General features: G+C 40.5%; 6 protein-coding genes across 41 annotated transcripts in view; 2 read left to right on the top strand and 4 right to left on the bottom strand.

The window, feature by feature from the left end:
- The window catches only part of MED17 (mediator complex subunit 17), an 18,699-nt gene extending 10,740 nt beyond the window's left edge, over window positions 1–7,959 (bottom strand). Inside the window, exons 1-6 of the mRNA XM_081062656.1 lie at window positions 7,512–7,959; window positions 4,659–4,825; window positions 3,361–3,580; window positions 1,505–1,641; window positions 1,331–1,415; window positions 827–979 (exon numbers count right to left, since the gene is read on the bottom strand). Coding sequence (XP_080918782.1) covers window positions 827–979; window positions 1,331–1,415; window positions 1,505–1,641; window positions 3,361–3,580; window positions 4,659–4,825; window positions 7,512–7,761 — 1,012 coding nt within the window. The 5' untranslated portion in view covers window positions 7,762–7,959. The remainder of the gene's footprint in view (window positions 1–826; window positions 980–1,330; window positions 1,416–1,504; window positions 1,642–3,360; window positions 3,581–4,658; window positions 4,826–7,511) is intronic.
- Window positions 7,960–12,026: 4,067 nt separating this feature from the next.
- On the bottom strand, window positions 12,027–31,809 carry LOC308504027 (ester hydrolase C11orf54 homolog). Of its 6 annotated transcripts, none has more exons than XM_081063947.1 (9): window positions 31,674–31,809; window positions 25,976–26,127; window positions 23,936–24,034; window positions 21,229–21,302; window positions 20,944–21,045; window positions 19,799–19,975; window positions 17,523–17,672; window positions 15,453–15,569; window positions 12,027–14,498 (listed from the first exon to the last, which is right to left on the bottom strand). In XM_081063947.1, the coding sequence occupies exons 2-9, from the start codon at window positions 26,028–26,030 to the stop codon at window positions 14,325–14,327; spliced, it is 948 nt and encodes a 315-aa protein (XP_080920073.1). In that variant the 5' UTR covers window positions 26,031–26,127; window positions 31,674–31,809; the 3' UTR covers window positions 12,027–14,324. The 6 variants fall into 6 exon arrangements, with proteins under 6 accessions (XP_080920073.1, XP_080920075.1, XP_080920074.1 ...); XM_081063949.1 differs by having other exon boundaries at window positions 25,976–26,122; window positions 31,674–31,761; XM_081063948.1 differs by lacking the exon at window positions 31,674–31,809 and adding an exon at window positions 26,749–26,898.
- On the bottom strand, window positions 29,585–31,478 carry LOC308504028 (large ribosomal subunit protein eL19-like). The gene has a single exon (XM_081063953.1). The coding sequence runs from the start codon at window positions 30,435–30,437 to the stop codon at window positions 29,685–29,687; it is 753 nt and encodes a 250-aa protein (XP_080920079.1). The 5' UTR covers window positions 30,438–31,478; the 3' UTR covers window positions 29,585–29,684.
- Window positions 31,810–31,829: 20 nt separating the features above from the next.
- TAF1D (TATA-box binding protein associated factor, RNA polymerase I subunit D) lies at window positions 31,830–41,657 on the top strand. Of its 22 annotated transcripts, none has more exons than XR_013994262.1 (14): window positions 31,830–32,028; window positions 33,522–33,643; window positions 34,365–34,740; window positions 35,556–35,731; window positions 36,019–36,076; window positions 36,452–36,545; window positions 37,474–37,515; window positions 38,604–38,648; window positions 38,836–38,870; window positions 39,749–39,798; window positions 40,140–40,186; window positions 40,749–40,815; window positions 41,247–41,295; window positions 41,523–41,657. XR_013994262.1 is itself a non-coding variant. In XM_081063946.1 (10 exons), exons 2-9 carry the CDS (start codon window positions 33,585–33,587, stop codon window positions 38,850–38,852), a joined length of 867 nt encoding a protein of 288 aa, XP_080920072.1. In that variant the 5' UTR covers window positions 31,830–32,028; window positions 33,522–33,584; the 3' UTR covers window positions 38,853–38,870; window positions 39,826–39,857. The 22 variants fall into 22 exon arrangements, 2 of the variants coding, with proteins under 2 accessions (XP_080920072.1, XP_080920071.1); XR_013994275.1 differs by having other exon boundaries at window positions 36,452–36,616; XR_013994259.1 differs by lacking the exon at window positions 38,604–38,648.
- On the bottom strand, window positions 41,580–88,738 carry CEP295 (centrosomal protein 295; the record flags this gene model as incomplete). Of its 5 annotated transcripts, XM_081063942.1 has the most annotated exons (28): window positions 86,385–86,507; window positions 82,556–82,756; window positions 80,641–80,765; window positions 79,738–79,831; window positions 77,396–77,491; window positions 73,554–73,694; window positions 71,056–71,239; window positions 70,676–70,831; window positions 67,757–67,975; window positions 64,469–64,567; window positions 64,219–64,322; window positions 62,312–62,449; window positions 61,566–61,663; window positions 58,293–61,302; window positions 57,093–57,261; window positions 56,816–56,959; window positions 53,262–53,414; window positions 49,327–49,427; window positions 48,724–48,823; window positions 47,171–47,310; window positions 46,023–46,200; window positions 44,490–45,160; window positions 43,609–43,746; window positions 42,468–42,564; window positions 42,143–42,310; window positions 41,965–42,058; window positions 41,787–41,886; window positions 41,580–41,702 (listed from the first exon to the last, which is right to left on the bottom strand). In XM_081063942.1, exons 1-28 carry the CDS (start codon window positions 86,490–86,492, stop codon window positions 41,664–41,666), a joined length of 7,065 nt encoding a protein of 2,354 aa, XP_080920068.1. In that variant the 5' UTR covers window positions 86,493–86,507. The 5 variants fall into 5 exon arrangements, with proteins under 5 accessions (XP_080920068.1, XP_080920066.1, XP_080920069.1 ...); XM_081063940.1 differs by having other exon boundaries at window positions 41,619–41,702; window positions 41,965–42,310; XM_081063943.1 differs by lacking the exon at window positions 41,580–41,702 and adding an exon at window positions 88,608–88,738 and having other exon boundaries at window positions 41,730–41,886; window positions 41,965–42,310; window positions 86,385–86,517.
- Window positions 88,739–119,754: 31,016 nt separating this feature from the next.
- Window positions 119,755–257,361, top strand: SMCO4 (single-pass membrane protein with coiled-coil domains 4). Of its 6 annotated transcripts, XM_081062620.1 has the most exons (5): window positions 119,755–119,937; window positions 151,263–151,354; window positions 184,208–184,334; window positions 234,017–234,094; window positions 256,634–257,361. In XM_081062620.1, the coding sequence occupies exons 2-5, from the start codon at window positions 151,338–151,340 to the stop codon at window positions 256,700–256,702; spliced, it is 291 nt and encodes a 96-aa protein (XP_080918746.1). In that variant the 5' UTR covers window positions 119,755–119,937; window positions 151,263–151,337; the 3' UTR covers window positions 256,703–257,361. The 6 variants fall into 6 exon arrangements, with proteins under 6 accessions (XP_080918746.1, XP_080918745.1, XP_080918744.1 ...); XM_081062619.1 differs by lacking the exon at window positions 151,263–151,354 and having other exon boundaries at window positions 119,845–119,937; XM_081062618.1 differs by lacking the exon at window positions 151,263–151,354 and having other exon boundaries at window positions 119,845–119,937; window positions 256,622–257,355.
- The last annotated feature ends 30,997 nt before the right edge of the window (window positions 257,362–288,358 follow it).

Raw genomic sequence — 288,358 nt, 5'->3', positions numbered from 1 at the left:
TTCAAAAGACGCATTCTAAACTTGAAGAGGAGGCTTCCTGAGTAACATTTTTACACCAAAACGCTATTCATGAAGGCAAGGAACTACCATGTATTTTAACAATTCAAATTCTGTTGATCTACAATATGGCTGCTGACTTTGAGCTGTGGCTAAAAACGAGAATGGAAGCTTTCTATGAATTCATTTTTTTTCTTTTTGCCTTTAAATAAATTTTTAAAAATGCCCTTAAAAAAAAAACACCCCACAAAACACAAGTTGGTATTTGGTCTCACTAACCAGCTGATACCCTTCCCTGCTCCCAAATGAACTAGGATGAAACTTTTCATTCCCAAAACCAATTACCTCCACAAGATCTAAGGTACTCCTCAGAATGTATGTAAAAAACAAATGCACAGCTAACTACAAACTGATCTCCAGTCTAACTGCTTTTAAATAATATAATTGAAGCTAAATTTCCACCAACTTAGAAATGTTATGGGTACTTAATAAATTAAGCCTTTTCTGATTGACATCTCATTTAGACAATAAGGCAGGATCCCTAAAAAATCTTCCACAAAAGATGTTAGTATAGACACTCAAAGGCACTGTTGCTGAATAGTGGCCCTGCTAGTGCAAATTTTTAATACGTACTGTTTAGAATCCAGGAGTTACAGTATTTAGGGCACAGAATAGTTAGCAGTGCAGTTTGCGTTGCGTGATTTACCAGCTGTCACTACCCCTTTGATCTTACTGTTCTTTCAATACACCCTAGTAACTACTCACTTTGTCCTGTTCCCTAAACCACAAAGTCCTATTTATAAGTCTCAAAAGGGTTGCCTGCTCTTACTTGGAAAGGGCTGAGAGATAATCTGGTTTTTCACCACAATGTGAGGGATCTGTGATTTAATTTGAACAGCTTCCCGAGAGAGCTGTGCAAAAATTTCTTTACACAAGAGGACATTTTGTGCTGCTTCTAATTTCGTCTGCCAATGTGGCGAACCTAAAAGACAGGAGACATATGAATATATTAATTATCAAACTACATGATGCATTAACTAGCTTAAATGGTGATCTGAACGCATACAACAGAAGTTCAGAAAACATATTATAGCATATCCTTTCCAAAATATAAAAATTATTTCATTTACACAAAGAAAACTGGTAAATAAGTTCAGTCTTTAAAAAAAAAAAAGATTGCACAGCTATTCACTAATGGTTAATTAACAAATTGTAAGTAGTACATTTTCAATTGTTCTTACTCCAAAATACCTATTATTCCTATTTATCTTCAGTTTATTTGTACATGTAAGCTCAGATCAACTAGAAGTTAGAGGACAGAACATAATTACACCTGGTTTGGATTTGGGCAGAGGTCGTTTGAAGAGGTTAACTGTGCCGAGATCACCTATGTCTGGAGCCTGTTTTTGAATTGAAACCTGTGTCACAATAAAAACACAAAAATGTTAGCAAATTAGCTTCTCGGCTATAAATAAAAAAATTAACTGAAAAATACTCTGACATATACCTTGATATATGCAGATCCCTCTAAATCACTAGGAATTTGAACATCAAGAGGACAGTAATCTTCAGGTATTTTCTTATCCAGATCAATATCTGTATTCTTTATTACTTCAAAGGTACCATGATGGGGAAAGAGAGATCCTAATAGGGTATTAAAAATAGGAAAGTTAAAAAGTTAACATATTTAACATACACTATTAAATAATATTTCACATCCACATCACTGAATCCTAAATTAAGTTTCCACCAAAACGTGTATTTCAGGAAGAAAAGGGAAGGAGCGGTAAGCAAAGGGAAGAAGGGAAGGAGAAAAGAATTATGTACCTTAGAAAAGTAACACTCCTTAGTCTAATGGTATCATTATCATACAAACTCCATGAGCCATACAAATTGTTTTATTCCAAACGAGTTTTGATAAAATCAATGTACTTCTAGAAAATACTTCTCAGATTTAAACCGTGGAGATGAAAGACTTCTGTAGCTCAGCCTCTGTAATAATGCTGCAACTGAAGTGTTCTGATGCAGCAAGAGAAGGACAAAAAGACAGGGCACAGACCACTCTTTTTTTCAATCAGTTCCTCGATTTATATGTGATGTGTTTTTGTTCAGTGCCAAAGTTTGTGTAAGTTGTTCTGGTTGCTAAATTATGTGAGGAGTGGGTGATTAAATATAACTGCTATTTTATAAGAAGGGATTGTTATAACATTGTTTTAAGACTTTCTTGCAATTAAAAACAGAATGTAACAAATCCTTTTATAATCATGGGTGACTGTTCCATAGAGAAAAATTAGGTAAAGTACTTGCACATAACTATTTGTTGGGAAGAACTTACAATGTCCAGAGCCAGAAAGTACTGCTTCTACAGACCACCTTATGCAATGCAAAAATGTCTCTGTCATCTTGAATTTATCTTTGTGATGGGACTTTACCTTCAGAATTCACAATTTCCCAATTCACATCAATGCTGAGACATGCAGGTCCTCTAGTATTGAACTTAACCACTTCAATTTTAGGATAATGATGGCTTGCTCTGGCAAATGAATCCTTTTAAAATAGTACTCCACTACTGTTATCTCACCGATTACAGCCAGGGTTCCTTGCTTTATCCCTTTGCATTCAGAATCTTTACCCCACTGAGCTGTGACTCTTAGAAACTTTTCCTGTATAGTTCCCCTGAATACACTTCAGTTCCCCTGAATACACTTCAGCAGCTTGAAGACATTACCATCATTACCTTGAGAAACATGGCATTATAGCACAACAACAAAGAATTTATAACAAAAGATGTGAATTCACAAAAGATGTGAATTCAGGATCAGCAAACTGGTATACTCCAACAAAATATACTTAAGTTAGTGCCGCAGCCCTGGTTGAATGGGAAAAGGAAGGCTAAGTGTTTTCGCCATACCCTGCCTTCACCCAGCATGTGACAACAGCTTAGCAGACTAAAGGGAGGAAGAAAAAAAAGAAGAATGAAGAAATGTTTCTTTTCTCCTTTAATGCCCAGTTTCTGAGGGTTACAGGTGAGCCCCTGATTGAGGCGTCCAGTCCTATCTCCTTACTTCTGACTAAAATGTCAATTATAGTTCAGGGTGTGTTAGCAAATAAGCCCTATCTCTTAACTTTCAGTTTCATGTAGCTAAAAGGTTTTCAAAGTGAATCTAAACTATTTATATATATTTACATAAGGGTATGATAAGAATAATTTTAGCTTCTTTCAAGCTTGTGTGTATAGAAATTAAAACTTCAAAATGTAACTGAGAAACAGTATATTATAGAACATGTAACACTACAATCAACTCTGTATAGTTTTTTTTGACAAACTGCTGTTTAAAAGCATCGTTTTTAACAAGTCTATACCTGCACTTCTGTAGCTGAGGTCTCCAAGAATTTTATCTCCAACTTTTCGAAGTTTCCAATGTTGCCTTAATCTCAAAAGCTCAGAGTTGAAGTCTCTTTGTAGCTTATTTTCTTGGTTTTCAGTAACTGATTTAGTCAGTCTTTCTGCTCCCTTCAATAGGATTTGTGCTGCTCCAGCAAGTGACTTCTTTTTAGATATCAACTGCAATGTCTGAGGATTCTATCAAAAACAATCCAAAAGTATAGTTTTTCAATGTATTATTTTTAAATGGTTTTAAAATTATATATTTTCTCAATAATAAAATACACACTCAAGAGCAGTTTCATAAAAATATCACAATAATCTACTGTTCATATTAGGGAACCTAATTCTAAGTTCTTAGAGAGCTCAAGAAACTCCTGGAGACTCCTTTCTAAGAAAAGCACAGAATGGTAGAAAAAGCAATGGGCTATGAGTCAGGTGCTGGAGGTGTAGGCGTGGCTTTCTAACCACTGGCTTTATGAAATCTTCACAGATCTGGGCCTTAGTTTTCTCTCTATAAAGTGAAGGAAGCACATTTAATTATCTCTACAAAGTCTTCCAGTGCAATGTTTCTAGGTTCCGAAACTATTATCACATGAGTAATTATATTCAATTAATTTGATTTACAAATGAGGTCTTACAACCATTGCTTCCTTTCTATATCCTAACTTGGTCATGGTCCTGATGCTGTTTTCCTTAAGGACCTAAGTGGCCTCCCTGATTTCAGACTCTTTGTTCACCAATTCATCCTTCTGCTGCCTCCCTTTCATCTTCTAATGCTCAAAAATTAAATATACTTGCCATCAAATCTCAGTAATTCTACCTTACTTTTAATATCTTCCATAATTTGGCCTTTCTCATTTTTCTAACCAGGGGCTAGGGTGTTAGATAGGAAAATTGAGACTTAGAAAAGAATTTGTCCAAGGTTACAAGGCCAGTAAGGGCAGAGGAAAGATTTGAACCCAGATCTGACTCCAAAGTCATTTAACATCACATTTTTGTATAATACAGTACAGACCAAGGATCTAGGCTGTACAAATTTAAAATTTGGGAAACTTTTAAAGTATTATATTATTAATGAGACTTCACTCTTCTGAGGGTCACAGGTATATTAATAAATAAAGAAGATGTAGTTTTATGCCTTTTTTTGAACCAGTTAGTCTTTAAATCTTCAGCTTGATTTAATTTTGCATGAAAAGAAAAGGGAACAAAGCCTAAAAACTGATCCTGGGACTTAATAAAATGGTACCATTAGTCAATGAAAGTCCACAAATACCTGTTTTGGAGGAAGTGCATCCTGAGAGACAGGATCAAGAGTCATAAATTTTTTATCCCTAACAATACTGAGAACGTCATAGAGAACGCACATTTCTGTCAGGGCACTTCTCAAATTGTTCCTCACTGAGTCCCAAGGCCAAAGGGACGGTTGAAATTTTACCAACCCTAAGAAGAGAAAAGAAAAAAAGGAAAAAGAAATACATAGGTTTTAGTTACATTGAATATAAAATACAAAACTCATTTTGAGATTTAGAAGTACTAACAGAAGAAATAACAAATTTTATTTCAAATTGTTTCCTCTTCTATCTGATCTTTCCATCATTTCTTGAATCTTTGTTACCATTTAAGTAAGCAATTCCTACATGGTGAAACAAATATGATACCTAATTTCCATAGATTAAATCTAACATTACAACATGACAGGTAGGCATTCAAATATCTTTTCAAACTTATGCAGGCTTTTTTTTAAAGATTTTTTTTAAAAAAGATTTTATTGGGGGAAGGGAACAGTGTGTATGTATTTTATTGGGGAACAGTGTTTTTCCTAGGACCCATCAGTTCCAAGTCAAACTGTTGTCCTTCAATCTTAGTTGTGGGGAACACAGCTCACTGGCCCATGTGGGAATCAAACCAGCAAACCTGTTGCTCAGAGCTCGTGCTCTAACCAACTGAGCCATCCGGCCGCCCCTGTATAGGCCTTTTTAATGACCTTTTTTCTTCCAGCTTTTAAAACGTGAATCAGTAATCATAGAGAATTTCCAAAATACAGAGAAGTACAAAAATAAAAATGACTTATAATGGCAGCACTCAGCTGTTAAATACCAATAACGTATCTTCCAACTTCTTAAACATTTTTAAAATTAAATTTCATGAACACATGCTTACTGTACAGAGTTCAAACAACAGAGTTACAGAGTAAAAAAGTGAAAGTTTTCCTTTATTCCTCACTCCTAATTCTCCCCACTCCTGAAAGGTAATCACTACTAACAGTTGGGGTGTAGCTGTCCAAGTGTTTTTCTATGTATTTACATACGTATACTCCCATCTTTGTATTGCTTGCTTTTCCCCTACTTAATATGTTTTAGTGACACTTTCATGTCAGCACATACAGATCTACTCCATTCTTTTAATACAGTATGATATTCTGGAGCATGGATACGGATATACAAATAACCATTCCTATTTGATGGATATGTAGATTGGTTCCAACAACGTTAGTAGCAGTAAACATCTTTTATTTTTGGTCCCATTTACATTTATTACCAGATTTACTTGTTTGGACTAAGCATCTATATATGCCTTCATTAATCTTTTTTTTCTTTTAAAATTTTTTAATTTAAGTATAGCTATCATACAGTATTAGTTTCAGGTGTACAGCATAGTTATTCAACATTTATACACCTAAAGAAGTGATCACCATGATAAATCTAGAAACCATCTGACAGTGTACAACGTTATCACAATATTTTTTACTATATTTCCTAGGCTGTACATTACCTCCCCGTGACTTACTTATTTTATAAGTGAAAGTTTGAATTGCAGTAAACATCTTGAACAACATTTGTGTACATGTACATTTTCTGTAGGTTAAATTTTAGTCGTGATATTAGTGGGTTAAAAGTGATACACATTTAAGATTTTGACACATACTGAACTGCCAGACTTCTAAAAAGGCTCTATCAATACGCATTCCCAACCCTGGATGTTAACAATCTTTTAAACTGCTAATCTTACGCATGAAAATAGTATCTTGAGGATGTTTTAGTTAGTTTCTCCCTACTAGTGAAACCTGAAGTCTTTCCTCTGTGAGCTGACTGTTCATATCTTTGGTCTAGTTTTCCTTTGGTCCGTCTTTTTCTTTGCAGGTCGAAGGGCCTCTGGATATCAGGGATATCAACCACTTGCGTGTCATATATGTTGCAAGTACTTTTCCCAGTCGGTCACTTCTCTTTTTCCTTTATTTACAGCATCTGTTTCCATTAGTATTTTAAATTTTTATGTAATTAATGTCTCTCTCTTTTCCTTTTTACCTTGTATTTCCTATCTTGCTTAAGAAGGTCCCTTACTCCCAAACTTATGTGAGTATACCTTCCTTCCGATATTGTGTTTTATTCTCTTCATCTGAATTTCCATCCTTGTGGGAATGATTTTTGTGTGAGGTACAAGGTGGTATTTACCTTTGGTTCCCAAATGGACCCTCAATTTTCCCAAGATCACTGGCTTGGAATGCCACCCTTCAATCCCCATGTGCGTAGGGTCTGTTGCATGTAACTAAGGACAATAATGACAATCGTACTTTCTGTACAACTCTCCCTCCTTCCAGTTTTATTTTCCATGGACTCCAGCGCATCCCGCTTCGCTTGGCGTGCCGGCCCCGCACGGTTCGGCCCCTGCTTACCTCTTTTACCTCTTAAACATTCTCTCTCCCACGTCCGTGAATACAGACCTCCTTTCGGGAGGTGTTAGCACCAGTTTTAACACTGCACAAGGAAGCAAAGTTCAAGCCCACACAGGGAGAAAGACGCAGAGCCACGATATGAACTACAGGGACCTTAACCGGGGTGTGCCACGTTAGCACCAAAGCCCCACTACAAACGTTATCCAAGCACTTCACCAGTGACGGTGTCTCCAAGGCTCCAACTCCAGGACACCTGCAGGAGGATGAGGAGTCGCAAGGGTCAAGCAGGGCCCTAAACGGACACTTTGTCTTTGAAAGAGACGAGCAGCACAGTCACAGTTCCGCACGGGTGTTCCTTTCAAACAGCCGCTCACCTGGCGCCGAAGAGGCGGTGTCATTACCTGGGATCCCCGGACCCGCTCAGCGCCCCGGAGCGGCTGCCACGGACCTTACCTTCCTCGTCGTCCTGGTCCGCGCTGGGCCCGGCCCCCGCCCAGTCCTGCGCGTCGCCCTCGGCCCCCGCCACCTCCTCCTCTTCGGAGCCCGAACCCTGGCTGAAGTCGATCCGCTGGGCCAGCCGCGCCAGGTTCTGCGACATGGACAGCGGCTGCAGGTACGTCTCAGTGCCATCCAGGCCCACCTCCTGGACCTGCTTCTCGCAGGCCGACTCGATGCTGATCCGCACCGCGCGCACCCCAGACATGCTGGCGGCGAGGGCGAGCGGCGGGAGCAGCCCCCACAAGCCAGACCCCGGGAGAGGAGGAAGCAGAGGCGCCTCCGCGGGGAGCCCGGAACCCAGGAATCGCGGTGCCTGTGCGGGTCCTGGGGAAAGCGAACGTAACTGCTCTGCCGGAAACAAAGCCGGAGGCTCAGCGACTTTCCCAGGATGCACTGCAGGACGCACTCCCCGCTGGGAATCTCCCGGAAAGAAACTAGCGGCACGCGCGGACGCTCGCGACTTCCGGGAGAGAACTTCCGGTGACTCCCAGCGCTGGGGCCGGGGAAACGCACCCTCTCCTGCGGGAGGTCTGGGCCGCGGCGGGAGGTGGCGATCCGGGTGCCGAGAACGTGGAGAGGCTGGTCCCCGGGGTCCGTCTGCAGTTTAAGTGTTACTTGTTTGAAATAGGAAGGAAAAGCTGAAGAAGGCCGAAAAGAAGTAGGGAAAAAGAAACGAATGGGTCCCTGGATCTTAGCAATGAGAGTTCCTCTAGCAATACTGAGATTTGAGGGCTTACACCTAGAGTGGATACATGTCTGAAGAGTTATAAAATAAGGGCGTAGTTGGAGGAAAACAAGAGTGCTTATTACTACTTTAAATTAGATCCCATAATTAGTGTATCTGTTTTCCCGTTAGTTGTAAACTCCATGACGGTGACCATCTCCAAGATGCTTGCACGTACATGCACTTAATAATATTGCATGCCTAAGTAACTGACAATAGGTAATATTTATAAGATTAAGAAGCAGTGGTATAATTGCAGTCTCTGAGTCCCCAGGGAAGTATTTCATTGGTAGTAATTCCACCAGGGAAGATGGATTACTTTCTATTACAAAATTCGGCGTAATTTAAGGAATCACGTGTTATCACCTACGCACCTTTCCATGTTTTGTTCTGACCAAAATTAAGTTTCTGAACTACTTTCTAAAGGTGTTTAGGAAAATGAGGTTTCGGTCTCTGCCAAAGCACTGCACGTGGCAGGGTGCAGTTGGGGCAGCTCAGATTTCCAGGGCAACCTGTTTGGGGCAAGCTCGTCAGTGATTCTGTTGCAAAATCAGTTTGAGAACTACTGTACTCTTGAGGCATACATGTGTAAAAAGTTTTAGTACTTTATTTTAAATTTAATACTTATCATGGGCTCTCTTTGTGCTCGTCACTTGGGCGAAGTATTTTAAATGTGTTTTTCCTTTCATCTTTATAAGGTGCTCATAACCTCTGCAGTTTGGCCGGGGCAGGGACCAGGTCTTCTTCATCTTTGCATATTCACAGTGCCCGGCACATTGATGACGCCCCATACATTGGTGGTGAATGATACCACAGGCCATCCCGAGGCTTCACAGATGGAAGCTGGAGTCGAACCAAAAGCAAATGGGGTCTACTTTTAGATATCTACTGTGGTGGCAAACATTAGGTTTGCTAATGGAACTAAATGCCAAGCATTACTCTAAACTTAAGTCAGTCTTTGCTGTAGTTAATACACTTCAGAAAAAGAGAACGTCTCAGAAAAACAGGATGTATCAGAGAAATAAGGCCAAAGATGGGAGTTCCACAAACAGTAACCATAGATTTGGCCAATGACTTTACTAGATTTTCTGTAGATAACAGTTTTTAAGATTTGATTAGTCACATAATTGCCCTTGTATCTGTCAGATTGTGTTCTCATTTTAGGTTTGGAAAGATGATATAAATACATCTAATCTCCAAGCTTTTTGAACTTCTGTCAGCTAAAAAAATTTCAGCTGACATCCCTAATATAATGTAGTTTAAGAAATATACGCAACAATGAAATTTAAAAGGGTGAAATAAAATATGTAAACAGACATTCTAATATGACTTCAACCCTTGGAATGTCTTGTGCACTTGCTATGATTCGTGCACCCCACTTTGGAGAACACTGATGGAAAGGTAAAGGCAGTATTCCCACTTTCTAGTCAGGGGAAGAGGCCCTGGAGTTTTTCAGAGGACACACCTTCCCCCCTCCCCCCATATTTGAAATCAGATGGGAAACAGCCCTTGAGTGGGACCCAAGCCAATTCACTCAAGAAGTTTTTTAATAGAGCCAAAGTTCTCACTTAGGTCCTTAAGGCAACTTCTAGAGACCTCAGGTGTGAACTCTGCAGGAGGACAGCTCACTTTCCCAAGGGCTTGTGATCCTTAGTAACTCAGCCCATCGCCTGGCTTCTCATTTGGAGAGGCTTCCTATTTGTAACAGGTTTTTAGCTCACTCTGCAGTTCTACCTTCACTTCTGTCTCATTGAATACAGAACCCTCTTCCTGTTAATAGTCTTTTCAGAGCCAAGGCCTCTTAAACCTTTACCTACACTTGTGTTGATTTTTCTTGTCACTGCACCAGGACAGGCTTGTCATTTCATTCATAACATGCCTCATAAGAATTCGCTAGTATCCAAGACAAAGAAGTTGGTATGTGATGATCCAATCTTGATAGATATTCCAATACATTTCATAGAAAAACATCACACAGTATATTGTCATTGACACTTTCCCATGCTCCCCAAAGGCAAGTAGAATATCCTCACCCAACATGGTCATCCCTCCCCATTACTGTCCATCACTTTCCCCATTATCATAAATGGAGGTCACCAAATATACAAAAGATAATTCCTTAGGAAAAAATGGTATTATAGGAATGGGATGTCAATATATCAGAAAATAATTTTAACCAAGTCAAGAGAGCAGAAGGGAAATACTTAATTTAAAAATAATTGAACATTAATTACTAAATCACCATAATTATTTGGTATAAACTTAAAGCTATTTTAAGAAAATACATGAAAAATTAAGTACCAAAGAACATACTTCCAAAAAAATTCAAGGTACTATGTCCTTTAAGAGTTAAAAAGAAGGTAACAACAAACATCTCTGTATTCACACCATTTTATTAGGAAATAAAACATTACTGAAATAGTTGAAATTCCTTTGTACTCTTCCTAGTTCACATCTCCCTCCCTTCTAGAAACAACCACAACTTATTATTTCCATGTGTTTAATTTTAAATCAGTTACCTATTGCTTGACTTGGAGCTGATGGGCCCTGAAATAGAGCACCCTAAAAGTCACAGGTTTGAAACAGAAATCATTCATACTTGAAGCATCTATGAGTCGTAGGGGTTGGCTGACCTAAGCTGGGCTTCCATTCTCTCCCAGATACTGACTGGCTGAGTAGTTTGTCGCTATCTTAACTCTTTACTACCTTCAAGGAGGTACTTTTATATTTTTCCAGCTTTTAAAATTGTTTTTAGTCAGAGTTGTTGTCTGAATTATCTAATCTATTATTACTGGAAATAGAAATCTTAACATTTAACACCAACCATTGGTGTTTTTTTTCCTTTTCTGCCAAGTGCCAGTTCACAATTTCTGCCTATTTTTCTATTGGGTGTTTGTCTTTTCCTCATTGACTTGGTGATGTTCTTAATGCAATCTCAATATGAATTTCATCAGCTGTTTTGAAAATGTTTTCCCAGACTGTGGTCTGCAGTCTTCATTTTAGGACAGTTTTATATTGTAATGTTGTCAGATCAGATTTATCTATCTTTTAGTTTGTGCCTTCTGTTCTTTAGGAAATCCTTCCATACTTCTAGGTCATAAAGATATCCTCTCATACTTCCTTCTAAAACTAAAAATTTTAATATTCACATGTAAGTCTTTAGTTCCTCTAGTGTTGAATCCAGGCCAATTTTATTTTTCCATATGAATAACTGGTTGTGGCAGCACTATTTGAGTACATTGTTCTTTCCTTATTGATCTATGAGGCCACCTGTTAAAACAAATCAAGTATTTACATATTTGTGGATCTTGTTTCTGGCCATGGTTTTCTGTTGTTAGTTTGATTGTCCATCACTGCCAAAACCACTCTGTCTTACTTTTAATGAGTTTATACATTTTGATACCCATTTAATGAAATACCTGTCTTGACAATTGTCTTTGCTTATCTTGGCCCTTTGCTATTTCATATATTTTAGAATCAACTGGTAAGGTTCTATGAAAAGCCCTACTGGGATTAGACGGGCATTGAATTTATAGCTTTGCGAAGAATTGATACTTTTATGAGATTACATCTTCCTATTTATAACTATTTTTTGGCACTTATTTAAATTTTCAACAGTTTTATAAGTTTCTCCATAAAGGTTACATTTAATTTTTGTTAAATAAAAATATTACATACTATGTACTTTTGATAACATTGTACTTGATAGCTTTTTCACATTTACATTTTTGTTTCTTGTTGGTATGCAGAAATACAACCCATTGTATATTGAGTTTGTATTTAGGAGCCTTCTTGGGTTTTTTTGGTTTTTTCTTTTTTAAAAGAGAGCACAACTCACAGTGGCCCATGCAGGGATCGAACTGGCCACCTTGTTGCTACCAGCACCATGCTCTAACCAACTGAGCTAACCGGCCACCCCCATTTAGGAGCCTTTTTGAGCTCAGTCTAATAATTTCACTGTAGATTCGTTGCTTTTCTAAGAAGTCAATCATGTTTTCTGCTAAAAAGCTTACTTTGTTTCTTCCTTCTCAGTAGTTACACTTATTCTTTCTTACCTGTCCATTTTCCTGGTTGAAACTCCAATAGTTAATGATATTGGGCATCCTTGTCACATTCCTAATTTTAGAGTGAATATGGCATTAACATGTAATTTTGTGAGTGTGTGTGTGTAATTTTTTAAATTGCTTCTCAGAGAATCCTATTGTCTTCATAGTGGCCTCCTTGCTGTTTCTTTAACATACCAAATTATCTTTTGCCTCTGGGCCTTTGAATCCAGGAAGGATGTTTTTCCAAATAACTTCATAGTTCACTCTCTCATTTCTCTCTGGTCTTTGCTCAAATGTCTCTTTATCAGAGGCTTTCCCTGATCTCCCTATATAAAACATTTAATAGAGTCTGCTTCCATTTTTGATGTTTGACTGCTGACAGCTATTTTCTTCCCCTTCTGTCCCACTTTTGGGCAAGCTGATAAGCAGGCCTGGCTGCTCCTTCCTTCCACACCTGTGAGAAACTCAGACTTCATGCGGAACCATGAACCTGGCCCTCTAACCACCATAAAAACCCCAAGCCAGTCTCCTTTCCCTGTTCGCTCAAGCCATTTTTGGACTTATTTGGGAGCTGCCCTACTTTCCCCAGAGGCAACAAAATAGCATCCACCTTTATAGTCTATCCAATGCTTTACTTTTCTTTATTGTACTTGATACCACCTGACATTATTATGTATTTGCTTATCTGCTTATTGATTTGTCTTCCCTACTATGTAAATGATTGAATGATAGATCCCAGCATCTAGTGAAGTATCTGGCATAATCATCCACCCATTCATTCATTCGTTCAACCAATATTTCAGTGCCTACTTTGGCCAGGCACTGTTAAAAGCACTAGTGTTATAGTGGTGACCAATACCCTTGCCCTCATAGAGCTTACATTCCAGAGGACTGGGTAGGTGTTCAATACTATTTGTTAAATGAATGAATACAAGCACTGATATTTTTGTCAGGAGGAAGAATATTAAAAAGAAACACAATATCATATTATGAATACAAAATTTTTATTTTTTTGCTACAAACTAGTGCTTATTTTTAAATATTTAGTAATTTATACTCAAAGGACATATAATAGCTAACATCCAAAGAAGACAATCAAAAAATATTTTTTGAAGATTTATTATGTGTTTAGTACTGAAGAGCTCCTAAATCTGCACATTGTTGGTATTAGTAAAATTAGAGAGTTGAGTTTTGGCTAATGATTATTATAGAAGAACACTGAAGAAAATTTGAACCATAATTAGTAAGAGTATAATTTTATATTTCACGGACAGTGGTCATGTTTAGTAATAGCCTTACTTATAAATTAAAGTATAGTCACTTCAATGTTGTATTTTGATGCTGTTTTTTCTCCCCTTCTTGCAAATAACCAACCAGGCACAAACTGCTTCCGGTTGGCAATCCAAACAAAGGAGGAATCAAGACTAATATTTGCTAACCTAGTTACTAATGTTTGTGAAAGGCAAATTGCAAACTGAGTTTAGTTCAACAGGCACCAGGGGTAAAGTTGCTCCCGCTGACCACCTTATTCCATGAAAAAAGTATACTTTGACTTCTAAAATAGATTTTTAAAATTCAATACAAAGAGTCAACAACTATCAAACTTCCAATACTGATTTTCCTAATACTCAGAAATATCCAATTAGCAGTTGTGAGACTAATTTGGAAAGTTTACTAATGTTAAAGAAATGTAAGTTATTACTGTTAAATAGTAAAAATAACCAATCACATAATTCCAGATCATGTTTATATTTAAGGTATAAATATAGGACTGATTTTTAGAATAAAAAAATAACGAAGAATATCTCCATCATGTATCTTTGTTCCCAATAAACTTTTCAGATAGATCTATGAAATAACACAGAACAATGTCAACATACTTTTCATTTCAAAGGCCAGAAAAATAGGGTGTATAGTGAGATCATTTTTGTTGGATTTTGTATTTGTATCAATTAATTAACCTTAGTTAATAATTTCTTTTTCTAAATATCAGTTGATTTAATCTCGCCCAAATGAATGGGTCTCTTTTGGTTGATCAATGCGATAGAGAAACTCTGCAGGTAAGAAGTAGCCAAGATACTCCACTGTGTCTGGGGTAGTGTCATAATGGTAGTGTCCACCTTCTCCATGATGGCTAAAACAGTGAGTGTGCTCCAATCGCAAATCAAACCCCTAGGACGACAGACAAGCTCTCTGTTAATACTGAAATTATTTTGGGTAGAATTTATTTAAGGGGGAGGGAGACCTTTTTTATTTTTTACAGTAGTTTTTATTTTATTGTTTAAGTAGGTAATACATTCACATGATTCAAAATTCAAAGGGTGCAAAAGGATATATTAAGTAAAAAAAAATCTTTCCATCTCCTGACCTCGCCACCCTTTCCTTGTAGGCAACCAATGTAAGCAGTTTCTCCTATATCCTTCTAGAAAGATTTATTATTTTTTTATTCAAATGGTAGCACTCTGTACATACTGTGCTGTGTATTGCTTTTCTTCATTTAACAATATAGCTTTGCGATCTTTGTATATCAGATCATAAAAGAGCTTCCTTATTGTTTTACACCTATATGGTATTCTATTGTAGGTACATACCACTTTCCAACTGATGTTTAGATTATTTCCAATTCTTCTGCTATTATAGCAATGCTGTCATGAATAACCTTTTAACTCATCATTTTACACACTTATGAAAATACTTAATATTGCTAGATATGTAATAAAATATTATCACTAGCTAGTATTTTGGTAGATATTTGCTTTGAATAGGTCTATATTATAATGTTTTTTCTTAGTGTATAGTATTAGAATATAATGAAGAGTATAATGACCAACAAATAAAATAATAGGAGACCTGAATCCAATCATGAGTCTAGTATTTAATAACATGACTTGGGTGTTGCCTATGCGTTCATTTTCTCACAAAGTTGAAATCTGCCCTGCCAACTTACAGGGATGTTAGCTACCCGTTCCTTTATCTTTCTACCTGTTCCTTTATCTTTGAAGATAATTCTAGAGACTCTCCTACTTCTTAAACGAACAACATAAAAAGTGCTTACTAAAGGAATAACATAAAAATTGAGCATTATCATTGTAGATGCTGCAATGTAAAAGACAGATGTAGACTTACTGGGTCTCTGGAGACAAAAACTGGGAGACAAACCAAAGGAGCTTTCATCTCATAAAAATGCAACCACTTATTCACCTCTTCATCAGAGCTCAATGGGCAGGAAGAAAATTCTGCAGGCTACAATAAAAGATCATTAAACAAGTAAACATAATGTTGAGAATTAAAATTTTATATTAAGTTAAAAACTTTAAGACTTCTTATGTATTCTATTGACTATCTTTGCCATCAAAAGAAGTTATACACCCTAGTTTTCAAAGGGATCAATGTGTACACACTAAAATATACAAATGAATAAATGAAGGAATGAGTCTATTATATTTTTATTGTTCATTGCCTTAGTTTTCCTGTGAATATATCCTCATCCTAATCTTAAATATCATCCTGTACTTATTCAAGTACACAATATTATTAACTATAATTACCACAACGTACATTAGATTTCTATAATTTATTCATCTTATAACTGAAAGTTTGTACTCTTTGGCCAAATTTCCCCATTTCCCCCACTATCACTCCCAAGCCTCTGACAACCACCATTCTGCTCTATTTCTCTAATTCAGACTTTTTCACATTCCACATATAAGTGATATGCAGTATTTGTCTTTCTGTTCTTATTTCTCTTAGTATATAATGTCCTCCAAGCTCATCTACGTTATTGCAAATGGCAGGATTTCCTTTTTTAAGCCTGAATCATTTTCCATATATATATATGGAATATATATTATATATATATAATATATATTCCATATATATAATATATATTCCATATATATTATATATATATATCACAATTAGATGGCTAGATAGATTAGCTAGATGGATAGAGATAGACAGATAGATAGATAGATAGATAGATAGACAGATAGATAGATACCGTGTTTCCCCAAAAATAAGACCTAGCCAGACAATCAGCTTTAATGTGTCTTTTGGAGCAAAAATTAATATAAGACTGTATATTACGTTACATTATATTATAAAGACCTGGTCTTACAGTACAATAAGACCGGGTCTTATATGAATTTTTGCTCCAAAAGATGCATTAGAGTTGATTGTCCGAGTAGGTCTTATTTTTGGGGAAACATGGTAGATAGATAGATGATCACAATTTCTTTATCCATCCATCCATTGACAAACAGGTTGTTTCCATAACTTGGCTATTGTGAATAATGCTGCAGTGAATACAGGAGTACAGATAATCTCTTCAAGATACTGATTTCATTTCCTTTGGATATATACCCAGAAATAGAATTACTGGATCATATAGTAGTTCTATTATTAAAAATTTTTTGAAGTACTGCCATACTGTTTTCCATAATGGCTGTACAACTGTATAATAATGTGTTATTTACAAATAGATTTGTCTGTAATTTTCTTGTAAATAATTTGGAAAAGTAAGTAGTTTCACAAATGTTGTATTTTTCCTTGCAGGATAAGCTGGCTTGCCATTTAAAATTATCAGGATTAAAAAAACCATTGAAACAAAATGTTTTCTAATAGCTTTACTGATAAAACAAAAAGGAAATTAAGTTGTAATCACTTTTACACTTCATTCATTCATTTATTCATTCATTCACCTACCAAAAATCATTTTAAAAGTCCTGAATGCCCTGGGTCTGTATGCAAATAGTATTCTATGCTTACTGTCTTGTAAACTTACTGTATTTAGCCTACAACATTGTAATTTTCATGAGTTCTTGCCCCAAAACCACAACCATAGCAAAGTCTTAGCAAAGTCTATGTATAGAATTTGGAATTCTGTCAATAAAAATAATAATCAGTTTCTCAGGCTTACACTCACATCTATCTTGATCTTAAAAGCAAACACATTGAGAAGAAAGTTCTAATATATTGACATGAAAAAAAGACTCTAGCTAGATATTATCGCACAACATGATTTACAGTTTTGTTTGTCATTTAAATTTTAAAGTAATGCAATCTAGTAAAAGGATTTGTTCAGGGTGTATTTAAAGGCAGAATTGTCGATGTATATTTAAAAAATCCTTAAGATCATCAGCATGTGCATACATACATACCACACATGCATGCATTCATGCACCCACAGGCCCTTACCATAATGTGAGTCTTCACTTTTCCCTTCTGAATTACAAAAGTACCTCCCATCCCTACAGGCTTATCTCCATAATGTTTTTCAAGAGTGTGTCTCATGCAAGTCACAAAGTTAAGTTTTCCAGTTCTTCTTTGGGCTTTCACCTCAATGACCTAGAGAGGACATAAATATACATAGCATTGTTCTAAGGTGCAAAACTTTATGTAAATAACTATCAGAGTGAAATATTATATAATCTAATGCCATCAAGCAAATATTCAATTATGTGCTTAGAGTACCCAAATATGAGTTGAGGTATCTCAATTCTGTGTTAAGTCTTGATCAAGTTTACACACACACACACACACACACACACACACACACACACACACACACACACGGTCCTCAAAAAATGTATACACATTTTAAAAAAGGAAAAAAAACTATTAAAATTGTAATATGGTGAATGATGCTAGCATTCATTAGATAAACGCCATCTTTTGAGCGAATGTCACCACACATTGCTACGTAATTAATACTTCAAAAAGTAATACATAAATGTCTTAATGTTATCTATTAATGAGGCATTAATTTTCTTTACTTCTTTCCTATTTAATTTTTTGCTACCATCATTTCTATCTAGTTCAATCAATAGTCAGGAATAAATGAATTATTTGGCATATATATATATATATATATATATATATATATATATAAAATGCCAAAAAATTGTATACCAGTGGACACTTTGGTTAATGTTGCTCAAGCAGTAGTTTGCCATAATCAGAAGTGTCTAGACGCTAACGGTAACCACTTTGAGCACCTCTTGTAATTGCAGAAGTCAAATGTGACATAGGGGGCTGGCCCAGTGGCTCAGGCGGTTAGAGCTCCATGCTTCTAACTCCGAAGGCTGCCGGTTCTATTCCCACATGGGCTAGTGGGCTCTCAACCACAAGGTTGCCAGTTCAATTCCTCGAGTCCCGCAAAGGATGGTGGGCTCTGCCCCCTGCAACTAAGATTGAACAGATTGAACGTGGCACCTTGAGCTGAGCTGCCTCCCGGATGGATCAGTTGGTTGGAGCGCGTCCTCTCAACCACAATGTTGCCGGTTTCGACAGGGATGGTGGGCTGTGCCCCCTGCAACTAGCAACAGCAACTGACCTGGAACTGAGCTGCGCCCTCCACAACTAAAGGACAAAAACTTGACTTGGGAAAAAGGCCTGGAAGTACACACTGTTCCCCAATAGAATCTTAAAAAAAAAAAAAGTGACTTATATTCTTCTTTTGTTATCGGTATATATTGAGTATCACAATTTTAATACAGTTTTCCTTTCTTAAAATGTGTATACCTTTTTTTGGCACCCTCTGTGTGTATGTATACATATGTGTGTGTGTGTGTGTGTGTGTATTACATATATATATAATTTACTCTAATAATAAGTCTTATTCATGCTTTCTTGGACTGAGAAAGAGTGATAGCTAAATCCTACACTGGACTTTAGAGATTCTTATCATCATATGTCAGTGTGGTCATAGGTTAATAATTCCCTGGCTTAAAAGGCATTGCTTACTAAGTATTATTCTTAACCTAAGTTTTTTTAACCGAAGTTTTAAATGAGACTTTCACTTTGCGTGTAGTACTCTCTAAATCTTTCAGAACTGAGATTATTTAATTGTAGGGGAGGAGAAAATGATTACAATTTCTCACTTCCTTTAAAATTCTGGACTTATATTACCTCTACTTTATTAGAAATTTTTAGTTCACTACCTCATTTCTCAAAGTAGCTGAAGTAGCTAGCTGTGCCTACAAAATCAGAGTTTTCACAAATGCTAAAACTGAAATCAACTTTTTATGTACTAATAGGAAGTAAATTTGAAGTGAGACACTAATTTTCTTTACCTCCTTCCTGCTATAATTTTTTGCTACCATCATTTCTATCTAGTTCAATCAATAGTCAGGAATAAATGAATTACACATAAACCAACTATAAGTAGATATTGTCTATAACAGCTACTTGGTTCATCTAATTGACTAACCCACTCCCCACATGAATATCCTGTTACCTTTTTGTTCCTCAGGAAAAAAAGAGTATTACTAGATATTATTCTTAACCTCAGTTTTAAATGAGACTTTTTCACTCTGCTTGTAGTACTCTCTGTCTTTCATAACTGAGTTATTTAAAAAGCTCTGACTTATGTACTTTGGAGTTTCTTTAGAAAACCCTATTTGTGGCAAAAAAAACGTTCAAATTTTTAGCTGAGAACTTTTAAAGAACAACATTCTTATGAACAAAATCACCTTTCCGGGTTGTCCCTCACTGGCAAAAAGATTAGCCAGTAATGCACACCCAAAATCATGATATTTCTCACTGTATTTCTCTAGTAGGCACCCTCCATCTTCAGGGTTAACACGTGCAAAGTAACTTCCATTTACAGGAGGTTTGTGTTCACTCTCTGTTTGAATGACTGGCATAAACTAAAAAAAGAAAAGTAAGGTAAAATTAGTCAATCCTTGTATGTCTTTGAAAACAGAATATCTTGAATGATGTGACACAATTTTATCCTAGACTTTAAGACATTTTAGTTCAAGACCTAACAAAAAAACATGAAATATGAAATATTTAATTTTAGGTTCAAAACAAAATGTTGAAAGATTTATAAATAGCAAAAAAACTGAAAAAACATTTTATAAAATGTTTATAGTATTTCTTCCAGTGTTCCCATCATGTAACATTTGCTTTAAAATGTCTTAATTTTATATTTTTTTTCTATCTTGCACACTAGGAAAATTTTATTAATGATTCTGCAAAAGAACTAGTATGATTATTGACTAATGGGCACATCTGTAAAGGTTGTGAGAGAATGGGCAGACTGAAGCAACCATCCACTCTTCCATTCGTGAGATGTGAAGAAACAGTGATTTTTTTTTTATGTTGTTATATTGACATTCACAGTAAGAGATATTTCCTTTTGTAAATAATCATCATACTGCTGGAGTAGGTTCCTACTATTTGGTCTGAAAGGGGGAGTTGACTAGATCATTAAATATTCCATTCATCTTCTGATTGAAGAAGCATGCCAAAAGCAAAGATTCACAGAGAAGCTAGGAGCCCTCTGATGTATAAGGATTAAAATTGTTCACAATTCAGGGCCCTCAGCAGACCAGAGCGGGGCCTTGGACTCATCTAAGACCGTGTGTACGCTAAGGGAATCCGAGCACCACCAGTCAGTGCTCCACTCCAGTAGGACCAGCTGGGGTGTCTGCTGGGGCCCCAGTCTGCATCAAACAGTACCAAACCTGTGGAGAGATATGACATCAGCCACGTACCATTCATTCAGAAAGCGCGATTTCTGATAGGGCAGTAAAAGGAAAATGGCAAACAAAATGTGGAATCAATAAAATACACACATATAAATCAATAAAATAATTACATATATGCTGACCTCAGAATTGAACCCAAGAGTCTGAAATGGGCCTGCCCCTGCTCCAAGAATAAAAGCTCCAGGAAGCTTGATTTCTTTTGCAATCTTATTTAGATCATAAACCTATACGAGAGGAAAAAAAATGTTATTTAAATCACAACATATAAAATACCTGGTTTACTTTTTATTACGGAGTCCATTAACACTTCCTTGCCACATTGGTCAATGGATCTTCTATTACTAAAAAGAGGAATCAACTTCTACAATTTTTTATGTGAATGTGAAAGAGTAAAAAAGTACACTTACTTTTTTTTTATTTACAAGAGGCACTAAGTAAGGCACACCTCCTATTTCTGCAATTCTCGTTTTCCCACAGATGCCTAAAAAAAGTAAGCCATCTTAAAAATAGACAAACATCTAATTTAAGTATTATAAAATGTCAGGAGACACTAAGAGTATATAACTTTTCCATTTTCATAGTTTTACAAATATTAGGGGTTGGGAGATATAAGCAACTAGGACTTATGTCCTATTCTAACTATGTGTGACTCCAATATTGTCATTCCAAGCATGATTTGATATAGTTGGTAGCACAAAGGTAATAGAAATAGGGCAAGGGCTAGAATTGGGGCCAAAGCCTGGACTGGATGAGGTTTCTAGAATTAGTATACAATTACTTATTCCTTTAAAAATCTGGGTTTGTGGGGCAGGGATTTAGATAAAATTGTACTTTAAAATATTTTGCTGTGGTAGAATATAATATTAGTTCTTTCAGAAATCCATATTTGGAAATCCTCTTGTCAAAGTTGTCTATTCCCAAGGTTTATAAAAATGACAAGTAATTAGAGGTAACTTCATAGGTTAGGAACGTTCTACTTAACATTTTTAATCACAGGTACAGCTAGACACAATTTGGGAGAAGACATTTTACTTTTTAATGTAGGGTGGAAAATAATTACCTTTTGTCTGAGAAAAAGTAGTCTCATCAGTTTCATACTAACACCAGTACACAGTAGAGATAACTGCTTTATTTCTTCAGCTGTGCACAGGGTAGACATATAAAATCCTTTTAGGTCCCATTATAATTACGAATTTTGGAAATGTTTTCTATGGGATCAGCAGAAATTACTCATGGATAAAACTTTTTCTCATAGGTGACAGTAACGTTGAAGTTTAGAGAAACCATTAGAAGACTATTTTAGTAATCCAGAGAAATGACAAGCAATGAACTAAAAATGGTAACTTGTAAAGACAGGGAAGAGGAAATTAAGGAAAACAAAGAAAGAATAGGCAACTATGGTGAAGTAATGAGTTAAATTTAGACAGGTTGATCTCAAGTAGTCTTTAACGTATGTATACACGAGTAGGTGGAGATGTCCTGTAGATAGCTGGAATTACTGATCTACAGCTAAGAAAAAAAGAGATCTAGATGAGATGTACAGATTTCAAAGTTGTATCCAAATAGTAATTAAAACCACAGGAGTAGAAAGAAAAGCCCAGAGCGACTGTACAGAATAAGAAGAGACTGAGGAAAGAATTCAGGAAAGAATTAAAATTTAAGCGCCTGCCAGAAAGAAAGGAACCAAAGAAAAATGAGGAAGAAAGAACATGGAAATAGGAATACCACCAATGAAGAGGCAAAAGAACCAAAGACAGAGTAGAACCAAGGGGAGAGAGAATGTCAGGCAGCCATGGCCAAACTGTATGAAATATGTAGAGAGATCAGATAATACTAGTAAACATACTAAGGTCCTTCAGCAAGACCAGTTCATGTAGAAAAATCATAAGTATATATTACATACATATCTGGCTTCCTTAGTATTGTAATTTAAAGACTCGGAAATTATTGACCAGAAAACTCTTTTTCAAAGTATAATCCTTTGGGTGACAGAATTAAGATTAAACATTTTTTTTTCCTTTTCCTTGTACCTTTCTGTGTTTTCTAATTTTTTTTTACTATTTATTTATTTGTTTGTTTGTTTGTTTGTTTATTTATTTATTCATTAGGAGAGAATGTATTACTCTTATAATTAGAATAAACTTGGCTATAAAAAATCATGCTAAATACTTTTAATGTATGAAGAGAAATTGCTATCTGGTACACAAACCTAGAATTTACATGTCTACTTAAAAATCAAAGGTTGCTTATACTGGAAAGACGCCAAAATAACATTTAACCCCAATCTGCAGCCCAAATACATGAATTGGTGTACCCAGGTAAATAAAAACTGAAATGTGGCAGAGAAAGAACTAGAGTCCAGGACTTCTATATAAAACTACTATTTAACAAAGATGTCAATTACTTAATACAAGAATGAGTGAGTGTGTTTAGTTCCAAACGCCTCATCACAGTAGGGTGTAAGGTTGAACTTTGGAAGCAGACTGACCTGGATTTGAATCCTGATATGCCTCACACGGAGCTCACTAAGCCTCTCTGAGCTTCAGTTTTCTCATCTATAAATTAGGGCTAGTATCACCTTGCAGTATTATTGTAAAAATTAAGGCATCAAATATAGATATCATACTGACAAAATATATTTACTCAACCAGTATTCATTTCCTTTCCTTCTCACTTTAAACATTGGATGATCATTTGGCAAATTTGTTGAAGGGATGTAAGAATTTAATAGAAGATTCAGATACAAGGCAAGATCCCTTCTGGTCTTGAATGAATAAATAAAAACATAAAAATCAAGGTAAGTTTCCACAACAGTCACTTAAGCAATTAAAAACAAAATTCTCATGTGATACCAAGGATTCTAGCCTATTGAATATTATATAACTTATGAAAATTATGAAAGTACATAAAACACAATACTTTTCCACAAGGGTGCAAACTGAAACTTGACCAATATAAAAAAAACAGTGAGCACAGAAATTAAGCACGATTTAATTTAAAAGTTAGGACAATGTCCTTTATGCGCAGATAATTTTAGATAATCTTTAAATATAATTCTGGTTTCAGAAAAAGATTAGGATTGAAACACAAAAGCTGATTGCAAAAATTGCTTACCTTTTACAGGAAAGGTAAATGGCTCCTTCGTCAAATCGGGGCAATCAACTACAGAGACCTGGACATCTGCGAAGTTATCCTTTAGCCCCTTCTGCAGAACTACGAAAGGCAAGGAAAAGGGTTATTTCACATTTGGTAAAAATTGTCGCCACATCAAATCTTCCCTCAACTTTTTTGTGTCACACATTCAACCTAAACTTATATAATTTAAAAAGAAAGGGAAATGGTCTTATTAATGAATGTAATTTGATGTTAGACATAATTAATCACAAGGTATAATGTAGACTAAGACACAAATACAAGTGTAAATCATAGTGATTATAAACCACTGAAGATAAACACTGCACATAGGTGAGTACTTCTTTTGGGGAGAATTCCAAAGACCTATTGAAATGTAAATATTTAAAGTTAGAGTGTAATTAATTACATGCAACAATTTCCTTAAACCTTACAGACCAAATGTTGAGCAAAAAAAGCAAGATGCAAAAGAGTACATACTATATGATTTTACTTACACGTATTTCAAAAACAGTCAACTAAGTTGACAGAAGTCAGAATAGTGGTTATCTCTTGGGGTATAAATATTAATGGGGAACGTGAAGGAGCTTTTTGGAATGCTGGGAATGTTGTATATCTTGATCTGGATGGTAGTGACATGGGTGTAAATGTGTTAAAATTCATCAAGCTATACACTTCAGGTTAGTGCACATTACTATAGACATGTTATAACTCAATAAAAACACAAAAGAGCAAACAGATGTCTCAAATTTATAAATTTAAGAGCAATGTACTTTTAAGGATGAAAAGTTCTTATGAAAATGTCTCTGATAGTAGTCACTCCATAGTTCAGGTCTTGTAGAATCAGACTTTCTAAAAACATGAAGTCATCCTAAATCTAGCCTGATAAATATTCTATACCAGATCTGTTGTCTATATGAGAAAAGAAACCAAATCAACTGCAAAATTCCTCTGCCTTGATTAATGACTGTAGGCTTATAAATAAGTATTAAGACTCAATGTGTGGAAATATATTAAAATCTATTTTTCATCAATTACAAAGGGAACAAGTTCTTGCTATAAGATATTCCATAAAAACTGAAAATTTAACCCAAAACATAGGTTCCATTTCTGTTTTGTACTGAATATATGTTTTATATGTAGAAGGAAAATAAAAACGTAAGCACTCAAGAGAAGAAAGGTATTCAAAGAAAAGATTCCTAGCTGTCCTATCAGGGAAGACAGAAAGACTGATAGAAAAACACAGGCAAAGAATACTAGCAATACAGATTGTTTACTAGCTGCCATTGAGTGTAGGAAAAAACAAGGTTATAAGAGGAGAGCTCCAACCAAGCAAAATGTTGAGTACACTTCTTGACTTCAATCTGAGATATGAACTACCAGGAAAGACACACGTTGAGAAATAAGGGTAGGTTTTATAGTTATCATTGGAATACAACCAAAAGGTTGTCAAATGTTAGCATTCAGGGCTATTCAGTTTTGGATTAGTACTACTGGCTTCGCTTTACATTTCTATTTTTATTTTCCTTTTCTTATCTACCTTCCTTCTAATTAATCTTGTGAAACTGCTTTAAATTTTTGTTTGCACAAGGTGAAATACATAAAATATATGCAGACAGAGAAATATAAGCAACTTCATTGGCAACCTATCATATCAGGAGAGGGGGGAAAAGTATATTGGGAATATGATTAAAACACCACAGATTATATACAGAATATTGTAACTGGTAAAAAGTTAATAAAGCAAAATTGTGCAACTCTTTGGGCATCACACATGCTTAAATCTTGGATTATTATATTTACTTTCATTCTGTAAAGTTGATATCCTAACAAGAATCCTCAAATGGCGAGTTTAGTTTTTTTTGAAGGGGCAAAATTTTGGACTTTCTCAATTAAAATAGTACAGAACAGATACTGAAAAGGAAAATGAGCTCTATATTGAAAGTACTATTGCACAAATCATTTCTTAGAATATTTTCCCTTAGAATAATTTTAAAAACTCAAAGTTAGTATTGTATTTACCTCCAGCAAGCTCCTCTAGACTTGGCACATGGAAGGAATACTCAGCACAAGCCATTTTCTTTCTTCTTTAGGTGTAAGAATGTACAAATAAAGCTACTGTAGGCTAATTATCACAGGCATTAACGGTGTACTCAACAGGAACAGCAGCTGCTCTGGAAATGAACATTAAGAGTTCAGTTATATAAAGAGGGCAAAAGGGCGTTTAGGTTTCTGTCCTCACAGAAAGGCAACCACAGCTAATATTTAATTCCGGGTAAGAAATGTCCAAGTAACCTCTTTTAAAACTGATACGTTAAACAGCTGACATTTAAAGTCAAAAGACAATAGGAAAGGCATACCAAGAGGGCACAAAGTTCATTTTCTTTAGTTACATATCTGGGTTGAACATGGAGTTTTCTACTCGTTGGTGTAAGGAATATAGGTCCTGAAGCAAAAGGTAGTTACTGACGTTTATGAATATGTGTAAAATGGTTGCCGATAACAGTACAGGATGTTTAAGTACTTCTGCAATAGATCATTTGTGTTTCCATATTTGAAATTTAGGTTAAAAATTAAGTTTCTTAGATTATCACTTTTACAAAAGAAATTTAAATTACTAAGAGAAATGGAAACTTATACAAAGATAAACTTTTGAAATTCAAATTACTTTCGTTTCTTGGTAAGCGGCTTTAATGTTCAATTCTTTTGATAACCTAACCAATTATATTTTAAAAATATATGGTAAGTATATTTTACAGTAAGTAGGCATATATACATAGAAATTACTATCTTACCTCAAATGTTTAGGTGATGAGGTGTGCAAGCAGAGGGAGATAAATAAAATGAAGGCAAAAGAAAAAAATAAACCCGAACAAAAGTAGTAAGGTGGGTGGGAAATCCCACTCCAGGCTAGTTGCAACAAGGTACAAAGACAGAACTGGAGAGTATCTCTAAGAGCACTGTTGGAGTTCTCATTAAACTTGTTAATGGAAAACCTCATTAATCTGAATGGTCTGCTCCACGCTTACTCAGTAAGTGAAAGGTGACCTTCAGCATCCCTGAAAAATTCTTTCAAAAATTTGTTTTTAACTTTTCCAAAGATTCACAGGTTTCTTAGAAATTGGGTTTTTAGTTTTGATAATAATTCCAAACACATCCCCTACAAACATGCTATTGCATACATTTAGGACTTGACATTTACTTTAGTACTTTTATTATCCTTTAATTACTTAATAGGCATTTACTTAACTGGTCTCAAATAAAATAAAAACAGTTGATAATGGGCCCCAAGTCCTATATAATCATAATTCAATTTTCTCAAACATATTTTTGAATTGAATAATCTGTAACTGTTCAGGAATTAGCCATTTTAACTTTTGAAATAATGTCAGATGGACAGAAAATTACATACAAATAATTCTGTATACTCTTCCCCTATATTTCCCAAGTAAGATGTTAATATCTTACCACATTTTCTTTATAGAAACTAGCAAGTACTAATTAAGAACATGTCAAAATCTGCTCAATGAATCAATACATTTATAATGAGGATAATAAAAGCACTAGATATTTCTACTTATAGTAGAAATAATAAAGACTGGAGTTTTAATTCAAACCTGATTTTACACCCTTTAAAAGATGATCAGTTGTGTTTTTGCTTTTTGTTTTCCCCAAACCCACCAAAATAGAAACAAAGTCCAACCCTGGGAGGCTACTCCCTGAATAATTGGTTTAGAAATGTAGAACTTCAGCCCCAACAACATCCTGGAAGGCAGTGTGGTAGTGTGTGTATAGTGTGAGAGGGAAGAGGAGGTTTGAGTTGGAGTGATGAGAGAAAGGAAGGTTCTAATACAGCTTCTAATAAAGGTTCTAATACAAAGTCAGAGTGGCCTCAGGGGGACAGCTTTGAGCCACAGGGAGGCACACAATATTTATTATTCAGATTCCATTGCTGGGAGTCAGTGGCCCAGAAGTAAGGTCTAGAGAAGGGAAGAATAGAAATAGGCAGTTGGGTAAGTGGAGCTACAGAAACAAGGCCCAAAAGGGGTAACACCAACTATGGCAACCAAGCTGATAACTGTTTATTAACTGCATATCATGTACTAGACACACTGTTAGGCACTTTACATTCTCTCAAAACCTCTCACAACCATGTATGTTATCCTTCTCATTTCATAAAAGAGAAAGTCAGTTAAAAACACTACATTATTGACTTGAGATCACTCAGCTATTAACTGGTAGAATTCAAACTAAGTCCAGCCCAGTTTAAAGCCAGAACTTACTACTTTATATCACTGAGTTAATTGGTGAAGGAATGACACATTTCAACAAATAGGAAGAATTTGCATAGAGTGATCTTACAGTACTCAGAATGTTGGGGTAGATGTTGGAAAATCATCTGTGAGAGTACTCCAAGGGCAGGAAGCCGAGGATAACTAATCAATAAAAACAACCACTACGAGGGCTGGAAGACCACAAAGGTAATTGACAGGCCCGGGAAGTTCCGACTTAGATGCAGGCACTTTAAGTCTAGAATCTGTCCTTTTCTTGACCTTAGCTTATTAGCATAGTACAAAACACACCCCTGGGAGATTTCATATGCTAATTAAACGTGCTATACATGAAGCAGTATGTTAGAATATGTACGACCACTATGCCTGCGCAAAAAAGTCATGAGGAACCAGCAGGCGGAAGCCAGCAGTTTTCCCCAGCAAACAAGAACAAAGGACTGAGAAACATGTAAAACGTGGACACAAAGCCCAGATGAGGAGCCACTCCAGCATTAGTTGTGAGCTCTCTTGATGCATCAAGCCATCCCACCCTCCTTTAATAAAAATTCTTTTCTCCTTTACTGACAACTGGTTATTTCATTGTTTCTCTCGCGATTTCCATACTGGGAGAACTGAAAACCCAACCCACAAGTTGGGTAACAGGAGTATACCTGTGACCATCTGTTGCTCTGTTTCTTCCCCCTAGGCTGTGATCCCTGAAGATAGAACTGTGTTTCTCTTACCTGTCTTCTGTTAAAGAAAAAAATTCAACAGAGTAAATTTGAGGATCTAATTAGCTTTATTAAGCGATTCATGGATCAGGCAGCATCCCATCCAGCAAGTAGAAGGGCGCTCCCAGGGATTGTTCAAAATAGAAGGTTTTAATGAGCAGATGGGTGTGGCTGGTAAATTACTAGCAAAAGAATACAAAGGATTATTTTTAGGCTAGGTCATCTTTTGGGGTAAAGAGAATGCCAAGGGTTTTATCAAGCAGATTACCTCACTAGTTTTGATCAAGATATTCTACACTGATGACTTAAAAATTCCACTCCTGGGAAAGGCTAAAATTGCAATTAGACTAGTTATTAGGTTTTGGTTTGGTCAATGTGCTTAGTAAAAGTGATCCCATTTTGCCTTGTTTCTTTTTCTAGCACTCCCAAGTGTGTAGCAAACTGGGCACCAGTTCAGCCTAATTATTTATTGAACATTAACAATGGACCAGACTCAAGGCCCTGGGACAGGGCTGGCTTCATGGGTGTGTAACTAGGGTAGTTACACAAGGCAATATGCTCAGAATGGCACTAGGTTTAATGCTCTGTTGTCACCATCTTGAAATTCTTTTTTTTTTTTTTTTAGGCAGATGAAAGCTATTTTATTGAATGATCGATCCATATACTGGACAATGGCTAGAAAAGCTGAGTTTAAGTACAGGCCACTATGTACAAGTAAGAGATGGAGCTTTATTTCTTGGTCTCTTCTTCCTTGGACAGAGTCTTGATGATTTCCTCCTTCTTGGCCTGGAGTCGCTCTTCACCGCGCTTGCGTGCTTCCTTGGTCTTAGACCTACCGGCCTCAGCCTGGTCAGCAAGAAGCTTCTTGCGAGCCTTGTCTGCCTTCAGCTTGTGGATGTGTTCCATGAGAATCCGCTTGTTTTTGAACACGTTACCCTTCACTTTCAGGTACAGGCTGTGATACATGTGGCAGTCAATCTTCTTAGATTCACGGTATCTTCTGAGCAGTCGGCGAAGAATTCTCATCCTTCTCATCCAGGTTACATTCTCAGGCATTCGAGCATTGGCAGTACCCTTTCGCTTACCTATGCCCATATGCCTGCCCTTCCTACGGGCCAAAGTGTTTTTTCGGCATCGAGCTTGGGAATGGACAGTCACAGGCTTCCGGATGATCAGCCCATCTTTGATCAGCTTCCGAATCTGCTGGTGGGAGTTGGCATTGGCGATTTCATTGGTTTCATTGGGGTCCAACCAGACCTTCTTTTTGCCACAGCGGAGGACACTGGAGGCAAGCCTCTTCTGAAGCCTGAGCATACCCATGGCTGCAGCCGCAGTAGGGACAGGAAAGGGCCATCTTGAAATTCTTAATGCTATATTTGAACTTTTGTTTAAGACTGATAGGACAAAGGAACATGCGTGGGATGAGAGGCGAGAGGCACGATGTGCATGCGCACCATCATTCCAAATTACCCCCATTCGCATAAAGCATTTGTGAAGCTGGGTAAGCAGAGAATTCTGGTGGACTCATGATAATGGGGGTTTAGGAAGACTCCGAGTCCTCAGATTCCATAGTACTGATAGAGTGTACATCAAAAAGTAAAATAAATACAGGTGAGTTTTGTGCACTTCCCACTGTTCTAGTAAGAACAGTAGATGTGTATGAGTTATGAAATATGAATTGTGAAATTTCAGTGATTCTCCATACAAGTTCAATGTTCCTATATGTGTATTTAAAACTGGCATCGCACAATATAAAGAATGGTAAAATTCATGCTAATACATTTAACATTTTTCTTTAGAGTGAATTAAATAGCAAATTGATGCTAGTAGTTAATAATAGCACAATTAATATCACAATAATCCTACTAATAATAAACTAACATTTCCCCCGATTTTTGAACAAGGGACCTTGCGTTTTCATTTTGTACTGAGCCTCACAGATTACATGGCCAGGCCTGCTCCTGAATATGGCTGTAGGATATGTGACACTCATCTTTCATAGACTGGAAATGCCTAAAGGATTAGACTTTATGCCTGGAATTGTTCAATATTTGGAGGAAAACTGAGTGGAGAGACCAGATTGCCTTCCACGTCAGTCCAATCCCGAGATGACACTAACTATAAACTAACACTAGACAGCTTTACTGGTTTATCATATGATAAAAGAGGTGTGAAAGTGGACAAATCAAACCAGCTAGTTCCTTTTTGTAACTATTTTGGGAAAGAAATTTAGCTAGGTGAAACTGTTTTAACCCTCAGTAACCGTTTAGGGAACTAAGGGGAAAAAACAGGAAAAAAAAGTTGTTTTCTCTTGTGGTATGTTAATCAACTCCTGGGAAGCTGACCCCTCAGTTTGAAGCGAAAGAGTGAGCTAACAAGTCCAAAGGTGGAGAGAGGAATTGGATGTGCCAGAGAGGAACACTGGCTTCTAGTACAAACGTTACGTAGTTTGAATAATGGTCAAGGCATGATCCTTTCACAATTTAACAGAGAAATTGTTTTTTAAGACAAAGCTATCCATAATATGACAAAACACACTCGGCACCGCACACATACATCCCCTCACACACCCCCTGGACCACAGCTAAGCAAAGGCGAGACCACCGGAAACAAATCAGGCTGAGGGGCTGTTTCCTCTCAGTTTGCATCCACTCCGTTCATTTGATCCTACAACTTCTTTTTGTCATTTGCTGAAATGTCCTTGGCTGTTCCACTTACCTAATGGGTTAGGGAAACCTGCACCAGAATCCTGCCTCTTTCAACTCCGCCTCCTCCGAGTTCCCTAAGGCTCCGCCCACTTGTACTCGCTCCTCTTTTCGCGGAGATCAAAATGGCGTCTACCGCCTCTCATTTTCTTTCCGGAAGTAAATTGTTATCGCGAGATTTTGGCCCCACTCTTAACTGGGTCGCGCAGTTACCCCAGCCTTTTCTTTCGGTCAATTGGAGAGGTTGGTGGATGTCGGCACGTTGCAGTGCTGAGCCCCTGAGGCCTGGGCTACAGGCTGCGAGTACGCTGCTGAGTTCCTTCGTGAGCCGCTGCTTTTTGGTGCAAGCCGACTGCCGACCTGGATGGGTAAGGAAGAGAACATGGCCGCACGGGTCTGCTGGGGCCGGGAGCGGTTGCTTTTCTACCTTTTCCCGGGACCCCCACGTTGCTAGGGTACATCGAGCCATACAAGTCAGGCCTTGAGGGTGGAGGGCTCGCGGTTGTTTGGGGCGTGATCCACGGTGTCTGGGTTGTATTGTAAAGTATTATAGACAATACAGGTTTTCTGAGTTCATTAGTGCGAAGTAACAATTAGGCCGTTTTCCAGGCTTGAGGTTAAGTCCTTCCTGGAAACACTCGCCCCAAGGTCACACGTGGTAAGTGTGTGAAAGGTGTAGTTAGCGCTGGTGAAGTGCACTGTCTGGCCACGTGGCCTCATCGCAGAATCTTGGAATAGGAAACGACGCGTAAGTAGGAATGCTATCTAACCAAGTGTCCGAAAAGGTGGCTTTTCAGTTAACTCCACTTTAACCCCAAGAATACCAGCAGTGCCTTTGGTCCAACTTTTGTTGAATTCGTTTTTGTGCATTTATTTCGTGAGTTAATTAGAAGTTGCATTAAAAAAAAAAAACCTACAATGAGACCATGAAATTACCACGTGAGTCTGTTGGATGTTTTGCAAATATAGGATCTTTGTGACTTTATTGATTTCCTATATTTGAAATATTTTTCTATTTTATCCTAAGATTCCTTTCGTTTTTGTCATTCCCAGCTATGCAAAAATGGCAGAATGATAGCATCTTCTATAAGGGAGATACAGTATTTAGATGTTATCTTTTTTAAAAATTGTTTTGCCCAAACTACTGTAAAATCTTCCAAGGAGATTTTTTAAAAAGACAAAGGGCACCGTTGTAGTCTTCATCTTTCATTGAAGCGTTTGAGAAGTCAAAACTTTTAAATTAATACCCATAATGGCAAAAAGATAATATGCCAGGAAAGAGGTTTCAGTGATTTTGATGAATTGTATTATGAGTGGAAAGAGGCCATAAATGAAAATTCCATACCAGGAGTTTAAAGTGTGGTGTATTGGATTGAGATAGTAAATTGTGATGATTATATTTTCTGGTATATTGAGGCTATGACTGGCCTTCTTGCTTTATATGTAAGTTTTTCCTAGGAGTTCCTATCTGCTCTTGGAAAATGGCTTTTGGGCCACTAATTGAATTTTAATACTCATAATTGCACATTACTATATGGCTAGTGTTGAAATTATATTTTTTACTGTTATGGGAAGATGTTTGATATTTTTCTTGGGAATGAGTACTTTTCTAGAATCTTGTTCCATTGGATAGCTTTGGAGACACAAATGAAAGAACTTGTGAATAAAACTTCTAGATTTTAAAATTTGATCTGAAATGGTTGCTTCCTAAATGAAAATATTAAAGGCCTGTAAATGATTTTTGCCATGATTTACATATAATGGCATAATCTACATCAGATTTTGCATTTTTGGATATTAGCTATTTGTGCTGGAATTTATTTGTTCGAGGAAACTACATATTTGTTTTTTATATTGTCAGAAATTTGGTTAAAGCAAAGAACGAGTGACAAATAGTTTTGACTTGGAGAATATACATATCAAGATGGATTCTCTTGACTATGTAACAGCATCTGATTCGGCTATGGAAATTGACACTCAAAGGTGAGTGCATCTTTTTTTGTATTAACCACCAGTTTTTTACTGGAAAACACTAGATTCGATGATAATATGTACTGTATTTGAATTACCAGGAAAGCATCAATCGTAGATAATGAGTGGTAAGGGTAATTTTCAAGAATTAGAAAAGAAAAACCTGGTTTACATAGACCTTCCAAGTTTATGTACTTACATAGTTGACAGTGGAACACTTTCTTAACCCAGGAAAACAGTATATTCTCTGGGCCATCTATCGCTTCCTGACTAAATCTAATTGTATAACAAGAAAATGGACATCAGTGGGCAATCTTGCCTAAAAATCAACTTCGGAAAATAAGCAAAAACACAACTTACTGCACATCATGCTTGGCTTATGTCTTTGGCGGTATCTCCTTCATCCATGGTTTTCAATGGGTAATCAAATCAGTATTTCTAGTATATCTACTAGGCAACTCTTGTGTTATTTAAAGGAGCCTCCAGCAGTGAACAAGACTACCTGTGTAGAACTTGTATTTTTCTTGGAAGTTCATTTGGTGAGTGAGTGCTTTGGCATTTGGGGCCATTTTAAAGTAGAGCGATCAGAACTAAGTGCTTGGCTAGTACTGAGCCCATCTTTAAAAACTATCTTGAGCATGTTTTCCTGCTTTGGTGAAAGAAAAGTACTTTACTGGTAATAAGCATTCTGTTATATAAAGAGGATGCAATTAAGTTTCCCCTCTTTTTCTAGTGATAACTCTTCCTCTGGTAGCAGCCTATTTAAAACTCAGTGTGTTCCTCACTCACCTAAACGGAGGCAAAGAAACACAATTAGAAAGTTTGTTCATTCACCTGAAAGTGTTGAAGCAAGAGATTCATCTAGTGACTCATCTTTTGAACCAAGACCATTGACTTTAAAAGCTATTTTTGAAAGACTGAAAAAAAAGAAGTATAAAAAGAGGAAATATAAGCCAACGGGAAGACCAAGGGGAAGACCAGAAGGAAGGAAAAACACTAGAAGGTCACAAATAAATAAACAATTTAAAGATAAAGGACCTGAGTTCCCATTTTTAGAATCAGAGAATGGGAGAAAATCACTACCTTGGAGAAAAATTTTAAGCTTTGAGGTGAGTCAGTATTTTATATATGTGGATATACCATAGCAGAAGTGCTTTTAATGATTTGTTGGTCACTTTGATTTTGATGTACTTAACTGCCACGTAAAAACCACCCTATCTTTCAGCTCAAACTTCACGTGGGCTTCTGGGTGGAATCTTCCCTGGTATATTCAGTGACAGGAGGTGCTCCAACGCTGGTTATATAAAATCCTTTGATCTTATCCTATCAAGTTTTTAACAACCCCAAACTGAGATGATTCCCAGTTGTAACCTAGGTCAAATCCACACCCACCTTTCATTTTCATGTTCAGTAACTTGAGTAAATTTCATTTTCTTACAGATGCTGAGTGTTCAGTTTCTGACAGAATTGCCTGATACCCTTAATAGCAGAATACTCACATATTTGAGTTAATGTTTGTGTAGTTAACTTATGATCCCTCGATCTAGTATCTGATTTATTTGAAGAGATTAATAACTCCTTAAACTTTTGTGTTTTATGGTGATTATAATAAACATTAGAAATTTCTCTTTGAATGTAAAAGTGTTTAGTAATTCCCAAACAACACAAGACTTGTGCTTCAGTTTTTCTTGGTACCAGCTTAGGTAAGATTGCTCACTTGATAGGTAGCACTGAATTCTTTTTACCAGCCTTTGACATTACATGTGAACTGCATATATATATGGCAGAGTAGTTAAATCAAGGTCATTGAGTTCTTGGTAAGGGGATCCTTGCTATTTTTGGAACAAAGGCATCTGCTGAGTGATTGAGGAAAAGCTTATTTTGTAAGGCCGTGACTTAAAAATCCGGTGGTTTTGATACACAGCAAGCAGTGGCAAGAGGATTTTTCAACTACCTTGAAAAACTGAAGTATGAATACCACCTGAAGGAATCCTTGAAACAGATGAATGTTGGTGAAGATTTAGAAAAAGAAGACCTTGATAGTCGTAGGTATAAATACTTGGATGACGATGGATCTCTCTCTCCTATTGAAGAGTCAGCGTAAGTTTAATCTTGTGAAATGATTTTGGTCATAGATTTTACCAAATGTTTTTAAATTTTGATGTGAATTGCTCCATATTATGTTATCAGTTTGTTTATACTTTAATAGTGATGTGAGCACGGAATCAAGGAGCTTGGCACATGACATTCATTTTGGGGTGTTCCACATGACAGTAGTTTTTCTCCTTGACTAGTATTGCTACTTCGGTTGTACGTCATACAGTATACTATTTAATTGGGTTATAGAAGATTTTGTTATCTGAGTGATGGTGTATTTAATGTTACAGAGAGGATGAGGTTGCAACGAATCTTGAACATGATGACGAATGTGATATTAAATTGGTGGTAAGTGATATTTTTATCCCATTTCATTTTGGAAGGGCAGCATTTGGTATAGGAAGAATCTTACTCAGTAGTTGTTGTCTTATAGTCTATTTAATTTTTGAAAGGCTCAATGCATTTGGTGTAGGGAATGCAGGGATAAGAATATGAATTTTTTGGATAGTCGGTGAAATGTGGACTTTTCAATTCTGTTTAAGTTTTAATATGTGGTATTGCTACTAGGATGTCAAATGAGTAAATAAAAGCAGAAGTTAACCTGGGTTTTTAACTTGTAGATGTAGTCTCCAGGTTATTTGAAATAACCTGGACCTCAGTTATGTGTAATTACTAAGGCAATAAGGTTTTAGTTGTTGCTTAATATTGGTATTTTTTATGCAGGCGGATAATTATTTCATAGTAAGTTCTGAATTCCCAAAGATGAATGTATATTTAGACCAAGAACACAGTGAAGAGGCTGCTGTGTTTAAAAAGAGTAAGTCAAAAAGCATTGGACAGAAGACACAATGACCTGAAAGGAATATGGGAATTTGCATGTCAAACAAGGTAAATAGAGAAAAAGAAACTTGACAGAAGGAAAGTAAAGATAATGTGAATACATGTGCTAGCACAGTGATTAAAAATCTAAGGAGAAAAAAAGAACTTCTGAACAAATTTGTGAAAGAAACTGCTAGAGTTAAGAAGTCTTAGGGAAATCAATTTAAAACAATGAAATTATGTGTAAAAAATTGAAGCTTTCACAGCAGAAACAATCACTTGATTAATAATAAATAGGGTCCTATTATTTTTGCCTATACTTGTTTATTTCATGGTAAGAAAACGTAAACGTGTCATTTAAGCATTGAATCAAAGAAGTACAGATTGTCATCCTAAAAAGAAAATGTTAGTTAAAATGATCACTACCAACCACTCTCGTTAGGATATCTGAAATCCCTACTGTATTTTTATCCCAGTTTTATTTAGACAAGTGACATTTATTGTGAAATGTTTAGTACTGTAATGAACACAAATTTCCTTTAACTAATATTTCAACTATAAGTTTTTATCACCACTGTATGTTGATGATTATGCCACTATATATTCATTGCATTTTACAATGGCACTTGTATTTGTTTTTTGTTTAATTTGTAGACAAAGACTTACAGACAGGTGCAAAAATAAATCCTCTTTTGCAACCCAGGACTCATCGTTCAGTATGAGTTTTGATACATATAAGAAGGAACACGATACCTAAAACAGATTAAAGTGATGGGAGCATTTGATAAATAAGAAAGTTGCTTCCAGGACTGTAGAACTGATCATTGAAAAGCATAGGCTATAAGGGCAGGGAGTCTCAACTGTATTGATTTAGTATTCCAGTTTTAATGTTGACATGAAACAGCAATGGCTTCTTTTTTTATTAGGGTTTTATCTTGAAAACACAATGTCTGGACTTAAGGACATAGGTGAGTTTTTGGATCCGGTTTGTTTAAATGTAGCACATTGTCAGATAATCTAAACCACTGCATGTTTCATTATTAAAAGACATTTTTGGTAAATTTAATTTCTGTTTATGATATGATTTCAGAAAATTAATCTTGAGGAGTCACATGTTTTATATTGATACTGTGCCAGCTTCACTTCACTTGCAGGAAAGGGTCTCAAAACTAAGTTAGGCAATAGCAATATTCAGAATCTTGATTATGCCCACTTTAAGTACGTGTAACAATTTTAATTAATGCCTAATGCAAATTGAGGTAGATTTAATACTGTAATGTTAGAAATGGTGACACAAGACATAAGATTTCAAAATTTGAATGATGTAAAGTTTAAAAAGTGCCTGATTTGTGTTCCGGTGTTTCCCAAACAATAAGGACATAAATACAGCCACAGTAAAATTTTGTATATTTTTATACTTGCTTAAAAGTAAGAAGAAAATATTTTATATAATTTTTAAATTCTAACGCAAAAATTTCAGTTAAAATTTTTCTGTTCTCTGGGAATTTCATAGGTAAAATACTGCAGTATCAAAGTTCATAAAAGTCAACACGTCAATTTACACATGGAAATCTTTTCCTTTGGATTATCTATAATAGTTGGCAGTTTACATGTTTTTATTGTCAGTATATGAGTATACTCTTATAAGCAGCATTGATAGAATTCATTATGATTAATTTATGGGATGATTTAAATTCATTTTAAATGGGAGGATGTTTTACTGTTTGCACAGTTTTGAACTCATTGAAGAGGCTGGAGCAGATCACAGTTCTAGTAATTATCTTTTTGTGGAGTGTTTGTATCTTTTTAAAAGTGTAAATAATGGTTGAGGTCTATCCCGATGGGGCTTTTTCTGTAGACCTACATCGTTGGAAACGCCTCATAGAGTAAATACATGCTTTCTTTTACTCACAGAACTATGTGTTAGATCTGTGGGAAGGAACGGCAAGACAGCTGCTAAAATGATAAAGCATTTGTCATTTATGATAATCTTTATATTATATTTATAATCCTTATCTTTATGATAAAGACCTAATAGTGAATTTTTTTATCTTAGGTATTGGTATATCCCAACGATCTATTCTAGGGTGTGATAGCTTAGGTAAGTTTTAATTGGTGACAGTATAATTTGGGTTGCCATTGCAGTTCAGATGATGAATTTAACTGTTCAACTGCTGGATGATCCAGAATGAACTAAAACTTAATTCTGACAGAACCGAATACAGCTCTGTAGGTTTTAGTTTTTAATCACACACTTGTCAATCTTTTATTTGGTATTTTCTCTGTAGGAGTGAATATGAATTGAACTTAATCATGTTTAGAGGTGAGTGGAATATTGATTGAACTTTATTAAGGATTTATAGTTCTGGAAAAACGTAAATTCTGAGTACAATAAGTCTTCAGTGTCATCGAAAGGTTGTGACTTTCACTGAAATAATGGTGTATAAGGGAACCTTTTTAACCTTTATTATCAAGGCTAATTGATAATAAACAAAAGATTAAGTTCTTACGTCATCTCATCAACGTTATCAGGAAGGACTGAACAAAAGGATGTCATTTGAGGTATAAAACAATTGTCAAAATCTTGGCAAATGTATTTTCCCTAATTGCATTTATATACAGAATTGGTATAAAAAATAAAAAAGACTTCATGTCTAGGCTACCGAATGAAAATGCCCTTTTTGCACTTCCTAAACTGACAATTCCATACGGTTGATCCTAATAACTTGTACTTGGATATGTTAATATTAAAACAGGAAAGGAATTCCACCTAATAACAATTTGAGTGACTGTCATCTTTATTTCTAGTGCAGAGAAAGACAGGAGAAATAATTACTGGGTTTATAATGCAATTAATGTGGTAGCCTCATTGAGACAATTAAGGATTAAAGGTCAAATTATTTTACCTGTTATATGAACTTAATTTTAGAGATTTTTGTGAGAATAATTTGTTTTGCAAACTTGAAGTAGGCGTTTACAGTTCTGTCACGATTGCACTCGTATGGTATCTGCATTCAGCAGTTTCTTCCTGCTGGGTGTTCAAAGGACAGTGCAATATAAATTCAGTATGTGGCATCGTTGGTTTTCTTGTCTTCGTGCATGTGAAACCTGGTATTTTTATTGATACAGTTTTCCTATAGTTTTTCATTCTGTTCCATCTGACATAATCTTCAGATGAACTAATGTTTCTCTGTTTCTAAGGTGTCTGAAATTAAGAGCCAGGGAGATCCATCTACTCTGACCCGAACCGTGTAAGGCTTTCTATTTATTGCTTCTAGGAGCTTATTTCTTTATGGATAGCATGTAATCAGCGGAAACGTCTACCAGAGAAGCTTGAGAAAAAGTTAACTAAAGCCTCATTCTAGATGAAAATGGGCACTGTTGTTCATGGTGTCCAGAAGTTAATGTGGCTACATTGAGACACAGGTTATGCTTCCATCACAGTAAGTTTATTGCAGTGGTGACAATGAGACCTGTAACATTTTTTGCTAGGGTTCAATGAGTAAAATCTGGATATAATACTCAATATGGGGGGGGGGGGGAGATACTTAATTAGATCATTTGCCAAAACAGCAATGTACTGAATTTCTAGGGCCTTAAAGTAAACTGCTTGAAGAAATTCAGTCCCAATGATTATAGGTAAGATTTTCATTTATTCCCTCAAATTCCCTCATACTTTATAGAAAGGAGACTTAAACTTTATAAAACTTCAGCATTAATGTCCTTGCATGTATTTATCTAATTCTTCCAGCAGCCCATCCTGGTAGTTTATTTAATCACCACAAAAGATTAGATGTTAACTAGGCCACCGTGTGTTTATCAGCATGATGTTATGATGATGGGCAAAATGTTCAACTGCTCTGAATGGGCTGAATGAGAATAGCCTTTCTGAACATCCATCTACATTAAACGTGCTACATTTTAAAACATGAAAGCTCTAAGATAAAAGTTCCCTGAAACATGCATGTTTCAAAAAGCTGCCTTTGCACTTAATGATTGGAGAGCATTTCATATCAGTCAAAATTTATTTTAAATGAACTGGATTGAAAAGATGCTTATTCCAACTATTTGCAATTTTAAGCTTGGAATTTTCAGTACACGCTGGTTGGGAACTGGGTTTTAGGATACTGTAGAACCTGATAGTCAATACCTCATTTTGAAAAATTTAGTCCAATATGAATTTTGAAATCTTTTTCCATAGGTGGGTTATTTTTGAAGTATGTCCGTATTCAAGTGGAAATCAAAGAAGCCCAACTAAAAGAACTATGGCAAGTTATTTGTCTTTATCTTACCATACCAAATTATTTGTCCAAGTATAATGTAATGGTCATTACCAAGGCTTTTAGAATGCAGTTTCTCATTTGCCGTGGACATGACCACAAAATATTTTTCCCACTAGGTTTTCTTTCTGCTACGTTGCTAGCATTCATCCTATTGGGAACATTTCATTATCCCTTGTTTTATTTACATTTCCTAGAGCAGACTGTCCAGTATAAATACAAGGTGTATATGATTTTGTAATAGCCATTGGTAAGCAGCAAGATTTTACAATAACCATAGCTAGTGGCTGTTATATTGAATAGTGAGTGCCTAGGTCTGTGGAGTCATGCAGATGTCCTTTGTGTCTCTAATCCTTTTGGGTGCTAGTGACCAGATAGTTTGGTATGATCACATGACCATTTCTATTCCTGTTAAATAGGACTAAGTGACATGACAGCTGTGGATTGAGCAAAAATTGTATTTAAAAGGTATGTATACATTTAAAAATAGAAAATTTGTAGGTCATTTCAAAGAGAGCTTGTGGGATCAAAACCAGGAGCTCTTAACGCTGTGACCAAAGATTGAAGTTCTCCATAGGGTACAGTAGTCACTCACTAGTGCTATGTTTTCCTGAGGAGATACATAAATCAATGAATGGTGATATGGGAAAGTAAATGTTTCCCAAGTTTAACCACTGTCTACTTTTCTTTTTTAGGGATTAAGACTCAAACTCAGGAACAAAGTCAGTGAGTGGAAGGAATCACAACATGGGGAATTTCTTAAATAAAAATTTATTAACTTTAAATAATTGTGCGTGTATTACACATAATTAAAAAACCCTACATTTTCTACAAAGTCAGCATGTATTTTTGGCTCGAAGTTTCTCTAGTGTTTTCTGTGGAGAGAATAAAAATAGGATTCATCAGTTAATAGTTGTGTTGTGCCTTTGATAAGGAAACTTGTAGGGAACCCTGCTCACCTTGTGAAATTCTTTTGCCCTTGCTCTGTTTTGGGCATAAACTGCTTGCTTTGCTTTCTCTTCCGTTTGCTGTTTTACTTCGGCTAACTGATTATTAAACCTGTAAGAGATTTAAATGGAATTAAAGATGGGTGTTTCAGAAACGTGTATGACTATTCATACGTATGTACACTCATACCTTAGGGCCCTTTGATGCCTGAGGGCTTGTGCAGTCTTTCTGTCTTCAGGAAGGGACACTCTGTTCATACTTTTTAGGGGACTTAAAGATGAACCTAAGTAAAGAAGTAATTTGATACACCAGATTTTCCTGCCAGATTCTCCTTCTGAAATGGATACAAGTGTTTTTGAGAACATACCTGGAGAAGATTTCCCCTTAATTATTTTGCTTTGAGAATTTTCAGACACACGAATTTTACTCCTTATTTCTTTCTGCCTCTGGGAGGATCTCTCTATAAATGATTTTTTTCTCTTTACAAATGCTTCTTGTAAGCTCCCTGGTACAGGTGTAAATTTTGGAGGCGTTTCTGTTAAAACAAAAATGAAGCTATTTTCACTTCGTTGAACTTTTTAGGCCAGCACTATGCAAGATTGTGGGGTTCCTTCTCAAATGTAGAAGCTGTGACTGGAGAATGACTTGAGTAGGGAATTTGTAGTGGCCCCTGGGTTCACTGAAGAGCATACCTGTAGATAATGTAGTTGGCTTCTCCACAGAATGCTCTGATACAGCTGGATAATCTGAGGTTTCTGTTTCTGGTACAAGAGGCATAAATTCACTCACCTAATTGCAAGAAAGTCATAGATGAATTTACCACTTTTTACCTTGTACAGCAAAGGCTAAAATCGTTACCAGGTTCTCTAAACCCTGGTTCTCTTTGTTGGACAAAAAGGTGTGTTCTTAGAGGAGGGGGTTGCGGGTGGGTTGAATGACTGCTCAATTCTCAGCTGCAACATTGACTTGGCTCCCATACTCATTAGTTCACTGCTTTGTGCTGCCCTCTCAATATTTGTCTCAATAGCTTTAAGACTGAATTTCTAAGAAGGGAAAGTAATGGTTTTACTCCTATTAAAATGCTTTGACCATGAGTACTAGAGAACAATTAGTCTATTTTTCCATCCTACTCTAGCCAATAGCTTTTCCTCATCTTGTCAAGTTTTTTAATTACCTAACCTTCCACCATCCCTACTGTATCTTCACTACTTGTCCACTGCCTTTAAACTACCCTTATCAGTAATCACAAAAACAATTACTGGAGGTGAATTCTATAATTTGGCATCAGGCTACAAAAATTAAAGACATCTTGGAGTCCTTACTAAGTTAGAATGACATTCACTGCAGAGTTCTCTTCAATTACTACTTTAGAAGAATTGAAAAGAGCCAGGCAAATATCAAATGGTTTCATTGTAGTGGAAAAAAGTACAGGAAACAGGCAGTCAGCACAACTTGAAATACATTTTTTCACTTTAGGACTGAAAAGTGAAACTTCCAGAGCAATAAAACCTCAGTCTGGATTTCCTTACCTATCTTCTGCCTCTGCTGCCTCACAGCTTTGAAACAAAGATCTTTGGGGAATGGAAAGCATCAGTTCCAACCCAAGTCTGACATCTACAGTACCATAAATACATGTATTTGAGACCATGTTACTGGGGGTTTTGAGAGTCTTACTGTCAGCTGGCAAACTAATGGGGAAGGAAATTAGTTTGCAAATAACTATAATGGGAGAAAAATGCCATGTGGAAAGAAAACTCCTTTTCTATTCCCCAATTCTCTCAGCTACAGGTGGCTTATCAGTGAGGTGTATTAATGTTAAGCTATGAAATTTACCTGAAAACCTTTTGCCTGATTCTCTTCCTTTTCTTCAAGGGTTAAGTTTGCAAAATCCATTTCAGCCATACTGATATCACTGGTGCTTACTAATGTGAGTTCTGGTTCTTCCATTATACCACGTCCAGACTCTGTCTCCTGTGCAATAAAATTAAAAAGGAAACCAATAGCCTTAAACACTCAAAATGTGAAAATAGTGTATATTATGGAGGAAGAATAACAGACCAAGGTAGTGCACCCCCACTTTCAAAAATAGGGAGGGCTTGGGGACGGGTGAAATAATTGAAAATATCTCCTGCATGGATTACAAATGCAAATGCTCACAGCATTAGAGATGTAAGTTCAGATTAATAATTGGGGTGTAGGGTAGACCCTATCTAAAGGGAGCAGTTGCTGTTGGGTTGCAGCCAAATGGAGGCCACTGCTGCCAGAATAACTTTTTAAGGGAAATACCATCTTTTATTAAACACTGAATAAGAATTTGCAAAAACATGTAAAAGCAGCCAATTCACATCTGTAGTCCAGATACAGCCTTTATTTTCAATCTATTATAACATGCTTATTTGTGGAAGGACAATACAACATTCAGGTGACTGGAGTTGAAACCAAGCAGATTAGTTCAATGTAGTACAATGAAGTTCAACACAAAAAGCTGAAGCGTAGGCCGGCCACCATTCCTCAGGGAATCTGGAGCAGGGATATGTGAATTGGGAGGAAATATCTTCTGTAAAACTCAAGATATCAAGAGATTTCCAATGATTACGAGATTGACTATCTCAGGTATATTAACTATCAAGAAGCCTTGTTTCTCTTGAGTTGTTTTAAAAGTATTTCCGGAAAATGAATTTAAATGCTATTTATACAAACATAGATTCACTTACCCAGACTGGAATAGAGCTCTGTAGTGAAAATGATCCAGAACTTGAAAACAGCTCTGACTGTGATAGCCGAGGTAGATTTTGTATGATTTTTGGAGTTTCTGTTTTAGTTGAGTTCTCATATTTTTCATTCTGGCGAGTTAATGAATATAGTGTCTGAGTTGAAGTTCCCATCTCTGTTCCTACATGTAATTGTGAGTTAGTTTCCTCCTTGTGTGCATTTACATTTAAAACACCACAGATTTCATTTTTATCATCTTCAAGGAGTCCTTGACTTTGTAACACTATATCAGCCTCCCTTTCTGATATTTCTTCAAAGGCCAGTCTTTCTTTTCTGCCTTCTGGTTGGTCTTTCACCGAGCATTCACTAGAGGTAGAACCACATGGAGTGCTATGCTGTAGTTTTAACTGATGAAATACATTAGCCTCATGAGATGAACTGAAGAGTGAACTTTGCAAATTTCCTACAGAGAGCTGGAAATGAACACTTTTTTTCTTGTTTTGTAATATTTCAGTCTGTTCAGAGTAGTTCTGTTCAGAGGAGTAGTTCTGATTTTCTATGCCTTGGGAAAAATCTCTTGCTTCAATGCTAAAAATACTTGGTAGATCAGCATGCTGGCTCCCCTCCTGAGAAGAAAATTCTGGCAGAAGTTGTTGAAAAGATTGTTCAGATCCTGCATTAAGAAGGTTAAGAAATCAGTTAATCATCATCATATGTCACCAAACTTGGATACAGATATAGTCCCTAACAGTGAGCAAATTGCAAAGGTTACTTCCTACAATTTTAGGAAAGCTGATATATGTAAACATGAATAGAAAGTTAAGGGATGGTCACAGTAACTTTCAAATAACTACCACTACTCACACCATGTATTTCCACCTGACAGTAATTTTAGAAACTACGGCTGTTAGACACAATGAGGACATTTTCCACCATAAGCGAAAAATACTGATTTTGTTGTGATAACAGAAGGATTTAGGTTAAAACGTGCATGTGTATCTCATGCATGTATGTGGGTGGGTGTATATGTGTATACATATATATATATATGCATATATATAATTTTTACAAAAAGATTTAGAAGGGTGCTTAAATTGTTAACTGTTAAGGGTTGAGGTAGGAAGTTGAGCAAAAGGCAGCACTTTTGGTTTTTATTTTACTAAGTTCACTACTGTGAAAATGCAAACAGCATATATTACCTCTGTTATTTAAACAAATACATAGAACTTGTAACACTGGGACGGGGTGGGGACAGGAATGGAGGACTTGGGGATGGGTGAAATAATGGGATAACTGAAAATATCTTCTGCAGGGATTACAAACCCAAATGCTCACAGAGCTAAGAGAGAATACAACTGGAGGGTAATGGGGCTGTGCAGAACCAGAGGCTGGATCTTATCTAAAGGGAGCAGCAGCTGTTGTGTTGTAGCCAAACGGAGATCACTGCTGCTAGGTGCAATTTCCAAGAAAAATGGATGTAAACAACCAAGAGAAAAGGCATTCGGTTTCACTTTTTCTACCTTCCTCATACATACCCTCACTACTTCCTGTGGCAAAACTCGGAGCTGCAGTTTGAGCCACATTAGGATCAGGTTGCTGATTGAGGCTTGTGTTGAGAGGAGAACGCAGGCTGCTGCTCCTCAGTGCTGTAAAACCAGCTGTACTTTTGTATGGTACAGTTACGTGGTGGCTTTCACATGAAGAGTCTGAGCTCTGATGGAAAACAACAGGGAAATGCTGAAATACTGATTATGCATTACAAGTTGAGTCAATAAGCATTATGTTCCTTTGATACCACTCTTCCTTAATTGCCACTCTATTACACACTAATACAGTGGTACCTCGTTTTCAAACATAATCCGTTCTGGAAGACCATTCAAGTTCTGAAACGTTTGAAAAAAGCCGAAGCTAGGCCTCAGGATCTTGCACTCAGCGGAAGCCACGTTGACATATTTGACTTTCGAAGCGTGTTTGAAAACCAAAGCATTTACTTCCGGGTTTATGGCATTCATAAACTGAAATGTTCATCAACGGAGACATTCGAAAACTGAGGTACTACTGTAGCTTGCTTATTCAAACCCAATTTTTCATTTCAGTCAATATGAGATTTTATAAAAAGATGATTCAGAAAACAAACTGAATTAACCAGACTGAGTTTATGACATGATTAGATTTTGTGATAAGCGGGAACTAGTATGTACAGAAGCCAGGGATGTTGGGATGTGGAGTAGAAAGACCCAGGCTGGAATCTTAGCGCCTTTACTAGATATGAAGAGACTTTTTAAATTTTGCAAAGTTACATTTATCTGAACAGTTTAAGGCTGAATTCCATTAAAATAAAACAGACAAAAATATAAAAGCAAACAAAAATATTCTCAAGACTTTTATGGGTCACACTCATTAGCGGACATAAGGCTGATAGGACAAATTCTAATGCAGCTGTTTTCAATCTTGGTTCCACATTAGAATCACTTGGGGAACTATAAAAATAAATCCTGATAATCTGAGTACTCCTAGAGATTCTGATTTAATTGGTCTGAGGTGCAGTCTGGGCACAGATTTTTAAAAGCTTTCCACACAATTCTAATCGGCAGCCAAGGTTAACAATCGTTGTGTTCTAACAGAATGCAATTTGACAGACTTCTTGGAAATCCATTGCAATGAAGCATCTACTTTAATATACCTGGTAAAAGTCTCTGCTCTCTTGAGAAATCCCAGAGGAAAATGATGAGAAATCAAAATCTGGCTGTGGTTCTAAGGGTTTAAACAGCTGATGATGAAAGTTTGGAAAACTGTGTTCCAATTCTGGAAAGTCAATGTCAACTGTTGGAATTTTGAGAAAAAAGGATAAATTTATTATTCAAATAAAGCCTAGAAAAATAGTACTAAGAAATATTCCTAAAAGCTTACTTTTAGGTAACTCTAATTCAATAAAATTCCACCTTTTTTATTATGAGATGTTTTCAAATTAAGTCCTATCGTGTACAAAAAATGGGGATACTCTCAATGACCAAAACTTCAAAAAACGTATCTCCATTTCTACCAGGCCCAAAGTCTTATGAGGTTACTTAAAAGTAAGAGGCCATTATGATCGCTGCTTTGCTATAAGCTTTGTTATTCTCACTTAGCTCTCTTCAGGTCAACAGTTTAAAAAAAGAAGAAAAAAAAAGCTCACTGTACTGAGCGTTACTATCGGCCAGACATTGTACTTCATGTGTATTATCTCATTTAATCAAGATCCCTCTTTTAGAAGATGAAAAAGAAACTTGCCCATAGTCTCACAGCTAGTAAAATGGTCAAAGTAGGAGACAAACACAAGTCTGTGATTTCTGAGCTCTTGTTCTCAATGTTGGGTATACGACTGCCTCAAGCTGTTGTAGCCAACTTTTCAACAGGAAAGGAAGATCTGCTAACCTCTTCGATGTGTTCTTCTGTGAGTCTAATTGGTTCCAAATCCCCTCTCACTAAATGCGCTCAATGTTTTCCATGGCATGACTTCTATAGCAGGCCATAAAAACATGGAGCTCAATCACTACTTAAAACTAAAAAGGATGAAAAATTAAAAGTTAAAAACAGTTCATATTTATGTATTTGTTCAAAATAATTTTACCCCACTAGTCTGTTTTTTCAGTCATCAAATTTGCTTCATTTATGTACTTGTCTGTCATGTGCTGAATATACGCTTGACCAGACGTAAACTTTTCCACTGTTGGCAACAGGTTTATGAACATCCCAAGAGTCCTGCCTTTGATAAATAACTTGTGATGGAAGAACTATAGAACTTAAAATAATTGTTCCCTCTTCTTTGCCGGCGGTAGATTCTTGTTCCCTATGGTCCACCTGCTCTGAAAATGACTGAAAATTGAGTTGAGTGAACATTTTAATGCTGGGTACTTCCTCAGAATTTTGGTAGACAGGCATATCTATTGATAAGGGATCAGTGAAACCAAGAAATTTGTTCAGATAGCTTCCCACTGAAAGGGGAAGTGTGCATTAGTGGATGTTTCTCAAAGTATCATTGAGGATCCACACAGCAGCCTCAAGGGTCTGCAGTGACTGCCACCATGTTTAAAATATCATAGTGTCCAATATTCTATCAGGCATAAAACTTTTGAGATTTAAAGAAAAAACGCCCTCTCAGCACAATGTCAAAAGCAGTGTTTGCTCTCACCATTGTATTGTAACTGAACTGGTGCTGGTCTTTCAATTTATTTGCAAATATTTTGACATTATTACCTGGATCTGTAAAGCTCAAATCTGTGTTTTCGTAACTTAAGCTCCCAGTAGAAATAGTTATTGAAGATAATGGCTCATGATAAATCTCTTGTATTTCAGCCTAAAAATTAAGGGGAACATTTGACCACAATGTACGAAATAATACCTACAAAAAACCCAAATCACCAATATCAGCAGTTATAAATTCTGAGCTCAGATCAAGTGTAGAAACCTTCATAGTCATAAAGGTCAGCAGTAAAACCTTTTCATCATTGCTCAGAACTGATTAGACTTTCATACACACATATCTCCCACCCCCGATTCTCATTCATCCATCAGCAAGTCCTCAGTTATCAGCCACCACCTAAATACACACGCACACACACACGCGCACACGCACACACACCCTTATTGTTTATACTTTTGCTTCTCAACTATAGAGATCATGCATCAGGTAGACTGGAAGGTCTTCTGATGCTCAGATTTGGCTATTTTCATCATTGATCCACTTAAGTAACAGCAGATCTCAGAGAACACACACTTTAATATTTCACAGCGTCTGTGAACAAAAAATACAAAGCCAAATAGCTCTAACAATGTAGTGCACGTTAAGACATGACTAACCTTAGTATCTGGCTTCACAGCTGGACTCGAATATGTATGTTCTTCCTCCACAGCATAACTTAATACTGCATGATTCTCAACCAGAGCTTCCTTGACGTTGACTGAAACGGGGGAAAAAAGGTGTGGATTATGACATATTTAATTCTTGTCACCAGAGGACATCATTTCCTGTTTTCCTACAATTTTCTTTCATATTTTGCTTGTATAGTTGCCTTATCTTAGACCAAAAAGAAAAAAACAAACAGAAAATATCATTCACTTTATTATTCAAATATTTACTAGTCAGCACAATATACCTTTTTCCTGGAAAACTGCAGTTATCATTGTTATTCTATGAATAAAACCCTTTTGAAAAGAGCCAATGTGATGGGAAATATTTTTGTCATTTTAAGTGCAGAAGCAAAAATATTCGATCATAAATACAGTATCTCAAAGTTGAAAAATGCATATAACAAAGACAGAAAGAAAAACATCATAATACAACCAGTGGCTGCTTATGAATGGTAGGGCAAGGAGGACGTTTATGTCTTTGTAAATTTTAGTGCTTTAAAAAAAAAAGTCACAATGAGCATGCATTGCTTTTATTATGAATTATCATTTCTAATTATCTTTGAAATACATGTAAAATTATACGTTTTGTCTCACTATTAATAATTCAAGTATTCTGAGTTAATTTTTCTCTTATTCCCAACAGTCAATGTTTTGAAAAAGCCAGCCAAGGCATATGGTTGTGGTTTTAAAATAGACTAAAATTGGGCGGCCAGATGGCTCAGTTGGTTAGAGTGCGAGCTCTGAACAACAGGGTTGCCAGTTCGATTCCCACATGGGCCAGTGAGCTGTGCCCTCCAAAACTAGATTGAAGACAATGAGCTGCCACTGAGCTTCCAGAGGGGCAGCCGGATGGATCAGTTTGTTAGAGCGCGAGCTCTCAACAACAAGGTTGCTGGGTCAATGCCTGCATGGGATGGTGGGCTGCACCCCCGTAACTAAGATGGAAAACGGTAACTGAACTTGGAGCTGAGCTGTACCCTCCACAACTAGATTGAAGGACAATGACTTGGAGCTGATGGGCCCTGGAGAAACACACTGTTCCCCAATAAAAATTTATAAAGAAAATAAAATAGATTAAAATTAAAACTGCTCCACCAAGTACAAACTAGAAATTTCTTTCTCATTATCACCATAATATTATTAAAAGAGATCATGTGCATTAAAAGTATGTTTCTTTAGTGTGTAGGAAATGTTTTCTAAAAGATAACCCAGAACACAGACATAGACACACCCACACCCACACACATATCTGTATATGTGTGTTTATATACCAGGAGTGCCAAAAAATTGTACACAAGTGGACACTTTGGTCAACATTGCTCAAGCAGTAGTTCGCCATAATCAGAAGTGTCTGGATGCTGATAGTAACCACTCTGAGCACCTCTTGTAATTGCAGAAGTCAAATGTGACTTGTATTCATCTTTTGTTATTGGTATATATTGAGTATTACAATTTTAATAGTTTTCCTTTCTTAAAATGTGTATACAGGTTTTCGGCATGCTCTGTATATGTATATATAATATATATAAAAATATATATACATATTATATACATAATATATATAATATATATATTTATAAAATAATGTCTATATTATGCATAACGAAATAAGAAAAATCTAATACCAAATATTATAGTAAAATACAATTTATTTTTTAATACAATTTTTTACTGTCTCCTAGTCTAGTTCATTTAAAAATATATCATTGTGACATAATTCATTTAACCATTAAACTGTTACTTGCTTCTATACACACTAAAATTTTAAGTAAAGAAAATAAGAGATGGTGAAATTTTTTAGGGAGTTTTTTTTTTAAGCATCTCATTTCAAGAGCTAGTTGGGACATTAGAAGTTTATCTGAGGTTTTTAAATTTGTACTCACAATTATATACTATCCTCTATAACATGGCTAGATTTCCCCCAGAGGAGAGATGAGTAAACAGGGTAGCATTTCAGTAGTGGTAAAAAGTGAAAAATAACAATTGGAGAAAAGAGTAAAGTCAGAGTTATTTACGACATTGAAGAATTCAAGGAATACGTCCCTGAAAGTAGTTGGAAGAGAAATTACTGTCACTGGTTTGGAACACGGTTCACTAATAGTAGGGACCCATTAGGCGGTTCCTCAAAAGGAGAAGTAACATCAGGAAAGTAATGCCTTACACAGAGTAATCCCATGCTATGCGGGAAGGCAACATTTCCTGCTTTCCTACACAAGGGGTACCACTAAAAGCTTTTAAGAAATAAAGCTGAGGTGATGAGGACCTGAATAAAGTGGTGGGGAGGGAAATGGAGAAGTAACAAAACTAAGACCCTCCGTTCTAAGATAAAAATACAAATTTGAGGCTGATTATAAGGAGAACAGCAGCCCCTGAGAGGCAGGAGCTGATCTGGCACTATCAGCGTGGCCTTGGTGTTCTCCTGTTCAACATTAACAATTTCACAGAACAGTAATATCACAAAAGTCCACTCTGTGGATCAAGACAAAAATCAGACCACCCGTACTCCTGAATATAGACAAAATCATGAATATTAATCCAGACCACAGAAATGACCGAGCATCTCCTTATCCTGGCTAATGTGAGTGACTGCTTAGTTACAGTTTTAATCACAGCTTTAATAAGCCTCACTCCCTTATTCCTACCTCCCAAATAAGAATTTTTTAGGTACCTCAAATAGAATTACCCTGCTCCCTGATAACATCCAATACTAATGAGCAAAGCCCCATTCACTTGAATCCTCCCCCAAATCACCTAATACAAGGAAAACCTTACAGGTAGATCCTTTCTAAGACCCTCTTACTGAGACACCTCACGGTTCCCTGTGGTGGCATTCTACCTCACTGCAACAAGTCAAACACCTAACTTTGTTCAACTACAGGGGTGTTCCTGGTAGTCTTTGGCTAGAGAATATCAATGGTAGAAGAAAAAGAAAATACAAGTATCCAATTGGCTAAATCTAAAAGAATGATGTAACTGTTTCACTTTAAAATATCAAAAATTATAATTCATTGGAATTATAGCCTTTGCAATTATTTCAATCTCCAATTAAAAAAAAAAGGATGCCAAAGTCAATTTTTCTATAAACTCTCAAAAAAGAGAACAGGTGTCTCTCATCTCTCATTTTAAAAGGTCTTTAGAACTTATAAAACAGAAGTATCTTTTGTAGCGTAAGCATATTATACTTGTAAAACAGCTTGTTATATACATGCATAAATTCAAAAGTGAGAAAATTAACATTGGTGGGCTTTGGGTGGCAGAATTAAGAGATTTAAAGTTTTTTCCTTATAACTTTATTTTCCAAATATTTAAACATAAAATAGCTCATTTAGAAAGCCACAGACAGAATTTTTTAAAAATAATATTTACAACATGTAATAGTATTTAATTATATGTGAATTGCTATGAATAGGCTTAAACACAAAATGTATAGAGATTGTCAACTGTAAAAACCTACCTTCACACAGTTCCTACTAGCATTATTTAGTGAAACAATTGAAAAGCAAAGTTAATTATCCTTTAAATAAATTTCACTTCCCTCATTCAACTTTTTCTGTACAGAAATAATACATGCTTCTTGTAAAAAAAAAATCCATAATACGTGAACATACAAAATAGAAAGTGAAACCCAGTCTCCAACAAAGGTAAACCTGTCCCAGCGCTTTGGTTGATTATCATCCAGACAATTTTTAAAGCATGAACAGATCCCCCCCACTCTCATTTAACACTACACAGAACTGCACAGGACGCGTGCACCATGACTCTATTCCCAACAGTCACGGAAGGTATTTAGCATTTTTTTATCACAAATAATCCAGTAAGTATCCTTTGTCCACATACCCTTCCTTGCTCACAGCAATTCCACTTTCAATGCCTTTATCTCTCACCTGCTTCAAGGGAGTCACCACCACAGACGTTCTCCTGGACAATTGGGAAGGGACGACCAAATGGATCATGGCCCAGTGGGGTCCCAAGGAAACTTTGTTCTCGACTTACAGAGACCCTCAGGGGGTCTCTGTCTTGATAAAAATCTGGTTTACCTGATAGGGAAAAAAACTGACTGATTAGATTTCCACTTAGATCAGGCACATGCAAGATTCATTTCTAGTGCTAGACAAAACTAAAACGGCAATTTAGATTATGGAGCAAAATTCTAAACTCTTAAAGACTTAACCTATGTAGCAAGAAAATAACTATCTTTCACAAGGCCTTTAAATTATTTTACTAAGATTTTAATGAAACACCTATTTCTTAAACCAGATAATGCTGCAGAATTGACTAACCACAGGAAAAATGCCTAGAGAATTTACTAATCATTAATACTATTAGAAGACATAATATGCATTCATAATATAAAGTTCAAAAATACCCAGAGCCAATCTGTGGTATAAGAAATCAAGACAGGGATTCACCCTGGGGAGGAGCAGATGGTAACTGGGAGGGTACAGTTACCCTCCCAGGGTTTATGGAGTTCTCTCACATTCCACTTCTTGACCAGGGTGGTGAATGTTACATGTTGATTACTTGGGACAAACGCCTGCCATCCAGAGACATCCCTGGAGTAGACTAAAGATTTATTCTCTGGAGAAAATGAATCCGATACACTCTGAATTCAGAGGGATCAGGCACTGCAAGGTTCACGGGTTGAAGGAAGAGACAGAATGCCATTAAAAAAGGCCCAGGGTACTCAAGTCTGCACCCTCAACCCAGATCGCTCAGGTCTGGTGTCTGGCTACGGAACAGCAGCAGCCAGGATTGTCTCAAACTTGCAAGAGCTTTGTGTAAGAAACTGAACTGTAAACTGCCTTAGAGAAAAGAACTGCAGATACTAAGTAGAGGCTCCCCATGAAAAGCCACCTTTTCCAATGAAGTCCTGCAGTGTATCAGGCGCCCACCTACAGAATTCCCAATTAGTCTTAGCATCCCACTCCAACATGCAAGCTATTAGAGAAAGTCTCTAAAATATCACAGGAACACCAAAAAAAGGAACAAGAGAACTCAGACAAACAGAAAATATAGGAACCTAAATAAATGAAAACTAGAAACATTCAAGGCAGGTAATATTTGGCATCCGTGAAAATGGCAGGATGCTATGAAAAAGAAAAAAAAATCAGGAAGAAGAGCAAGTTTTTAAAAACTACAATTTGATTATAAAAAAAGTTCATAAGTTAGAAGAAAAAGTCGAGGAAATTCTCTCAGAAAGTAAAACCAAGAGAAAAAGAAATGAACTGTAGAAAAGAAAATTGGAAGATCAATATAGATCAACATTACTTTTATCATCACCCCCCTAAGGAGCCTTTTTAGTTTAGTTTAGTTTAGTTTTTTAAATTGCCTCCTAACTCCATGAAATTTTAATAACCATCGATATACTGTGTGTCTTTCTTTGTACATCTGTGCTTTGGTACATAAAAAGAGTTAAGACTTTTTCACCTCATCAAGAACCAATTTTCATCTCCTTTAGGGGCAACACTCTTGTTAAAAATGCATGAGATAGGTCATCCAACGTTCAACTAAAAGGTTTTCCACAAACAGAAAATGATGTGATCTCAAATTATATTAGAGATACTTAATAGAAGCGTTAGTGTGGGAAGACAGCCATTCAAAAGAAGCTTTAAGCAAATGAAAAAGGAGACAATTTACTATAGAAAAAAATGTTTTACAAACAGAAAATATAATTATAGCATACTAATTGTCTCAGCAGTGAAAAATATTTACACATCAGTATAATGATAATTTAGCTTAATTTTTGCTAAAATCCATTGCCAACTATAGAGGTAAAGAAGAAACACTTCAAGACTTGAAAAGTGACTGCCTCTGTGAGTAGGAATAAGAGGTTAGGAGGAGGGGAGGGCAGGAAGAAATGCTGCTTCATGTTATAACCTTCTAGCACCATTTGTTTTCTTAAACTATTTGCCTATAATATTTTAATGAAAAATATTACCCCAAATGGTATGATAAAGGCTATAATGAAAGCTCCCAAAGAGCACAGTAGAGAGATATTTGACAATTCAGGAAAAGTTTGCCAGACAAGTGGCACTTAGGCCAACTCTAAAGGGAGGCGCAACATCATAAAAGGCCCAGTAGGTGAAGGGGACTTAGCCTTAATTTGGGCTTATTCCTTGAATCAAAGGGAAACCACTGAAGACTTTTAAATAAGGAAAAATAAAGGGAGATTACTCTAAATATACCATGGGAAAATGAACTAGAGTAAAGCTAGACTGGAACCAGGGAGACACTGGGAGATGTAGCAGTCAGTCATGGAAGAAAGGATGGCCTGAATTAAATGAGTGGTAGTGGTAATAGAAAGAAGTGGACAGATTCCAGAGCTGACCAAGTAGAACTGAGAAGAACTGGGGACTTATTGGGTGTTGGAGAGGTAAACAATGGAAGTGGCAAGGCTTATATCCAGGTACTTTTCACTAAAAAACGAAGGCTTGAAGAATAAGGAGGAGGAGGTAAGGGAATATATGTAGCTTTTCTTTTTAGACAAGATGACATTTTACAACTTCAATTATAACTCATTAAATTATTTGAATCAATGGTGAGAATTTCCTAATGCTCATTCTGAATTAGGGAATGAACCAATCAGTTCCTGAGGTTGTGGTTTACCAAATAGCGCAAAATAGGAGAAACGCTTCTAAAGCCTAGTAATAAATAAAATCATTACTCTACGTTATAAGTTTCATAAGACATAATAAGAAAGCATTAGAGAGTGATTCTTAAGAATTACTCTCAACCTCTACCTTCCTTAATTCTTTTAGTCAGAAACAGATATATTTTACTGCCGAAGACCAAAATAGCTAATATTAACATTGCACATCTACGTACCTTTCTATTGACAAAGCTAATTTCCCTTTAAAAAGGGTTTGCTTTGATAAGTTTGATTAAGAAAATTATTTGGTGAGTCTGAAATCTAAAAACAATGATGAAATTCAAATAGGGCTATTTACTAAGGATCTCGGAGGAATTTTTGTAGATAAGTGGATCTAGGAAAAAGTACAGTGAAGAAATATACCTAATTGTCCCCAAAGCCAGGATTTTAAGCCTAATACTTACCCTATTAAAGATACAGGAAAAGAAGAACGAAGGTACTGAAGTAGAAGAGCAACAAGGGAAAAAGAGAAAAAAACTGAGTTATATCCTAAAGAGACAGGTTTAAAAGGCAGATATCAAAGGAAGCAGATGGAAGCAAAAGTCAGAATGTGGAATAGCAAAGAATTTTTGCCTACCGTAAACCAGTCTCTCCCATATACAAGAAAAAACTAGTTACCTAATGCCACATTTAATTAAGTCCCAATTTTATATACGGTTTATGTAAACCATTTTTGTCCTAAGTACTCAAAGACAAATTTCTTCACCAATATCAAAAAATTAGCATCATAAAAAAAATGTAGAAAACTGGCAAATTATTAAGAAACCATATATCAAACCATCTGTTTACCTAGTACAGAAGGTCTGCCACTTGCCGGTGATTCTACCTCTTGTATAGCACTAAGTTCATGTTGGTTCAAGTCCAATCCACATTTAACTTTTGCTACAGGTGGCTTTGAGGCTCTTCTGCCCAGTTCTTTGTTCAGATTCTCACCTATCAAGTCAAGGATAAAGGTAGGCACGATAAAATCTATTAACATACTACAAACTTCTCTTCAACTAGCAAGTTGCAGGAAGTGAAAGCAAATAATCAGTGGAATAATTATAATAAAATCCGATTGTCTTACCATTTATCTTACTACTATCTTCAGAAAGTAGCTGATTATCATCAGAATTGCTCCTATCTGCAGGACTAATGTTTTCATGATCTCTTGCTTGGTCTTGGAGATAAGGAAGCCCATCCCCGAGCATCTGGGTTTTTAAATCATTTTCAAGTGTGGGCTTACTTGTCTGAAACTGTAGACAGAGGGTGGGGATGACACAGGATGAGGGATCGTGTAAAGCCTTTACCTCCCTCTTAAATTAGAACCTCAACCAAATAGTTACATCAATCACACTATCGCAACCCTTATCCACAGATAAAAAATGAGAACACTTCTAATATTGAAAGGGTGATATATTTTCATTGGAGAGTCCAATCACTCACAAGCTTCAACCTAAAAACTTAGCCTCCATTGCACCTTTCCATATGAGGTCTTACTTGAGTATACCCCTCTGCCTTTCTTTTCCCACTACTTTTCCTTCAAATGACTAGTTAACCCATAGAACTCAAGTTCTCATGAACTCAACTGAAGCTTCTCCTGAACAACAAGGATTTATAGAATTCTATTTAAGCTAAATAATAAATTTAGGAAATGGCCTTTTAAAGTAAAAGGGACACATTCATATTTAAGAGAATATACTCTTGTCTCCCATATATGAATGTCTTGAGTGACCGTGCCAGAGTCTTCTCAATAATTCAGTAACAAGCAGCAGGTCCAGCTGTCCATCAGCCTAAAATCATGCCAACTATACAACAGGCGTTAGTGTTGTCACTTAAGGAAAAAGATGGTACTGCTTTTGATTCATAAACAAATGTCAGCAAAGTGCTATAGAAATCACAAGGTCTGCTAGTTGCATAAGAGAAATGCTGCTAACCGATTATTTTACAATTTAATCTTCTTATGGTTAGCCAAAAACCCTTTATAACAAAACTTTAAATGACAGTCTACATTTTTAAGTGTTTGCATTTGGTTGTATCACACTACTGGCTGATATTAGTTGGGCTTCAAATAACTATTAACCTCATAAATAAATACCACGTGAGGTAGTTCAATTTTTTGTTTTAATTTCCACATTGTTTAAGGTAGGAAATTAAAGCAGTTAAGGTAAAACCACTTATTCTCAATAACTAAGAATTTATTTAAGCCTAAGATTAAAACAAACATTTAGCTTGTCTGAGTCTGGTTAACTCTACTAATATTTAGATACTCAAGTTTAATACATACCTGACTGTCTTTAAATAAATCCTTCAAAGTCTCTTGGTGTTGCTGTACCTGCTGTTGCAATGCTGTTTGTCTCTGTACTAGTAGTTCTTCCTGGGCTTTTCGGCTATAATTCAGTACTTCTTTTTGTAGATCCAATTGCTTCTGAAATCCCAAGTTATCTTGCTGAGCTAAGATAGGCTGTGAAAAACTCGAAAGTCTATCTTGAACTTTTGGGATCACAGAATTGCTTGAAGGAACTGTATGTTCATTCTTGAATGAATCTAGTTCACAAACGTATTTAGATCCAACTTCAGCAAAAGAAAGTGGAATGAAGAAATGCTCTCTTGCTTTGGGTGGAAACAAAAAGGGAATAGCATGCTCAGAAGATTCACTTTCAATCAACTTATTTTTTTTGTTTAGAAGCAGTTCTTCCTGGGTCTTCTCACTTGAATGTACCACTTCCCTTTGCAAATGTAACTGTGCTGTTAAATGATCTTGCTGAGGAAGCTGTGATAAACCCAAAAGCCTATCAGGCAATCCCGATATCTCAGAATAACTTGAGGGGACTGTATTATCACTGCTAGTTGGGCAAGGTTCTTGGATTCTATCAGATTCGGTACAAGGTAATGAAGCAAATGAATGCTGCACGCTTAGGGGTAAGAAGGAAGAGGTGCTAGCCTGCTCGGGGAATATACCTTCTTCCCACTCACTTTGTTTATGTAAAAGTAATCCTTCCTGAGCTTCCTGACTAGACTGAACAATGGCTTCCCTCTGTGTGGCTAACCGTTCTTGTAGTGCCTTCAAGTTATCTTGTTGAGGCTGGATAAGTTGTGATATCCTCAAAAGCCTATCCTGCAATTGTGGGATCTGAAAACGGCTTGAAGGAATTTTACCATCACTCTCTGTTGAAAGAGGTTCCTGGGTTGTACCAGATTCAGGAGAAGGTAAGGAAGTAAATGAAAGCGGTCCTAACTGGGGTATGAACGAGGAGGAAGCAGTTTGTTCAGAAGATGTACTTCTCTGGGTTATTCTGTTACAATGAAGGGCCTCCTTCTCTGTGTCTAGCCATTCTTGGTGTGTCTCCAAATTACCCTGTTGTGAAAACCTCAGAACTTTGTCCTGAAATCTTGGGATCTTTGAATGGCTTAAGGAAACTGTACTGTCGCTCTTGATGGACATAATTTCCTGGCATTCTTCAAATTCAGCCACCTGGGGCAGGGATAAAGAGGTGCCAGTCTGTTCAGAAACTCTTTCTAATTCACTTTGTTGGTGTACAAATTCCCAAGTTTCTTGTTTAGCTCCATGTATTACCCTCTGTATGTGTGACTCTTCTTGGAGTGTTGTCAAATGTTCTTGCTGTGGCAGACTATGCTGTCGAAAACTGGGAGAGTCATCCTGAAATGTTGGGATGATCAAGTGACTTGAGGGAACTGTACTCTCCTTCTTAGACAAGCAAAGGTTTTGAAATCTAGACTCAGTTTTAGCAGAAGCTTGCAAAGCAACTGAACGTTGACCAACCATTGCTGGGAATGAAGAACTCATGTGGCCAGACTTACTGACGGCCAAATCCCTGTGTCTGTGTAAAAGCAATTCCACCTGGGCTTCGTGTCTAGCCTGAAGAGCATCCTTCTGTGCAGTGAGCTGCTCTTGGAGCAACTTCAAACTATTATGTAAAGGTAGGAACTGCTGTAGGAAACTCAAAGAGCCATCCTGAGATTTTGGAATTTCAGGCTGGCTTGAGAGAAGGCCCTCCTCACTCTTTGATGAATACTGCTCCTGGATTTTTCTAGATTGAGCACCAGCAGAAGAAAGTAGTGAAGTAAATGCATGCTGAGTGACCTGAGATGGGAGGGAAGGGGGCTCAGTCTGTTCAGGCCATACTCCTCCATCCAGTTCACCCTGTTTATTTACACATAATACTTCCTGGGCTTCTCGCCTAGCCTGAAGGCTGTCCCTCTGAATACTTAACTGTTGCTGAAGAAATTTAAAATGATCTTGCTGTGATAAGACAGGCTGTGAAAAACTAGAAAGCCTATCCTGGAGTTGTGGGACCCCAGGATGGCCTGAGGAAACTGCAGCATCATTCTTGGCTGGAGAAGATTCCCAGATTCTCCCTGATCGAACTTTGGCAGACGGCAGTGAGGCAAAAGAATCCAGAGGTACAGATGGAAGGAATACAGAGACGCCAGTTTGTCTTTCCAATTCTTTCTGTTTGCACAAAAGCAATTGTTCCTGAGCTTCCTGTCTTGACTGAAGAACTTCCTTCTGTAGGTCTAACTGTTCTTGGAGAGCCTTCAGATGACCTTGCTGGGCCATGACATTCTCTGAGGGTGGCAAAGACTTATCCTGTATTTGGCTGATTTTAGAATGGCTTACAGAAACTGCACTTTTGCTCATGGTTGAAAAGCGTTCCTGGATTTTTCCAGATTCAACTTTGGCAGGCAGAGAAGAACTAAAAGAACGCTCAGCGACCAGTGGTAGGAATGAAGAAGGTTCAGCTAGCTTAGATGTATTTTCATTGTTCTCTGACATTTGCTGGGAGTCTAAAGTTTGAAAAGTCGTTGCCCTAGATGTTTCAGTGATTTTACCAGAATGCTGTAATATTAGTGGCCTATCATCTGACAAAGCCCTTGAAAGTATAGGAGATTCTTTAGGAACCGATTTACAGTCTCTCTGCTGTGTTTCAATCTGTGAAAACTGCTTTGGCTGTTCTTGTGGCTCCAAACATTGCTTGGCTAAAACATCTGTTTCTGTTGTTTCAACCGGTCTTCGTGGAATGTGATTTTGTCTTGGAAGCTGAAAATAATCTTTTTCTAATTTGGGAATCTGGATGGGCTGTATAGGTTGACTCAACTTGGGTCTCTGACCTTGATCCCAATGGTCAGGTATAATGGTGGGCCTTTCAGGTGGAGCTGATATAATAGAATCGGGTAGTAAAGATGTAGCTGACGTGGATGGGTACTTTCCTCTTAACACAGTCTGATATTCGAGTAATCGTTTCCTGGCTGTTTCAACAGACTGTCTGTGAAACCTACCAAACACAAACAGAAAAACAAATATTCTTTTGTGATTAAAAAAATGCTCCGTATTCTCAAGGGTCTATACATTAAATTTAACAGCAATTGGGGTTGGCCATAAACATGGCGGAAAAGGAACAACATTCACATTTCCCTTTGAGAAACCTGTATGCCCCAGTTCTAAGGGAATCCTGATTAGATCTTCATATACATAAAGTAATACATTCTGAAGATGTAGCCAAACACTATAACATATGAATTGTACCCAAGCTAATACCTGTTTTGCTGTAAAAGGTGATACTGATAGTTATGAATCATCCGCCGATGACTATCTTCATCGGTACTTACGGTGCATGGTGCTGAAGCAGTGCCAACCTAAAAAAAGACAAAGCTACTAATTAAAAGACAAATCCAGAAACAAGTACTAAAGTGTTTAATATGAATGAAGTTCTATAATTGTAACTTCCACATAGCTTTATTTTTTAATAAAAAAGACTGGCACTTCCATTATTAAAAATCAAAGTAATCTACCTTCTTTTTTAGTGCCATGTCCAAGAGCAAGACATACCCATTATATACAAACCAGTCTTGTTTCCCCGAAAATAAGACCCAGCTGGACGGACAATCAGCTCTAATGTGTCTTTTGGAGCAAAAATTAATATAAGACCCGGTATTATATTATTATATTTTACTATACTATACTATGTTATATAAGACCTGGTCTTATATTATAGTAAAATAAGACCAGGTCTTATATTGATTTTTGCTCCAAAAGATGCATTAGACCAGATTGTCCGGCTAGGTCTTATTTTCGGGGAAACACGGTATACTGGCACCCTCTAGAAGCTGAAAGATGAAAGCCATTAGGTTTATATAAACTTATTTTTATATTTACATTGTTAAAAAGAAAAAATCACCAAATAAGAATTAGAAAGGCATTTTACTTTTCCAGGTGCTAAGATTATACATATTTTTTTTTATTCCCCGATGATCAATGTAGAGATGAGATTTCCCACATCCTACCCCAGTCTGTTGAGTGGTTTTTCTTTTTGCTTCTTCCAGCTGAACCCTGAAACAATCAGTTTCCAATCTTAACTTCTGTTGTGCAATTTGTTCAAGCAATTCCAACTGTTTTTGCTTCTGCTCTTCTATTTCCATTATCTAAGTAACAAAAAAAAACTATCGACCTATTAACAACAAACTCTCACAAAAGAAAAGTTCACAGTATGCATTACATTGAAAAGAAATAGGTCTTATCACCAAGAGTACCAATTATCAGAGGAGAAAGTGGTGATGTTTAATCTCTGTTTCACCGCTGACAGAGGGAAGAAGAGAGTGAGAGCAGGGAAAGGGGGCAAAAGGAGAAAAAGTGAGAGAATTAAAACAGAGGCAAAAGGAAAGAAAAAATAAACACATTAACTATAATATTTCTGTTTTCTGGGAACATACGGAAACCTTGATCATCGCTGAAGACCCGCTTCCAGACTGTCAGCAAACCACGCCCAGCCAGATTCTGTTTGCACATCTTTAATTTTACACTGTCCTCAGTAAAAATACTAAAGAAATTAAATAGCAAAACCTCCCTAAACACATTGCTTTCTTAGGCATACCCATGAAGGGGCGCAGTTACCTAGAAGCCAAATAAGAATACAATGAACAACATTCTGTATCTTTTCTGTCAGGCAAGAAACAGATGGTCAGAAAACGGCAGGGGGATGACACCTAAACTTCTCTCTTATACCAACACACACACAGATCCAAGTAATAAGAACATATGTCAGACTGACTAAGTTTCGTGAGGACAGGGACAAGTCTGTCTGTTGCCTGCTAAATCCAGCACCTCTCGATCCATACATGATACATAAATATTTATTGAATAAGTAGAAAAAGATATGTGAAATTTCATTAAGAGGAACGCTTTTACTAGAGCTAATGAAGAATGACCTTGTTTTCAAAATAAAAAATGCCTAAACCTGACACGTTAATTATTTCTAATCAGGCAATAGTTAATATAATCAGGCTGTAGATGAGTTCCTATCTTCATCTTACTTTCCCTCACTCATCATAGCCACTGAATTTAGACTGCTTACAGGTTTGTAGTACCTCTAGAACTGCATTATCAATACAAAAGTCACTAGCTACACATTAGCTAGTGACTATTAAACTTAAATACAATCTAAAATGCAGTTCCTCAAGTGCACTAGTCATATTTCCAATACCCAACAGCCCATGTAGCTAGTGGCCACCACGCTCGACACAGATACGGAACACTTCCATTACCACAGCTGGTTCTGTGTGGATACTGCTTTGGAATATGATTAGATAACATTTATCTGAGAATACTAGCTCATAGAATTCGCACTCCCCAGACATATTTTTATAAAAAAACATAACTATAAACTGGCTTAGTAATAATCAGCCTCTTTCAAGGTAATTTGTATTTAAAAGTTCTTTTATTAAAGTAAATGGGACAAAAATTATAGTTGAGGTTGAATTAAAAATTTTCTTCTGAAATACCATTTTTCAAAAATACTTCTGGGATTACAATGCCCCAGCTGAATGTCCAATATTATGACAGGGATTCATTTATTCAATAAATATTTATTGAGTACTTCCTATGTATAAGGTATTGTACCAGAAATTATGTAGACTTGAATTTGTTAAAAAAAAGTCTCCACCTTTAAAAAACTTATGAACTTTACGGGAAGATAAGAGACATACAAAAGCATAAAATACAAAGCAGAATGTCATAAGGGTCAAATAAGTAGTATAAGAGAAGGTGAAGTGCCTTCTATCAGTTCAACGTGTAGAACAAAATAGAAGAAATGGTATCAAAAGTAGCCAGACATTAAGACAAAGTTCACTGGTAAAACAAAATTATAGTACCTAGGGGAAGAAACAAACTTTTAAAAATAAAAATTTCAAATTACCTGTTTCTGCCTTGCTGCCATTCTAATTCTGGCTGCTTCTTCTTGAGGATGAAGTAGAACTGAACTCTGAGCTACAGCTGTGACAGGTTGAGTCTCCTTCATTTCTAAAAGAATCCCCCCAAAATTAGTTTCAATAATTTAGATTCTGACACCACCAGGATAACCTTAATTCATTCATTACATGTAATTTTATTAGGAAAAAGATTTGCAGAGTCAACGTTTAATTTGAGGATGTCATAAAAAGAAATACCTTTTTCCTTTTCAGAATCTGTATCATAAGAAAGTGGTTTATCTTCACTAGTAAGTGGTCCAGAGTCAACTGTTAGCGTGTCACTTTCAACTGTAACAACTGTAACAGGAAATTATTATGAACATATTATCACTGTCAAACTTAAATCTAAACAAAGTAACAAAAATATGCACTCAGAGTAACAACTGAATTTTGGTCCACCTGAATGTTTTATTTAATTAAGACCCAGTCACCTTCCAGACAACCACATATTTTATACATTAAATTCAAGGCTAACATAAGACAGATGGAAGATTAAAATTGTGAACGAAAAGAAATGAACAAGAACCCATTAAAAAGGCACACCAACAGTTTGAAACAATGGAAAAGCATCAGAGTAGAGAATAAGCAAGGCACCAGAGTTTAAAAAGCTAAAAAAATTTAATTGTATCTTTGACATATATAGAAATTAGGATTATTTATGAAACCAGAGCAGAGAAGAAAGTTAAAGCAATCATATCAGGATAGCCAGAAACTCTAATTCTGCATCAAGCATTCATTCATTCATTCGTTCATTCACACACTCATTCAGCACCTACCTATGCGCTGCATGCTGAGGACACCGTGGTAAATAAGAAAAAGCCTCAAAGGGGTTTTACAGGGTGAGTCGGGGCAGAAACATTATATAATTATACTAGGGAAAAAATTATAAAATCAGAGACTGTGATAAGTACTATATAAGAGAAACAAAGGGTTGTACAACAGAGTATTACAGAGTATTACAGGGGAATTTGAATTAGACTAGGGGCTCAGGTGAGATTTCTCTTAGAAAATGACACTTAAGCAGATACCTGAAAGGTAAGGAAGAAATAAGCCAGGTAAACAATGCAGGGATGGATAGGAGACCTTTCCACACAGACCAGCAGATCCCTATGAGGATAAAAACAGCTTGGCTCACTTGAGGAGCTGAAAGAGGATCGATGTACACAGGTGTAGAGACCAGGGGTACATGCAGCAAGAGGAGACTAGGGAAAGCCTATTCCTACAGGCCTTTCTCAAAATAACCTGGTTATGGCCTGAAGATGAAAGAGCCCCCTTTTATTGCTACTTTTTTGACTACTCCTTTTAACTGCCTTTGCTGTTTGCCTCTTTTCTCACCATGTTACAAATGCTCAAGTCCCTCAGATGCTCTTATAGGCCTTCTTCTCACTGAATTCTTTCCCCTAAAAGACCTCCTCCAAGCCCATGGCTTTAATGATCATATATATATGCTTGACTTCCAAATTTACCTTTCTTGTTTTAAGCTATTCAATCAATTCATCAAATATTAACTGCACCTTTTAAGCACAAGGCATTAGTCTAGGCTCTGGGGACATCGCAATGAACAAAACAAGTTCCCACCCTCGTGGGTGTATGTTCTGTGATTCGAGGGTATTCAGGGTGGAGAGGGATAGGTGTGAAGAAGCAAGTAAGAAAATAAATTTATGGTCCATCAAATGTTGATAAGAGCTATGGAGAAAAAACATGGTAAAGGGAATAGGGAGGAAAGAGTATGGGGAGGGGTAGAAGCTTGCCATTTTATATAGTGGTAAGAGAAGGCCTTATTGAGAAAGCGATATCTGAGCCAATATCTGAAGGAAGTAAGAGAGTGAGCCACAGGAATATCCAAGTGCACTGTAGGCAAAAAGTCCAGCAGTTGCAAAGACCATGTGAGTCACGTCTGCTGTGTTTGAGGAATAGCGAGGAAGCCAGTGCCTAAGGTACAGTTGCTGAGAAGGGAGGTGTGGTAGAAAATGAAGTCAGAGAGAGAATGAGAATGAGACAAGTGGTGGGGGAGAGGCGTGTGTTGTGTGGAGATCACGTAGGGCTCTGACGCCCCTGTAAGCATTTTGGCTTTTACTGAGTGAAATGACATGAGCTGATGTATATTTTAACAGGATGACTCTGGGAATAGACTACAGCAGGAAGGTGAAAACCTGAAAATGGAAGACCAGTTAGGAATGCAAATCTACACTAAAGATTGAACATGGCTTAAACTAAGTCAGCAGGGGAACCAGAATACCAAGGTTTTAGGCTTGAGCAAGAGAATTTTACTACCACTTATTGAAATGTGGGAGATTCCCTATTTCCCCAAAAATAAGACCTAGCCGGACAATCAGCTCTAATGCGTCTTTTGGACGCCTTATAATATAATAATATAATACACAGTTATATTATATTATATAAGACCCGGTCTTATTTTACTATATTTACTTATTTTACTATATTTACTATATTTACTTATTTTACTATAAGACCGGGTCTTATATTAATTTTTGCTCCAAAAGACACATTAGAGCTGATGGTCCGGCTAGGTCTTATTTTCAGGGAAACATGGTTATTGGAAAAGCAGGTGTAGGGTGGAAGGGGATATCAAAAATTCAGTTCTGAAAAACTTTAAGATGCAATTAGATATACAAGGGAAGATGTCAAATAGACATTTAAATGAGTGGAGTTCAAAGGAGAGTCCAAGCCCAGAAAGACACCCTTGGAAATCACGAGTGCACAGATCATAATGTAAAGTCATGACATCAGAGATCAAAACTAGGGAGTGTTGCTACAAAGAGAAGAGATTTGAGAAACAAGCTCAGGGGGAAATGACTAGTGGTTGTAGAGATGAAGATAAGCAGCTAAGGAAAGCCTAAAGGAGGAGCCAGTGGTAGGACTCCCTCCCCCTAGAGTCAAGAGGTCAACTGAAGAAACTATTTCCAGAAGGCTTCCTGTTGTACTTAAAATAAAATCTAAAATCCAAACTAAAAGTCATTTCTTTTAGAATCCTGGTAGCAAAACATTTCCATAAAAATCCAGTCACATTTTTTTTTAAAAATCCAGAAGCTAAAACTCTAAAAATAAATACACAGTACACTCTAAAGCTGTTAACATGTTCATCTCCTTCAGTAATTCTTTCAAGAGTTGTTCCTAAGGATATAATTAAATATGTAGGCAAAGACTTTGCTAAAAGCATGCTCACTGCAGCATAAAAAATAACAAGAAAACTTAGACCCAGCCTAAATTCATTAACAGGAAACTGATTTTGTTTCATCAATTACACTGGGATTAATATATATGAATAACACTACTATACTGAAAGTGGTCTGGAAGGAGATTCACTAAAATTTCTAACATGCATTGCCTTTAAATAGCAGCATTCTGGGCTTTAAAATGTTTTCTTGCTTTTGACCTCTATAAGACTTTTCAGGAATGAGCATAGTTTTGAATAACTTAGAGAGGGTTGATGGACTACAAAATTAGACTATTGGAGAGAAGCACCTTGCTCCTGCCCAGATAATGTTCTCTCTTCGATAGTTGTTGTTTCTGATTCAACTGTTGGTGCTTTGCTCTCAGTTTCACTAACAGTCGTAATCATTTCACTGTCATCCTCAGACATGGATTTAATTGTCCAGAGAGATTTTTGGCTTCGGATCTTATTTAATAATTTTTTAAAAAGAATTTTTGAAGGGAGCTGGTGGGTCTTCATTGCCAAGGGAACTAAAAAGGAAAAGAAAAAAACCTTATTCAACACCTATTACATACCAGGCTAATTATTCTATCTTTATACTTAGTTACCGCTACAACCACCAGTTAAAACAAAAGCACAACTTTATTTTCCTCTTTATTTAACACTATATACTATGCTATTCAATCCCAATCACAATTTTATAACCAGAAATAATTTTTCAACTTAAATTTAAATAAAGGTACCAAAATTCAACTATTTCCCAACAATATGCATACAACACAAATTTACAGCTTTAAAACTTATCAGGAACATGTTTATTCTGCTTGCTGAATGATGTCAGAATGCATACCTCTTAATTTGTGGGCAACATTAGCCTTCAAAATATGTGCTATAAGGTTCTATATTCTGTGCTAGAGAAGCGTCCCAAACATGGCTCTGTGCCAAATATGGTACTATGCTGGAGGAAAACAATACTAGTTATAAACTAAAAGCAAATCAAGTGCTTCTAAATTATTCCCACTTAGCATCATAAAGAGACCTCTATAGTCAAAAAAAATTCTTCGGTTGTTTCCTCAAAATATTCTTCCAAATGGTACAATGCCAAAACTCAGTACAATACTAACAATTCTCGAAGGGGACAAAACTAGGTTGTGAACACATAGTTCTCTGCCTTAACCAAGGAATAATATTTTAAAAATCTACAGAGGCTGAAAACTGGTAGACTATGGTTTTGTTTGATCCACATTTTTCTTTAAACTTTCTAATTGAGTTATAATTTACAAAGAATAAATTGCACAAAATCTAAGTGCACAGCTCAATGAACTTTACATATATATCCACGTAACTCCATCCAAATCATAATGTGGGACATTTACAGCACCTACTAAACTCCTTCTTGTGCCTTGCCAGTCAATACACCCCTAAAGATAACCACTATCCTAACCTCTATTCTAGACCAGATTAGTTTTGCATGTGTTTTTCCTTTAAATTCATATAAATAGGTAATTACACTTAGGTAGTCTTTTCTGCCTGGCTTCTTTCACTCACCATTAGTCTGTGACTCACTCATTTTTAAGAAATAAAATTAATTGCCAGTATTTAAAAATAAGGATTTAAAAACAATGGGATTCCTAGGTTCTTTTGAGCAATCAAGACAGTTGGTAACACCAAGCCAGCAATCCCAAATGGAAGAGGCAGGAGCAGAACAGTAACTGTCCCATTAGATAAGGCAGGACCTCTAATTCTGACAGAGATCTGAATGATATTCCCAATGAAAAAAACTAAAAAAGTTGGGTGAAACAGTAAAATATCTTTTTAAAGGCACTGCTGATCTGGCAAGAAAATGAGAGATTCTGTAGAGGCCAGAAATGAAGTGTAAGTGGGAATTCTGGAAGGCAAGTGAGTCCTGAAACTATCTTCTGAAGTTTATGCCAAACTTCAATAACCTTACACTTTGTTTGGACAGACTGTGGGCATAGGGGCAGGGATAAAGCCTAGAGCCCTCACCCAGGAGTCTGACAGGAGACCCACATAAAGCTGGAACCCCAAAAAGCTACCCATCCACAGTGTATGGTGAAAAAGACTGAGAAAGCCTGAGTGGTTCTGAACAAAGGCAATACCAGTACTGTGGGGGTAAAAAGAGGTCAAAATGAAAAGGACTTGGTGTTTAAGGAGCTGTAGAGTAAAAGAGAGTGTGGTGTTAGAAGCAACTTTCACTGGTCTGGCTTGGATAACTGCAGGCTGTGGTATCCTTCACTAAGACGAGGAAGAAAGTAGGGTTTCCAGGCAGGCGGGCGGGAATTCCCCCCCATTCTCAGGAATATTTTCGCTTTCCCATTCCCGACTCCCGAGATACAAACTGTTTTCTGTTCTCCACGATGAATTGTTTCCACAAAGTGACGGCCAATACTACCAGCTACCGGGCTTCAAGGAGCCGATTTTCCTGATTTCCCGACCAACTTTTCTTGGGATCTGGGAACGGAAAAGCAAAAAAAAATCCCGAGAACGGGAGGGAGTTCCTGCCCAGAAAAATTCCTGCCAGGAAACCCTAGCAATAAATAGGAAAAATGTCTAAGAGATACACCGTGAGTAGTACATTTATTTCCCATTGTGGATATTACTGGGTTCAAGGGGCTGATTTTCCTGATTTCCTGACCAACTTTTCTTGGGATTCGGGAACGGGAAAGCAAAAAAAAATTCCCAAGAACAGGTGGAAATTGCCACCGGGAAACCCTAACAGGAAGGTGTCAGTAGGCAAGAGGGGATAAATTTATGTTAGACAATAAATTTTAAGTACCTGTGTGACAGCCCAGTGAAAAATTTCAGAATGTGAAGAGCGAGAGAAAGTTTAGAAGAGAGATCTAAGTTTGTGCTATTCATCATTACACACGAAGGGCCCGGCAGTAATGAACACAATAGGATCTCTGGTGATTTGATGGAAGTCTAAAAACATTGATGACCTTGCAAATGAATTCAGAATTAAGTATCTCAACGAAATAACCTAAAAATCTTCAGACTATATATACATATGAATAAAAGAACTTTCCTCCTATGTATATGAAAAGGATCTTTAATGATGGAAATCTGAAAACATTGTTTCTTCCTTCTGTCACTCCTATGAGTACTAGTCATTGTTTGTACTTAAAGTAGACCCAACTTTCCTAACTGTTGGCAAGTGATTACCATTTTTTCTATGAAATATTATAATATTCAGCTCAGAAGTTTTTTACCGTTTGCTTCACTAGAACATATTGTCACTGGAAGGTTTTCAGTTTCGCCTAAATTTTCTTGCTCCATTGAAAGGTCCAGTTCTTCATCCTGGATCTGATCAGTCACAGTGGGTAAAGGCTCTGGTTCAAGGTGCAAAATCAGGTTTCCTTTCACCTCTCAATAAAGAAATAGAGAGACATGTTTCCATTCCAAAACGACTAAAAAGAACTTGAGCATAAAAATTTAAAGGAACATCATCCATAGTTTCTAAGTCTAAAATGTGAGGTCCTCCTTCAAATGGAAAATTCATTTCAAAATAAAACTTGCTTCATGAATACAAATATATTTTCCCACCAAAACATTTAAAATAATTGTTGAAAGTTAATTGAAAATATCTTACTATTGTCTGCATTGTACATGTCTTCAAAGGCAAATTCTAGCTCTCTCTGCCAATCTTCTTTCATCTCACTACGTTTGTATGGAAGTTCAAGTAGTTGTGGTGGCATTCTTGCTACAGTCTGTCTCCTACGGGCCAGGTCCTCTTGTTGTAGCTGTTTGAGTTCTTTCATTAGTTTTTCTTGATTCTTCAAGAATAAAGAAAATTAATTAACAACAGCTGAGTCACAAATTTTGGATAGTAACATTAATAGTGAGGGAAAAGGGGAGAAATCCTGAGGTACAAGGCCTGGGGTTCCCTTCCCTCCTCTACCATTTGTTCTGCCCCCAAAGTATATTAGTTAATTTATTCATTCAAAAAAATATTTACGGAATGCCAGATACCATGACAGATGCTAGAGACATAATCTCACCTATCGCCTACAGACCAACAAACAGGTAATTAGTATTCTGTTAGCAAGTACTGTCAGCTGATGGTACTGAATAGGCCACAAAGCTTCAAAAGTACCTGCCACTTACAGTCCTTTCTCAGGATAGTCATGAAGTTACATTCTACGTAAGTTGCCATGGCTCCTGCAATGTACTTTGTGCCAGGTCTCCTCAGAGCCAGCAGCATATACCAGTCTCAGGTAGACACAAAGCACCAGTGACTGTGCTTCACAGAGGATACTTTTTATTACTTCACACTCTTAGGAATCACCATGACTAAAGGGGATCTGTAAGTATCTCTTTTAGCTTAAAGAGTCTAGTTAATATGGAAGTTTAAACAAATGTTTTAGTGAGGTTATCCAATCTAATTTTGGTGATGGAGGACAGGGCAGGGGCATAAAAGCTCTCATCCCTTGGGATGAGGATTTAGCAAGACAAAAGTGGGTGAAGGAGGAGTTACGAGTGAGAAGTAACAACTGAAACAGAAAGGTATGGAGATGAAGGCATGGGGTGTTCAGACAAAGTATGCTGTTCATTATGGATAGGGCATAGAGGGCAAAGGTAGTAAAGCAAAAAGGATAAAGTTAAAGAGGCAGGTAGAGGCCAAATAGTTACAATAGACATTAGCAGGAAATAAGATCCCAAAGCACAATGGGGTCTACAGCAAAAAGGTTCAGAGACGGGGGAATAAAATGCTCTAACAGTAATGGGATTGCACGGTTTTGACACCAATTTTGTATAAGAGACACCAAGTCTACAAAAAGGTGAACAGCCTCCGGTATAATAACAAGGTGTTTGTCAAGTGATAACATACACACACTACTTATTCTTATGTAAAGTTTTACATATTTTGTCATTTGAAGATAAATTTTTTTGCCATGCCCTGAAAATCAAATTATGAATAAATTTCATTTACATTAAGATTCAAATCATCTCATTAAATTCTCTAAAATCATTACATATTTTTCTACTTGAATTACTTATAATAACAACTACCACTACCACTGAGCTTATAAAATTCCAGGCACAATTCTAGGGGCTTTACTAAGCTCATTTCATCCTCACAAAACAGATGATGAAACAGAGTTCAGAGAGGGTAGGCAACCTGCTTGAGATCAAGCAGCAAAGCAGTGAAGAAGGGAGAAAAATTCAGGCAGACTGCAGAGTCTACTTTCTTAACCATTACATACTATTGATTTGTGCAAGAACATGATCAGTTTATGATGCTTTCACATTTCTTTTCTATAGGCTTAAAACTTAGATGAGAATTCCTGCTAATAATTCAGCCATTCAGTTATTTTAGTCATAATTTATTTAGTTTATAAAAGCTAAAAATTTAAGGGAGAATGTCATAATTCAGTCCAAACTATACAATAAGTATAAACTAATAAGTATAAACTAAACTAATAAGTAGGCTTTTAATTCCTATCCAAAAGTACTTAAAAACTCATTCCTCAGATGAGTATTTAAAACACCCAAATGCATTAGTCAAATTCAGAATATAAAATCAGATTCCCAAAAAGATGAATCATTTTTATGCTGTTTCAAGAATAAACACTCACTGAGTAGGCATGACAGAAGTGAAGCAAAAATGATAAAGCCAGTTTTCATTGTACGTATTTTGCAACTCTGCAACAGTTGCTTTTTCAAAGCTCCTTGAGCAAGGACCATGTCTCTACCTTTGAATCAATTCTCTGCAAAGCCATCAAACACTTTTGCTCAAGAAATATTTAATGTATTGAATCCTAAAATTTGCAGATCACAAATGCAATTCAAGTAATTAGAAAGTGACTTCTCATGCTATTTTTGAATTGATTAAAATATTAAACTTTTAATAAATTTATCATTAGTAAAAGTTTTAGAATAGTAATATACTATAAGTGAGAACAGACAGCTTCGCCCAAGCTGAATTTGAAACAGGAGGTAAAAGAAAGTCTGGAAACTTGAAATTGTGACTCAGACCATATTGTCACATTCTTCATACTTCCATAATGTGAGCACATTCACTGATCAGCTCTGCAGTGCTATCCGTAAATCTATCAGTAGTGGTCACAGCCAGAATTTAATTCTTACTTGAGCCAAATGGATCTTTTTCATTGCTTGGAAACCCCGTACATGTGCCTTTTCATTCTGTTCCATTCTCTCTTTCGCTGCTTGTTTTTGTATTTCTTCCAATCTTTTAGCTTCTTCCTCAGCAGCCAAATGAGGATCTGGCTAGCAGTCAATCAGTAATATTTTAGACAATTTAAAAGTGTGAAACAAAGCGATAACTAAAAAACAAAGCAACTTTAAGATGTTCTTCTACTTATCTAAAATTAAACTATAGAGTTCTGTTTTTAAGTGCCCACCATTATCAGCATGTATCTACGAAAAAGATCAAATTGTTGGTTTAGTTTTACAAGTTCATTTCAAACCAAATTACACTATACTCATTCAAATGCATTCCTACATCATTTTTTGTTAATAGAGAAATTCTATTAAAACTGACAATGTTGAAAGGTAAACACCCACAAAGCTAGTAGTTAAGAAACCACAAACATCAAAGGTTATGTAAGTCATTTAGAGAAGCACGGAGATTTGTCTTTGGTTTTAAGCCAACATCTGCTGCCTGGCTTCGGCCTTAGGAAGCCCAAATCACCAAAACACCTACTTTAATATAATTTCTCGCTTCCTAGAACTTGTGCATAACCAATGATTATGATATTGTTGTCAGTCATCATATCTCATTAACATAACAATAGTAATACGAAAAGGGGGGCGAGGCACATAACCTGGATTTACTATCATATCTAAACATTCACTTTCAAATATAGGTAAACACTGAAAATGTAACTTTAAGTAAAAATCTTACGTATTTTATATGTTGAAATCTATTGGTCAGGTGAAATAATAATTAAGGATGACCGTGGATCCTTAAGTATGGATGTTAAATTATTTAAAACTCTCAAATAGGGAGATAAATAGGTAAAGAGACCGACAGTTAATATATTAAGAAAGAATGCAGTGGCCAAACAACTTTATGAAAAATATTGTATTTTGAGCCTATAGCTATGCAATCTAAATATGCCGGGCAGAACAAAAGTTAAATTAAATCAAAATTATGATCTCCATAAAATTATTTAGTGCATCAATTAACATGTATAACATTAAACAAATGACCTTCAGGAACAATATTTTATTCCACTTAGGGGATTCTTCACACCATTTAAGGGTAAATTAAAAGCAGAATGTGACTTTTGGTAAACCAAAATTTTAAGGGAAGAAAAACTTTAAAACCTGCAACATTCATGATTGACATTTTAAGTCCGGACACAATGAGGAATATAAAGGGTAGGAAGAAAATAAAGAGTTAGAGAAAAATTAAACACCCCAAACAAATTTTACTGTTATTGTCCAAACCTCGAAACAAGATTTTACAAGAATGCTTTAGGAAGACAATCCTTTGTGGATATGTGTCAATGCAATTAAAAATTTAAACAAAAATCTGACTAAAATAATTATTAGAGTCCATTTTCAGTAGTTGATTTCAAAATGTATGTGAAATTTGCAAAAACTATGAATCCCAAGCAAAAATTCTTTTTAGAAAACATGTTTCTGAAAAAATTTTTCATGAATTATAATCTGCAGTACACAGAATGTAAATGATATTAAATAATGCTACTTCTAATATCTTGTATATCAGACATTTGGATTGCACATCAGATATTTTTTAAATTGATGAATTTAACTGTTTCTGCTTTACTTGTCTGCAGATATTCTTGGGTCTCACAGCAACCACCATAATGGCTCAGATTGGAAAAATATTTCTAGAATGAAAAATCCATTTTTAAAAAGTGCTATGCAACTGTCACTGTCAAAGAACAGACATGATGAAGGCCGTGAGTAATTTAGGAATTTTAAGCATATGATGTTTTGTTTAGTTGCATGTATAGAAAGTAAATGCAGCAAAACAATTTAGAGAACTAATGGTTCTAGGAATATAGCAGGCCACTTTCATCATTCTTCAGCTAATGACAAATTTTGTGGCATACAAGAGATTTTAGAAGTACTTTACCAGGATAGTCAAACAAAACATAATAGCAGCTCTCACATGTTAAAAAGGCCGACTGAATAAATGAAAATACTTTATTTGCAGGAAGCTACTAAAGAAATAACCAAACATATAGGCCAAAAGTGCAAGTATTTTTTTACAGAAACCTGCTAAAGATCCTATCATTCCACTCCAGGAAAGATGCTAAATTATTGTGCATGTCATATAAGCTTAGATGCAGATTAAAATTCAGAGATAAATTTGTTATCTTGGAAACCAACCACATTGTTCCACTGCCATATTTTAAACCCAAGGATTAAGGACAGATTTTTTCCTAAATGATAGTGTGAAGAAGTGAGAAGAAAATATTAGAATGCTTTAGTTTGTGGGACTGCTTTTATAAAACTGCATTATAGCTACTGATCCAATCTTCAAGTCCAGAAATTAAAGGAGGTAGGTCTTTTAGTTACTATTAAAGAGGAAAGTTTAATAATTTACTGTAACACCAATAGTGGTACCCTATATTAGGGCTAGGCAAAAAAAATCTTTCTTCATTAATCTTAGTTGAAAAGAAACATCTATCTAATACTACAAAAATGCAGTATTAGTAACCACAAAAGCAAGTTAGCAATAGACTAAAGTTATTATTCCTGTACTATAATATTGAACTTGTGATAATTTACGATTTTAAACAAATTTCAATATTTATTCTTACAAGTTAACTCTATGACGATGATATTCATCTTAGGTCTTGATTGAACACTGATTTTAATACCTGCTATTAAGTAGTCAACCAAAATGTGTGTTTGTGGCACTCTAAACTCCAAATGAATGCTATACTTAGAATGCTGATTTCCCTAGTAGCCAAATATATCCAACATGGAAAAAAAATTAAAACCCACTGATACAAAAAAATAGCAATTATAACAACAAGGAGATATCATTTGTCATTATTAAGACTGGAAATAGTTTTTAAACCATAATATTCCACACAGACAAGGGCCTGATAATACAGCCATTCTCATATATTGCTAATGCTTTTTAAAAGGCAATTTAATGATCCACATCAAGTATCTGCCGAATGTTACAGTTTGGAACCAGTCAGTTCTCTTCTAGGAATACAGAGTTGTAGACAAAAATGTATAAGATCATTATGTTTGCATTATTTACAGAAGAAAAAAATGGGATAATAGAAAAACGGTTAAATAAATTCTCTGACGAAATATTAAGCACCTACAAAAATCATGTTTTAAAAAGTGTGTATATTTATATATAAAGACTAAAGAATTTGTTAATATATTAATCACATTTCCTTTTAGTGATGAAATCATACATGTTTTTCCTACAGTTTATGCTTGAGTGTATACCATGTTTCCCCGAAAATAAGACCTAGATGGACAATCAGCTCTAATGAATCTTTTGGAGCAAAAATTAATATAAGACCCGGTATTACTTTACTATAATATAAGACCCGGGTCTTACGATCTTACTGTACTATAAGACCCGGGTCTTATATTCATTTTTGCTGCAAAAGATGCATTAGAGCTGATTGTCTGGTTAGGTCTTATTTTCGGGGAAACATGGTAATTCCAAATTTTTCACAAAGAGCATGTATTATTTTTACAATAAAAGTTTTTAAATCAGCTACTTTAAAATATAACCATTTAAATAGCCAACTCCTTTCATTCATATTAACCATCATTCATATTAAACATGACCTGATAATTCACAGCATACTTAAAAGATGTTTTCATCATTACTCTATAGCATTGGTAGAGTTGTTCAAATTTTGATACATGGAAACAACCCACACAGAACCAAGCTATAACCCAATTCAATGAGAAATAACAAAGTGAGGGTCATGAACAAACAGTAAGTCAGTCACCTGCTTTGTGTCTACCTCTCTATTCACGTAAGCATGAAGATGATGGTAGGTAGAACTACTTGTTTTCACATTAGAAATCTTCTTTACTTCGATGTTCTGAAAAACGGAACACAGAAAATAGATTAGGTTAAACGCATTAATTTTCATTTAAAGCTGGACCCAATGCAAAAAAATAAGTTTGTATTTTCATCAGTTATCCTTATTTGTTTTTTTCACATGGGATCATGCGCACTGTATTTCCACTAAACTTGAATTTAGGTTTAAAAGCTAGATTATATTTAGTCACGAATATTAAACAGGTGATGCTGTATAATTTAATGTATCACATCAATAGGCACATAAAGGTAAGATGCTCCCCTATTACTGATTCTAAGTGTGATCATTTGGTTACGGTGGTTCATGCCCACTCATAAGAGAAAGTTCTCTCTCTTTTTTTTTTTTCAAATAGAAGTAGGCCAATGAATACACGTAGAAGAATAATAGATATCTCCTTGGTACCAAATATCATCTCCCAGATTGCTTGGTAATTAAAAATAGAAAGATATACCTTTATGATGGCTATCTCATGTAATCACCACCATAACTAAACGAGACAAATACATAATATGAGAAACTAGTCTAGTCTCTTCAAGTTAGTCTCTTCAAAAAATCTGAAATAATGAAGTTGGCTAGGGTTGGGAGAGATAATGTTCTATATTAAAAGAGACCAAAGAAACAAAATAATCAGAAGCAACAGGTGAACTTTGACTTGGATCCTGGTATAAAAAAAGAAAATATGCTGTAAAATAAGACAATTTAGGGACAACTGGAGAATTTTTATTATAGATTGCATATTAAATGGTTTTAAGGAGTTAACAATAATTTTCTTAGTGTGATACTGTAGTTGCATAAGAGAATATCATTATTCTTACAAGAAGCGTTATGAAGTATTTAGGGTAAAAGGTGATATCTACAATTTACCTTCAAATACATACATATATACAAACACCTATTTGAAATCTATACACAATGCAAATAGCTATTCATTGTACTCTTCTTTTAATTTCTCTGTATTTTGAAAATTTTGAAACTTTTCATGATAAAAAGTTTTGGGAAAAAGCTATAACCTCACATTTACATGTAATTCATATTTGCCAAATCACTTACACACACTGTTTTGTTTGCTTTTTGTAAAATTTTTTGATCTTGGCTTGTTAGGGACATTAGGAATTATGACAAAGGTAATCAAAAGGCATCATGGATAAAACACTGCCTGCTTTTTAACACGGTACTGAGGGAGTGACTGAAATCTGACTTCTCCATTTGAATTTTGTTGGATCAAATGTTACAAGACAGATGGCTCAACATAAAAGCAGGAAGGCTGACAAAAGGAAAGGCTTAAGAGGCAAATATCTAGTTCTTACGTTGATCACATATACATATACTTGTATATACAACTAAATTAGACATTCCTGTATTTGTTTAGGTCTTAATTTTCTTTTCTATTTAACTTATTAGATAAAAATAGCTGTTTAATTCTGATAATCATCCAAACAGCCATCTCAATAACCACAACAAGCTAATGTGAACAAGAGAACGAATACCTTTGAAAAATAATTTCCACTTTACTTAATAAATTTTTTTCAAAAATCAGCTCCAAGTCACAAAAGTAAACATTTTACTCCCATAAAGAAAGAGATCTCTCATTACTTTATGTAATCTTATGTAAATTTATTAACTTATCTCAACCTAATTTCTTTATTTATAAAATGATATCTATGTACAATGACCAAATCCTGAGTGTGGGGAAGTCTATAGAGCAAATAATCCAAGGCTTATTTTTTTAAAAAATATATATAAAGGACATTTTTTTTTTTAAGGGCCAAACTACTCAGTTTTTAAAAAAATCAAAAACACTGCAGGTTTTTTCAAACAACAAAGAGTTTTTGAGACAACTGGGGAAAACTGAACCACAGACTGGGTATTAGATGAAATAGGGAATAACATTAGTATTGTGCTTTAAAAAAAAGTCCTTATATATCAGAGATACACACTAAAGTATTCACAGGTAAAATGATACATAGCACTATTCTTATTTATTTATTTACTTATTTACTTACTTATTTATTTATTTAGGAGGGTGCAGCTCACAGTGGCCCGTGCAGGGATCAAACCACCACGCTCTAATCAACTGAGCTAACCGGCCACCCCCTGTAGCATTATTTTTAAATACTACAGATATACTTGTGTTACTCATACAATTTAACATTAAGTTAACAAATGGTATTTTGATCTACAGTGAATTCTAATAGTAAAGAATTAGAATTAGTATAACCTAGTTCTTAACAGTCAAAATAATTCACCTCAAAAAGAGTTGGAGGAGGAGGTGGCAGACTTGTAATTTTGGCAGATCTCTCTTTTTCCACAAGCAGTGCTTCCTTTCGAGCTTTTATATGCCTTAAAAACAAGAGATGTCATAAATTAATCTCTCAGGTAATATTACAGCACAACTGTTGGGGTTAAAAATATAAAAACCATAGGATCTAAAGAAATCCTCCAGTCTGATTCCACAGGCTCAGTATGCTGTTTAATAAAGAGTCTATACACAGTGGACATGTAAGAAAATGTTTACCAACTGAAAGAGATGTATCTAAACATGTAAAGTGGAACTGACCCAACACATATTCAATGTTCCTTAATTTAGGATAGTTTAGAGTGAAAAAAACTAGAAATGTTGTTAAGGATGGGCCACTGTATACAATGACCATTGCTGATCAATAACAGCCTCTTTCATTTTTAGAATATGCAAAAATACTGACTAATGACTTCCAAAGAGTCTACAACCTCTTTCAGTGTTCTTAATCGCACTTATTTTTTTTCTTTTTTTACATCAGCAGCAGAGATTTTGGTTGACATGCATTCTGAACTAGCCACACATTTCTTTTTTAAAAAAAACCAAAACCAAAAGGTATTTATTTAATATATTCACCACAGGGGTTCAACCAGAAACTTTTTTTTTTTTAGCCATACATTTCTATAAAAACTTAGTAATTTGTTGCTACAGTCAGACTAGAAGGAAAGCTCATTTGTTACTATGTTCCCCTCAGCAAACCACTCCCTCACTGCATTATTTTTAAACCAAGTTAACAAACACAATGGATATATGATGGCTTTTATTTAATATCTGCTTAAACAATATCCAATGCAGCCTCTACTTCCAGTTACATCAGTTTCCGTGGAAAATATGGTAAAAATTATTACTTTACCAGGTTTTTTGTTTCATTAACATTTCTTTTTGATTTTTCTGTACTTTCAGAGCTTCTTTATGCCTCATTTCTGCTTTTCTTTTTCTTTCTGCTGCCCGCTGTGCCAGAGCATTCAAGTCAGGTTCCTAAAATATATATATTACTTGAAATGTTATGTTAAACAAGATTAAAAGGTAATACACAGTACAACCCCTAGTTGGTTCCCCAGATCTGGGCAAAAATCATGAAGGTGGTATTCTAATGACTGAAGTTTAGTAAATATTGAGCTAACACACAAAGTTCAAGGGGCATAAATAAAGCTACAAATATCTAATGTCAGAACTTAAGGTTTTTACTAAACACACAAACTAAAACAAGGGATCCAAGGAACATATTTGATTGCCACATTCTTTACAGATATTTCTTTTCCTCGCTAGCATTTTGATATCAAATACCTCCCTTCTTTGGAACCAGCTTGTTTATTTTGTGTGACTACCTCTGGGACTGCAATCTAGTACAGGCACACCTCGTTTCACTGTGCTTTGCTTTATTGTACTTAATAGTGCGTTTTTTACAAAATGAAGCTTTGCAGTAATGCTGCATTGAGCAAATCTATCGGTGCCATTTTTCCAACAGGCTCAGATGATGGTTAGCATTCTTTAGCATTAAAGCATTTTTTAAATAAAGGTATGTACAATGTTTTTTAGATACAATGTGATTGCACACTTAATAGACGACAGGATAACTACACAACATTTGTATTCATCGGGAAACCAAACTATTCGGGTGACTCACCTTATTGCAGTGGTCTAGAATAAAACCTTCAATATCACTGAGGTAGGCCTGTATTTTCCAATCATAAATCACAATAAAAAAAGTAAGGCCGGGAAGCAGTCTTAAGTACTGAGTTAAGTTCTACGTACTTTGCCTTTCTGAGTCATCAAAGAATTTTTTTTTTTTAAACTTCATTTCTTTTTTTTTTTTTTTTAAAGATTTTATTGGGGAACGGGAACAGGACTTTATTGGGGAACAGTGTGTACTTCCAGGACTTTTTTCCAAGTCAAGTTGTTGTCCAATCTTACTTGTGGAGGGTGTCGTTCAGTTTCAAGTTGTTATTCTTTCAGTCTTAGTTGTGGATGGCGCAGTTCAGCTCCAGGTCCAGTTGCCCTTGCTAGTTGCAGGGGGCCCAGCCCACCATTCCTTGTGAGAGTGGAGCCGGCAACCTTGTGGTTGAGAGGACGCACTCCAACCAACTGAGCCATACGGGAGGTCAGCAGCAGCTCAGCTCAAGGTGCCCGTGTTCAGTCTTAGTTGCAGGGGGCGAAGCCCACCATCCCTTCCGGGACTCCAGGAATCGAACTGGCAACCTTGTGGTTGAGAGCCCACTGGCCCATGTGGGAATTGAACCGGCAGCCTTCGGAGTTAGGAGCACGGAGCTCCAACCACCTAAGCCACCAGGCCAGCCCGGTCATCAAAGAATTTTTACTATGTGTGAGTGAAATCTAAGTGTATGCACATTCATCTATACATGTTTTATAAAAGTACATTTTATTGATGTGAAAAGTACACATCACCTATACAGGTATGAGGAATAACAAAGTGGGAAATTTGAATTCACCCCACTGAATTTGTCCAAAATGCTTGAAACCACAACTTCTGATTCAGAAGGTTACTATTTTATTTACCCACATATTTAAGGAACAGAAAAAAATAATGGTAATTTAAACATCACAGGAAAATAGATTTTACTTAACATGATTCTTACTAGGAAATGAACCTAGCAGCATTCTTGAATTATATTAAATGTACAAAGTTCAGGCTGCTCAAAACAAATTCTATGTGAAAATATTTTTATCACACAAGCATTTAACAAATACAATTTACTTTTAACCAATATTACTACCACAGAGAAGTAGTCAAATAAGTGTTCACTTACATTTTCTTTGGCTTGTTGATGTCCCTCTCCCATATTTCTTAAACTTGCCAAATAGAGTTTTTCCAAGTTCTTTATTTTCTGAGTTTGTGATTCTTCCCATTCTGTCCTTAGTGCCTCTGCCAAACGAATAAATTGCTGGTTTCTCCTCTGTTTTATATCCTCTCTTATCTGTAAAGCGATACCCCTTTCTTGTTCTCGAACCTAAAGAATGAATATTTAACAGATTATATGACAAGAAGCTTAAAGTTTTTTGAAAAGCTATTTAGAAATAGGAACCCAAATAAATTCTCTTTAGGTCTATCGATTCTCCCGAATATTCATATTATATTAGATAAGCAAAAAATCCAAGTGATATAGAAAAAAACTAAAACCTCAAGACAACTTCTAAAGTTTTCTGATTGGTTACTGCCCCCTAAGCCCTAATGGTACTGCCATTATCATTCTAATAACTTAACAGGCTAAAATGGTTAAGCATGATTCAATAAAATTTATAGCCCAGATGAGCACAGATAAGGCTGGATGAGAACTCTATACCTGTGGTACATCATCCCCAATTCTAGGCAGAATGGCACCTAAAACATGGTGCACGAAGACTTAACTTATTCTAAAAAAACAATTTCTTAATAAATTTGTTTCGCAGCTAATAATCTTTCCAGTAAGTCGTCTTCAAAGTCATTCTAATCTTCCTGCCACAATCTTCATCAGTTACACATAATTTAAAAAATATTTAAAGAGGGGACAACCAAGATGGTACAGTAGGTAAATGCTGTGTTTACCTTCTCTCACAACTACATCAAAATTACAACTAACCTACAAAACAACCATTATTGAGAATCGCCTAAAATCAAACTGAACTGAAGCCCTTCTACTAAGGACAGAAGAAACCACCTCTAGACTGGTAGGAAGGTCAGAGACGAGGAACAGGCTAGTCCACACCCTCGTGTGACCATTAAACATTGGGAGGGCTGTTTCGGCTGTGGGGTCCCCTCATCCCTTAAAGGAGTGAGAGATCCCTGCCCCACCCCAGCCCAGGTGTCCAGTGCTGGGGAGAGAAGTCCCCATAATTTTTGGTTGTGAAAACCAGCAGAGATTGTAATTGAGTGAGACTGAGTGCGACTGTACTAGCAGGCCCTCCTCTTAAAGGGACTGTGCACGGACTTACCACCAGTGGAATCACTCTCTCTGAGCGTCAGCACTGGGGCAGCAGCTGGAAAGGCGGCAGGGACAAATGGAGGGGAACTAAGTTGTCTGGCTTGGGATGGGGGCTAGAGAGGTGGCTTTCTTCTGGACAGTGGAGCTGGTAGAAGTCATTGTTTCTTTGTTGAGCCCTCCCCCTCCCAGCGTGAGAACACAAGCAGCAGCCATGTCTGAGCCTCTGCCGGTTATTAGCCACACCCTGGCAATATGAGACCTGGCCCGGCCCAACTTTTGGGCACACCATGGCTGTTTTCAGTGGCTTTTTCATGCACACCACCTGCTTTGGCTCAAGCTGCAGACTTTCCTATAGTCTCTCAAAGGTTCGTGGAACCCAGACAAGCAGCATCTGGCTTGAGCATGTCCTGTACCTCGGCTGAGCAGCCCTAGGCCTGGCACTAGCGGCAGCCAGCCTTGGTTAGCGGCTTGGCCTCTGAAGGAGCTCCAAAGCATGGCAAGGGCGGCAGCCATCTGCGGATTTCTTTCTGGCTCCCACTAGGTAGCCTCGGGTGGGGCACAGGCTGTGGCTGAAGTAGACCCACAGCGGATCTCCTCCAAGGGAGTCCTGGGGCTGGCGCCCTCAGTGGCCAGCTTCAAAATGAGCTGGAGCATCACCCAGCTACCTCCAAGTACAATACACCCAAGGGGCACACTGGGCAGGCAGCAGAGTCCTGCTGAGGCAGATCCTGCTGCATAGGAGCAGCCCCTGCACAACAACTCTTCCACTGTAGTCAAGGCCAGTCCTCACAACCAGTGAGCCCAGGGGTCAGTCCCTCACACTGATGTGCAATTATCAACCAAGGCTCAACTACAAGAGGAGGGCACACACAACCCACACAAGGGACACACCTGGAGTGCGTGGCTCAGGTGACCAGAAAGACTGTGCCACTGAACCTCACAGCACACCTAACACATAAGGCCACTCTACTAAGACCAGAAGACATAGGAGCCCTACCTAATACACAGAAACAAAGCTCCAGAAAAAGAACTAAGAGAAATGAAGATAAGCAATCTATCAGATGCAGAATTCCAAACACTGGTTATAAGAATGCTCAATAATCTCAGGGAGAACTTCAACAGAGAGATGAAAACCATAAACAAGAAACAGTCAGAAATAAAGGATACAATAACAGAAATGAAGAATATATTACAGGGAATCAACAGTAGAGTAGATGAAGCAGAGGATCCAACCGGCGATGTAGAAGGTAGCAGAAAACACCTGACCAGAAGAGCAAACAGAAAAAAGAATCCAAAAAATTGAGGAGAGTTTAAGGGGCCTCTTGGACAATATCAAGCATGCCAACATTCACATTATAGGGGTACCAGAAGGAGAAGAGAGAGAGCAAGGCATTGACAACCTACTTGAAAAAATAATAACAGAAAACTTCCCTAACCTGGTGAAGGAAATAGACATACAAGCCCAGGAAGTGCAGAGAGTCCCAAACAAGATAAACCCAAAGAGGTCCACACCAAGACACATCATAATTAAAATGTCAAAGGTTAAATACAAAGAGAGACTCTTAAAAATAGCAAGCAAAAAAGCAGTTAGTTACCTACAAGGGAGCTCCCATACGACTGTCAGCTGATTTCTCAACAGAAACTTTGCAGGCAAGAAGGGAGTGGCAGGAAATATTCCAAGTGATGAAAAGCAATGACATACAACCCAAGATTGCTCTACCCAGCAAGGCTGTCATTTAGAACTGAAGGACAGATAAGCAGCTTCCCAGACAAGAAAAAGCTGAAGGAGTTCATCACCACCAAACCAGTATTACAAGGAATCTTAGGGACACTTCTTTAAGATAGGAGTGGGGATGAGGATGGGTGAAAGGGGAAGGGATTAAGACGTACAAATTGGCATTATACAGTAGTCATGGGGATGTAGAATATAGGATAAGGAATATAGTCAATGATACTGTAATAACTAGGTATGGTGCCAAACAGGTACTAGATCTATCAGGGTGACAGATGGGAATGGGGTTGGGGCCAAGGTAAAAAAAGGTGAAGGCATTAAGAAATACAAATTGGTAGTTAATACGGTATGGAGAATATAATGAACAATGTTGTAAAGATCACGTAAGATGCCAGATGGGCACTGGACTTGTCAGGGGGATCACATCATAGATGGTGTAGATGCCTGAGCAATGTGATATACACCTGAAGAGCTGAAGTAGAATGATATTGAATATCAACTATAACTAAATATATAGGTATAGACAGTCACAGGATGTGGAGTACAACATAGGGAAAATAGAAGATGGTAGTGTAACAGCTACATATGACGTCAGAGGGGTAGTAGCTTGGGGGTGGGTTATCACTTTATTAGGGGTTTAAATGTCTAACTATAACATTGCTTTGTACATGTGAAACTAATAAAAATTAATTTAAAATATTTAAAGAACTGTTTTCCAATAATTATTGAGTCAAACAAACCCTATCCTCAAATTCTTCTTCAATCTATTTACCATTTCAGCCTATTTTTTCATATGCTCCAAAAACTACTCAACATGCAAGAACCAGAGCTCTTATACAGCCTTTCTGGTTTTTACAGGAAACATTTAGAACATTCTAACCTAAAAATTACTAATAATTTGGGGAAGACAAAGAATTTGAAACTTTGTTTCAAATAAATTTTTACCTGTAGTAATCTTAGTTTTCGTCGTCTTTCATAATCTTCTTTTAAAATGAAGGCTTCCTCATTAGGACTCAATCTCAGTTTGCCAGCATTTATTACCTTTCTTTTCATTTCTGTGTCTTTATGTATAAAGGCTCTGAATTTGAAAAGAGAAAAACGTCTATTAAAATAGGGCAGCAAAGATGAGAATAATTTTTAAAATACATATTAATATATTTGATAAAGGGCTGTACACTAACAAAGAGAGTAATTTGGGTAAACACAGTCCAACTTATTACAGATATCAGTTATTAATTCAGCACTTAAATCAGTGGTTCTCAGATGGTAAGTGGACGGTGAATCAGAATTACTTGAAAAAAAATTTCCCCATCTACAGCAGATCATTGTTTACAGAGTATCTGGGACCTGACATTCCTGACTGGGATTTCCAGGGTTTACCTGGCTTACATGTAAAAAAGCACAAAGACTTAAAAAGATGTGTTAGCACAGAATAAATGTTTGCACAATTACAATTGAACACTTTAGACACCTGATAACCGTTCATAACCAGCAAGACTGCTGTAATTGCAAGGGCTCCTGGTCCCTAGATTCAACTCCCCATTGTATATAACTTGATCACCAAGTGTCACCGTATCATATGGAATCACATCAACCTCTGAACAGTAAACAATTCTTCGTTAATTACTATGGTGTGATTTTTAAATGAATAATCATTTTAAAAACTTCCTCTTGGAACAAGTCCGTTGTTTCTCAGGAACAGGCCTACTCTGCTGTTATTGGCTAGGCTCTGTCACTGGCTAGGAGCAGCCCATGGGAGGCATCCATGCATATGAACTTCAGAATGCAGGTGCCGAAAGTCTGTGAATTACATTCTCATGGCTGCAGAGGTTGTCATGTCTCCTGCAACTCCTCTACTCTGGGAGAGTTCCTCAGCCTGTCTTTCTTTTCAAGATTGTGACATTTTTCAAAAATACTGGCCAGTTGTTTTGTCAAATGTCCCTCGATTTTGGATTTGTTCAATCTTTTCTTGTGGTTAAAATGAGGTTATGTATTTGTGGCAAGAACACCACAGAAGTGATAATACACCCGTCTCAGGGCATCACATAGGACGTAAATGTGGATAACCTGTCTTACTACGAGTGAGGGAAATTTTGATCAGGTGACTAAGGCTGTAGGTTTCTCCACTGTAGTTACTACTTTTCCTTTGTAATATCTGACGAAGAGATAGTTGAGGCTATATAAATCTGAGGCTCATGAAACTTTTGCCCACTCTGTTTAGCATCCACTGATGACGACTGTCTGAAACAATTACTGTGGCAATTATCAAAAAGTATTTTCTATTTCCACTATACCTTCTACATTTATCAAACGGAATTCTACTGCAAGGAAGGAATTCCCCTGCTCCCTCACTTATTTATATCAATATAGATTTTAAAATTCTATGTATTATTACTATCCAATAAAAGAAAGACTATGTATCTTGCAAAATTTTGTTCTGATTAAATGACACCTGGCATGTTGTAATCAAAAATTAATACGAGATTTAGAAGACTGGGTTCAAGACCCAACACTGCCACTTAGAGCAGAAGACACGGGTCAAGTCACTTGGGTCTTTTCTTAACCTACACACTGGGAGTGATAATACCTAACCCCACACGATCTGATGATTAGGTCCCTTGCTGAAACTGAAACTGCCAAATGCTTTCTATATAAAGACTCAAACGTTCCCCATTGTTTTACAAGCTCAGTGTGGGGCAGGACTTAATGCCCAAAACGTCCAAGGCGACAGACACCAAAAAAGAGCAATGTCTCCGCATGAAACGATTCCACGTGGTGCTTTTAAACGGCTACCAGGTTGCAGGCCACGACCGCGGGTGACCGTGGCGGGGAAGGTGGGCAGGACGCACCGATTCCGATTTCAGCAGCCCCAGGAACAGCGGAGGCCCCCGGCCGCCGCGGCCTTGGCAGCTCAGGGACCCCGCGCGACCCGGCCCCGGAGGAGCGCGCAGAGCCACCCGCGTCAGTCCCCGGGGAGACGCTCACGGGGCGGGCGGGTCCGGGACCGGCCGTGCCTAATGCCCCGGGGCTCCGCAAAGCCCGTCGCCCGCCGGGGCCGGAGAACCGCGGGCCGTGCTGCGTTCGCGGCGCCGCCACGGCCCGACGGCCCCTCCTTCCCGCACACTCCCGGCCCCCGAGCGGCAGGAGGTCGTGAGGACCGTCACTCACCCGAGACCCGGGGGCCGGGAGCCAGGCACCGCAGCGCAGGCAGGGGAGGCCCCGGCGGCCGCCGCCGATCAGCTTGCGAACGGCCGTTCGTGCGCCTGCGGGGCAGCCATCGCCCAGCCGCCGTCACTTCCGTCATTCAAACCGCCCGCCAATGGCGGGGCCACACCGCGGGAACCCGCCGGGGCCCGCCTCCCCCGAGGCCAGCGGGACGACCGCGCCGGAGAAGCCCGCGCCTCGCGCACGGGCTCGCGCACGGGCTCGCGCACGGGCTCGCGCACGGGCTCGCGCACGGGCTCGCGCACGGGCTCGCGCACGGGCTCGCGCACGGGCTCGCGCACGCCCCTAAGTACGCGGAGCCCCATTATTTCTCATACCGCGGCTTTGAAGTTTTACTTCATTTGTCCAGAGTCAGGAGGGTGGCTATGGTCTCAAGGTACAAATCATGAAGATGCCTTGGGATTTGCATCCTTTTGTGCATTGAGTACACAACTCGTTTGGTCCGATTATGCTGCAGTTAGTTTCTGCTTGCTTTCATTAAAGGCTTCCAACTCGTACAAGGGTAAACCATGTCACGATCCGCTGTGCCTCCAGAGGTCTGACACACCTAGACCATGTCAAGGACTTATCTGCTGTAAATAATCTGCAATCAGAGAGGGCATGAGTACAGGTTCATATTTATTGAGCATCTATTACGTGCGAAGTACAGTCGGCTAGATGCAGGGGAGACAAGGGTAAATGGATTGTGGCCCTTGTCCTGGCTTTTGTAGTCTAGTTAAACATACCAGGAATCAGGATTAGAAAATGGGGTGGGGAGGTGGAGAGGGAAGTTACTGACATGATCATTTCTGTCTTGGTTTTAAAGCAGAGGTCACAGGGAATTAAGACTGAAGACTGGAGTCAGGGAAACCAATTAGGATACAACTTCAGGAAGTGAAAGACAATCACACTGAGAATGGAGAGAAGTGGGTAGGTGTGGGGACAGAGCCAGGAGTGCAGTTTCCAGGTTCTCGCCCACACGTGGAAAGGTGCTCATTCAGGTAGTAAATGGCCATCAACTGTGATTGGATGGCCATCAGCTGTGGCTAGTTAGTTGATCGTCAGCTGTAACCAGTGAGCCAGTGGCCACTAATATAACTGCCCTGGCTATGCTAGCAGAAAATGGGGACTAGCAAGAATATGATGGCTGAGTTAGCAAGAGCGGATTGCAGTTAGCATGGCAGATTGCAGCTAGCAAGTGAGGTTGATTGGCAGAGAGAAGTGGACGGCAGGTTGCGGATAGTGTGGCTCTTGCTTCCTGTGTCTCCAACCCAGCCGCCAGCGAGAATATAGTCATATGACTCCCCTATCTATGGCTCCATAGGTGTTCCTTTTTGGCTTCACCGTATCCTGAGTTCTTATGTGGGGAGCGGGACAAGAGACCCCGCATGACACACTGCATGACAGTAGGTTTAAGAGGCAAATAGGAGGCCAAACATCAGGAATTGGTAGTCACCTAGTTATATAAGGTAAAGGAGAGGGAGAAATCAACTGTGATGCCTGAGTTCCATATTTGGCAACTGAGTGGTTCGGGGACAACATCCTACTGGAACACAGGAAGAGCAGGTTTGAAGGGGTCATGAGTTAAGTTTTGAATAATTGACTTTGTGCTGTTTGTAGGATTCTGAGACGAAGGAATGAATTGCAGAAGTATTTAGGAAGCAAGATAGCACTGCTAACAAACAATTGCATGTGAAGTTGAGAGAAAAGGGAGAGTTGAATTAACCTCACAGGCTACTAGCTTGGGGAGCAATGTCGATGATGGTGCCACCAACCAAGAAAGAAATCAGAAGTGGGAGTCAGTGAAGTGGGCAAGGTAATGAGCTCAGTTCTGGACATGTTGAACTTCACATGCCTGTGTTGAACTTCACATCCAGTCACGTGCAGTAGGCAGATGAATACAATAGTAGCCCACAGAACTGGGCTAGCATATAGACTTCGGGTTCATTTCCATATGAACTGTAACCAAAGCTATAGAAGTAGATGAGATCACCTAATATATGGTGATGGAAGAGAACTGACTCTGGGTGGTGAACACACAATGTGAGTTATAGTTAACGTATTACAGAATTGTGCACCTGAAATCTATGTAACTTTACTAACAGTTGTCACCCCAATAAACTTTAATTAAAAAAAGGAAAAAAAGAAGTAGATGGGATCACTTAGGGAGAATTTGCAGAATGAGAAGAGTGATGAGCTTAGGACCAACTCTGAGGAGCACCGAAACTGAAAGGAGTTGGAGAAAGGAACTGTCAAGTACATGGAGAAATAGTGTGACCCCCACTTCAGTTTTACAAAGGAAGCTGAGTTACAGAGAGGTTCAGTGACTTGGCCAAGTGAAGGGAGGAACCAGGGCTAGAATTCATGTCCCTATCCCAAATACTAGGATTCTTTATCCCTGCCTCCCTCCTCACTTCCTGTAACATTTCTTCATTTCTTTGGATGAATAACTGTTCATTCTAAATATGTACTTCAACATCCTGAACACGGACTCAGAAATACCCTCCCACACCCAATAAAAGATATGCCCATTATTTCATGCCTTGGGCTACGTCTAGTGGTCCAAAAGCTCCCGGAGTATTCCTCATCATGGCACTTATCTGTCCTTATTTAAATAAGTTATTTATGGGGCTGGTTTTCTATTGATTAGACCCTGAATTCCTTAAGAACCGGGAGTGCTCTTTGTTCAGTTGTCCGTCACATAGAGCTTCTCAAATGTTTGTTGAAAGAAGTAATTATATGTTCCACTTCCCCAATGTGGGGACAGAGCCAGCAGAACAGTTTCCAGGCTCTCGGCCTCACGTGGAAAGGTGCTGGCTTGGTTATTAGATGACCATCAGCTGTAATCAGATGGCCATCCGCTGTGGCTGATTGGCCATCAGCTGTTACCGGTTAGCCATTAGCCACTAATATAACTGGCTACTGGTGTTATAAATGTGGCTACACTGACAAGGGGGTTGGTTAGTTGGGGAAGAAGCAGACGGCAGATTGAGGATTGTGTGGCTCCTGCTTCCTACATCTCCAACCCAGCCGCCAGCGAGAATATAGTGGTATAACACCCCTATCTATGGCTCTGTTGTATTCCTTTTTGACCTCACCATATCCTGCGTTTTGGTGTGGGGAGCGGGACCAGAGACCCTGCATGACACCCAACCTACATCCTGGGAAAAAATTCTACAATTGGTGGCTTGTTCTTTTTTTTTTTTTTTTTTAATTTTATTGGGGAATATTGGGGAACAGTGTGTTTCTCCAGGGCCCACCAACTTCAAGTCGTTGTCCTTCAATCTTGGTTGTGGAGGGCGCTCAGCTTCAAGTCCAGTCCCGTTTTCAATCTTTAGTTGCAAGGGGCGCAGCCCACCATTCCATGTGAGAATTGAACCAGCAATTGTTGTTGAGAGCTTGCGCTCTAACCACTGAGCCATCCAGCTGCTCCTCCAGAAATTCAGTGGCAGCTTGTTGTCTCCAATCTAGTTGTGGAGGCCGCAGCTCACTGGCCCATGTGGGAATCGAACCGGCAACCCTGTTGTTCAGAGTTTGTGCTCTAACCAACTGAGCCATCTGGCCACCCCAGCTTGTTCTATTTTTAACAGAAGGCAGTGAGGAATCAAAGAAGGCCCAGTAGGGTCAGAGTGTCTGGTTTAGCATCACAAGTCTTGACACTTTCTAGCTGTAGGAAACTAAGCCAAAGCCTTAGTTTCTGTTTCGGTTCTTTATTGTTGCCAACCAAACCACTCTGGAATGTCCAAAATGGCTCACTCATTACAGCTGGCCGTTGATGCTGGCTGTCGGCTGAAAGCTCAGGGGGACTGTTGAACGAAGTGCCTTCATGTGGCCTCTCCATGTGAGTTGGACTGCTCAACAGCTGAGTTTCAAGAGGGAGTGTCCTAAGAGTCAGCATTCCCAGGGAAAGAAAGTGGAAGCTACAGGCAGATAAGTAGTTACAGTAAGTTCTGCCACATTTTGTTGATTAAGTATCCTAGGGCCAGTCCAGATTCAACTGAAGGAGAAATGAACACCATCTCTCTATGGAGAGAATGACACAAAATTTGTAGCCATCTTTAATCCACCACTGTTTCCTTGGTAATACCGTGTTTCCCGAAAATAAGACTGGGTCTTATATTCATTTTTGCTCCAAAAGATGCATTAGGGCTTATGTTCAGGAGATGTCTTCCTGAAAAATCATGCTAGGGCTTATTTTCGGGGAAACACGGTACTTGACCTGCCCTCTTTACAGAGTGGTTGTCAGACTCAAAAGGCATGAATCCTATGAGAGCACTGTAAACTCTAAAGAGATATACACATGTTAGGTAGTTTAATGACTATTTTATTTTTTCTGTCCGGCACTTTTCTGCCCTTTCCTGGTACAGACGCAGACCTCCAGGCCACAGGGGTAGGCTTGCGACTCAGACGGGGAAAATCATAGTTCTCTATCTGTCTTGTCACTGGGATTGACCCAGGGATGGGTATGTAATCTGAACTGGGTCAGAGTCTTGCACAAGAATTTTTCTTACCTGAGACAGCAGGGACAAATGTTTTCCTCTCTGGGCTCATGTCAGGATATAAAGCTGGAACTTCTCCAGTGAGATTCCCCACCACGTGGAGCCCCACAAACTGTTATGGAAGAGTCTGACATTCAGCATGGAACACACAGAGGAAATCCTGATGGTGTTCAAGTTCCTGCATCCAGACATCCCTGATGTCAGCCCATTGTGTTACCTACTGATAGGAAATCATTAAATCCGCTCACCCCCCTTTTACTTAAGCTGCTTCAAATGGGAGTTTCTCTTTTTTTGCACATTAAAAAAGGCTGTAGATTTGTATTTAAATTCTCATAGACAAACAACATCTGGGGGTCTTGGAAAATAGTATAGAATAAAAGTTAAGATCTTGGACCTAGAGTCCAACTGCCTGGATTTAAATTTCTGGCTTAACAATTCTGTGACTAGTTCCTGACCCTCCCCCAAAGTCGGTTTTCTCATCTTTAAAAGGGATGTAGTAAAAGTGAGGTTTAAAGCACTTAAGACAGTGGCTGGCACAAAGTGTGCAGTAAATGTTATCTTTTTTGGCTTTGGTTTTAATACGTTAATTTTAGACTAGAGGAGGCAAAAAAAATCACTTTTAAATGTGTTCATTGGTGTTTTTGGTTTAATTTTTCACCAGGTCCTTTTGTACTTTACAGACCTAGGAAGAAATATGCATGCTAAGCTTTTCCTGTTGTTATCCCAGTCGGAATGAATGTTAATAACATTGAGGAAGAGGAAGCATTGCCCCTAGGAGGTAATGTCATTTGTGTAACTGGTTACCATGAAACGCTGCCTCATCTCAAAATGCAACTGAGGCTATTTAAGGATTGGATTAGTTTAAGATGTTTCTTTGATGGTTTCAGTTTCACTGTTCTGAGTTTACTTTAATCTTTATCCATATCCACTGTGAGAGACTGACATTAAAGTGGGGGGAGGGAGGCTCGATAATTCTGTATAAAATCCAGAAGAAATGAATCTCTGCAAGAGCAGAAGTAATCAAACTTCCATCTGACCACCTGCAAACTGCCCTCTTTCTCTCTGGAATAAACACCACAAAAGCTTGAAAAGTGATAGTATCTCAATAGGATCATTTACAGCTGCTACCAGGAGAGAGATTAAGAGTGCCCAGCAGGAGAGAAAAGATGGGCTAGGAAAGGCTTTTAAAAGCTATCAACATTTTTTTTTTAAGGTGTGTGGGTAGGTATGCAGGTGGGGAGGAACTGGGCCATATATTTAAGGAGAAATGAGAGGAAAGAATGGGGAAATTAACTGATTTTGTTTCATCTTTTAAATCTTTTCAACGCTTTGCTAATATGATACTTATTAATATTGTTAGTATTAATTAAGCCATAAGTGACTGTGAGTTATATACTTAAAAAGACAGGGACACCTGAATGAAAAGGGGAGAAAAGGGAGATTATTTACACCCCAGAAAAGTGCATAGCAGTTGAAGAGGATTGGGTGGAGTGGGGAAGCGTTTTGGAGCTACAGTCAGAAATTGTGGGTTTGGATATCTGCTTTATCAACAGTTAATCTCTCTGAGGCTCAGTCCCTATCTATAAAATGGGGATAAAAATACCCCAATTTATCGGGCATCCTATGTGCCAGGAATGTGAATACCCGTCCTGTCTTATAGAGTAGTTGTAAAGACCGAACAGAAAAGTTGTAAATATCCTACATAAAAGTATATGAATAACTAAGAAAGATCATACCACAATTTGGCCACCAGTGCAGACTCAGGGAAGGTAATTTCTGTACTGCAGTTTTTGTGTCACTGCCATTTGACCTGCTTTAACGGATCCAGCTTTAAACAACATGAATTAGCCCGATTTGGTCAGAGTTCTCTTCATCCAAAATTGTTTCCATTTACTGTGAACATAGCAGGAATTTACACCCTTGCTACCCAAAGTGTGGTCAAGGACCAGAAGCATCTGGGAGCTTTTAGAAATGCAGACTCGCAGGCCCCACCCCAGGTCTGCTGAACCAGAATGGACATTTGAACTAGGTCTGCAGGCAGTGCGTACACACATTCAAGTTTGAGAAGAAGCGCTGCTCTACACAAAACCCCACGTGAGGTACATTTAGGACAATAGAATAGGAAAGGGTAAATGTGTGGGCCATAATATAAATAAGTAACGGGTAGACCACGCCACCATCAAAAATGAGATGCTTCCGTTTGCTAATGTAGAACTTGGCCACTGGTGGTGTAGGTATGAGGTGTGGTAGAAAGAGTATACTGGATTTGCAGTTCTTATCCTTACTCTGCCACTTGGTTAGAAAATCAGTCATTCTGATACTCAACTTTCTCACCTATAAAATGGGGAAAATAAAATGTAATTACGTGAAGCATTGAGCACAGAGCTGAGAACCCATCATTCCTTCTACTCCTTTGATGGAGTGTGTCCAGGAGGGTAATAATATAAGGGGTGTGATCTTTGTCATATATCGTATTTCCCTTCACAGGAGTTCTCACCCGGAAACCTGGGATGTGTCTATGTACTGGGCATCTTAATAAGATGGTAATTATCCATTTACAGGCATTTTGGCTGCATTATATTTATTCATTGAATATTCATTGAGCATCTCCTAAGTACCAGGTAGTTTGGTTGAGAATACAGTGGTTGACCAGATATTGAGACTACAAATATGCACGCGATAGACATGATCCTGCCCTCAAACAGTCAGTGCAGAATTGTGAACGGGCTCTTTTAAGACAGTGCTAACTAAGTGCAATAACAGTCTGTTCATTCATTACACACCTGTATACCTAGCCAGGGCCTTGTTCAAGCCTAAAATGGGGTTCCCACATAACTGATGAACTGAGGGCTAGGATTAGCAGAAAGAAGGGGACAATGACTATTGAGGGCACAATCGATGGGTCTGCTACACCAGAGATCCAGCACATATGGTAAATATTCTATGGTTTCCAGAAAGGAGAAATTTCTGCTATAATTCTTGGGCACCAGGAAGAAGACAGGTGAGGATCTAAGATAGTCTAGCAAGTTCAAAGGGAGCAGTGTCACACGCATATGGTATTATTGTGTGCTGATGGTGTAAAATATTAAAATATTTATTTAAATGACTGTAGTTTAGTGAAACAGGCATATTGAAAGGAATTCTGCTCTTCTAGAACACTGCCAAGCACGGCTGACAGAATAAATTTATGCTGTCAATGTCTGTATGTTTGGGCTTGGTTTTTGATTCAGCATTCCAAAAAGTGGTGACATGGGACAAATCTTGCAGCCAAACATTCCTCTATAAGCATTCCTGCCCTGCTTAAAACCTACAGTGGTTCTCTTTTGCATAATACATCAACTCCAAATGTCTCTTAATATTTTTCCAAATGCTCTATAATACGGCTCTAAAAAGAGCAGCGCTCAGGATGTGAGTTTATCACTAATAGCTTTGAGCCTTACTTTCTTTCTTTATAACATACAAACAATAATATCCACCATGCCAAACTCACAGGACTGTGTGGCAGTCAAACAACATGATGCATCTGAAAGCCCTTTGTAAACTACCAAGTACCATGCAAATATTACCATTATTATTCTGGTGCTCTGAGCCATCCCACCTTCTTTCATAACACCCCTTCAGCTGGGCCACATCGTGCTGTGATCATTCACATCTCTGAGTTGGTGTCATTCCCCAGAAAGATGGGGGAAGACCCTAGGCCCTGAGGACAGACTGCCTGTGGTCTGGATGATAGCTGGTACTTGCCTAGAGGGCTGTCCTGAAGATTAAATGAGTTACTGATGTGACGCACTTAGAGTGGGGCCTGGTGTGCAGTAAGTGTGATATGTGTTTGCTGCGGCTGTCACTTCTGGTGCCATTGTGCCTAGTGCTTCTCATACCCTACCATGTCTTTCAGTTCTAGTTCACGTCCTATCTCCTCTGAAGTCTTCTCCTTCCGTTTTCTCCTACCTAGGTAATGTTACACATAGAGCCTGTGTCACACCGGTTATTATTTGTTTATTGGAGTCTTCTCTCAAGGTGCTCATGGCTAGTGGGAAGGATGATCACGTCCCCATCTGTGGCCAGATGACCAAGCAGACAATTACATGGGAGGTTGTATAGACTGAAGGTTTATGTCCCTCACCCCAAATTCATACGTGAAATCCTAACTGCCAATCTCATAGTGTTTGAAGGTGGAGCTTTTGGGTCATGAGGGTAGAGCCCTCATGAATGGTTTTAGTGCTCCTACAAAGGAAGCTGCACAGAGCTCCCCACCTCTTCTACCAGGTGAGGACACAGGGGAAGGACAGCCATCTTTGAACCAGGAAGCAGGTGCTCACAGGACACTGAATCTGCTTTTGACTTGATCTTGAACTTCCCAGCCTCCAGAACTGTGAGAAATAGATGTTTGTTGTTCATAAGCCAGCCAGTCTATGGTATTCAACACATGAATTCTTAAGGGGGTGGGGAGCACAATTCAACCCATAACACTTCCTCTTGAAGTTAGTGCAAGGACTGTGAAGTACACGAAATGACTCTGTTGTTCCCATGCTTACAACTCAGGACTTCACAGCATAAAAATCACAATATCATCGATGTGGAAAGTGTGTGAGATTCCTCGCTCCTTACTAGTGTGGGCCCAATGTTGTGTGTCTCCCAGGGAGGCTTTCCACTTCCTAGCATGCTGCTGTTTCTTGCTTATAACCAGAGCTTCTGGTTCGGAAGGATGATTTCTTAGAGTGTCAAGCTTGATTAAGTAGTAGGATACAAATGCCCTTCTCTTTATTTTCGCACATCTATTATACAACATACCCATCTTTCAAGGCCAAGGTAATCTTCAGCATTCATAATATCTCCCATTTTATGGAGCCCTTAAGTTGCCTGGTGTTATATGGCTCAAGTGACAGAGCTTAGTTTTCACCCAGGTTTTTCTTACACTAAAGTCCATATTCTTCCCATTCCTCTCCGTTCACTCCCTGTTTTCTATTCCACTCCAATCACTCAATGAAGATTTACTGAGTGCTTATGGGAATAATGTTCTGTGCTTTCTGTGTTTCTCTTCAAGCCAGCTGTGATCAGACTGTATCATGAACTATCTCTGTTCAACATCCGTGGCACCTTCTACTTAGTTTTGTAATTACTTTATAACTATGCCACATCCTCTAGTAGACTGTACACACCTTGAAGGAAACTGCCCTGTCTAATTTATCTTGCACTCCTATAGGTCTGGGTAGAGGACAGCATTTGAACCACATAGTCCTCAATAAATATCTGATGAACAAGCGAAAGAATGGATGGACCCACAATTACTAGACATTAGACGCTTTCAGGTCTGTGTTCTGATTATTATAACATGATCTAGCTTTGAAAATACCTCTGGGCTTTAATTGAGAAAAAGCCTTGTCATATTTCTGTGAGTTAAGTCTCTTATTTCCAGTTCATTGGTACTCAATCCCCGGTCTTTTGACCCAAAAATATAAGGTTCTTTATGCCAGCACAAATGCATACTAATGCATATATTAAAGAGAATCACCGTTTAGGCTAGGTAGTTTTGCATTCCTTTCCTTCAAGATCTAATTTCCAGTCTTATTACATCAACTACTGTTCTGTGGTATTACTCCTAGATAGATAATTGCAATTTTTGAGGGAGCAGAGGAAGCATTTTGGGGGACTCTTGCCTTCTGCTCATCACCCTTGGAATATCCAGGGGCCCCTCTAAGCTTGCTTTTATGACTAACATTCCATGACTTTTCCTGGTCCTTATCCTGCTGAATCCTAGGCTGTCTGAATTCAAGCTTAAGGATTCACAGTCAGACCTACTTCTAGGCACAGGTTTGCATTTTAAGAAAGCCTTTCAAAGCCTCAACACAAGATAATGAGTGAACCCTGGGCCAGTTTTAGGCACTTTCCCACCTTTACATGGTAGTGGCAGGACTGGTAGTGGGAGGTGGGGCAAACACCTCAGATGCTACCCTTGATGGGAATTTTCTATTTCAACTCTAATTGTAGGAAAAGTGGTGGCAATTATTATGTCTACCACTAGAGGGCAGATTCGTCAAATTTTGGAATGTTTGCTGGTGATTAAACTGTGGGAATTTTTTTTCTTGCTTTCAAAAATCCCGGTGCCTTAGGTAAGAGAAGACACCAGAGTCACCCGAAATAGGAAAAAGCAAAGTGAATGCCATTGCTATTGATAAGAGCAGGTTCTTCTCATCTTTTTCTCTAAGTGTGTATAGCATTCCCTAGGGAAGTAAATAGGTAACACATCCAGGCAGCAACAGCCTAGTACTTAGTACCTGTTACATGCCAGGCACCATGCTAGGCGTTTTACCTACATTATCTTCTTTGATCCCACAACAGCCTTCTGAGGCAAATCTTTTAAATCACTATTTTACAGGTGAAGAAACAGGCTTATTAACATTAAATACAGAGAGTGCTAAAAAAATGTATACACATATTAAGAAGGGAAAAAACTATTAAAATTGTAATGCTCAATATATACCGACAACAAAAGATGAATACAAGTCACGTTTGACTTCTGCCATTATAAGAGGTGCTCAAAGTGGTTACCATCAGCATCCAGACATTTCTGATTACAGCGAACTACTATTTGAGCAACGTTAACCAAAGTGTCCACATGTATATATGTTTTTGGCACCCCCAGTATATTGCTCAAAAGCAAGAATCTAATTAGTAGCAGAGGAAATTTGAACTGATGTATGTGAAGGAGGGGGTAGATGAGTCTTGAGAGGGTAAATAAGTCACCATTCAAATCCTCTAAGAGGGCTTCAGGGTGGGTCATTGTCTGTCTTATGTCAGCAGCTATAAATTGAGAAAACGTCTAAACAAATTATATGTAGTCATTGTAAAAAAAAATTTGTTTTTTATTGTGCATACATTACCACTTAGGTAGAGATTCTTCAGTATCAATTTTAATGATTGTGTTTTATCCTATTGTACTTAGATCCCTTAAATCACTTGTCCAGTTCCTATTGATAATGTCCAGTTTTTTATCATTATGAACAATTGTGTAACAAATTCTTTGTGTCTGCTTCTATCCAAGGCATCCTTTCTTTTGTTACTTGGGTCCCATCTTATCTCCCTTAGTTCCTTTGTCATCATTTCTTTTCTGCCATACTGTGTCTTTAGCAAACCGATATCAAATAATAGCTCCCACCTTAAAAACAAAAAATCTTTCTTGATGTCACTCACCTCCAGCTACAGCATATGTTCTGTTTCCCTAGACATCTAAAATTCTTGAAAAAGGCGTTTATACTTTCTATCCTCCTGCTGTCTCTTGAACCCACTCCCATCAGGTTTTCATCCACAGCCCTCCACAAACAGTTCTCATGAAGGTCATCAGTGACCGCCATGTTGTCAAACCCAATGGTTGGTCCTCTGTCTTTATCCTTCTTGCAGCATTTGACACATTGACTAGTCCTCTCTTTCTTGGAATTCTTCCCTTGCCTTTCATGAAAGCGTTTTCTTGGGTTTTCTCTTATTAGTCACTGCTGTTCACTGCCTGCAGTCCCCTTTGCTTATTTCTCCTTTTCCTCCTCACCTCCAGTTTTGGGGCGTCCCAGGATTCAGATCTCAGACCTCTTCTGTTCTCCATCTCCATTCACTCCTTAGGAGATCTCACTGGTCTCAGGACTAAGTACTATCCATCGGCCCAAACCTCTCTCTGAACTCCAGATTCCTAATCCTAGTGCCTAGCTGACGTCTTTACTTCGACGTCTAATCGACAACTCAAGCTTGATAAGTTGAAAGTCCTTAATTTCTCTGACCTCATCTTACCCAACTTCTCTTTCTATAGGCTTCCCCATTTCAATAAATATACTTCTCAGCCAAAATTCTCAGAGTCGTCCTTAACTCCTTTATTTCTCTTACAACTCACATCTGCTCTGTCAGGAGATCCTCATGGCTCCACATAGTATCTAGAATTCAACCACTTGCAACCATCTTCACTGTTACCCTCTGCCATCATACCTCATCTGGATTATTGTAATCATATCCTAAGTGGCTTTCCTGCTTACGCCTTTGCCCACTTCTAGCCTATTCTCCACACAGGAGCCAGAGAGTCTTTACAAACTCATGTCATAGACCATCGTTGCTCTGCTCCAAGCCCTCCAATTCTGCCTGTTTCATGAATGGTAAAACCCCAATGGCCTGACCGTGGCTGACAGGACCCTGTGTGGTCTCAGAGCACCACCCCTCTGCTTCTACCAATTTGCACTTCCCTCACTCTGCTCCAGTCTCACTGGTCCCACCTTTGTACCTGCTCTTCCCTTAGCTGGAATCATCTTTCCATAGCCATCCCTATGCCCTGCCTCCCTACTTCCTTCAAGTCTCTGCTCAATGTCTCCTTATCAGAGAGGCCTCTCCGAATCACCCTGTTAGGAGCATCACATTCCATTTTTTATCGCCCTTATCCTGCTTTAGTTTTCTCAACAATATCACCACCACCACCACCAATAACACACACACACACACACACACACACACACACACACACACACACGCATGCGCGTACGCACAATTTATTTCTTTGTCATTATCTCCCCTGACTATAATACATACTCCTTGAAGGCAGCATTTTGCTTGTTTTCTTCTCAGCTGTACCACTAGCTCCTGATCCAACGCCTGGCACATACAAAGGCCAGACAATTAAGTTTGCAAACTTGTTGCAAACCTTTTTTGATACCAGAGGGATTATTCTTTAGGAATTTGTACCAACTGGACAAACAGTGAACCAAGTTTACTATTTGGAAGGGCTGAAAACTGTGAAAAAGTTAGATGACCTGAACTTTTCACTGACAATTCATGGCTCTTGCATCACAACAATGCACCAGCTCACAGGGCACTGTCTGTGAGGGAGTTTTTAACCAGTAAACAAATAACTGTATTGGAACACCCTCCCTACTCACCTGTTCTGGCCCCCAATGACTTCTTTCTTTTTTTCTTTTTTTTTTTTAATTTTATTTTTTTTTATTAATTTTATTGGGGTGACAATTGTTAGTAAATTTACATAGATTTCAGGTGTACAATTCTGTATTACATCGTCTATAAATCCCATTGTGTGTTCACCACCCAGAGTCAGTTCTCCTTCCATCACCATATATTTGATCCTCTTTACCCTCATCACCCACCCCCCACCCCCTTACCCTCTGGTAACCACTAAATTATTGTCTGTGTCTATGAGTTTTTGTTTCTCATTTGTTTGTCTTGTTCTTTTTGGTCTATATACCACATATCAGTGAAATCATAGGGTTCTCTGCTTTTTCTGTCTGACTTGTTTCACTTAGCATTATTCTCTCGAGATCCATCCATGTTGTCACAAATGTTCCTATATCATCTTTCCTTAACGCCGAATAGTATTCCATTGTGTATATGTACCACAACTTCTTTATCCATTCATCTGTCGAAGGACATTTTGGTTGTTTCCATGTCTTGGCCACCGTAAACAAAGCTGCAATGAACATTGGAGTACACGTGTCTCTATAGAGAAATGCTTTTATATTTTTGGGGTAGATACCCAGGAGAGCGATTGCTGGGTCATATGGTAATTCTATTCGTAATTTCTTGAGGAACCTCCACACTGCCTTCCATAGCGGCTGCACCAGTCTGCATTCCCACCAACAGTGTATGAGAGTTCCTTTTTCTCCACAGCCTCTCCAACACTTGTTACTATTTGACTTGTTGATGATAGCCATTCTGACTGGGGTGAGGTGATATCTCATTGTGGTTTTCATTTGCATTTCTCTGATGATTAGCGATGTTGAGCATTTTTTCATATGTCTATTTGCCATTTGTATATCCTCTTTGGAGAAATGTCTCTTCAGGTCCTGTGTCCATTTTTCAATTGGGTTGTTTGTTTTTTTGTTGTTGAGTTTCATGAGTTCCTTGTATATTTTGGATATTAGCCCCTTATCAGAGGAACTGTTTGCGAAAATCTTCTCCCATTCAGTTGGTTGCCTCATTATTTTGTCAATAGTTTCTTTTGCTGTGCAGAAGCTTTTCAGTTTCATATAATCCCATTTGTTTATTTTAGTTTTTACTTCCATTGCCTTTGGAGTCAAATTCATAAAATGCTCTTTGAACCCAAGGTCCATAAGTTTAGTACCTATGTTTTCTTCAATGCAGTTTATTGTGTCAGGTCTTATGCTTAAGTCTTTGATCCATTTTGAATTAATTTTGGTACATGGTGACAGATAGCAGTCCAGTTTCATTCTTTTGCACGTAGCTATCCAATTCTGCCAGCACCATTTATTGAAGAGGCTGTCTTTCCTCCATTGTATGTTTTTAGCTTCTTTGTCAAAAATTATCTGTCCATATTTATGTGGTTTTATTTCTGGGTTCTCAATTCTATTCCATTGGTCTATGTGTCTGTTTTTCTGCCAATACCATGCTGTTTTGATTATTGTAGCCCTGTAGTACAAGCTAAAGTCAGGCAGTGTGATACCTCCAGCACTGTTCTTTTTTCTTAAGATTGCTTTGGCTATTCGGGGTCTTTTGTGGTTCCAAACAAATCTGATGATTTTTCGTTCTATTTCTTTAAAAAATGCCATTGGGATTTTAATGGGGATTGCATTAAATCTGTATATGGCTTTGGGTAATATGGCCATTTTAACTATGTTGATTCTTCCAATCCATGAGCACGGAATGTCTTTCCATTTCTTTGTGTCTTCTTCAATTTCTTTCAAAAATGTCTTATAGTTTTCAGCATATAAATCCTTCACATCCTTGGTTAAGTTTATTCCTAGGTATTTTATTCTTTTTGCTGCAATTGCAAAAGGAATTGTTTTTTCTATCTCTTTTTCTGAGATTTCATTGTTGGTATATAGGAAAGCAATGGACTTTTGTACGTTGATTTTGTAGCCAGCAACTTTACTGTATTCATTGATTGTTTCTAATAGCTTTTTGGTGGAGTCTTTAGGGTTTTCTATATATAGCATCATGTCATCTGCAAAGAGTGACAATTTAACTTCTTCATTCCCAATTTGGATGCCTTTTATTTCTTTCTCTTGCCTGATAGCTCTGGCGAGGACTTCCAACACTATGTTGAAAAGCAGAGGTGATAGGGGACAACCTTGAATGACTTCTTTCTTTACCCGAAGATAAAGGAAATATTGAAAGGAAGACATTTTGATGACATTCAGGACATCAAGGGTAATAGGAAGACAACTGTGATGGCCATCCCAGAATGGTGGACCAGGCGTGGGTGTTGGTGCATAGCTTCCCAAGGGGAGTACTTTGAAGGGGACCATAGTGATATTCAGCAATGAGCACATCAATGAGCAATGAGCACAAGGTAGCACTTTTTCTAGGATGAATTTGTGAACTCAATTAACAGACCTTGTAGAAGGGCTCAAAAAAGATCTGTTGAGTAAATGAATATTCATCTTCTTCTAGTGCAATTATCTCCTTAGGGTAGATTTCTAGGATTGGGATTTCTGACTATAAGGTTCTGAATTTTGAAGGCATATTTGACACATTTGACTAATTTATATTCCCATCAACAGAGTACGTGACACTTCCATTGCCTCAATGATCAGCAAAAAGGATTTCTTCGATACTTTTCATTTTTAATAATCTCATCGGCAAAACATTTTCTTTTCATTTGCATTTTGGGATTATTTTCATGTTTATGCATAGATTTATTGACCATTTGTACAGGCATTATTTATGTGAATTCCTAGATTATGCTCTTTGTCTGCTTTTCTATTACGATCATTTCCCTTATTGATTTGTTCTGTGTGCATTAAATGTTTGTTTAAGTTGACAATATTTTTTCCACTTGTCTTTCAACCTTGTTTTTGGTGTTTTTGCCAAAAAGAAGTTAACAATATATTATGCAGTCAAATTTATTCATTTTTTTCCCTTGTGATCTTTTATTTCTCCAATAAGAATATAGATATGTGAATGAATGTTTGATTAGCTTGCTCAGGCTTTCTTGCAAATGTTTACTATGTATATTCTTTTCTTGTGGATAAATTTCCCGCTAAAGTATTATATCATGTGGGAGGTAGAAGGAGATGGTGTACCACTACCTGGCTGACCAAACATACAGTTCCGGGAATTTTGGAAGGTAGAAATGCTATACCACACCCAAATGCCATGAAACCTATTCCTTGGGGAGTTCACAGGAGGGTGAACTGACACAGCTGTTAAACATGTATGCATAAAGCAGGTGCCGGAGAGAGAGAACATCGGGTAGCTCCTGGAAGCTGTGCACTCACACTGTTCTGCTCCAAGGCGAGACATGCAAATGAACATAACTACACAGTTCTGGAGAACCACAAAGGTTCACCTTGACAGGTTTCCCAGCTTGCAGAGCCGTATAGTCACCTGCTATGTCCCTTCCCGTCAGCAGTTATTGGCCGACATACATCTCACCACAAAGGGGTGCTACACTTATGGACTGAGGTAGGTAACGTCCCATCCAACCTCACCCCGTGTGCATCAGGCCCTAAAAATGTCCTCAGGTATAGGAACCACACGTTATGGTCCCAATATAAATTATGAGTTATAGTGAGGATAGTGCTTCCCGTCCATTGTGCCACAGATGTGTGAGGTGTACTGAGATGTCGATTCCTCTCTGGCCCTCAGGGCTGCTGGTACTGGGCCTGGGTGGCCTGAATGCCCCATCCTTACTCCTCAAAGCACTATCCATGGACTAGTAGCATGGGCATTTTCTGGAAGCTTGTTAGAAGTGCAGACTTTCAGGCCTCATTTCAGAACCTGCATTTTCACAAGATGTCCATTTAAGTTTCAGAAGCTGTGCCCACGACAACTGACTCTGGTCTTGAACAACCCTATCTTTTAATCCCACTGCGATGTGTAAATATTAGCATTATTTGTTCCTTGATCGTGAAAACGTTTGGAGAGCACTTATTCTTATAATCAGAGCTGGAAAGAATGTCAAATGATGTTGTTGCTGCTGTTGTTTTTAAAGCTCTGGTTTCTGGGAAAGTATGGACACTCCTTAGCCCTTGATTGTGTTGGCTTTGTACCCATCTCTAATTATTCATGTATAATATATAAGACTTCCTTCTTTCCAATGACACCATAGCACCCTAAAGGACAAGGGCTATTTCATCTTATAACACTTCCCCTGTAACTTTTTAGTACCATAAAGCAGTGGTTTGCATAGGAATCACCGGGTGGGTAGAAGGAGAGTCTTGTTAAAATGCAGATTCTTATGCAGTAGCTCTGAGTCTGCATTTTAAGCAAGCTCTCAGGCCATGCTGGTGCTGCTGGTCTGTGGACCACACTTCGAATAGCAAGGTGAGTATTCATTTGACTTTCACAACAAGCTTATGAGGTAGGTTGGCTAGATGTCATCCCCATTTTACAGATGAGGCATTTGAGGAGCAGGGAGTTACTGTACCATGTCCAAGACCCTATGGCTATTAAGTGATGGAGTTGGACCCCCTTATGGTGTTTGCCTCTAATAATCCTTTCTTCCTTCGTACAGTAAGGGACAGAAAATCAACTGAGATTGGCTCTATAATGAATTGCTAGAGCAGTTTAGGAGCTAAGATCAAAGTTTTCTCTTTCCTTTATTGATGATCATGACTCAGGCCTTACACTTTAAACTGGCATTATAGCGTCTTAGTCTGTCTGGGCTGCCATAACAAAATACCATAGACTGGGTGGTTTATAAACAACAGAAACTTATTTGTCACAGTTCTGGAGGCTGGGAAGTCCAGATTCGGTGTGTGGCGAGGCTCCTCTTCTTGGTTCTTAAGTGGCACCCTCTTGCTGTGTTCTTACACGGTGGCAGGAGCAAAAGAGCTCTCTGGAGTCTCTTTTATAAGGACATTAATCCCATTCATGAGGGTTCCAACTTTATGACCCAATTACCTCTATGGCTTTCCTTCCAAATACCATCACCTTGGCGGTTAGGATTTCAACATGTGAATTTTGGGGAAGACTCAGATAGCCAGTCTATAGCAATGTGAATGAACATTCTGCACTAGGGGAATATTTTGAAGTCTTTTAGTGACGGCAAAATAAATTTTGTTCAAGATACTTATTACTTTAAATCCAGTGGTTCTCAATCCTGGCTCACTTGCTACATTTTAAAGACAGGTTCTTGGCCTCCACCATAAAGACACTGAATCAGAATCTTTGGAGATAGGGGCCCAGGCATCTGCATTTCTTCAAAGCACCACAGGTGATTATGATGGATGCTGAGGATTTTAAAACATTACTGCTCTCTCTGTTTTTCGGACCTTGCCCATTCAATTTCTATAATGGAATAGCTAACATTTATTCAGAATTTACTATATATCTGGCAGTTACTCAAAGTGTGGACAGGGGACCAGCAGCACTGGCTTTACCAAGGAACTTGGCAGGAAAAGTCCGAATCTCAAGTTCCAACCCACACCCAGTGAATCAGAATCTGCATTTTAACAAGATCCCCAGGTGATTCCTCTGCATGTGGAGTTTGAGAAGCACTGTTTTATATGCATCATCTCATTTCATTTTATCTTTCCATAGTCGTTGTTTTTTCAGATGTGTGGGCATTGAGGTCTAGGGAAGTTAGGTAATTTGCCTAAGGTCACATAGCCAGTAGGAATTCAAACTAGGTCTCATCTGCCTCTAGACCCCATGCTCTTAACAGATATATGAGTGATTCTCTCAATTTTGTGTACCGGAGATTTTCCTAGGGAGCTTATTAAAAATATTGATTCCTGTGCTTCCTTCCCTGAAATTCTGCTCCAACCCATCCTGGGCAGGGCTCAGGCATCAGCATTTTAACCCAGCCACCCCAAGAATTTTGAGGCAGGTGGTCACGGAACACACAATTTGCAAAGCACTGCATTTTACTATACTTTCTGCATGTGCTTTTGGGAGGAGAACCACCCTGTATTTCCAGAGCACTTCAAAACGAGGGCATGACTGATTTTCCCCACCAAGATGGCTCCAGACCCCCTGGAAGCCTGTGGAACCCATCTCAAGCTTTGGGAGAGAGCCTGGAACAGTCCCACTACAACAGGTGTGGGAAAGATCAGGATCTATTTAAGAACAAAACTCAAAGCTTGTTATTTTTCACAATCCACAAAATTGAACATAGGCCAGGATGTTGGCTACCTTTTTAAATTTTTATTACAATTTCATATATAATTTAAATCACTGGATGGCTGTAACTCCTGCTAATAAATTGTGTATACCCCGAACACCGTAAAAATCAGCCAGCACAGCAGAATCATTCTGCTCATTGCTGAACCCCTGGGGGCATGGCAGAGTGAAAGAACGATGAATAATAACTAGCCACAAAGGTGCGGAAGCTCTCCTCTCCAATTTTATTTTGACTGAATACATTTTTGAACGTACATATTTTTGACACAACACGTTCCTCTTCTAAAGAGCTCGGGGTGTGATGATACACTCACACTCACACTCACATTCCCTTCTTTGAGAGAGTTAGGGAAAGAAGTGGCAAAAATAAGTAGTAGTGGATTATTTCATAAGACTCACCATTTTGAGTTCGTTCATACATTATTTCTTTGAACAGCCTGTATTGAACATTTATTACACTCTGAGACATTTGGTAGCTACTTGAGTCTATCACGACCTGCACCCTCAAGATAATATTGTGTCCTGGAGATGTGGGAGGCAGTAGGAGGAAAAACAAAGAAATACACAATTTTCACACATTAACTTAATGGAGCAAATGCCTCCCCAAAATATATCTCCCTGGAATTTTTCTGTTACCCATAAGAAGGAAATCCAGGGCTTGGGAATTGTGACAACAGTGAGCAGCTCCAGGTTTAGGGAAAGTCTTCGTGCTCCGTGTCAGACATACCTCACAGCAAGTGGCAGGCTCTGAGTAGTTATCCCAGGGGCAGGCACAGGCAAGGAGGGGCAGCCCTAGGAGTGTACAAACACCCCCAGGCTCACACTGGGAAAACATGGTATAATCAGGACCTATGTTTGTGAGACCCTTAGAGCAGCAGTCTTCTAAATTTGCCACTTTAATTTCATGGTTGAGAAGGTGCATAGGGAGAAGAAAGGAAAGTCCATATGTGAAGAAGATTTGACATAAAAAGTAACACCTCTAATAATTATTGCTGTGTTTTTAGAAATTCAATTCCGTGATAATGAATAGAGTTTGGTAATTTTCTAGACAAGTAGATGGCCTGGAGAAGGCCAGATGGGGCATTTCCTCTTACAAGACTTGAAGGAAAGCTATGTCATGAGATTTCATGAGGGCCTTCTAAGATGATAATGCTTAGTTTACCCAAAGGGACCCTGGTATTGTGTAGCATGCTAGATTCTGGGATGAGATTTTGTGAAGAGGCCTTAACCCCAGAAAGACAGGTGAAATCAGCGGCTCAGAACATTACAAACCACTTCCCAGGCACTGAATCATCCTAGAATCCATGAGCATGTTGCTTTTCCCTGGCCGATGGGTCTGTGTTTTCTCTCTGATCACCATGGTGTGCTGGGGATGGAGCCAAATCTGGCAGTTTGTGTGTGTGTCTAAAGTTTCTGTGAAGGATAGGAATCCAAGGACGTGTGAATCAGTTATGCTACAGTAACAAATAAGACTCCCAAATCTCAATGTTTGTGATAACAAAGGTTTATTTTATCACTCCTATGTCCAACATGGGGCAGCTGCCTCTCCATTCCACATTTCCATGTTGGGACCAGGCTGATGGAGTAGCCTCTCCCTAGAACCTTTCCTGTCATTGATGAGACAGAGGGAAAAGAATGATGTCAAGCCATGTTTTTAGGGTTACTTCTGCCCACTTTTCATTGGCCAAGTGAGCCCACAGCTACTGCAGAGTTCAACAGGGCAGGTTTTCATACTTCTCTCGTAGGGAGAAGAATCAGAATATTTGGTGACGAGTAAATCCAATCTACTGCAATAAGTGAAGAGTCCTGAGGGTCAAATTTTGGATCTAAATTTAGGGGTCAAATGCAATGGATGGGAGTAAAACCAGAATTGAAAGGGAAGACCAGTAAGGCTAGAATCTACCAGAATTGGGGGAGCACAGGGATTTGGAGCTAGGGTGGGGTAAAGGGTGATTGCTCTGGGTGATTTGTGTCCACTGATTGGTGACTGGCTGGAACATGAATGAACTGACTGGTTTAAAGGTTCACAAATGTGCGGACTTGGGGAACAAAACTCATTGTCCATTGGGGAAGTGTGAGCTACCCATTTTGAGTTTGCTTGGATCCGTGCTGTGCTTTCATTGTCTTATCTTTAGCTCTCCAGATACTGATCACCCTGGGGAAACTGAGGCAGCATGTTACTCCAGTGAATGGTTCTAGAACACTTCCATGTCTCCAGCCTTAGAAGATATTTTTTTAGAACCCTGAATGTGTTTTTCTTAAAATAGGTAACATATTGGACAAAAGCCTTCCAACCCACTTTAAAGGACTTTTGATTAAAAGATGGTACACTTAGGAGAGTCTTGCAGATAATTACTTGTCTGGAATAAATAATGATTTACAATGAGCAATAGTCAAGATTGTTAAATTAGCTTTGTTTGTTTTTCCATTACCTGGAGCAGTATCAAGCTAAAACTCTACTACCAAGAGAAAAAGGCAAATAATTGGCCCAATGAGGGAGTCAGACCAGGCAAAAGAACACAGGATCCAATTCTTCTTTCCTCTTTAGATCTCATAAAAAAGTATAAAGTGAATTTGATTCGGCACTCTCTCCCATTCCTTTATTTAGTGTTCATCGCAATAGTTTGGATTTTTACCTCCCTGGGGGCACTGACTGCCCTCCTGCATCCCACTGCAGCTCTTTACCCAAGTTTGCTTCTCAAGGCAATGGCTCAGTTTCCAAAATTCTCTCTTTGCTCCACTATCAAAATTACCTTTCAATTCCCTTGGTTGGGGAGTTTGTTTAAAAGCAGCACTAAAGGAATCTGTGGATAGACTAATTCAGAAAAAAAAGTGTAAGAGACTGGTAACCAGTCAATATGTTAACCTTTCCTAGGAGGATTTCCATTTCAAAGCTTCCCAAGGACAATGCTTCAACTCAGCAAATACTGCTGTAATAGTGGAATATAGGGCAATGCAGCTTGCCGCTGGGGGAGCTCCTTTGTTAGCGAGTCTTTTCTGGATTGTTCCTAGTCCCTTTTAAACAACCTGTATTATTACACCTTCCACAGTTTGTTAGCACCAAGCTTGTCATACAATTCAGGCAGCCCAGAAACCGATGGCTTCTGCATAGCACTGGGCCATTTTCAGTACAATAGTGTGAATTTTAAGTGTCTGTGCTGGTATAACCAAGAAAACACTAGAATTATAACACCATATTTATTACCAGGTTTCATGATAAAAAAAAATCATGAACTCCCAAGCACTTTCACATGGATTAACAAAGTTAATACTCAAAAAGTCTATGATGGAGGCAGGGCAGGTCTGTTATCCCCCATTTTATGGATATGGGAACTGAGATTCAGAAACATCAAGTGACTTATCCAAGGTCACACAGTTAGTTCATCTTCCCATACCTATTCTAGTGCTTTTTCTTGGTGGAGTGCTGATCCTTCAGCCTCTGGCACTGCCTGGACTGCGGGTACTTAGAGTTTGGGTCAGGCAGGGCAAAAGTGCAAGATGGTGGGGGTGATGTCACCAGTCAAAGGACATTTGGCCCCACCTAAGACATGGCTAGTGTTTTGCTGCAGGGGTAAGGAGTAGGGGGATATTTTCTATATTGGTGTTCTGCATCTGTGTGGGTATTGATTTCTTTCTCAAAAGGTTCCATCTGCCTTTTATCTAATTGTATTACTAATCTTCATCCCAGTCCTTTGAGGATTTTTATCTCTGTTCTATAGAGGTGCAGGTTTCCAGGGTTACCAGAAATCCATAGATTAAAGCTTTTCTCTGGCTTTCTTATAAAGGTCCTTATCAGTGGAAATCTTACTTTTCGTCATCTTTATTTTCTGGGTGGTATATCGCTTACAGCTTTTCTTTTTTTTTCACTTCTTCTTGCAGATAGTTTGTTAAGAATAACCCCTGAGAAACTCCCTTGTGCAGAAGAGGATGCAAAATAAATTATAGACACAATGTTCTCCATGACAATTAAAAATAACCAAATCCTACAAGGTCAATGTCAGAAGGTGGGAGAATGCTCTGCTCTTGAAATCCGCGGATCTGGGATGGATCTGGGTTTGTCAATAACTAGTTGTATGATCCTGATTTAGTCATGTAACTGCTCCTTTCCGAGTCTCAATTGCTTCATCTGTGAAATGGGGAAATAATAATTGGCACATTTGTTTGTGATGAGTTGATGAGATGCTTCTGTCAGACAGGGCTTCTCAGACTTTAATGTGCATGGAAACCACCTGTGGGAAATGCAGGTTAAAACGCAGATTCTGAATCACTAAGTCTGAGATGGGGCCTGAGATTCTGATTTCTATCAAACTCCCAAAATATGGAACCAAGGTTGAGAACCACTGTCTAAAAAAATGCTGGAAAAGCATGTGGTTACAGACACAAACGAGTGCCGAATACTGAAGTGATGGGAGATCAGAGCAGCATTTATAAAACGTCCCCAGTTCATCTTTCTTGATCTTTAAGACCTGCTAGAAAGTAGTGTTTAATTGCGACCTTTATTGTTATGGTCACATTACAGAAGTAATGAGTGGTATCTATGGACACAAGGCTAACTCACATCTCAACAATTTCCCTGGCTGATATTCAAACTGATTTACAGTTCCAGGGGCTAAAGGTTTGAAAATATCCCAGCAGCCTACCACACAAGGCAGCTAAATTAAACTTAACACCCAGGACCTGTGTGATTAGAATAATGAACTATTCCTATCTTCCTCGAAGACCTGTCAGTGGGGGAATAGTGTAGGGGCAGGAGGAAGCCAAATTCAAGGAGCAGAACCTTTATTATAAAAATAAGAAGTCCTACCGACTGTCTTCATATGAGATAAATTGTTTGGGATGGTGAGAAATTTGTTATTTCAGTTTGCCTTGAAGTTTGGTGGATTTTTGACCCAGAGAAACATTTTCTCTTTTTCCATTTGAGGACAGTGGGCAAAATCTTGTTATTGTCAACATCATGTCCCCCTGGATTCCATGTCCAAATTCTCCATCCCACCCTCAGGTACTGGACAATCTAGTGAAGGGTTGTAGACCAACCATGCTGCTTGCACCCCAAGACTTTGTCAACTTTAGAATGATGAGCCAAAATTGCAGACTGCTTTATGGTTTCAAAAACACTTTTACTTAACGTTATCTTATTTGATCCTATGACTGTCCTTTAAGCCAACAAATATTATTTCCATTATCAATTTTGGGGAATGTATGTGATATGTCCAAGTTCATACTGAAAGTGTCAAAGCTGGAAGGCAAAACCATCTTTTGACCATTTATTTATTGCTCTTTCCACAATAATATATCTATCCTTGTTCTAACAGAACGGTGTCTTTTAATCCTGGACTCACAATAAAAGCTTTTAAAGAATAGTGATGCTCAGGTCCTATCTTACATCAATTAAATCAGAATCTTTGGGGTCGAGCCAATATCCATCTGCATTAAAAACAAATTTCAAGAGTGATTCTAATGTGTACCCAGAAGTGAGAAATCACTGCTCTGGAAGAAGTAGTGGGAACTGTTAGAGGAATTTTTTTATTTTTATTTTTTAGTCAAAAAGGAAGTATCTGCTTATTGAAGGCTAGATATTGCCATGGCTCTTTGTATGTGTGATTTCTAGCACCTAGCTTAACGCCCGGCAGAGTGGAGCAAAGGAACCAAAATTATAGAGGCCCTACTATGGGTCAGGTGCCTGGTTGGTCATTTAACTGGCCTACATCTCAGCGGGATTGGTATCATTACCTCATTTTATAGGTGAAGGCACTAACATATGCCAAAGTTAGTATATGTAACTAACTTAGTTAACTAGTTAGTAATTCATTCAAAATCGTGCCACTTGTAAGTATCAGGGCTGGGATTTGAACCAACATCTGCTCGTCTCAAAGCCCAAGTGTGTTCTGTCATGCTGCTGGTACTACACCCTGGCTGAGGTCTGACCGGACTGGAGTAAGGACAAGATGTTGGTATGTTTCAAAAGCTTCCCAGGTGATCCTAATGTGTAGTCAAGCCTGAGAGTCACTGCCACACACCATTCTGCCTTTCCAACATGCTTAGAATACGTTTGTTGAACTTGAAGGGTATTGAGGAAGGGCTTCCTTAGGCACGTAGATATATACACATATGCACACACACACATCAATCTATCCACATCTCCCCCCATCTTTCCACCCAAAATTAGGAGGGATAAAGATGTTCTTTCCGGAGGAAACACTTTTTCAAATAGGAAGTCCAGTCATTTAAATTCACATGTCAAGCCTTTCCTGAGAACTTGTGCCTGAGAGCTGGGGCATCTCAAAGATGGCTGGGCAGGGAGGTGGCACAGAGGGACTAGGGAAGGGTGTAAAAAGCTGAGCTGTAAAGGAAACTGCCTTGTGACTGGAAGATCATTACGAGGTTTAGAAAACATCTTATTAAAACCCTTGATCCCAGAAATATCTCTGGGAGAATGAATTCATATTTTGAGGAAAATATGGCAGATTTCCACCCTTGCAATGGGTCCTGGCTGCACTAATCTTCAGTAGGTCCCGTGTGCTCGTATATCACTTTCTGGGGTTCATGGATGAGGAAGATGAATTTTAGTCTCAGGTAAAGTGATTTTTAAGCACTGCTATTGTTCCCAAAACCAGATCTAACTCACCATTGTTATTCAAAATTCTAATTAAATGCTTCAGAATTACAAGAGAGAGAGAGAGCCATCTCTCCATTAGTGTTCTACCATGTTAGAAGAAAACACAATCTAATTTTAATATCAATGTTTGAAATTTGTCCAAATGAAAATTTCTAGTCAATTGCTTTCAACTGGCTGCTGTCAACCTTAGTTGAAACTGAGATTCCAACTTCTAAATACCAGACTATTATCTGAGGGTCACAGCTCAGTGACACCAACCTTAAGAAAGGAAACCTTAAGCTCCAAATTGGATTGGGTCCAAATTAATTTGTTTTTGGCCAAAGTTCATATGCTGGCTAAGTGGAGAACCATTCATTGCTTTAGTTAAACATTTTGCGTCTCCTAAGCCAATATTTCAGAAAGGTATCCTAACCTCTGTTAATGACATTTGAATTCAATTCAAGAAGTATTAAAGGAAGGAATACTTAAGTGGAAGATTCAAAGTGGAGTAAAAAGGAGTCCTAATCATTTGTTCATCAAACATTAATCAAGCTGTTACCATGTGCCAGGGACTGGCCTCAGCTGCTGCCTTTATCGTTGAAGCTTCTAATACCGTGGGGGAGGCCCACAGTATTTCCTCAGCACCGTCCTGCCAAGTAGGAGCAGTATTTTCACATCTGTCGCACAGCTTAGAAGAAAAGGAAGGAAGGCAGCTGGCATGGACTGTCTCTGTTAGCTGTGCATCGCTCCTTCCTTATGCTGACCTGAGCCACACAAGGCACCAGACCTTCGTCAGCCCTGCATATTGTTACATCCTGGCATTGAGATGGTTTGGCTACAGCACTTCTTGGAGCTGTTCAAGGTGGTGACTATACTTGCCAACTTGTTGTGTGGGTTTAGTTCATTTTATAACTAGGGAGGGGGAAGAGGCTCACTCTGCTATGGTGATCCCTTTTTTGATCTTTTAAAACCACAGAGACCTCTTTCTGGAGCCCAAACCTTATAGGGACCCGTAGGGTAATTTCATTTGGATAAGGATAATGCATCATAGTAAGAGGAAATCTGCCAGTAATCCATTTTTCCATTATTATAATGTAACTCACTTAACTGAAGCAAGAATGCTGGATCTTGACCTTCTATCCAAAAAGACATAGGGTAGAACTCCATCAGGCCAAGGGGAGGGAAAAGTAGGAGACGTCTGGGGTCTTGGCATTAACCAGATCACTAGGTGGGGTTAACCAGATCACTAGGTGAGCCAAAGGCCCAGGACAGTTGGATATCAGTGGATAGGAACAGACAGAACTCAGGTGTTTCAAAAGTCTAGGTACTGGCCAAGGAGTGAAAGGGTAGTTCTGGTCAGAAATAGACCAGAAGTGAGAAGCCTCGGGAACCACAAAGGACCAAGGTGCTACTACCATGTTTCCCTGAAAATAAGACAGGGTCTGATGTTAATTTTTGCTCCAAAAGATGCATTAGGGCTTATGTTCAGGCAATGCCAGCCTAAAAAATCATGCTAGGGCTTATTTTCCGGTTAGGTCTTATTTTTGGGGAAACACTGTAGCTGCTGAGGTTAATACATCCAGCCTGTTCGTACATCTTGAAGATTAAGATGGTGTGGCTACAGCACTCTTTGGAGCTCTTCAAGGTAGTGACAATACCTGCCAACTTCCTCTGTGGGATTCGTTCATTTTATAACTAGGAAGTAGGAAGAGACTAGGAGTTCTCAGAGATAAGGAATCTTTGCAGCTGTCTTGGCAGTAATGTCTGTATGTGGGTAGGTGTATGCCTGTAGATGGGAGCGGAGAGGTGAGAAGGGAATGCAGCTGATTAGGGCGGGAGAATGTAGAGTTGTTAGGAAGCTGTTTCTACTCATTAAAGCAGAGTAAATTCTTCCATATATATTCTTACCTTATTGCTGCATTTATCTTTATATATATATATTTTCACATGTTACCTCCCCAGCTGACTTTGAAGCTTGCAGGGCAGGGACTGCATGTGGTTTCCATGTGGCTCCTCAAACCCATAAAAAATGACATCTCTAAAAATTATCCATGTTATTTTTGCCACCATTGTCTCTGACACAAGCGTTACACTTGATTGCAAAGCAGTGGCCTTATGTTAGAGACCTTGCTTACATGCGCTGCCAAAATATCCAGGAGAAATAATGTTTATTGAGAATGGCTGCAGGCTCGGCCCTGTGCTGATGGTGCCAACCTCAGTGAAAGTTGCCATCAACCCAGATGGTTAAGTTAAGTCAGCCCCAAAGATGCAGCTCTTCTCATCTCCTGGTTATGAGCTGTTCCCTGGTAGCTCCTGGTATTCTGCTCCCAGGTCTTTTATTTGGATTTCTTTTTCTGGGCTGACAGTCTTCTAATGAGGTGTGGCATTTATTCCTCCTAACTCCCCAAATGCTGTGATACAGTTAAAGCGATGTTATTGGCTTCTCTGCCTTATCGTGTTTGTGAAGACGGTACAAAGAGAGGGAGAGTAGAAAAAAGGAAAAGGTCAGGTGTGCACCAAGGGAGAAAAACAGAAGGAAAAAATAGATGAAGGGTGAAGAGAAATAAGAAAGAAGAATAATATGAATCTTCTTGACAGTTTGAGTTTTGGCCTTATTCAGAAAGCTGTTTAAATCCTTCAGTTTCTCTTTCAAGCCAGTCCCCTGTGGAAACTTGAAACATCTTTTCTGCCTGGGATGCAAGCTGTAGGAAACTTGAAAGATGCAAAGTTACCTATCTAGATCCTTTTCCTATTTAAGGTGTGTGTGTGTGTGTGTGTGTGTGTGTGCGCGCGTGCATGTGTGCACGCCCCCTTCGTAGGGCTATGACAACCACTTCTGAGTTTGAAAACCAAAGATGAATTCTCTATTTTATTCCTCAGAACACAGGCTCTGCTTGTAGATTGTTTTTTCACTGGACTGACTTAGTAGTGTGACTGAGGGGAGAGTAATTCAGTTATTTATTTTCAAGCCATTGGTTAGCCAGGGGGCAAGGGAAGGGAGATGATTAACTCTTATTTCTATGATTGCTGTATGAATTTTGCAGAAAGAATAAAAATGTCCCTTTCCTCCTCTGTCCTCCTGCAATCCCGGATCCTTGCTCTCCTCCTCTTTCGCGTTTCAGCCTCTTGCTGGTCAGCCTTTGTTTGCCAGTTCCATGCCTGTTCTATTCTGGATTGTACCTTTGCACACGAACATTTTTTTTTCTGTCCATGCAGCAGGCACTCACCAGGTAGGTCTTTTTAGTTTCCTTTTCAGTGAGTCTTTTAGTGATACTCCTAACGAAAGACGAAATAAAAAGCCAAAACATAAGATCCTAGGAAGAAAAGAAACAAAATTCTCTGCAGCAGAATCCACAGTTGTCAGGGCTGTAGTATGTGTGTTTGTTCTTATGAGTGGGGTGTGTGTTGTGGTGGTGGGGTTTGTTCTTATGGGTGGAGGGTGCTGGGGGGATGGATGTGGTGATAGAGAATGAGGAGCAGGCACCGCTTGGATATTCCTGGTGGTTATTTGTTCTTTGTTGTTTTAATTCTGCCTTCCCACCCCCTACCCAGAGTAGCCCTCTAAACTTCCTTACCGGCACTTTCATGGTTCCTTCACTTGTTCCAAGATGAAGGTGAGGAAAGGAGAGGATACAGATACCATATCATATGGAAAACTCATCAATGAACATGGAGATGACAAGAGGCGGTAATCAAAGTGCCCAACACAGGAAGGAAGGGAAGGGAATATTGTGATGGAGTTAGGAGTATGGGCTTTAGACTGGATTTGAATCCCAATGTTAGCACACAGTACCCTGTAGTCACTTAATGTCTCTTATTTCAGCTTTCACATCTATAAATGAAAATAAATTAGATTAGATATTTAGAGCAGGTAGAATGCTATACATTTAGTAAAAGCCAAGAAATGTAGATATTATTAGCATGGAGTACCTGGCAGGCAAGAGCTTTGAAGGAGTAGTGTTTATTTGAGATGCACGAGCAATGACTTCCAAGCAGCAGAACACTGGCTTTACATGCCCTCATTCTTGAGACAATCTGGTGGGCAAACGTGGGGAAGGGGTGAACAGGTGGCCTCCATTTGGGAGGACTTCAGGGAAGTCTGGGAGAGGCAGATGAACAATTGTCAAGGATTCCATTTTTAAAAAAATCATTACGCCTTACATCTCGGGTTCAACCAGATGACCTAAGATCATTTAAAACCTAATTTAAAAACAAAAAACATGACCCCAAATCCAAAATACATAAGAGGATTTAAGTACGAAAAGTAAGTCCTCCTCCCACCCCAGCCCAGATTCCACTTCTTCTCTCTAGAGCAGGGGTGTTCAAACTTTTTTCAATGGTTTTCACCAAGGGCCACATGCGGTAAAATACACAAACAGCCAGGCCACTCACTGGAGGTGAAGTACGTATTGCCTCACCTGGGTTATTTAAGTAAACTAAATATATTTTTGGAATTTGCTGCCGGCTAATTAACAATGGATTGTGGATCACAGTTGGCCTGCGGGCCGAAGTTTTGACACCCCTGCTCTAGAGGCAAACACTACAACAGTTTCTTACATATTTACATAGATTCTAAATGTTCTCATCCATGAAACCCCTTTTCAGAATATCCCACTCTTCTTTAAGCCTGTAGTAAAAACTAACTTTACATAGTCCCTTTTATACTTTTTTTTTTTGAGAACTTCACAGCTCTCACAGCTGGTCCGATTACGACCCCAAGAACTACTCACAAGTACAATGCACTGTGGGGAGCATCCAACACGAGACCAGGGAGTAGATAGGATGGTACCAGATGTGCAGATGGAGCTGGGCAGCAGAGTGCCCCGCTCATGCACCAGAATGGCTCTGCCCACCTGCTCTCCCACGGCGCCACTCATTTGCTTTCTGCTCTAGGATCCCCTCCCTCCTGTGGCCCAGGCCAGAGTGAAGAAGGTTAATGCTAAACTAGGCTAATGCCATTGGATTAGAAGAGTAAACATGCTCAGGTGTTAGTGGCAGAGGGATGAAAGGGATGTATCCTTCTGTCTAAGAGCCTGGGGAACAGGCCTGTAGGGCCAGAAGGAAAAGCTCTAGAAAGTAAGAGAGAACACAGGGACAGAGTATCCCCCTCATGGATGACGGCAAAACTGAAAATGTAAGTGCTTTTTCCTCTCCTATTGCTCCCAAACTACCTAATCTTATATTCTTGCCAAAGATGACTCATTCCTTCTGCTGTGCCACCTGACCCTGTCCCTGTTGAATAATAATACAGCATTTGTTGATTGTTAGTTTTGCTGAGAAGCCCTCGCAGGGCGGCTCGGCCCCAGCTTTTACAGGATTCACTTTTACGGATTTCACTAATTTTATAAGGTCAGCTCATTAGAGGCAAGTTGGGGGACCTCAGAACAGACAATTCACTAGTCTGTGCAGCCATCCATTTACAATGATAATAATACAAATCTTAATAAATATCAATATTTGCAGCACAGTTAGATTTTGATCTCTCTTCACAAGCCAATTCCACAGTGATCTTTGAATGATTTCCTTTAATAGATGACTTCCCTGTTGTCACATTTGACCTTGACTCAATGGGATTATGTTACCGCACCAACATGTGAACTTGAGTTAAAGAGACTGTTGGCTGAGTTCCACATCTGAGCTCAAGAGTTAGACTTCTTATGGATTTTCATAAGTGGTGGTCACCTCTCTGCATGATTTGGGATGGAGGTTGTTGCTGATTTAAATTGTAGAATTAAAACCCACTGAGATGAATGACTAAGTTAGGCCCTCCAAACTCTAGTTCAGGGCCAGAATTATCTGGGCTGGATCTCTAGACAACTACTAAGTAATTACCTAACTTACTTCCAACTTTATATTCTGCTCTTTAGATGTTGAATTACTAGGCCATGAAAAGTTATTAAAAGCTGGTTGGGTTGGGTAATCGAAAGGTTTTAGTCACTCTTTGAGATTCAGTTTCTTCATTTGTAAAATGGGGGTGATAATAACCCTTACTTCTCCGAGTTACATCTAAGACATATATGTCTGTATGTATATTTATTTATATGTACATGTGCATATGTACATGTATCTTATTTAAGTAAGATATTGTATACTAAGTGCCCAGTGGTACCTGGTGTGTTAGCTATCGTTATAATTACTATGCAGTGGTATCCTACCAGATTTTCCCAAAGTTCTCCAGTCAGATGCATAAAAACAGTTGGCTTAGTTTTGTGTTTACCTGTTTTGACATATCAGGTACCCGCAGATCATGGAAGCAGCAATTAATCAGTTTGTGTCTACCATCTACCACCAAATGATATTCTTCCATAGTGTTTTTAAGTTGTTTTTCACTCATATGCTCTCATTGATATGAATCTTTTACAGCAAAGCCTTAGATTGGGGAATGGAATGTTCTGTTTATTAAAAGGTTAACTTAAAATTAGCTCTGAAGCATTTTTTGTCCAGATCTATTGAAAATAGTTCCAAATAAACAAGTCCATTTTCCTGCCCTCAGATAGTTCCAAGAATATAGAAGTTCATCTTTCTGTGATAACGGACACTCTTGGGGTGCCTGGGTCATTGCTCTGAACCCTGGCTTTTGTCATATTGACCTAAAAATATAAAAGCTGAGGAGCTGGTGTTGGCAACCTTTGACTGAGCCAAAGTTGGCATTGAGACTAAATTTTCACTGGATTTACTAGAACAGTTTCTCAGACAGTTTTGTATTGTAGGCACTCAGTAAATGTTTGCTAAGTAAATGAGAATTGCCTCTTTGTTCCCCAACATTCTTAAGCCCTCGTGCCACTTCTCTCTCTTGTTTTTTCTAAAAATATTTGATATAGTTTACAAGGACCCCTAAAATATAAAGAATGTAGGAGATATTACTTGAGGTTGAGCCAGTCCCAGCTACTATTTCCCTTTCTTCTTGCTGTGTAGTCATCTGTGGTAGGCCAAGTCCTGCAGCCACTGCTGGTTGGACCAGGAGCCGGGGAGCGGCTGTATTGGCTGCTCAGTATTGGCCGACAGAGCTAATTAGATTCTCTCTCCTGGGAGAACGACAGTTCTCAGTGTCAGTGTGATATATCCTTTCAGAAACCCCCCTTCTTGATTTAGTTAGCTCGAATGGGTTCTGTTCTTTACAACAAAACAATCCCTGACCAAAGCTGGACTACAGATTTGGCTCTAAGTGTTCAAAGTCTGGAAATGCAGAATAAGCTTCCTTTTATACATTAGGGTAGTTACATGTTCAAATGTAAGTAATGGGTCCAATCGTTAATCTAAGAAAAAAGTGCAATATACAACAGGGTGGCAAAAAAGAAAGTTTTAAAACAGAGAGAATAGTGGATTTACTTTTTTTCATATTAACAATCTGATATTCTGGGCTGTATTTATTTTGGACACAGATCCATATTAGTCAGCATATTGTCTGAAAAGGTAACTAACATACTGTTTTAAAAAAAGTTTATCCTACGTTTCCAGACTTTTGAGACATCCTGCAGTAGCCAATGTGATCATGAAAAATTAATTGTTATTACAGTTGAGAGTGTTATGAGATAAAACAATATCACCACTCAAGTAGTTATATTCTACTCTGAGACAGAAATGTATTCAGAATATTCTTATAAAATCTCACTGTTTAGCATAGTGAACAACATCTTTAACTACATTTTTACACCACTATCACAAATTAAAAAAAAAAAGATTTTTATTAAAATACAGCTAATATACAACCTTACATTAGTTTCAGGTATACACCATAGTTATTCAACATTTATATACCTAAAGAAGTGATCACCAGGATAAGTCCAGCAACCATCTGACACTGTACCATGCTGTCACAATAGTATTGACTATGTTCCCTATGCTGTACATTACATCCCCATGACTTATTTGTTTTATACCTGGAAATTTGGACCTCTTATTCCCCTTCACCTTTTTCCCCGTTTTTAAATTTTTCAATTACAGTTGACGTTCAATATCATTTTGTGTTAATTTCAGGTGTACAGCATAGTGGTTAGAGATTTGATCCCTCTGACTAGTCTAGTACAGTACTCCCCGGCAGTATATATAGCTATTTCCATACTATTGACTATATTTCCTATGTTTTACTTTACATCCCCATGACTGTTTTGTAACTACCAATTTGTACTTCTCATTCCCTTCATCTTTTACACCCTGCCCTCAACCCCCTCCCATCTATCACCCCAATAAATCTAGTACCCGTCTGACACCATACATAGTTATTATCATATTATTGACTATATTACTTATGCTATACCCTACATGCCCATGACTACCGTGTAGCAACCAATTTGTACTTCTTAATCCCTTCCCTTTTTTTACCCACCCTCCCAACTCTCTTCCCATCTGGCAACCATCAAAATGTTCTCTGTATCTATAAGTCTATTTCTGTTTTGTTTGTTTATTTTGTTCTTTAGATTCCACATATAAGCAAAATCCCATGGCATCTGTCTTTCTCTGTCTGACATACTCTACTCAGCACAATACCCTCCAGGTCCATCCATGCCATCACAGACGGCAAGAACCCATTCCCTTCCCTGGCTGAGCAATATTCCATTGTACATACGTACCACCTACTCTTTGTCCACTGATGGACACCCAGGCTGCCTCCATACCTTGGCCATTATAAACAATGCTGTAATAAACATATGGATACACATGTTTTCTTGAAATAGCATTTGGGTTTCTGAATCCCCTGAAGTGGGATTACTGGGTCTTTCCTTGTAGTCTTTGTTTTAAAGTCTATTTTGTCTGGTATAAGTATTATTACCCCAACTTTTTGTTTTTTTGTATCCATTTTCATGAAATACCTTTATTCCATCCCTTTATTTTCAGTCTCTGTGTCTCTTTTGATCTGAAGTGAGTCTCTTATAGGCAGCATATATAAAGATCTTGTTTTCTTATCCGTTCAGCCTTCCTGTGTCTTTGGAGTGGAACATTTAATTCATTTACATTGAAAGTAATTGTTGACAGATCTGTACCTATTGCCATTTTATTATTCATAATTTTAATCTTTTTTCTTCCATCTTAAAAAAGTTCCTCTAACATTCCTCATAATATTTGTTTGGTGATGGGTGAACTCCTTTAGCTTTTTCTTGCCTGGGAAGCTCTTTATGTGTCCTTCGATACTTTGCTGGGTAAAGTAATCTTGGTTGTAGATCCTTGTTTTTCATTACGTTGAATATTTTGTGTCAATCTCTTCTGGCCTGCAAAGTTTCTATTGAGAAATCAGTTGACAATCTTATGGGAACTCCCTTATAAATTACTAGTTGCCATTCTCTTGCTGCTTTTAGGATTCTCTCTTTTTAAACTTTGCCATTCTAATCATAATATGTCTTGGTGTGGGCCTGTTAGGGTTCATCTTGTTTGGGACTCTGTGTTTCCTGGAACTGTATGTCTATTTCCTTCACCAGGTTAGGAAAGTTTTCAGTCATTGTTACTTCAAATAGGTCCTCAATCCCTTGCTTTTTCTCTTCTTCTGGTACCCCTATGATGAGAATGTTGTTATACTTGATGTTGTCCCAGAGATCTCTTCAACTATTCTCATTTCTTTGGATTCTTTTTTCTTTTTGCTGTTCTGATTGGGTGTTTTCTGCTGTCTTGTCTTCCAAATCATTGATTTGATCCTCTGCCTCATCTAGTCTGCTGGTGATTCCTTCTAGTGCATTCTTCATTTCAGTTATTGTATTCTTCACTTCTGACTGGTTCTTTTTTATGGTTTCTATGTCCTTTTTCATGTTTGTTATCTCTTTGTTGAAATTCTCACTAAGTTCTTTGAGTATCCTTATATCCATTGTTTTGAACTCTGTATCTGGTAGGTTGCTTGCCTCCATTTTGTTCTTTTTCTGTAGTTTTTTCCTGTTCTTTCATTCGGGATGTATTTCTTTGTTTCCTCATTTTGGTTGCTTCTCTGTTTGTTTCTATGTACTAGGTAGATCTGCTACATCCCCCAGTCTTGGCCCAGTGGTCTTATGTTGTCGGTGCCCTTTGGGGCCCAGTGGCTAGTCTCTCTGGTCACCTGGTACTCCAGGAGTGCCCCTTGTGTGAGTTGTGTGCACCCTCCTGCTAGAGTTGAGTCGTGGTTGATATTGACATGCCAGTAGGTAAGACTGACCCTGAGGCTGATGGGCTGTGGGTTTTGCCAGCTTCCAGGTTGCTGAACAGGGTGCTTACCCCACTGAGTGGGATTTGCCCCAGCAGGGTATGGTGCCAGTTAAGACCACCCTTTGTGTGTGCCACTTGTGGGGCTAATTGTGCAGTGTTCTACTGTGGTCTCAAGCCAAACTTCAAGTATGTTCTTTCTGGGCATCTTGCAAGGGGCTCTGGTGTAGGCCCACATCAGCCACTGCCTGTGACCAGCCAGAGATTACCTGGTAAGAGCTACAAAGTAATCTGTAGTTGTTCGTTGCCTGTGGTAACACTGGAGGCCTATGTGAGAGGCCACGCTGTGAACTGAAGATGTCTGCCATCAGTACCAGGCATGGGGTAGCTCTGCAAAATGCCAGGACACTCTGAGGCTTGCTGCTAGTTGCCAGTTCCATTAAAGTTCAGCTACTGATAAAGCCTCGTGTAGAATGCAAATTGGGTGAGGCAGAGTCTCAGGGAGTCACCAGAGTGGAAAGAGTTGTGGTCACCAGGTTAATGTAAATTCTGGTGCCAGTGCTGAGCCTGGAGCTACTCAGCAAAAATCTCAAAGCACACTGAAGCCAGTTGACGCCTGCCTGGGATCTGCGTTGGGTGGCTTGGGGTCCCAGTGAGTCAGCAGGATGGAGCTGCAGAGCTCACCAGACCAATCAGATTTAGATTTGGCCATAAGTGTAGTGGGCGGGCCACACAGGAAGAGGACCCCTCCCAGGAAAAATGCTGACTGTCTTCCAGCCCTCAACCAGAAGCAACACAACTCAGTCTGCCCCCCATATGTCTCCGACACCCCCTAAGTTACTGTTCCTCTGCTGGAATCCAAAGTGAGTGCCTGGGAGTGAAAGACTCTGTATGCAGGCTGTTTAAGAGGATGCCTGGGTTTCTGCCACCTTCTGTCCCACCCAGATGGTTGGAATCCCCACTGTTTTTCAGAGCCATATGTTGTGAGGGCTCCTCTTCCCAGCACCAGTACTCTGGGCTGGGAAGACCAATATAAGTCTGAAGTCCTTTGCTCTTCTGTGGGGAACCTTCGCACGGAGATATTCCTTTTTGATTTTCAACCACCACACGAAGTTTTGGGGTTAGCCAGTTCTGCATCTCCACCCCCTACCAGTCTTGCCGTGGCTTCTTCTTTATGTCCTTAGTTATAAAACTTCTGTTCAACTGGACTTCAGGTGGCTCTCCAGGGTGATGGTTCTATAATTTATTTGTAATTTTAATTTCTTCATGGAAGGAAGCAGGCACAGTGTTTATATCCTCCGACATCTTGAATCTCCCCTAACATAAATTTTATACTACTGTTTCTTGTAATATCTTCCAATGTTGGCAGATGCTGTCACCTCCAAGTGCAATTCAGGAAAAAAATGCATTTTGGGGCAACGGGGACAGTGGGCATCAATCACCCTTTGTTGGCCTTGCTTCAATCCTTCCAATCCTTTGGAAAGGAAAGGAAAGCTTCCAATCCTTTATTCAATGTCTCTCGAGAAATATTTATTAAGTACCTACTGTGTATACTGTGCTAATTGCTAAGGATGCATATGTGAATAAGGTAGAGTTCTTGCATTCATGGAGTTTATAATCTGGCAGGTAGACATTGATTAAGAGATTACAACTATGACCAAAAAACAAACAGAAACCACCACTAGACGCCAGGCCTTCTCCTGGATGGACACTTTGTATCCATTATCTCTGTTAAGTAGATCTCATTATGCCCATTTTATAGTACTGGTACTCAGAGAAATTATGTCACGCAGATTTGGGATTTGAATTCAAGTTTGCCTGATTTCATAGTGTAGAATCTTGTGCTATCAAATATGACAGCCACTAGCCATGTGTGGTTATTTAAGTTTAAATTTAAAGCAATATATATTAGATAAAATTTAGTTCCTTGGTCATGCTGGCCACATTTCAAGTGCTCAGTAGCCACACATGCTAGTGTATTGGTCAGTGCAGATACTTTCATCATCACAGAAAATTCTTTTGGTCAGCACTGGTCGGGAACCTTGAAGTGTGTGACTGCCTCAAGATCAACTCCAATATTCTATGCCCAGAGCAAATTTACAAAACCAGGAGTCACTATAATCAGCACTGTTACTTTTCCCTGAGCCATCAGAAGAGAGGCTTCTGAACAGGGACCTACCCTGGCACACTCTGAAATATTGCTCACCTTGGATGTAGACATTTGGAGGTGGATTAGTGGTTTTGCTTGTAATGGAATGTGTGGACGATTGAATGAGATAATAAATCACACCCCTTAATGTGAAGCCTGGGACGTAGTAGGAACTCAATAAATGCAATTATGATATTAAAGAATGTGGAATGTGGGGTCACAAGGGCTGCATTTGAGTCCTAGTTTATCATTTTCTAACCACACGGCCTGTACAAATGAGTCAATTTCTCCGAACAGAGTTTCCTTAATTACAACATGGAGATTATATCTGGACTCCCTATCTTGGAGGATTGTGATAAAGGCCATGAACTAATAGATATCAAAGCACTCTGTTAAGTGAAGTCTTTGAAAAGTAAGATACTATTTCTGCCCTCCTTTGTGGCCTGAAAAAATGATTAAAATCATAATTTCCTGATAATAACATATTTACCTGTGATTTGCCTCTTTTTTCCTGAAAATGGAGTACAGAAGAGATATAGTTTATTGAACACCACTATTAGATAAGATTCCTCAGGCTTTATTGCAGTAGAAAGAGCAAAGAAAGAATTGGGGAGTAGTGCGAGCCAGAAGAAACCTTGGTGATTCCCTGACTGTCAGGACCAGATCTTCTGAGACTGCCCAGGTGTGTATGGAGTGATGCTTTCCTGTGCCTTGCATCAGTGAGTGCAGATAGGTGTCAGGGGAAGGCTCCAGGTGGACCCCATTGAACACCCATGAGTGGCCAAGGGTCTCTGCACAAGTCCTGGAGAGCAAATGCCTCTATCCTCTCCTAAACAGAGTTGTCCCCGGAGAACCACTAGGCATGACGGAGAATCTATGCACCTTAAGTCTAATTCTTTCTGTTACCGTACACAGAAAGACCAGGACACAGGGCCGTGGGGTGAGGGGCAAGGAAGGGAAGACGTGCGGGAAACAAAGAACAGAGGAGATGAGATCGTTCTTAAGAAAAGGTGCAGCTACAGTTAAGAGTCATAGATTATAATACTATTATAATCTTATTAGCATTGCGAGCAGGGGAAAAAATCTCCATCCCCTCTGCTGCTATGACAGTTTCGACAAGAGCCAAGTAAAAACAAGGGAATTCCACCTTCCAATGGGAAAGAGTGGTCAGCGGAGACCCACCCTGTGAACGCCCCTGGAACGCCTGAGATGCCACCCCTGAATATTTTGTGCCCTCATTTAAATATAATCAAGTTTCTTTGTTCTTTGGTGTAATTGCTCTCCTTCTGTGCCTGTCCACTCCCACAGTTTAGAAGTGCATTCTCTTTCTTGCTTTCAGTAAATCCTCTGCTTGCTTGGTTGTGTTTGTATGGCTTAATTTGTTACGTCCTGGAAATCCTACATGTGATGTTTACCATGAACACCCATTCTCTGTAGTAACACTTTATATTAAGGATAAAAAGCAATGATCATACCAAGGGGACTGAGGTAAATGATCACTTTATGAGGAAGTTTTAGCCCACTTTCAAATTGTTAGGGTAATTCCTCTGTATCTACACCTACAACTCACACTTGTAACCCCAAAGTCAAGCTCTTGCTCTGAATGTCACTTCCCTGCAGTCATGGCCCTGTGTCACTGGGATCATTTCTGTGTTGCCCACCCTGCCTCACTGCCTCCCAGCTCTGATGGAGGTCACCGCTCATATGTCTCTCTGCCTGCTCCTCCCTCAGGGCCCAGTCCTCCCAATAGGATGCTGCCCCTTTGTGTGGGCATCAATCAGCAGAGGACTATGAGTGGGCCATTTACACACCCTGTCTACTGTCCAAACCCTTTTCCACCCACAACATCTTCACCTAAGGGTCAATGAGTTGGTATATCAGACTTGACCAAAGAGCTAGCGTAACGAAAGGGAATTATAATAAATGAGGCATGGGAAGGAAGGGTCTTAAAGAAAAGGTCTTAAAAATTCCAAATGACTGTCCTCAAAGTCAATGGGGAGCAAGAGCTAAGTCCTTTCCTGAACAGGGGACCCCTCAGGACAGCACGCCAATTCCTAGCCAGATCTCCATCCTCAGGTGGAGCACATACTCTTGGAGAACACATTCATCTTAAAAGCCCATCACTCTTTAGGGAAAGCCTGCTCTCTGCCCTTAGGGGTTTTTCTGGCCCTAAGGTCTATCCCCGCATCCCTGGGACAAGCCAGGAACACAGAAATCTCATTAGATCATTTCACAAAGTCTGAGTTGTACAGTCTAGTCTCAAATTCAGCAGAATTGTTTGGGATGGGCTTTAACTGTCCCCCTTCAAATTCTCTTAGCTGAGATGAGGTACACATAGGCCTCCTCAGCCTTCTGAGAGACCCTATGTGTAACTATCAGGACACTTGGACACACTCACACAGTAACAATGCACAAACACACTGTACAATCTAAATTCATATTGAGGAAATAAAACATATTTCTAATGGCAACATGGCCCACTGAGATGCTCTCGCTGGTGATGGAGGTAGAATATTATATTATTATGTAGAGTTTTTTAGTCTCTCTAAATTTCTTTTCCTGTGCCTTCTTGGTGTAGAAAAATACTGGACCCATTACGGCCATCTACTGCTTAAAAGCCACCACTTGGTGATTTAAATTACCTTGCCAGAGCTTGAAAATTAAAACTGTTTGTTCAGTTTTTACTTTGGGGGATTTGTTAGTTTGCTAGGACTGCGATAACAAAGTATCACAGTCTGAGTGGCTTAAATAGCAGGCATTTATTTTCTCGCAATTTTGGATGCCCGAAGTCTGAGATCAAGGTGTCAGCAGGGTTGGTTTCTTTCTTTCTTTTTTTTTTTTTAATTAAAGTTTATTGGGGTGACAATTGTTAGGAAAGTTACATAGATTTCAGTTGTACAATTCTGTAATACATCATCTATCAATCCCAGTGTGTGTTCACCAGGTTGGTTTCTTTTGAGGCCTCTCTCCTTGGTGTGTAGATAGCTGTCTTCTTGTGTCTTCACATCATTCTCTTTTTGTGTATATCTGTGTTCTAATCTCTTCTTAAAAGGACACCAGTCATACTGGATTAGAGCCCATCCTAATGGCCTCATTTTAACTTAATTACCTCTTTAAAGATTATCTGCAAGTACAGTCACATTCTGAGGTGCTGGGGATAGGACTTCAACATATGTTTTTTGGGGAAGGAGACACAATTCAGCTCATAACGGGATAAGATTAAATTCTTGAGCTGGGTATTTTTCAGCTTGTTGTAAAATCTTTGTACTCTGAAGAGAGGCAGCAGGAGGCACTATTGTCCTCCAATCCTAGTGACTCTTGGGGGGCACAGAAGAGCTGGAAAGGAAGCAGAATTACAAAGCAGGGGTCTACACAAACAGCTAATTCATTCTACACAGTGCGGAGGGACTAACCCTTGTTCCCACTGGCAGGGTGTCACTGATAACCTATTTTCCAAGAATGCAAGGAGATTCCCCATGACCTCTAACATCAATTTAAACCTGGATAATGAGTTTTCCTCTCGCTCTTTTTTGCTGAAACAATGTTCTGCATACTATGACTCCTTCATAAAAAGTTGGAAAGAGAATCTATTGTGATAAGGCTTTGGAATTGAATGGAACTGACTGGTGCAAAATCTCCTCCTCTTGCTCACTGTATACTCCGATCATTTCACAGACATTTCCTACGCACAGACCATAGGCTAGGCATTGTGGTAGGTAGAGACACAAAGATGAGTAAGATAAAATTCCTCCCTCCAGGAATCTAGTAGAGGCTGACAGAAAAGGAAATGAATAATTACTACGAAGCATATAATAGGGGCTATCATAGTGTTAAACGCAGGCTGCTGTGGGAAGTTTCATTCTTAGAAGGTGGTAATGACTGAGTGAGCCCTAAAAGATAGAGAGAATGTGACCAGAGGAAGTGAGCTAGGGCTGGTTAGGGAGAAGAATGCACAGGGTGGAGGTGAAGTAATCACCCATATCATGAGTCCAGGAACACCTAACTCAGAGGGCTGTTATAAGAATTAATGGTGAAAAGACATAGTACATCTCAAGTGTCTAGCCCTGCTCACAATAGGTGCTGACCAAATGTGGTTCAGGAAACCCATCTCAACCTCTCAATCCTGGTATTCTCTCCCCTAGTTTCCTCTTTGTGGCAAGACTGAGCTCTGCACATGGCAAGTTTCTCCAAGATCAGCGTGAGTTTAGAGTCTACAAAGATCATACTTTCTTTGCTATGGCAAAACTGCCCATATTTTGTGCATTGTAGTTTCAGAGGTTGCAAGGGGCTTCAGCCACCTTCCCAACTTTTCCCCATAGCACCTGGAACATAAGGGAGTCCAGTAACGCAAACTGAAGCACAATAGACAGCTTTGAGCATGCTGGTGCTTGCACTGAATTATTCTCTGCATAATAATTTCTATCACTGTAATTAGACTGTAATTAAAAAATCACTAATGTTTCATGACAGCCCACCATTGGATTTGGGGCACAAAGGAAAATGTTGGGGTGTGCTGGTATGGGTGGGGATACCACACACAGGGATCTCTGTGCTGGGAAAAGGTGTTATCCTTCAGGGTAACCTTCAGGGTGCCTCACTAACAAAAAGTCTTTTCATTTATATACAGAAATAATAAGGCAAAGGAATAACTTTAAGAAATACAAAAAGATAGTGAGGGAAGATGAGCAAAAAAACCCTACAGATCACTTAGAAAACCACAGTACTTTACCTGCCTGCTTTCCTTTCCTGGTTAGATTTTTATCCCTGTATTGCCACGAATTACAAAGTAAAGCTGGAGTCAAAACTGGCTTTCAGTTAGTTCCACATATGACCCCTGTGTAAACAAGAAGCCACACTGGATTTCCTCAGACTCTTAGCTATATATCAGCCCCAAGAAACTGAGATTTCTCTTTCCAATTGACAGTGACTCTGGGTCGAACATATCAGTGATGGCAGGGAATTAAAAGTAGGCCCCTGGTCCTGCCACAGAGGGAATCTCCGTGCTTCCCCACCAGGTCTGGCCACCTGCTGGGTTAAGCGGAGCCTGTCCTTGGTATCCCAGACACGTGCAAAGCAGCCAGGAAGGGAACCTTGGAAGAAATCTAGTTCCATTCTCACCCTTGTCAGAAAAGGATTTTTTCCTCCCTTCTCTGAGAAGTTCTGTGTCCTGTGAAAGTAAATTAGGTAGAAAATTACTTTTTGACAAACTTGACTGAAGCTGTGAAAGTCATTCTGCCTAAGTATGAAAAGTGGTTGGAATGGAAGGGATTTTCTTTTTCTTTTTTAAATAATTATTTCTCTCTTCTTCCTTTTTAAAAAACAGATTGCCCTGAGGGAAGAATAGGAATTCAGGGAGACTGAGTATTTTTCGGATTTTTGTCTGATTTTGATGGGGAGTTCTGGTCTTCCTTTGCATGTCAATACCCAGGACCCTCTTGGATTTTCTACGCATTCTGGATAATATGTCAAATTTTCTATTTTGTCTCATTGCAAATGTATCATGTTTATGGATTACATACAAAGGCTTTCCTACTAGTCTTGGGGGAATATAAACATCATATTTAAGCTGTGGCATCTATGATTGTTTCTGTTACCTATTTCCAGGTAACAAAGTACCCCAAAACTTAGTGTCTTAAAACAGTGAATTTTTATTTTCTTCATTTCTGTGGGTTTACTGGACAGTTCTGCAGCCCAACGTGTTTCTGTCTGGAGTCACCCATGCAGCTGCATTCAGCTGGCAGATGGCCTGTGCTGGAAGGTCCACGAAGGCCTCTGTCACCTGGTTGGCATCTGGGTGCTGACGTCAGCTAGGGTACCTCTGTTTTCCTCCATGTAGTCTATTTCTCCATAAGGGTCTCATCCTCTCGCAGCATAGCTTGGGCTTCCTTGCAGCATGGCTGCTGGGGTCCAGCAGCACGAACTCAGAGTGCCAGACCTCTTATATGCTTAAGGGAGAGCCCCAGAGCTGGCATAGTGTCACTTCCATCATATTTTGTTGGACAAAGCAAGTGATGAAGCCAGCCCAAATTCAAGAGAAAGGTAAACTGACTCCAGCTCTTGGTGGGAGAATCAACATACACAATTGAGGGAGGAGGGGGCTGGAATTACTTGTGGCCATCTTTGGAGACATCTACCACAGCAGTAAAATACACCCTGAATGGATGCTTAAAACCTTATTCCAGTAAACTGAAGATTGCCAGTATTACTGAATGAATGAATCCTGGGTAAACAGATGATAATTAAGAATGATTAAAAAGTGTAGCTACTATTTATTAAGCACCTCCTTAATGTGTGCTAAGAATAGTGTTAGGTGCATTAGTGCTATTGTCTAGAAAATGACTCTGAAAAGGTGGTATTTTATACCCATCTTACATCTGGGGAAACTGTGGCTTAGAGATCCTGTAAAGCAGGGGTTCCCAGCAGCAAGCTGTGAAAGATGCTGAATGGGGCTTGCCACCTTGCGTTGCTACCTCCACTTTCCCCAAGCCCTCCAGTTCCCCTTGATTCTTCACTAGCCTGAGCCACACCAGTCAGACCCCCTGACTCATTTCCCTATCTGAAAGTCTCTTCTGAAAGTTTAGGCTCCCTCCAAGCCTGCTTTCTGCTCGGGAACAAAAGGTACTAAAGGGCTTTTAGTGAAACTTAGTCTATCAGATATGTTATTCCCTTAAGTTGTCAGGCTTGACTCACCCACTATAATATTTTTCTTTAAAAGGAACCTAGCTCAGAAAAGTCAAGGGGATTTTGAAAAATTTAGAAGGGGACTGGCTATATAGCTATTAAAACTTGTCATAAAACTACATTAATTTAAAAATGTGGTCTTAGTACTAGAGTAGACAAGCGGGACAGAACAAAGAGCTCAGGGTTACTCCCACCTATATAGATGAGTGATTACTCCAACAGAATGGAGCACGAATCAATGGAGAAGGAATGGGTCCTCAAAGAATGGTTGTGGACAACCAGCCATTCCTATGAAAAGGCATACAACTAGATCCCTACCTCACACAACACACAAAAACAAATTCCAGGTGGATTAATGGCCGAAATGTACACAGGTGAAGAAAATATGTGACAATATCCAGGACCTTAAGTGTAGAGAAGGATTTCTTAAATAAGACACAAAAGTTCTAACCATATTGAAGAAAATGATTAATTCAAATGACATTAAAATTTATGACTTCCATGGAGTAGAAGATGCACATTCCCTATAAGCCAGCAATTTGGGTTATGGGTAGGTCTAGATAAAGTGTCATTCACAGGTATGAGGAGAATGCAAGAGGTTGTTTCTGAGGCATTGGCTATGATAAAAAAAAAAAGTTAGAAACAGCCCAATTGTTCGTCGGTAGGAGAATAGAAAAAGAAACTGGTTTGTTCACCTAATGTAATAATATTTAGCAGTTAAAATGTGTAAACTAGATTTATATATAGCAACATGCATGTCTCAAAATCATGGTGAGTGAAAAAAGCAAGGGCAGAAAGATATGTACAGAATAATGCCTTTTATGAAAAATTTTAAATGTAGGAAATGACACTGAACATTTTTAATATGACTATCTACTGATGTAGAAAAGCATCAATTCATTTACGGAAGGATACACCAACTTCCAAACAGTGGGAAGGAGGAAAGGAAATGGGATTATGTACTGGAAGTTTCAACGGTATCTTTCTGCTTCTAGATTTTGTTTTTTCTTAAAAAGGATCTGAATTAAATATGATGAAATATTTACGTGTTCAATTTGGATGAGGGTAACATATACTTTTGTTATATTACTTACTATATTTTTTATGTCTTAAAACGTTAATGTGTTTAGAAATCCTAAAGAATGTTAGCAAGCCTGTGAGGTGCAGGTCACTATGAAAGATACAATTTGAAGGATGTAGATTGCCTTGGAAGTTGGGGCTTGTGAAGGGCCTCGTGGTCTGTCAGCCTTTCATCCAAGGACCATTTCCTTCAGGCTCAGCCCTGGTCCAAAGGAGGCTCTAGCCGCTCTCCTGCTTTTCCCTGACCCACTCACCCAAGGTGCCTTTGGGGACACCCTATGCCAGCAGAAAATGTGCCGAGTCCTTATCTCTAGTTATTGATGCCAGCTACCCAAATTCATACCTATCCTTTTTTCATTTTTAGACGTTTGAAAACCAGAGATGAATGGTGATGATATTGTTGAATAAGTAGAGGGAGACTAGAAGCCCTTACTCCTTGAAAAAACTTTACGTTTTCTGAGGTTGTGTTATTTACATTATTTCAGTGGCTTTTCACATCAAATGTGTAGAGAGAGTAGGTGTTTTTATTTACATGTTACGAATAAAGAAACTGAGTCATTGAAGAGCTAAAATAACTTGGCCAGGGCATCAAAATAATCAGCGAGATGGCTGAAACTAGAACCTGGTCTGAAGTTCCAGCTGAAGGCTCTACAATATAATGAATTGACGGTGGTGTGCGATAATGTGATACTATGGGTCTCCAAGGGAGCAATAAGAGGGTTCCATCACTGTAGTGGGTTGAATTGTATCCCCCTAAAAGTTACGTTCAATTCCTACCCCCCAGTACCTGTGAATGTGTCTTTGTTTCAAAATAAGATGTTTGCAGATATAGTCAAGTTAAGATGAGGTCATACTGGATTAAGGTAGTCCTAAATCCAAGGACTGGTGTCCTTGTAGGAGGAAGAGAAGAGACATAGACACACACACACATACCAGAGAAGGGCATGTGATCACAGAGGCAGATTGAAGTGAGGCCGCTAGAGTCAGGGCACACCAAGAATTACTGGGAGCTGCCAAAAGCTAGGAGAGAGGCATGAGGACAGTCTCTCCTTCAGAGCCTCTAGAACAGGGGTGTCCAAACTTTTTTCAACAGTTTCCACCAAGGGCCATATACGGTAAAATACACAAACAGCCGGGCCACTCACTCGAGGTGAAGTACGTATTGCCTCACCTGGTTTATTTAAGTAAACTAAATATATTTTTGGAATTTGCTGCGGGCCAATAACAATGGATTGTGAGCCGCGGTTGGCCCGTGGGCTGCAGTTTGGATACCCCTGCTCTAGAAGAATCAATGGAAAAGTAATGAACCCTACTGACACCTTGAGTTTAAACTTCTGGACTCTTGAACTGTGAGAGAATAAATTTATGTTGTTTTAAGCCACTTAGTTTGTGGTAATTTGTTAGGGCTGCCCTAGAAAACTAATATAATAGCCAGGCTGGGGGTGATCCCAATGGAGGTGATAGCTCAGCTGAAACCTGAAGGGCTATGATAGGGATGGAGTTGGGAATGTGTTCAGCTGCACATAACGGAAAATGCATCCAAAGTGGCTTAAACAAATAGGGGTTGTTTATTTTCATTTAACAAGAGGTGCAGAGATAAGAAGTCCAGGGCGTATGTAATGGCTCGGTGCCATAGAGTGCCCAGGCCCTTCCCATATTTCCACTTTACCAGCTTTAGCTTCTTGGATTTTTCTCCTCATGCTTGTTGTTTCATGATTTCAAGATGGCTGCTGAACCACTCAGCCACACATCTGTATTCCAGGCTGAAAGGAGAAGGAGGAAAAAGGGAGAGTCTTTTTAAAAAATGACTGGCAGACTTCTATTTAGATTTCAATGGCCAGAACTGGCTTACATTTCATATGGTCCTTCCAGCTACAAGGAAGGGAAGTAGGTATTTATATTTTCAGCTTTCCAGCCTCTGTAATAGAAGGACACAAATAAGAAGTTGATAAATGGTGTTAAGTAAGCCATTATACAATACCTCTAAAATGCCATCATTTTAGATCAAGTTTTAGGCAACAGATAGCAAGGGAACCCAAATAATAATAGTATAAACACATAAGAGCCTGGATATAGGCAATCTAGGGCTGGTATGGAGGCTTCACAATCATCAAGGAGGCAGATTCCTTTCATCTTCTCCCCCCACCCCATCCTTAGGATTAGCTTCCATCCTCACTGTGGGCTCAAAATCCAAAATGGCTGCTGAAGATCCGGACATTACAGTTTCATTCTAGAAAGCAGGAGGGATGAAGAGGGGAGACAAAAATAACCAACTGCCCTTCTTTTGAGGAGTCTTCCAATTGGTATCTCCTATTATATCTCATTAACCAGTATCAGAGAAAAGAAAAGGTGAAAAAGGTTGCTTTTATTGAATAAAAATGACGGTCTCAGGAAGGAAGAAGATAGATAGATATAGAGTAGACAATAAGAAGCTTCTGCCTCACAGAACAAATACGTTTCATCTTAAGTGGCATTTGTGGCTTATTTGTAGTTATTTCCTAGAGCATTGTGTTAAAAATTTTTCTGAGGCAGTGTTCTGGGCTCAGTGGGTAGAGTGCAATGGTTGATTATAGATGTTGATCAATGTCATGAGATTGGGTGGGGGGGCAATGATATTTATGCACATGACTTGAAATTGCTATTCCTAGATACAATAAGTTAGCCAATGAACATTGGGGTTAAGAAAAAAACAAAACAAAACGTGCCCTATATCCCTTCTCCTCCCTTTGTAGCTCCTGTGCCTAACCATGATGCCTAATGCCCTGTGGTTACTGTGCAACAACGGGTTGTTGAATGGGTTCCTCTTCCTTTTCGAAGGAGTGAGAGAAGCTCATTTGATTGTGACAGGGTGACTGTGGGAAGATGTATTTGTTTGCAAGGGATGGCATAACAAAATACCACAGATTGGGTGGCTTAACAGAAGAAATGTATTGCCTCATGGTTCTGGAGGCTAGAAGTCTGAGATCAAAGTATCAGCAGGGTTGGTACCTACTGAGGGCTGTGAGGGAAGGATCCGTTCCAGGCTTCTCTCCTTGGTTTGTAGATGGCTGTCTTCTTTCTGTGTCTTCACATGGCCTTCTCTCTGTCTGCCTATGTGCAAATCATCCTTTTCTTAGAATATAAAGACCCCAGTCATATTGGACTAGGTCCCATCCTGGTGACCCCATTTTAAATTAATTAAGGCTTTAAAGGCCCAATCACTAAATGTAGGCACAGTGTGAGGTACTGGGCATTAGGACTTCAATATAGGAATTCTGGGGGAGGAGGGGAAGTATTGTTCCAGAAGACGTTTTTCCCCTCTGACTGAACCCTGTTCTGTCTGACCCTTTGCACTGTAAAATAGGGATGTCTGCCTGGAGTAGCCAGCGTGTGTGTGTGCAGGCAATGCAATAGGTATCGATTGGGTAAGGGTTCACGCACCACAAAATTTCCTTAGTGGCCGAGGCTGTGGCTGTAGCAATGTATCCTCCCTCATTATTACTATTTATTTATTTACTTATTTTTTTAAAAAATAGACCTTGCCCGACTGATCATGGAAACGTCAGCACACAACTCAGGCTGGGCCACTTATAATATACCATTCCCTTATCCTCAGAGATTGATCCATGTAGAGTCATGCAGGTCGAACTAAGCCAACCAGGGCCCTTCCCTGGAAATTTTCACCTACATCTGGAAGAGAGAAGTTCTCCTTCCTTTAGGATCAGTAAGCTAGAAGGTTGTAAGCCCAGAGCAGCCTGTGCCATGTGGAGAACTTCTACTTGCAATAAAATGAATGAAGCCAAGATGCAGAAAGCAGCAGAGACAGATGGTAGAGACAGAGTCCCTAGAGCAGCTAAATTCTCTAGGGATTCAATTTAGTTGAATCCCGAAGGCCAGTTTGATCCTCACTCCTTCCATGCCTGTAGGAGCCAATACGTCTCCTATCTTAGGATAGTGGAGTTGGGCACCTGTCCCTGGCAATCAAAGAACCCAGATAATTGCCCAGTAGATGCAATATAAATACTTTCAATGAGCTTTCTATCTAGTCAATGGGATAACTAACCACAGACCAAACACTTTGATTTGTAGGTTTATTTCTGTGGACCCTTTTCAATGTACGGTTCCCCAATTTTAGTGAGCCTGTTCAGAGCAGTAGCTAGCCTATATCTAATGTGTGGTGACTCTCAAAAGAAAATATGGTACCTTTCGCTAAGCAGATATCTTAGGGAACAGAAAATGGGATAGTACCAATATTAATTCATACAGAAAAATTTTTTATGTAAGTTCCATTGAAATATTTCTAAAGTAAGTAACCGTATGTTAGTAACCTTATAGCTTTGAAGTTTCTTTCTATACAGATGTGGCATTCCAGATGAGCTTCTAACAGTGTCCAGCTCATGACTTCCCTTTTTGCTTTCAACTGTGTGATATTTAAAACATTTAAAAAGCATTTACATTTGAGGGCTGGTTGTTAGATATGGTGCCCAAATTATATTTTAAATAAAGCATCCCATGTAAATTAGCATGCTTGTATCTCTGCTCCCAATAATATTGATAGGAAAACTTCATATTGTGACAAAATGTGCAAATTCCATTCTGGGGAGGAGGTGACATTGCTATGGTAGCAGAGGCCATGGCCTGACAAGTCTATTTTCTCACAGGAGATATGTAGAAACACTTGCCATTGAGGTTTTGTTTGCCCTTTAAAGTTAATGAGTTGCATGATCTAATAATAACTAATTGTACCTTCCTTCTGTCATAAGGCTCTTAAAGCATTTCACAATCAACTAGCAGTTCAAGGATGTCATTATTATTGGACATTTTGCAATATGAATATATTCAGAGTTAATACAGAGTTGACTTTGCTGCTAAGCAGCTCAGGATGGGGCTGGGTTGCCAGCCGACCCCGCAGGCTTTGAAGTTTATAAGGAAAGCTTTCACTGTCTCAACAGATTACTGGCAAGGTTTCTTGGTCCCTTGCTTTTATTTTTCACATATTGCTTTTCTCATTACTTAAGCATTGCCCATTAAATCCAATGCTGGAGCTGAGGTCTGATTTTTTTTACTTTTATAAGATGCATTGCTGCTTTGCTGCTCTTGATTAGATAAGCTAAATGTGTGTACCCAACCGAAGCAAAGTCCAATACTGCATAATTATCCAGTATATTTGGTTGGCACAGGCCAGCAAGCTAGGTGATTTAGATCAGAATGGATTTTAGGTTAAGGTCATGCTAGAAACCATTCAAAACTTATGGGCCAAATCTAAACATTCAAATGCCACCAACCTTGAAAGGCTGTTGAAGCTCTATACAATTAGCTATTTGCTCATAGCAATGGGTGACCTGAAAGGTGGCAAAATGATATGGTACAGTTTCCCTAGAACCTTTAGATACAGACAATGCTCAAGACTTTTTTAGTTTACATGGTATGTTTGTTTGAATCAAACACGAGCCAAATTTAAACAGGTCTTTATGAATCCTCCTAAGGGGAATTTTAAGGTAGCTTGAAAAGTCTTATATACTTTACTTGTGTTATTTGGAGTCAGTGAGCCTGAGCAGAAACTGAGTATTCTGTCTTATTTGGTCATTTAAATCAGAGAGGGCCCTAGCAGCCTGGGCTGTCCTATAAGGGGTCCCAAGCTGGGATCGACCAATTGGCTCTTTTCTGTTAGCCAAGCCCTGCCTTCAAGTGACAGAAAGTCATGTTTTAGCAATCAGTAACAGTGCGGCAGGCTGAGTAGTGCTCTCCTCATACCCCCTACAAAGAGATCCTTGTCTTTTACCTTAGAGAGCAAAAGAACAACTTTGCAGATGAGCTTAAATTAAGGATCTTGAGACAGGGACGTTATCCTGGATTATCTGGGTGGGGATTAAATGCCATCATTTGTATCCTTACAAGAGGGAGGCAGAGGGAGATTTGACACCTGTTAAGAAGACAAGGTGGCCTCATAGCCAGAGATTACAGTGTTGCCACCACCAGCCAAGGAATGCCAGCAACCACCAGACGATGAGAGGCAAGGAATGGATCCTCCCTGAGGGCCCTAGAGGGGGCCAACACCTTGATTTTGGACTTCTGGCCTCCAGAACTGTGAGAGAAGGAATTTCTGCTGTTGTAAGCCTCCAGTGTGTGGGATAGCAGGGATAGCAGCCCTGGGAAGGTAGTACAGTGAGGTGAAGCGATGCACGGGAACAGGGAGGAGGATTCACAGCCGAGCCTGGACCTGCCTCAAGTCAGGAAGTCTAGAGAAAGCATCTGTGGTCCAGAACTGGGCTCCCAGGATGTCCAAGACTGATTATTTGGGTCCAATAACGTGAACTGCTAAAGAAATTAAGGTGAATGTGAGACTGAGGTAGAAGTTTTGTGACTTCCTCAAACACGGCTTATACCCGACACTGCAGCCTGTGCGGTCTCTCAAATCTGCTGTTGTGTTTGTAGTAGTATAAAAACCTTACATGCTAATAATGGTCTGTGGAGGCATGAATTGAATTAGGCTTTCCTTTATCTCAACTTCGCCTTTATCTAATGGATCTTCGTTTTGAGAGTTATTTTCTCTGTTTCACTTACCTTTCTTTTTGGTAGGAGACTTTTTACAGGATGGCTCCTCAAATTGTACAACTGAATTATGAAACAGGTTTTTGCAACCCAGCATGTCGTAGGTCGTTTCAGGCAAAAAGGAGAGTTTGGCATGCGGGGGGCTTTGCCTGGTAAACATGGACATATTCCCCCCATTGGGGGCTAGGGCGGCTGGAAGGGTGAGCCTGGAGCTCCACAGAGAGGAACCTTTGCCTATCACTGGGCTACATGAGTTTGGATATGAAATAACACGTCTATTGCGCAGGAGCTCTACCTTCTGACAAGAAACCCTCAGGGAAGCATCAGGGGTGCTGCTCACCATCAGGAGCTGGAGGAAATTCAGCTGAACAGAACAAAGTGGTTCTGAGGACAAAATGGCTCAATCAAATGAAAAGCAATGTCAGAGCTGATTTCAGAGCGGACATCAGCCTGACAGTAACAACCAGGTTCTTATTATTATCTGCGTTTGAACCTTTAGTAGGAGAACTTGACTACCTTTGATACTGTGAGCACAATGTTTCATGTTTAAAGATTAAAGCAGCTTTCTGGCTTGTTAGAAAGAAATCACATGGGAATGGGTTTCACAGCCAGAAGCTGGGCTCCCTGAAAAGGATGTCACTCTGCAGCAAGATTATCTTCCCCTTTCATGAATATCAAAAAAGCCCATGATTAATTCTCTCCATTAGGAGTCCCATCTCCCACTACCGTTATGTTTAAGACTGAAACAATATAGTCTGATTTCCATTGTGTCCTGGGCAGTTTGGACTGTAAGTGCAAAATGTGAAATGTAAGAATTTTTTTTCCTTACACATCTTGTCACTCCAAAAGAGGTTATAGTTTGGAAGTGGCATTAGAAACAATGCGTGGTAATTAAAGACTGGTGTCTTCCCTGGGACTAAAACAGCTCACAGTGCCAAGATTTTGATTGGCAGTATATAATTAAAAGTTGCTTTAAATGATTACTAAACATAACCAGTTACAAAAAGGTGCCAGAGAGGAACAATTTTAATATGTGAATTTTTAAATAGTTAGACACATTTAGAATATGTGTAAAACACCTGATTAGACATTTAAAATTAAATCTGTAGGGTATACTGAAAGGGTTATACTCCAAAGTTTTTGTTTTCTTGTTTACATAAAGCAATAATTTAGTGTACTATGTATTTGCAAAAAATTACCAGTTAACATATATATACATTTTTAGGGAAAAGGAGAAATTTCGGGACTATAGAAGGATGGTATTTTAGATGATAAATTCCAATATGCTTGAATTTATCCCTTTTTATTGTATTTATTTAATACAATTAAAATAATTAAAATTTTTAATTGTTTTAGTGTATATAAATTATACCTATTTTAAAAAATGTAATTATTGGTCAAAGTGAGTACAATATTATGGTGGGGGAGGAGGAAACGTCTAAGTGAGGGGAAAGGTAACAGCACAAAATGCTTCCTTCTGCTCCCTAAGTAACATTTACATGAAGGCCCATTTATCTGCAAAACCACCTCAGTTGCAATGTCACTAGGGAGTTACCAAAATGCAGAGAAGAGCTTGTTTTAAAGATTGAAAAAAATTAAATTGATTTAATATAGGTATTTATGAGCTTAATTTAGTTCACACACAGTTTGTCACTGTGAGTTTTGTTTGTTTTTACTGGAAACATTACTCTTGATTGGCAAGTGTTGTCACACAGCAGCTCAGCGGGCAGTCTCCTGGTGTCTTTCCTTGAGGAAAGAAAAGTCTGTGAGACTGTGCCTTTTTGGGGCTTTGCTTATCTCAATGTTTTACACCTTATGTCTCTCTATCTGGTCCCCAAAAGATCGTTTGCAGCCAAAGACGGGTAAGATATCTCACATGAGATACAACCTAAGCCAGGCGGAACCCAGTGGGGACCCCCAATGAGCTGCCTTAGAAAATCCGGGAAGGAGCCTTCCTCTCTTCCCCCCTGCCTGGGAAAAGCTATTGCTGACTCTGGCTTTCCTCTCTCACCTGATTGTGAGAGAAGTCATGAGGGCAATAAAGATCAGCTCTCTCCACTTATCTCAACGGAACTGTTACAGCATGAGAGACTTGCCCCCCAGGGAGGTGCATACCTCACCTAACTCATCACAAGACTTTCTGCTCCGGCTGCTTGGGGACAAAGATAATTGGTTTGATTCACTTTTGTGACATGATGTATGAGACTCACAGAGCGTGGAAAAGATAATGCTACTTCCTCGTATGATTATCAATAAAAGCCACCAGTTTGCCCGATTCGGGGCTCCAGTCTCTGGTGACTGCGAGACCCCCTGACCTTCTGAGATTTAACTGCATTAAGTCTCTGTTTCTTTCTTTCTTAAAACCTAACCCAACGCCGCCCCTTCTCGCACCCTCACTGCCCGTGTTGCACTGGATGAGACAGTCAAGCCCAAGGCCACCTGGTTATCTATATCCAGGCCCACAGCTGGGAAAAAGCATTGATGAAATCAAACAGCACGAATCCAAGTCCAGCAGGCCCTCCCAGGTCCCCTTAGATGACCGGTCATTTTCTCACAACTGCACTTGCAATGCCGCAGACCCTGTTAACAATCCATGTAACCAGTCCTGAACTTTCTTCTTTGCTTCTTTTAGAACTTAAGGAAAAGATGGAACTTACTTGACAACAAGTAAACAGGCATAGAAACTTGTGATTGGCATTATTAATTTCTAAAGGAAAACACAACAGAGCCCTTTGAAATGTCAGGTTGAGAACATTCAACAAATCTGAACAGCCCAAGAGAAAAACGTTGCTAAATGAGTTCAAAGCCGGCCCCCCACACGTCCCTACCTTCCATTGTGAATTACTTTGCAACAGTGGGAGATGTGGAGAAGATTTTTATTCCTACTGGAAAAACGTGGGCTTTTTGTTCCATCTCGATTCTCAGATCAACTATGGTGACAATTTAGATTACTGTCCGCAAGGGACACGCTGTCTTTTTCAGCATTAGCAGGAAACTCTGTTGTCTCATCAAGCAGCCCAGTCACCCATGGAAAAGGCTTGTACTGCTGGTAGATGTGAGGGGACAAAAATGTAAACCATGATCTCTATCTCAAGGAGCACTAAGTCTGCTGGGAAGATTATTCAAGCACACAGTGCTTATTTGCCACTAGAAAGAAGGAAAGGAGGGATAATTTTGAATCAAACCCCATTGTTTTCTATGTAATCGCTGTTCATTATTTTTAAATTGAGTTATTTAAGATTAATTTACTAGAGTTTCAATGCTTAATTTTTGAAAAAACGAATGACTTAGTATTTTAGGAAACAATATTTAATTCTTTCACTGCATTAGTTTTTTCAAGTTTTTTTCAATATGTGTCAAAAACCCACACACAAAAAAAGTTGATATTTTGACTATTTTATGCATTTAATAACATTTTGAGCTTCTTTGTACATAGGTGACATTATTTTAATTTTAAACCTTTGTTATAGGGTCATAAATTTACCATTAGATTGAATTTTAGCAAAAAATACTCAAAACATACTAAGTGGCATCAATTAGATTTAAGTATAGATAAATCAGAATCTAATGCCATTGATGATATAAAAAAATTATTACAAAATGTTACACAATATGGCATAGAAAACATCTTTGTTGTTGATAGTGCAAGCCACAGGAAAAGAATTTAATACCTAGTAATGAGGGTTTAGAACATCACACCACGAATATCTTCTTTTTTTCTTATTAGTTTTAGATGTACCAAACAACATAATGATTAGACATTTACATCCCTCACAAAGTGATAACCCCCCAAGTCTACTACCCCTCTGACATCGTATATAGCGATTACAATACCATTGACTATATTCCCTATGCTGTACTTTACATCCCATGACTACATATATATTTTTTAAATTATAGTTGACATTTAATATTATTTTATATTTGTTTCAGATGTACAGCACAGTGGTTAGGCATTTATATAATTTATGAAGTGATCCCCTGATAAATCTAGTACCCATCTAACACCATACATAGTTTTTCAACATTCTTGGCTATATTCCCCATACTGTACTTTACATCTCCATGACTATTTTGTGACTACCAATTTGTACTTCCTAATTCCTTCACCTTTCTTTCCCATCCCCCTCCACCCCTCCCATCTAGCACCATCAGTTTGTTCTCTGTATCTATGAGTCTGTTTCTGCTTTTTTTTTTTCCAAGTCAAGTTGTTGTCCTTTCAGTCTTAGTTGTGGAGGGCGCAACTCAGCTCCAGGTCCAGTTGCCGTTGCTAGTTGCAGGGGGCGGAGCCCACCATCCCTTGTGGGAGTCGAGGAATCGAACGGGCAACCTTGTGGTTGAGAGCCCACTGGCCCATGTGGGAATCCAACCGGCAGCCTTCGGAGTTAGGAGCACGGAGCTTCAACTGCCGGAGACCACCGGGCCAGCCCTATTTCTGTTTTATTGTTCATTTATTCTGTTCTTTAGATTGCATATATAAGTGAGATCATATAGTACGTGTCTTTCTCAGTTTGATTGATTTCTCTTAGCATAATATCCTCTAGGTCCATTCATGTTGCAAATGGTAAGATTTCATTCTTTTTTATGGCTGAATAATACTCAATTGTATAAACGTACCACAATTTCTTTTATTTTCTTTCCTTTTTTTTTTTTTTTGCTTGTTACTACCACAATTTCTTTATCCAATCGTCTATTGCTGGGCATTCAGTTGTTTCCATATCTCAGCTATTGTGAATAGTGCTGCAATAAACATAGGGGTGTGCATATTTTTTTTTGAATTAGTATTTTGAATTTTTTTGGATAAATACCCAGGAGTGGAATTGCTGGGTCACAAGGTAGTTCTATTTTTTAAGTTTTTGAGGAACCTCTATACTGTTTTCCATAGAGACTGCACCAATCGATTTGCAATCCCACCAACAGTGCACAACTGTTCCCTTTTCTCCACATCCTTGCCAACACTTGTTTATTTATTGATGATAGCCATTTTGTCAGGAGTGAGATGTTATCTCATTGTGGTTTTTATTTGCATATCTCTGATGATTAGTGATGTTCAACATCTTTCATATATCTATATGTCCTATTTGAAGAAATGTGTGTTCAGGTCCTCTGCCCATTTTTTCAATTGGATTGCTTATTTTTTTTGGTGCTGAGTTGTATGAGTTTTTTGATAAATTTTAGATATTAACCCCTTATCAGATGTATCATTGGCAAAACTCTCCCACTCAGGAGAGTGTCCTTTTGTTTTGTTGATTGTTTCCTTGGCTGTACAAAATCTTTCTAGTTTGATGTAGTTCCATTTGTTTGTTTTTTCTTTTGTTTCCCTTGTCCGCAGAGATATATCAGTAAAACTATTACTAAGGGTAATGTCTGAGAGTTTAATTTCTACATTTTCTTCTAGGAGTTTTATGGATCTTACATTTAAGTCCTTAATCCATTTTGAGTTTATTCTGTAAGAAGGTGGTCCAGTTTCATTTTTTGCAGTTTTCCCTGTGCCATTTATTGAATAGACTGTCTTTACCTCAATGCTTCCTTTGTCATAGATTAAATGAGCATAAGCATGGATTTATTTCTGGGCTTTCTGCTATCTTCCATTGTTCTGTGTGCCTGTTTTTACGTCAATACCGTGCTGTTTTGATTACTATAGATTTGTAGTATAATTTGATATCAGGTAGCATGATATCTCCAGCTTTGTTTTTATTTCTTAGGATACGTCAGTTTCAGGCATCCACTGGGGGGGTCTTGGAATATATCCCCCATGGGTAAGGGGAATACTGTACATTCACTATTTCCTCCTTTAGTATTTCCCTCTAACTCTGTTGAATGTGAAAGGTACTGAATTTCCAGCAGACCCAGATGAAAAGGAGGGGAGTCACAGACTGACTTAAAGCATTTGTTTAAAATATAATTCCTTAATACATTTTTTGAAATAATTTCACATTTACATAAAAATGGCAAGAGTATTACAAAGGACTTTCATATAGCCTTCACACCATTCCCTAATCACTAATTCCTTAATGCAACATTAACCTTTTAACACAATTGCCTTACTATTCTCTCTCTTTCCATATATATTTAGACATACAGGTTTTTTGACTCTTTGAGAAAAAGTTGCAGATACGATACCACATTACTCCCTAATACCTTCAGTATATATATCCTAAAAGGAAGGACATTGTCACATAACCACAGACTGTCATCAAAATCAAGAAATGAACACTGATACAATACTGCTATATAGTCCTTAAAGCCTGTTCAAATTTCTCTACTTTTCCTAATAATGTCCTTTATAGTTCCAGCATCAAACCCAGCATCATTTGTTGCCTTTAGTTGTCATGTCTCCTTCAATGGGGAACAGTTCTAGTGGTGTGCTGCTAAACTGGCTCACTGGGAGAAACAAAAAAAGCCCTAATTTGTAGTGATTGGCAGTTTTCTTTTTTTAATTTTTATTATCTTTTTATTTTATTTTGTTTTTATTAGTTTCAGGTGTACAAAAACAATGTAATAGTTAGACATTTAACATTTGTACCACTCACAAAGTGATAATACCCTCCCCCAATCTATTACCCCTCTGACATTGCATACAGCTGTTAAATTTCCACTGTCTCTATTCCTAATGTTGTACGCCACTTCTTGTGAATATGTATATACATATATATATATACATATATATATATATGTATGTATATATATATATATACACATATATATGAAATCATAGTTGGCATTCATTATTAGTTTCAGCTTCAGGTGTACTGTGCAGTGATCAGGCATCTACACCATTCCTGAGGTGGTCTCCCTAATAAGTGTCCATCGGATACCCTACAAAATCTTTACAACATTATTAATTATATTCCCCAAACTGACTTTTGTATTCCTGTTGATTGCCAGTCTTTATGGTGTAAATATTCCCATTCTGGCTAATTTCAAGTTACCAACTTGATTGATATCATTATCAGTGAATTGCAGAGTTAGGAAGAGATGAATGAAACTGATTTTCTAGAGTGGGTGAGCCATTCCCAGCTGGGTCCATTGTACCATTGACTTCCTCTGTCTTTTCTTGTTTTTCATGGCTGCAATATGATTTTTGTCTTAAGAGTATAGGCCAGTTAGTTTGTAGGATGTACTTCATTTTGGATTTGTCTCATTTTGGGTTGTCTCATACTTCCTCATTTAGATTCAGGGTATCCACTTTATGGCAGGAATGCCCCAGAAATGATGCTGTGTTCTTCTCATATTAGGAGGTTCATGATACTGATTTTCCCCATTACTAGAGATTATAAAAGAGGTGCCCTATTCTTTTATCATGTGTTAAGATAGTATTAACCAATTTTCTTCGCTGTAAAGACAAATTGAATTTTATACCTCATGTAATAAGTAAAAATAAGCATCTTATGGGGAAATACTTTGAAACTTCTTAAATATCCAATTCCTTCTTAAACTTTTACCTGCCAGGTGTAGCGCCCATTAATGATCCTTGCTTGAATTAGCTGTTACTGTTATGATTGCTGAATAATGATTGTTTAATTCCATCAACCCTTTATAGTTATTAATTGTCATTCTAATATAAGGTAGATCCCTCCGTTTCCCCCAATTTCTTTGTTTATATTAGTATGGGCTCACTATGTTATTCAGTGGGTTATAGTTTGTTACTATCATTATTTATCATGCCAAAACGTTGCAGAGTTGGCCAGGTTGAGCCTCTTCAAGATGGTGCTTATGTTTTTTTGACAGAGTCTTTTTATTCTTGGATCAATTCCTTACTTTAGGGCACAAAATGTTACAAGTGCATCTTTAACTTTTCCTGCATCAGCCCTGGAATTTTCTGAGAAGCCTCAGTTCCTTTGACAATTTAGCAACCAAGATCTAGGTAGTACATGTGCTCAGTCCACTGGGGTTTCATTGCTTCTCGGCCTTCTCAGACCTAGGAAACATGTATGTTCGTGCACACACATACACATATGCATTGTGGTGGAATGTGATAATGCACCACTCAGGTAGTCCTTCAAGGAAGGACTTGTTGCAGAGAACTGCCTTGCCCAATATCACACCTTTCCTGGGGCAGCCAGCCCACATCTAATGACTGATTGAGAAAAATGTATAAAGAATGGTCATTTTGGTGCATCAAGGGACAATCCTGACAGGCCACATGTGCTCCAGAGTAGAGCTGGCCAAAATTTTTCTTGGGTCTTCATTGCAGTTCGGTATCCCCTTTTGTCCAATCTGTTTTCTTCCATATGTTTTGATCCCTATTAACTATTCTATATGCCAAACTTCATTTTAGTGTTTGCTTCCAGAGAACCCAATCTGCAACCTATACACACACACACACACACACACACACATACATTTCTATATAAATATATAAGTTTGCATCTATACTTCCAATTCCAATCAATCATCATGGGTTTATTTTTGTCTTCCCCTCTCTCATAATCATCAATATATGTACTTATTTTCTCATCCCTCCATATGTAAGCAATCTCCAGACCAGGCAGGATGTCTCTTCATCCACAACCACACCAGCCCAACCATGCTGATCCTGCTGATCTCACAGGCTAAGTTAGCTGAATCCTCAAACTGAACAAGAGAAAGGGGACTTCAGTTCATTTGATAAGATAGGGGGTTGTAAAACTTCATATAAATAGTAACTTTTATTTGGTTTGAATGTACATTTCAACAGTGTATGAGGCTTATTTCTTTTTTACTGGTGACCAAGTTCTATTAAACGTGAAATTCTATAGTATAGTTTCATCTTGACTCAAATGGAGAAAGAGTTTTCAGAATCAGCATTCTGGCACATATGATAGAAATGTCAAGAGAAGGCTCTAATTACTTTAGGAAGTTTCTCAGTAAAAATAGCTATCATTTTCAGCTGAGATAGAAAAGCCTTTGTAGAGGAAGTGAGATTTGAACTGTCTTCTCTCTAGGATGTTTTGGATTTCAATAAATGGATCAGAAGTCGATCAGGGGGAAGAAAGATGGGACACAGTGTCAATGAACAGGCAGAGTGGGTAAGAACAAGAAATATCAGGGTATGTGAGATACATGTACTTAGATGTAAAGTACCTAAGAAAACTATGCCTGCCATAGTGAAGTGAATAGATCAATTTGGCAGAAGAAAAAGATTCATGTAGGAAGAATGAGGAACATAAAACTAAAAAGTTAGCTTGTGGATTGCTAACATCCTGACCATGCTTCAGATTTTATTTTGTTGACAATGGAGAGCTACTCTTTATCTTTTGAGTGTATTGTAAAGATGACTCTAGCAGCAATGGTCAGGATGCATTGGTGTGTGTGAGAGAGAGGGGCGGGGCGGAGGACGAGAGAGAAAGAGTGTTAGGCCATTGCTGCAGTGGTTTGAGTATTGATGATAAAGGCACTGGTAGGGCTGGTGGATCAGTCACGATTCAGTCAGAGAAGCAGACCCACTATGAGTACAATGGAATATGGATTTATTGCAGGAATAGACCCTGATTATTGTGAGAGAAACTATGGATGTAAGAGTCCAGAAAGGGGAGTTGGAAGGTCAGAGAAAATTCATTAACTAGTCCTCCTGAAGCAACAGCATAGGTGGACAAGTTGGAGATGTAGGGAAATCTTGAGGATAGATATGTGCAGCTTCCAAGGTGGGATTACAAAGGCGAGGGTAGAAAAGTTTATGGAAATTTGTCACCTCTGTGTAGCTACTGTTTCTGTAGGTCTGCAGTCAGACATCTAGTGTTAATCATCAGGGTCAACATCGGAAAGCAGAGCTAAAGATCCAATAGGGGAGAGCAAAGATGTCTGAGATAAGAAAGAATGCATCTGCACCTCTGTGTCTGTCTGTCACCACTTCTAATCTCAATGACCTCCAGAGACTAATGCTGCTAATTCATTCTACCTTGCAAAACTTGCACAAATTCTTTGTGTTATTCTAGGCCCTCTGGGAAGTAGAAGCCAAAATGGAATTAACTTTGCAAGAGACTTTTTAAGGGAAACATCTGTGAAGAAAAATGGAGAGAGAGCCAGGGTAGGAGGGTGACTGAAAGAGCCATCAGACCATGATAATGCAGGTCTGATCCTGGGTGAAGGAGAAAGGGAAGAAAGGAAGGTTGGGTGGATCAGTGCAGTTCTAAGAGGGTTCGGCAAGGCCATCAGGGAGTCCTCAAGCCAAAGGAGGAAGTAGAGCCTCAGGGAAGAAATCACCCACAATATCAATGCTCCAGAGAGGCCAAGATGGAGGACACACCACAGTGTCCATTAGATTCAAAATTTGCAGGTCATTTGTGTTTTTGTGTAGTGTAATTTCCAGTAAGAGGTAGAGGTGAAAACAGATCTGTGCACATTAAGAAATGAGTGGCAGTTTCAAAAAAATGTAGGTAAGCCAGTGGAGGAGTTTGACCAGCATCAAGAACAAGTGAATGATTTTCAAGGGGACACAGATTTGAGCAGAATTACACATTGAGAAGGAGGAGCCAGTGAGAAAAGTAGAGACTGACAATAATAAAAAGAACAAAATTCCTCAAAGATCCTTGAAGAGGTGGAAGGAAGAGCTCAGGGGAAGGAGTGGTTAGTGTCAGAAAGAAGACACGTATTCTTTTCACAAATACCCACCCATCCCCTGCCCCAGGCAGAGGAAATCCTGGCTCCTGCTGTAGAGTTCCTATACATTTTCCTTAGGCTGATTAGCACCATGCATTTTTACTGCTAACAATACCACATAAGCCAATCATATATTCACAAACTGAAAATATAAGTCACTTCACTTTTTACATAGCTTTTGCTCATCAAAACTAACTGCACAGAGCAATTAATGAAGAGAAATATCTTGCAGCTCACTGAAGAAGGATCATCCATGGATGTCAGGGTTCTGGTGTTTTATTCCGACATTAAATTTAAGGACATGAAGGCTTGTTAAACTGGCTTTTTATTTGAGGATATGTGGAGTTAGCATATTCCGAATGTCTTCAGCAAGATAATTTAAGTAAGAAAGTTTGTGCATCTCTCTCATGCAGGTGACAACATTCCAAATGAAATATTTTACAGCATGTAGAACAAAGTCATTAATAACGCAACATCCTCAACAGTCATACATATTTCTTTTTTATAACAAGCATCTTGTTTGGTAATGGCAGGACAGCAGAGTGAATATCCTGCCACATTGAAATTCATGAAGTACAATCCATTTTATGAAATGCACATATAAAGACTTTCTGCTCTACTCTTCCTAAATTGCTCTCTATCCTTATGACTTAGGGATTTGGGAAATATTCTCCTGGTGATAATACTTTAAAATGCATCTCCCTTGCAGTATACCCATTATGTTGATTGAACTGCATAAGAAATTCTTAAAATATAGCCTGCCTTATCTCTATCAAGATAATTATCTGTGGAGGATGCCTTGCTCAGAAGTAGGGGGAAATGACTAATGGCTCCAACGGAGGACTGTCCTGGGACTCAGCATCTTTGTAAGAGCAGCTAGGAGTACATGCTGCCAAAACACATCAGGCAAATCAAAAGACTAGATTTCCTCTCCTTTTGTAAGATGAAAGGGAAAAATGAATAAAGTGCATACACACTATTGCTCTGGTTCAATTCTTTTCTCTGAGTTGCTCTGACAAACCTTGCTTTGTGAGACTAACTGCGGAGAAGAAAAGTCTGATTTATGGAATGTTTTCAAAGAAATGCAATTTTAATACTCCTAAATACAAATAACTCAAACCAGGTAGGAATTTGGCCAGGTGGGTATTCTGGGAGGGCCAGTTTCATGACTAGAGCTGACAATGATTTGTAATTAGCATAGTGACTATGTGTGCAGTAAATTGATGCTTTGAAAAGTGCTGTCCTAAAGCACATTTTTTTCAATCTTTGATGTTCTCCTTGCAACTTGGTTTATCTTAATAAAGTTTACTTAATAAGTAAACTTTCAGAAATAAACTTCAGTCATGTCCCTGTGTTATGAATTCAAATTTAGTGGGATCTCAATGAAGGAATTAAGTGTGTGTGTGTGTGTGTGTGTGTGTGTGTGTGTTAAGCCATTTTATTTGTAACTAAGGAAGGAGAAAAAGAAAACACTAAGTTATAGGCCACAATGTCATGTAAGTTTTGAGCATGGCAATAAGGGCATCATTTCAAGGGAAGTGAATTGATATATTTTTAATGTATACCATGTTGCAGAAATTGAATTAAATGATTTTTGTATTAGAAACCAGGATTTCTAAATCTCAGTCCAGAAATTTTTGTATTCTAATTTTCTAGTCACTTAATTCTTGAAATACCAAAATATGCTCCCACAAAAGACACAAAGAGGTTTGGGACTTGCCATTGAGACAGAAGAGTAATTGGGGTCACTTAGGGAGCAGACTAAACTAGCTGAAACAAAGTAGATGACCTAGAATAAAGCCAAAAATAAATAAATAAAGTCTGCCTCTTTCAAACTAAAAACAACAACAAAAATCTCTGAAGAAAAATCAAATACTGAGCAAGTAAAATAGATGGACTAAAATCAGCAAACTTAAAGTTATGCACTTTTCTTATAATATAGCTTCAGGACTCTTCACTCAGAATCGATTTACTCTTATATCGGGCACAATTTTAACAGGCTTAAATGACTGGTTTCTTAGACAGCTGGAGATTAGAAGCAATCTGTTCCATTAGAGTGCTGGTAGTGGCAGCTGTAATTGCTAAGAGAAGGAGGAAATATAGTCTACCAAGTCTAGCAGACATCAAACTCAATTTCTACCATTCCAGAGTCTCTGATATAGAGGATAAAGTGCTTCAATAATTCCCAAGTATAAAGAGGGTGGCAAAAAAATGTATATACATTTTAAGAAAGGAAAAAACTGTATTAAAATTGTAATACCCAATATATACCGATAACAAAAGATGAATACAAGTCATGTGTATACATTTTTGTGGCACCCCCAGTATTTCTGTATTACAGCTTAGAAAAACATGACCCTGAGTAGTCAAGCAAAGATTAATTTATGTCCCATGGACTCATGTTAAGGTGAGAAAAATATCTAAAATATTAAAATATTTTGGAGTAGATTTTCTGTACATTTAAATTTTATTGATAAGGGATATTTCATTTGTGGTGAAGCCAGAAAAAGTTTTCTTTCTTTTTCTTTTATTTCATTTATTCTTTTCCTCAGTCATTTACTTGTTCATTATTTTTATCCATCCAACAAAATTTGATGTGGCCAAAGTGTTACTACATGAAGACAATAAGGAAATACTATCATTTCAGATGTCCTGATTTACAATTGATCTGAAGTTACTTATACAGGTCCTGAAAAACTCAGGGTCCAAATACTGGGGAAATATTTCTCTGATGAAAAGGAACTGAAAAATTTTAGAGTGTTAATGAGAACTGAACCACAACCCAAGGCAGTTCCTTGGAGAAAAGATTGTGACTGAATGAATGCTCCTTGTCATTAGTGTAGATCTTGTGTATGTCAACAGAGAAAAAAACATTGAGGCAATGTTATATATTCAAAAGAATAAAACGGAAAAAGAATAGGGGAGACACAAAAAAAGAAAGAAAAGGAAGAAAACAGACTAAAACGAGAATGAGGCTACCACTCAGAGCAATGCAAGTACTTATGAAGCTACTTCTAAGCTCAGGATGAAATAAACTCTTCGACTGTACCAAAATAATGCGCCAACCCGAGAGGTGCAGACCAGCCCGAACTATGTCTTAGGGCAAAGTTTAGTTTTGCTTGAAAACTCTCTTTTGAAGTTCAGTTCCACATGTACTTTCAGTTCTGTTCGGCGCATTTATCAGGCATTTATTGAGCCTTATAATATGGCAGGCCTATTGAATCTATGCAGTCTATTAAAATGATCCCTTTTGGAGGGCTTTCTTCCTGGAACAAGTTACTGGTCATCTGCATGGCACACCCTCCAGGTAAACTTTTGTAATGGTTTCGTGTAGGCCAATGAACTTGACTTCTTCTTTTGATACAGGCTTTAATTTGAGCTTCTATTCATTGAACTCCCTGGTTCCATCCAGTGTTATGCTCTTCCCTTTTCATCTCCCTATCTTCTCCATACCTAGCCCTCTGACCTGATGGAGCGGATTTCCCTGGGCTGTGAGCTTTCTTGATTACTGACTGGTACAGGTGAAAAGGTCTCGGAGTCATTGACTCTGCATGCGTTAGTCTATAATCAATGACCTTGGACAAGTTACTTAATTTCCTAAACCTCAGTTTCTTCAGCTATAAAGTGGGGCTTGCTAGTAACATCTGCTCCAAATGTCTCTGTGAGACTATGTATGTGAAACTTTCAAATAATAACGAATATTTTTGAGCACTAGTAGAATGCCAGGCACTTTTTAAAATACCTGACATATATTTATCTCAGTAAATCATTAAAACCAACATCAAGTAGAAACCCTTATTATTATCCTCCTTTTATAGAGATGGAAAGTGGGGAGGAGAGAAGGCAGAGATGCTTGAGGTCAGTGGTTATTTAGGTGCTAGAGCTGGGTTTGGGATCCAATCTGTCAGTTTCCGGAGCTCTGGTTTATAACCACTGTTCAATTGGCAGCCAGCGCAGGTTTCTTTTCTCTCTTTGAGAGTTCCCTAATGCTCGCCTACTGGCTGCGGCCTCTCTCACAGTCATCCTCTCTGCCGACACCTACTGGACACTATCATGACAGCACCAGTATTCCCTTTTGAGAGCAGAGGGCTCGCTTTAAAGCTTGTGGCTCTGGCAGATGAAACCTGGCAAGAACCACCTCCTCAGGGGTGCCCCCCTCTCAGCCTCATTGCACCAGAGTAACAATTACCAGTCCCAGCTCGCAGACTAACCATCTGCAGAAAGGACCCCAGGTCTGGAAAGCAAAAACTAAACTGTGCAGTCGTCTGGCATTCAGACCCTTCTCTTCCAGTTCTGACCCAACCCACAGAGTAGTCACCTACAGGCAGTGAAACTGGTTTGAAGAGTGACTTCCAGGCTCTAGGTTTGTTAGCTCCTAATAGCTGTACTCAAGTATTTGAAGGCCTGTGGAGTGGAAAGAAACTTCCTCGGTGTAGCACAATGAAAAGAAACCACTAGAGGCAAATTTTGGCTCATTAGAAGGAATACTTTTTAAATTAAACAATTAAGCTTGTTTCCATCTAGAGAACTCAGAAGGATGAGTTCTCTGTCCATGGAATTATTCAGGCCCAAGGAGGACTCCTTGTCAAGGGCAATGACGTGTCATCCTTAGAGGTAAGAGCAGCATGGACTTTGAAATTAAACAGAGTTTGAATCCCCTCAACACCATACTAACAGTGTGCATTGGGCCAGTCACTTCTTGCTGTGTTTCCTCATGTATGAAATGGAGTGAGGGCCAGGTAGAGGGTTAAAGGATACAACCTAAGTACAGGACCTTGATTGGTACCCACATTTAGAAGACACTCAACAATTGATGTTTATTTATTTAACCGACACTCATAAAGGCCTTATGTGCTATTCCAAGTGCTTTGCAAATATGAAGCCACTAATTCTTCTGATAATCTGAGGGTGTAGTACTATTATTGCATCTGGGTGGAATATTGGATGCAGTGATTTCTCGAGCCCCTTCCCATTCTGAGATTCTATGACCAAGTTCCTGTGATGGCAATGCTGATGACAGATCCAGCCAGGCAGCTCTTTGGGAACAGAACTGGTGTTTGATGGACTGTTTGATTATATTAGCTACCAGCTTTCCTGATTCTAAGTGTCAGGCATTTAGATGAGTGCAATCTGAAGTCTCATCGAGCTCAGGACCCATGAAAATACTCCTAATCAAGCATTTTTCACCCTTACAGATATGTCCATTGACAAATTCTTCCATTATCCTTGCAATCACACTCTGGATGCTCTCTTCCGCCTTCACCTCTTTCTCTTTCTCCTTCTCCTCAAAATTAATTGCTACCAATTAAAATTAAATAAGTATTCATTTAATACTTATCGGTGCCAAGATCCACATTAAACTACACGTGTATGTGTGCATATACATACATGTATACACATGCATACATACACACATGTTTGAGTCGGAGAGTGACAGGAACTAGTTGTGCTTTGGCAAACGATTAACTATTTAATCTGATCTCACTCAGGCCTTATTTACATACTAGTCTGATGTGCGGGGATCTACTTCTGTCCCTGAGGATCCCTTACTTCCTGCCTGCGAACCCCAGCTACAGCTAAGTAAACAGCAGAGCTGAGGTGTTCCATGATGTCTCATTATTTATAAGGAAAAAAAATTCTATATAATGAAAGGTGATGAAAACCAGCCTGAGGTAAAAGACAAGATGAGAAGAAGAGAAAATGAACATGACATCTAAAGTGCCAAATAAGGCCGTATGAGACTAGGTCAGTACAAACTGGTAATTATGTGCTAATACTGATGCAACATCTCTGAATTTCTTATACGTTAACATTTTGTATGTTGGATTTTCTGCGAGAAAATGCAAGAGTGTTTTTCTGGTTCCTATAGAGTTTTGTTTTTAAACCACAGAAACTCCTAGCCCAAAAGGAAAGAGGGAACAAAGGAGAATCATTCCTTCTTTTATTCATATAATTATTCAATAATCGTGTCTTAAATGTTTATTATGGTTAGTTTGGGTACCATAACGTGAGAAACATTTGGAAAACTATAAAACAAATTGAAACAAGGGTAAATAAATGGGCTTTGCTAAAAGGCTAAAGAAAGTTGGTTGTTTGCTCAAGGAAAAAAAATGAGAAATGTATCAGTCCATACTTTCAATTACATGAGTAGTTATTGTAAAGAATAGTGGTCAATTATTTTTTGTTCCAGGTAAAAAAAATAAGAAAAATAGGTTTCACCTATAGAAAGGAGAGTTTAGAGGCTGTAATGACACCTCATTATAGAATTATTAAGAATCCATGTGACTAGTCTGTATTAACAAAGGGCATGGCCTACGCATGGCCACAAGGTAAGGAAAATGAAAATGAATACTCTGCTTTCTGTTGATCTCCATTACCCACCACACACCCACACACACTCAGTCTCAGTTCCAGCAAGACAGATCATTGGAACTACCTCTGCCAAGTGCCTAATCAGCACTGCTGGACAGTCTCTGCTGAGTCTAGATTTGACTGCTAGCAGCACACTTCCCAGGCCCCCACCGGGGCAGTGGACAAAGCAACAGACTTGCTATTAGGAGACCTGGCTGGCAGGTCCCACTCCACATGTTGTTTTCCTTCTTTGGACCTCAGTTTTCTCATCTGTAAAATGAGCAAGTTGGTCTTAATGCCCGTGGCTCTCAATCTTCAGTGTAGATGAGAATCTTTAATATTATTGGATTTTTTTTGGAGGGGTGGTAGAGGGTACTTGTTGAAAATCCAGATTTCTACCTCCTTCCCCAAAGAAATTCTTATTTAGTCTGGAGAGGGGCACAGGACCCAAGATTGTGTTTATTAGTAAGTATCTGATCTGAGTGATCCTGGGCTACTGTTTTTATTTGCTTGGGCCGCCATAACAAAATAACAGAGACTGGGTGGCTTAAACAACAGACTTATTTTCTCACAGTTCTGCAGGGTAGAAGTCCAAGATCAAGGTGTTGGCAGGTTGGATTTCTTCTGAGACCTCTCTCCTGGGCTCACAGATGGCTGCCTTCTTGCTGTGCTCTCACAGGCCTTTCTTCTGTGGTCTCATCCCTGGTGTCTCTCCTGTGTCCTAGTCTCCTTTTCTTAGAAGGATACCAGTCAGATTGGATTAGGGCCCACCCTAATGACCTCATTTTAACTTAGTCACTTACTTAAAGGCCTTTTCTCTAAATACAGTCACATTCTGAGGTACTGGGAGTTAGGGCTTCAACATATGAATTTTGGTAGATTCAAAATTCAGCCCCTAAAAACCAGGTAATCTCTCAAATTCTATGACCAATGAAAGCTAGATCATACCTCTTTGCAGGCTCAGCCTCCATTTTGAGACTTCTTCTAGAACCAATGTGAGATTGCTAAACTCCTATTTTTATAGTCTCAACACTTCTCCAGCCAAAGTTACCAACCCTAATCTGGTGACATCTGGCCTTAATCTCCTTGCACTAATTGGTATTACCACACTAGCTATGGCACCTGCCACCCTTCTTCCCCCTCTTACATTGATTTCCCATCTGTTATGGCCTTATTTATTTGTTTCCTTGTTTCCTAGCTTTCTCCCCTGCTAGACTGCAGAGCCAACCTGTATAGTATATTTTGTTCCCAGCACCACACACAGTGCCTTGCACATAGTAGGCACTCACTAAATATTGATGCATGAATAAATGACTGAACAAGTGAGATGAGATGACCTCAAAGGACCATTCCAACTGTAGAATTCAATCACTTTTTCCCTCTTTATTCTTCAACTGGGATAGTGTTTAAGAGACTTCTTCCCAGCCAGAGAAAATACATAAAATATGTGGAATACTGAACTACAATGATATCTACCTAGAGGCCTGAGAGACGGGAAGGTTATGCTCACTTGTCATCCTGCCGATGTCTTAATACTGTTCTGGACCAAGAGAGCCTGAACTGTACTACCCAGAGATAGGTCAGGGACAAGGGAGGTAGCTAAGCAGCCAAGAACAAATGTCACACACCACCCGATGTCTAAAGTCCTGCAGCTCTATCTGCATGGGCCCACAACTGGAGTCTGCATGTGATTATCAAGCTTCTTGCAGATGGCCAAAAGTTCTCATTTATAAACTTTGGGTCTGAGACATTTGCTAGCGCAATGTAAACAGTTAAGCTTTTTAAATTATATAATTCTTTTAGGTTGATGGAAAGATGCTGGAATGTGTCAATAAAAGCAAAAATAGTAATGCAATAAAACTAATGTAATAATGGAAAAATTAAAATATCAATAATAGTTTAAACACAGACTGAGGTAACAGGCAAATTATACTCTCTGATTGGGTTGGATCTACGCACAAGAAAACTAGGTCATATCTTAAGATTATAGAAGGCAATATTTATAGATAGCTCTCATGTATATCTTCATTGAGGTCCTCGAACCCAGGCTGAGTCTATTGCTTTTTCCTTATATTTATTAAATTTGAGAGCAAGTATTTGTTTCTATATCTGTTCTCTCTACGGGTGGTTCCTTGAGAACAATGATCACATGTTATTTATTTCTGCATCTCTTGCACCTGCTACGTGGCCCTCAAAAATTGTTTACAGAATGAATGACTAACAAGGAGATTTAAATATTGTTAACAAGTAGATATTGACAAATGTTTTATGGCAGTCTAGACTGGGACTCACTAATTCTGCTGTGATCATTCTAAAACACCTCGTTCTCAACAATTTTATTTCTAAAATTAAAAAATTCTGATATTTAGTCTAAGACAAAAATATCTTAGAATGGGGAACGTCAAGCATGTTTGGGAAAATAAAGAAGCCATGAGAGGATACCTGCATGGCCCTCCTCTGGGAATGAAAAATGATTTTCAAATTATCCCAAGTCAGGCATAATCAAGAAAGTAAATATATTGAAGGAAAGTCAAATACCTGTAACACCATGCAAAGCATTTTTAAAAATCGTCTCTTGTTCCAAATTATATACACTGTTGCACTGCTCAATAGTGTACATAATAGTAAATTGACTCTAATTATTAATTCCAATAGTCCCATTCACTGAAAAATCAGTTTACAATACAGAGTTATTTAACTTCCAAGCTCCTGGGGCTATAGCCAAGGACGTGCCAGAAAGGCAGTCATGGGGGATTATTATTAATTATCTGTCCAATTATTCCTCTCTCCCTTAGGAACAGCAACAATATATGCTCCACAATGAATGAGGGCAGGAAGTACTCACTTGTGCCTACCTCACTATTTCAGGGTCCTTCTAACAGAGAGAGTGTCCTGGGTTGGTACTGAGGACTGCCCAGCAGATAACACAGCTCCTTAAGACGTCTTCAGAACTGTATATAAATTTATGCCAAAGAGGGAGACCAACAGAAGTTTTCTGCACAGGAGAAATTGTTCCTTTGTTCTTCACTTTCCCTTCTTATGGCTACCCTTTCCCCAACTGCCCAGAGAAAATATCTCAGGAAAACCTTCCCTCAGCACTACCACCTTCTCAAGCTAGTCTTACCCATTTTGCTGTCAACCAAACTTTTTGTGTGTGCGTGTGGTTGTTTATTTGTTCTGAAACAGCTCGGGGGAGATGTCAAAGGGCTATGAAGCATTCTTAAGTTGAACAAGGTTTCTTAAAAACTGTGGTAAAATACATATAAAATTCACCACTTTAATCAAAGTGGATAAATTTATGGCATTTACTACATCTGCAATGCTGTGCAATCGTCACCACTGTCTAGTTCCAGAACATTTTTATCACTCTAAAAGGAAACCTCATATCCATTAAGTAAGTCACTCCCCATTTCCTCTTCCCCCCAGCCCCGGGCAACCAGTAATCTACTTGTGTCTCTATGGATTTGCCTATTCTGAATATTTCATATTCAATCTGTGGCCTTTTGTGATTTAGCTAGATCCATCCACTTTGTAGTATATATCAGTGCTCCATTCCTTTTTATGACTGAATAATATTTCACTCTGTGGATATATCACATTTAGTCCATTAGTTAATAAACATTTGGGCTGTTTTCATCAACCAAACTTTTTCAGGGTATCCCCTATACATTATCTCCACTTCCTTAATCTAATGGTATCTGCTTCTGCCCTCATGTTCTGTCAACAACCAGTAATGATGACAGCGATGGTTATGGAGAACTTGATCTGTTCCAAGCATTGTGCACAGTGGTTTACAAGCATAACTCCATTTAATCCTCATGGTAAAAGGTGGAGTAACACAAGAAAGCCAAGCAGAGTGATTGGGAGCTGAAATCCAGCCCAGACTCCACTGGCTGTATCTGTCCTGAGGGAGAGGCACTAGGCTTCAGTGTGCATAAAAGCAGCACTTCATCAGTGCTTTGGGATAAATATTATCATCTTCCCCAATCTACACTTGAGGATAGTGAGAAATAGAATTGGAAATTATTTCAGATTACACAAAGTCTGACAATTATGCTCACAGACTCATCCTAGAAAAAGTGCTGCATAGCTCATTGCTGAATATCACTATGGTCACTTTCGAAGCACTCCTCTTGGAAAGATATGCACTCACGCCAGTGCCTAGTCCACCCTTCAAAGCAAATTTGGAACTCTTTTTCTGGAATGGCCATCAGAGCTGTCATTGTATTACCCTTGATGTCCTGAATGTCATCAAAGTGTCTTCCTTTCAGTATTTCCTTTATCTTCGGGTAAAGAAAGAAGTCATTGGGGGCCAAATCAGTGAGTAAGGAGGGTGTTCCAATACAGTTATTTGTTTACTGGCTAAAATCTTCACAGACAGTGCCGTGTGAGCTGGTGCATTGTCGTGATGCAAGAGCCAGGAATTGTTGGCGAAAAGTTCAGGTCGTCTAACTTTTTCACACAATCTTTACAGCCCTTCCAAATAGTAAATTTGGTTAACTGTTTGCCCCGTTGGTACAAATTCATAATGAATAATCCCTCTGATATCAAAAAAGTTAGTAACATCATTTTGACTCTTGATTTGGACTGAGGGAACTTTTTTGGTCATAGAGAATTGGCTGACTTCCATTGTGCATTGTAACGGTTTGTTTCAGGGTCGTATCGATACACCCATGTTTCATCACCAGTGATAACAAGGACCAAAACATCATTTTGCCTCTCCAAAAGGTCTTGGCAAACTTCAACTCTCCTTTGCTTTTGTTCATTGGTGAGCTCCTTCAGGACCATTTTTGCACACACCTTTCTCATGCCAAGATTTTCAATTAAGATTTTTCTAACTGTTTCTCTATAGATGTTTACTTGGTCTGCTATGCTTCTCACAGTCAGCTGATGATTTTGATGCACAATTCAGCAAAATTTTGCAATGTTTTCATAAGTTCTGCTCATTACTGGCCGCACTGACCTCTCTCCATCAGTGATGTGTTCTCTCCCCTCAGAAAAACATTTGATTCATTTGTACACTGCTGTTTTCTTCATGGCGTTATCCCCATAAACTTGGACTAACATGTGCCTGATTTCACTCCCACTCTTGCCAAGTTTAACAATCAATTTAATGTTTGTTCATTGCTCTAATTCAAGCTCAGACATTCTTGCAATGACACACAGAAACACGCAACAACAATAATGAATGTCATTCAACGAGACACCACCACATGTCAACAGGAACACAGCTCTAAGACACTTACATACCAACGTTATGAAACCTTACTAGCTGTACAGTGCTGCCAATGTAACTGCAAGGTGGCAAGTTCGTAAACATAATTGTAAGATCTCATACATCTAAGAAAGAGAAGGAGACTAGGGCTTGAACCCAGATCCAGCTGAGTTCATATCCTCAGGCACTACCTTATACTAGGGTAACATTGGGAAGGATGTCTGTGGCTTTCTTTCTTCTTCTAAGATTTTTTTTTACCATATTCCAAAGTAAAAAAATATATTTCACATGATGACCTAATATATAACGCACATATATAACAAAAAAATTCACGAAACCATTCTTAACCTTAATAACTGCACTGCATTTTTCCATTCTATTTCATTTAAAAAGAAGCTGATAAAGTTCCATAAAACCAATTTCTAATAGGTTGCCACCCACAATTTAAAAACCATGGCTGAAATCTGACCATCCATTTTGTCTGGTATAAGTATTGCTATCCCAGTTTTTTTTCTTTCTGTTATTTCCATTTTCCTTAAATAACTTTTCTCTATCCTTTTACTTTCATTCTGTGTGTCTTTATATATGAAGTGAGTCTCTTGTAGGCAGCATAGGTAGGGGTCCTTTTTTCTTATCCATTCAGCCACCATTTTTGGGGAGCATTTAATCCATTTTGTATTGAAAGTAATTGTTGATAGATAAGTAGTTATTGCCATTTTATTATTCATGTTTTTTATGTTATTCCCCCCTTTCTCCTCCTCCACTTCCTCCTCCTCTTCCTCTTTTTTCTTTCTCTAACATTTCTTGTAGTACTAGTTTGGTGGTGATGAACTTGACCTTTTTCTCATCTGGGAAGTGCTTTATCTGTTCTTTCATTCTAAATAATAGCTTTGCTGAGTAGAGTAATCTTGGTCGTAGGTACTTACTTTTCATCACTTTGAATATTTTGTGCCAATCTCTTCTGGCCTGCAAAGTTTCTGTTGAGAAATCAACTGAGTCTTATGCAAGCTCCCTTGTAGGTAACTAACTGCTTTTCTCTTGCTGCTTCTAAGATTCTCTCTTTATCTTTAACCTTTGGCATTTTAATTATGATGTGTCTTGGTGTGGGTCTCTTTAGGTTCATTTTGTTTGGGACTCTCTGTGCTTCCTGGGCTTATGTGTCTATTTCCTTTGCCAAATTAGGGACATTTTCAGTCATTATTTATTCAAATAGATTTTCAATCCCTTGCCTTCTGTCTTCTGCTTCTGGTACCCCGATGGTGTAAATGTTGGTACTCTTGATATTGTCCCACATGCCCCTTAAACTCTTCTAAAATTTTTAGATTATTTTTTCTTTTTGTTGTTGTAATTGGGTGTTTTCTGATACCTTACTTCTAAATCACTGATTCTATCCTCTGCTTCATCTAATCTGCTGTTGATTCCCTGTAATGTACTTTTTATTTCAGTTCTTACACATTCTTTAATTCTGGTTGGTCCTTTTTATGTTTTCTATCTCCATTTTAATGTTTCCTATCTCTTTGTGAAGTTCTCCCTGAGATCATTTAGCATCATTATAACAGTGTTTTGAACTCTGCATCTGGAAGATTGCTTGTCTCCATTTTGTTTAGTACTTTTTCTGGAGCTTTGTTCTGTTCTTTCACTTGGGACATATTTCTTTGGCATTTGGCATTTGGCTGTCTCCCTGTTTGTTTCTGTGTATTAGGTACGGCTGCTATGCCTCCCTGTCTTAGTAGAGTGGCCTTATGTATTAATAGTAGGTGTGCTGTGGGGCCCAGTAATGCAGTCTCCCTAGTCACCTGAGCCAAGTGCTCCAGGTGTGTCCCTTGTGTGGGTTGTGTGTGCCCTCCTCTTGTAGTTGAGCCTTGGTTGCTATTTGCACATCGATAGGAGATTGATTGGTTTACAGGACTGGCCATGACTACAGTGGGGGCACTGTTGTGCAGGGCCTGACCCTACAGAGCAGGATTCACTTTAGCAGGTCTCAGGTGCCTGCCCACTGTGCCTTTTGGGTGTGTTGTCTATGGAGGCAGCTGGCTGATGCTCCAGCTTGGTCTGATCCAAAGTGGACCACTGGATGTGCTGGTCCCAGGGCCTCCTGGGAGGGGCACCACTGCCGCAGCCTGTGCTCTGCCTGGAACCACTGGCATGAGCTACAAAGCAATCTGCAGATGGCAGCCACCTGCACTAAGCTTGGAGGTGCTTAAAGAGACCAACCCACGAATTGAGGCTAGTTGCCACTGATGTTGGATTTGGGCTGCTCAGCAAGAGGTATGGGTCCCACCAAGATGAGATGCTGCTTCTTTGGGTTTTGTGAACCTTTGAGAGATTTTAGGAAAGTCCACAGCATGAGCCAAGATGTGCTGTTTGTATGGAAAAGCCGCTGGAAATGGCTTGGATTGGTCCTCTATTTGGGTGACACAGGGTCTCGAGGAATCATCATTGTGGGATGATCCATGTTAGCCAGGTTGATGGAAACTCATACAGGGTTTGCATGCTGGGAGTGAGGTGGGCTCAACAAAGAAACAATGGCTTCTGCCAGCACTTCTCTCTGGGAGAAAGCTGCCCCTCCAGACCTCACCCTGAAACCAGACAACTCAGTTCCTCCCTATGTATCCCTGGCACCTTTTGAGTTGGTACCCAAACACTGAAGCTCAGAGTGAGTGAGTCTGTCAGCGAGTAAGTTTGTGTGCGGGCCCTTTAAGTGGAACTCCTGGGACTCTATCCATGTCCCTCTCACTCAGCCATAATCTCCACTGGTTTTCACAGCAAAAAGCTATGGAGACTTCAGTTCCCAGCACTGGAACCCAGCACTGGGCCAGGGAGCCTTGTATGGGGTTGGGACCCCTTACTTCTCCAGAGGGACCTCTGTAGCTGAGATATGCCTTCAAATTTTTAATTGCCACATGCGGGTGTGGGATCAGCCTATTCCATGTCTCCGCCTGTCTTAACAGTCTGGATATGTGGCTTCTTCTATATATTCTTAGTTATAGGACTTTAGTTCAGCTAGATTTCAGGTGATTCTCAATGACGGTTGTTCTATCATTTAGCTGTAATTTTATTGTGGTCGTGAGAGGAGGCAAACACAGTGTTTACCCACTCCGCCATCTTGACCAGAAATGTATTTACATATTATAAAACCATATATGTATGAATTCATAAACAATTCATAGTACTGTTTTACATATTTTAAAACTTTATAATACTGCAGATATTTTTCTGCAAGTTGGTTTTTGTTTTGGTAAGCATTATATTTTTAGATTTATCCATGTTGTTACATGTAAGTCTACTTTAAATGAGTGAGTTAAAGAATACGTACCTTCATAAATGTTCAAGTAGGTGTAGTCCAACTCTGTGTAAGCAGATAAGATGTTATATTGCACAACTAGGATTCTTATAATTTTCTTGCCGCAGTATGTGACATTCCATAATTAGGTCCTTCTTTGGCTATCATACGGGAGGCTATGCCACAATACAGTACAGATATTCCTAAAGAGACAATACATTAAGAATCAGGACTGGAAACATCTTTCATAAGCTATGGAGATGGACTAAATCTACAAATTTGAAATTTAACAAGAACAAATATAAGGTACTGCATTTTGATTAAAAAAAATTCCATGGTACAAATATAGGATGAGGAGACATGGCTTTGAAGCAGAACATGAATAGGAAATGGGGTGGTTTTGTTGACAACTAAGCAAGGGTGTGAAAGGAAGCTCCAGTAGAGAACCACTGAGATGGAGTCTGGAATGAGGAAGTTTGGTGATGAAGTACACTCCCCAGGCTGCTTGGACTATACCTGGAAAAGAGTCTTCAATTTCTGAATGTGGAGCTTGTTAAGAAAAAAGTAGTGAGACTAGTTGAAGGAAAAGGTTATATATCACTTCAAGAAAAGAAATACTATCAGGTCTTGGCTGGACCACTACAATAGTCTCCTAATTGGTCTTCCTACATACTGTCAGATAACCTTTTTCACTCCTTCTCTACACAGCTGTTAGGTTATCTTTCCAAAGGGTATATTTGATCACATCAGATATGAACCTGATCTTAGAATCCTTGAAGGCACTTATTATTCTTAAGAGAACGATCAAATGCTTAACTAGACCCTGAAAGCTTTGCCCAGCTCTCAATTCCCCCCTCACCAAACTGCCTCTGCTCCCCAGTCTCCCAGTCCCTCCTGCATCCCAGCCTTTGCATGGAGATCTCTTTGTCACTCTCCTCACTCCTTACTCTGCACTCCTCAATCTAGGTCAGTTTCCCTTATTATCCACTCTTAAAAAATCTCATTTTTTCTCATGAGTCTATTGGCCCATATTTGGTATCATGTATTCACTTGTATGATTGATTTGATTGATTAATATCTAGCGTTTGGGTAGACTCTAACTTCATGCAGGCCTGGAGCAGGTATGTCTGTGTTTGCTTTTCCATGTATCTAGACCTTGCTTATAGCAAGTTGTTCAATAAGTATTTGTTAAAGAGTGAATAGACCCCTGGGAAATGGATTAAAGACATTGATCTATAAGATGATGCAAGTGCCTTTAAGTGTTGGGTCAGAGAAATATTTTCTTTGAACAAACAAGATTCAAGGACACCATAAATTGCAGAGGTATATGTCCTGTTAGGCCAGGAAACATATCCTTTCCCAAAGGTTAGGACTTGGCAATTCCTGAATCCTATGCAGAAAGCCAGCTGGCTGCCCACACTTTTGAAAACACGGTGATACATTAACCCTCAAAGGTAAAGTCCAAGGACATGACTTTGCTGTCAGGGATCTCTGCCTGACTGCAGCTTTAATAGCCTGTTCTCCAAATGTGCACTGATGTCAGTGGGAGTTTCTTGTGCTCAGCGTGTCTGACTCAGCCTTCACAGTGCAATTTGGAGAGAAGGATTTGGCCTGAGGACATTTCACCTTTTGGGAAGCTTAAAGGGAAATTTAACCTTTATACTTTTTTTTTTGGTCCTGATGTAATTTAACCTTCATTGCTGTGTCATTTGTATTTCTTCCTATTATTCACAAACTATTAAATAAAAATCTGAATGTGGAGCTGGGACTGGGGGAGAGGAGCCAAATCAAATGCTTTTTAGTCTTTCGACAAAGTTCCAAAGTGGCATAAAGACACGAGGAGAAATATTTTGTCACTTTAGGATACAATGGAGGCTGCAGAATTTAAAATATTTTATGCTGAGAGTGACATCAGAAACATGGCTGCATGAGGGGTCTCCCTTGATCTCTCCCCTTGAAGTTACAACAACTTGAACAGCTATAATTCAACAAAGGATTCCTTACACAACACACAAACATATCTGAAGGATTCTTGCAACCAAACATCTGAAGGTGGGCAAATCAGTGTGAACAGGAGAGTAGGGAAGGGAGAAGTGAAGAGACAGGGGCCGTGGGAGAGTGGGCTGCATCCCGGAGCTCACTGTGGTCCCAGGAGAGGGGAGGATTGAGACTGCACTCTCTGTGGGCCCAGCAATCCTGCCTGTCTGATCAGCATATAATACAACTGAACCCAGCTATTGGAGCAGAGACCTCGGGGCAAAGACCAAATACAGAAGTGCTAAAACTATAGTCTAATAGCACCCACTGCCAGGCAGAACACAAAGCCACAGAGCACAGCCACCTACCTCCCCCCACCCGAGAGCTTGTCTCCCCACACCCTCATAGTTCTACCAGCGGGCCCCAGAAAAAAATGGTAGCAGTGTCGGATTAAAGAGCAGAATATCTACAGCCCTGAGAACTGGAAAGACAGTTCCTGAGCAGCAGATGCACACTGCAGCTAATTCCAGTGACAAAGGAGGAGCTATAGGAGTGAGGTAGTTATAGGTTGTCTGGCCATCACCAACACTTGGAGCACAACAAAGACACAAACAGATCAGCCACCTCTCTCAGCACACATCACCCCCACCTTTCTCAGCTGATCCCAGAGTGAGCATCTAGGGCTGCTGAGGCACACAGCTCTGCTTCTGGTTGCAGGGGCAACACTGGGGTTTCAGAAGCTCAGAACGCCATAACCCCCATAACCCACCACAACCTCCCATGGTGGAAGGTGCCCTGACTGAGGTGACCTGGTTACCCACCTTACCAGGAATCCTTCCACTGTGAGAAGCTGGAACAGGGCAAGAGAAAATAAAACACTCCAGTGCTACATTCTGAAAAATGAAAGAAAGACCTTTTCATATCAACCTGCTGCATAATTCACTCCTGTAGGTGCCCAGGAAGAGAAATAATTCATTAATTGCACTGAATAATCAAGGTAAGAAGGCAGCTGAAAAAGAAAATAATTTCCAGAAAATAGAGTTAATGACATGGAAATATGTGACTTAAATGACAGAGAATTCAAGATTTCAGTTCTGAAAAAAGTCAACAAGATGCAAGAAAACTAAGATAGCCAGTTTAAGGAACTCAGAAATAAAATCAGTGAACAAAATGAATGTTTTACTGAAGAGATTGAAAAATTTTAAAAAGAACCAAATAGAAATTCTGGAGCTGAAGAACTCAATAAAAGAGAATAAGAATGAAATAGCCAGCTTAGGAAATAGAGCTGACCAGATGCAATAAAGAATTAGTGATATCGAAGATAGAAATCAGAAAACAATGCAGATTGAATAAAAGAGAGACTTGAGAGTCAAAAGAAATGGAAGAACTATACAAGAACTTTCTGACTCCATCAGTAAGAGCAATATAAGAATAATGGGCATACCAGAAGGAGAAAACAGGGAGAAAGGCACAGAGAGCCTATTCAAACAAATATTGAGAACTTCCCAAACCTATGGAAAGAACTGGATCCTCGAATCCAAGAAGCAAACAGAGCACCTAATTACCTCAATCCTAGCAGGCCTTCTCCAAGGCACATTATATTGAAGCTGTCAAAAATTAATGACCAAAAAAGAGTTCTCAAGGCAGCCAGGGAAAAGAAGGCAGTAACCTATAAAGGAAAGCCCATTAGACTATCATGAGACTTTTTAACAGAAACTCTACAAGCCAGGAGGGACTGAAATAAAATATTCAAACTATTGAAAGAGAGAAATTACCAGCCAAGAATAATATATCCTGCAAAGTTATCCTTTAGATATGCAGGAGGAATAAAGACCTTTCCAGATATGTAGAAGTTCAGGGAATTTTCCACCACAAGGCCTGCATTACAGGAAGCACCAAAATATATAAAGCTACTACCAATAGAACTAAAGGGAGAAACTGACAAAAACAGAATTATAGTAGGGGACCTAAATACATCATTGACAGCTATGGATAGATCATCCAAACAGAAAACCAATAAGCAAATATCAACCTTAAATGACACCTTAGACCAAACAGACATAAGTGACATTTACAAAGTCTTTCATCCTAGACGCCAGATTATGCATTCTTTGCTAGTACACATGGAACATTCTCAAGGATAGACCACATGTTGGGACACAAAACTAGCCTCAGCAAATTTAAGATTGAAAACAAAATAAGTAGGAAAGTAGGAAAAACACACATATGGAGGTTAAACAACATGCTACTATAGAACGACTAGCTCAAAGAAGAAATAAAAAATCAAAAAATACATAGAAACAAATGAGAATGAAAATACATCATATCAAAATTATTGGGATGTGGCGAAAACAATATTAAGAGGGAAATTTATATCATTACAGGCCTATCTCAAAAACAAGAAAAATTCCAAATAAACAACCTAACATTTCAACTTAAAGAACTAGAAAAAGAAGAAAAAATGAAACCCATAGTCAGCAGAAAGAAGGAAATGATAAAAATTAGAGCAGAATTATAGGAAGTAAAGAACAAAAAGACAATAGAAAAATTTAATGCAGCAAAGAGCTGGTTGTTTGAAAAGATTCTTAAAATTGAAGAACAAACCCCTGGAATAGTCTCACTAAAAAAAAAAAAAAAAAGAGAGAGAGAGAGAAAATACACACATCAATAAAAGCAGAAATGAAAGAGGAGAAGTTACTATGGATACCACAGAAATACAAAGAATCATACAGGAATACTGTGAAGGACTGTATGCCACCAAATTCATTAACTTAGAAGAAATGGACAAGTTCTTAGAAATACCGGGGTGCCAAAAAAATGTATACACATGACTTGTATTCATCTTTTGTTATTGGTATATATTGAGCCTTACAATTTTAATACAGTTTTTTCCTTTTCTAAAATGTATATGCATTTTATTTTGGCACCATCTGTATATAACCTTCTTAGACTGAATCACAAAGAACTGGAAAATCTAAATATATCAATCAACAGTAAGGAAATTGAAACAGTCATCCAAAACCTCCCCAAAAGTAAAAGTCCAGGACTGGATGGCTTCACTAATAAATTCTACCAAACATTCAAAGATGACTTAATACCTGTCTTCCTCACACTCTTCCAAAAAACTGAAGAAGAAGCAATACTTCCTCATTTTACGAGGCCAAAATTAAGCTGATATCAAAACCTGGGAAAGGTAACACAAAAAAGAAAATTACAGACGAGTATCTCTGATGAATACAGATGCAAAAATCCTAAACAAAATACTAGCAAATCAAATAAAACAATATGTTAAAAAAACAATATGGGCAGATAATTTTTGACAAAGGAGCTGAAAACATACAATGGAGGAAAAAAAAGTCCTTTTAATAAATTGTGTTGGGAAAATTGGAAAGCCATGGGCAAAAGAATGAAACTAGACTGCTATCTGTCATCATATACAAAAATTAACTCAAAATGGATCAAAGACCTAAATATAAAACCTGAAATAATAAATTGCATAGAAGCAACATACTAAATTTATGGACCTTGGGTTTAGAAATTTTGTGAATTTGACATCAAAGGCAAGGAAAGTAAATGCAAAAATAAATGAATGGGACTATACCATACCTAAAAGCTTCTGCACAGCAAAAGAAACCATCAACAAAATAAAGAGGCGACCCACCAAATGGGAGAAGATATTTGCAAACAACACCTCTGGTAAGGGGGTTATATCCAAAATATACGAAGAACTCATACAACTCAACAACAGAAAAACAAACAATCCAATTAAAAAATGGGAAAACACCTGGACAGACACTTCTCCCAAAAACACAAACAGCCAGCAGATACATGAACAAATGCTCAACTTCAGTAGCTATTAGGAAAATGCAAATTAAAACCGCAATGAGATACCACCTCACATCTGTTAGAATGGCTACTAACAACGAGATAACTAATAAGTGTTGGAGAGGTTGTGGAGAAAAAGGTACCCTCATACACTGTTGGTGGGAATGCAAATTGGTGCAGCCACTGTGGAAAACAGTATAGAGTTTCCTAAAAAAATTACAAATAGAATTACCATATGACCCAGCAATCCCTCTCCTGGGTATCTACCCAAAAAATCTGAAAACACTTATCCGTAAGCATTATGTATTCCTATGTTTACTGCAGCATTATTCACGGTGGCCAAGACATGGAAACAAGCAAAATGTCCTTTGATAGATGATTGGATGAAGATGATGTTGTTCATATACACAAGGGAATATTACTTGGTTATAAGAAAAGATGAAATACTGCCATTTGCAACAATGTGGACGGATCTTGAGATTATCATGCTAAGCAAAATAAGTCAGACAGAAAAAGCTGAGAACCATATGATTTCACTCATAGGTGGGATATAAAACTGAAAGCAACAAATGAACAAGACAAATAAACAAACAAAAACTGATAGAGACAGACAACAGTTTAGTGATTACCAGAGGGTAAGGGAATGGTGGTGGTAAAGAGGATAAAGGGGGTCAATTACATGGTGATGGAGGGAGAATTGACTCTGGGTATTGAACACAAAACGCAATATATAGATGATGTATTATAGAAATGTACACTTGAAACCTGTATCATGTTACTAACCAATGTCATGTCAATGAATTTAATAAAAATTAAAAAAACATTTTCAACCTTTTATGTAAAACATATTAGCTTATACGATTCCAGAAAATCCTCATCAAATGAGTAATCAGAGCATCATACTTTAATACAAGAAATATGCTATTAACAGAAAAGATGTTATACCAAGTTTTCATAAAAAGTTGTCACATGAAACCCTAAGTTTCATATGGGGTTCTTTAAAATACAACATAACAAGATATTACAATGTTGTCAGAAATGTTTGCAAATCCCTCAGAATTAACTTCTCCTACCTTAGTGCTCTCTCAATGTGTGTTAGGCACACCTCAGTGTAGTGCTTATCAGGGCATCATTATACATTATTTAATCACCTCTTTGCTGAGATTGTGAGCCCCTGGAGGCTGGAGTGCATCTCTTAGCTATTTGTGACAGGCCCAGCTTCCATCAGGGTGCCTGGCACATGGTGGGTGCAGAGAGAACAGGAATTGGAATCAGAAAGCCCTGTGCTCCAATCCTACTCTCATATTTTCAGATTCTTGAACTTTGGCAAATACCTAACCCCCCCAGGTCCCATTATTCTGTAAAATGGGGAATCACACCTCCTCACAGATCAGCTGTGAGAATGAAATGAGATGTGTGGCCCACACGCAGTAGGTACTCAATAACCGTATTATAAAGGACTTGAGAGCTGGGATGCTGGGCTCTGCCTTTTGCTAGCTGTGTGACCTTGGGCAAGTCCTGTAACCTCTTGGAGCCTTGGCTTCTCATTTGTAAATCGGAATAATAAGATCTACTCATCAGAATTGTGGTGAGGAGCAGATTTTAGACTGCTGGAGTTAATGGACCAAAAATAAACAAAGTCTAGTGACTAATACAGAGTTGCCAATCTTTTATTTTTCCAAGTAGGAATGTGCCAAAATAGAAACTGTCATCTATCATCACAACAGAAAGAGTATTTTAACACCTAAAAAGTAGGAAGGATTAATTTCTTTAAATGAATGTCTATCTTTTTTAAAAATGCTTTCCAATGTCTTTATTTTAGACTGGTGAAAACTTTCATCTTGTGCCAGAACAAGGCCATGTCCAGCCTTTGAAAACTATTAATTAGGAGGATTAAATGAGATGATGTGTGTAAATAGCTGAGCTTAGACCCCGATGCACAAAAAACACTAAATATTAACTGCTGCTCTTTAATATTATTTTTGTCATCATCATAAATTAAAATACCTATTTCCGCCAGAAAATTTGATGAATGAATGAACTAAATGCCTATGTTTATAATCAGTGGAACTAAATAAATGAAAAAAAGGTAATGATACAAGTAACTAAGCAAAGGCTTTGGAATAAGAATATTATTGGCAAACATTCACTGAGGGCTTCCCACATTTCAGGTGTTCCTCTAAGTATTTTATATGTATGACCTCATTTGTGCTTCCTAAAAATCCCCATTTTTATAGATAAGGCAACTGAGGCACGGAGAGGTAATGGAATCTGTCACAGGTCACCCATTAGTAAGTGGTGAGGCTTGAATCCCAACGCAGACAGTCAGACTCCATCACCATGATCTTCTGTCTCCCAACAATAAAGATAAAATATATAATAAATTCCAATGTAAATGAAGATATTGTATAAATAGAAAGAAGTACAAGATAATTGAGAGAAAAAGCAACAGACTGTGTCATCGAACTAGACATGAGGCAGCAAAGAGAAGCATTAGAAGATGGGCACAGAGTCCCACAGTCATATCCAGTTTTATGTAGAAATGTCATGCTCTAGAAATGTGTCAGATACGATTCTAAATGCAGCTGAAGAATTTGATGTGTCCAAGGCTTGGCACATCACCTTTATTTTTCTGCTAGGCTTCTCCAGTTGGGTTTTCTGAAATGTGATGGTTGGAAGGAGTAAGAGGGAAGAGTCTGAGTCTTGGTTCTGAGTCTTGTTTTCAATCCATGGTGTTGCCAAGGCAGCGAGGGAAAAGTGCTGGGAGGGCACTGTTCCAGCTGGAGTCGAGGTGAGGGCCAGGCAGACGAGGTAGCCTGCTTACCCTAAATCACCTGCGTGGAACCCCGGTTAATGAATCTATGTCTCTGTGAAGCAGCCATTGCTTTATTGCTCTGCCCCAGCTCCACGGCAGGGGCCAAAAGCCAGCTCTGGACATGGGCCTGGGCAGAATATAATGAAACAAAAGGTCACATTTTCCCAGAGCCTCACTGCCAACACGTGGCCAGCGCCCAGCAGAAATTGGCAGTAGTGGCCACTCAAACCTCCCTCCAGCCAAAAGCAGAGTAACTCGCTTCTTGGAGATAGTTCAGCCACAGTCATGCCCTGGATTATTCCCAAGCTGTCTCTCCACAGCGGGGACCAGTGGAGGACCCATCAAGTTCCTGGTGTCATGGAAGGGGCTGCCAACTCAAGTTGCTCTGTTGAACACTGGAGACTTCTCTGCCAGGTTATTGAGGTTAAGCCTCCAAGGTTCACAGGATGCCAAATCACACAGGCTTTCCATCATCTCATTATTAATCTTGTTTCTTATTAACCCAAACAAACACTTTAGCCTTGACTCCAGTGCCACTCAGCACAAAATGATTTTCTCTTTGGGGTTCAAAGTGATAGCATTTTCTGTGTTCCATGCCTTGCTCTAAGCACGTGAGGTGAATTTTCTCCTTCTCGCAACCACCCTTCACAGAACATGACAGGCAAGCATAGAGAGGTGAAGTAACTCAGCAAGAGGCCACACAGTGAGTGTGCTTAGAGCGCAGGTTAATTCCAAGGTCTAAGAGTTTTAACCACAAAGCGGTACCTGTCTCCCATGAAGGCTGTAAAAAGAATTATTGTTTAAGTGATAATGTCTCTGTTTTCTTCCCAAATGGATTACAAGCTCCTTGAGGGAAGGGACCAGGCATTTCCAGAGTGTCTCAGTCAGCTCAGGCTGCTACAACAAATACCACAGACTGCGTGGGTTAAACAACAGGCATTTATTTCTCATGGATCTGGAGGCTGGAAGTCCAAGATCAGGTGCCAGCCAGGTCGGGTTCTTGGTGAGGGTCCTCTTATGTGCTTGCATGGCCTTCCTTTGTGGGTGCATGCGGAGAGAAATCGCTTCCTCTTCTTATAAGGACACTATTAATTCCACACAGGAGGGCTCCATCCTCATGATTTAATCATCGTCCAAAAGCCCCACCTCCTAATACCATCATATTTGGGGTTAGGATTTCTACATATAAATTGGGGAGGGGACACAAACATTCAGTATATAACACATAGTATTCATGCATGCCTTTGGGAAACATTTTCTGAGCACATATTATGTGCTAGGGACTGTGCTCAGCATCTGCCAGGACAAAGACAAAAAATCATCAGGCCTGTTCTTTGGGAGCTTAAGTCCTACGAGAATAATATCCAGGGAAGTCCATGAGTCATTACAAAATAACCAAATCTAGCTGTCATGACATATGCTTTTCTAGCAGATCTTAGCAGTTATTAATAGATTATTAACATCTTTTATTTTAGATGCAATGAACGATAGTGCTATTCTCAGATAAAACACTTAAATTAGCCCAATGGTGGGTGTGGCATAATCAGAAATGCGTGTTTTGTCTTTGTCCTCAGTTCCTGACACAACTCCTAAATCCCTTGGAATTTCCTGAGTGATAGGAGTGCTAGGAATGTTTTTTGTTCTAATGAGGTACTCCAGGGGAGCCCCCAGATAGCTTCAGGACGGGGCATGTTGCCAGAAAGACCAAATGTTGGTTAGAAGCCTGGAACTTTACCCTTCCCACCCCCATCCCTTCTACCACCTCCAGGGAGAAGAGAGGTGCTGGAGATTCAAGTTAATAATCAGTCATGCTTATATGATGAAACCTCCATAAAAACCCCTAAATAACAGGTTTTTGGGAGAGCTTCCGCTTTGTTCTATTCCTTTTTTCCACATGGCTGTTGCTGAGTTCTATCCTTTATAATGAAACAGTAATAGTAAGTAAAGTGTCTTCTTGAGTTCTGTGAGTCATTCTAGCAAATTATTGAACCTGAGCAGGGGATTGTGGGAACTCCCGATTTATAGCTGGTCTGTCAGAAGTACAAGTGCCTTGGGATTTGTGATTGGCATTTGAAGTGAGGGCAGTTTTCCGGCACTGAGCCCTTTAACTTGTGGGATTTGATGCTAACTCCAGATAGTTAGTGTCAGAATTGAACTGAACTGTAGGATATCCAGTTGGTAACTAGAGAATCAGAGAATTGGTCACCGGTTTTGGAAAACACCTCAGTGGCCTTCTTGAGAGAGCAACATAAATTTGTCCATCATTAAACATGGACCTCAGAAGACACAAACGTCTGACTAAATGTGTAGCAGGCTCAAAAGTGCATAAGATTTCATTTTTATAAATTGTATTAAGGTCAAAATACGACATGGGTGTTTATGTTTTTAAGTTTCTGTCCAGATTATTATAATGGCCTCCTAACTCATCTTCCTGCTTCTACTCTGGACCTGCTTGAATCATTGATCTATGGGGCATCCACTAAGACTTGAAACCCTTTCTCTCATTTAATCGCTATGGCAGCCCCAGCTCTCCTGCTTTCTCATTTACACAGTAGCCACACTCTTCTCTTTTCAGTTCCACATACTCGCAGAGCCCTTTACCATCTGTGCACCTTTGCATTTTCTGTTCCCTGGGCCCAGGATGCTCTTCCTCATGGGCACCTGTCAGGTGTCAGTGCAAACACCACCTCTTTGGAGAGGCTGTCCTTGACCACCCAATCTAAGCCTCTCCCTCCAATCTGATATCTTTCCTGCTCATGAGTTCTCGCTGACGAGGACTTATTGGAGCTGGTTGTGCTTATGGCCAAGATCCATAGTCATTTCTGATGCCTTCCTTAACTTGGTTCAGATAAAATCAATTGCTCTGTTCTGCACTCCTGTATCATTTGCATTGAAGTCTATTATATAAATATGTATTGGGGCACAATCTTGTGCTAATAAACCCAGGCAGACTCTCAAGCCAGATTGCCTGGGTTTGCTCTTGACTGGCCACATAAGTTACTGAACCAATTTGGGCTTTAGTTTTCTCATCTGGAAAAGGAAGATGTTAATAGTATTTCTGAAAATATTATCCATCTCACCAGGTTGTTGGAAAGATCTGATGAGCTGTTACATGTGAAATGTGGAGACAATCTCTGGCATGGAGTAAGGCATTAAGTGTGTTAGCTATTTCCTGCTCTACTGTGGGTTTCTGAGGGTAAAGGGTGTAGGTCCTTTTCATTTCTGTAATCCCAGAGCCTGGCCCAGTGCCTGGCCCACTGTGGTCCTCAGAGAGTGCTGCTGAGTGAATGGATTGCACAAATGAGGAAACTGAGGCTCAATGCAGTTAAGGGACATGTCCAAGGCCCCACTGGAACATGCAGCCAGGGCCTTGTGAGCCCCAGGCCAGCCATTGGCCATTGAATTGCTCGGCCATTGTGGAGTAAGCTATTCTGTCTGTGTGCCTTTATAAGGAAGACTCGGTGCATTTAAACTCACCTTTAGGTTGTCTTTTATGACATCTATAAGAATGACATTTCCAGGTACAGAACATTTAGAAAAAAATGAATGTAAGTGTAAACTTCTGAAATTACTGTGATTTAGGGAATGGTAGGTGTTATTTTTTCACAAGTTTTATATAATGTGAGTACATGCTATGGAATAATGTGAACAAAAGTTGTAAATAAACCTGACGAGTATTTATTTCTAAGATGGGGCACGATGGCAGTGTATGCCTTATCTTTCCAACATTTGCAAAATGTGTGGCATTTCTAGGAGCTTAAATGTGAGCTACTTTCTCACAATATTTATTGGCCCAAGGCATGATGAAACAGAAGCATACTCATGTTACGGAGCTCTGATTTAGAACCTCAATTCCCCGAGTGTGTGTGCTACAGAGAGGCAGGAGGGCAAGGTAGGGTCCAATTTCCTTTGAACTAAAGCCTTTTGTCGTCCACTTGCACGTGTCGACCATACCCTGAATTTGGGCTCGGTTGTAATTTGAGGGGGAATTTAAAGAGGCCACATCCATTGCAAGTTAGCTCCGCTGTGGGGGCCACACGGATCTGGGTCCCAATGCCAGTTAAAGGAAACAACTTGTTGATTTCCCTCTCCATGTGAGGCTCTTACATGCTTTATCTCATTTAATCATCATAGGAATTTCACATGTGATGAAACAGATGACCAGAGAGGTTAAGTGATTTGACTTAACCAGATTCAAAACCTGGTGCATGGTGAAAATTCAAGTGCCCATCAACTGGTGACTGGATAAATAAAAGGTGGTTTTCCATACAGTGGAAAACAGCCATAAAAAGGAAAAAAGTAATGAATGATACATGTTCTGTATTAGTCAGGATTCTCCAGAGAAACTGAACCAATAGGAGATAAATATATATTAATACATAACATGTATTAATATATAGTATATTAATATTTAAATATTACATACAAGGTCTGACAATTAAGTTCAAGAACTTGTGGCAATGATGTTGCTAACCTTTTTTTTTTGATATCAGAGGGATTATTCATTATGAATTTGTACCAACTGGACAAACAATTAACCAAGTTTACTATTAGGAAGTGCTGAAAAAGCTGCATGAAAAAGTTAGACGAGCTGAACTTTTCGCCAATAATTCATGGCTCTTGCATCACGACAATGCACCAGCTCACATGGCACTGTCTGGGAGGGAGTTTTTAGCCAGTAACCAAATAACTGTATTGGAACACCCTCCCTACTCACCTGATCTGGCTCCCAATGACTTCTTTCTTTACCCAAAGATAAAAGAAATATTGAACTGAAGACAATTTGATGACATTCAGGACACCAAAGGTAATATGATGACAGTTCTGGTGGCCATTCCAGAAAGAGTTCCAAAATTGCTTTGAAGGGTGGATTAGGTATTGGCGTTAGTGCATAGCTTCCCAAGGGGAGTACTTTGAAGATGACCGTAGTGATATTCAGCAATGAGGTATGTAGCACTTTTTCTACGATGAATTCGCGAACTTAATTGCCTGACCTCGTATATAAAATAAGGAATTAGCTCACACAATTATGGAAGCTGAGAAATCCCAAGACCTGCAGTCTGCAAGCTGGCAACTCAGGAGAGCCAATGGTGTAAATTTTAGTCCAAGTCTAAGTCCAAAGGCAGGGAAAGACTGATGTCCCAGCTTGAAAACAGGCAGAGAGAGATCAAAGTCTCCCTTACTCAGTGTTTTGTTCTACTTAGCCCTTCAATAATTAGATGAGGCCCACCCATACTGGGGAAGGCAATCAGCTTTATTCAATCCATCAGGTCAAATTTTAATCTCCTCCAGAATTACCCTCACAGACACACCCAGAAATAATGTTTATCCAGATAACTGGGCACCATGTGGCCCAGTCCAGTTGACACATAAAATTAACCATTATATGCTACACCATGGATGAACCTCAAAAACATTATGCTGAATGAAAGAAGCCAGATACAAAAGGTTACATTTTGCATGATTCCCTTTATATGAAATGTCCAGAATAAGCAAATCCATAGAAACAGAAAGCAGATTAGTGGTTGCCAGGGACTGATGGGGAGGAGAGCATGGAGAGTGACTGCTTAACGCTATGGAGTGTCCGTTTGAGGTGGTGAAACTAGATAGAAGCGATGGAGGCACAGCCCTGTGAATGTATTTAACACTACTGGATTGCAGCACTTTAAACTGGTTAAAATGATAAATTTCATGTTACGTGTATTTTGCCACAATTAAAGCCAAACAACCTGATGCATCTGCCTTTGAAGACCTTTTTTTTCCTCATACAATAGGATGTGCTTCTACCTCGTTCCTGATTCTCAGTCCCTGTCTTGTAACAGGATCTCTCTGTGGGGAAACTGCTTGGTCCCACAGTCCCCCTGTTGCAGCCGATGCTTGCTTTTTAAAGCCACCGTTCCATTTCTCTCCCTTCTCAGAGGCTGTGTTGGATTTTTGACTGACGGTGAGACGCTATGATGTTACTCATTCCAATTTCTGCTTGCTTATGGCTATTGGCTGGCTGTTCCTTTATCTCTCGGTGGCTCCGCCTGATATCAGCTGCTTGTCTAAACTCTCATCTTCAGCCTGTCATTGTAGGGGCTGGGTTTTCATGGCCTGGTGCTGGGCCAGCTTCGGGTTGTCCCATCTCAGGGAGCTGGTCAGGCTGACCGCTGTCAAGTGCTGTCAGCATCCTTTTCCTTACTCACATTCAATCCATTCTCCCGTAGGCATTTCTTTACTCTCCTACCCTACTCCTGACTTACCTGTCCTACTTTTTGACTCTCTGTACCTGTCAAAGTATCCCCAAAGTGACAATTAGTCTTCTGCAGATATTGAGTGAAAGCTATTCATTCTAGCCTTCCTTGCCCTTCCCCAACTGGGTCCACCTTCCCAGAAAATATGTGGACATTACCCACCTTACCCTAATTAATCTTTCCAACCTGTACTTCTAGGAGAAATGGTGTAGCAGGGAAGAAGCCATATAATCTAAAACACAGAAGAACTGAAATGATAGGAATTTTGAACACAGGAGGAAAGAGGAAGTAACCACTACAAATTCAAAGGAATATGTTTGGGGATACTTGAGGTCTTACAGCATCTTTGAAATCACATAATGCAGGAAGCTATGCCTTCCATCCATGTCCCCCATCCCAAGGCTCCTGTCCTCTCCGGTGGGTGCTTAATGCCATTGAACCCCTTCTTCCTGCCAACACCATCCACATACCACCCCTCCAGTAGTCTTCAGACACCTGGAGACAGGGTACAACCTGCTCATTTCTTGAATAAGCAGCCAGATTTCATTTGCCTTGACATTTCCCAAAGTCCCTGTCTAAAAAGCATATTGTCATTAGATGTGTAAAAGGAAAACAGAGCCCTTTTTCTCTTCCAGCTGCAAAGGAAGCAGGCTGCCTCTAGGATAGATGGTGTCACAGGGGAGAAGCCCTGAGTGAGGGCGGGCTCACCTGTGCAGGGCAGGCTAGACAGAGTGTGGAGCCCATTGGATTGCCCAGGGCGGGGTGGGGTAGGGGGAAGAGAAGCACAGAAGCTGGGAAATAGGCTCAATGCTTCGTCCTGAAAAAAGTCAGTCTCTTACTGATTGAGAGAATCAAGCGGTTTCCATCTGTCTACAACATGGATGAACCTTATAATTCAGTGGCATTTAGTATATTCACAGTGCTGTGCAACCATCACCTCTGTCTAGTTTCAATCACATCTCAGTCCTACCAGGTCCTGCAGTAAATACAAAGAAAAACAAGACCCAGTAGCTGCCCTCAGGGAGGATTTGCTTGACAGGGGAGGCAGGAGAGAAGACACAAGCTCCATGTGCAAACATTCGATGAGCAGTGGTATAATAAATGGGGACTCGGAACAGGGGGAGCCCTAGGATCTGAGAAGGCCTCTTGGAAAAGCCACACCTGAAGGAATGGGTGAAATTTGGAATGTGGAAGACAGAGGCATTCTACGGGGAGGCCCCTTGTGCCAAGTCGGGGGACTGTGAGTGGAGGAGCCTGAAGCAGAGTATAGAAATGGCAGAGAAAATGTTGGAGAGGAAAGGGGCAGGGAAATGTGGTGAAGACTTGATGACTTGTGTGACTTTGTATGACCTTGCACCTACTTTCCTCATTCCCCCAAATGGTCATAATAAGAGCTTGTAGTGCTAAAATTCAGTGAGATACTTGATATAAATACTTAACCCTATCCTCAGCACTCTTCGAGCCTCAAAAAATGTCGGTTTTGCTTCCGCTTTTCTGGGATGAGCTGCTTGGGCATGATGCTGCAGGCTGTGTGGAGCCGCAAGGGTTGATGAGCAGGAGAGGACTTTCAAAAATGTGACAGGGAGGGAATTATGAAGGTTGTGAAATGCGCTTGTGGAAGGTTAATCCAAGCCTGCTCTGACGGAGTCTGGCATGGGCCAAAAGCTCTAATGGGATACACCGAGGTCCCGGGTGCTGTGCAAGTTACTGGAATAAGAAACCTCTCAGTGATCTCTCAGACCCTGCTTGAGGCAATCAGATCATGTTTGAAATCTTTTCCCGAAAGCTCTCTAGGGCAGTAGGGGCTGCCAATTGCTAGTCCCCCAGGCGGAAGCAGAATGTGTGGGATAGAATGTGAGAAACTTTACCCTGCTCTATCAATCATCATTGCCAGCCATTTTTCACTCCAGCTAAAATTTAGTGGATATATTAAAACACATCCAGGCACAATAAAATCTAGTTTGAGGTTTAAAATATAGCTTGTCAGACGAGTATTTAGTGCTGTGTTTTAATATGCATAAGTACAAACCAGAATTTAATGTGTAGGTTAAAGTACACATTAGCAATTTCATAAGTGATCTAAAATCACGATATAGACGAGCAACTTGAGGGGAAGAAGGGAATCAAAGGAGGGGACAGAGGGAATCAAAATATCATAAAACCTCTGGATCATTTTTCTTTATTCCCCTAAGTAGGGCTTTAAATTCCCAGGTGAATTTACAATGAAATTGCTTCCTACTTGTTATTTTTTGTTATGTTTTATTGAGAGAGAATTCGCATAATGTAAAATTAACCTTTTTACAGTGTATAATTCAGTGGCATTTAGTTCCTCAACAGTGCTCTGCATCAATCCCCTATGTCTAGTTCCAAAACATTTCTATCACCCAGAAAGGAAACCCTGCACCATTAAGCAGTCATTCCCACCACGAAGCACTCCTCATCTCGCCTCCCTCCAGTCCCTCGTAACCACGAATCTGCTTTCTGACTCCATGGATTTACCTATTCTGGATCTCAGTCTCTCACTTTATTTTTAAAATTTATTTATTGTTTTGCTGTTGTTTCTTTCCTGTAATTCATAGAAGCTGTGAGTTTCTCTGGACCACAGGCAACGCCTGCTGCTTTGGAAGAATTCAGAAATTGCAGTGCTGGGAGCCAATACGTCAAGTCGTTGAAAGGAAGGGAACTAGCTTTGCAGAACCAATACAGGTAAGCCTGGGGAGACAGCGCCACCAAGTTTTTCTAAAAGCCCCTTTTCTAAAGGGGCTGTTAATCATTTTGTATGATTCGTCCTTTGGAAGTTTGATGAAAGTCTTGGACCTCTTCTCAGAATAATAATTTGAATAAAATAAAGCATATAGGATTACAAAAGGAAATTAATTACATTGAGATGCAATTGTAAAATATTAAATTATTTGGTAATAAAATAATATATACATTTATCAATACATTGAATAATAAGATCTAGCCGTGGGTCTAATAACACTATAATTTTAAAATAGTGAGAGGTGTAAACTGCATTTTGAGCTATCTGTAACACTAATGTGATATGAAAATACTTCATTTCTATTGATGGCTAAGGCACAGGGATGGCTAATAGTATTGTGGTTTGGTGATTACATTAATAATGGAAAGGAACATGAATGGAAGTTAGTTAAAACAAAGATATAATTTTTCCTCATCCAAGTTCATCTACAGACCTTGATTAAGAACCCTTGTTCTAGAATCAATGGTTTCTAACCTATTTTTAGCCATGGATCCCTTTGAGGATCTAACAAAAGCTGTCTGTAGACCATCTCACCAAGAAGTACATTGTTTGCACATCAAAAGTCTGCAGCATGAGCCAAGACAGGCCATTTATACAGAAAAGCCACTGAAAGTGGCTTAGGTGGGCCCAAAAGTTGGGTGGGACGGGGTGTCAGGGAATCAGGGTGAACAAATGGTGTTAGGCAGGTTGGTGGAGACTCAGATATGGCCTCCTCATGTGTCTGCGCACTGGGAGTGGGGAGGGCTAACGAAAGAAACTATGGCTCCCACCAGCTCCTCTGTCAGGGAGAAAGCTGCCCCTCCAGCCATGGCATAAAGCCAGACAATTCAGTTCCTCCTTATATGTCCCTGGTGCCTTTCGAGCTGCTGCCCCAGCATTGGAGCTCAGAGCAAGTGAGTTCATCAGTTAGTAAGGCCGTGCATGGGCCCTTTAAGAGGAATACCCGGGACTGCAGCCACCTCATCTCACTCAGCCACAATCTCTACTCGTTTTCACAGCCAGAAGTTATAGAGACTTCTCTCTTTGGCACTGAAACCTTAGGCCGAGGAGCCTGATGTGGGGCTGAGACTCCTCGCTTTTCTGGGGGACCTCTGCAGCCAAGATGTCCCTCCCAGTTTTTAATGGTCACACATGGGTATGAGACTAACCTGTTCCACGTCTCTGCCCCTCCGACTAGTCTTGAGGTGGCATGTTCTGTATGTCCTTAGTTGTAGGGTTTTGGTTTAGCTAGACTTGAGGTGATTCTCAATGTTGGTTGTTCTGTAGTTTAGTTGTAATTATGATATGGTCATGAAAGGAGGTGAGCACACATTTACCTACTCTTTCATCTTCACCGGATCCTTGGTATTTTCTTTTAATCCCTGAACTTGTGAAGCCTACTTATTTTGACTAATTTGGCTCTTATTTCACACCAGATGTTTGACACCGTACTTAATGCAGAGATGAAATTCAATGCCATTGGACAGGTGTTCATTGAACAGTAGCTAGTAGTCAAACCCTCTTCTAGGCACTGCCAGCCTTACAAAAGGAGAATAAGACAGAGCCAGCGGCTTTCCAAGAGCTTACAGCTGAGGTGTAGAGACTGCACTCGTGCAGGAACCAGGTAAAATACTTACCTCGAGTGCTAATAAGTGCTACAACCAAGGGAGTGAGGAGTTCAAAGAGCAGAATGTGAGTTGAGTGGTGAGGAAAGGACCTGGGGCGTCCCTGTCCTATGTCGGTACCTGTGGGGAAACAGGGCTTCGAGGACCCCTTCCTGAAAGTAATGAGGCACTGAGAAGTTACAGTCCTGTCCTGGTCATTATTCAAAAGATACGGAAGCCTTGCGTGAGGAGGACCACCTGCCTAATGGGCTCCTCACTGGGTCAACACCCATTCAAGTCTCCACTTTAAGATCACTTCCAGAAAGGTCTTCCCAGACTTTCCAATTTAAAACTGGGTCCCCTTATTAAACTTTCTAATAGTACCTTGCTTTATTTTCCTTCAAAACACTTAACGTAATTTGCGATTATTTTTCTCTCCACTGGTCTGTGAGCTTCTTTAGGGAGAGAAAGAACCGTCTTTTTTGCTTGCCTCCAAATCCACAAAATTGAATACATTGCTTGCACATACACAGTGCTCAGTAAATAATATGTGTGGAGTGATTGAAGAGTTGTTTAGTTGAGGCTAGACACCTTATCAGTGCTTTCTGATAATGATGAATCTCAGCTGGGACAAGGACACAGTTGATAGGAAACACCTTTTAATGTCAAAAAAGCGCCAGACCAAAAGGGACAGCTAGCTGGTACATGAGTCACTGAAGAAGATCTTAGGAGTTATGGATCTGCGAGAGAAGATAATTAAGAAGTGTTGCTTTTCACTTTGGAATTTAAAACCTGTAGAGACCTATTTACAACCTATGGAATAAAGGTGAAGCTCCCCAGTTCCATCCATGCTGACTGGTCTGCCTTAATGGGACTCCAGGGAGTTTTGGTGGTCTTAGTGTGGTCTTATTTTCTCAAGCAAAACAAACAAACAAACAAAACCACAGAAAAAAAAACCAACGAAAAACCCCCCAAAACCCTGAAAGGAGTTAAACGAGCATGAAGACAGGCAAGTTAATGAAGCTCTTATTTCTCCTGAAATAGAAACTTAACATTGATCAGCAGGGAGTAAGAAATAAAGAAATTAAATTGAAAGAATCCACTAGGGATTGAGAGTTTGCTTTTGGGTGCTGGCAGCAGGGGTGGAGTAGGCCTTTCTTCCCATCCTTTAGCTGAACACTTAAATTTCACAAAACAGAGGCAGCGAACATGAAGATCTTGGTTGAACTTTTCATTATTGCTCTAGTGCTATTGTGCAAATGAAAGCAGAAATCTTAAAATATTTCTGTCATGGAACTTTATGGCTTTACGAAAATGGCAAGGCTACCTTTACTATAATGTTGAGTAGGTATAATTTTGTTCAAAGTCTTTGTATAAAATATATATATATGATATTAGTACCAGTGAGAAAAAGACATTTTTGTTATACTACTTGATGCTTATGCAGTAGTTTTCTCTGAGGAATTCAGATTCTAGTTAAGTGTATGAAATGGGTAGGCAAGCGTCTGGTGGAAATGTAAGTGAATGGGACTTAATGCTATACTACTTCTTAAACACAAGAAATTGAACATTTTCCACTCTCAGCTTAGGGAAGGTAAATTTCATCTTTTTTCTAGTTCTAGAAGAATCATTTCATAATGTTGACCTGGAATTTATATCAGATTTAACTTCAACTAACACCAACTTAGCACCTGTTGGGGGAAGCATTGCCAAAGGGCTTGTTTGACCTGTGTATTAACCTAGGCGTTCGGTGAATTGCTTAAATGTTCTAGGTCTCAGTTTCCCCATTGTGAATCAGGGATTAAAAACAATATCTCCTTTTAGGGTTAAGTAGCTCCCTGTGGTGGAACAGTGTTGGTGACCTAATAAGGATTCAGCTTGCTACAAGAACACACACATGCACACATATGTGTGTACATACGAGGTGTGATAACAAAATACGGTGAATGTCTAAATAAAAAAGTTTATTACAGTAAAAGACACATTGCCATTAATCCCCCTCAAAGTACTTCCCCTCACTTCAAACACACTTATCCACTTTCTGAAGCAGTTGTGTAAGTCCTCTTTCATGAGTGTCTTTAGCTGCTCTGTCATGGCTGCCTAGATGTCATGAATTGTTTAAAAATGTTTACCTTTCATGGTCCGTTAGACAATGTGGAAAATCCAGAAGTCTCGTGGTGCCAGATCCAGTGAATAAGATGGTTGAGGACACACCACAATATTTTCATTTGACAGAAATTGCCATACCAGAAGCGATGTGTGACATGGAGCCTTTTTGTTGATCAACAAATACGGTTAATGCTGCTGCCGAGTGCCATCCAAAGGAAAAGCAGAAATCTTCAATATGGAAAGCAGCATGTGGAACCTTAGTAACAGTGTGTGACAAGTTTCAACTTGCTCGGTGCAGTTAGTCGAGTATGAGCTGTGTTTGAGAGAAGGTGTGTTTTAAAGTGTGCCATAAATCATCCTCCATCGTGACAATGCTTCGTGTCACACATCGCTTCTGGTACATGGCAATTTCTGTCAAACGAAAATATCACAGTGTGTCCTCACCCACCTTATTCACTGGGTCTGGCACAGTGCGACTTCTAGCTCTTCCCCAAAGTGAAAATGATTCAGGACATCGAGGCAGCCACAACAGCGCAACTAAAGACACTCACGGAAGAGGACTTCCGGAACTGCTTCAGAAAGTGGCAAGAATGATGGGATAAGTGTGTTCGAAGCAAGGAGGAGTATTTTGAGGGGGATTAATGGCAATGTTTTACTGTAATAAATTTTTAAAAATTTAATCATTCACCATATTGTTTGATCACAACTCATACATACACACACATACTTGGTCATTGACCAGACCTCAAGCCCAGGGCTTCATTTCCAACAGGACATGTCTAGAGCCACGGCCAGCTCTGTCCTGACCCATAATGCAGTCCTGAGTGAAGTTTCTTTAGCTCCATGTTCTAGTCAGTGGAGCTAAAGTGACTGCCAAGAAGGCATGAGGCAGAAAAGGAAACAGAGTCTGGGTGGATGTGACTGAAACAATTGTAAGAACAACAGTGGGTTGAGGGCTGGTCTACTGAGTCTGAGGCACCCTAGTAGGGATTGCCCAGGTCTATGAGACTGTAAAGTGGCAATTCCTGAGGCCTTCAGATTGCATGGACCAGTAACATCACAAAACCATTTAGGGGAGAAACTGAGGTAGCAAATTTTTTATTTCACCAAAAAAACCCACAAAGAACAAAAAATCAAAAAACTGATCAATTACAATATAATTGGTCACAGATATAATATTCGCTAGTACAGAAATGGAATCCATTTGCTTTACATTGCTCTAATAAAGCTCTCGTTTTGGACCTGACTGGCAGAAACCCCTCCATGGACCTGTGGCCCCAGGGCAATGAGTCTGAGACCTCAGCTGTAGAGGCTACACAGTTGGGCACAGGCTGGCCGGGGAGCGGGCTTATGGACGTACGCCATGATCTTTTCTTCTGACAACTGCAACCAGGCTACAAACCCAGTTTCAGTTTTGAGGGTTCCTACTTCAGCAAATGCTCTGAGGCACTCAGCCTTCCCTATTCTAGATTCCTCCGTCCCCTGGCCCCACCCCACCTTGCGTCACTGACTAAATAATTTATCCCTCAAGACCAGCCCAGCGCAGCATAGCACAACATGGCGCATCTCTTGAAGTACAAGATAGTGTTTCCTCATTTATCCTGAGTGTGAGTCTGTGTTCTCCTCACAGCATCACACAGGGACCCAGCACGGCGTGTCTTCCACAAACCTATACTCGTCATATTCTTTGTCTTTTCTCACCTGTTTCTACAAAGCTAATGTCAAATGGATGAGTCAGAAGAATGACAAAGCCTATATCACTCATTCATTCAATAAATATTTATTGAGTGCCGATTATGTCTCAGTCTCTATACCAGGTGACAAGAATACAGTGGTGGACAAACAGTGTCCCATCTCTCATTCAGGGAGGACATGAGAGAAACAAACAAATAAATATGTAATTACAAAATGTGATAAGAACAGGAAAAAACTAGGAGTGTCATGACAGAGGATAACAGAAGGAATGGTTAAGAAAAGCTTTTCGGAGAAAGCTAAGGCCTGAGGGGTAATGGAGTGACATTCATTGGTTTTGTCACCTTAGATCCACTTTCTCTTCTGGTTATACAATGCCCTGATGATTATCTTTGGGGGCTTACATTGAAGGAGTCCCATTCTTCTCTAGCTCGGGTTGGGCATGTGACTAAGCTAGGTCACGCTGACTTTCTTTCAGGGCTTGGAATCTTGAGTAGAGTTACACAAAAAAAGAAAATACTGTAGTGGGTAATGTGCTGAGGGAGGGTTAGAGTAGAACCACGCTGCGCCAGACCTCGCAGGGCCAGACTGAGTTTGGATTTTGTCTTAAATGTAAATGGAGGTTGTAAAGATACTTTGAGCTTGGGAGAATATTTTTAGTAGCAACAAATGTCACAAAGGAAAAGCAGAACAATCCAATGAACAGTAAGAAGTGCTTTGAATTGTCCACCCCAGTTCTACTCTGAGCAGGCTTCAGGAACTTAAGAATTTGTCAGGGTCTTCGATTAATCTCTCTTAGCTCAGTTTCCTCATCTATAAAATGAGTCAGTGGATTAGCTGACCTCTAACTTCCCTTCTTTATGTGATGTTTCATATCTAAGATGAAACCTTGTCAAAATGGACAAGGTGTCCATTACAAGAAGTTCATGGAAAAATGGGAGAGATAAACACACCCAATCTGTACAACAATTGTGTTTCAAGGATTTATAAAATTTAAAGAGGCTTAGAAGCCAATATTGCCAGCTCATTGTCATGTAGGCTGCCAAACAGTACTTGGTTCAGCAACCAATTCAAGGAAGAACTTTGAAAGAAGGCATTCCATAACGTGTGATACTCCCCTAAGCTGAGACATAGTAACTTCAAGTGGATGCTTCTTGACAGAAAACACTAATGAGAGTATTGATTCTGGAGTGAATTTCACCAAGTCCTTGCAACTTCCAAAATGCCTACATGTGATGTGTATATCAGTCATCTATTTCTGTATAACAAACCACCCAACACTTAATGGCTTAAAACAACAACCATTTTATTTTTCACACTTCTTGGGTTGGCTGGGCTCACTCATGTGGCTGCATTCAGCTGGTGGGTTGGCTGGGGAACTGCCGCAGCTGGGATGGCAAGCCTCTCTCTGTCTGGGTCTTTCATCTTCAAGGAAGTTAGATCACATTGCTTTACTTTATATACTGCGTTCCAAGACAGGAAGGAGTACTGCACAAGTGCTCATCAAACATCCCTGCTTTTGCTATGTTCTGATGTCCCAGTGGCCAACGCATGTCACATGGCCAAGAACAGAGTCAATATGGGAGAGGGCTACCCTAAGGGCGTGGGTACCCACATATGATTCATTTGAGGCCATTAGTGTAACAATATGTGAACTTTCCCTCTTAGACATGGATTGCAAGATATACAACTTTAACTTATATAAATGATAGTGCTTTCACAAAGGTACAATATACACGTTATTATTAATATAAGGAAGCATTTGAAGTCACCTTATTAAGGGACTGAATCCTACATTAAATGGCTCTGCTTGCCTCATAAAATTATTCATTAATTTTTAGTAGTGGCCTTGGGAAGTTACGTACATAATATTTAGAGGAAAATGGCATTTGTAATTATAATGAATTAAAGTAATTCACACTGCAATTCTGTCCCAATTTGGAACTTGAGGCTTGCTAATTTCATATTTAGCAGCATCCATGCACCCCCAATTCCTCTGCTCTAACATGTACACGCCTATCTTAGCTGCTAGACCTCAAACTTTTGAGGATAGGAATCTTACCTCATCCAGGTTTATTTCCCTTACTTTCACAGCACCTACAACACGCAGGAGATGCGCCCCAAGAGCTTGTTAAATAAACTAATCAATAGCTTCATTGTATTAAACACATATATAATCCAGGGACTTCACTCATAGACTGGATCACCAATTCCTTCTCAATACCACAGATAAATGTTATTCTCCACAGTTTACCATTGAGGGGACTAAGGTACAGAAAGCCCAAGGTGGATGGGCTGAAATCCCAGCCCAGTCCCACCTGATACCACTTCACTGCTGCTTTATTCTGTGGAGCAGGAAGGAGACGGTCAGAACTGAAAAGATGGCCTAGAGAGAGGGGCAAGAAGAACACAGTAAGAGGCCTGCAGGGGCCCCAAACCTGTTCACTGCCTTGCAATAAAATAAACACTTGTTAATGGAGAGAGTGGCCACTGAAACCCTGGTGGAAAACCTGCAGGAGAGCCACTTCTACAGCTCTTACTAAAATCAAGACCTGTTAATTCTTGGGGGTGGGGAGAGGAGGGACTGAAGAGGTCTTGCTCCCAGGGCTGGTCCTGTTGGATAGGTGACAATACCACACATACAAAGGTATTCCTGTTGTCCTCAGGTTTTGAAAAGGTAGGTGGCCATTATTTTACATTTTGTCTATTTTGTCTACATTTTTATTATCTCCTAGGTCAGGAATGTACCAACAATAGCTACCATTTATATACAACAGTATATGCATGGGGGTGTGTGTTTGTGTGAAGTGCTTTACATACAATGCATGATCTCAATTAAGGCTCCCAACAAAAGTAGATTTTACTATTCTTAATTTACAGATGAGGTAACTGTGCCCGGGGAGATCAGCTTTCCCAGCTTTTTAGTGGTAGATGTAAAACCGAAGTCTATTTGACTAAAATCCTGTAATATTTAGCTGTGGGTCTCTTGCGGCTTCGGGGCTAGTGTGAGGTGGGGAATTGTGAATCCCATTTATTCACGCAAAGCTGCGGGCGCGCGCGAGCGCTTGTGTGGTGTGTGTGTGTGTGTGTGATTTACAATAACACAAATCCACGTCAGGATATCTTGAGGCTTCAAAGCCTATTTGGGTGGAGCGAGGCAAGTCTGTCCTCATTCATTCACTCTTTCGCTCCCTCAAGAAGTATTTATTGCGCACCTCAGGATGCCAGGCGGGCGCTACTCTAGCCGCCTTAGGAGAGAGAATGGTGAGCACGACAGACACGTTTGCTCCCCTACCCACCCCCCACCTCCTGATTTTACTATTTTGTGGGCGAAGCAGAGAAACAGGAAACGTATCAACCCGGGGGATGACTTCTGCCCGGGCTGCCCTGGAGCGCGAGGAAGCGCGTTGAGTGGCTGGGTGGTCAGGGCGGACTCCCCGGAGGCGGCGTCGGGCCCGGGGCCGGGCTCGCGGGACCAGTCTCCTGGCTGCGCGGCCCACGCTTGGAAGCGAATTGGGGCCGAGCCAGGGGCGGGGCCGGTAGGAGCAGGGGCGGCGGGGGCCGGGGCGGGGGCGGCCGCCGAGTTAGGGTTAGGGCGAGAGGATTCGACTTCCTGGCGGCAGAGGGCGCCTGGCGCTGCGGTCCGGCGTGGCGGAGCCGCCAGCGCGGGCGCCGAGAGGAGAGGCGAGGCGAGGCGAGGAGCGCGAGCGGCGGCGGCCACTGCCACGTATTCCCGGCAGTGGCGGCGGCGGCGGCGCGGGCGGAGGTGAGCGGCGCGGGCGCCTGCGGGCGGGCGGGCAGGGGCGGAGCGGGCGGCGGGCGGGCTGGGAGACCGGCCCCGGCGGGCGTGCGGGCGCTGGGACGGCGCGGTTCCCGCCACGCCGGCTCCGCCTCCGCTCCGCTCCGCGCCCGGCTGACCGCTGAGGCCCGAGCGCCGAGCGGGTCCCGAGCGCAACTCGTGCGGGCGCGGCGGGCAGGGCAGAGGGAATGCGAGCCCGCACGTCGCGGCTCGGGACGCGGAGTCCCCGCTGCTGCGGGGCCCGGGCCGCGGCCGGGAAAAGTTGGGGCGGACCGGGAGCCTGCGTGCGGAGGGCGGGAAGTGCGGGTGCCGGGCGGATTCGGAGGTCGGAAGGACGCGGTGAGAGGGGGTCCCCGGCCCGGGGCGGGGCGGCCCGCAGGGCCCTGTGTGGGAAGGTGGCAGGCGCGGGTCCTCGGCGGGCGGGGGCGAGGGGGTGCACGCAGGATCCGGGGCAGGAGTGGACCAGTGTCCAGCCGGGGGCTCTGCGGGTGACAAGGGAGGGAGGAACGGAGGGCCCACGAGGGACGCGCCTGGGGGCCGGAGGCCAGCCGGCTGCTGGATGGAGCACTGGGGCTTTGCCCCCTCCCGCGTGTTTCGGGCTAGACCCCGAGAGGGGCCAGGCCCAGAGTTGGGGACACCTCTGGTGTCTGAAGACCCAGTTGGGAGTTCCTGTACGAGGTGGGGGGAGACATTCAGTCGTCGCTTCCTCTGCTGCTTGGGTCGAATACCGCCCCTCCCCATCTGCCACATTCACCTCGCAGACTGCATGCTTTTGTCCTGCGCAAGTTGAGGAGGGACCCCGCAGTGAAGGAGATATTTCAGGGTCCCAGGGTGAGTAGGCATGGGCTGCATGAAATCATAACCGTCGCCTGGAAATGTCTGAAAACACCACTCGGACCACCTACACCCACGTCGTTCCCTCTCCAGTACTGCCAGTGTCCGCTTCCCTGGGTTGGGCCGGCCGGTCCCTGAAGCCCAGCGGCACCTTTTTGCTTACCGGATCTTGGTTATCCCGAAGGGGGTATAAAACATGGCCTTTTATTCTCTGGCTGAGGTTGGCTATTTCCGAAACAAGTGGTTCTGGAGATGCTGACTGCATTATTCGAACAACCTGTAGGGTGCCTGTAGGGTGCCACTTGACAATGGAGATGACTCATGTTGGCTCCCCCCCCCCCAATAAACTTTGTATTCAAGACACAAGTATGTCACGTCACGTGCAACAGTGTTAAGCTGGAGACCTACACTGTGGGCCTCTTGGAGCCATAGTTCTAGTCTTAAATATATTAGCAAGGAGTATGACCCTGGATGAATCACTTGCCCCCTCTGGACTCAGTTTCCTTATCTGTGAAATGGGATATAAAGAGAGAGCTAGACAATCTGATAGACACAGGAGTAGGTTTCTGAGAGAGACAGATCTTTTTCCTTGTGAGATTGGATCAGCCACACAGAATCAACCTCAGCCTATTATAAAGAAATTAGGATGGACTTAAAGGAAGACATATGAGAAGCAAGAATGACTGCAAAAAGCGACAGAAAACCAAAAACTAATAATTGGTACTAGACTTAGAGTATGAGTACTATTTTCATGTAGGCAATTAGTGTACATGGCTGTCCAGCTATTTGTACTATAAAGTGAACTGTGCTTAAAAAAATTACGTTTATCTCACCTGTGGACCTGAATTTTTTTTCTTTTAACCTTCAAGCTTGGAGTGGATGCTCAGTTGGATGGGTCTTGGTGTAGCCTTGCTTGAAGAATATCCCCAGGATCTCTCATTGCCATAGTATTGTTGATTTCCTTCTGTCTGACTGACGTTGGGATCCTTCTACCACCACACTTCTGTCATCGTTTTCATTCTGGCTTAAGTGGTAAACTGGTTCCTGTTGCATCTGACATTTCTGAACTTCCCAGGTTTCTTTTTCCAGTGAGTGTAATTAATAGACAAACAATGCATGAGTCGCAGCACATTAAAAATAGCTCAAGGTAATGACTGTCCACTGACGCCTTTTCCCCTGACCTCCTGGGCAGCCTCTTAGTGAACTTCCAGGTCACCTGATGGCCGTCCCGTTTTGGATACTAAGGATTATCACAGAGTCGAGATGACACGGTCAGGTCAAATCGCACATGAATGATCAAACCATGATGCTGCAAGGAGAGGACGATTTTTTTGTTTTTAACTGCTCCTGTCCTGTTTTCTTCCATTAGTAGCTTTCAAAATCCATATTGGGTTCAACCACATAATTTTCAGTAATCTTTTTTTGGTCAGTTTTTTGGAAGCTGCTGTTAGTGGTTATCTCTGAGTTTGGGATAGGGGTAAAATTATATCCTCTCTGACAAGTAAAAGCCTGACTAATTAGGTTGAATCTTTAATATATCTGTAATGTGTGTGTGTGTTTAAATTTTACTTGAAGGGCTACTCAATAAAAGTCATGATGCTAATAATAGTTAATCATCTGAACCCCTACCATTTATCAGGTATTGTGAGGTGAGAAAACAGGGTTCAGAAAGGGCACGACTCTGTAAGTGTTGCAGCTGGCTTGCACAAGTTACTGATGGTCTCTGAAACCAGGCAGCCCTCTATAATAGTGAAAAAGGAATCCGTAGCTATTCTACAGGGTTGTGATGTTAAATGAGGTAAAGTAATGGAAAGGAACATGTACGCTGTAAAGTGCCCTCCAGTCCAGGACAGTGTTTTAACGTAAGCAGTTGACGCTTATGAGTCCATGGAGCTTGGTGTCTAGTGGGCCACGGTGTACACCCTGAGCCCATTGCCTGACCCCTCTGAGCCTGGCTTCTGCATATGTAAGATCAGAATATTTTCGGCCTTGTATTATCTGTGCATTGCAGTGGGTACTCAGTGAAGGTTGGCATCCACGCCTTTCTCTCCTTTTGCCCACAGGCACGTGGCATAATGGCATTGATTAAGTTTTCCAGTAGGAATTGTCCTCAAGGGGAGAATGTTTTTAAAATACCCTTTTGTACTTATGAATAATTCTTCCTGCTTTTGCCTTCCCACTCCAGCCCCCAACACCCAGCGTGAGTATTCCAGGCCCTGCCATCATCTATTAGGTTGGTGCAAAAGTAGTTAAGGTTTTTGCAATTATTTTTACCCTTTAAAACCGCAATCACTTTTGCACCAACCTAATGAAAAGTCTGGAATTGAACGAAACTAGAAGCTAGGAAGGACAGGTCTCTGATAGGAAGGTGAAGATGGAGGAGGTAGCGCGTTTCCCTTTGCCCATTTTTGACCTTTTTTATTCATCTCGTGGACAAGAAAAAGATACTGAATTTAGGGCGTTTCTAGCTGGAAGGAGGAATTGGGGAAAGTTATAATGCAAGGTGGGAGGACAGGGCAGCCATGGCTTGGGAAGAAGATGGAAGAGTTGAATCTGACAGTAAAAGCTGGAAAATTTGGTGTGGGAGAAATCTGTTAGATATAGTATTTGGCTAAGTATGGGGCCAATTTCCATCAAGTCCTATAAGATTCTCTTGTGGGGCTCTGAACTCTCTTTGCTCCAGGCAGATTTTGACTGGTTGTGGGGGCATTATAAATGAGTTTCCGTAGGAAGTTTTATGCTGAAAAGGAAATTAAATTCCAGGAGGGTGTTTGTTGTGACTGGTGCCAGAATTTTTCTGAGAATTTTAAGATTCAGTCTATAAAAGTACCACTTAGTTTTCTGAAGATACTAATTAAATAGGTTGAAAAAATGGAAGTGTATCCTTTATGAGCTTTTGAAATGTAATCTTTCTAAATCTTTGGAACAAATGAAGTCCAAAAAATCGTGGAACTCTATATTTTAAAAGCATTTCCTCCCAAAGTAATGTTTTTCTTCTCCTTCCCTTCCCTCCCTCCTTTTGTATTATTTTCCAAATGAGTTGATTTTGGTGTCTTTCACATTGTGGAAGCCTAATTTTTATATCTATGACCCTTAATTTTTAGATCTTGAATGTGCCTTCTTTTCTCTGGAGTTACTTCGCATTCATTCCATGTGACGTGGTACTGCAGCCAGGTAGTGAAGAGCACAGCTGCCCGAGCCAGGTTGGGCATAGGTAGCGAGGCGATCTGAGAGCTAGACTCTCTACAACTTAGATTTAATCTTCACAGCAGCTCTAGAGCTTGATGGTGTAATTCCCAATGCACAGAGGAGGAAGTGGGCACAGAAACACATGTGCGCCTACGTAGCCAGCAAGTCGTTAGTCTGAGTGTCAGCCAAGATCTGTGCGACTCCAAAACCTGTGCAGGCAGAGGCCTCACACTCCCTGCCAGGGTTGGACTCTGTCCTCTGGGCTGGGAGTTTTCATTAAGGGAGAGAGGGTTTAGAAAGTTAGCTCTGTGGGCTGTGTGGAGGGTGAAATTAGGAGTAGAGAAATGAGTCCGTTAGAGTAATTGACACGAGAGATGAGGAAAGCTTGAACTTAAGACATTGGGATAGTGGCAGTGGTAACGGAGAAAGCAGATGTGTCAGGATAGGTGGTGGTTAGTGTCTGCCCCCCCATCCCCGTATCGCAGATGCAAACTGTAGATTTGAAAGCAGTTTGCAGAACTGCAGAACTGCAGTTTGAAAGCAGTCTTTGCAGAAAACTTGCAGAAAACAAAATTGTTTCCTTTGGTCTCTTCTGACAGGTAGAGAAGGGAAAACCTGAAAGTGCCTTCCCCTCACTTTGCCCACCCCATGGCCTCATCATTTCTTCCTTTCCAGGAGCATCGAAGAGGATGGAATTCAGTTCAGGTTCCTCAGGCCCCATTTAGGGAAATGCTGGTTTGAGCATTCAAAGTGGAAACTATTGAAGGGGAAAAGCCCCCAGAGAAGGAAGCTTCCCTGGGGTGTAGTCTATACCCCACTGTTTCCTGGTGGACCTAGGGGGTATGGGTCTGGCTGGGACCCATAGGGGGCTGGCTGGGAAGTGGGAGGGGTGGGGGGTGAGTTCACAGCAGTGGCCAGGCCTTCCAGGAGGAGGGGCCACCTTCCCCTGAAAGGTGCAGTCTCACCATAGGGAACCGGTTCATACTTGGGTGAACTGCGTTCAAAGGGAGACGACTGGTCCTGGTGGCCAGGGTCTGCGTGTCCCTGTCATAGGATATCCTGTTGCCATGTCAATAATATGCTTGTCTCATGCCCTCTCCCCTAGTTAGTGCCAGAGTCTGTAATAAACTTGCTTGGCTTTTTGTTTTCCAGATGGCATAATACCCATGCCCTTCAGATATGTTTTTGCGTGGGTCAGGCCAGTTGATCAGGTTCTGGCTTTATTTGGGATGCGTCCTCATTGCAAGGAGGGTTTACCTTTACTATGAGGGTTACCTTTATTGGAATGCCTGCTCCCTGGCTTGCTCAAAAGCCATCTCTGCACTGAGTCACTTCAGAAGACTCAGCTCCGCTACTTCCTGCTTGATGGTACCCCTTTCCCTGCAAGATGTCACCTCTTTTTCTTGACCTAAGGGCACTTCTTGGCAGCCCCCTAGCTTGCAGGCTGTTAAAGTGCCCAGTGAGTTTGTCTGGCACTAACGGTAACCTGTTTTAATGGAGAGGATTTTTGCCTGGGGATGTTAGCTGTCATGCCTACCTCTTGAACATTACGTCCTCAGCAAAGCCCCCCTTTTTTTCCTTTTTTCTTTTTGCCTCATGTTTAACTGCATGTGTGTGTGCATATGTGTGTGTATTTTAATTATTACTGGGAAGCAAAAAAGTCTACAGAAGTGTTACTGCTGGCAAGCAGGAAGAATATATATATATACACACACACATATATACAACCATGGATTTATCTCTCCGTTTTCCACATGTTGCTGTTTTGTTGGCAGAACCATCTGATTTGTGTACTGGTTCAGTTTGGATTTCAGTAGTGAGTGTGAAAAGATACCTGGGCTGTTTGCCAAAGTGGCGGGACTCGAATGAGTGGGCTTCGGGGCTGCCAGACTTTGCTCTCCCCACAATCTGAGGAGCCTGGCACATGCGCCTTTGTTGGGAAGGTGGAGTTTGGCCAGGCCTTTCCCTTGGCTTCCCCTGGGAGCAGCTCTGTTGGTGACAGCAGGTGGCTTTCCCTCTGCTGTGGGAAAGGGAATTCTCTCTTAATCCTGGTTTTTGCTTTTTCCCCATCCTATGGGGATGAGTGGGAAGAAAGTCCCAGAATAGGTTTAGAACTGGGTAGGTTAAGGGTAGGACAGGTTTGTAACTTCCACAGATTTTTCCCCAAAAGTTTTCCTCACATCCCACATTTGCCTTCATCCCCGTTAATCCCAACCCCTTCTGTCATCATTGGCTTAGGAATCGGACTTGAACTTTATCAGACACTCTTGGGAAGACCTGGGAGTGTGGCACCAAAACTTGTTCGGAACTGGTGCAGCAATTTCCCACCAGAATAAGAACCCTGTTTTGGTGATGGTGGTGGCAGTTTTTAATCCGTTCAATTGCTTTTTTCTTAAATGATGTAGGTAATACGTGTTCTTGCACCCACCCTTCCATTTAAATAGTACATTGTAGTACATAGCAGAAAATGTAAAGTCCTCTTTTACCCAGGACCCGTGCCCCATGCACCACCTCCCTGCTGATCCTCAGAGGTAACCAGTTTTAACAGTTGAATGCATATCCTGAAATTGTTCATCAGCCTGTGTAGACACAAATACCGTGTTTCCCCGAAAATAACACCGGGTCTTATATTAATTTTTACTCCAAAAGATTCATTAGGACTTATGTTCAGGGGATGTCATCCTGAAAAATCATGCAAGGGCTTGTTTTCCGGTTAGGTCTGATTTTCGGGGAAACACGGTACATACAGTTTTGTTTGGTTTGTAAGCATCAAGCTGGTCGCATAGTATATATTGTTTCATCATTTTGTTTTCTCTTTGCACACAATGTCTCTTGTAGATCTTTTCATGCATGTACCTCTTCTCTCAATTTGTCCACAAAATATTTTATAGTATAGATAGATCATGATTTATAAGGCTGCCCCCATTGATAGACATATGCACCGATTCCTTGGCTTTATTGTCCTATCTTCATACATACATGTTGTTTTGCACATATGCACGTGTTTCTCAGGAGTGGAATTGGTGTGCCAAAGGTTCTGAGCTGTTACAGCAGTACCCACACTGTGCTCTCAAGGGTTGTAGTGATTTAAACTGACGGGACGGTATGAGGCTGCCCATTTCCCCAGGGGCTGACGTTCTTCTAGGTGAAAGACATGGAGCGCGTTTAGGAGGCATTTCATCCATTACTAGTGAGGCTGTGCAACTCATTTGGCTTCTGGATCTGAGTGGGCGGGTCCGCAGTAACCATGGAGGATGAGGGAGCCCAGCCCTCCAGGACCAAGCTGTGAGCGTCCTGTCGCCACGGGTGGCGCCGTGGCACTGGAAGCATGTGCTCCTGCTTTCTCATTCTCTCCACTTCTCCCAGAGGCGAGGTACTGCAATAGAGCACTTTAATTTTGGGGTGACCTGCCAGAGTATTTCTGCCAACGTCTCCCCCGAGGAAGCAAGCGAGTGTAATCAGCACATTGACACCAGGCTGCTCGGCTCTGCCGAGGCAGGGATTCAAGACTGGGGGGAGCTGAGCTGGGAGAATAGTGAAAGATTTCCTGCCGGAAAGTCAGACACTCCTGCTTCTGGAATAGCCGCTGGGAATGTGGTGAATGAAACAAGATTCTGTGTGTGGCGGGCCTTTCCTGTGGCCGTGTGGTGATTGGTTTCCCCTCTCACCTGGCTTGTGGGAAGGGTGTGATGGTTTGTCCCTCAGCCTGGGTGCTTTGGCGAGAAGCCATAGTTTCTGAGAAGATATCACAGGGGCCTGACGTGATAGAGGAGACATTGGAGGCCCTCACAGATCTGCTCACCTGGGCCAGCCCTGCAGGCTGAGCTGCCCAGTGGGTTTGGGGAAGCTCTGGCTTATTGGATGACAGTCCTTTATGTGCTGTTCAGGGGAGACCAGGGAGAAGAGTGACAGAGGAGGCCGGCAGCATGGGGTGGTGAAGAGACTCTAGGGTCAGGTCAAGCAGGGTTCCCGCTCGCACTCGGCCCCTTATGACTTGGGACTTAAGCAAAGTTATTTTACCGTGGTTCCCTGAAAATAAGACCGGGTCTTATATTAATTTTTGTTCCATGAGGGCTTATTTTCAGGGGATGTCTTATTTTTTTCAGGTACAACAATCTACATTCATTCAAAATACAGTCAAGTCATCTTCTGGAACATCGTCATAACGTACTGAATGCATCCGTCTGGCTGACGATCTTAACTGGGGCTTATTTTCGGGGAAACACGGTATCTCCCTGGGCCTGTTTCCTCATCTGTAAACCAGGAATCATATTAGTACCTACCTCACAGGCTGTTGTGAAGACTCAGAGGGTAATGTTTGTGAAGCTCTCAGCACAGTACCTAGTAAGGACTCAGTAATTGCAAGTAACTACTACTATCATTTGTGTCCCCTTTTCCTTAATAAATGTTTTTAAACGCATGAATGCACATTACATTTGCTAAATATAAAAATGCACATAATCTAGCAATGTTAAGTGGGGAGGCCAGGAGATAAAGAGGTGTCTTGAGGCAGATTCGGATTTGTTGGGGTTATGGGAGTGAAGAAGGGGTGAAGGCGGGGAACCTGGTGGGGAGCCTCCTGCAGGGAGGAGAGCAGGTGTGATGTGCTGTGCTCTCCTCACACCAGTCCTCCTGCTGTGAAATGCCCCTGGCCCCAAATGCAGAGGACTTTACCCGCTTTTTAGATAGACTGACTGCTGGGGGTCCTTAGTACAACCTCTCCCTTTTGTTTTTGGGGAGGCTGAGTGGGGCACTGCAGGGTGAAGTGCTTTTACCGCCACGTGACCAGCTGTCACAGAGCAGAGATGAGGTCCAGATCTCCTCATTCTGGGGCTGAGATTCTTTCCCTCTTCTCCGCATTGCCATGTGCTGCCCACTTCCAGAAACTAGAAAAGAGGACTGCAGGGTGTTAGGCGTTGTGCTAAGGTCTGTCCTGAGGCCTTTGTGAGATGAGGTCACAGAGGTGCAGAGATGTCAGTGAGACGTAGCCCAAGGTGACGCAGGGCTGGGATTCAGACTCACACCTGCCCGGATCCAAAGCTCACATTCATACCTTCTAACTGGTTATGTTCCTAGCAGTGCTGGCCCTGGGGTAGGTGTCTGTGCTGATTTCATACACCTGGTCATTTGTAATCGCACCTCTCAGAGAGCAAGGTTAGACACATGTGTGCGTGTGCATGCATGTTCGTGGATGACACCCAGATCATTTGAAATCCCTAATTTGCTGGTGATTTACCCAAACTGGAGGGCTGAGACCTGCAAGTTGTGTGGGGGGAAAGCTGTCCCCACGACCTCTAAAGCATCCCAGGTCCCCAAGGTCCAGATGGGGAGAAGGAAACCTTGCTCTTGGGAGCTGAGCTTGGTGTGTGAGCGTGTTGTCTGCAGGCCTGGGAGGAGCAGAGCTACTCAGCGAGGACGCAGGCGGGACCTGGGCAGCCTGTATGGCTTGCAGAGGCCTGTAACCTGAGTCCAGATAATGTGTGTGAAAATTAGCCATGCAAATGTGATAATAGTGGCCTGTGGTATGAGAAAGATTGCAAAGTCGTGTGTGTGCCAAATGCACTGCCCTAAATGTAAGTGAGCGGAACAGAGACTCCACCTTGGCTCCAGAAGTCTTAGAAGGCTGCTTAGAAGCAGCACACATTAACACAAGCCTTGCCTGCCTCTTCGAGAGCAGGTAGACTTGGCTTCTCATCCAGCCTTCACTTCGCAGATGAGGACCCTGGGACCCAGAGGTGAGCTCCCTTGTTCAAGGTCATGGCCCTCATTGAGGGAGAGCTGAGGCTAGAGCCTGCCCTTCCTGTCCCTCCCCTGTACCCCTGTGGTTAGTGAGTAACAGCTTATCCTGAGGGCTGGCGTGACACTTTGCACCTAGAGGAACTCTGTATTATAATGCTTATCAAATGAGCAAAATCCCAGTTCACTTCTGGTCTTGGCTCTTTTGTCTCTGAGCAAAGTTAGGACATCTCGGTTTTGCCCTCTGTAGAATGGGTGTAGCACCCCTGCCTCTGTCCTCAGCTCATCTTCATTCACTCAGAATTCATTCAGCCTATATTCATTGAGTGCCTACTTAGTGCCAGACACTTCTATGTATGGGCTTTTCGCACTGAGCAAAAGAAGCTAACATCCTGTTTCTTCTGGGGTTTATTTTCTACTGAGGGGTGACAGACAATAAATGATTATCATTCATGGTATGTGAATTTGTTTCCAAGGGCTGCTGTAACAAAGGACCATACACTGCAGTTTATTCTCGCACAGTTCTGGAGCTTCGGAGGGAATCTGTTCCATGCTTCTTTCCTAGCTTCTGGTCTTCTTAGCTTATCCCAGCCTAGCTCTGCTCTCTGCCTCTGTCATCACACAGCCTTCTCCCTGTGTCTGTCTCTCTTACAAGGACACGAGGCCTTGGATTAGGGCTCACTTGACTCCAGTGTGTCCTCATCTTAACTAATTATATCTCTTAACGACCCTGTTTCCAAATGAGGTCACATTCTTAGGTTCCAGGTAGACATAGATTTTTGGGGGACACTGTTCAACCCAGGACAGTATGTGAGGTGGTGATGACGGCTGAAAAGCAGGGGGAGTGCCAGGGACAGAGGTGGATTTGGGAGGTGTTGCAAGGTGATATGGGCAGGCCTTGCTGAGAACTAGTGTTTGAGCTTCCATCTGGAGGAGGGCAGTGGTGAAGGAGCTAACGTGGGGAGGGAGAGGACTTTAGGCAGAGGGAACCGCAAATGCAGACGCCCTGAGGTTGGCATGTGCACCTGCTGGAATAGTGACAGGGTGACAGGGCATCGCGGTTAAACTCCTTTGTGTGTGTGTGTGTGAAAGAGAGAGAGAGAGAATGAGTTCAGGAGGACGTGAGGTCCAAGTCTGTGAGGAGATCAAGCATCAAGTACGTCCTTGCCAGTCTGTGCGGACTTGGGCCTTTTGCTCCAGGGAGATGGGAGCCGCTGTGTGGCTGGGAGCATGAATGAACGCAGGACTGGCATGGATTGCCCCATTCAGGATTCTGTTCCAAGTTCGGATGCCCATTGCAGAGCTGTGAGCCTAGATACTTCATAGCAACCGCTTCTCTGCATTTTCTTTTTCAAACATCAGTGCTTTGTTGACCCCCCATCCACTGCCCTTTGCTCTGTTCTCTCCTGTAGATGCCTTTTCACCCATCCACCTCTCCACACTTAAACCACAAGTGTGAAAAAGAGAAAGCCGACAGACAAGCCTGGGGTGGCTGGAACTGCCAGGATACTCAGCACGTGCAGCAGCCCTACTGGGAGCTGCATGCTCTCCTCTAGCCAGGGGCCTGCCTGGGGAACGCTACGCCTGTGGTTAAGGAGTTTATCATCCCGCCTGATTTAGAAAATGCTGAGGTCAGTGTGCGAGCTCAGTGTGCTCAGCTCCCTGGGTCCTTCTGTGGATAAAGTCACTGTGCCGTGAAAAGATTCGAGTCAGCTCCCTTGGGCCACGGGCTCCATTTGGCCTTGAAAATCCAGGCTAGGGAGGGCTGTCCAGAAGTACCTGTGCAGAGACTGAGGAAGCTGTTGTGGGGCCCCTGTGCACAGGCCCGGGGCCCTCTCTGCTGCCCATTTGGTAACTGGCCTGCAGAGTTCTATGCAGTGTTGTTCTCTTTTGCCATAAAAACATTTCGGCCTGCGATCTGAGTATCAGTCATTGAAAAGAAGGGACTCCAGACGGTGGCTTTTCCTCAGCGTGGCAGGCCTCATGGTCTGAGAGGCCTGTGCTGCTTTGGTTTGCGTGGTTGCTGTGGGAATTGTAACTTCAGATTCCTTGGCGTGTCAGGGCTGAAGGGAACTCTCCTTATCCGGCTGACATTTAATTTCCTCTTTGGGCCTGGAAAGGAAAGGGCCTGGCATGTTAGTGATTAGAGCACTAGAGAAGTGGGCCGTGGGTGGGCTTTCTTTCACGCCTTGCTTTCACGCTGTCTTCCCTACCTCCACCTCGTATGGTAGTGCCAGGAGCAGCCCACTGAGGGCGGTTATCTGGGAGGACACTGGCACTGTCATCCTCTGGGGAGCACCGCTTCAGAAGATAAATTATGTGTAAGTGGAGATGGAAATAGAATTCCCCAGCGCCAGGAGCAGCTGCTCTTCTGTGGGATTTCAGGCGTTGCCGTTGGATGCCACTCGCTTATTCCCCCACCCTCCCCACACAAGACACGCACCTGTACAAAGTGAAAGTGGGGAGGACTATTCCTAGCCAGAAAGTGAGCATTCAGAATGTGTTTGTGGGGGTCCTTCCCTCTGCACATCAAAAGCGCTTCCTGAGAGCAGCTGCCTTTGAAACTGCACAGCCTTCTCTGCCCGATGATAAGGAAGTTCGGACTCGAGGAGCCTCCCCGGGAGTCTGTGCAGCCTGATCTTGTGAGAGGCAGAGAGGCCTTGCCCAAGGGTGGGAGCCAGACAGTGCCAAGTGTTCCATACGACGGCCTCCACTCCTGTGCTCAGGGTGGCCCTGGTCTCTGTGCTCACATGCCCGAGCACTTAGTAAATAAATACTTGTTGATGGGCAGGATCTACTGGATGAGGGCCCTGGCAGCTTTTTGCTGGGCTGCGGAGCAGGCGGCATGTTGTGTGTTAGCTCAGAGCCATGAGAGCTCAGTCTTCTGGCCCCATGGGGCGGCCAGTCTCATCGCTGTGGCCTGGGGGAGGTCCTTGGCCTCCCTGGGCCTCAGTGACCTGTCTTTCACCTGGGGGTTGGATGAGCTGGTTCCCCCCACCCACCCCCGCTCCCCTGCTCATAGTAGGAGCTCCTTGAGGGCAGTGGGAGTATGAGGTCTGTGTGCTATGGAGCCTGACACATGCCGAGGTTCCACAGAGCTTCCCGGTGGCCTTTGTCCTCGGCCAGACACTCCCGCCCCAGCCCACCCTGCCTACGTTCTGCGTGAACTTTGATGAGGAAAGAAGGAACAGCAGGTGGTGGGGCATTTGGCATAAATCTGCATCCTGGCTCTGGTGGCAGGTGTCTCCAGTTGTTCAATGTGAGTTCCTCGTCCCTGGCTCAAGTTTCATGCAACTTTTTATCCTTGCCTTGAACCAAGTCCTTTTCTTTCTGGATGTTGCTGTGAGAATTGTTTTTGCAATTACTGGTAAGGCAGAAAAGAATGCATCATGATTACAAAATGGTATATCTATTACATTCCAAATTTAAGCACTGCCTATGCATGGGTAAAATACTATAAAGCATTTAATTTCAGTGATTGTCTCTGGGTTTCGATATCACAGATTTTATCTTTATGTTTTCAGCATTTTCTGTATTGATCACGTATTGTCTTTATAATAGAAATGATTAAAAGTACTATAAATAATAAATATTTATTAGAATTTAATATGTGCTAGGTATTGTGAGAACTTGCCATTTATGATGTCTTATTTAATCCTCGCTATGAATCCGTGAGATCCTTTTTTAAAATACGAATGTTAACTTATTTTTTATTATGGTAAAATATGTATAACAAAATTTACCTTTTTAACCATTCTATATAGTTCTGTGCATTAAGTAAATTCACTGTGAGATCCTTTATTTTTTTTTTTAACTCCTTGTTCTATAAATGAGGTAGTTGAGACTTAGAAAAACAAAGTTGCTTGCCTAAGGCGACAGAGAGTGAAGTAGTTCTAGAGACAGGATTTGAACCCAGGACACTGAGGCTCAGAGAGCAGGGTTCTCTGGTTTGTGGTGGTTGGAGTCAGGAGTATACACTGCCCTGTGCTCACCTCTTGATTGCAGAAGGGCAGTCACTAGTGTCTGTCTCTCCTTTGAAAATTCTAGGGTCGGGCTTTGTGTATTTGTCAGGGGGGCGGGGAATGGCCTGGCTAAGGGCATGTGTGGCTGACAACGGGTGCTGCCTGTTGACGGACACCAGGGTTGATGATTTGTGTGCTCTTGTTTGTCTTTATTAGGAGGGTGGAAGTGTGTGGGCTGCTGTGTTACTCAGCAGTGGGGTGCAGTAGAAAGAGCAGTGGCGTGGAGCTCAGATACTTGGTTTTGTCACGTCTGTGTGTGCCTGCCCTGCTGGGTGATTTTGGAGGAAGGGTATGTATGAGCTTGGAGTTAGAAGGTTGTGCTTTAGTCCTGATTTTAACATGTGGTAGACATGCTTTGGCCTCAGTTTCCTCATTCCTCAGTGGGTGATAAAAACGGTTGTAGATGATTGCATGCCATGATGTAGGAGAAAAGTGCTAAGTAAACTAAAGGGCTGTCAAGTATATGTCTGTGATGGGAATGTTGAGTGTGTGGGGGTGGGGGTTGGGAGGAGAAGCGTCCGGGGCTGACCTTACAGACTTGAGGAGAATGCACTTGGACATGAAGAGTAGCAGATTTGCTTTGTTTTCTTTCATTTTGGCCATCAGCTTGCTTCCTAGCTGGTGAAGTACTCTGTTCCATTGTCCACCGAGTCCTGTATGTTGGGATGCTCTGGGATTTACTGGAATGTGTCTCTGCTAAGGCCTTTGGATTCACCCTCCCTAAGACTCTTATCTCCCTGGGGAAATGAATTGTAATGTAGGAAACCATCGTGTAGCAGGGTGGTAGGTGGAAGTGTGCAGCAGCTTTCCCTGGTCTTGTCTCTCTTCCTGGTCTTTACAGCAAGTATCAGTCTATCTGTGTCTATTGTCCAAGCTTGAGCAGCCAAGTGTGCGCGTGGGCTGGGCCCTGGGGGACTCGCTGGTGAGGGCAGGAGCTCACCTGCTCGAGTGGTAGACACAGTGCTTGCTTCTCTTTGCACCGAGACGCTGTGCGCTGTGCAAGACACTGTGCTGTGCTAGACGCTGTGTGGAATGTCAAGATGAAGAAGACAGAGTCTCCGCTCTCAAAGAACCCACTGTTACGTGGGGAAGATACATGTACTTGGGAACGATTTGGAGGGCCAAGGATGGGTAACCTGAAAAGTGACTGTCATGAGAGGTGTAGCCTTTAGTCTCAATGAATGAAAATGAATCATTGGGGGCGACTCAGAGGTAATGAATTGTTAGCGTGAGTTCTGTGACCCTTTGCTTTTTTAAAACCATCGGAACCAGCTGTTTGAAAGCTAGGATTTCTATCTAGCTACTCCTAAGATAATTTTTGAGTCATCGCTGTTTCCATGCACGTTTCATCTGACAGAAGGCCAGGGGTTCTGTGAGGGTCCTGCTGGAGTCAGCGGCCCTGCCTCACCAGCCGCTTGTGTTTGGCTTTGAGAACGGTCCTCGAAGACTAAGTAGGTCATGGATATCTATTTTGAACCGAGTGTGGCTGGGCTGCATGGCCATTTAATTTCCGGATCAAATCCTGTTGGACTTGTTTGCCCAGGAGGTTGGCAGCAAGCACTCTCTGATTGGTTGTGTGGTATATTTATAAAGTGTGAAGAGTGTGGCGGTAAGAAGACACTCCTCTGTTCCTGTAGGAGAGCCAGTGGGGGAGAGGTTTCGGAGATCCCCGGGAAGCGCGGGAGTGTAGTTTTTCCACTCTGCTTCCTTGAATTTTCTGAAAATTGTTGCTCCTCACTCACTTCATGAAACCCGTTTCTTTTTTAAGGAATCAAATTTAAGTTTTACCCAGAGGCAGTAGGCTTCTGCTTGTATTAAGGGATAGCTGCCAGTTGCTGATTTACTGTGTGTTGCGCCTTTTCTGTACATTTCTCATTTGAGCCTCACAACCTTGGAAATGGGTACTGTGTCTGTTTTATAGGTAAAGAAACAGAGTCAAAGTGGTGCAGTAATTTGCCCATAGACTGAGTGTGTAAGTAGCAGGGGCAGCAGTTTGAACTCAGATCCTCCTGACTGGACTCTGCCTTTTGGACCACATCACACTGGTCTTAGGAGCCCTGGAATGGATGACGTCCCAGACTGGGAATGGGGAGCATGGTGGCAGCTCCTGAGTACGTTCTGAGGCGCGTGTGACCTTCCTCTCAGAGGAGGCCCGCTGTGGGTGTTGGGGATGCAGGCCCCCGACTCACAGGGGCTGGCTTCTGTGTGGAATTGGAGCTGTGTTTTAGGCTCTCACTCTGAGGTAATTGGACCACGGAATTCTCATTTTTCACTCTTCATTGGATTTTCTCATTTCGCTACTTTTCTGTAGGTGTTCTTGCCTAAGACCTTGGGTGAGTGCAGTGCGGTGAGATAACGTAGGTGGTGATGGAATTATTTTAACCACCACTGCTGTGTGCACCGGCCGTTGACCCGAATATTCCTCCATATTCAGTACACTGTGCTTGCCCTACATTTTTGAGGAGTAAACATAAGCTTTTGGGTGGGTGTTGGCTTTGTCTGCAGTTTCTCCCCCTAAGCTCTTTACAGAGTACTGGCAGTAATGCTGCTGCTCACAGTCCTTTCTGTTTGCTAGTGTGTCAGAGTTTTCATGTGTTTCGCACAGACATTGCCTCACCCAGTACTCCCAGTGAACCATTGTAACCCCCATTTTGCCGGTGGGGATTCTTAAGTGATATCACATCCTTGAGACGTTAGGTAGCATACCTCATAGCTTCCTCTGAAAGTTCCATGAAAAACATTGGAGGAGGTGGTTAGTTATTGGAAGAGGAGTTGTATTCTGAAAGTGAGAGAATGCCCTCTTCAGACCTCTGTCTCTGCTGGCTAGTACGCCGTGCGTTCGCTTCAGGAGTGCCCGGACCCATCCTAGTTTCCCTGCAGCCATTGCCTGACTTTTTATGTAACCTCCATGAATCTACATCCTATAAAGTGGGGATAACAATAATATCTAAAAGAGCTGTGGTGCGATGTGAATGAGATGTGCATAAAATCACCTAGGACTCAATGAATGGGTTACTACTTTCTGTCTTTATTTGGAAACACTGTGATGTGGGGAAATCATGGATCTCAGCTGTAGAAGCAGAGGCCTGAGGAACTCCCCCTCTCCCTAAGGGCTTTCGTAACTGACGACCCCTATTGTAGATGCCTTCCCCAAAGCAAGAGACAGAGGATGAAGGACAGAGAACTCTAAATAATCCTTATTTTAGCTAGAATCTTTCCAAGATTTTCCCACTCTTTTTGCTTTTGGGGTGGGGTAGCGGATGTTTGTCTCCTTTGCTGGCAACCAGAGCCCTGGGAAGTCTGTGTTATTCATGTAGCCACTCTCAAGTGCCCAGGTCCAGTAATTTAAAAAATGAAGAAATGTTAAAACAGGATTTTAGAAACAGAGGTATTTTAAATGTGCACATTGGACACATGAGTACTTTTTAGTACACACATGGAGAATGACTATATAATTATCTTGAGATGACTTTTAAAGTGAATTTTGAGGCTTTCTGGCCTTGCCTCTCGGAAGGCCTTCTGGAAAACATCTGGCTTTGACCACCTAATGGGAGTCCCTCCAACCCACCTTCCCTCTCTCGTAAGTTTGAGACTAAACAAGTAGTTTAGGGCAAGTTCCAGAGGAACCAGGATTTTGTGACCAGTGATTTTGGAATTCCAATTTTGTGTATATTTGTTGTGTGATCTTGAGCAATCAGCTTTACTTCTGGCTTCAAGGAACTTACAGTCTCGTCAGGCCTGGCTAGACCTGGAGTTGAGAGAATCCTTCTATGGATGCAGGTGCAGACTAGCACGCTGTTCTTCAGGACTCGAGGCTTAGTGTGGTGGTGGTGGTGGTGGCGGCCTCTCAACCTTACTGCATTATAAATTAGAAATTTGCAAGCTGTGGTTTTTCCTACTAAAAGAATTGTAAATAGGAGTAAGAACTAGGCTTTCCAGCATGAGCTGCTCTCGCCTTGTGCTTCCAGAGTTTAGTTATGCTGTCTGTCGGGCACAGTGAGTTTTAAAAGGTACCTGTTTCCCTGTGCGTCTGCCTAGCTTGACGGCAAGCTCTGCAAGGGCAGGGATGTGGTTTATGCCCTGTCATAGTTTCGGCATCTACATGTTGTAGTTTTATGTGGAACACAATTGATACCTACATAAAAAATGTGAAGGAGTTGGGATCACTTAAGACGGTGGAAAGAAGGCTGTGGGTGGATTGTAGTGGTAACGGCAGCCATGTTTATTTATTTTTTGCAGAATTGGCTCTTACCTACCAGGGAGCCTTGGGAGTTGTATGGGGCTAGGGAGGCTGAAAGTCCTCTGCTGCAGGCCTAGCCCACAAACCAGGCTTGTCTCCCTTACCCATCCCATGCCCCCAGCACCTCTTTTGATGAAAACAGAACCAGGTACCAGGTGGGTGCTTTGTAACAAACTCAAGGGGTGAATGGTATTATCTCCTATTTTATAAGCCAAGATCGAGAGAAGTCACCCACCTAACATGCAGGGTAGTCAGTCAACATTTGAACACACGTCTGCCGATTCCAGGTTCCAAGCCCTTCACTAATCTGATACACTGCCACCTCTGCCCTCAGGACATATCTGGCTATACAAATTTAACTAACCTGACAGGCAAGACACTTAAATTAGATCTAAGGATGAACTTCCTGACATACGTATATTTTTTGTTTTAATTAGAGCTAAAATGGGGTATTCTAGCGCAGGGCTCTTCAAGCTGTCACCCACAATCCATAGTCATACAGAATCAATTTAGTAGGTTGACACATTTAAAAAAAGAAAAGAAAGAAACCATAATAAAAAATATTAGTGCATCACACGTGGTAAGGCTTAGTGTGTGTGTGTGTGTGTGTGTGTGTGTGTGTGTGTGTGTGTTTGTGTCCCGGATCATGATGGAAATACATTTCTGACCCTGCGCCACGGTCGGAGATGTCCTAGAGAGATAGGGATTATGGTGTACATCAATGGTCTAGATTGTCAAGTCCTTTGGGGGGCAGGGGTCTGTTTTCCTTTTTATGTTCCCTCTGCCCTTAACTCAGTGCTGAGTACATAGTTGGCCCATGGGTCTGTCTGAGAGAACCTTAGACTGGAAGAAGTCAGAACATACCCTGCACTGTCCTCGCAAAGCAATGACAATGGTGGCCCTTCCCATGCGTTGTATGTGAGGACAGCGGAGACAGCAGAGAGACAACAGATGTGATAGTCGTGAGCTTGGGCCCTGAAGTCTGAGGCACCTGGGTTTGAATTCTGTGCGTGCGGCGTCTAGGTGTGGGGCTTTGGGTAACCTCCTGAGCCCTACCTACTAAGCTTCACTTTCTGCATCTTTAAGCTGGGTGAAAAAGGGCACCTACCTCAGGGGTACTGTGAGGATTAGAAGAGATAACTCAAGTTAAGTGCCTTTAGCACAGTGCTTGGCATCTGATAAGGGGCCAGGAAGCATTATCTGCTGCTGCTGTTTTTATGGTTAATAGTCGGAGAGATTAAGTGACTCATGCCGGGTCCCCTGTGGGAGGCACCTTCTACAGCTCCCGTTCTGTGATGGTTGTAGGTCTTGAACTGCACCAGAAGCTCGAACCTGTGGTTTGGTTACGTGGTGCAAGGAAGTGGATGTTGCAGTGGAGCAGGTGTTTGTGCCTGCAGAGATGTTCTGGCTTTGTAAGTGAGAGAAAACAAAGCCTTTTCCACTTCCCACGACGGAGGACTATCGTTGTGGAATCTGAGGATATGAATGGCAGTGCTCAGAAAAGCCAGGTGCTTTTTATTTAATCAAAAAGCAACAGTTTCAGTTTAATGTGAAGTTTTTTTGTTTTTTGCTTTTTTTTTTTTTTTTTTTTTTTTTTTTTTACCACGATTGAAAAAGAAAAGCACCCTTTCCTGAAACTGAGCATAGCGATGTGTATGATAAAAGGGATGATTTTGGGTCCAGCACAGGAATGTTTTTACTGTGGTAAAACCGGTGGAAGCTCCAATGTCTGGTAAATACTGATTTCTGAAATCACCACCTGGGCCTAGTAGCACTGCTGTCCAATCAAAATGAGCTACATGAAAATAAGTATGTGACCTGTTGAAGGTGCAAGACCCTGGACAGTAGACACTGGACAAAATCCCAGAGGGCCTTGGTTTTGGCATTAGCATCTCATTTCTCAAGTCTGAGTCTGTGCAGTTCTGTTGCCTAGGCTGGAGAGCCTTGAGCCTTATTTCTCCCCAGTTAAAACATTTTTGTTGTTGTTGTTCTTTATATCCCTTAGTGCTGATTGTTTTTGTGTCTTGGGAGGGGAAGGTGGTCGACACTGAAAATTATCCCATGAAAGAAAGTTTCTGGTTTATCCATTAGTCGAAAATGTGACTTTCTCCCTTGTTTGGAAGCCGTCAAGTGTAATGGTTAAGAGCATAGACTTTAGCTGTCTCTTGGTCTCCATCCTGCCTGTGCTGCATTTTCCCCCTTTTATTTATTTTTCCCCAAATTTATTGAGGTATGATTATCAAATAAAAATGGTACTTATTTAAAGAATACAGTGTGATGATGTGATATATGGAGACATGTGAAATGATTACGACTATCAATTAATTTCCACATGCATCATCTCACACAGTCGCCACTTTGTGTGTGTGTGGTGAAAGCGCTTAAGATCTACCCTCTTAGCAAATTCCAAGTGTACAGCACAGCATTAACTCTCGTCATCACATTGTACCTTACATCCCCAGAAATTGTTCATCATGTTACTAAAAGTTTGTGCTGCTTGCCCATCATCTTGCCATTCCTCCCCACTCCCCACCCACCGCCAGCCCCTGGCAACCACCATTCTGTCTATTCTCTGCTTCTATGAGTTTGACTTTTTTAGATTCCACATATAAGTGAGATTATACCATGTTTGTTTTTCTGTGTCTGGCTTATTTCGCTTAGCATAACGCCCTCCGTGTAGTTGCACATCTACCTGTGCTTCTTTTTTTTTTTTTTTTTATCTGTGCTTCTAATAAGCTGTGTGACTCTGGGCAAGTAGCTTAACCTCTCTGCACCCCATCTGTGAGATGGGCTCATAAGGGTACTAGTGAACTACCTTATAGTTTGTTGAGGATTAAATGGGATACTATATGTAAAACCCTCATTGTAATATCTGCTCATAAGCTCTTCAGCACATAGGAGCTATCATCATCATCATCGTACATGTTAGTGGAAGGCCCGAGAGACTAGGATTATTGACCTAGTGTTGCCCTTGGTAACAATTGGTCCTGTATATGTTGCTGAACCTTAGTATTATTATGTTTAAAAAAGGGAGTGGCCCAGATGCTCAGCTTCCTCCTTGCTCAAAGGCCCTGCTTATGTGCCAAGTGTTCTGTTTCTTCTCAGGTGCAAGGGATGTGATTGGCTGCCAGGAGGGTGAGATCCTACTTTTCTGTCAAGATCCTGTAGCCCTCTACCAGATGTTGGTCCTGATAACCTTTGTTTTTCTTTCCTTGACTTTATATTCTTAGTGTATCTTCCTTTCCCAAGCCTCTACCAAATGGTTCCTCGTGCTTCTATGTATTTTTCCTTTTTATTTTAAAATTTTTTTTAGTGTATTCAGAGGCTGGTGGGCTGGAGTTAAGTCTCAGCTTGCCTAGCGTTGCACATAGGGGGATGACTTGTGATTTATAATAAGCTGCCTTCTCACTTTGTTTCCTTCCTGGCCTTTGGTTTTAGTTTGAACTTTAAGGGCTTACCAGAGCTAATCTCGGTGTAATTTCATATTTTGTATGTGCATCTTTATTTGTCACCACTTTTGCAAAAAGTGGGCTGTGAGTTAATGTCTGGCCTGCTGACGGTATTTCAGGGTTATCTTCTTGTTCGCTGGGACAGGCACACACAGTGAATTAATTGAGTTGTTTTCAGCCCCATTTCTTGCCTAGCTGAACACCTGCCCAGTGAATCCTGCCAACACACCTGTCTGTGACCTGATTTGCCAGCCGTCCCTGTCATGTCACTGCCTTGCTTGTGTCAGGAGAGTCAGTCTTGTCATTTGCAGTTAACTTACTATGTCCTTCAGAGAACTGTGTTCTTCACTTCATTTAAAGGTGCCGATGTGTCCTCTTTCGGCACGGTCTCTCCGCATTCCCATCTCGTCCCTGTCCTCCCAGAGAACAGCAGCGTTGGCAATTGTCAGTCTCCTAAAAGCTGCTGGAACCAGATGCCGAGAGAGGGCATGTGTGCGCCCTGGCTTGGTTCTCCTGTTCGCCTCGTTCTCCCTTGGGCCCAGACCAGGTTTCTCTAGCAAGTCATTCTTAAAGTAGTGCTCACGGTTTAGAGCTGATCAGAAATATTATTTTAAGGGGTGGGACATAAGATTTTTTAAATTAAGATTTTACTTTTTAAGAACAGTTTTAGGTTCACAATCGTATTGAGGAGAAGGTGCAGAGATTTTGCGTATACCCCCTGCCTCTACCCCATTGTCAACGTTCCCCATTCCAGGGGTACAGATGTTACCTCTCATGAACCTACACTGACATATCATTATCCCCCAGAGTCCATAGTTTATATTAGGGTTCACTCTTGGGGTTGTCCGTTCTATGGGTTTGGACAAATGTGTGATGACATGTATCGACCATTATGGTATCAATATTTTCACTGCCCTAAAAATCCTCTGTGCTCTGTCTGTTCATTCTTCTCTCGCCCAACCCCTGGCTACCGCTGATATTTTTACTGTCTCCATAGTTTTGACTTGTCCAGAATGTCATAGAGTTGGAATCATACAGTATGTAGCCTTCTTAGATTGGCTTCTTCCACTTAGTAATATACAGTTAAGGTTCCTTCATATTTTTTCATGGCTTGATAGCTCATTTCCTTTTAGTGCTAAATAATATTCCGTTGTCTGGACAGAGCATAGTGCTTTTATCCATTCACCTCCGGAAGGATGTCTTGGTTGCATCCAAGCTGTGGCAGTTATGAACAAAGCTGCTGTAAACATTCGTGTACAGGTTTTTGTGTGGACATACATTTTCAGATCTTCTGGATAAATACCGAGGAACACAATTGTTGGATCATATGCTAAGAGTATGTTTAGTTTTGTAAGAAACTGCTGAACTGTCTTCTGTCTTCCAATGCCAAACTATTTTATTTTCCCACCAGCAATGAATGAGAATACCTGTTGTTCCATACCCTCACCAGTATTTGTTGTTGTCAGTGGTCCAGATTTTGGCCATTCTCATAGGTGTATAATAATATCTTGTTGTTTTAATTCGCATTTTTCTGATGACATGTAATGCTAGGGGGCGCTTATATCTTTCCAAAGAGGAAAATGGTTTTACTACAAACGAGGGCCAGAGCAGAGAATCCAGTCTTCTCAGGTGACAGAAAGCTGTCCTGGTTGGGGCCTTCTCAGCTGTTCTCGTTGGTTCAGAAGTCTGACAGCCAACCATATGGTTTTTAGGGAACCTGGCTTGGGTGTGATTTTGTTTTTAAAAATACTGTGGAGACACAGCAACTCTTGTTAATTATTTGGTAGAATTGCATATCTTAATTTTCTCTTCTTAGTGTTCTTGGCCTTTAAAAAAACAAAACAAAACTGTAGTGTTTGGGTTCCTTCTGCCCAGATTTGAACTTATTCCAAATTGGTTGAGAGTAGAGAAACATTGTTTTAACTTCCTTGAGCTCACTTTGGTTTTGCATTTTGCTTTCAGTTTCCTTTTGGATTTTCTTTGTAGTTTCATATTTTAAAATATTTTAAAGGGTTCATCAAAAAATTAAACGTAGAATTATCATAGGACCTAGCAATTCCACCCTAGGTATAAACGTGAAAGAATTTAAAACAGGGGCACAAATCTTTGTATACAGATGTTCATAGCAGCACTGTTCACAGTACCCGAATTGAAACAACCCACATGTCCACCAGTAGATGAACGGAGAAACAAAAGGTGTATACATACAATGGAATACTATTCTGCTGTAAAAAGGAATGAAGTACAGATATATGAGGTGTGATCAAACAATATGGTGAATGTTTAAATCAAAAAAATTTATTACAGTAAAGCACACATTGCCATTAATCCCCCTCAAAAAGCTCCTCCTCGCTTCGAACACACTTATCCCATCCTTCTTGCCACTTTCTGAAGCAGTTCTGGAAGTCCTCTTTTGTGAGTGTCTTTAGTTGCACTGTTGTGGCTGCCTCGAGGTCCTGAATCATTTTGACTTTGGGGAAGAGCCAGAAGTCACACAGTGAATAAGGTGGATGAGGACACACTGTAATGTTTTTATTTGACAGAAAGTGCCATATACCAAAAGTGATGTGTGACATGGAGCGTTGTCATGATGGAAGATGATATACCGCACACTTTAAAATGCATGTTCTCTCAACCGTAGCTCACACCCGACTGACTGCACTGAACAAGTTGAAACTTGTCGCACACTGTTACTAAGGTTCAATGCACCGCATCCCCTATTGAAGATCCCTGCCTTTCCGTTGGATGTCACTCGGCAGCAGCATTCACTGTATGTTTTGATCACACCTCGTATGCTATAACCTGCATAAACCTGGAAAACATTATGCTATAGGTGTAAGAAGCCAAACACAGAGGCCACCTATTGTATGATTCCATTTATATGGAATATCCAGAGTAAGTAAATCCTTAGAGACAGAAAGCAAATGGGTGGTTGCCAGGAGCTGGGGGAGGGGAGCATGGGATTGACCACTTCATGGTATGAGTTTTCTTTTGGTGTCATGAACAGTTTTGGAACTAGATAGAGGCAGTGATTGTACGACATTGTGAATGTCCGAAATGCCACTGAATTGAGCACTTTACGATGGTTTATATTTGTTAGGGAATTTCACCTCAATTATGAAAAGTTTTTGAAGGGGCAGCCCATATGTATCTTGCCAAGGGTGGCCCTTCCAGTGACACCATACAGGAGTTGTTCTCCAGAGGGGCGGCCGGAAGCTCAGTGGTTAGTGCGCAAGCTCTCAACAATAAAGTTGCTGGTTCAATTCCCACATGGGATGGTGAGCTGTGCCCCCTGCAACTAAAGATTGAAAACGGCGACTGAACTTGGAGCTGAGCTGTGCCCTCCACAACTAGATTGAAGGACAACGACTTGGAGCTGATGGGCCCTGGAGAGACACACTGTTCCCCAATATTCCCCAATAAAATTTATTTAAATAAAAAAAAAAGTTGCTCTCCAGAGAGGCACTTAAGTGTGGCTACAAATGGGGGGTGTGCAGTCTCCCTTCCTGCGGCCGGGATCTGTCCTTGCCAGTTGCCAGCGGGACAGTTGGCCCGGGAGAGTTGCCTCTTCTCACTTAGCCTGTTCCCTCTTCTGTGAAGAGGCCTTACCTTACAGGTTTGCTGTGAGAATCAGGTGAGATCATGGATAAAAAGTGCTTGGCACACTGTAAGTGCTTAATAACTATTAACCTTTATCTCTGGTCTGTGGAAGGAGAGAATGAAGTGGACTCAGGGAGAGAAGCAAAATCCTCGAAATAGAGAAATGGGGATTGATTTCAGTCATCTAGGTTTAGGTGAGACCTTCGAGAAAAGGATAAAATAATCCTGTTTCATGGATTCCATTTAGAAGTCCCCATGACCATATGCAGCCAATGAAGCTAGTGAAAGCTAACTTCTACCAGCTAAAGCAAACAATATTTGTAAAGCACTTAGAACAGTGCCCAGCAGGTCATGAGGGCAGTAGAAGTGTTTGATTAAAGAAGAATGAAAAAAAACCAACCCAAGTGAGTTGTAGCAGTCTTAACAAGGCAGTGATGGGTAGGCGCCCCTTCCACTTTCCTTCCTTGCCCCCTGCTTCCTCATATTTGGGTGGGCTGGATCTCTCGGAGCACCAAGCGTACCCTGAGGTGTGCCTATATTTTTTGTCCTCCAATCTTTGCAGGGAATTGAGCTACTGGCTTTATTTTTGTAGACTGGTTTTGTGTTTTCTGATTTCTGTTTTCCTCCTCAGAAGAAGGGACTTTAGTCATCGCTGGGGTCTGGATGACCCCTCTGGCAGAGTAGAGGACTAAGAAGACAGAGACGGAAGGAGAGACTCCTGTCACTCAGGTGACTCAGCTGTAAGGAGCAGAGGGCGGCCAGAGGCTGGGAAGGCTAGTCTGACTTTCATTGATGAAGAAGTACAGTTTGCATTTTTTCTTAGCGCAGAATGGTGGTGTGGAGAGCTCTAATTTGAGGGTATTACTTATATGTAAATGGGGACATTGATTTCTCATTCTGGTTGCACTAAATATCTTTACTGCACAATTAGCACCTTATTATGTACGTACTGGCTGTTTTTGTTTTTTTTTAAACTGTTGATACTTTACAATTTAGTGCCCAAATAATGTCAGTTGTGGTGTAGAAAGAAGAAAGACATTTGGACTTGGCATCTGAAGAGCAGGGACTTAGCAGTTATGCATACAGAATTTCTACTTATTTTTACTATTTAATTTGTCTGGCCCTCTTCCTTCTTTTGAAACTGGGATCCCCTTCTTCTGGGCTTCTCTGTCCACTCTGGGGGCCTGCCAGGTATGGTTCCTGATTGGTCCTCTATGCCAAACCCGTGACCTGACTGGACTAGTCGGGGCTCTCCTTGAATTTTTTTTTTTTTGTGTGTGTGAAAGGGAAGAATTTATTATGAGGCCCCAGGTGTCTCAGCGACTCCAAAGCAGTAATTGCAGCCACGTAATAGGATGTTAAACTGGGGCTTTTTCCCTGCTTCTGTTTCTACAGAGCTGCCATTACAGGTATACACTGTATATACTAAAGTGAAGGTGAGTCAGCCTCCTTTGTGGAAATTTCAAAGGAAAAGCCTATAGAGCTTCTGTTACCACTTTTGGACCTCTCAGCCACTGTGGAGAGGGGTGAGGATTTATTGGAGAGATGTCTTTGAAGAAGCTGCCTTCTGCCTGTCCCGTTGCTCTGACCATCCTATCACATCCAACACAGGGCTGGGGAGAGAGAGAGGCATACTGGGCATCATTTCAAGCGCATCTCCCTGAAGTTTTGAACTTGAAGCCCAAGAGCCTTTTCCTTTGAGGTGGTAAAGCTGGCTTAATGGGGACCTGGAACTCCGGTGGCCCAGGTTTTCTGTCCGGAAAAGAAAGCTGGGCTGCCGTGGGGTAGGAGAAGGCCTCAGGCTCCTCAGAGAGAAGCAGAGAGAGGGGATTTGTGCATCACTAATCCTCCGCTGCCCAGCTCCCTTCCTGGCGGTGAAGTTTCTCTTTGCCTGGGCTAATTGGAAGGGCTGTGTTCTGTACAACCAAGGGTCCTAAGTAATAGATGTCGGGACCTTCAGCTGTCACTGAACTTCTTTGTCTTTCTCTGTTTTTCATGTGTACAATGGGGTAACAATAATTGCCTCATGGTTACTGAGATGTCCAGATGAAATAATGACTGTGGAAGCTTTGGGGGCACTATAACATGGGAAATGATGGTAAAATAATCCTACAATTATTTTACCAACTACCTGACACTAATGATTTGATTGTTCTGGACGTTGTTGGTTTCTTAGTTGAAGTTAAACATTCTTACAGAAACAAATGATGTTCTTAGCACTTTCCTTTTTTTTTTTTTTTTAAAGAATTAAAATAAGCCTGACTTGACCTATGTATTTGTAGGAAATGAATGAATGAGTCTTGATAAATTGTGGCCTTTTCAAACCTAGAAAAGGCTCTCTCTGAGTTGAGTTCTAATTATGTCCTGGTGAGCCTTGAGTACAGATTTCATATCAGCTGGGCTGTACTCCATGCCTCCATGCCACGGCAAATCGTGCTAAAATTTTGGAGTGATTGCACATTTATTTGGCTTTGGAGTTAACTAGCCTGGGTTTGAGTATCCAGGTGTTGTCACTTACTAAATAAACTATGTTGTCTTTGAGCCACAATCTTGTATCTGTTGCATGGGAATAATAGTTCCAACCCTGCAGATTGAGGATTAAGGAGATGAGGTATTTCAAGTCCTTAGCTGTGTCTCGAATGTGGTAGGTGCTAAATAAATACAGCTGTTACTATTAAAAATGGTAGCTTTTGTAACAGTTGCAACTAAGGAGGTAAAACTAGAAAATATGACTCTGAATTTGGTGTTTAATGGCAAAATCAATCAGTCAGTATAAAAATCACTCAATCAACTACTATTTGTTATCTCGTCTGTGTAAGAGATGGCGTGGAGTTGGTAAGACGTTTTGTAACATCATTCCTGTCTACTGGGGGAACAAGTCATGTGCATATAGACAAAACAGGTAATACACAAGGAGCTGGGCTTTGGGGGATGGCAGCAGATTGGAAAGGGAGAGGCATCCCAGAGAAGGTCTACAGCTGATGGAAAAATGCAGCAAGGGAAGCAATGCAGAGAATGATACATTTAGGATGATTTTTGGAACAGTCTAAATGATAGGTACACATTACACCTCACTTTCCGGTTTTGTTTTTCCTTTGACTTCCGGATTCCATCCCATATGTGCTTAGTGTTTCTGATCATTCTGATGAAGACCCATAACCATTATACATTCCAGAGTTTACCATTTTTTTTGCAGACTCGTTTTCTGTGTGAACAGTTGGCTTTTTGTTGGCTCACACCCTTAAAATCATCAGAATACTCCTAGTATATTTTGCCTCCCCGCTCCATTTTGCTCTGCCTTATTTTAGTTTCCTGTGCTGTAAGTGGCCTTTTCAGAGTTGCATCACGGTGAATCTTGGCTGTCAATTGAGCAGATGTTTGTTGAGAACCTACTACAGGCCGCAGGCAGGGCAGTGGGCGCAGGAGGCACGGGCAGCAGAAAAATTGGTGGGGTAGGTGGTCCCTGCCCTGAAGCTGCTCGCTTAGTAGAGGACACAAATGGGCAGACGGACTCTAATTAAATGTGGTTAGTGCTTTATTTTGGTCCCATAAGGAAAGGCATTTGGTAGGAGTCCTCTGTCAGCCACTTGTGCCGGGCTCGGTTCACGAAGGCTGCCCACCTCCTTGAGCACAGTGTGAAGACATGCATTCTTTATCAGTAGCTACAGTTCTGGTGTGAAATCTCTGTACGTGGTTCCCTGCTTGGTAAAATGCTGGCGTTCCTTTTGTCACCCCCACCCAAATCCTCCTCCAGGCAGAAAGTCTAGACGGAAAGTCTAGGAGTTTGATCTCTTCCTCTCCTCCCGCCGACTTAGGCCTGCTCCTCCCCTGGGTTTTCCATCTCATCCACTCAGAGACCAGAGAGTACCCGGGACACCTCCCTCCTCTCACCCTGTGTCTAATTATTCACTAAGTCCTGTCAGTTCTGTCTTCTTGTACTTCTCATTACCATCTGCCACGTTCAAGCTGTCATCTCCAGCTGTAGGTCATGACCCAGGTTACTGGGTTCTGAAAGTAATGTAGAGGGTCGTTACCAGCCTTAAAAAAAGAAAAGAAAAAGAAGTAGAGTGGAAGACATTAGGGGGAAGTGCATGTGGTAAGGTTAAGTTTGATTTTGTAAAACTTGTGTTTGTGTATAATAATTTTACAGAAAAAGGTTAAAGTTACTAAGGGTTTTATATATATTGACTTATTTAGCCCCCACAACAACCTATGCAGTAGGTGTCATTAATAGTATCCCTGTTTTACAGATGAGGAGACTGAGGCTCAGGGCAATTGGGAAACTGGCCCAAGGTCACAGAATGCCAGGCTTCCAGCTTGCCAGCCTGGGCTGGTAGTCTGCCTCTCATAGTGTGAGGGACTCTGTGTGTGTGTGAGTGTGTGTGTGTGTGTGTACTGGGTTGCAAAGTAAAGTGTCTTATTCTGCAAGTTGTGGTTAAAAAAAAAACCAAAAGTCGGAAAGGTTTTGTTTGACAGACACCTACCTGTACCTTCGCTCTTACCCCGCTCCAGATTTCCGAGCTGCAGCCACAGAACCCTTTCACAACGCAAACTGGATGATGCTTCTCCTCTATCGCCGGGTTCCATACCCTTTGGAGCATGTGCAGTGTGTGTGGTGACACGTCTGTGCAGCCTGCTCCCCGCCGGCCTCTTGCGCCTCACAGCTCATCTTGTCTCACGGGCTTTGAGACCCCTTGGGTCCTCTGCATGTGCTCGTGTGACCTCAGACTCGGCGAGGCCGTTCAGGACGCGCTCTCGTGGTACCCTGGACTGCGAGTTCACAGCACATACTATGTCCATGAAATAATAGTTTCCTATTGATGTCTGTCTGGGGTAGGGACGCATAGGCTGGCTCACACCCCCAGCCCCGAGGGCCGCGTATGGCATGTCAATCAATGAACGCTTCCTGGGGGTCCCAGTAGCTGTAGAGGGTGAAGGAGGGCAGGAGTCTCATTTTTGGCTGAATTGACTGTCTCTATTAAAATATTCCTTACTCTCTTTTTTTCCTCCTATCTGACCTTTCTAGAAAACATTTCTTTAATTAGCCATGTTTGTTTCTGTAAATGGGTCAAAGTCTTTTGAGTCTGGGTTTTTCAGAATTTAAGTTTATTTGTGTGTGTGTGTAATCCAGTGGATTCCCAGTGTACTGCTCTAACTGGATGAAGAGCTGTTGTCCAGCACCTATTTGGCGGGCCCTCAAATCCCTGTGGGGGTGGACACTGTGGTCTAGTGAGAGTCCTGGACGCCAGATCCAGAGACAGAGGCTCTGCCTACACCACTTCTTTACAATTCAGCCATGAGACAGCTTCCTGGTCCATGAAATGGTAGTGATGGCCGTGTATCCACATGCCTCTGCGCTGATCGTGACAATCAGAGGACATCAATTGTGTGTGAAAGGTGCATGCCATAGTTGTGTAGGCTGCTCAGGAAGGTGGTGGTTTGGTTTTCCCCCTCTTCTTGCTTGGGTCTCCTTGAGCTTGACAATGATCTATTGTGATTGGAGAGGCCCTCTAAGCCCAGTGGTATCAGGCCCAACCAAAGTCAAGCATGGTTCTCGCCTCTGTTGAATGAATATAGCCCTGGGCCAAAGCCTTTCAAATTCTTCTCTATGTTCACATATTGGTGGTTTTTAAAAACTTGATATTTGCCTTGGAGAGCTTTCTGGCCTACGTTAGTACAATGACAACTCAGTTTTCCACTTTGACCCTGAAATCATAACTACAGTGATAATAATTATAGCTTTTGTTTTTGGGGCATCTGCCATATGCCAGAGATGTGCTCAGAGTCTCTGTGATGCGTTACCTGTCCTCCCACCGACTTTGTGAAGTAGATGGACTCCACATTTTGCAGAAGAGGAAACTGAGGCCCAGTAAAACTTGCCAATTTCTACCAGTTGGCATTCTTTGTAGGATACCTTTAACATTTTTGTTACAACTACCCGACTAATTTTTTTTTTTTTTTTGACTTAGAATCTAAGCATTCCGTATAGTCTGTGTTCTTGATTGTGGTAATCCAGCTTTTCCTGGGTGAGATACCTGCTCAGGAGATCTGGTTGTCCAGGCCCAGAGATCCCGTGCTGACTCTGTTGGGGTCTCTAGAAATGCTTCCTGCCCCATCTGTTCCCTCCCACAGTGGTGGGGTGCATGCTGATTGGATGGAGTACACACTCTGATGTAGGAGCTGATTTCCTCTCTTCACTACTTCTTTTTACTTCTAAATGCTCCTGTTTGTCTTCTCTGGCTGCATGTGTTTTCCCTCTTTACTACTGCAGCTTATTGGTCTTTGCTGGCTCCTTTATTTTTATTTTCTGGACTTGCCTGAAATGCATCTTGATTTTGACATCTTTAGATGTTTAAAGCCCTGCACTTTGTTACTGATGATTTCCCACATTTCGCAGAATTCCACTTGGTGGCAAGTCTATTTTGCAAGACCCTGCTTCTTTCCCTTCCATCATTAAATTTCAACATTTTTCTGTGCGTGCTCTTTCATATAAATTTGTATTTTATTTTATGGATTGTACTAACGGACCTTCGGTGTCCTACAGTTTGACTTGCAATCATATGTTTATGGAGCACAGGGTGCCTTCCTATGTGCTTGCTCTTTCTAAAAGGCAAGTGTGTATCGCTTTGGTGTTCCACACCCTTCGGCTCTCGTAAGATTGGTTCTGAGCCCCTCATCACCGTGTGGTTGACTGCGGGGTCCCTTTCCCTGCCGCCTCATGACCCTCACCTCACCTGCCACGACTCCCTGCTCCCCCTACACTAGACCAGCAGTCCTCAAACTTGTCATGTCAAGACCCCTTTAAAAATTCTTAAAAATTAGTGAGATCCCCAAAGAACTTTCAATTATGTGGATGATATCTGACGACAAGATTTACTCTATTAGAAGTTGAGATTGAAAGTTTTAAAACTATTTGTTGAACACAGCCATCAGAAACCCATTACATGATAATATAAATAATATTTTTGATGAAAAGAACTATTTCCAAAACATAAACATTTAATGAGAAGAGTGACAATGGCTTTACTTTTTTCCAGATCTCTTTAATGTCTGCCTTAATGGAAGACACCTGGATTCTTCTAAATACTTTTGCATTCATTCTGTTGCAGTTTGTTGTGTTGATATACGTAATTGGAAAAGGTGGGGGAGTGTTTTAATAACCTTTTCAGTTAATTGCAGATAGTCTTGGAAACTTGACAAGTGGTAGTTTCTTAAAGGTTTGTTGTAGCATAGAATCTGAAATCATATCAATGAACTTTTCATACTGTCTTACATTAAAATCTGTTGTTCTATCTTGCACTTTGAAAAGCTCTTTTATGCATTTAGTAACATGAATTAGTCATTTGGAAAATATGACATTTGATAATGTTATTACCAAGCTCATCTGAAGTCTTTAAGTATTGGGATGCTTTAAAGCTCACAGTGGCTAATATAAGTTTTTCAAAATTTTAAGTTTTGCTTACAAGCTCAATTTCTTTCTTGAGCAACAAATGCCATTCATTTTCCTTGAAATAATAAGCTCATGTTATTCATTTTTGAGAACATGTCTACAAATACCCCAATCTGAATAACCATAGTTTTTCGGTCTGTCATCTTTCACGTAAAAATGGTGTTCCAGGAAGAAGAGTGGCTAATTCAGCTCGCAGCTCAGTCACACAAGTGCTTTTTTTTCCTGACAACTGTCATACTTTGGCTTGCAGTAGAAGTGCTTTATGAGTGCTTCCCATTCTGTCACATGGGACATTAAAAAGATGTGTACTCAGGGGTCGATATTTAATAAAATTAATAATTTTTCCTGCTTCTTCAAGGACATTCTTAGGTCCTTTTTTTAAACCGTGAATGTGTGGCGGTGGGGAATACAGTGACCGTCAGGTGCCACTGCCTTGCTTCTTGCTAAGGCACCCCCACTGCCATTGCACCGTCAGTGCAAACCTCTGCACACTTGAGGATGGTGTTGACCTTGTAGCACCCCCGGAGAGGGTCTTGGATCATACTTCGAAAACCACAGGACAAGAGCAAACTGTCTTCATTCATCTGCATGCACTAGACTCTCTTAGTTCCCGTCTGCCTGGAACACTCATCTTCAGCGTCTCTCATTCTTGTGTGTGAGTGTGCAGAGTACATACACATAGATACGTTTGTTTGTATTTGTGCACATCTGCATATGTCTGTGTGCTTCTGTGTCTGTCACTGCAGTTAATAGGTCTCTCCCATTAGTTAATCACCGGGGTCTTTACCATAAGACTAGACTGTGAGCCGGGTTTCACGTGTATCTTGGTGTTAGTAGGCAGCACCAAGTACCGTGCCTGTTCAGTGGTAACTTGTTAAATGTTGGCTGTCCCTATCGCCATTATATCATTATTACAAGGACTTAATAAATGTTCTTTGAACAGATGAAGAGTTTGGGTGAGTGTTTCCCTGGGTGTCCTTAGAACATTGGTTCTGTGTGATGTCGGTAAGCATAAAGTGTATTCCTGGTAAACTAGATTTGAGAATGTTCAGACAGGTTTTTAATCAAAGGATTTCCCAGATCCTTTATTGTATAATGTGCACCGTGAATCTTTTTAAGGAGAATGGGAGGCTACAGAATGTAGTATTTCCCAAATTGAATAACATGTGAACATTTTTTTTTTTTTTTTGGCATATCACATAGGTTCCTTGGAATTTTCTTTGGGAAATAATCATGTGGCCTGGCTTTTCCGTTGTAGCAGATGATGAAATTGATTACCTGTGTTCATTCATGCATTAATTTACACCTCAGATATTTAATGAGTACCTCTCAGGGTTAGACTCTGGTAGAATTAAGTATACAATGGCAAGCAAAAACAAAACCACCACCCCCTTCCCTACCCCCCCCCAAAAAAAGACTTGGAGTTAATATGCTATTTGTATAGAGTAGGTGGTTAAGTGGGAGAGAGATTGAAGTTTTCATCAGCTCATCACCCGAAATTACAAGTATTATGTCAGTGTTATGTAGGAAGGTACACAGTGCTGAACCATTTGCTTTGTTTTTTCCATTTTCAAAGCTCTGCCGAGTTGTTTAGGTATTCTTCTCAATGGCCACCGTTGGCATCCCTGTGATCCACACCACTGAGGAAGGGCAGTAAAGATGTGGGCCATTGGCTCAACCATATCATCCAAAAGGATTGCATGTTAGAGACAGGATCTTTAAAATGTGAGCCAACTTCCTCTTAGTACCTGGCACATAGTAGGTGCTTGTATATGTTGATTGGTTGAACGAAGAATGAATAAACATGCTCAGAAAAATCTGAGACTAAAGGACAAACCCCACACCATGGTCTCATCACCCCAGTACCCATACTCACTGTGCTGTCCAGGGTGGGCTGAATAAAACTATAACGTGCTTGGCATGCTCTGTTGCTCTGACCTGGCCCATTTTGGAGGGAACCAGTGACTGACTCTTCCCTTCTCTTCCATGGAAAACAAAACACACCCTATTTCTATTTTGATCCTGTACTGCCCATCCACTGGTGGGGAATGTTAATATACTCTTTTTATGAATATATTTAATCAAAGGATGTGATGTGGATATAGTAAAATTGGCCTTTAGTCTTCTGACAAACTGGACAGATGATAATAGGAGCGTTTTGGAGTCAGGACTTCAGTAAGAAGATTAACCCAGTGTTTAATTTGATGTTTCATTCTGTGAAGTCACCTATAGAGAAAGCAAACATTTACATAAACCAGTGCTTATGGTTTTTGGCGTGTGGCCCACGGCTCTCACTTTGGGTCGGGTGAGCTCTGGGAATGCATAAAAATCTCCCATTCCTCACCCCATCACCACATGTGGGTAGACGGACAGGAAAACATTTACCAGCTCAGATTATCCTCTTGTTTCAAAGCCTGAGACATCTTCAGCCACATCATGTTCCTGCCAGAGTCTAAAAACTGACAGGCGTTAGAGAGGGTTGAGTGGAGTCACTTAGAGAATAGCATGCATCTGGGTTGCTGATTTTTCAGGTGTTGCTGTGAGACTGAATTGAGAAGATTCTTAGGGAGGTTTTTGGTCCTCTTGATTTTCAATTTTTGTGTTTGAGTTAGAGTTGCAGAAATATCACGAGTTGCTAATTAAAAAAATTTTTTTCTTTGTAAAAGTAATTCACACTGTAGAAATTTGGAAAAATATCAAAAGGCATAATGCTGAAAATTACCCATAATTCTAGTTTCAGAGATAATCACTTACAAAACATTTTGTTGTATTTGCATGCATTTTATATGCATAATTAAGATCACTGGGTATAAACTTTGATTTCTACTTTTCCCATTTAACAAATATTTTCTCTTGCATTGTGAGCAGTACAGCGTAGGAACTTGTATTAGTTTCCTCTGGCTGCTGTAATAAATTTCCACAAAGTAGAGGGCTTAAAACAACAGAAATTTTTCTAACAGTTTTGGAGGCCAGAAAGAAGTCTGTCTGAATCAAGGGAGAGGCAGACTGTGCGCCCCCTGGAGGCTCTAGGGGGGATTCACTTTCTTTGCCCTCCTGGTGGTTACTGGCATTCCTTGGCATGTACCCCATCTCTCCAATATCTGCCTCTTTTCACACATCTTTTGTGTCCGTGTGCATGCGTGTGTGTGGGAAATCTTCCTCTGCCCCTCTCCTGAGGGCACTGGTGATGGCATCTAGAGCCTACACAGATAATCCAGGCTATCTCTTCAAACTTAAGATTCTTATCTTCATCACGTCTGCAGAGACCTCTTTTCTATATAAAGTGACATTTACAAGTTCTAGCGTTAGCACCTAGTATCTCTGGCTATTCAGCCTACTGTGGGTCTGAAGTGCATGGACTTTGGAGCCAGACGGGGTGGGCTCAAATCCCGGTGCTGTCTCTTATCAGCAGAAGGACATTGGGCAAGTGTCTGAATTCTTGGTGCCGCCATTTGGTGATCTGTAACATGAGACTAATAACAACACCTACCTCATTGAGTTGATATACTGATTAGGAGGATTAATGTATGTGAAGCACCTAATAACGTAGGATAAGGCCTGGCCCATGTAAGGATTGGCTGTTATTATTGGAGTTGTTATTTTTATTAAAAATTCTTTGTAAGATGTCATTGTAACGGCTGCACAAAACTTGATGAATCTACCATAATTTATCTAATCATTTCCTTTTCTTGGCTGTTAAGTTTATTTCCAATTTTTTATCTTACATATAACACTACCATAGATGCCTTTGAGCATTCAGTTTTTCCCCATTTCAGATTATTCCCTTGGGAAGAGTTCTGAAGGTGGAATCACATCAAAGGGGATGTACAATTTTTTTCATTTAATTAAATTTTTAATTAAATTATGTGGGGTGACATTGATTAGTGAAATTACGTAGGTTTCAAGTGTACAATCTGTAATACATCGTCTATATATTGCACTGTGTTCACCACCCAGAGTCAGTTCTTCCATCACCATATATTTGGCCCCTTTACCCTCCTCTACCATCCGTCTCCCCCCCCCCCCCCCCGTTACCCTCTGATAACTACTAAACTGTTGTCTGTGTCTTTGAGGTTTTGTTTGTCTTGTTTGTTGTTGGCAGTTTTATATCCCCCATATGAGTGAAGTCATATAGTTATTGATTTTTTTCTGATTTATTTCACTTAGCATGATAATCTCAAGGTCCATCCATGTTGTGGCAAATGGCAGTATTTTATCTTTTCTTATGGCCAAGTAGTATTCCATTGTGTATATGTACCACATTTTCTTTATCCAATCATCTATCAAAAGATACTTTGCTTATTTCCATGTCTTGGCCACCGTGAATAATACTGTAATGAATATCAGTATACATATATTTTTACGGATACCTGTTTTTAGATTTTTTGGAAGGATTGCTGGGTTGTATGGTCATTCTATGCTTAATTTTTTGAGGACCCTCCATACTATTTTCATAGTGTCTGTACCAGTTTACATTGAGGGTGTACAGTTTAAACCACTTAATAAGAGTTTGCTAAATTGCTTTCCAGAAAGATTGTGCCTTTTATACTCCTACCAGTAGTTGAACAATAAGAGTGCCCATTTTTCTGTGGCCATACCTGTATTGCGTGTTATCATTTTATACTCTGGTATTTTGACATGGTTTGTTTTTAAGGCTGAAATGTAACATAGCAAAGGGACTCAACATAGTGGTTCCTTTAGCATGGAGTATTCGTGCAAGGCGAGAAAACTTCTAATGAGAAATGAAATCCTTGCTTTATCAAGTCTTTTTTCCATTCTGTTATGAAGCCAGGAAACTTCCTGATTGTTCTTGAGGTTACAGGGAGGGGTGTTGGGGGAGAGAATATGTTAATAGTAGGGCAGTGCTAGGTACACAAGGATTTTAATTAAAAAGTTTTGTGTCTGTTCTCAAACTTGGCCATTGAAAACTGAACATTTTATGGGACGAGGGAGGCACACTTAAACAGAAAACAGATCAATTTAATCACTTTACAACTAAAGCCATGTGAGAGACAGGAATCTGGGGTCGGGGGTGTGGGGGCAGCTCCTGCACTGCCTGCCAGATGGAGACCAGCCTGGGGAAGGGCTGAGGGAACCGTCTGCACCTGCTGTTTGCACCCCTGCCGCCTGGTAGCCTCCTTTCCTGCCCATTGCAGTCTGGTCCTGCCCAGCCCCAGCCACTGGGCTGTAGAGGAGGATCAGGGTGCTAGCTGAATGAGAAACAGGGTGGTGGTGATTTTTTTCCCCTCAATGGTGAACTGATATGAGTGTACGGTGTGTGCCCCCTGTACAACTGGTCACACATGAATTCAACAATATCCAAAGTAGTTGCAGTGGAGTTAATGGTAGCTCCAAAGATGTGTCCAAATACTGTTGCCTTATTTGGCAAAAGTGTCTTTTTAGATGTAATTAAGATAAGAATCTTGAGATGAGATCAACTTGGATTATCAAGGTGGACCCCTAATGGCATCACAAGTGGCCTTAGGAGAGAGAGGAAGAGGGAGATCACACACACACACACACACACACACACACACACACACACACACACGGCAGTGAAGTAGAAGAGTGATGTGGCCAGAAACCAAGGAATGCCAACAGTCATCAGAAACCATAAAAGGCAAGGAACAGATTCTCCCATAGAACCTCTGGAGGGAGTGTGACGCTGCTCACGCTCTGATTTCAGGCTTTTGGCCCCCAGAATGTGAAAGAATACATTTCTGTTGTTTTATGCCACCCAGTTTGTGGTCATTTATTATGGCAGCTGCAGGGAACTCAGGTACCAGTCTGTGCTCTGTTTAATAAGTCAGTTCCACTGATCATGTGCTTGGCTACGCAGCAATATTGTATGCTCCAAACGCTTCTGAGGTCCCCTTAATTTCTGCACTTACCTTGTGAACAGAAGCAGAGTTGGTGGATTGCACCAGTTTGCAGACCCCGCCTTTGAATGCCGTCGGTGTGGTCTTCCTCCCTTGTGTTATAGATGAGGGCACTGAGGCCCAGAGAGGAAGTGGTAAGGCTGGTATTGGAGCACAGGTGCCTCTGCTGCTTGGAATGGACAGATGGCTGTGGCACCAGCCTCCTGGGGGCTAGGTCTGGGATGAGCAGACAGGAGAGCTGCCTTCTAGCCTGTTCTGCAGGCCAGCAGTTGTCCCTGTTGCTATTCTGTACCCTGCGTGAAAGCTGATGCTCCAGCGAGCCCCTGGGGCACGGAGCTGCTTAGAAGGCCCAGAAGCCAGAGGAAACTTGTAAAACCTTTGCTGCAGCTAATGAGCCAACAGCAGCAGGCAAAGGATCCTGTCAAGGGGAAAAGGTCAACGTAATTGCTGTCGACTGAATTTCCAGCCCACTGCTTCAGTCCTTGTGGTTTGGGTCATATTTTCCCTCTGTAGCCCAATTGTACCTTTCCTCATGTGGTGAATGATAATTAGCGCTTCGAGAAGATGGAATTAGACTACAGTCATCTTGACTCTTATGCTGTTTGGATAATGTCCAGCCCACTTACCTTGGCGTTCAGGGGCCTGTGAAGTTCTCCTTTCCAGCCCTGCCGCCCCCCCCCCCCCTTCATACACCTTAACCTCGGCACTTCACCAAAGCCATCATTCCCTGGGAGAGAGGGCTTTGGAGAGGTTAGACTCTTGAAGCCCTGCAGGAGGTGAGTTCGTGGTGGACCAACTCAAGAACCAATGGAAAAATGTGGCAAGGGGATAGAGGGCATAAATCTTTGAAGATCTCAGGAAAGAGATGTTCATGTTTACTAAAATAGACTATCAAGGCAGTACAAGCAGCTAGTACGAGTCACTGGCCTGTGAGCTGTGTCACTGCTCTACCATCCAGCCCAGCTGAGCCACCACATAAGCAAACTGGGCAAGACCAGAAGAAAAACCTCCCGGCTGAGCCCAGCACTCATTGCTAACGCACTAAACCATGAGCGAATAAAATATTTATTGTTTAAGACACACAAAATGGCAGCATGATAAATCAAGACTTATCTTTGAATTATTACACTTCTTATTTTAGCAACGATGGGCATTGTATAGTTACTCAGTTATTCCTTGCTTGCTGTCGGTACTTTTCAGTACTTCTCACCTTTGTATTTTCAGTGTAATTCTTATTTATTTTGTTTTGTTATGGATAATGCTTCTATTAGGAGTCCCTTTTGTCCAGTATCTGGGCTTCCATCTTAATATTTAATAGTGCTGGGGTTTTATGAATCATTTATTGGATATATTCTCTGGGCCTCACACACATCTCTCTCTTCCTTTCCTGTCACATATGGGACAGTAGTACAGAGGCCAAGATCACTTTCTCTCGTCGTCTTCTATTTTTTTCCAAGGCTTTGTTTCCAAAGCCTCTTTCTTCACCTTCTGCTTTTGTTTCTTTTTCTCGTCCCGCCCCTGGATCTCTACTTCTTCTCATTCTTTTGGATCTCTTATTTTTAAATCAGTGATTTGTGGTTGCAAGGAACAGAAATGCTCTCATGCTATTTTAAGTGAGTATGGGGTTTGTTGTAGGAATCGCAGGAATGGCAGGGAGCAAAGCCTGCCAGGAACTGGAGCAAAGCCTGCCAGGAACTGAAGCAGGAAGGCCCCTCTAACTTGGGCTGCGTGGCCCTGCTCACCTCCTATATATCTATATGTGTGTATGTGTGTGTGTGTGTGTGTGTGTGTCTGTTTCTCTGGTTTGGGGCTCACCACTTCTGCCCCGTTTGCATGTCTTTATTCTCAAATGAGTGACGCAGGGACGGAGGGAGACGGTGGGTCTGACAGTGACAAGTGTCCATCCCCAGTCAGTCAGTTGGGGGAGGAGAGCCATGTGACAGCCTTCTCAGCGTGGACTGGTGGGGGGGGTGTCCCAAAAAGGGGTGTGTGGAGAAGTAGCTCCCCCAAACCTATTATACCTTTTTCTGATTTCTCAACAGAAAAAACTCAAGTCACCTCTACTGGAAATCCGTTTGCTTGAAACTATAGAAACGGCAGTTCCTGAAGTTGAAGAAAAGGTAAGTAGAAGTCAATTTGTGTCTACTAAAGTTCTCTAATCAGGGAACCCATGTTTGGGGAGGGATTACCGTCCCTGTGTTGCCGCAGTCGTGCCTGGCTCTGCATGTGTTATTTTACCCCTTCTCTCTGCCTGGCCATGTTCCTCTTCATCTTTCAAGGCCTTTCTCAAATGCTGCCTCCTTGGGAATGAAGCCTTTGGGATTCCCTCCCTCTAGCGGTGATTTCTCCTGCCTTCGAACCCCTACGATACTGTCTGCGTCTTACTAACCTGTGTCATGTGGGCTTTCCTGACTGATGTCGTGCTTACTGAGTGTGGGGGCTCCTTCTCCGGGATCTCCCCATCTTAGCATCTCCACACTTGGTCATCACTGTTTGATGGTGTGTTTTCCCAGTAAGCTCCTCGAGGGTGTGTCTGAATTGTGCCTGGGACACAGCCAATGTTCCATAAACGTTTATTGAAGAAGCAGTGAATCAGCCTCCCCCACTAGACCGTCGGTTCCCGTGTTGCTTCTGTGTGTACCTCCACCTCTCCATCTTTATAGGGCCGGTACGATAAATCATTCTGTTCCTTGAGCATTCATCAGAAACCGCTCATCTCTCGTTCTCCTTTGCGTCTTGGCTTTTGGTGAAATGAAGCTAATAGCAAAGCTTTTGTTGCTGATTTTTCTTTTTCATGGGCAATTTGGACCGATGTAAAGAGCAATAATCCAGAAGCTGGAAGAGAAGGGAGGTGACAGGCGGGTCAGGAAACTGGTGACATGGGAGCATCGCTCCCAGCCTGCCTCTGCCTCCCTGTGGCTGGTATTGAATGGGGGCTGCATGAGGTTGGGGTTGGGTCATGCCGTGGTTGTGGCCCCTCCTTTTCGCCAGATGACGTTTATCTTCCAGGCTTCCAAGCTGCTTTGTCAAAGGACAGTTGCAACTTAACCCGCCTCCCTACTTCAGATCTTCTTGCTTTAAGTGAGTGAGTCAGCAGGTTCCTTTTTTCAGACTGTGTGTTGCACCTGCTAAGTATCCCGAAGACGTTCCTTACTAATTTTACCAGTTTTGTTGGTCACCGCCCTCTTAGAGGACTCGCCCCAGCTTTCCCTACCTAACGGTAACCAGCAGTTTTCTCTTCCAGGTGCAGAGTTCTTCCCCTTTTACAGGGTGCTTCTATACATGTCACCAGATTTCCTTCTCCCACCAATTCTAACACACAGGCAGGGGCCCATGGTAACATTTCCTTTTCAGTCAGGAAACAGACTTAGCAGTTAGATGTCTCACATGGCGTCACATTGCCAATGTGAATGGCGTTTCCTCCCCTGCACCATCTCGGTTCTTGCCCTTGGAAGCCAGTGCTGCCATCACAAAAACCCAGGGGCTCTGTTTCTCCCCTGTCTCTTACCCACCCGCATGCTCCTTTCAGGGAGGAGAGCCTTGACCTTCTATTGAGAGATGCATTCTGACCCTGGTGTTTCCGCCTACCCACAGCCTGGCCAAGTTCTTGAAAAAATAGGGATCTGTAGATATCTTCCTCCTGAGACCTTCCAATTAGTCTTGTAAGTTTTGTTGTTTTTTTTTTTGTTGGGGGGGGGCTTATTTAAATGCAGGAAATTTAATTAGTTTACATTAATGCTGCACTGTCTTACTCTGTGAGTAAACTGGAGGCCACTGACAAGGGTTTGTTCAGCTTAATCTAGCTGTATCTAATGATGTTCTCTCCCTCCCTTCTCCTTTAAATAATTGCAAATGGTTCTATCAATCAAGGAGGCAGAACACAGTGCTTTATTACCATGTGGAATTGTTTAGTTAAATGTGATTTTTTTTAAATGGCTCAACTTTTAATTAGAAAGCAGATTGTCGATGACATTTTGATTTGTCCTTTGATGGGGGAATTGGAAAATATACTCATCATGATAGGAAAGCAGGTTTAGTCCAGGAGGCATATTAACTTAAGAACAGGATGTGATTTCAATGAGTCATTGTTTTTCTAAGATAGGCTGTCTCCTCTGGTCTTTATGTTGAGAGACCTTCCTCTGCATCTGATGCCACCTTAGAGCCACATTTACCTAGGGGAGACTCTGACTTGCAACCCCCTAAACAGGGTGGTACTGATGGTATACCATCAGTGCACAAGACTAGATACGAAGAACCTTCTGCTGGCACTTCTGGAAAACTCCAGTATCAAGAAATCAGCAAACCTATTATGTGACACTTAATCGAAGAAAATAGGCTACATACTTTACTTGCCATGGTGGTGTGATGCAAATACCATTTTACTGTTAAAAGGTACTGTTTTCTTGACAATAGTTTAGTGGTTACCAGAGGGTAAGGGGGGTGGGGGAGGGAGATGAGGGTAAAGGGGATCAAATATATGGTGATGGAAGGTGAACTGACTCTGGGTGGTGAACACACAATAGGATTTATAGACGATGTAATACAGAATTGTACACCTGAAATCTATGTAACTTTACTAACAACTGTCACCCCAATAAATTAAAAGGAAAAAAAAAGTTACTGTTTTCTTAACCCCAATGTGGTATCTGTGTTACTACTGAGGGTCATCACAGAAGCAGCCTGTATGTGTCTTGGCTGAGTTTGGCCCCCTAGGCTCCTCACGTGGTGTACGTCACCTTGGCTGGCACAGAGGTGGACATCGGAGCACCCTAAGAGGAGGGCATGAAGGGTCACCAGTGTGAATGACTCCAGGCGTCCATCATTCCATGCGATGCCTCTGTACTTTGTAGCACTTTTTATCCCTTTGATAGCAGTTAGTGAACTTGGGTATTAGCTCATGGGCACCTCAGTCTTAATGGGTCCAAATATTCACTCTTGGTCTCCTTCTACCACAGCCCCTTTCCAGACCTCCCTTCCCCCATCTCATTAAGGGGCACAGCTGTTAACTCGCTTTTTCAAGCCAGAAACTGGGGAGTCACTCACCTTTCTCTTCCTCCAAATCAAGTCCTAGCGATGGTTCTCCTAAAGATCTTAAATTCACTTGCCGCCTACCATGTCCATCTCCAAGTCCATTGACAATGTCATTTTCCCCTGTTACTGCAAAGGCCTTTGAACTGGCTGCCCTGCTTCCACTTTCCCTCCGTTCTGTTCATCACTTTGGACCCATAGTGAGCGTTGTAAATACTTGTCATATAGTTCACTCCCTTGCTTAAACCTGTAATGACCTCCTCCTGCACTTGAATGAATCCCATACTCCCAGCGTGGTCCATGCAGAGGCTGTGCCACCAGGGCCCCAGACCTGGCTAGAGGTCCCACAGCAATGTTATCACACATTGAAGCGGCTTGTAAGACTCTTCTCCCTTTCGCTGTTGACTTCCTTGGCAGATTGCAATGGCTTTGATGTTCCAAGGGCAGTATAATAACTGTCAGACTCACAAAGGTGTGTTTAAAATGGATGTCGTGTTCTGGAAAATGGTACAGGAAGTGATTTCTTCCTCCAAACTCCAGAAAATCAACTCTTACAACACAGAGGTGGACCACGATTTCATTTGGAACCTTAATAAGTAAATAACCAATATGTAATCAACTAAAATTCTAATGCCCAGGCTCCTTTCCAAGTAGCCCCCTCACCAAATATTTTGATATAAAAAAGTGTGCGCAACACTTTAGCTCAGGAAATAACAAATGAAACTTGATTCCAGATTGTAGAAGAAAAGACTGACTTTCTACAGGGGAAAAAAGAAACACACGGAGTATTAGTACACAGCTTTCCTTTTAAAACACATTTTAGAACGAAACGTGTTTACAAGGAACGTGCTTTATTTCCCTTACCCTTGAGCTTTACTTTGGTATGTATGTTTGTGAAACCATGTACACATACAAACACATGCCTGAAACGGAAATTCTGTGCTAGTTGGGTGATCCTCTCCATTGTCCTCAGGCCTTCCATTCTACATAGTTAATGGGAATACCGGAATTCTAACTTTATCTTCGGTGTACTATAACCTCAAATGAAGACAACTTTTCTATGATCTTGAATTTGAGATTTTTTTATGGTACCAGTTTGGTGGGTCAATCTGATGAGTTACAAGCAAAGGCTGTAATGGGAACACCAGACAACTGGGTGACCTTAATACAGTGTGACGCGCACAGTGGTGGAGTCGATGACCAGGAGCCATGAGCACAGAGATGGGCCCTCACTCACTCTGGGGGCTGGAAAGTCATGAAATGCTTTCAAGAGTATGTGACCTTTGAGATGGGTTTTGAAAGAGGAGTTTGCCAAGTGGAAGGAGTGATTGGGAGAAAAGAGGTGGAAGACGGCATTTTAGACAGTGGCGTGGTCGGAGGTCTGGGAGGCCAGCAAGAGCATGGCGTGCCTGTGGGTCAGCACGAGGACTGCTGTGGCCGCACCACTGAAAGCCTCGGGTGGGGAGGGTGGGGCTGAAAGGCGGGCAGTGGAACACCCCCGTGGAGCCTCACACTGGGGGGTAACTGGATCAGATTTGTCTTTTAACCCAGGGATTCAGTAGGCTCAGTTTCTACTTCTAAGGTGTCTCCGAATGGCAAGAGAATGGTGATTCGAGTCTAACACACAAGTTCTTTTATCAGACTTCCAAGTTTTAAGGTACGACTACGGGCTACCTACCAGTAATCACAAAGACGTTATGGAAGGTTCCTGAAACGTGATGGGTGTTAATCACTGCCCTTGCTGGAGTTTATGGATGACTCATATTTCACTGGGAGTCCGCTGCCTTGCCAGGCTCAGCGGTGGTGCGTTTCAGGCTCCTGTGGAGCATGGGCTGACACCGGCCATTGGACTTCCTGTAGATCTTGGAAATGACCCTCTAACAGCACAGTGTCAGTGCCATCTTGAATCTGTGACAATTTTTTATTGCTAGGAATCGAGATGTTACTTATCAGTTACTGTTAGCTTGGCTTTCTCATGACTAGTGTAGTGTGATTGGTTGGTTGGTTACCTTGAAGTGTGAAGCGATACACATGTACATCTGGGATGTGTTTTGGCTTAAGAGTTTCCAACAACTAGTCCTTCAACATACGAGGTTTCCACAAGGCATCTCTACCCCTTTGCTAAAGATGTACATATGTCTCTCGCACCTGCTTCTCTAGTGATTCTTTGCGATCGTTACCGCGTTACGTTGTGCTGGTGAGGGGACCGTGTGGGATGGGTAAGTCGTAGCGTCTTTTGCCCTGCATGCAGGGGCACTGATTTTAGAAGGAGTTAGAAGTGTTTATACTATTTAGGGCTCAGGAGAGTGGTAAGGTACGGGCCAGCAGGGAAGCGCAGGTGAAGAGGCTGGTGCAGCATCCTGTGAACGAAGGGGAGGGCCTGACCTAGTGGTAGTGGGGCTGGGGAAGGGGGCACACGTTTGGGAGATGTTTAGGATGAGGGGTTGGGAGGACTTGGGAGACAGTTTGATGTAGGGAATGGGGCAGAGGGAGGCATCCAGTAAAACCCCCAAACTTCTGGCTTGGGCAACATTAGTAGCAGGAACAGGCTTGTGTTATTCAGCAAAGACTTACTGAACTCCTGTTGGGAAAGGCGTACAAAAATGATTAGCTCTTTAAAAAGGCAGAACAGAAGAAGGGCTCTTTTAAAGGCATAAGAGTAGGTAAAAGGGTAATTAGTTTTGACTAAGGGAATCAGGGAAGTTGTCTCCGTGGTGGGTATGCAAAACTGGCCACAATGAGGAGACTTGGGTGTAGGCATATGTTGGCTTGTTCTGCCGCTGCCTGCAGAGGGACAGAGAGGTATGACTGCTTGACATGATGAAGGGGGTAGGGTTGGTCTTGGCACCCAGGACCTGGAAGGCCAGGCCAATGTGCACTGCGTTTGGTGGCACTGGAGGTCACTGAAGGCTTTTTAGTTAGGGGACTAATATCAGACCTTGGCGTAAGTGAAATCATTCTGCCTGGAAATTGAGGAATCAAGGTTGGACGCAGGAGGACGTGTGCGTGAGAGAGGACCTCAGTGTCGCCAGGGAGAACATGCAGGCTCAGAGTTTGGGGTGTATACCTGTTTCTGTGCCATGTTCATTTCATTTGGATATGGGATGGATATAGAATGGAAGTCAGTGCAGAAGGAAAATAATCTGCTCCTAAGTAAGCAGTGAAACAAGATTGGGGTCAGGGTGGGAATGAAGGCGTTTGGAGATGGCGTGGAGACCCCTCCCTCACTTAGGTGACTGGGTTTGCCTTAGTTAACAGTGACCCGCCATGGTCTGTGGGAACTGAGCTCATTGCTGGCCTGGGGCACTCTGCAGATAGGCCACTGGCAAAATCAGCAAACCTTGTCCTCAGTGCTTGAAAGCCTTGTTTCGGGCGCTTTGCCCAAACCATCCTCATCAACTGGTCTGTTTGGTAAACCAGTGTACAGTTCAGCCAAAAAGGTGCCATTTAGGTTAAAGATTAAAGGTGTATCACTTAGTGACAGATTCAACTTCAACAGCCGCGTTCATTGTCTGATGGAGTCATTCTCTTTCCCCCACCCCAAAACTCACCCTGCAGAGACGCCCGAGAATATTGACACGGTGCTGTGTAAATATTTGATAGCAACACAGTCTACGGCCTGCCTTTCGGAGAATATTTGAATTTTGGTAGCAATCAAAGCCTACGGTGAAGCACAAACGATAGGCTTAGAGACCTTTGCCAGTGGGTTTGTAGAGTCCTTTTTGGATTGATCTTCTGGCTTCTGCTCTTCTCTCTAACTGGACCTTAGCTGCGTGCCCTAGTCGGCTGTGGTTCCTGAAAACCTTTCAGGCCTGGCCCTTCCTCAGGGGCTCCGCCCTCCCCGTTCCCTGCCGGGGTCCCTTCTCTTCCTAATTCTGCTCTAGGCCTGTTCTTGCTTTTCCTTCAGCCCTCTGCTCTCTAATCAGAGATGTGGTCCCCTGTTACACTCTCTGTATGCCAGCACACCCCCTCCTCTCTGTCACCTTATGCTGCTTTGTCTTTCTTCGTAGCACTTCACTCCTTGACATATTACATACTGACTCATCTCGGTCTGTCTCCTGCTTTATTAGGGTGTGTGTTCTGTCAGATCAAGAATTCTGTCTTGTTCATTATTCCATGCCCGCTGCCAGGACAGTGCCTAGCAGTACCTCGGGGTTGTCCTGTGTGTGGGGAATCAGTGACTGGTCAGACGGAGCAGTCAGTGAATCACCCTGCATATTCACAACAGTTCACCTGTCCCTGGCATGTAACAGGCACGCAGTGACTGAACGAACGAATTGGCGAGTGAACGGCTGTGCAATTGGCTCGTCCCGAGCACTGAGGCGCTCAGCAGGTGTTTGCTGAACAAGTGAATGGATGAGCGAGCTTGTCCCCTTCTAGCGGAGGCTGACCCTCTGGATGGAGTGAGCCCCCCGCTTCCTGATTTGAGAAGGCCCAGATGCGTGGTGTTGGGTGCGCGCGGTGGCTTGTGTGTATTTGCTAATTCAGTCAATGCCTCGCTCTTTCTCAGTATGTCTGCCATCAGCCGGGCTCTGTCATTAACTTGCTGTAATGTAGCATAGAAATGAATTTTTCATTTTAAACATGCCATAAACAACCGGCGCTTGTGATATCTTGCTTGTTAATGAAGTTCATGCCTAACAGAACATGAGAACTGTCACACGTCGAGGGAGACAAGGGGCTGTTAGCCTCTGCCGGGCCACAGACGCGTGAGGACCGGCTGATGAATCCTGGCAGAGCTGTGGTCCTCTCCCCCCAGGGTGCGCCGCAGAGTGCAGGCTGCGCTTGGGCTGAGTGTGTGCGGCTTCCTCTGCGGTCATGTTTTACCCAAAGATTTGGGGGAAATAACACGTAAAGAATATTAAAGCAAATACGGATGTTGGTTGGAGGAAAACTCCACATAGCTCAGCGGTGAAGAGCAAGGCTCCAGAGCCAGACTGTCGGGCTTTCTGTCTGTTCACCACTGGCTTGCTCTGTGGTCCTGGGCAAGTTACACGACCTCTCCAAACCTCATTTCTTGCCTAAAAGGTGACACAGGAGAGCCTGCGGCAGGGGATGTTGTCAGCAATGAGTGAGAGCCGCAGCGGCTTCGTCACAATGCCAGTTGCATCGGAAGTAAACAAGGGCTAACGTTGTATATGATTGCTTGACACTTTAAGACAAAAGAGGAGACAAATGAGATTTTATTCTTGCAGCGAATCTGCCCCAGACCTGGCCTCCAGGGATGAGGGTTCACTCACCTCTGCCACATTTGAAATGGAAAAGTTAACAAAGCACTGCCGTAAAAAACCCATCGCCATCGCGTACAGTTGGCTGGTACGCATGTTTCTACCAAACGTTCCCCAACCGTGCTTAATCTCGAGCTGTCACAGAGCTGAGCTGGCATTCACAACGTGATAAATTAAGGCTGCTTACTTTTGTAGTATCTGTTGTCTTCAAGTACCTAATTGGATAGCAGATGAAGTTGAAGAAATGTACCGGTGTGGATTAAGAATTGCCATTGAAGGACGGAGAGTACTTAGAAGAGCTTGTAACTTTTCTGAGGGCTTTCACACACGTTATTTCCATTTCATTCTCATCACAGCCGCCTGTTCTTCATCAAGGTAGAGAAGACTGCGGGGTGGAGAGAAGCTCCAGTAACTCTTGGGTTCATCTCTTTCATCTAATTCCCGAATCCCTTTTCTAGCATCCCGTTAGCCTTTTGGTTTCTCCAGAGACAGAGAGCTCCGTGCGCCCAAAGCAGACCATTCTAGCTCCCTGTAACTTCTCCCCATTGGTTCAGGTTCTGTCTGGAAGCGCACAGCTATTCCTAGCACTTCTCCAACATGGAGCGCATGTTCCTTTTGGTACACAGACCTCTTGACTTAGTGTTTCCCCAAGTTCTCCCGGGAACATGATTTCACCATGGAGTCGCCCTCACTGGTGGGCGCTGTCCTTAATCCAGTGTTTATCAACTGCAGGTCATAGCGCATTAACTGATTGTGGAATCTTTCTTAGTGGATTGTAACTGGCGTTTGTTTTTTCCTAATGAAGTAAAAAAAAAAAAAGAAATAATCAGAGTGTGTTGTACCTAGTAAGCTTATGTATTATCTTGTAAAACTTTGGTTTCAGTTTGTGTGGTGTGCACTGCTCTTAATTCGAGTTCTGTGCATTATAACTTCTCAAAAGCCATTGTTTGGGGCCCTCTTACAGGAATTTCAGGCTCCTTCTTATCTGTTTAGCCGTCGTCTTTGTCCTTTCCATGCTTCACTGTGCTCCAGGTCAGCTGGTTAATACAAACGTGTGGTGCTGGAGGTTGGGTCACTATTAATTTGACGTTAAAGCTCTGTAAAGAAGGGCCGAGGGCTGTCCAGGGTTAAATAACTGGTACTCCGTGACCAAATCAAAGATCCACCAAAGGCCCTGCTTCCAGCTGTTTCACAGGTCTTCCGGGAGAAGAGTTGGTGGTTGAGCACCTACAGAGCTTTGTGTAATCCTGGGGCAGGTCCTGGAAAGCCAGGATTTCCTCAAGGTGGGAAGAGCCTCCTTTGCTACTGGTTCTTGGAAGGAGCATGTGAGGACCAGCCTGCACTCACATGGGCTTGCTTGTTCTCTGATACGAGCAGGAGAGGTGTCATCTTGTCACATCTTGGCCTGAGAAATGAGACAGCAACTGGAACTGAAAGGGGAGAGGCATGGCTTAGTGGAAAGAGCAGAAATGAGACTCCAGACGAATTTTCAGATCCTGAAGTCTGTGTGTGTGTTGGGGGGTGTGTGTGTGGGGGGAGGAGGGGTGTTCCTCGGACAGGCCACTGAAGCTCTTTGAACAACAGCAGCGCTTCGGATGACAGGCCCTGTGCCAAGTGCTTTGCTTTTGTAATCTCTCGGAATCCTCACGTTGTCTTTCTCTCCCTTTGTAACACTGGCCTGACAAAACCCCTGCTCTGGTTAAATCTGACATCACGCACCCCCCTGTACCTGCACCTGCGCAGTTGGTGCCACTCTAGCTCTCCTTGCTGTAAGATCTGTGACCTCTGACCACGGAGGGCCCTGTGCTGGTGGTGGGTACATGGCAGCCCTCTGATGTATTTGTTCTCCCCTCCTGGACAGCTAGTGTAGAGCTTTTCTCTCTTCAGACGTCCAATATCTCCATCTTCCTGCCTCCTATGACAACCTTCTTTCCACTTCACGGAGAACCGATGAGAACTTGCACAGACTCCCACTGCCACATCGGGCCCCTGTCCAGGGTCAACCCCAGCTGGTACTCCAGAACCGGCTCCATCAGTTCCTTTTCCTGCCTTCTCTGGGTCCATTTCCCCCCTGTAGTGCACACATTCTGTAACTGCATCAACAAACAAAACAAAACACATCCTCATACCCTCTTCCAATTCTGACCCTGTTTTTATAATACAGTCATGTATGACCTAATAGCATTTCCATCAACAATGGACCACATATACTCCTGTGGTCCCATAAGATGATAATGGAGCTGACAGTTTTCTGTTGCCTAGTGATGTTGTCAGACGTTGTAATGTTGTAGAGTATTCAGTACAGTAACCTGCCTACAGGCTTGTAGCCTAGGAGCAGTAGGCTCGGTCGTACAGCCGAGGTGTGTAGTGGGCTATGCTGTCTAGGGCTGTGTAAGGGCACTCTGTGATATTTGCACAACGAGATCGCCTAATGACACGTTTCTCAGAACATATTCCCATCATTAACTGACGCATAACTAATGATGATGAAGATGAATGACGATGCTAGCTAATCCTTACGATTTAGTATGTTCCAAGCATTATTCTCATACATGAATTCATCAGGTTATTATCCCCCATTTTTCAGCGGAGAAATCTGAGGCACAGAAAGATTAAGTCACTTGCCTGAGGTCACAGGGCTGAGAGATGGCCGAACGGGCATTTCAGCGCAGACGCTTGGCCTCCGACTCCTGTTTGGAGAGGCGTTGCCTGCCTGTGGCCTCCAGCCTCTCTGCTCCGTTCCGCTCTGGGACCTCCTTGGATCTTTGCCCCTCCCCACCTCTCCACCAAAACCGTTCTCTCAAGTCACCGATAACCTAATGTGACCAAATCAAATGATTAGCGTCTTCTTCCTTAGGACACTTTCTGCACTTGCCTTCCAAGACACCACACTCCTCCTGCGTGTCTTCCTTTCACACCTTTTTAGTCTTTTCCTAGCTGCTCTTCAGCTCCCCGAGACCTAAACATTAGATTGCACTAGGGCCCAGTCCTCAGCCGCCTTCTCTGTGTGCGCTCAGTGACCAGCCGCCAGGCTTCCTGTGCCGACCTTCCTATCTGCAGCCCAGCTCTCGCCCTAAACCAGACTCATGCCGCCAACGGTCTGCTCCATGTAGGCTGCTCCACTAGCAGCATCTGATAGGATCTCACATTTGACCCGTCCATACCTCCCACCCCCACACCCCAGGCTGCCTGTGTCTTCCCTGCCTCCTTAAGTGGCACCTCATGCTTCCACTCTCTCAGGCCACAGAGCCTTAGTCCATTTTCTTTTTTCACACTCTAGTTCTAGTCTGCTGGTAAATCATGTGGACTCTACCTTCTCAGTGCCCTCAGGATCTGACCACTTTTTACCACATCTGCCTCTACCCTGGACCAAGCCGCCATGGCTGACCTGAATAATTCAGTAGCAGCTTCAGTGATGTCCTGCGTCAGCCCTTTACCCTCTGCAGTCAGTTGTCCCTCAGTACTCATTTTAAATACAATCAGAGCCCTCACAAAGTGACAACCCCCCTTGGGTGTAAATGTCTATTACAGTGTTTTGTACACCTGACACTAATAATAAAAAGAAAAAGTGAATAAATAAATAACTAATACAGGCAGAGCCCTCTGATGGCCACCTTCCGGTTCTCTACCTGCTCCCACTCTGACCTCACCCTTAAGTGCTCCCCTCTGCCCTCTTCAGCCACACTGGCCACTGTGCTGCTTCTCAGACATGCTGGGAGTGGGGGTGGGGGCCTACCTCAGGGCCTTTGCACATGCCCAGAAGATCCTGCCCAGAAGATCTTCCCAGGAATCTGCCTGGGTCACTTCTCACTTCCTTTGAGTCTCTGGTCCAGTGTCACTTTCTCATGAAGCCTTCTGGGATTGGTTACTCTAAATGTACAGCCTCTGTACGCCACCCCCCACCCCTTTATTTTCTCTACAACACATAGCATCGTCTGACACATATTCTGTTCATTTGTTAGCTGTCTCTGCACATATTCCCTGTAAATTACGTGAAGGCAGCATTTTGCCTGTCTTGCTGCTGTAACTCCAAAAGGTCCCCTGACGTATAGCAGATGCTCAAAAAGTGTTTGAAGCACAGGTATTTTTATCCCTGTTTTACAGAGTAATTGAAGGTCTGAGAGGTTAGTTGCTCAGGACCACACACCCTGGAAGTGCCAGGATAGGGATTGAAACCCTGACATGAGCTTAATTGCTCTGTATTCTCCTTTTTCCGGTTAAAGAAGAACAGTAATACACAGCATTCAGAGTTATTTTGCAGATAAAGTCAGTGAGGCACAGGAAAGCACTTTGTAAGCTGCATTGTGCCGAAGTAATGTTACTGATCTAATTTATTGAGAACGCTAGCTTTTTGTGTCAGTATTATTCAGTGACCCACCCAAAGGTTCTTTCATGTTCTCAGGGTTTTACTTAGGAATAGCTGATACTGCCGCCACCAAATTACCTATTTTCTTCTTCCTTCTGCCTTTGATGAGAGAGGTAAGTGCTTATGTGTTTGTGTCTGTCGGCTTGTCTGTCTGTAGCTCTGATTCCCCCACTGGCCGCCAGGTGGTCACGTGGAGAGCTCCCCGACCTCTGTGGCTGTTCAGCAGTGGGAGGTGCTGGAGCTGGCATGTGTGTGTGCGTGTGTGCATGTGCATGTGCGTGTGTGTGGGGGGGCTGTCATTATTTGTTCATGTCTGTGTTCCCGGGGAAGGCACTCATGTGATCAGCAGGTGCTTAGCGGTGTCAGGAGTCCCATCTTGCACAGTTCTCCTGGCAGCCTGCCCACCCCCTGCCCCCACTCTGCGACAGACTGGAGTGAAGTGATCACAGGCCCATTATGGCTAAATACCAGGGACATAAAATGAAGCAAGCACACTTGCTGAACCGCAGAGCTGCTGCTCTCTCTCAGTTTATGTTTCCCTGAACCCGGGGCAGCTTCCCAGGGTCATGGCAGAGAGTGTGGAGCAGGTCAGCCCTTCTTATGCTCATGGTACGATAATGACGCAGCTATGAGGAGAGATGGTGAAGATCCCCCCACATACACCTTTCTTGTTGTTCATTCATTTGCATTTCTGATTAGGAAGTAGGAGAAAAATACAGCCATTTTCTTAGTGAGCACCGTAACTGCTTGTTCTGAAGACTGGAGTGCTGTGGCACTTTAGGAAAGGTGGATGGCGTTGAGTGGCAGCGAGGTCTTTGGCCTCCATCCCTGGGCGTGATCTTCCAGGAGGAGCTGCCACCTGGGCCTGGTATCTATGTTCACATTGATTGTGAGGAGGTGGGGATGCAGTTGGCACAGTTTGCAGCCACTTAACATTGTCGCCAGGCCAGGTCACGCTGTGCTCAGCTGCCCTGCTCCAACAGCCTGGAACATCCTGGGGCCTTTGGAGCAGCCTGGCCCACCTGTGAATTCAAGCAGAATGTGAGCATCTTTAAACCCAGGATGACTGTCCAGCTGGGGAGGGCGTGCAGACATAACCTTCCAGGAATCAGGGCAGCGCTGGCTGTAAGGAGCAGGCTTCATTGGCTGTCAAGTGAGAACAGGAGGGCCTGGACTCCCTCTCACACACGCTGCCCGTGTCCTCAGTCTCTGGAGCTGATGGTCAGGAACCAGGCGTGGACGCTTGATTCTGTGTCCCATCATCCCATGAGCCTGGCCACCTGGAGGCAGCTGTGTGGGGTGGGAGGGACACAGTTTCTGTACTAGGTTTGAATCCCAGCTGCACTGCTGACTTGCTCCCTGGGGCCTTCTAAGCCTCAGTCCCCTTGTCTGCAAAATGGGATCAAGGCCATGGTCAGGTTTGTGTGTTTATAGAGGGCTTTTGTGCAGTAGCCTGATAGATAGTGAGCCTTCAGGAAGGGATATCTACTGTTCTTAGTTGTGGGGTGACTGGGAAGCACTGTGGGGTCACATAGAGAGGACTGCTGGGCTTGGGAATTAGCTCTGAGTTAAAATCCTCACTCTGTTCATTTATTACATACTTAATGAATGCTTTTTACGGCTTTTACACTGGGCTTGAGACTGCACTGGTTTTTTAATAGTCTTTGATCTTGGGCAAGTCACCACACTTTTCTGACTCTCAATTTTTTTGGTAAAATACAATGAAAAATACCTATCTTGCAAGACTGTGTTGACAGTGAAATTAGCATTGATAAGTGGTAGCTAGCTCATTTATTGTTTTCTACTATAACTTTTTCTACTCTAGAATATCTATACTGGAACTATGGTGGGTATGTAAGATGAGTTGCTTGTGTTCAACTCTTCCAGCTTTGATATTCAATCCAGCAGCGATTTGTTGAGCACCTGTTATGTGAGAGGCCTCATGCCTGCCCAGTAGACTATTATTACTAGCAAGACACATTTGCCATCCCCGAGAAGCACATAATCCAGTGGGGGACATCAGAGACCCAGCCAGCTACGCAGTAGCCACGGGTCAGTAAAAGTGTCAGTAAAAGTGTAAACTGAGCGCCGAGACAGCACCTAGGAGGGAGCCATTGCTTCTGCCTGGGGAGGCTGAAGCTGAGGGCCATGCACCGGGGTTGACCAAGAATGAGAGACTGAAACCGGATGATGACGGTGCAAGGGGTGGGGGGCATTTCAGCAGGGGTATGAGCGAGCAGGGTGGGAGCTCAGGTGTGTTGGTAGCTGTGGGTCACGTGGGGTGTGATGAGGCTGGAGAGAGCTACTCGAGCTGGGTTGTAAAGGCTCGGAAGTCCTGCCATGGAGAGTGGAGGCTGTGATGTGTAAGGCTTGTAAGAGGGCAGAACACGTTGCTTCTTCTTGCGTGGGGCAAGCATAGCATTGTCCAGTAAAAGTGTAATGTGAGCTGCTCATGGAATTGAAAGTTTTCTAGTAGCCACATTAGAAGAGTAAAAAGAGATATCGCCACACACCTGTCAGAATGGCTGTCATCAATAAGTCAACAAATAACAACTGCTGGTGAGGCTGTGGAGAAAAGGAACCTTCATACACTGTTGGTGGGATTGCAAATTAGTGCAGCCCCTATGGAAAACAGTAAGGAAATGCTTCAAAAAATTAAAAATAGCTTTGCCATACAGTCCAGCGATTCCACTTCTGGGTATTTGAAGAAAACAAACACACTAATTTGAAAAGATATGCACTCTTCCGTTCATTGCAGCATTACTAGTAATAGCTAAGATATGGTAGCAGCCTAGATGTCCATCAGCAGATGAATGAATAAGGAGATGTGATGTATGCATCCGAGTACAATGGAATATTATTCAGCAACAAACAAGAATGAAGTCTTGCCATTTGCGACAATATAAATAGACCTAGAGGATATTACGCTAAGTGAAATAGGTCAGACAGAGAAAGACAAATACTGTATAATCTCACTTATATGTGGAATCTAAAAAGCAAAATAAATGTGTAAGAAAACAAAACAGAAACAGACCCATAGATACAGAGAGCAAACTGATGGTTGCTAGGGGGGAAGAGGTGGGGGTATGGGAATAAAAAAAAGAGTTACCTAGTGATCCAGCAATTTTACTTCTGGTTGAAAGCAGGGCCTCCACGACACATTTATTTACCCATTAAAAAAAGTGAACAGGTTTGGAATGAGATTTTTTTTTTTTTTTAGATTTTCAGCTCAGCTCCATTATTTGCTAACCTGGTGACTTTGGAAAGTTAGACTTTATTGTTGCTTAGTTTCTCTCTGCACAAAGTGGGGAAAAGTTTAAAAAAGAAAACAGTGAAAAGAAAATAGGTGAAATTGATTTTGACAATATATTTTATCTAGTACTCGTATATCCACAATATTATTATTTCAACATGTAATCAGTATAAAAAAAATGAAGGAGGTATTTGACATTCTCTCTTTTGGGAATAAGTCTTCAAAATCCATTGTGTATTTTTATCGCTGTACAGCTCCCTTAGACCATAGCCACATTTTGAATGCGAGTAGCCCCATGTGGCTTACGGCTCGTGGCTACGCTGTTGGGCAGCACTGATTTAGCAGGTTTGGGATGTGGGAGTTGGAACTGAGCTGTGTAATCCTGAACCTTCCCTCAACAGCTTGAACCAACTTCCTTCTGCCATCCAACCTTTGAACAAACCTGCCCAGCAGCAGATTGATAACTCTGTAGTTTTTAGCAAGAAAAAGAGAAAAACCTGGGGGGATTTCATCATCTATGGGTTATATTGTGTATCTTCACTGGACAAACCTCCCCGGATAGCAAGTTACTATGTGCTGTTTGTTTATTTATTTACTTTTCAATTACAGTTGACAGACAATATGATAATAGTTTCAGGTGTACAACATAGTGATGAGACATTTATATACCTTACGAAGTGATTCCCCCTGATAAGGCCAGTACCCATCCGATACCATCTATGTGCCATTTATTGAGCATCTGGTACAGCCTGTTCCACAGATGTACTAGATACTTCAGATCATGCATTTTTTCCCCCTCAAATTTTCAGTAACTCTACAAAGCAGGTTTTCTTATCCCGTTTCACAGGGGAGGAAAGTCAAGACATAAGAGATTCAGTACCTTGCCCAAGGTCGTATAACTAGACCTGGCAGAGCTGATGCTCAAACCTGCATTTAAACCCTTGTACTTAACCTCTGTTCCTGCTGTTCCCCTAATAGGGTCCAACACTGTATGTACATTATGACCTCTAAATTGGAAAACAAAATATACATCAAGAATTTAATGTGTGCACATATATAGAAAAACAGGCAAGGTATAATCGGAGAGAAATTGTCAACTTAAAACAATTCTGTTTGAAAGAATGTTCCTCTTTCTCTCTGCCTCTGCCCCCCGCCCCCACACACTGGGGACCAGTTGGATTGTTCAGTGCTGACCAGTTGCCATCAGTGTTGGTGGGGGAGGGGCAGAGCAGATGGAACTCAAGTGTTTGTGAAGTCTTCTGTTGCCCTGGTTAGGGTTGCTAGAGGCAGCGGGGTGTCCAGGTGGCAGCTGCAGTCGTAGAGCTGGAACTTGGCTAGTGGCTTCTCCATCCTGCCTGGGCCGCCGTGTGAACTTCATCTTTGAGTTCCTGTCTGCCAGGGCCTCCTGAGCAAAGAGATGGCTCCAAAGTGGGTAAAGGGCCGGGACGATATGTGGGGCAGGCACAGAAGGATGGGACTGTTTAGTCTTTGGGGTTAGGCAGATGTGGGTTTGACCTTTGACTCTGCCACTCCCTAATTATGTGATAGTGGCAAGGCATTGGATATCCCCTTTGCAAAACCAGAGGAATCACTTTTTCCAGGGCTCTTTTCGGTGGAAGATACAGAGTCTCACTAGACCAGTTCAAGTTAAAAGAGGTGTCTATCATAAGATACAGAAACACGGCAGCGTAACATAGGAGCCCTTATAGAGCTGGGCCTCGCAAGGACTACACTAGAAAGACAGGAGCAGAGTCCCCTCTCTCCGAGTCTCAATGGTCCGTCATCCTCTATGCTTCCATCTTTTCTCCCCCAGCTGGCTTCCTTTACTGTCTTCTGCGGATGGCTTCCATGGTGCCTACATCTGTGTGATTGTCCAACTTTAGTGTCCCTTTGTGTTTCTTAGTTTAGATTTCTGAAATAGAGGCTGATTGGCCCAGCTTATCTTTCCAAGGCATAGCACATGTTTTAAAGGTTCTGGCAGTCTGGATGAGCCAGCCCTGGCCCAGCAGGCCACCTGGTCCATTGGGCTGAGCCCAGACCATGTGGCAGGTGGTCCTCAGCCCGCCCAGGAGGAGACGGGGCCTGGGTGGTAAGCATTTAAGAACCTCAACCATAAGGGCTGGTGTTTCCATGCTAAGCTTGCTTTGCCACCCTCCGAGATGGTTATTTCAGGCCTTCTTTTTTACTCAAGCCTGCTTCCCAACTCCCCAGACTTGAAGCAGAAGCCCTTTCCTGTTTGCTGAGAACACAGAAACTTCTTGATCCCGCCACACAGACCAGGCAGACCTGCCTCGTCCTGCATCCGTCTTCCCCACCTTGCTTCCCCTCCCGTTGGGTTCAGAGTGGGGCCTTTGCTTCTCTGAAAGGTGAAGCTGTCCTTTTGTGCCCTTACCTTGCTCCTACAGCTGTCCCCTATTTTTTTCAGCATTAGGGTTTTCTCTCATTCTGCTGGACGTTTCACACATCCTCTAGTTTCTCTCTTGGCTCCACATGCTCTTCCAGGAGAACTTCAGTTGTCTCTCCGAGCGCTAGGCAAAGTGTTGGCGTGTGATCCATTGATCACAAGTTGTCATAAGGCGTTTACTCCAGAATGTGAATCAGCTGTGTACGACGCATAATTTAGTTCAGTTGACATTTTTTATGTTCATGGCAAAACTTTCTCAATGGAGAAAGCAGTGTATTCATTTACATTCTGGCATGAGCTTCTCTCTCAGACAAGTAACAGTCGTAGGAGCCCTGATCTGAACTCTCACTCCACTGAAGTTACGTAGGTCACGTCTCCACATTGCCGAAATCCGGTCTTATGCCTCTTTATCTTCACTTTGCCTCTCAAGAGCGTTTCGAAGCAGTGCCCCTCTTGACTCTCTTGGTCCCCAGGACTTCACATTCTCTTCTTCCCTTGCCTCTTCTCCCCAGGCTCCTTTGCTTGCTTTCCTCCACCTGTCCTCCGTCAGGTGCCGCAAGGCCCTCTCTGGACCCTTTTCTCCACCTACCTGGCCCTTTGTGATCTCACCTCATCCAGGAGCTGAGGACTTCCAAATATAGCCCTTCAGCCCAGACGGAGCTCCTGACTCATTTCTTCATCCGCCTCCCTGATATCTCCATGGCGATGTCTAATAGGCATCCTCACACATGGATAGGTGTGAACAGATCACTGCATGTTCTTTCTCAGATCCACCTCCCCACCCCCACACCCCCATGCTCCCCCATCTCATGAGGCAGAATCACCACCCAGCCCGTTGCTCAAGCTGCGAACCTCAGGTCCACCTGTCGTTCCGCCCTTTCCCTCATGTGCCATGTCTAATCTGTCAGTAGGTCCTGTCAGTTGTACCCCGCATGTAACCCGACTGTATCCTCCTCTCCATCCACACTGACCTTCCCCCGCTGAGCCACCCCCTCCCTCCTTGGCCGGCTCTAAGAGCCTCCCTTTTCATTCCCTGTGTCCCACTCTCCACGGACTGGACTGGTCTAGCCAGAGGGAGATTTTTAAAACATTCGCCTCCATGGGTGAAGCCCTTCAGTGCCTCATGATGCTCTTAGAATAAAACCTGACTTTTTATCACGGTCTGTGAGCCCCTGGATGACCTGACCTCTGCCATGCTCTCCAGGTTTATCCTGTCACTCTCCTCGTGGTTCCTTCCACTCCCTCTGCCTGCTGTGCTGCCCCACTTTTGTCCCAGATGGTCCCTTTCCCTCTCCTCAGTTGTCATCTCAGAGAGCTTTCCCGGACTCTTTGGGCCCAGGGAGAGTGCTGGGGTGTGGTTTGAGGCCTGTGCTGCAGGTAAGTGAAAGCAGGGAGGCTGCCCCTTAGCCTAACAGAGAACCCAGAATTCAGAGCAGTGTGTTTGGCCCTTCAATCCTGACCAAACCTGTACTGTTGCCCGCAACGTGAAGCTTTTTTTCTGAGCCTCCAGGAACTTCTGAATATATCTCACAAATGTCAAGAGCTGGTCCATCACGGAGGCTGGTGCCTCTGAATGTCAACTGCACGTATGTGTTACAAGATGTAGACAGCAGCTAATGGAGCAGGATGAAAGTCAGGGCCTGTGCCGTGAGCCAGAGTGGCGGGGGCCCCTCTTAACCCTGGGGTCCCTGCTGCTTCCTGCCTGTGGCCAATCCTGTGAGGGGCCACTGCGGGGCCTTCTTGTTTTTCACAGGTCCGACAGGCCATTTACTCCACAGGAAAATGGCTGCAAATTAGAGTGCTGCTAATGGCTTGTCTCTTTTAAAACCGTTTTGTGAGAATGTGTCAGAGAGAAAATGGACCGTGGCTCATAGCTTTGGACGAGAGATGCTGTCTATTGCTCTGTTAGAAGCCACTGAGAGTATTTACAGGCTGGGTGACTGGTGACATTTTTCCTCTTGCTCCTTAGTTTCCTCATCTCTAAAGTAGGGGTAATTAACCTGCTCTGTCTGACGCACAGGCTGCAGGGATAAGTTCCATTAGTGTCAGCTACCATGAATCGAGTGCCTTCTCTACACCAAGTCCTGTGTTCCCAGATCCTTGTCTCTCCTCACCACGGTCCTGCAAGGGGGGCAGCTGCCATTGTTACCACTTCCCCAGTGGTAGGTGAGGCTTAGAGAAGCTCACTGAGCTCTTCCCAGGGTCACAGAGGGGTGAGTGGCGGGGTGAGAGGAAGCGGGCTCTGTCTGGCTCAGCCAGCATGGACCGCTTCCCTGTGGGCGGGCGGAACGCCACATACCTGTGCGTTTTCAAATCCTCACGGTCATCCTTTATGAGAGAAGTTGTGCTCATTGTTCTGTTGATGACATGGAGACCTAGTGAGGTAAGGTGACTTGCCCCAAGCCATTCAGCCAGTAAGTGAAAATTTCTTGGATTCGGTTTGAACCCGGGTCTGTCTAAAGTTCTTTGAAAGATTTGAAAAGGGGAAATTGGTAAATCCAGGTGTTCCTACACCTGTCATGTCTTAAGAAAGTGACAGTGGGTATTTTTTAAAAGCCAAGTGGACATTTGCCCAAATGGGGTTTCCCTGAATTTTAATAGTTGCTTTTGGTTGGCATTATGTCATCCCAGTGCAATAATATTAGACATCTTGCCTCCAAAGAAACTTTGCCTGATGTGGCTAATACAAAAAAAAAGTTCTGGGGGGCCCATATGGGATGAAAGGCGTAGAAAGATATGAGGCTCTTTCTGCAAACAGGAAGATATCATACAAGACCTTTCCCAGCTCAATTCACATTTCACATTCTGCCACTTAACATGGTCACTTAGGTGTAAATGTCATCTTCCTCATCATTTGGTGACAAACCACCCACTGCCCTGGGACAAAACTGGAAACACGATATCGTTACAAAAGCCTCTTTCTTAGAGGAATATAGGCGTACACTGCTCTTCTGCCTCCAAGAGCGTCTGGATCCATGCTAGTCTCCCAGGATATTATGATGGACTTTTTATTTTTATCTTTAATTTCCCTGCTCCATATCCAACCCTATGTTTAGATAATACTTCACCTATTATGGGTGTCGGAAGACTGGCCTTTGGGCATACTGGGCCTCAGCGTGGCTGGTCAGATGCATATGAGGGAGCTGGTGACACGGAAGCCAGGGAGGGTGCTGGAGAATTCATCCTGGAGGAAGTGACAGCAGCTTTGTCTAGTTTCTAGGGGCAGTGGCCTCAGGGTCTCCTGCTCCAGTAGCAATGTCCAGGTGATACGACCTGTGACATCCTCGTGTCCTGTGGTATGAGGTGGGGCTCCGGTGATGGCTACACAGCTCCCCTGTCCTGCTCATTTCCTGAGTCTGGTCCTCTGGCTTTTCTTGGGGATCCTGTGAGATGCCAGAGGCGTTTGAGTAAACGCCTTCTCAGTTGAAATCAGCCAAAGCCTGTTTCTGTTGCTTGCAGCCAAGAATCAGATGTGTTTGAGCTGTTGCACTGTAGTTACCCACAGGTTTTATTCAGCCCCAGGCTCCTGACAGCACTGCTTCACCACCTGAGCACCGTCCACGGGCCACAGAACTTAGGAGATTCCTAGGGTGAGTGGGTGGCAGGCTCACAGGCTCAGCCTGTCTCCATTCATTGTCTGACTCAGATTCCACTTTGCCTGCAACCCATTGTGCCCCTGGGCTTGTGAAGACAGACCCAAGTCTTCCACCTCTTCCTCAGCTCCTTGAGTAGAGCCCGGCACACAGTGGGTGCTCAGAAAGGTTGGGACGGATGGGTAAAGAAACCAATGGAAGAAGAGAGGAGTTGGTGCCCTCTGGGCTCTCTTCAGTCCCAGTGAGGCCGCCCCCAGGCTCAGGAAGGAGGAGAGCCACCACGCCTGGAATCTGCAGGTTACCTGCAGTTCGGACACTGGAGATTGGCTCAGCAGATTTGTAAGTTAGAACAGCCGAGTGAGTAGGTGCAGCCTTGGAAGGGAGAAATGTGCTCCCCTCTCCTCCTAGTGGAGGCAGTGAAGTGAGCGCTCTCCGGTCCTTTGATGTCACGGCGTGCACAGAAGGTGCTTATGTATATGCAACCCAGGGCCTTGTCCAGCTGCCCATGTAGCTGAGGTGCTGTCTCAGCATGCCGGTGACTCGTTCACAGCACAGCCATGCATGCCGGCTGGGACACACTGGTGGAGGTGGAACCCTGGGGTGTATCTCCAGCTCGTGCCCACTGCCCACCCCTTAGAGGGGCTGACCTCTGCTGTATGACCTCTGCTGTTCTTAACCCCTTGTCTTATTAGCTGCAGATACTTTTCCTGGTTTAGCATTTGCCCGTAACTTGACAATTTCTTTTTCCTGTCCCTCTGTTGGTTCCTGATCATAGTTCTCTCTACAGGAGGTTCTGCACCCCAACCGGAGGAGTGTGACCCTTCCTTCAGAACCCTCTCTGGACACGCCCTCCTAGTCTCCCCGAGGGAAGATGAGGCAGCTGAAAGGGAAGCCCAAGAAGGAGACGTCCCGGGACAAGAAGGAGCGGAAGCAGGCCATGCAGGAGGCCCGGCAGCAGATCACCACGGTGGTGCTGCCCACGCTGGCCGTGGTCGTGCTCCTGATTGTTGTGTTTGTGTATGTGGCCACGCGCCCCACTGTCACCGAATGAGCGCCAGGGGACGGGGAAAGCCAAAGAAAAATGGCTTTCCTAGTCAGAGATTTCCCCGAAGCTGAGCTCTGAGCAGGAGCGCCCTGTCTTCTCTGGTCTTTGACTTGATTAAAGTTTTTCCACTTTTCTTGGGAGGGAATAGGGGAGCATTTTATCAGTGAACGTGCCATATACCTTATGGTCCACTTCATGTGCCTTTCAGACTTCCAAGCCGTGTGTCTGTGTTTCTTTTTCTCTCCTAAAATCTATATGTAACTCCACCTGGTGAGAGGAAGAACCTCTGGATCATGACTCAGTTGGAATCCGCACTCATCCCATCCCCACTGATTCGAACATGACTCTTTTCCTACATGTGTTCACAATTTCCAAAGGGACTGTATTTCTTCTCGTTGCTTACTGTGATTTGAAAGATGTCGACTCAAAAGTGAAATATTTATTTTTTGAATAAAGGAGATAATAGCCTTAAACTGGGTGTTTATCTTGTTTTTGCCAGGAGGCGGCTTTGCTCTTTGTAAAGTGCAGGGAGGCCCCGGCTGTCTCTGGAGCTTCCTCTCAGGACTCCGGCCTCTTTCCGTCCCCTCCCGCCTTCCTGGGGCTTTCTCCACCACCCCCCTGTCACTGCCTCGTGTGACTCACTGCCAGGAAAATGCTGCTTTTGGACTGGATCATTTTAAGATTGAGAAAATCTTGAGAGGGGTAGAAAGGGTGTGTGCATTGGTCTGTCTTAGCAAAGGAAGAGTTTTAATTGGAATATCTGGGAGTGTTTTTTACACCAGTTAGCAAACAGCAACACAGAAGTGGTCCTGGCGATAAAGGTCAGATTCAGGTCTGTTCCTGCTGAAAGGATGCAAATTGTTGGCAGTCCAGCTGAGTTTTTCATGCAAATTGGCCATGCCGGCAGGGTTGCTTCATTGTATTCGAAAGGCATTGTTAGCCCCGTCCTGGGTCCTGATGAAGAGGCCCCTTTTTGGAAGTCAGATGCGTGGTAACTGTTCTGTCATTGCTGATTACAGAGAAATTTGTGGGGGGAGAAGAGGTTTTCTAATCTGGGAGGCTGCATGATTCGCTGACTGATGGCCAGGACTGGGGACTTGGGGGCTCTTGGAGTGAGTCTCTCAGGAAGACCAGCAGCTGCTGAAAGGAAAGACTCCAGCTGATGCTCAGAGATCCTGGGACTCGCAGTGCTGACAGGGCTCTGTGGGCCACTCCGTGAGAGCCGGTCTCAGCGGGCGACACCACGCATCTTGTGCTCACTCAAGTGCCCCTGGCCCTGGAAAGAAGAGATTTACTAAAAAATTTGTCAAATGCAGAGGCTGCTCATGTAACGTTCCTCTCAGGTTTCGATTTTCTTCCCTCTTATGTGGTTCTCTTAGGAGCCTCAGTCAGTGCTTGTTGGGCTCATTCAGGGCGGAGGGAGGAAGAAGATTCTGCGTCCATCCCTGCTCTTCACAGTGGCTGAAATACAGAGCTTTCTCCCCCTCCTGGCCCAGGAGAGTGGATGCGTCAGGCTGGTGCAGGGGACAGCTTGTCCTTCCTTCAGTAGAAAGAACCCAGACGGCATGTTGTGTAATTGCCTAATCTGTATTTAGTTCGCAGCCTACCGGTCAGAACTGGATTACATAAACCCACCAAGCCTCAGTTTCCCCATCTGTAAATAACTGGTAAAGTCACTTTTAGGGAAGTGGAATATCTAGTAGAAAACAAAGCTATTAAAGCAAACGTGAGTTTTTATGTGGATTTTGCCCTGGAACCCCTCTGAGGCCACATCATCATGTGAAAATGGAGGTTATCTTGCATCATAGGATTGTTGGGAGGAATCAGTTGAAATAATATATTTGTTTAGCCAAATCTGGCACCTGGGACCTAGTAGTTACTCTATAAATCGGAATGACTCAGCATTTTACATGTATTAGCTCATTTATTTCCCATATAATCCTATGAGGGTAGGTACTATTAGTACTGAATTTTACAGATGAAGAAACTGAGGCCAAGAAACTTGTTAGTGTCATACAACTAATAAGTAGAGGAGCTCATGTTTGTTTATATTCCTGCTTTTGTCATGTGAAATTTCAAACACAAAAGGTGAATAATAACAGTATATCTCATGTACCCATTGGCCAGTGTCAGCAAACCCCAAACATGGCCACTCCTGCTCATCATCTCTGCTGCCCCCCACACCCAGACCCCCCTCACATGCACACTCACACATTGGATTATTTGGCAGCAAAATGGAAGGTGGGATTTAAACCCAGTCTGGCTCCAGAGTTCATGCTCTTTCTCATTAAGATCTATTACCTCTTAAACGAATTTCCTCCTTTTCACTCTCCCAATCTAAAGAAACCTTTCCTGCCCAGGTGTGAGTGAACAGTCCTCACCTGGTGAGAATTCACATGAACAACCTTAGATGCCATTTTTAGATAAACAGGATGTGACGTCAGCTTTATCCACTGGGTATCTTAACACCACACTCAGTCTCTCACATATTTCTTGGTGGGAGAGGAGCCACACCCCATGGTCATCAAGGAGAAATACCTGTTCGGTATTCTTGCTTAGGACATTTTGGGGATGGTGTGAGGAGAGTGTGAGCTTTGGGAAGTAAAGACATAGGTGAATCCTAACTCAGACTCTTTCTGGCAAACAACCTCAGTCAGGTCTCATAACGTGAGCTGCAGTTGCCCCACATCTATCAAGTATGGTTCATTTGACTATGTAGAGGACGTTGGGAGGGTAACGTGAAATAAGAAAAGGACATGACATCATACCTGGCTCATTGTAGGTGCTCAATAAATGGCCGTTCCCTTCCTTCACCCACAGGACATACTTCAAGCCCTGCCTCCCAAGACTTTTACTTGCCAGGCTGACACAACACCACATACCATATAACAGATCTGTTAGGTGCTTCTAGCTCTTATTTTCACCTACGATTTTCCTCTCTGTTGTCTGTCAGGAGGCCTAGTAGATTTAAACTGGATTTTCAGGAGAAGGCAATTACTAGACCGGCTTGGTGAAAGCAGGCTGAAAATGGACTTGAAAAAGTTAACCCAACTTTGATGTGAGCTACCTCCTGGCAGGGAGGGACAAAATGCCAATTTCCTGTGGACTTGCTGGGTGGAGTTTAACAATTCTCAGGGTAAATAGTATTCCCATGTGGGCGCACTGGGTAAATTTTTTTTTTGAGACACCAGCTTCTAAATTATCAGTTATTCCATGGCTTCTAGGCAAAACTGAACAATTTATTGGCAGTTCACAGAAAGTCATGCTGGGGTTTTGCAGTAGGATCTGGGGCTCTTGGCTTTCAGAGTCCTCATTACCAAGCCTGATATTTGGTGAAGAGCAAATTCCAAAAGAGGAATCCATCACATTAGAAACAGGAACAGGAGCCATTGTCATTGATTTAAAAGGTGTCCTTTGATGTGTTTTAAAAAAGTGTGGTACCAAGATGTGTTTGTATATCTGCTGATTCTAAAGCCACTAGATTTAATTCCTTTTAATCAGTTCAAGAACAGAGTCACACACTCTCATCCTTCCTGCATCTTTCATGAGGCGATAGGATGGAAACCTACAGCCAGACTCATCTGTAAATTGGAGATGGTAACACTTGCCTTAGGGTTGTTAGGAAGATTAAAGAGATAACGGTCCCTTCCTTTTCCCCCAAAGGATCTCACACCATTATTTACTTGCTACAGGTAGAAAAAGAAGGAAATCTCTTAAAATTACGGCTCTTAGATTTCTTTGTGAAAGTCTACCATCATATGTATACATATGTATTTGTATGTGTATGTACACATATATATCCAGCCTTTATAGCTCTGTATTGAAAATGTTCTACATGATCTGTCACCTGAAGATGTCTGCAATTGAATGACATTTGTTTTTCTGGGATAATGTCTAATACTGTTCTCTACACCATTTGCCACAGACTTGCTTAAGCCTTAAAAATGAGGTACAGAATCTTTGAATCAGGGAAATATATGAATGGCTTCCTCGTAATCCTTCCAGAACATCTGTACTAGAATCGATAAGCGTTTGCACATCCTCTGCATTCCGGCCCTACTCTCCCCCATGCTTCAAAGGCCAAGGAAGAGCAGTTGTGCACTTCAGTTTTGCCTCACCCACTCTATCAGGCCTAATTTTTTATTATGGGTCTTTTTGTAGTTCAGGAGCCAGTCTGTCCTCCTCTATTTTCAGTATTTTCTCATTACTGTACAAGGTATATGTCTCTGACTTGAGTGTATTTCTGTTGGGTCATCTGTGTTGTCTCCCTGCATGCCAGTTCTGTGGAAAGGAGCCGGTCTTGATAAAATGCTATTAATCCCTTGAGCTGTTGGATAATGACTTAAGGAATGTAGACCAGAGCGAGCATTTGGATGCTCAGTAATACTGTGGTTAAGGATCTCTGTACTTCCTTTGTCATTCTTCCCCATCGTCATGTGAAGGTTGTCTTTGAACCCTCCTAGGATGGAAACTTGTCTCCAAACTGTGAGTATTCTTTTTCCAATTGAAATAAGGCACAGCTGGACACAGGCTGATCACCACAGCTTTTTCAGAAAGCATATTAAGCCTTTTGGGATTAGGCCTAACTCCCAAGGCATCAACTTGTTTGGATTGGAATAAGTTAACAAAGTCCATTATGAACTCCTTTTGCAAGCCCCTCCACCTTGAAATACGTCTACCTACAGCTGTATTGGCTCAGTTGAAGGTCTGCCCATCTTTTTCATCCACTCATACTCTTCATAGACACTGAAATTCCCAGCCTCCCCATATCTTCCCAGGTTGGGTTTTAAAAGATGTATATATATATATATATATTTGAAGCAAAAATATATTAAAGATTGAAAATTAAAAAGATGGAGGAGGATGTCAGAAACATGGTGGCCAGTGGTGTTCCCTAATATCTCCCCTTGAAGTTACAACAAATTGAAGAGCAATAATTCAACAAAGAATTCCCTATGCAATACAGAAACATATCTAAAAGATCTGCTCATTGAAACATCTGAAGGTGGGCAAATCGGGGCAGCCGGGAGGGAAGGAGGAAGTGCAGAGACGGGTGCTGCTGGATGCAGCCAGAGATCACTGTCTCCTGGAAGAGGGGAGAATTGAGACTGCAGGTGCACTCTGTGGCCCCAGCAATTCTGCCTGAGGGATCAGCTTATAATACAGCTGAACTCAGTGATCAGGGCAGAGACCTCAGGGCAAAGATCAAATACAGAAGTGTGATAACTGGTATCTAAGAGCCCTCACTGCCAGGCAGTAAACAAAGCCACAGTTCGGTCACCTCCCACCAACCTCCCAGAGCTTGCCTCCCCCACACCCTCCCAGTGTTAGCAGTAGGCCCCAGAAATAAAAGGTAGATCTGTCGGGTTAAAGAGCAGAATATCTACAGCGCTGAGACCTGGAGAGACAGTTCCTGAGTGGCAGACACACAGTGCAACTAATTCCAGTGACAAGGGAGGAGCTATAGGGGCGAGGCAGCTGTCTCTGGCAGTAGTCATTACTTGGAAGAGAACAAAGCTGTAAACACACCAGCCACCTCTCCCAGCCCACCCTGCCACCACCCTTCATAGCTGATCCCAGCTGGGGCACCCAGGGCTGATGAGGTGCACAGCTCTGAATCTGGCTGCAGGAGCAGCACTGGGATCTCAGAGGCTCAGAACTCCTTCACCCACCACATCCTCGCCCTGAGACCAAGGTGACCTGGACACTGAGGAGAAGCTCACTACCCCAAGAAATCTCCCACTGTGCTAGAAGCCGGAACAGGGCAAGAGAAAATAAAATCCTCCAGTGCTACCTGATGGAAAGCAAAAGAAAGACCTCTTCATATCAACCTGCTACAGAATTCACTCTCATAGATGCCCAGGAAGAGAAATAATCTATTAATATAATAATATATTAATTGCCATGAATAACCAAAGTAACAACGCAGCTCATAAAGAAAATGAAACATCTCCAGGAAATAAAGACATGGAAATATGTGACTTAAATGACAGAGAATTCAAGATTGCAGTTCTGAAAAAAGTCAACAAGATGCAAGAAAACTCAGATAGGCAGAAATGAACTCAGAAATAAAATCAATGAACAAAATGAACGATTTACCAAAGAGATTGAAATTAAAAAAAAAAAAAAAGCCAAATAGGAATTCTGGAGCTGAGGAACTCAATAAAAGAGATGAAGAATGAAATAGCCAGCTTAGGAAAAAGAGCTGACCATATGGAGGATATTGAAGATAGAAATCTGGAAATGATGCAGATGGAAGAGAGAAACTTGAGAGTTGAAAGAAATGAAAATTACAAGAACTATCTGACTCCATCAGAAAGAGCAAAATAAGAATAATGGATACACCAGAAGGAGAAGACAGGGAGAAGAGCACAGAGAGCCTAGTCAAACAAATAGTCAATGAGAACTTCCCAAGCCTGTGGAAAGAAATGGTTCCTCGAATCCAAGAAGTAAACAGAACACCTAATTACCTCAATCCTAACAGGCCTTCTCCAAGGCACATTATATTGACACTGTCAAAAATTAATGACAAAAAAAGAATTCTCAAGGCAGCCAGGGAAAGAAAACAGTAACCAACAAAGGAAAGCCATTTAGATTGTCGTCAGAATTTTCTTCAGAAACTCTACAAACCAGAAAGGAGTGGAATCAAATATTCAAACTACTGAGAGAAATTATCAGCCAAGAATAATATGTTCTGCAAAGTTATCCTTTAGATATGAAGGAGGAATAAAGACTTTTCCAGACATACAGAAGCTGAGGGAATTTTCCACCACATGGCCTGCATTACAGGAAATACTGAAGGAGGCTATTCAACCTGAAACAAAAAGACAAAAGGACACAAAACTATGAGCAAGATTACTAACAGAGAGACAGAAATTGGAAATGGCAACCCCTACACAGAATAGAGTACTATACATTTAAACATAACATAAAGGGTAAAGAAGATAAAAACAAAAAGAAAAAGAGAAGAAGAAGACAATTTGGTACTGAAACTCAGAAGTGAACTCACAGCATAAATAGGGATAATTTGTGACAACAAAAACATAAAAGGAGAGGGAGTAAAGGTCTGAATTTGCAAAGGAAAATGGAGATAAGATACATGCTGAAGAAAAAGGACTACTATACATATGAAACTTTCTTTTACATAAACTTAATTACCACTCATTACCTAATTACTACTCATAAAAAATATCCAGAACTGAGACACATAACAAAAGAGGAAACAGAGGGGAAAAAAATCCTAGAATCTCACCAAACTAAAATAACAGAAACACAAAGGCAAAGAAACAATGGAAACACTGAGCTACCACCAAACAAAAGATAAAATGGCTAAAGGAAACACTCATATCAATAATCACCCTAAATGAAAATGGACTGAACTCATCGATAAAAAGGCACAGAGTAGCAGATTGGATCAAAAAACAAAACCCAACTATATGCTCTCTCCAAGAGACACATCTCAGCTAAAAGGACAAATACAGACTTAAAGTGAAAGAGTGGAAAACAATACTCCAAGCAAATGGCATCAGAGAGAAGTGGGTGTACCCATACTTATATCTGACGAAACAGACTTCAGGGTAAAAAAAGTAACGAGACAAAGATGGACATTTCATAATGATAAAGGGGACAATACAATAAGAAGACATAACACTTACCAACATATTTGCTCCCAATCAGAGAGCATCAAGGTATATGAAGCAACTACTAACAGAACTAAAGGGAGAAACTGACAGAAACACAATTATAGTAGGGGGACCTAAAATTGCAGTTGGCAGCTATGGATAGCCAAACAGAAGATGAATAAAGAAATATCAGCCTTAAATGATACATTAGACCAAATGGACATAATTGATATTTACAGAGCATTTCATTCTAGAACACTAGACTATACATTCTTTTCTAGTGCACATGGACCATTTCAAGGATAGACCATATGTTGGTACACAAACTAGCCTCAGTAAATTTAAGAAGATTGAAACGTTACTAAGCATATTCTTCAAAAGCAATGCTTTGAAATTGGAGATCAGCTGCAAAAGAAAGTGGGAAAAAACACAAATATGTGGGAATTAAACAACATGCTACTAAAAAATGACTGGTTTAAAGAAGAAATAAAAGGAGAGATCAAACGATGCAGAGACACAAGTAAGAATAAAAATATATGAAAGTTATTGGGATGCGGTGAAAGCAGTATTTTTATTTATTTATTTGTTTGTTTGTTTGTTTGTTTGTTTCAGGTGTACAAGACAAGGTAATACTTAGACGTTCATCATTTATATCCCTCATACTGTGAACCCCCCTCCCCCCATCCACTATCCCTCCGACCTCGCACCGAGCCATCACATTATATATATAAAATTATAGTTGGCATTCATTAATGTTTAGCTTCTGGTGTACAATGCCATGATCAGGCATCCACAGTATCCCTGAGGTGGTCTCCCAAATAGGACACATGTCCATCGGATACCCAACAAAATCTTTACAACATTATTGAATACGTTCCCCAAATTAATTTTCAAAAAACCCTGAGGCCATCTTGTGGTTACCAGCTGCTTCCTAATCCCTTCACCTTTCCCCTTATCTCCCCCGCCCCGCCCATCTAACAACTCTCGGTTTTTTCTTTGTGTCCCCAAAACTGTTTCTGATTAGTTCATTCACATATTCTTTTCTTTAGATTCCGCATATAAGTGAGATCATATGGTACTTGTCTTTCTCTTTCTGACTAATTTCATTTAACATAATGTTCTCTAGATCCATCCATGTTGTTGCAAATGATAAGGTTGAAAGCAGTATTGAGAGGGAAATTTATATCATTACAGGCCTACCGTGTTTTCCCGAAAATAAGACCTAGCCAGACAATCAGCTCTAATGCATCTTTTAGAGCAAAAATTAATATAAGACCTGGCCTTATTTTATTATAAGACCAGGTATAATATAATATAATATAATATCAGTCTTAGATTAATTTTTGCTCCAAAAGACGCATTAGAGCTGATTGTCTGGCTAGGTCTTATTTTCAGGGAAACACGATATTTCAAGAAACAAGAAAAATTCCAAATAAACAACCTAACATTAAGTTTTAAAGAACTAGGAAAAGAAGAACAAATGAAACCCAAAGTCAGCAGAAGGAAAAGAAATCATAAAAATTAGAGTACAATTAAATGAAATAGAGAACAAAAAGACAAAGGAAAAAAATTAATGCAACAAAGAGCTAGTTATTGAAAAGATTAATAAAATTGACAAACCCCTGGGTAGACTCATTAAGGAAAAAAAGAGAAAAAAACACAAAATCAGAAATGAAAGAGAAGTTACAATGATACCACAGAATTGCAAAGAATCATTCAGGAATACCATGAAGGACTATATACCACTAAATTCAATAACCTAGAAGAAATGTACCAGTTCTTAGAAATATATAACCTTTCTAGACTGAATCACAAAGAACTGGAAAATCTAAATAGAAATATCAACAGTAAAGAAATTGAAACAATCATCCAAAACCTCCCCAAAAGCAAAAGTCCAGGATCAGATGGCTTCACTAATGAATTCTACCAAATACGCAAAGATGATTTAATACCTGTCCTCCTCAAACTCTTCCAAAAAATTGAGGAAGAGGCAAAACTTCTTAACTCATTTTATAAGGCCAAAATTACCCTGATACTAAAACCTGGTAAGGACAACACAAAAAAAGAAAACTACAAATGAATATCTCTGATGAACACAGAGACAAAAATCCTAAACAAAATACTAGCAAATTGAATAAAGCAACACAGTAAAGATTATGCATCACGATCAAGTAGGGTTCATGCCAGGGACACAAGGATGGTTTGACATGTGCAAATACATCAGTTTTATACACCACATAAACAAAATGTTTATTCACATAAGAATCATGTGATTAAATCAATAGGTGTAGAAATAAGCATTTGAGAAGGTACAACATCCGTTTGTGATTAAAACAGTTAATAAAATGGGTATAAAAGGAAAGGAGCTCAAGATAATAAAGGCCATGTACAACAAACCCTTAGCTTATATCTAAAGAGTGATGAAAAGCTGAGAGCTTTTCTTCTAAAATCAGGAACAAGGCGGGATGCCCCCTCTCACCACTGTTATTCAACATAGTATTGGAAGTCCTCACCAGACCAATCAGGCAAGAGAAAAATAAAAGACATCCAAATTGGGAATGAAGAAATTAAATTGTCACCTTTTGCAGATGACATGACTCTTTATATAGAAAACACTAAAGACTCCACCAAATATATACATATAGGAAATAATATATATATAGGAAATAATATATATAGGAAATAATATATATAGGAAACATATATATATATATGTGTATATATATATGAAATAATAAACACTGCAGGATACAAAATCAATGTACAAAAATCTATTGCATTCCTATATATCAGGGGTGTCCAAACTGCAATGCATTTTTTATTGGCCCGCAGCAAATTCCAAAAATATATTTAGTTTACTTAAATAAACCAGGTGAGGCAATACGTACTTCACCTCGAGTGAGTGTCCCGGCTGTTTGTGTATTTTACTGCATATGGCCCTTGGTAAAAAATGTTGAAAAAAGTTTGGACACCCCTGCTATATACTAACAATGAAATCTCTGAAAAAGCAATGAAAAAAAAAAAACCCCAAAACACCAATTCCTTTTGCAATTGCAACAAAAGAGAATAAAATACCTAGGAATAAACTTAACAAAGGACGTAAAGGACCTATAAACTGAAAACTATAAGACATTATTAAAAGAAATTGAATAAGACACAAAGAAATGGAAAAATATTTCATGTTCATGGATTGGAAAAATCAACATAGTTAACATGGCCATACGACCCAAAGCAATATAGAGATTTATTGCAATCCTCATCAAAATCCCAATGGTATATTTTCTAGAAATAAAGCAAAAAAAATCATCAGATTTGTATGGAATTACTAGACTCCGAATAGCCAAAGCAATTCCTTAAAAAAAAACAAGGCCAGACTCCCTGACTTCAATTTATACTACAAAGTGGCAATAATCAAAACAACATGTTTGCAGAAAAACAGACACACAGACCAATGGAACAGAATTGAGAACCCAGAAATAAATCCACATATACAGAGGGTGCCAAAAGAATGTATACACATTTTAAGAAAGCAATACTGTATTAAAATTGTAATACTTAATACATACCAATAACAAAAGATGAATACAAGTCCTGTTTGACTTCTGCAATTACAAGAGGTGCTCAAAGTGGTTACCATCAGCATCCAGACACTTCTGATTACAGTGAACTACTGCTTGAGCAACGTTGACCAAAGTGTCCACTTGTATACATTTTTTTGGCACCGTCGTTATATGGGAAGATAATTTTCAACAAATAGTCCAAAAACACACAAAAGCCTCTTCAATAAATGATGCTGGGAGAATTGGAAAGCCACATGCAAAAGAATGAAACTAGACTGCCCTCTGTCACCATGTACCAAAATTAACTCAAAATGGATCAAAGACCTAAAAGTAAGATCTGAAACAATAAATTAAATTGTATAGAAGAATACATAGGTAATAAATTTACGGACCTTCAGTTCCTAGAAGATTTTATGAATTTGACCTCAAAGACAAGGTAAAAGGAAAAATAAATGAATGGGACTATATTAAACTAAAAAGCTTCAGCTAGCAAAAGAAACAACAAAACAAAGAGGCAACCAACCAAATGGGAGAAAATATTTGAAAACAACACCTCAGATAAGGGGCTAATATCCATGATATATAAAGAAGTCGTACAATTCAACAACAACAAAAAACAAAGAATCCAATTAAAAATGGGTAGAGGACCAGAACAGACACTTCTCCCAAGAAGATATACAAACAGCCAATAGATATATTTAAAAAATGCTCAGCTTAACTATCTAATAGGGAAATGCAAATCAAAACCCAACGAGAAACAACCTCACCCCAGTCAGAATGGCTATCATCAACAAGACAAGTAATAACAAGTGTTGGAGAGGCTGTGGAGAAAAAGGAACCCTCATACACTGCTGCTGGGTATATAAATTGGTGTAGTCACTATGGAAAACAGTATGGAGGTTCCTCAAAAAATTAAGAATAGAATTACCATACGACCCAGCGATTCCTTTTCTGTGTATCTAACCCAAAATTCTGAAAACTTATCTCTAAAAATATACGCGTATGTACTCCCATGTTTCCTGCAGCATTTTTTACGATGGCCAAGACCCAGAAACAAGCAAAATGTCCTTCGATAGATGGTTGGATAAAGAAGATGTGGTATATATACACAACGGACTATTACTTGGCCATAAGAAAAAATGAAAAACTGCATTTGCGACAGCATGGGTGGATCTAGAGATTATCATGTTAAGCGAACTAAGCCAGACATAGATATATCCCACTCATGTGGGATATAAAACTTAAATTAAAAAACAAACACTCATAGCCACAGACAACAGTTTAGTGGCTACCAGAGGGTAAAGGGGGAGGGGTGTGGTAGAAAAAGGAAAAGGGATTCAAGTATATGGTGATGGAAGGAGAACTGACTCTGGGTAGTGAACACACACATGCAATATATAGCTTATATATTATAGAAATGTGCACTTGAAACCTATACAATTTTATTAACTAATGTCACCCAATAAATTTAATAAAAGAATAAAAAGATGGAAAAAGATATGTCAGGCAAATTGAACAAAAGCCGTGGTGGCAATTTTAACATTAGCAAAACAATTATATGAACATGCCCTCAGGGGCAAAGGATGACATATACTAATAATGTAACAAATGTTATTATGATCGTGGCTATGTATGTTCCTAACAATATAGCCTCAAAATATACAAAGCAAGTGACTGTGAACAGACTAGAAGTAGATCAGCAGTTTTAGTTGGAGACTTTTAGATACACCTTTCAGAAATGGAGAGATTAATCAGCTGAGAAGAGCAAAGATGTAGAACATTTGAATGATAAAACTAATACACTTGATCTAGAAAATAAATATGAATCTTTTTACTTAACAGAGAATAAACGTTTTTAAAGAGCACACATGGAACATTAATAAAATTTGGCTTACAAATTTTCAAATTTGATAGAAAAATGTATAAACCCATAGACTCAAGAAGATGAACCACAGAAAACCACATGTAGGTACCCCAAAGTCAAATTGCTTAAACTCAAACTTAATTGTAGTGGGGGTAGAAATCAGGCCTCAAACCTCTCTTTAGCATTTAGCACTAGAAAAACAATGCTGACAAAATTCTCAGGAGGAAAAAGTCCCACCCAAGTCCTTGTATTTGTATTTTTCCTTTGTATATTGTTCATTTAACCAATATTTATAGTGCATCTATGTGCCAGGTACTGTTCTTGGCCTTAGAGATAACACCAATGAGCAAAACAGACCCTTTCCAGTCTGTGTAGTGTACATTTTAATGAGGGAAGGTATCCATCAAACTACCACTTATCTACAAATGTTCATTTATAGACTTATGAAAAATTAAGGAATATTCTCATGAACATTTTATGAAGGAACTACAAGAGGCTAAATTCTAAACAATCAACACAATGGAAAAACTACAGCAAAAGAATGTGTTATAGGATGAAGAAAGAATGAACTGTGGAAATCATGGTTTCAGAAATGCTGTAACAGAAGTTGGAAAGAAGAGGAGAAGGTAAGAGGTGGCATAAGTATTCTGATTTCTTACTCTTTTATTAAGAATAAAAATTATCTAAAGTTGCTAGTATAGTTTAAAATATAACGGTAAGTACTGAAAGAATAAACAGAAATAAGATAATTGGCTAATTTAATGAAGGGAAATATGAGGAAGTAAAAGCATACTTTTATTTTGTATTACTTATATATGGTGTCAATAGATAGAAGCTAACGTAATAGAGGATTAATAAATAAAGGTAACCACTTAAGGGTAAGACAAAATAAAAACTTTAAACTTAATTACAACACATACATGAGCAAAGGAAACAACTCATATATTTGAAGTTGCTCTAAAGCATCGGAAATAGTGTAATGTAAATGATGGTGACGGAAACAAGACCAAACAGCTGTCATGTCTGTAAATGTAAAAATGGCCTGGAGATACTTATTTAAAGAAAAAGACTCAAATGGGATCATAAAGAAAAACCCAAGTATATAACATACAAAAAAGATACATCTTAAAGTGATTCAAAACAGTTGAAAGTAAAAGCACGGGCAAAATGTGTATCAGTGATAAATAAAGAAGATAAATACACTAACGGAGTGCTGAGGGGAAGATTCATAGCTTTTAATATTTATATGTGTAAACATGAAAAAATGAAATTGTTAGGGAAGCATAAAGAAAGTAGCGTTCGCAACCTCACTATTAAAGTTGAAGGGGAACAAAAGGCATAAAAGAGATTAAAACAGATGATAGAAACATAGTAGTAAACGGAGACTTTAGTTCACCATTTTCAGCCCATGACAGAGCAAGGAAATAAAGGAGAGGGGTTTAGAAGACCCAAACAACATCATAAAAGACATCTGATTCATATATGTCAAATTCTGTCCTTAAAAAGAGGCTATGTTTTTTTCAAGTTCCAGAAGCATTCACAAAAAATATTTTACTCATATTTCCTCAGGCACTAACGGAGGTGACCAATAAATATTTCTCAGTAAGTGAAAGAACAAGTAATTTGTAAAAAAATATAAATGGTCAGCTAATAAGCCTATGGGGGAAAAAGTACTTTATAAACAAAGGTATTTCTGTTCAACTAGTATTTTACTTATTAAATGTTTTACTTATTAAATTGTCAAAACTTTAAAAAAGTAACATGCTCTAAATCCTTGCTATATATACACCGTGTTTCCCCGAAAATAAGACCTAGCCGGACCATGAGCTCTAATGTGTCTTTTGAAGCAAAAATTAATATAAGACCTGGTCTTATTTTACTATCATGCAAGACCAGGACTTTAATATAATATAATATAATTAATATACTGTAATGTAATGTAATATAATACTGGGTCTTATATTAATTTTTGCTCCAAAAGACGCATTAGAGCTAATGGTCTGGCTAGGTCTTATTTTTGGGGAAACATGGTATAAATGCATTCCTAGATAATCTGTCAACTTTGCAAAATGTCAAGCAGAACAGATAACACAAATAGTTCTTTTCAGTTTCTAATCCCCTCATGCAAACATCTAAGGTGAGCCATGACCTTCAAGATGTGCAACTTGTGTATGTCATATCCTAACTTTCCTTTATTTCAGTGGGTGGCATGGCCCCAGGCAGGATGGCATATGATCCTGATAGACCCACAACAGAGGTCAACCCCACTCCTAAATGGCCCCCAGGAACTCTCTGCTTAGCTGTTCTTGCCTATCACTGTGAGTCTGCCCCATTTTGCAGCTCTCCCCCAAGGGCATATCTCCCCTAGCCTGGCGTTTAGCCTATTGTTGACATGTAAATTTGCTACATGGAACTGAGCACATTTTCATATAGCAACAAAGGTACATATTTCATGGTTAGATTTCCAAACTATCCCACAAATACCTATTCATATTTTAGAAGCTTAGAGTTGAAAGGTCTAGAGAGTTACTGGTTCACTCTTCTACATCTTCCCGTAGCACCCTGATAGATTCTGATTAAGTATCTAGGATTAGGGTGCCTACCACTAGGGAAGGTGGACCCCACATGCTAGTATTAACAAAACAAAACAAAATGCAAGAAAACAAGGATTTTAAAGAAGATTCCATATCCAAATAAGGGTATATGTCCTCCTTCAAGCTAGTCTTGAGATTTGACTCCCTGCCCTCTAGTCTAACCACCTGCAGTAATGATAAGAACCAATCTCAGCTACATCCAGAATGATAACTTGAGTCTATGTGCATGAAGTAACTGTGGGGGAAGGGGATATGCCTATATCCCAGCTCTTCACTGGATAAGAATGATGACAAATCCAGACGTCATGTTAAACCCTTGACATTAATTCCTGATATGTTGGCTCAGACTATGATTATTTGAATAAAGACCTCTGGTTAATGATGGCAAGTTGAACACATGCTCCCTCCTGGTGATAAAACAAAGATAAAGGAAAATGAACTAAATTCCCAGGAGGAAGAGAAAGTGAGCAGAAATAAGAAAAATAACATTTTGGAAGATGAAAAGGAAATGGTTGAGTGGTAACTGCTGAGCAGACCTGAGAATGCTGAATTATAAGCTAGCAATAAGAGCGTCTAAGAATTAACCCAACTTTCACTGCAGATTCTCATAAAGCTCAAGAATTGAAATGATGAGGTTCTTCTGGAAGTAATTGTGAAGGTTGAGCTAGAAAAAAAGATGGATTGAATGTTAGTATAAACTCATTAGAATCCCAGATTCCTTCCCCTACCCTGTCAGAAAGCAGGTGATTCTTAGAAGTTAAAATATGGTGGCTTGGCTGAGGGTACTAGGTATGGTTGGCAGAGGAGGCCGTGTACTAAAAATATGGGGCTTTACTGATAGACACATCAAATGATGAGGTCCCAGCCTTTTGTCCACACCTAGCCCTGGAATGCTCAAGGGGCATTATACCCTTCAGACAGAAAGCAAAGCATCTTCTCCAGGCAATTTAATAGGCCCAGGAGAAAAGACCTAAAAACATGACCGTTATTCGCTACTCAAAGAAATGATCTGGGGCATTTAAGCTATATCAAGTATATCAAGCCTCACCCATGGCCACAGACATTTTTGTATATGCCCCGTGCATATACCATCAGACAGCTAAGGATCACAATACATTTTTTAAAAGAGGCCAAACTAAACAGTTAAAAAACAATGCAAAAGAAACAGACTATACTGCATGACTAAATAATGATTATATTGGATCAATGTAGATTTTCTAATATGAACGTGTGAATATAGATGTTTTAAATATGGTTTAGAAATTTTTTTGTGCAGCACAGTAGACAAGACACTGTAAAACGAAAGACTGAGAAAGTTGAAACCAATCTATACAATTCAAGCAGAACCCCTGTTCAAAAAACAATCATATTTACATAGCCCACAACACAGATGACTAAAACAAACACCAACTTCCATGATTTAATGAAAATCCAGGATGTAGGAAAATAGGAGTGGTATACAACTGGAGATGAGCTCATGATGCTGATATGAGCAAGAGAAAGGATTTTGAACATTCCAAATGCAGAGGAGAATACATCTCCGCTGCTCTTATCCCTTCATGTTAGGATTCAGCATGGAAATGTGCCCTCTAGCAAACCATTGCAGTAATTATAAGAGTTAAGACTGACAACATTTTAAGATCTCTGAGTTTAGATCTCTAAATTTTTAGCATCCAAAACACTATTGAACGAACATATAATGTTTCTTGGTGTTTGCATTGAACTATAAACTACTACAGGCTGTGGGCCAAATCCAGCCTGCCACCTGTGTTGGAATAGATGGAGAGCTACGAAAAGTTATGTTTTAAATTTTGGGATAATTGTAGATTCAAATGCAGTTGTAAGAAGTCAGACAGAGAGATCCTGTGACCCTTTACCCAGTTCCCCCCAATGTTGACTTCTTCAAGCCTGTATAGTACAATATCCTAGTACAATCAGGATATTTACATCGTCACAGTGAAGGTACAGAATAGATCACAAGTTTCCCTTTTATAGCGATACCCACTTCCCTCTTGCCCCCACTCCCTCGTTGTCCCACACAACCACTATTCTCCATTCCTGTTCTCCATTCCTGTAATTTTGTCATTTCAAGAATGTTGTATAACGAAACATAACCATTTGGCATTAACTTCTTATGCTCAGCGTAAGTCTCTGGAGATGACTCTAGGTTTTGTATGGGTTAATTCGTTTCTTTATTGCTGAGTGGTATTTCATGGTATGGATGTACCTTTTTTTTTTTTTTTTAAACCATTCACCTGTTGAAGGGCATCTGTTGTTTTGTTTCCAGTTTGGGGCTATTATGAATAAAGCTGCTATGAACATTCATGTATAGGCTTTTGTGTGTGTGAACAGAAGTCTTCACTTCTCCGGGATAAATGAGTGTAATTGCTAGGTCATGTGGTAGCTGCCAAACTGTTTTCCAGAGTAACAGTACCACTTTACATTCCTACCAGCAATGTGATCCAATTTCTCTGTGTTCTTGCCAGCATTTCCTGTTACTATTTTTAATTTTTAGCTATTCCGATAGATGTGTAGTGATATCTTCTGTGGTTTTAATTTGCATTTCCCTAATGGCTATTAATGTCGAATATCTTTTTATGTGCTTTTTTTTGCAACCTGTATATCCTCTTCAGTGAAAGGTGGCTTCATGTCTTTTACTGATATTCTAATTGGATTATTTATTTTTTGCTGTTGAGTTTTGAGAGATTTTTACACATTCTAGATACTAGTTCTTTTTCAGATATGTGAGTTGCAAGTATTTTCTCCCAGTATCTTTTTCCATTCTGTTAATAGGGTCTTTCACAGAGTAAAAGTTTTTAATTTTTATGACTTCAAATTTATCAATTTTTATTTATATGAATTGTGCTTTTCCTTTGTTCTTAACTCTTTGCCTAGCTCTTGGTCCCATAGCTTTTCTCCTATGTTTTTGTCCTAAAATTTTTATGGTTTTACATGTAAATCTATGATCCATTTGTGTATAATTGATTTTATAAATTAATTACCAAAAGTTAATATTTTAATAAAATCCGTTTCATGAGGAGGCCCTGTATGCAAAGCAGCCCCCAAATGCTGAAGGAGAGGAGAGGCCAAAGAATGAAACAGACAAGTCCAATTGTCGCTTTAAAGATTTTTAACAGGGAATTTACAGAAATGCAGCCCTGGGCAGCAGCAGGACAAATGGGTCCCCACACCCTCCCCACCTCAGACCACCTGTTTTATAACCCCCTAAGAAATGGGCCTAATTACTCCGAAAGGAATGTAGGGATGAGTGACTGGAACAAAGGGACCAGATGCAGAGGCTTTTGTGCTGCAGCAATTTAAAAGATAGATAATATTGAGGAAACCTTTCTCTGGAGGAAAGAGTAATGGTGGAGAAAGGATTAATGGTGGTGTTTGGTTAACCTGGAGTCTCTGTACACAGTCTCGAGTCCACCTGGGGAAAAGAGGAAGGAAGTCAAGGGTTCAGGCAGACTAGTTTTAAAATGGAGTCAGCTTTTCAAGATGGAGTCTGCTCTGTCATAATTACATGTCTTATGTCTTGTGTGCTTTCCCTATAAAGTCTTGAAATTGGGTAGATTGAATTTTTTTTTCTTTTTCAAAATTGTTTTAGCTATTATAATTCCTTTGTCTTTCCATAGAAATGTTAGAATAATCTTGTTTATGTCTACCAAAAAATCTTGCTGAAATTTTGATAGCTATTGTGTTAAACCTATATATCAATTTGGGGAGAGCTGAGATCTTTACTATGTTGAGTCTTCTAATCCATGTGTATGTCTCATTTATTTAAAGCTTCTTGATTTCTTTCATCAGTATTTTAGCATACAAGTCTACACATGTTTTGTTAGATTTAAACCTAGGTATTTCGTGTATTTGAATGATTATAAATGATATTGTATTTTTAACTTCAGTGTCCACATGTGAATTCATTGCTGGTATATATAAAGGCAATTGATTTTTGTATGTTTGTCTTGTATCCTGCCTGCTTGCTGAACTCATTTATTAATTCTAGGAGTCTTTTTGTAGATTCCTTGGGACTTTCTACTAGACAGTCATGTAATCTGCAAGTAGAGAAAGTTTTATTTCTTTGTTTCTGATCTGGGTACATTTTATTTCTTTTATTTATTTATTTTTTTCTTTCACTTATCACACTGGCTAGACCTTCCAGCATTGTGTTGAGTAAAAGTGGTAGGAATGGACATCTTTGTGTTGTTCCTGATCTTAGGGGGATAGCATTCTGTTTTTCACCATTAATTAAAATATTATCCACACATTTTTTTGGTAAATATTCTTTATCAAATTAAGGAAGTTCCCTTCTATTCCTATTTTTCTGAGAGTCTTTTTTAATCGTGAAAGGTTGTTCAATTTTGTCAAATGTTTTTTCTTCATTAATTGATATGATCATGTGGTTTTTCTTTTTTAATCTTTTTATGTCTTTAGGTTGATTACACTGATTTTTGAATATTGAAATAGTCTTGTATCTCTGGGATAAATCTCAATCATGGTGTATAATTTTTTTTATATATTACTGAATTCATTTGCTAATATTTTGTTAAGGATTTTTACATCTATATTTATGAGAGATATTGGTCTGCATTTTTTTTTGTACTGTCTTTGGCTAGTTTTAGTATTGTAATATTATCTTGATGACATGAATTGGATAGTCTTCTATTTTCTGGAAGAGATTGTGTAGATTTTATGTTAATTATTCTTTAAACTTTTGTTGAAAATTTCTCAAGAAGCCATCTGGGCCTGGAGCTTTCTTTTTTAGATAGTTTTTAATTTATGAGTTCTATTTCCTCAGTAGTTTTAGGGCTATTCAAGTGAATCTGTTTAATACTGGGTGGATTGTGATAACTTGTGTTTTTCAAGGCCTTGGACCATTTCAACTAACTTGTCAAATATTTATGTTCATAGCATTCGTAATAGTGTTGTCTATAGTATTCCCTTTTTATCCTTTTGATGTCTGTAGGTCTGCAGTGATATCCCCTATTTCATTCCTGATATTGGTAGTTTGTGTCTTCTTCCTTTTTTTCTCTTTATCATTCTTGCTAGAGATTTGTCAATTTTATTGATTTTTTTCAAAGAAGCAGTGCTTTTTTTCTCTCTCTATTATTTTTCTGCTTTCAATCTCATTGATGTGTGCTCTTTTATTTCCTATGCTTGCTTTGGATTTATTTTGTTCTTTTTTTCTAGACTCTTGAGAGAGGAACTTAGATTATTGATTTGAGATTTTTTCTCTCTCTTCTAATGTATGCAGTTAGTGCTATAAAATTCCTTTTTGTCATTGCTTTAGCTGTTCCCCACAAATTTATATATGCTATCTTTTCATTTTCATTCAGTTCAGTACATTTTTAAATTTCTCTTGAGACTCCCTCTTTGACCCATTGATTATTTAGTTTCCAAGTGTTTGGAGACTTTTCTGTGACTGATTTCTAGTTCTTTCTTTTTCTATTTTTGATTTTCTAGCTCTGTTATTAATATCTAGTTTGATTCAATTGTGGTGGTAGAATGTAGTCTCTATAGTTTTTCATTTCTTTGAAATTTGTAAAGGTTTGTTTGATGGCACAGGGTATAGTTTATCTGGGCATATGTTCTGAGGGCACTTGAAAAAATGTATTGTGCTTTGGTTGGGTGGAATAATCTATACAGGTTGGTTAAATTTTGTTGGTTGACGGTACTGTTGATTTTTTCTATATTCTATAATTTATATTGCTGACTTCTGTCTAGTATTTTAATTGCTGAGAAAAGGGAGTTGAATTCTACAACTGTAATTGTGGATTTGTCCATGGCAACTTTTGTTCTATCAGTTTTTGTTCTGTTTTTTTTGGTGCATACACATTTAGAATTGCTTTTTCTTCTTGGGGGATTGACCCTTTTTTCATTATATAATGTCCCTCCCTGTTTCTGGGAATTTTCTTTGCTCTCAAGTCTACATTATGTGACATTCATATAGCCACTTCTGCTTTCTTTTCATCAGTGCTTGCATGATAGAATTTTTCTATCCTTTTACTTTCCACCTGCCTGTATTATTATATTTGAAATGAGTTTCTTGTAGACAGCATGTAGTTGGGTAATGTGTTTTAATCCATTCTCTGCCACTCCCTGTTTTCTTAACTGGTATATTTAGACCATTTATATTTAATGTAATTATTGATATGTCAGGGCTTAAATCTGACATTTTATTTTATATTGTTATTCTCTCTGTTTTTAACTTTTCTGTTTACTTTTTCCTGATCATTTCTAAAAAATTCTATTTTTACTTATCTATAGTGTTTTTGACTATATCTTTTAGAATAGCTTATTTTTTTAAAAATTTTTATTGAGGAATATTGGGGAACAGTGTGTTTTTCCAGGACCCATCAGCTACAAGTCAAGTTGTTGTTTTCAATCTAGTTGTGGAGCGTGCTGCTCACTGGCACGTGTGAAAATCAAACCGCGACCTAGGTGTTACGAGCACTGTGCTCTAACCAGCAGGGCCAATCGGCCACCCTGGAATAACTTTTCAATTTATTGTTGTAAGTTACATTATATATACATAACAGTCTTCTAGTGTCATTCAATTCCAGTGAGGTGTAGTAATCTTACCTCCTTTCTTTCCCTTTACCCTACCCTATTTATAACATAATTATAAATTAAAATTATAACATAATTATAAGTTATAAATGAAATATTAACTACATACATTTAGAATCACATCACAAAGTGGAATGATTTTTCTTTAACCATAAAATATAATTTTGAAAACAGGAGGAGAAAGATAGTCTATATTGTATTGAACCATATTTTTACTCTTTCTAGTGTTTCTTTTAATTTCTCCTGATAGTCCAAGATTCTTTCATTTAATTAATTAATTAATTAGTTACTTAATTAATTTTGTTTAGAGAACCTCCTTAGTAATTCTTTTAGGGTAGACAACTTTTGGTTGCAAATTCTCTTAGTTTTCCTTCATCTGAGAACATATTGACTTCCTGTTTATTCCTGAAGGGTATTTTCACTAAGATTCTGGGTTATGGTTCTTCTCTTTCAGCGCTTGAAAATATTGTCCATTTACTGCTGATCTCCATGGTTTCTGATTGGAAATCTGCTTTAATTAAAATAGTTTTTTCTCTATAGATAAGGTGTTGTTTCTCTCTTGTTGCTTTTAAGATTTTCTTCTTTATTTTTAATTTTTAGAAAAATTTGACATAATATATCATAATGTGGATTTCCTTGAGTTTATGCTTTTTGGATTTTGTTTAGATTCTTGGGAAGTTTTCAGGCATTGTTTCCTTGAGTATTTTTTCAGCCCTGCCCTTTTTTCCCTCTTCTTCCAAGACTCTAATGACACAATTGTTAAGTTCTTTGTTATAGTTTCATGTGTTCCTGAAATTCTGTTGTTCCCCCCCCAATTCTACTGTCTGTCTGTTATTTAGATTGGGTAATTTCTCCTTTTTCACTGATTGTTTTCTTTGTCTCCTCCATTCTACTGTTGAAATTGTTCACTGAGCTTTTATTTGATATTGTATTTTTCAGTTCTAAGATTTCCATTTGGTGTTACTTTGCCTTCTATTTCTTTGCTGAAATTTTGTGCATTTTAATTTTTTCAGGCATGTTCCTAATTGCTTTCTGACTCATTTTTATTATGGTTAATTTAAATCTTTGTCAAATAATTCTAACATCTCTGTCGCCTTGGTGTTGTCCTCTATTGATTATTTTTTCTCATTCAACATGAGTGTCTTCCAGGTTCTTGGTATTACAGGTGAGTTTTGATGGAAACCTGGGCATTTTGAGCATTATAAGACTCTAGATCTTATTTAAATTTTGTGTTTTAGCAGGCCTATTCTAACAACATTCAAGCAGGGAAATGGGGTGCAGCATCACTACTGCCAGAGGGTAGTGGAAGCTTACGTTCTTGACTCAACTTCTGTTGACACCTGGGGAGAGGGACTTGTCATCACTGCTGGGGTGGGAGTTCTGGCTGCCCAGTAGTCTTTTGCTGATATTACGCTGCATGAGAGGGGCAACGGTGCCTCATTTCTGCTTTCTGCATGGACTCCAGTGACACTCTGGGGGGTAAGGAGGCCGTGGCCTTGTTATTGCTGTGGTGAATATCCTGACTCTCTAGTAGGCCTCCACTGATACCACCCGAGGGGAAAGGGAAGGTCGCCTTGTTACTGCCTTGTGGGGGTTCCCTACATACTTCCCCTGATACTGAGGGGGCTGCCTCATCACCTGCTGGCAGGAATGAAAGTTCTGCCACTCTACTCAGCCTTCTCTGACACCACTTTGGTGGGAGGTTTGGGATGAGGGTGGAAATCCAGGCTCTTTGTCCCCCTTTGCTGTAGTGGACGTGGGTGGGGCTACATTTTTTTTTTTTTTCTGTGGTAGTTGGCTGAATTAAAGTGTATTGTCTAAAAGGTTTCTGCTTTGTGAGGGTACCCTTTGTGTTTTGTCTAGAAAGAGCAGGCTTTGCTGGGGCTTTTTCATTTGTGCTCATTGCCATTTCAAGGTTGTTAGCTTTTGTAGCTCCAAGTCTGTGATATATGAGTGTGTTAGTTTGCTAGGGCTCCTGTAACAAAGTACTACAAACTGGATGGTTTAAACAATAGACCCAAAATTTTGGGTGCCTTATATATCTAGCGTAGTGTCGTCAATGAAATTTTATCCAAAATGAAGCTATGTTTTTGTCCATTAAATCCTATATTTTCTTAAATCCTTACATTTTTAGTATTAAAAATAGTGACTGAACTATGTGTTTGTTTTCTGAGCTCTGAGATTGCTCTTGACTCACGTTTGTTTTTTTAAATCACTTTATTGAGATATGGTTGACATACAAAAAGCTGTACATATTTATGTATACAGGATTTGGAGATAAGTGTACATCTATAATCACCACAGTTTATGCCATAAACGTATCCATTGCCTCCAAAAATTTCCTCCCTCCCTCTTTATTAGTCTTATTTTTTTATTTTTATTATTTATTTATTTATTTATTCTCCTTATTATTTTTATTGATGATTATTTCAGAGCTTCATGTGTGTGTATATGTATGTGTATGTATGAGCACGCATGTGTGTGTATACAAAATTCTTGGGTGCAACTCTTGTTAATATAAAAATTTTGGTTATAAACTATACTTGTATGTAGCCAACTTTAAATTTGAAGTAAAAGAGCTGTTTTAGTTTTGTTACTCATCATTTTATCCATCAAAATAATTTGGGAATGACTCATCAAATAATTTATCTCAGCCAAGAGATATGTTTGGCATTGAAAATAGTTTGAGCTCAAACAGTACTGACTTTGGAAGATTTTCCTCAAACTGATGAAAATGAGAAATTTGAAAGCTGCAATGTTTTTATTTTCAGAAAGAGAAAAACAAAAGAAACCATACCAAATGTGAAGAATATCAGTTCAATTGTTCTCTATTTTATCATTTTAATTATACAAATTTCTGTTGAAGAGAGATCTGTTGTGTACATCTCAAGTACAATACCTGTAACATTGACTTAGTATGGGCCCTTTGGCCTCATTTTATAATAATTTTTTTAGGCAGTCCACCATGCCTGACAAAAGATATATTGACCAGATAAATAAAAAGCCTAATTATTTTATGTGAAGCACACAAATAAATTTTATCTCTCATGGGTGCTTCCTGTTTAGGGAGCAACCATATCATTTTTGTGTGAGCAAACAACATTTAGGAAGTCACACATCAGGCTCTTCTTTTCTCGTAGAGGTCTTCATTATCACTTGTCAGCTGTCAGTGTCAAAACAAGTGTGGTTCATTCTAATCACTTAGGTCCTTAGGCATTTGGTTTCCCCACCTTGGCAGGCAAGGGAGGAAAGTGTCAGTTTAAATTGTTAAGTGCAGCCTCTGTTGTTGGACATCTTCCCAGGAGGGTTTACCTGTGAGCACCACGCTGCAACTTAAGGCAGCGATTCTTAATGAGGCTGTGGAGGAAGGCAAACCCTGGTCTGTGAGCAGCATCCCTGCTGCCAGCAACTTGGACTCCAAGGAGGCACAGGTTTTTGAGGAGAAAAAGCAAAACTTGGATGGACTGGGGCATTGACAGAAGAGGGGTGTTTTTAGTGGTGATTCTGGTAGGGGAGGTCATCATTTTATGAAGCGCTATGTCTGTTTAGAAGCAGTGTGGCTTGGTATAAGCAGCTGGACTTTGGAGCCCCACAGTCTGGCCATTTTCCAAATATCTGACCTTAAGATAAATTACTCAGCCTTATAATTCTCAAAATAAATTGGGCCTAATTCTTTGAATGGTTATTATAAAGATTAAGTTAAAGTTAGAAGTTACAAATCACAGAAACTGACTCAAGAAGAAATAGAATATCTGAATAGACCTATAAAAAGGAAAGACGTTGAATTAATAATTAAAAATTTCCCACAAAGAAAAGCCCAGGCCCAGAATTCCGCCAGACATTTGAAGAAATAATGCTAGTCTTTTACAAACTCTTCCAGAACATAGAGGAGTAGGAGAAACTTCCCAGTTCCTTCTAGGAGGCAAGAATTAACCCTGATGTCAGAGTCAGACAAAGGCATGAAAAGAAAATTACGGACTGTTATCCCTCATGAATATAGACACAAAAATCCTCAACAAAATATTAGTAAACCGAATCCAGCAACATATAAGAAGGATTATGCATCATGATCAAGTAGGATTTATCCCAAGAATGTTTATCTTAAACAATAAATTAATGTAATATGCTATATTAATAATGGAAAAAACCACACAATCATCTCAATAGATGCAGAAAAAGCATTAAACAAAATCTAACACCCAATCATAAAAACTCAAGAAACTGGGGATAGATAGGAACTTCCTCAATCTGATAAAAAGCATCTAGAAAAAGACTACAGCTAACATCATACTTAAAGGTAAAAGACTGAAACCTTTCCCTTAACATCAGAAACATGGTTGCACTCACTACTTCAATTTAACATTGTGTTGGAGTTTCTCGCCAGTGTATTTGGCTAAGAAAAAGAAATAAAATGCACCCAGAATGGAAAGGAAGAAGTAAAAGCTGTGTTTATTTAAAGATAACATGATCCTGTATGTAGAAACATTTAAGAAACACACACTACTAGAATAAATGAGCTCAGTGAGGTCACAGGATATAAGACCTATGTACAAAAATCAATTCCATTCATAATAACATCAAATAGAATAAAATTAATTAGGTATAAATTTAACAAAAGAACTGCAAGGCTTATGCATTGAAGACTGTACAGCATTTCTAACAGAAATTAAATAAAATCCAAATAAATGGAGAAATTAAATAAAATCCAATCAATCACATTTACTGACTGATTGGAAGACTCAGTATTATTAAGATGGCAGTTCTCCCCAAATTGACATTCAATAAAGGTCAATTTGGAGAGAATTCCCATTTTAATCTCTATCAAATTCCAGTAGGCATTTTTTTTTGTTTGTGTTATTTTTTTTTAATCAACAATTGAGAAGCTTACAAGCTAATCTTAAAATGTATGGGAAAATACAAGAGGCCCCAAAATAGCCAAAACAATCTTGTAAGTTGGAGGAGTTACACTTCCCAATATCAAAACTTACTGCAAAACTACAATAATGAAAACTAAGTGGTAGTTGCATAAGGATAGACCTCTAGATCAATGGAACTGAATTAAGAGTCCAGAAATAAACCTTTATTGTCAATTGATTTTTTAACAAAAGTACCAAGACAATTCAATGGGGAAAGAAAAGAATAGTCAACAAACGGTTCTGGGACAATGGGACATCCACATGTAAGAAGATGAATCTAGATTCTTACACCATATAGAAATGTTAACTTGAAATAGATCATAAACTGGATCATGTACAGCCTAAAACTATAAAATTTTCAGGAGAAAATATTCATGACCTTGACTCAGGGAACTATTTCTTACATATAATGCCAAAAGCATGGTCCATGAAAGAAAAAAAAATAATAATGAATTGTACTACATACGTGCTTCAAAAGACACCATTAAGAAAATGAAAAGACAAGCCACAGACTTGGGGATAATATATGCAAATCATATACCTGATAAAGGACTTATGAAAAAAAGATTTGAATAGCCATTTCACCCAAGAAGGTATGTAAATGGTCAATAAACACACACAAAGATGCTCAATGATTAGTCATTAGGGAAATGCAAATTAAAAGTAGAATGAAATATCACTTCATACACACTGAAATGTTATAATTTTGACAGTTCCTTTTAAAAGTTAAACATGAATTTGCCATGTGACTCAGAAAATTCTCCTTCTAGGAATCTACTCAACAGAAATGAAGACATATCCACACACAGACTTATATGTAAATCTTTGTAACAACTTTATTCATAATAGCCACCAAACTAGAAATGACTCAAATGTCCATCATCTGATGAAATGGATAAAGAAAAGGTTGTTTATTCATACAATAGAACATTAGTCAGCAATATAAGAGCAAAATATTTATATGTGCTCCAATATGAGCTACAAAAAAACATACTAAATCAAAGAAGCCAGATACAAAAACCCAAATGTTATTGGAATTCATTTATCTGAAATGTCCAGTAAATCCAGACAGAAATTTTCTGTCTATTTTCTGTCCAGACAGAAAATAGTTTAGCAGCTGCGTGGGGTTGGGCATAGGGAACAGGGAGTGACTGCAAATGAGCAGTAGGGATCTTTTTGGGTGATGGAAACATCCCAAAATTGAGTTGTGACAGTGGTTGCACAACTTTGAATTTAGTAAAAATTATTGTATTATACCCTTTAAATGGGTGAATTTTATGGTATGTAAATTATTTCTTAATAAAACTGTTAAGAGCTAAATGAGTTTAATATATATTCCAGTGGCTGGTACATGGTACTCAATAAATGATAGTATTATTCTTTGAGGGTGTATGTCATCTTCTGAGCTCAGAGCAAGAACGGCAAGAAGTGCTAACTACAGCCCTTACGGAGGACTCAGTTTGTTCTAGACTTCATGCCAAATGCTTTGCGTACATTACCTCCTTTAACCCTCACAGCAATCCTCGGACACAGGTAATAATTGTATGCCTGTTCTACAGCTAAGGAAACGGAGGCATTTTTAAGGTCTCGAGGCCAAGGCATGGAGAATCCCGTGCCTTCCACAGATCTAACCTGTCCTAATGTACTGAGAACCTTGAGGACCTAAGAATTTCTGGTCTGGTCCTGGGGCCAGCTAGGTGGCCCTGAGCATCTCTATGCTTGGTCCTGATGAGCCGTCCCTGATTGAAACCGTGCTATTCTAGATGACCTTGCAGTTCAGCGGTGTGATGGGACTGGTGGTCACCATGACAGGAATTGCCTGCCTGACGCTGGCTCACGTTTATCCTTGTTACAAGATTGGCCCTTCTTGCCCCATGTCGGGGTAGGAGGATGAGTTGGCACTGCCTGGCTCACTTCTGTGATTCGGGCCTAGGCATTTGCCTCACGCCTGCCCTGGAAGTTCCCCAAAGGTCATGCAAACTTTTCCCCAGGTTTTTCCCTCAGCCAGGACTCAGTAGGCCCATGGCACCTGCATCATCCTTGGGCCACAGTGCAACCTCACTGTAGAGGAAAGAGCTGTACATCAGTTTGGAATGTTCTATCCCTTAGGGTTTGACTCCTGGTGATGTTCTAGTTTGTGGGGTTCAAAGGATTGGGCAGAGTTTCAGTAGCTATTTGGGCTTTAAATCCTTGGGCACAGATCCCTCTCACACTTGTACTGCATTGCTCAAATCCTGGGGTTCTTATGGTGTCATTGGCTATGACCATTAAGCATACGACTAATGTCCTATATTAGATTCCTATCAGGCATTAGTTGAAACGTACAAAAGGAGTGTGTTGATGCTCAGATGGTCCTATGTGAGGTCAAGTATGAGTGCAATTTTCCTCCATGCCCACCAGCATTCAGGCAAATTCAGTTTGTGCACTTTTTTTGCAGCTACAATTTGATACATCTAGTATTTTTTCATTGTAACTTAAAGCGCCTCAAACTTCCTCTATTCGACTTTGCGAAAGGCATCCCCCATGTCTGGATGCAATCCACCCATCAATCACTGCTTATCAAATATCTCCCCTGACCAGGACCTGGGCTAGGAGCATAGGGGAGGCCAAGAAGCCTACAAGTACTCCTCTCTTCTGGGAGCTTTCATGCGAGCTGGGGACACTCGGAGGAAATTTACATGAACTGAGATAATGGGATGGTGAGGGGGGTAACTCCACATCACTGTTAAAACTACAATTGATTATAGATTGTTTGGGTGAAATTAACCATGATTGAGGCATAGCAAGGCCCTAGACTAACTCACCTCCAAGGCAGGCCTCTATTATTAGGCAGCCTGAGCTATTTCATTCCTGTTGCTGTCCCGGAGTGAGAGCGGACAACCAGGGCCTGGGTGGGGCTGAGGCTCAGGACCATGGTACTGGGAGACTGAGCTCCACGTAGCTAGAGTGGCTCTGTAGACGGATAATCAAGACTTGTTGATCATTTTGTTTTAACTGAAATCTGGGGGTTATCTGATTTTCCAGCAGCGTTCCCTCCCCCAAATTTGCTTAATTCCCAAACCAGTTAATGTGCTCCTGGATAATTGAGAAGTAAAAGTTTATGTTTAAGCCATTTTGAGGCAAAAGTTAACTCAAGGCATGCTTCCTCTCTGAGCTGACTTCTGGTGTTTGATGGGCTGATTGGTCCTTCTCCTGTTTCCCTCTCTATTCCTTACATCATGTTTTAGCTATATCGTGGGCTAAAGTGGCTTTTATCTTATAGAGGACATGATAGCCATTGACATGGTTGCTGAAGGAAAATGCATTCTGTGCTAAATTAATAACAGAGCAAATTGGCGTCTCCTTCAATCCCCCCCCCCAACAACATCTGGGGCAGCTGCTCCGTGGAATCCCTTTGGTCTGTGGAGGGGAGGCGAGGGGAGTGGAGTGAGAATGGACAGGAGGTAGGCCTCACTCCTCTCTTTTCAACATCCAGCCAGAGCTGCTTAAGTTTTATCTTGATTATATGTTGGCCTTCAGCATAGGATTGCTTTTGAACACCGGATCCTGCTGTTAAATAAAAATATTGGAAATCACTCTTTTAACATAGCTGGTGTTAGTGAATTGCTGCACGAGTTATTTAAAAGAAATTTGCTTATGGCCGTGAAATAATAATCTGGAAGGGCAAATTCACCGTGGTCCTGGACATACTCCACGTTCGTGCTCTCTTGACTCCACTAAATTCTAAGAACATTGTAGCCTAGATCTTTATTTCACCACACACTTTTTGATCATGTCTTAATCCTGAAGAGAATGAAGTGACATTCAGATTTAGGGGATTATAAAGATACGTATATTTAAACTTTTGCATTGTTTGCATTTGCAATAAGGATATAAAGGTTTTGGACTTTGTTTATGGAGTACCCTTTTCCTAAGCATATTTTTCTTCCCATCTTCGAAAGATAACACTGAAAAATATTTTGTTTTTCTTGTGTTTAGGCTAGAAATTACTAAATAATTTAATGGCATTGTGATTTTTTTATAAGTTTTTTTTTTTTTTTTTTTTTACTTTATTGGGGAACAGTGTGTACTTCCACGATTTTTTTCAAAGTCAAGTTGTTGTCCTTTCAATCTTAGTTGTGGAAGGTGCCGTTCAGCTTCAAGTTGTTGTCCTTTCAGTCTTAGTTGTGGAGGGCACAGCTCAGCTCCAGGTCCAGTTGCCGTTGCTAGTTGCAGGGGGCGCAGCCCACCATCCCTTGCAGGAGTCGAACTCGTAACCTTGGGGTTGAGAGGATGTGCTCCAACCAACTGAGCCATCCAGGAGCTCAGCAGCAGCTCAGCTCAAGGTGCCGTGTTCAA

This window comes from Rhinolophus hipposideros (assembly GCF_964194185.1).
Source record: "Rhinolophus hipposideros genome assembly, chromosome: 10".
NCBI classification, from domain to species: domain Eukaryota; kingdom Metazoa; phylum Chordata; class Mammalia; order Chiroptera; family Rhinolophidae; genus Rhinolophus; species Rhinolophus hipposideros.
The sequence above is the reverse complement of the archived record's forward strand: the minus strand, read 5'-3'. Positions and strand labels throughout refer to the sequence as shown.

Coding starts and splice junctions, on each gene's coding strand:
- LOC308504027 (XM_081063947.1), bottom strand. CDS start 26,030: ATGGCTTGTGCTGAGTATTCCTTCCATGTGCCAAGTCTAGAGGAGCTT. Junction 21,303..23,935: donor ATTTACCTTTCCTGTAAAAG/GTAAGCAATTTT, acceptor TACTTTTTTTAG/GCATCTGTGGGAAAACGAGA. Junction 17,673..19,798: donor GTGAGGGACAACCCGGAAAG/GTGATTTTGTTC, acceptor TGTCCTCTCTAG/GTCATTGAGGTGAAAGCCCA.
- LOC308504028 (XM_081063953.1), bottom strand. CDS start 30,437: ATGCGAATGGGGGTAATTTGGAATGATGGTGCGCATGCACATCGTGCC.
- TAF1D (XM_081063946.1), top strand. CDS start 33,585: ATGGATTCTCTTGACTATGTAACAGCATCTGATTCGGCTATGGAAATT. Junction 36,077..36,451: donor AATGTGATATTAAATTGGTG/GTAAGTGATATT, acceptor TTTTTTATGCAG/GCGGATAATTATTTCATAGT. Junction 36,546..37,473: donor GGCTGCTGTGTTTAAAAAGA/GTAAGTCAAAAA, acceptor TTTTTTTATTAG/GGTTTTATCTTGAAAACACA.
- SMCO4 (XM_081062618.1), top strand. CDS start 119,918: ATGACGGCAAAACTGAAAAT. Junction 184,335..234,016: donor GCTTTGCAGAACCAATACAG/GTAAGCCTGGGG, acceptor ATTTCTCAACAG/AAAAAACTCAAGTCACCTCT. Junction 234,095..256,621: donor TTCCTGAAGTTGAAGAAAAG/GTAAGTAGAAGT, acceptor TCCTGATCATAG/TTCTCTCTACAGGAGGTTCT.